This window comes from Semicossyphus pulcher, unplaced genomic scaffold (assembly GCF_022749685.1).
Source record: "Semicossyphus pulcher isolate SPU_LCO1_2020_fin unplaced genomic scaffold, fSemPul1.0.p SCAF_19, whole genome shotgun sequence".
Lineage (NCBI taxonomy): Eukaryota > Metazoa > Chordata > Actinopteri > Labriformes > Labridae > Semicossyphus > Semicossyphus pulcher.
In genome coordinates this window covers 9,332,047-9,620,404 of record NW_027211692.1, presented here as the reverse complement: position 1 = coordinate 9,620,404, position 288,358 = coordinate 9,332,047, and the positions used below count along the sequence as shown (strand labels likewise).

The 288,358-nt window shown below is 43.1% G+C and overlaps 2 protein-coding genes across 2 annotated transcripts; one reads left to right on the top strand and one right to left on the bottom strand.

The window, feature by feature from the left end:
• Positions 1–62,895: 62,895 nt before the first annotated feature.
• dph1 (diphthamide biosynthesis 1) lies at positions 62,896–126,049 on the bottom strand. Its single transcript, XM_069668591.1, has 12 exons — positions 125,976–126,049; positions 124,113–124,262; positions 113,224–113,287; positions 90,031–90,152; positions 84,842–84,996; positions 81,738–81,859; positions 79,057–79,125; positions 77,679–77,835; positions 74,357–74,457; positions 67,341–67,419; positions 64,060–64,194; positions 62,896–63,709 (listed from the first exon to the last, which is right to left on the bottom strand). Exons 1-12 carry the CDS (start codon positions 126,025–126,027, stop codon positions 63,629–63,631), a joined length of 1,287 nt encoding a protein of 428 aa, XP_069524692.1. The 5' UTR covers positions 126,028–126,049; the 3' UTR covers positions 62,896–63,628.
• A 947-nt stretch (positions 126,050–126,996) lies between these two features.
• rtn4rl1b (reticulon 4 receptor-like 1b) lies at positions 126,997–287,745 on the top strand. The gene is made up of 3 exons (XM_069668892.1): positions 126,997–127,862; positions 283,847–284,298; positions 284,830–287,745. The coding sequence occupies exons 1-3, from the start codon at positions 127,850–127,852 to the stop codon at positions 285,718–285,720; spliced, it is 1,356 nt and encodes a 451-aa protein (XP_069524993.1). The 5' UTR covers positions 126,997–127,849; the 3' UTR covers positions 285,721–287,745.
• Positions 287,746–288,358: the final 613 nt, after the last annotated feature.

Here is a 288,358-nt window from a genome sequence, read left to right as displayed (position 1 = left end):
TTCCTATCGTCATTTGTCAGTTCTTAAGTCTTGTTCTTTTGTCTTGTAAACAGCTTGGTCAGCTGCTGCTGTTTTTTTAAAAGTGCTTTATTTATAAATTGGATTGATTGGTCAAATTTGTTTGGTGATCAGGGGCTCACAAGGCATTATTTAGTTTTGAAAGGAGGTGCGCTTGAGACGACATTTTTCCTACACCATCAATAAAACGCTAAATTACTGGACTGTTAGCAGAATAGTAATGTTGCATGCCTCTTAAAGTGTTACAGACATGTGTAAATTTCCCCCAAATGGGCAATGAAAGTGTTTTGGCAGATTGCAGAAGCTAGACACCCCATTAAGACACCTTATGTTATTGTTTTCTTTGCCTTGGCACTTACCTGTAAGAGCTCACTTATTAACTGCGTCTTATGAGAAACACTTGCCGTGAAACCCCTCATCAGCTGAGAGATTAGTAGCCACTGGACCATTAAGCTTACTTCACAGCCATTATCCTCATAATGGGCCAGAGATAGTGCAGAGCATTCAGCAGGGCCATTAAGCTTTTGCATAATGTTTATGAGGGAGCATGGATCTCTGTTATGTCTTGCTTAATGTGCAGAGCAGATTGTCTTCTGGCATGCTGTGTATCCAATCAGCTGGCACCGCTGCTCCTTCCAAGCAAGAACCCTTCTCAGAAACGAGCCAGGCCTGCAACTCTGTTATCATATGTATTCAACAGTGCCGGTCTCTGGACTCCCTCAACTCATGCCCCCTATCCAGACACCTGGGAGGAGGAGGATGGGGAAGGGGAGGGGGAGGAATGAAGGGGAAGACTGGTGAGGCAGACAGATTGAGCAGCAGTGTGATTGAGAGTGGCAGAAACTGAGGAAGTGATTGAGACAGAGAACCGGCCGTCTGAGCAAGACCCCAGACACAAAGGGTTGGGATGACACGCACACACACATTAACATATGCTCACTTATAGTCCAAGGGAAGGGGGGACCTATAGATAAAACTTGTGCATGGGGCATGTGCTGGAGGAGACACCCACACTTGTCCGTCCATTCGTTCTCGCTCGGAGTGACGGAAGGAGCAGGGCTGGCTGTCGTCAGCCTGGCCCAGAGCAGGAAGTGTGCTGGGGATAAGGCGGCCATGTGGCAGGATGTTATGGATTTCTAATTAGAGCAATTCATCTGTCAGCAAGGGCGCGCTTTCACTGGAGCTTTCTCTGGCCCTGCTCTCGCTGGACCTCCATACTTCACACTCCCAACTTCGCCCACACTTTACAGACACATTCTTCACTCAGGGCGAACATGAACACGCACACACGTCCCCTGAGACTTCACAGTCATTGCTTGTCCAACATACTTCACCTCGGATCGACTACACCAGAACAAATCATTCAATCGCCACCGCTCACAGCAACTAAACAGCCCAACGGGGGCTGAGGGGATCCCCAGAGAGAGCTCATTCTTCAGCAGTGTAAAACCATGACTAAGATAAGGACTGGCCAGTGCAGAAGGTGGAGAGGGTGGGAACAAAACCAGTTGTCTGCACACATAAACACTCCATGATGCAGTATTCTCAGCTTGCCTCAAGGCAAGTGTTGCAGAGTGTTCCCTGGACAAAAGCAATAACGCCAAGCTGGATGCTCCAGCGCAGAGCGGAGCGAGCTCCCCGGGGAACAGACCCTGCTATTGTGTTACACCAGATATCCTGCTGCTGCTCTTTGGGACAGGAGCTGAAAATCATACAAATAAACAAACAAAGGGGAGGTGTGTTATAAGTCTGACGTGTGTATGTCTCTGTCTGAGTGTGTGAAACTGAGAGTGATCTTGTTAACAGGTCAACGGACACATCTTGTTACATTAAAGGGAAGCTTGTAAATTTGACTTTTTGCGAAATCATTGATTTTACGGACTAAAAGTAACAGATCATTAAAGCAGTATTTTTAGGCACCCTGTTGGCCTGTTTGCCAGCCAACAACAACTGGACCAAATTTTTAACATTTGGTACATACCTTCATAATCCTCAGGGGATTAATCCCAATGAAGTTTGTGATCCCTTGACCCCCAGCAAGTCAAGTTTATGACTCAAACCAGTGAAATATATTTACATCTGCTTGACGAATTGGCACAAAATTTGGTACAGAATTTGTTGATCCCCTGACAGTTCTTTAGAGTCTCAGACTATTTGACCTTTTTGGTTACATTGGAAATACTTTTATAAATTTTGCATGGATAGTCATTAGAAGTTTTATAACTTTGGAGATACTTTTAATACTTGCATTATTGATGACGTTTCCACAAGTCTAAGGTCAATACTTTATTTTCAATGCTAACCAGTTAATCAAGATGGTACGCATGCTAAACCCCAGCATCTGTATGAGGATGAATCATATGTTAGGTTTAAATGTACCTCGCTTTGAGGATTTCTGTTTAGTACCATCATTTCAAGTAATAATCTCTAAAATTTTCATTTGTCTGTGAAGTCACAATATATCGCCAAATGAGGTAACACAATGGTGATTGAGCCTATGGCCCACTGATGAAAGCCTTTGCATTTGCAGTATAAAGTATTATTACGTACTGGGTGGTGACTTGCGCAAAAATCACAAGTGGCGCCCAGTTAGTGACGCGTTTTCCATCACCCAGCAGTGGTTGGTCTGCCAGAGAGGGTAGGCGGAGCTAAGCGGCTGCTTTTCCGGTCTCTGCAAGTGTTGCGAGTAAACAGTAATCTACTATGGCTGAACAAACAGAGAAAAGATGGATGACTACAGATACAACTTCAAAAATAAGTGAAAATCCCAAAAAAATGAAACAAACTCGAAGCTCAGATGAAGGCAAACCGTCTAAAAAGGAAAGCGACCGTCAGCGAGGAAAATCAAGAGTCACAACTGGAGCCAACCGTGGACGTCACACATGCAACACTGTCTGGATATCTGGGAAGTATGCTCCCGTTATTACCGTTTATCACCATAGGTGCCGCCAAAGAGAACGAAACTGAGAACTTCGAGATTACCACTATTATTGTTCTACATGAAGCATGTTGAAAGTGTCACCCCAAGAGTGAATTAATGATAAAAAGAGATGGTAAAGCAGCAAGTAGGAAAGAGTATTACATAGTGGCATTTAGAATAATTATTATTAGAAATACTTAAAAAGAAGTGACGTCCTCTACCTACTGTAACTGCTTATTCTCTCTTCTGCAGCAATTCAAAGTCGAGGGTGAAATGCAAGAGAAACTTTATCATGAGAAAAAGCAGCGATGGAAGAAAGCGCATGACGAGAAAGATGGAAGCGGGGAGAAAGAGAGTGTCAGAGAGAAAAAGAGAAAGCTGGACAGTGAGTAGGAATGACAAGAGGACGTGCAGTGAAGGAGCAATAAAGCAGAAAGAGGGTGTGAGAGAGAGCAGAGTGAGCCGGGTGGGGATGAAGCGGGTGGAGGAGAACTGGGGGGGGGGGGGGGGGGGGGGGGGGGCTGTGCGAGGCCGGGAACACAGAGCAGCGGCCGGGGGGATGTTTAGATAGGTGCAGGCTGCCACTAGGAAGTCCACGCTCCAGTATAAACAGGCCGCCACACAACCCAGCACTCCCAACTGTGGGAGAAATCTGCCCTGAGACGCACAGAGCGGCGCTGGCCAACAGAGCGAAGGAGGGAGGGAATGAGGGAGTGGGAGGTGGGAGGCAGGGGAGGATGGGTACACGGCCACTTTCAGATCCCTGCAGAATATATACACAGCTGAGTCTGGCCTCTGGACCCATTTCCTCTCCGCTTCCCTCGCCAAGGTCCACGGCGGACTCCTGAGGCCATTTTTGCTGCTCTTATCGCCGCGTAATCTCTACCTCATATACCCCCCAACACACACACACACACACACACACACACATACATGACAGCACACATTCACGGCTGCACACAGATACATATGTTTGTATTAATATACTTAATAGATCCTTTTTACCAGTACATTGTATAACACTAAATTGGATATGGAATGGAGCATATCCCAGCTGTCATTAGGTGAGAGGCGGGGCTACACCCTGGTCAATCACAGGGCTGAGACAGACAGATAACCTGTCACACACACATTCACACCTACTGGCACTTTTAGTGTCACCAATGTACCTCACAAGCATGTCTTTGGACTGTGGGAGGAAGCCGGAGTACCCTGAGAGAACCAACGCGTGCATGAGGAGAACATGCAAATTCCACACAGAGAGTTCCCCAACGACTGAACTGGGATTCAAACCTTCCAGCTGTGAGGCGACAGCGCTAACCACTGCACCACCGTGCAGCCCCCGCCCAAACTCGTAAAATAAAATTCTTTCATATCTCTCTACAATGTTTTCTAGATGCATCAAGGGACAAGTGATCATGTGATGCTTGCCTTGTCTGTCCTCATCTGCTTTGCTGATTCTGACTTGTTTAACTTTTATTTTAATATCAAGTGATTTTATGTTGTCATGTTTATGTGATTCCCCCCCCCCCCGACATTCGCACCAGACACCCAGTCCGTAATACTGCAAATGCAAAGGCCATAGGCTCAATCACCATTGTGTTACCTCATTCGGTGATAGATAGTGACTTAGCAGACATTTATTTAAATAAAAATCACGATTATTACTTTATTGCCTGTATTCTCTTACATTGAATGATGCTGCTAAACCCCTCTTAGCCTTTAGCCTGTTCAGCTTTGCTCTTTCCATCACTGATTTTACATTTGAAATGTGTTTTGTTGTATTAAAGGCTAATGTAACATCTGGCCAGGGGACAATGGCTGAAAATGGGCCTCTTGGCTGACACTTGTAGATGAACAGTGATGTTGATCAATGTGCACCGTCCCTGAACAAATACAGTAATAAAAATCTGTGACCTTTTAAATAAGGTCGAGCTTTAACTTCACAACAAGAGGAGCAGTGAAAAAGTCTCCTTCTTTTCTATCCTGATGAGGACATTCGGTTCTCCATCGTATACAAAAACAACCCGAGTGAGCACCAGTGAATGACCACATACCCATTTAAAAAACTACAAGTCTCTCTCACACACACGTCTTGTGGTTTTTGTGCTATGCAGCGAGCTTTCAGGGGAAATTCCTTTAAACATGAAACCAAAGTGAAAACACGGACGATAAGTGAAGAGAAACATTCGACATTCCAGGAGAACCGACACATCGGCGAACCCCTCCGTCATATTGGAACCGCTTGACTTCCATATGACATCACATCCTGTTAGGGATCATGTTCCTCTGCGGATCACCTGCAGGAGAAAAGCAGACACAGTCACGCTCATGCACACACACACACGGCACCCTTCAGGGGACTCCATCTGCACCTGGTCCAGACACCTCTGAGCTTAGCGAGGAGAAAGGCCAGTCTCTCCATGTTTAGTCTGTTCTCCAGTCCTTTCAAAGTGTGACAAGACCCATGAGGGGCCGAGGAGTAACTGAGGGGACTTACAGTGTCAAGATAGATTCACAGCTCTTCTCCTGCAGACATGTATTCAGTGGAATATTTACTCGGGCTCTGTCACTGTGATAAACTGTAGGTGGAATTAGGCTTGGAAAAAGGACAAGTTTGTAGTTTCGTGTTTTTGATTTTATTCCTAGAATAAATCAGCTGCTGCTACAGAAGAATCTCATGCTGCATTGACTGGCTTAACAGAGTCAATCCCACTGTCCTGAGTCCTGAGACTCAGGACAGTGGGATTTAATGTTATAAAACTTTATTTCAAATCGCAGTGCAGATCTCACTTAAGAAACGCAGAATTGTAGTAAAAAAGTACATACAGGACATTTCTCAATTTGGCTGCAGAAATGTAAAAACCATGCTGAATTAAATTTGATATAGTGGAAAGATCATAAAGCTCGGGATTAGTCATGTGGAGTAAAATTACTTTGCCAACCTTGAAGCTAATTCAAGGGGAAATAAACGGGATCATTAAAATCACTTGCAGGTTAATTCTTGTGAAAAAGCATTCAATCCATTTTAAGACAAGAAAGGATGACTGCTATACCTTTCTGTGCACGTTCACACGCACAGTTAGAGTTACATGTTTTCAGCATGGCATATTTAAGATGATTATCTGCAGTTAAGTTACATTAAGTTTAAGACCTTTCATAGCATGCAACCCAAAGTGCTTCACGAAGGAACAGACAGTAAAATAGAACAGAAATTGACAATACAATTTTAAAAGACTAAAACAAGTAAGTTGAAAGTGATTAAAATAATTATTAAAAGATGTGAATTAAAAAAATAAATAAATCACTACAGTAACCAATAAAATGTTAGAAATCAATACATTAAAAACTGTTTAAAGTTTAAGACAAAATAAATACCAGAGATAAAACAATGATAAGGAGCAATAAAATCGCTCCAAATTAAAAGCCAGATTATTTTCTTTTTATAATTTTTATTATTATTATTATTATTATTTCTTTTAAAAATAAGGACAGAGCTTGACGTTTTGATATCGACAGGCAGTCAGTTCCACATGGCATATGGTTCCTTAAAAGAGAAGCATTCGAGGACCTCAGTGATGTGACTGGAACATAAAAAGAAAGAAGATATCCGATGTAGGAGTAATAAACTTTATAAACGAGTAAGAGAACTTTCAAATCAATTCCAAAATCAACTTTAACTCTGTTTTTGTTAAAACTGTTTAAGAGGTTTCAGTTTCACTTTTTGAAAAGTTTCACAAAGAGGTCTCTTGTGTTATTTATCTTTTCAGATATACAGAGAACAGGGACGGATTCACAGGGGTGGATCCTGGGCCCCCCTTGAAATCTGACTGGCCACCCTAAGTGCCAACCCAAAATCCTAGACTGGTTTATACTGGTATAATATTTGATGTTGAATGTAGGCTTGTACATATTAGTTTAATTTTTAATATTTCATGTTTAAGTGTACATAGAGAGCAAAGTTAAACCGGAGTCAGATTCCTTGTATGTGTACATACCTGACCAATAAAGCTGATTCTGAGTCTAAACTCTGATTGGCTATTTGTCTTTTCAGAGGCGTGAGTCATGTTAAAATCAACTATTTGGGCTGTGTTGCAACAGGCTGCTTGAAGCTCTCTTTGCATTTCAATGTGGCACATTCCCTTTTGTTGGCCAACTGTGTGTGAATGTGATGACTGATTGACAGTTGGGCACTTTAAATAGAGGCCTCTGCCATCAGTGTATGACTGTGTGTGTGACATGTAGTGTAAAAGCAGCTTTGAGTGGTTGCAAGACTAGAAAGAGCTATATAAGTACGGTCCACTTACACTTTACCATGCCACCCCTGCACATGCAGTCAGTGCCCCAGTAGGGCCACCCCAGTCAGAAAAGTCTGGATCTGCCCCTGGTGGGACGGTCAGTCATGCTGCTGCTGCTGAAGACTACAGTTCTAATCTTTTTCCAGGCAAGTATCTTCTGTGCTGACGTGTCTTTGAGCAAGACATCAAATCCTCTTAGCTTCATGCGTGCTGCTCTGTGGATGACTCCACACTCTTTCTCTAACAATAATTGGAAAGATACAGTTTAAAGAAAGTATAATTGGATCTGTACCGTGGTATTGTGTTGCACACTGCCGAATTCTAAAAAATCCTCCCAAATGGCACCTGAAGTGCTGCTGGCTGCCCAGAGATCTTCACTGCCCAATTTTTAAGCCCCATCATCAGATCGAATCACTCTTCAGCCTCCGCTGCTCTGTATCGTGTGTCATGGCTCGGTGCCGCAGGCTAATTCTGTTGCAAATATCAGAGGAAGACTAGAAGAGTGTGAGGGGGAGAGCACGAGCGGCCAAACAAGAGTGGACCAACACCCAGACTAACACATCGATTCAAAGATACACACACACAGACACACACACTGACTGCCAGTAAACACTAACAAGTCCAGCAGCTCTTCCTGGAACAGCACCATGAAGCAGCTGTGAGTCCCAGCAGAGCCCGACTCTCCCACTCACTGGGCCTCTCGCAGGCAAACACACACCCATGCCCTCACACACTGATAGACATACCACACACAGAACCTCACGCACACTTTGAATGTTGTTTGTTCCAATTAAGGTTAAATTATACTGCTTTTATTTTGTAAATTGTGTTTGTTTGGGTTTAAAAGATTGTTTAATCACACAGAAAGTCTCTCTGTAAACCAGCATGTCAGACCTGATTCAGAGGAGATTGAAGATGAACAATGTTCAACACTGAGATGAAACTAAGACGGGAAGTTGTTTGATTTTAAAGCCAGGATTTTTTTTTATATTTCTCAAATTGCAAAGTTTGTGAAACCGTCACCAACAGTCCAGAAAGCTTGTTAGCCAGCAGCCAATGCCCACAGAGTCATTCGAAGGTCACAGCTAGCCCAAAAATCACACCTAACCATCCAAGGAGTTAATCATCCACCCCCTGGGCCTGCCCCTATCTCTGATCTTAACAAGTTTTCATTCGTCCCTTTGCCTTATATATAACTTGACATTATGTTGGTTTCTATGACTGAAATCTTTCCCCAACATTAGTCACCTCAACCCTGTTGCATCATTTGCTGCTAACCTCTGGAGCAGCAGCTATTCATCACACAAAATCAGGTTTTATTTCTCAGCATGGCTTACGCCACCCTCAACATGTTCCCTCATTTCACCCCTGATTGATACAACTTTAACTTAGACAGCCTCAGTGTCTGCACATGTGCCTACTGCAGCCTTGAGGGTTTTTTATGAATGCAATCATGGTCGACTTGTTCTGAGAGTCACACAGACTTACTTTAATACAGCTGAATGTAAACTTAACCTGTTATTTATTATACACACTATACACATTTAAATATTTCTTATTTAACAACTCAGTATTTCAACCTGGCTCTAAAGTAACACAAGAATAGTGTCAAATGATCCATCTGATTCATGCTGCTCTCTTAAAGTTGTAATCTCAAAGATTTTAGTTTCGTTCTCTCTGGCGGCACCTGTGGCTATAAACGGTAATTGCGGGAGCACACGTCCCAGATATCCAGACAGTGCTGCATGTGTGAGGTCCACGGTTGGCTCCGGTTGTAACTCTTGACTGTTTGCCTTCATCTGAGCGTCGACTTTGTTTCTTTTTCTTTGGATTTTCTCTTATTTTTGAAGTTGTATCTGTAGTCATCGACCTTTTCTTTGTTTGTTCAGCCATAGTAGATTACTGTTTACTCGCAACAATTGAGACCGGAAAAGCAGCCGCTTAGCTCCGCCTACCCTCTCTGGCAGACCAACCACTGCTGGGTGATGGAAAACGCTTCACAAACTGGGTGCTGCTTGTGATTTTTTTCCAGTCACACCAGACACCCAGTCTGTAATACTGCAAATGCAAAGGTTTTCACCAGTGGGCGATAGGCCTTCTTTCTGTTGGACAGGTAGGTGCCTCAAACAGGGTAGGACAAGCTAACCAGCGGTTAGCATGCTAGCGCAAAGGTAACCGTGATGCTGTCAGTGTTAGCTCGGCAGGGTGGGCGTGTTCTTGCACGGGAGTGTGAGAGTGAGCATCTGGTGATGAAGAGCCCAGGAGGAGGGGCCCAGTTTGAATGTGTTGTTGACAAAATGCAGGGAAAAATCCTACTTATTATACCTTTAAGTTATGAAATGTTACATGATGCAGGTTCTGGTGAATTAAACTTTATATTCACTTCTTAAAATAGCGCAACAAATGTACGCACAAATATGGTGACACACAGACAAACACACACACACACCATGTTAGTCTTTAAGGTCGCTGCACCTGCATCAGTCCAAGAAACGAACTTCAGGCGATAAGGCTCACACTGTATCTAGAAGTTGAGTTTAACAAGTGTGCCCACTGAACAGAGTGAAAACCCCTAACACTCCCTGTTTCTGGCACCTACTCGACAGGACAGATAACACACTATTTACCAGATATTTCCAAATCTGTCCAATTCCAATGTTGACTCACGGCCATTTCTGTCTTCCAAAGAAAACACGTCATAGATCTGCCCAGAGAGCTCTTAGCTTTCTACCTTCAGTTTTCACGCATCAAAAACGCTACTAAACCAATGTTTTTAAACCAGAGTTTTTACTTTGAACGTCTGAAAAATTAAGCAATTATTCAGCTGCCTTAAATTCCAGTATCCCTGCGGTTACAGACTCCTGCTTATAATTTAAAAAAGTCCAGAATTGCATCATCCTTTGGGCAAGTTAGGGGATTTACTTGGACAAAAATTGCGTCGCTGACTTACGGACAAGCAATTTCATGCTTCAAGCTCGTCAGATATGCATTTTATGCTGTGCACAATCTTTAATGTCATGTACTGGTTAATATACAGTGAAAGTGAAAGACATGACCTGTTTAAAAGCAGGGATCTCTCTCTTACCACATGGACTGTAACTTGATGACACTATTGAATGGAAAAGTCTAAATGTTTCATTACAGTGCACAAACAGACATAAAGAGGATGTAAGATGCACTGGTGCACTTTCAGTGACACACTTTCCCAGGCTCTGCTCCGGCGTGCGTCTTGCGTCACTACTTCTGGTCTCATGTGGTTTTTCTGCGGTTGCAACTGCTCCAGTTCACAGAGCGAGCACCGAGCTTCTCAAACAGCTCTCATGATCACAGATCCATCCTCACATACTTACTCTCTGTAACGTATTAAAAAAGCAGCCCTGCTACAGACTACCAATCGGAACAAGCATGACTGAGGGAGAGGATGCCAGGCCCAGCATTCCGATCTGGGAAATCTCCTCCAGATTTCCCTGAATGAAGCCACTCGGAAGGCCTTGGGTTCGGACTCGGGCCCGGTCTGGATGTCCTTAGCAGATGCTTCAGCAGGAATGCTGGAGTCTCACTGTGGTACCGTCTTGTGCTCCAACTCTCCTCCACACTGATGTGAGCTGCAGCCATTTCATTACATTCCCGCTCTGCCCTGTGGGACGCAGAGCTAAAGAGCACAGTGAGTGATGAAACCTGCTCCCTCCCCCGAGCCCCCAGAGCCCCTCTGCCCTCTGGCCACACTGTGTGTGGATCCGGATCTCCAGGGGGAGACAGTCAGCAGGCTGTGATGAAACAATCCTTTAACTCTGTGGTTCAGGGCAGAAGAGAAATGGCAAAGTGTAAGTCTGCAGGATCTTAAGTTTCCCTGCTGTTGAGTTTTTAAATCAGGAGACGTGGAGAACTGTCTGATGATTCAATCTGGAATTGAGAGAGTGCATGAATGTGGAGGTAGAGTGACAATGTTAAAACAATTCATCAATCATCATTAATCAGGCACTTGAGTGTAGTTTGTCAGTTGTTTAAAGTAATAATCTTGAATATTAAGTCACTATCTGTCGCCGAATGAGGTAACACAATGGTGATTGAGCCTATGACCCACTGATGAAAGCCTTCGCATTTGGTTGAAGCTTCTCAAATGTGAGGATTTGCTTCTTTACTTGTTTTAAATTTGATATATTTTGTTGAACTGTCTGTTGGACAAAAAAAAGAATTTAAAGGAGACGTTTTCCAACCCCAAAAAGCTTCAACAATAAAGCCAGCAATAATTGATTTTTGGACAACTTGGAGGGAGTGGTCATCACAAAAGTGACACTTTTATCATCTTTAAAATTTGATTTGGCTAAACTGGCAAACAGTTGCTTATTTACATATCCAGCAGACCCTGATTTAAAGCTTCTAGCAACCTGGCTAATATAAGTCTCAACCAACTCTTCGACTTGAAGCCTTTTGGTGCAGGGCCAGTAGCTTATCTGATGTCAGCGCTTCTTTTGCTGAAAACAGTTGGAGACACCGCTGATGAACAGAACAGGAAGACACTGCACAATTGGGTGCTAATGTTCTCTCACTGCCAGCAAAACCGTCCACATCACACACGCTCCCATGAGACAGGCTACACAATAATGCTACCATGTTTGAGCACACACATGCACAGGGTCAAGCACCACCTGCTCTGACAGCAGAACACCCATCCTGGATTAACTGTAAACTCTTGCGTTTTTATACCTGTGTGTGCTCAGATACACACTTCAGACGAGTAAACACAATATGGTGCACCTCTGTCTTATGTTAACAGCTCCTCTAACCCGGGCGCCCTTTCAGTCGTCCAGGACGAGCCAGAACTCCGCTGGATGAGCCCACGCACCCACCCGTGTGTCTGTCCCGAGCAGTAAAGAGAGCAGTGAGACTGTGCAGTGAGCGACTGGTTTATAATCAGTCAAACACCGGCGTGTCAGCCCTGCGATGTGCGACGCTGTGCTCTGCACACTACACAGAGCTGGCTAACCTGCAAAAACCCACTCAGCTCTGACACTCTGCCTGGCTTTTTCGCTATATCGAGTCAATTCGTTTTCAGGACCCATGGCAAATCAACGTGACCCATTAAAGAGGCTGTCGAGGCAGAGACACAGGTCCTGCATGAGATGACAGTGTGGAATTTAAACAAAGGAAAGTGTAATATTGGGTTTTCTCGTAACCCTGGGCCGTAGAGGATTTTGCACATTTCAGAGGGGGACTAATGCAGCTGTGGCATGGTGCTTATCACAGATTGGATTATTATTGGACCCTGAGACAAAACTCGATACTTGTAATTAAAAATTTGGCCATATACCTGCAGGCGTTGATATTAGCATGACCAGGTTCTACTGTCAGGCTGTAAACGGTCAAACGGGCCTTTCTCGACAACTTAGGGCCGAGTCTAAATTTCCAGGCATCCATCAGTACCTGCCAGTCGGGTAAGAGGAGGGGAAAGCAGAGAGTGAATGTGTTAAGATGTGTCAAAGATAAACATAGTTCATAGAATAGATTAAAGAAAAGAAAGAGAGTGATGCTGGCCGCTGATAGCAGAGAGGTAATGTATGATGGAAAATCCCTTTTTAGTCTCTCTCTTTAGGTTGATGTAGTGATGAGCTGGAGGGCAGATTCAGGTGCGCTGTCAGGTCAGAGGTAGCTGCTGCGCTTTTTTGTGTGTGTTTGAATGAGTCAGACGGGTTATCGGCCTGCATTATTTAAAAGGAAAAACTGTAGCTTGTAGTGCTGCTCTGATATGCTGATAAAAACGATACACGTGTACAGCTCCACATCTTGGAATAGAGTTAAGAGCCTCTCAAGAGGAGAGAGCGTGCACTGTCCACACACACACACACACACAATGCATGTTGCAACGTCGGCGAGTTCTGCCTTGTGTGTCAGACTGATTGAGAGAATTGCGTTTTGTGTGCGTGTGTGTGTCATGCATTCATGTGTGTGTGAATATGTGTGATTAAGGGAGAGCGGGGGTTGCAGGTGGCTTGCTCCTGTGTTCTGCCAAGAAAGCAGAATACCCCGGGGTGTGGTGGAATAAATGAGAGAGGGATAGAGGTGAAGGAGTGGAGGAGGAGGAGTGCAGCAGGGGCGGAGAGGAGAGTGGAGGGGATTTGATTTAGATGGTGGTTATCATAATCGATTAAAAGTTGTTTTCTCTTCAGCCTCAGCGCCCTGGGTCTCTCGCCGGGGCTCGGGTGGGGCTTCCAGAGAAGGGCCCAGCCAGATGACTTCATTGCCATATGGTATCTAACCTCTCAGTCACACTCATTTACAACAATACAGCGCTTACCCATTCTCCCAACACTCCCTTTGTTATGCAGCACTCTGTAATTCTGATAAAGCCGTGCCCGTACACAGCGATCAGTCACCCGGGGTGGAACCTACAGTCAGAGGCCTCTAACCACAGCCAGCCTCCCTCATGTAGAACCATCCGCCTCCTGTGAGTGAACTCAGGACCCACACAAGTTTCTCATCGATCAGTTTCCTGCTGCTTTTGCAATCTGTTGTGTCTGGAGCCACAGATTTTGAGGCCTGCTTTATCTCACAAGCAAGAGTTTTGAATAGTTTAAAACTTTTCTGACTTAGAGCCACGGCCGGATTAACCTCTTCCAGGGACACTGTTGGTCCCCTCCGAGGTTTCTTTAGGTAGAAACTAACCAGGGCCTTAACTCTGGAATAATGCTACCTGGCCCTTCATTTTCCTGTCTCTTCATTTTTAATACGCAAACACAATTTTGCTTTGTCAAGGGTTAGATTAGAAGATCAATACCACTCTAATGACTGCATAAATATGGCTGATTAAAAAAGACAACTCCACTGAGAAGCTCAACTGACAGGCAGTATGGTTTCAGAACAAATGGATCAAACATACACTCCTGTTTTAACATGGACTGTTGACAGTAGGGGTGGGCCAATATATCCATATCGCAATACATCGTCGTCCCGACTGGTGTGATACAATTATCATATCCCTGGTACCAAATATTGATATTTTAATTTTTACAAAATTCAGCGCTCTACACAGATCTCCCTGCCAATTTTATTATTTATTTATTTTATTCTTATTCTTGTTAATCTACTTAACATTATTTTCATGTTTGAAATAAAGATACCAACCGATCAATCAAAACTGTCCATTGAATATAAAGCTGCTGCCAGGAGATTGTTAGCCTAGCTTAGCATGAAACACAGCAGGAATCAGCTAACCGAGCTTGGTCCAAAGGTAAAACTAAAAATGCCTAAAAGCACCTCTAAAACAAACGTATGTCTTGTTTGTTTAATCCATACAAAATGTTTTAGTTTTACGGGGAATAATCTTTTTAGGGTAAATTAAGCTAATAATTCCCAGGCTATATTGTACAGTAGCTTCATATTGAATATCCACCCTTCCATACCGCCTATCCTGTTCAGGGTCGTGGGGGGGCTGGAGTCTATCCCAGCTGTCATTGGGCGAGAGGCGGGGTACATGCACACATCCCACATTCACGCCTACGGGCAATTTTAGAGTCACCAATGAACCTTACGAGCATGTCTTTAGACTGTGGGAGGAGGCCGGAGTACCCGGAGAGAACCCACGCATGCACAGGGAGGACATGCAGAAAGGCCTCCTGCATCCGGAACTCAAACCAGGAACCTTCTAGCTGTGAGGCGGCAGCTACTTTCCCAAAATGTTTTTCTTTAATGGGTGCTAAATGCTAAAATACACACTGTGAACTTGGTACTTTCTGGCCTTTAATAAGTTGCCCTTTTTGCCTGGTTGGTAGTCCAGCTAGAAGTTGATGTTGATGTTGTGAATTGGTGTCTTTGTTTATTCCGTCAGAGCTTCTGCCATCCAGCTGGCTACTGGCTTCGATTCAACAGCCAGTCCAACAGAGTTATCTTCATGATACAAGAGTGTTTACACCAAAACAAATGAAACCACATAATTGCACAGCGCAAAGTATACCTGAATATGACCAGGGCCACAAAGCTCATCCAAATTCCAGCAAAGGCCTCAAACTGCCGTCAGAACCCCAAACCAAAAGTTAAGGCATCGCATTCTTCTGTAATTACTGTGTGTTTGAAAGCAAACGTTGCCTCTATAGAAGTCAATAGAATTGGGGGTTACAGTGAGCCGTGTGTATTGACGCGAGTGTGGAGTGAGGGAAGAGAAAAGCTATAGCGAGCCAGTGAACTCTTGCTGGTGACGGCATAAAATATGGGATGCATTACGGAAGTGACAGAGTTAAGGACGACACAAACAAACACATAAATCCGCCACAGACAGACACACAGACGGTTGTGGAGACAGACAGGCACCCTCTGCCACTGCTATCTCTCTACATCTGCCTCTCCCTCTCTCTCTGCCTCTATCACACCATCTTTGCAACGTTAACCCTCACTTCCTTGGCATTGCTCGGTCTGCCCTTTCCACCCAAAATCATCTGTCTTCAGTTTCCGTCCTCAGTGCCCAGAGTGGCCCGGGTCCCACTCCCTCCAGTCCATCTTCCTCCTCCTTTTGTTTTCCAGCCCGAGGCCCAGAGAGAAAGTATTTGCCCTGTCTCTCCCTCTCTCTGGCTGCGTCTTGGCCGCTCTATAAAGGTTAGTGAGAGCATGGTGTGGGTGTTGGTGTCTCAGGGTGAGTTATGGGTACTACAGCCAGGGGACCCCAGAAAGAAGCGAGTGAGTGTACTGTTGGGAGAGGGATGAAAGAAGAAAGAGAAAGAGGGGAGGGATGAGGGGAGGGAGGGCAATTTAAGGGTTCAGAATGCCAAGTGCTGATGTGTTTGTTTTCCATCACTGCTGTTCCGGGCAATGACAGAGAGAGAAAACAAACGGCAACACTGATATATTACACACAGACTTTCAACTCTATTCACAAAGCAATAAGTCTGCGATGAAAGTGTCCGACTTATCGCCAAACGCCGGTTATCTCTTCATATCAAATCACACCAGGAATCTTGGAAACATATTGCTGACTTCAAAACGATGATCATTCCGTTTTTCTCACAGGAAGAAATAAAGAAAGTAAACATCGTGTGTTTAATCCTGAAACTGTGGGTGTGTCATCACAGCTGCTGAAACACGACCAGAAAGGTGGTGGTGTCGGTAACATTAGCCATCGCTGCTCGTATTCACGGCATGGCCTCCGTTCAAAACCTGTATCACAGCGACAGTGTCTGTCACCTTTTACACTGTGCAGCGGTGCTTTATGCTAAGTGTGAATACCTGTCTTTATAAGGCAGTGTGGTGCTCCCGCTGCGTGCAGAGGCAACTCCAGGCACGCCGGGTCGTCTGGTGCTGTAAGGTAACGTATGGGACGGAGCAAAGGGCGGAGGAAGAGGTAGAGAGGAAGGAGGACGACGGCTTGGCTCCATCAGCGTGTGGACGGACAGACATGAGCTGTGCAGCTGGACGGAGGGAAAGAGGAGAGCGATGAAGGAAGGGACAGGAAGGTATAGTTTATGAGATTCTGAACTTCCAAACATTGTTTTAATTGTAGTGAAGATCCCAAAGATTTCATAAAAACCAAATACTACAAGTGAATTTTAGATCTTAGTAGGGATACACGATATTAAGGGCACGTTATCGGTATCTGCGGGCTTGAAAATGACATGTCAGCATCAGCAGATATGTCAATTTTCTGCCGATATTTCCCGCTGATAAAACAACGCTTTAATTCTGCCTAAATGCTCGATGATTCCCTAAAAAAGCTTGACGTAATGCTACCACATGAACTCGACGCGAGTGTGCGCGCACACTGCCTGGGCAAAGTTATCAACAATACAGACTAAAAAGTCACAGAAATACGAGCCAATGAATTTAAGTTAAACAACCTTCACAACTCTTAACTAGCAGTTAGCAGTTAGCTCACATTTTACCGGACTTAACAACATCAAACACGCTGAAAATACACTCGTGGCCAAAGCTGACGCTAACAGAGAGTAACATAAACATGAGTGCAAAAACAAACTTACATATTCATGGACGCACAGACGATAAAAAGAGTCGTCGGCGATCACTGATGTCTCCGTAGTCGGTGCAGTAAACAAGTCCGGGCTTGTTTCCCTCGCTGCCGTGTTTCGGGGGGATGCTGCATTCAGGTGCGCTCAGAAACGTGAGTGATTAGACACGTGACCTTTTGTATAACGCTTCTTCCATCAAGCGTGAAGAAGGGAGCAAGATGTCTGCTTTTTGGCGGTTTTTGGCCACTACAATATGAGTAGGCATGATATCAATTCCACTACAGGGGAGACCTGATGTTCTCTGCAATTAGGTGGAAAATAACATTTGTCTAATATATCGGTAGATCTTAGGATTGAATAAACATATTTTTACTTGAGCTTAAACAAGCTGAGAATCTGAGTACTGTCAGACAGAGTGGAATAAGATGATTTTTTAAAGCCTAAATTTGCTTTATGGAAAGTGAAAATGGGGACAAGTTGATTGTTAAAGATAAAGGAGAAGTAGATGCAAAATTAAAAGTCAATGTGACAAGGAGACAGAGGAAGAGGAAGACCCCCAGCGGCCTACACAGACCCAACCTGCGTGCTGTCTGACCCACAGTGTTTCTTATGAATGGAAGGAAATTGTCCCTTGAAAAAAAAAGGCTATTTAAAAAGCATGAGTAATAATAATAGAATCAAGCCAGCTTCTAAAGCAGGTCAACAGTGTACGGGACACAATACAGGGACAAGAAGGGGGGGGAGAAAAGGACAAGATAGAAAAGTAGAAAGACAACAAGAGGAGTTTATTTTATTAGCCTTTAATAAATATCTGACAGATTTCCTGAGGAAATATCGCAGATCACATGTAAAATAGTTTAAGACTGATGTCAACTGCAGCAACATATGAAATCTATTAGCGAGGAGCCACAGCAGACGCAGGGTGAGAGGGAGCGAGAGAGCACCAGAGAGAGAGAGAGAGAGAGGGAGAGAGAGGGAGAGAGAGCGCTGCTGAAAGTCATGCAGGAGAAAAAATCTCACAGCCCTTCCAAATTCTTCGAGAGGTAAAAAAGTCAGCCAAGACGCAAAATCAGAAAAAGGAGGAGAGAAAAAAAGAAGAACAGAAGCACATGCCCGCGCATGCACACACACACACACACACACACACACACACACACACACACACACACACACACACACACTTAAGCACTGATCTCCACATCCTGCTGGGTTCAGGGCCAGCAGTGAAACGAGTGCCCAGACACTGCTGCCAGCCCCAGGGAGGGATGGGGAACGGAGACACACACACACACACTCTCACACACACAGAAAAACAGAGGAAAGGAGGAAAAAAACGGAGAAAGAAAAAGGTTGGCAGCAGGAGGAGAAGCCTGCCAAGAGTGCTACCATCTGTAAAATAGCATGACTTCAGGGCAAACTCTTCAAACCTGCCTCTTCACTCTCTGTAACCTCTTCACCTTCTATTGTTTACCTGAAAATTAAACCTCGCTGTCATCAAGTTTCCCCTCTTTGGAGCTGATGCGTGCCTGTGTTTGTAATTGTGAATGAACCTAGCATTTTTTCAATTAAAGTGCAGAATCCATGACATGAAAATGCTCTGGGTTGTTTTTTCTCTCCCCTTCTTTGCACACGTCTGTGAGAATTTACATGCAAAGCACATGTAATTATATCTGCGAGGAAGCTCATTAGTGTGAGACGGAGATAGTGAAAGCCACACAGGCGATCTCATGATGGTTAGCACACTTAAAACCTTCCACCCACATACACACACACACAGACACACACACACAGAGTGGTGGTTCCGTATTTTGGAAAGAGGAACTCGTACTGGCTCTCTGGTGCCAGTATGTCTGTCGCAGTGTGGCAGCCATGGTGTTCCGCCACCCTCACCCTCGCTCTTCACCAAGACCCAAACCACAAGCCAATACCCACAAGCCAGAGAGGCCTGGATGAATATACCCACCACACACACACACACACACACACACACACGCGCACACACACACGCGCGCGCACACACACACACACACACACACACACACACACACACACACACACACACACTCACCTCACACACACAGTCAACCAACCACACATACCAAGTAAAGAGGTAGAGTTCTGGAAAATGAGAATGAGTGAGGTTTCTGTCTTTCTCTGTCTTCTCTTCCCCCCCTTTTAATCATCCGGGCCTGAAAGGGCATACAGAGTTCAGCTGGGACACAGAGGCTTGTAGGCGGGGAGGTGCCGCTACAGAGATGAGCAACAGCCCCACTGTATACTGTGCTGCCTAGCCTGGGAAACAGAGGTGATGCCTGGTCCGAGACACGTCTGTCACAAGTGTGAGGGTGAGGGTGTGTGCGCTCAGAAGTTTGACAGGAGGTATTTACATATTTACATTTACAAGTAAAAGTGATAGAGTCTGTGTCATTCATCTCGGTGTCCCTGAATGTTTACTTGATGGGGAGAGGGAGCACATCAAGCGCATGTTGCTTGTTAACGCTTCATCTGTGTCGATGCAACCACAGGGGGTCGCCAAAGTTAGAAATGTTCACATCCTATGCATGGTAGCTTTAAGTAACTGTGTTTATAGAGGTAGCACACACAGTCATTTTTCCAGGTAAAAGTGTGTTCACATATTAGCAGCAGAAAGCACTGAACAAAGTAAATTGCTCATTACAAGAAGATCTCACTGTAACAGTCTTTGAGACTGTAAGATTGTTGTTATGGGAATATTTAAAAGCACCTTAATGGTTCATTTGGTCTAAATGGTGCTACATCCAAACTGTGCTATGTGTTGTGTACAAGGCACGTGCACAGATAGGACCCAAGGGGGGGCTTGAGCCCCTGCCCTTGTGCCCCCAGAGTTGAAAACGGTCCTAAATTAAAATAATAATAATAATAATAATATGTTGTTTATTTTATCAAATATAAAGATGGAAATGTAAAGTAGCACCCATGAAATATATGTCTTATTATGTCTATTTAGAAAGTACTCCACATTCCCCACCCTACCCACTCCCAAATGATTTCGTCTCAATCAGTCCATTAACTTTTCAGTGTGTCTTGACTTGTCATGAAAAGCTCAAATCACTCCAAGGTCCCATGTTATCAACATAATGTGTGATTATGGATGGCGGCGGTGTAACAACATCAGGGTGGGAATTAGAATGTTTGTGGGCCCCTGTCCCCAAAAATGTCTGTGCACGGCCCTGTTGAGTACCTAGTTCTGTAAAAATGTATCTTATTTCATTAGCCAAACATATGATTCATATGTAAAATCTTTGCAAAGTCCTGCTTCACGAATGATCAGAAATTGAAAACACAGTGGATTGTAAGAGAGGGGCATCAGACTGTATTTCAAAGTAACATATTTGATAGCCCATTAGCTAGCGTAGACAACAGCTAATGTTAGCATTCAGTTGTAATTAGAGCTGTCAGTTAAATTAAGTTAGAGGAGCATTTTACAGAAATGTGGCTAAATTGTGGCAAATATAAAAACAGTTTGGTGTCATTTCAGTCACAATTCGTCATGTTTTAGTACGAAGGCCTGGATAAAACTATTTATGTAGCAAAACCTAGCTCAGCTTCTTTTCTTTACCAAAACCAGTTGATATACAAAGTTTGGAAATACTTACCTGCCAACATTAGGTGTGAAAAACAGGGAGATTTTGGCCTATACGCAACAACCCTGTCAACCCTACAACACAGAGAAATAAACGTACCAATGCTGCAGGATCCTATGTGCCTCAGCGTTTTGCTTGTGCTTGGCAGACAGTTAGCATGCTTGCTATCACCATATTTCCCAACGTGTTCTGCGCTAAAGTCCGTTCTACACACCTTACAAAATGCATGGTGTGTATCACAGCAGCATCACATAGCTAAGCGGTAGAGAGGTAGCGAGTCACCGCAGTGAGTGACGCATACGCAAGCTAGGTAGAGTGGTTTGTGCATGCTTGCCGCTTCCTCCAGTTGGGTTGCCAGGTCTTATGACACATATGCCACATAGAGGTTGAGGAACATCCGTTTGATTGGTATCAATGTGAAATAGTGAGATAATCAGGAGAAATTACAAATCAGGAAATCAGGAGTAAAGCGGGAGAATGGGTTAAAATGAGGGGGACTCAACGCCCAAATCAGGAGTGTTGGCAGGTCTGGAAATATCTGAGAAGAACTATTATTTTCTTTCTCTTTAGCTGCAAAGCTACAATTAATGATAGCTGTCGTTCAAGTATTGTGGACAAAAAAGTTCAACATTTGTTTCTGAGATGTGGCGGCTTAGATTTGAAGTACAAAATCCCTAAGAAATTGTACTTAAGAACAGTACCTCAGCAAACGTAGTAATTTTCCGGCTCTGCCTCTCGCTTGAATGTGTTTATAAAAAGCGGAGCAGAATGAGCCCCACCTGCAGCACAAGCATCATTTCACTTTAGAGCGGAACACAGTGTACACGACCCAAGATGTCCGTTTAAATCTCACACCCACAACTTCACATTTCACCATGCAGTGTGTATGCTGGTGTGAGTGTGTACGTGTAAGTGTTGAAGGTTAGGGTTCCTGTATGTGTTCCCCTAAGTTGTGTAATGACCCAGCGGAGTAGAAAGTGATGAGAAGCCGGTGTTAGAGCCCACAGCAGGCCCTTATATGGAGCGCTGGAGCTGTTTTCTCTCCTCTGCGCTGTCTTGCCTTTCTCCAGAAGTGCTACAAGGTCGGAAGAGAAGAGGACATCCTTCCAAGTCAACATATTTACATATTTGCAGCGATGTGGGGATATTCAGCTGAGTGTTGGCAGGCGAGGCAGTGGTCAGCAAGGACAGCTGAAAGTGGACATCTGGGCCCGGGCCTTGGCTCAGCTCACTCCCTTACCCTTATCGCTGCATCTCTTACGGACGAAACGTTATACATTTGACAGCTTCGTACAGCTCATTGGACATCTTTAGATTTTATCTTTCATGAAAACTTAGAATGAACTCACACGTGTAGGGACAGACGTAATATATGATTAGCATTAATAACATACGGTGAAGCTATAGAGGGCATATTTCATGTGCAATCCCGACTTTTACAACAACCAAGATCGCCTCTCGTGATCAACACACCAGGTCATGTCGTGCCTCTTCATATCTTATACATCATTTAGCAGCGTCCCCGGGAAAGTGCCCTGGGGAACCCCTCATCTTCTTCTTTCCATCTCCACCAACACACACACCTTTCTCTTTTGCCTCTCTTTTTTTGCCCCTGCCCTCCTCTCTCACCCCCATAGCTCTTGCTAAGGAACAGAGCACCATGTTTCTCTTGGCAGAACTCTGCACGCTGTCCCTGCGTGCCTGAAAAACCAGTGTTCTCTCCCCCTCGTCCCTGCAGCCAACGCGCACATTTCTCACATTTTCTGCCTGCTCTCTGCGAACAGTTCACTTCAGCCCTCCTCACATCATCCAGGCTCCCAGGCAATGCAGGACAGGGTGGGACAGATACGTTACATTACATTCACATCCTCCCTGTCTGTCTTCCTCAGTCTCTAAAGTCTCTCTATAATTCACTCTCACTCTATCCAAATCCCTCTCTCTGGTGGTTACTCGCCCTCTTTTTGCTCGGTCTCGGTAAGCCAGCTGAGTGCAGGTGTGCGAGTGTGTGCGTTACTGTAGTTTGATGAGGGAAAGCTGCTAATATGAAAGTGTCTCACAGAGAGGAAACCAGGTGTCTGGCAGGCACCGTCTACCAGACAAGTGTCAGTTTGGGGGCACACAGATGTCTCTGTGAAACTGACTCTCAAATTAGTCCAGCTGCACAGGTGCAAGATACAATGCATGTCAAAAGCAGGAAGTGGCATACTCGCTGCAATAATGACGGCAACCTTACATGATCTGAATGAAAAACACATTAAACACATGTGAACTGATTCAAACAGCTGGGACTGAATCCATTTGCCTTCAACAACAGAGGATGGACGTTTAACCTCTATCCCACACACCGGGCTGTTTGGCAGCAGATCACCACTTGTATTTATTATTTAATTTATTTCTTCTAGACTTTAATTTAAGCTTTATTTCCTCTGTGAGTCTGGGGTCCGGCCATTGCTACATAAATGAACGTTCTCAGAAAACAGAGAGGAGGAGAGGGGGAGAAAAGAAGGAGGAGGAGAGGGGAGGAAAAAAAGTGCAGCCTGTCTCTTGGGTGCCCTTTTTGCCATCCCATTTCCTATGCATCTGGTCTGTGTTTGTGCGGAGAGGGAGAGGGGGAGCGAAAGGGGGACGGCCGTCTGGGGCCGATTAATAACCAGTGATTTATAGGAACTTTTATAGAATAATACAATAAAAATGTGTGCGTACGTGTGTGCGAGTGCATGTGTGTGCCTGCGTTTGTATGTGTGCTCGCCTTGGTGAGAGTGCACTGCACAATGCTTTTCTAATTCTGGGGAATCAAAAACAAATTATCGGGAAAAAACACAGACTGTGCTCAGGATAAATTGGGCACAGATGGAGGCAGGAAATAAAAAGGAGAGAGAGGAGAGGACACTCAGAGAGGACGGCGCGAGAGGAAAGGACAAGGGGACTATTGGGGAAGACTGGGGGTACCAGAGAGAGCGACAGAGCGAGGGCAGGAGAGGGTGAGGATGTGATGGAGAGAGGTAGAGGAGAGGGAAGAGCTGGAGAGGCGACAAGAGGAGAGAGGGTGAGCGAGAGGACAGGGATGATGTGGAGGAAGAGAGAGGAGAGTGGGAGGAGAAGGATCAGGGGAGTTCCCATGCCCTGTGCAAAGGAAATGGGCTTAAGAGAGGGAGTTAGCATGTGTGTGTACTGTGTGCGCACCGTGTGTGTGTATGTGTGCAGGCGGGCAATGAGATGAGCAGACCCCTCTCTGGCACACAGCTGGATTTCCTTGCCAAAGTGCAATCTGCCCCCCCAAAAATCCCTGTTCATCCATATCCATTTGTACTCTCTGTGACACACACGCACACACACGCACACACAGACTGCTGCTGAAGCAATGGGTCTTTTACATTTAACTCATTAGACCTAGTACAAAGTTTTTACTTGTGGCTTGTACATGGGCAGTTTTATTTAGGCTCATTCCTTTCATGCAACAGTTGTCTAAATGAATACTTTTGTGTATACCATGAGGACATTTACTTAGCTGTTGCCTTGTGGCTTTATTTAAGTCCAATATACATTCACCATATTCACATGGTGGCCATTTTCCTCTGACATCATGCACATGGTGGGACGCTCAAATACTGTTACAGTGTTGTACTGCAGTGTTCTTGCAAATCGCAAAAACGATGGCCACTTCCCAATTGATCTGAGACTTAAAGAACACTGGACTGTGAAACTGCAGATTGATTGCCGGCCGTATTTCACATTAAAACGACATATTACATAACCCATTAGCTACAAAAGACAACAGCTAACGTTAGCAATCAAGAGTTTAAGCTAACATTACCATTTGAAAGTGTTAGGCTACATGTTATGGGTATATTAACACACATCTTAGACACATGTATTTAAGGCTGGAAGTAGAACACAATGGATCTTCTTAAACAGTAGGCTAACGTTAGCTTGGATGTGGTTGAATGCTAACATTAGCGGTTGCTAATGGACTATGAAAAATGTTATTTTACCTTGTAATATGGTCTACTATCGCTTTGAATTTATATGATCCATTGTGTTTTCAGTTTCTGATCAATCATAGAGCAGTAATAGTAACTATTATTCAGAATTCTTTCTTCTCATGAAACTTGAAACCTCAGACTGATATGAGCACTTGAGATTAGGACTCGGAACGTCACTTCAGAGGAAAATAGCTGCCGTATAAAAATGGTGTGTAGCTCAGTGTTGCCAGACTACAAAATACAGCAATATTGTACTGCAGATTTAAGATTTTCGTATTTTACCAAAAACTATCGTACATATGAAAAAAAAAAACAGAACTAGGTATGTGGCTGACCGCATCAGGCCAATGTTTGAAAGCAGGTGCGCGCTGCGGACAAAGGCGAGGACAGTGGGCGAGCAGCAGATGAGCAGCCCAGCCTACTCCCCGAACAAAGTATCCAGAGCCGTATAGACAGAAAGTCGCATTCAGTGGAGGTCCAATGATCCGCCATTGCGATGTCGCAACTCTCTCTCTCTACGGCTCTGAAAGTACTGTCACTCACTCACTCACTCACTCACTCAGTTACTCACATAAATACCCATGTGTAGGGCTGACCCTGGCGGTCAACCAAAAAACATAAAAGGGTCAAAAAACCACACTGAAGAACAAAACTATGCCGTGCGCACCATATCAATGTAACAACACGGAGGTCCCTTCCTTTGAACAAGACGGCAATTGTAAGCTTCAAACAACAGAGTCAGTTGCGGCCCATTACACAATCATTCCTTCTGTTGTTACCCTTTAAAACAAAAGCAGCATATCTACTAGATCCTCACACATTAGGGGGAGCTGCTTGCAAGCCGCTCGTGCAGAGATGCAATGAGTGACAGATGCATTGCTGATCTGTTTTTGTGGGTTTCTTTGAAAAGGCAAATTTATTGGACATTTGGTCTTTTTTGGCATCATTGATCATAGATCATAAGCTTAAGAGAGAATGTGCCTTATATATTGTTTATTCAAATTGACAAGGATATCAACATCAAAATCCAGTTCTGGCTAAGCTATCCTCAACCCATTGACTGTTAAGTTAATTAAGTTAACATTAAGTTAATTACAGTGTAGAGCAGCACCATTGTGTGCACTTCAGAGAAATTACAGCATGATGTCATCAGAAATGCAATGTTTGCATTGACGTATGTGTTGTGTGTCACAATCAGGTGTGTTTTACTGGTCTGTTGCATTGAGCGGCAGCTGTTTTGTCACAGGATCATCCAGAGTTGGGTAACTCTCTGTGAGCTCTGACTCTGCTCTGGAGTGGACAGTGGGAGCCAGTGGGAGCCGCCAACAACCACTTCCCTGTATGAATGACTTCCTGTGCTGTGGGCCTGGACTGTGGCATCTGTCAGCCCCACCACCCCTCCCCTACTCTCTCTGTACAGGCCACAAGTACTCCCTCTACTCATGCCTCCCTCCCCTCTCCATCCCTTTGCCCTCTTGCCCACTCCCCCCCTCTTGCTGGGGCCTGAATCACACAATGTTTCACTCCGTTTGCTGGTAAATCCTCCCTCTCTCTGTGCCTCCCACCTTCCTCTTCTTCCTCTCCCTTCCTTTCGACCATCCCTTGGCACTACCACCCACACACCAGTTCCTGTTGATCCCTCTGACCCCTTGTCTTCCCTTGGGCCTACTTCTTGTTGCCCCTGGGTAAGGGCTAGAGCCAGGAAAGAGAGAGGGGTTGGTGGTTGTTGGCAGGGCAGCAGAAAGCTGATAGGACCTTCGCTGGAAACTCCATCAGTGGCTGAATCACTCTCAGCTGCGAGATGTAAAAAACTGGCCATGAACTTCTGACTATTTGTCTTTCTGTCCAATTGTGATATCTTCATCCACGTCACAAAAAAATGCACGGTTGTAAATCATTTATTCAGCCTTTACATTGACGATAACGCTGCATCGGATTGTTTAGATGATCCATTTAAAGTGTATGGAAAAGTCTTGTTCAAAAGACTATCATGTGTAACGTATTTAAGCGTTGTTTTGTGCTAAAAATGCATTGTGCATCTCTAAAAAGTGCATACCAATAAGCATTAACCATGCTGATTTAATAAGCCTCCCTAAAGGGACATTTAAGTGCTTGTTTTTAATCATTTCAGTACGGTGGCCCTGAAAGGTCAATGCGCAACAACTTATGAAAACACATGCAAATACAGGAAACACACGCAAATTTTAAAAAATGAATCAAATTGACACATGTGCAGCATTTTCTTTATTTGCTTGTGTTTTATGTGTTTGCACGTGTTTCCTAAAGTTGCTGCGTGTTGACCTTTCAGGGCCACCGTATTTTAGAGATCAAACAGTAAAAAATTTCCAAAGACAAATTTGCATTACGGACCTTAACTCAAAAGTCTGATGTATGATGTCAATGACAGCTCACATCTTAAGTAGGTGTGATGTTTCTGTTTCATTTTACACACTTGTTGCACTCTGAGGTTCATGGTTCAACTTATTCATTCATAAATCAAAACAACATAAAAACTTTTGTGAGAAATGATGCCTTTTTTGTCTTGTTGAACCAAATAGATTTGAAAAGAAAGAAAAGTATTCAGTCAAAAAAAGGACAAAAAAACTTTGTATCGTGTTATTAGATCAGATGAACTTTGGTTGACACTTGGCTATCAAAAAACCCATCATCCTCTCTCACTTCAAGTGGTTTCCAAGAGACACCATCAACAAACATTAATGCAAAGGGGTTCAGTTATCTGTCTTAAACTTCATAGGTTGCCTTGGTATTGCAGTTTCGTAATGACGATATTTTCTCTTTCGATGTACGTGATTGTGAGAAAACAGTTGTGCTCCACTCTCTGCTTTTCCCACTGTCTTTGCTCTCACACTGATGCAGGCCAATGGACATCTCATGTTTCTCCCTGCAAACCACAAGACACATGTTATCTCTCTGCAGACGTGAAATACAAATCAAGCTGCATGTTAGGCATAAAAGTAAACCTGCTTCTGTAATAACATCCACTCGTGGTAAGTGTGTCTGTGAGCATGAGAAAACGGACACATGTGCCTTCCCATGGGGCAAAGGAATCTACGTGCTCGAACCAGGTTGACTACGTGCCGACCTGCCCCCGTGTGTGTGTGAAACTTTGTGCACATGAGTCTTGGCCCCACTTTGACTACAAAAAGTATGCGTATGTGTAACCACACGGAAGTGAACATGCCCGCCACAGAGGGAGAAAATGAGACAGAATTGGAGAACAAAAAGAGAGGCAGGCGTCAGAGGTGAAGCAGAGTGCCGTCTGTACTAATGTGGGTACGAGAAGACACACACGTATGGGGACATGTTTAGAAATATACATACACACACACACAGCAGGCTGACAAAAAAGCCACACACCCACAGGTTTCACTTCTGCCTGGTGTGGCAGCACTCATGAAACACCAGTGCACCGAGATTAGGGGTCATGTGCAGGTCAGGGCACATACACACAAAAAGAAAAAGGTATAAGATTCACAATTTACAATTAAAGATTCATTCAAGGTAGTCAATTAACATTACAGTAGACGCATGTAGGCACACATCCCCAACCTGCTTTTCTGCATTCTTTATTACAGAATCTAAAGTGTCTGCAAAGTCTTACTAATAAAATGCAGTTAATGCCAGTGAAAGAGGTTGAGAAGGCCTGCAGGGCACAGAGGGCAGCACACATGAAGCGAGCCACAGAGGTGCGTGTTGCTTTGCCAGCGCGTGCACGCTGCTCATTATTCAGCAGGAGAGTGCAAATCTGTCAGAATCAGCGTTTGAGAAGCAAAGCTGGTGAGAGTGCTAAGACTTGCCCACATGGCTGCAGGGGGAAACAAGCGCATGAGAAAATGTGTCGGTGGTGACGATTCCGAGTTATACTGAGAAGGGGAACTTAACCCTGGGAAATGAGCAGTAGATGCCTCATTTGCATGTCACACTATCAGGCTATTTCTTAATAAACCTGCGTTGCATATCTGTAACCCTATGACCTCTGACGATGGAAATGAAAAGCTATCTTCCCTTTTGCAATATCTACCACTCTGATGCATATAATTAACTGGTGTGTGTGCTTCTGTTTGTGCTCAGCGCATGTGACAGACTGAGTGTGTGTGTGTCAGAGCGTCGGCAGGAGTAAAAGCAGCGCTGGATGGGGAGAGAGGTTGCGGGTGTCGGAGGGGGTGGGCGAGTCTTTCTCATGGCCTCTGAGCCCCCTCTGGACCCTGTTCTCGTCGTGTGATTGGTTAACTCCCAGACACTGTCACTGAGACCAAATCCACATCTCAAAGAAGGAGAGGAAGAGAGACAGTTAAGCAGTCAGATGGGCTGAGTGAAATGCAAGAAGACAGGAAGTGAGCGGTGAAGACAAACGGGGTTTAAATGAACGCGACACTGAGAGTCAAAGAGCTGTCAATCAGTGTCAACGTTAATGCTGCGAGGCAGCCTGAACTGTCACCTGAGAGAGTCTTCCTCTCTGTCAAAGGAAGAGTCTGCCCTCTGCTGACGACAGGTTTTAACTACATTTATACCACCTACACGCTTTAATCCAGCCTGATGTCGAGTGCGAGACAAGCGGCCTGCTCTCATGAGTGAAGTAACTGTAAGCAGAAGTTACAAACACAGGAAGGACTTTGTATCGGTGATACCAATCTCTCTCAGCACGCCTTACAGACAGCTAACCTACACTATTAATAATATCAAGATTTTGAACACAGTCAAATACACTGAAATAAGTGGTGTAAGATTGTTTCTTTTTAAGCCGGGAAGAAAAGACACGTCATTCATTTCTAAGTAAAACTATTTAGGTATCAAAAAGTCCTTATTGAGCTGTGTTATATTTGCTAGGCTGACCACAAAAGTATTTTAGCAGTGTGGTTTGGCAGGTTTTGTTTGTCAGGAGATCATTCTTGTGAAAGTTCGGCTGATAAAATACCAGCCCTCAATCTCACACAAAACCCCCTCAACAAATAAATGATGCGTACTCTTCTTTGGAAACCTTTCTCGGGCTGATGTGGTTTCTGAAAGTCTCACAGAGGTCTAAAAGGAAACTAACGCTGAAAGCAGTATTCCTGTTTTTGTGCAACAGCAGAAGGTTCCCCTTTGATTCCTGTCTTTATATACTGTATGTGCCACCAACAGAAAAATCTCACATTAGAATAACAACAAGCAGGGCAGCCCTCAGGACTCCTTTATGTGCTGCTGAGCCCAAGCTGCATCAGGAGTCTGTTTAAAGGCAGCCTTGGGCACAGAGACCCGGCCATTAGTCACAGGCTAATAGCTGTCTTTTATATGCACAGTCATATAGACAGACATTAACAAAGCTCTGACCTGCAGCAGGCACGATTAAAACAATAGTTTATACAGTAGTCCCCAGTGAGCCGCCTGTAAATCACCTTCAGTATCAACACACCATGAGAGTGTTTCTATAGATTATACACACTCACTTGTGGCGGTGTACACAGACGCCCTTAAGCAGGTCTGGCCCTTAGTGTTAGCACAAGTGGCGAGGTTGTTTATCCCGCAGTTATCCCTCTGTTAGGCTAAGCACTGCCCTTAGAAGTATGAGAGGCACACGCGGCACGTGTGGGCGCGCACACAAAATGATGTGTTTGAAATGCAGTGAGTGGGTGTGTTATTCACTTCTAGAGGCCATTATGGTTAACATGGCTTAAAGGATAAGACTTGAGTTAGGTTTTTCTTTGTCGACAATTTCGTGAAAAGAACAAAACCATCAGTGCCTCAGTCGATAAATCTAAACTCTTTGATTTTCTGTACTATCTCTGCAGCAGTCACACTGAACATACACGGTGAAGTGTGTCTCTGTGGAAGGCAAAAGCTGTCTGCTCTACAACCTTTTTTAAGTTGTTGAAGTATCGAAAAATAAATTGTACTTTTAGCCAGTTTTTGTTCAGATGATGATGCCCAAATGACTTAACTCTGTGGAGAAATGTCTTAAAGGGCCAGTTCGCTGATTTTCAACCTCAGTCCAGCATGCTATTATGGGGAGCTAATGTCATTATGGTAGAAAAAAATGCTATTTCGCTCTGTGCCTTTGAAGGACACTATCCACTTCTCCAATGGGCCCTGGAAAACCTCCACCAGCTTGCTTAACTACACTTCCTCAATCTAGGACGCCTGCCTCCGATATCATGTCTCATTTAAAATCGTCAGGTTTGAAATGTAGACTGCAGACCTGCATTTTTTAGATGATCCACAGGTATATTCTTGTTGTATTTCAGATTCTGTACCGCTCTGAGCTGTTGCCTGCAGCGAAACGGTAGTATTTCACTCCAGCGTCTCTCGCTGGGCCGTTCCTTTCAGAGGGAGGGGCGCAATGCATGCTGGGTGTTGTAGGAATGTAGAACGGGCGACAACTTTCTCCACAGCTATGGCGCCAATTTCAAATATTATTGCTTCTATCGATTACAGAGAACAGCAGCTTTGACTGACAGAGGCTTTATTCCAGGAGAGAATCGCTCCTAACATTAATGTCCAACTCACCATGCTCATTGAGAACTGAAATTTTCATCTTTAATGTAATTTGTAGAATTTTTGGGTTATGACCGCATACTACAAAAACTTATGACATTCCTTTTTACACTAAGCTTCATATTGTGTTTGTGCTAATTAGCACAACAGTTGTGTGCTAACGTGATGATCTAAAGGGCTTTTTACACTGCTTGTTCAAGGTGGGATTATAACGCATCTGTTACATTCCGTCTTCTATGTAAAACGCACAGAGGCGTAATGGTGGGGCGAAGTCGTTCCGCCTCTGAGCCGGCATTGGAGTTAGGAACAGAGGCGAAACGGCGTCTGTGTAAACTGCAGAGCTGGCAGGGTAGAAAAGCACCGTGTGAGTGTGTGTATTTGAAGCACGCGCTGTTTGTCTACACCTCGTGCACATTTTGCTTCTGCAACGCCAAACTCTTTTTTTGTGAAAGAAATTATTTTCTTTTTTATTGTTGGTTTTGGTCCATTCATGAATTTAGTTGACACTGGTAAAAAATAGAATATTGCAAGCCTTATCCTATAAGGGCTGTCCTCAGAATCATGTGACATTGACCGACATCATCAGGTTTTTAATGGACAATATGTATTTTCTTATTTCAAACAATAACCTCAACTTTTCAGCACCACTGAAACTTCTACCAAAGCTAATCTTATTTATCTGCAGTCTTTATTACAAGTAGGTGAAAAACTCAAACAAGGTTTCACGAGAATATAAGTTGAAAAGAAAAACAAACACACAAAACCCTCTCTCACACACACAAACATGTACAATGTGCAATGTTTCAAGGGTTCTAGCGTCCGCCCCGCACATTTTAAGAAGCGTGCTGGCCTTGCCTTTGTAAGAGCGCCGATCCTGTGTGTGTTTTCCGGTGCTGACGAGAGGCGGTAACCCTGGCAACAGATGCCTAGGTGCTGCTATCTCTACTCCCTGCCCACTGATACCCATCGCTCGTTCTACCTCTCTCTATCTCTCTCTCTCTCTCTCCTGTAGTGAGTCATGACTTCCTGTGCAAGAGCTCACACTGATCCCCCATAGAGCACCAAGGATATGTTTTGTGTGGTGCATGAGTGTGAACATGTGCTTAGACTACAGATTCAAACACATGTGACGTTTAGCCTTATGCTTGTTGTTTTATCGCTAATACTGTATAAGTTGAAAATGAAGCATAAGCATTTTTCATTGAATCTAAAACATCTGAGATCATTTCGTTCAGACAAACTGCCACTTACAGTTTTTGTAACTGGAAAAAACCCACCTTTTTTCCCCTTCATGAAAGTCCACCTCAGACATTTTCTGCGACATCACTTCCTCTGATGTGGTTTTCACTCTGTCTGTGACATTTCCCACTTGGTGACATGTGGTACGTGTCTAAAAGTTTACGTCTTTGTGTTTTGGCTCCCACGCAGGCCAACTTATGGTCATCACTGCGACGAAAATAGACCACGTAAAAAGTTTATTTTACGACTCAATATGTTGCGATACCGATGGTAAAACTTTCTGGTTTAAACATCACAGCTTAACCTGACCCTCACACATACAGCTCACACTTATATACACTTACTGTAACAATTACATGTGTACAAACACGTGTGAATGCATATTCTCACAGTTAGAACTGTTTTAATCTTCTCTCTGTTCACCTTTCCTCTAAGGTCTCGCTGTCCAATTGTCTGGGTGATCAATGCGTACAGGTGGAAGATTGTTATAATGTTACGAGCCAGCACTGTGATCCATGAGCTTCCAGCATCCGATATGCAGAGAAGATAAGAGCCGGCCAACAACAGCTGGCTTGGCACACTCGTACACCTTCATGTGTCTGATCTGGCCCCAGACCCTGACAGCAGATCATAATCACGTCCATTCAGGATTCAATCACGGTTCCTGGAACAGAGAGGAGAGTGAATGTAGCATATGTGTTTCATTGATGCTGAATGACTTCTCGGAGCAAAGTGTTCTTTTTTATTAAAAGGCTGCACAGAAAGCGATGAAAGTCTGTCTCGTAGGTATACGTCTGTGTCTGTATGCATGTGCGCATTTGCGTGTGTGGTCTACTACCACGAACTTGGAGCACAGTTCAGAATAAGAGCCAACCACAGTGAGGCCGAAGCAGGTCACCAAGTGCTACCAAAGATAAGCGAACATATAGAAACAGAGCCATGGCAAAAAGCAGCTTCCCTTTGCTCAGAGTCACTCTGAGATGACAAAGCTTAGTTTCTTCATGGCTAGAAATCCATTGTACCTACTTTTAAAAAAATATTATCTATTAAAAATGAAAAAAAAAAAAAAATGTATTCCTTGCAAAAACGGTTAAAAAAAGTGTTCAACTCTGTCTTCCAGGTGTTGCCCGTGGCAGAGACAGTACTGAAAGTAAGAGATACATTTTCTTAATGAGCTGCATGAGCTTGTTGGCACAGTTCTTGACCCACAGTGAGGTGAAGCTTCTTTTATACACATGTAATTGAAACTAAAGCACAATCAATTAATAATATTAATACTGAACAAAACAAATGCATTCAAAAAGTGTAAAACAACAATCACAATCCAAAAAAAAGTCACTACAAAAAGCAACTGTTGATTTATAAAATCTTTCAGCAGTGAGCAAAAAGTGATGTAATAAAGCAGATTCATGTTGCAGCCATTCACAAGTCCTGCTAGCTAGCAGCTGCCTGCCAACTGTATAGCTAACATTAGCCCGAGGCACAGAGCACATAACAGAAGTAGCTTATTTTTAGCTACTTCAGACAGTCCTCTTCTCCGTCCTCCCTCTAGTCTTCATTATCCTCTATTTCTGGCATCATAATGTGCCCATGTTAGCAATTAACATCCTCATTGTTAGAATAAGCAGCCTGTGATTGTCTGTCATCATCCACTCTCCCTCGTTTCTAATAAATAACAAATGCTACCCGGCCCATAATCAGCTGCTCAGCACAAACATTCATATTTCACATAACAGACATGACTATTGCAGTAACTTCAAGACTAGAAACTGTTAGAGTAATGTTTGTAAAGTTGTCCTACACATTCAATCAGACTTTCAACTATACAAACCCAACAAACTGCAGAACAAGGGTCAAGGGTCAGCATAATCTCTCTTTACAGATTCTACATAGACATGTAGAATCTGTAGGCAGGTACGTGGATTTCCGGGATGCAAGTGTTCTGTTTGTAGTGCACTTGTAGTCCGAGTAATATTGACCAATCACATATTAGCAGGCTGCTGGGTATGCAGGAAAAACAGTCTGTGTGGAGAGCAAAAGCAGGCGGAACGTAATGCACCGTAATGACATCACGGCTCCCATCAGCGGCTATCTGACGATGATTTAGCTTCTTATTAATCTCTATAAACAGACATATGCATGCTAATCTGTTCTAGATCAAAAATTCAACTTCAGATAAATTCCCTGACGTGGTATCACGAAAGCGTTCAGATTTACCGAGTTCCTTGAACGCATCAGTAGTGATCGATCCCACCTCCGTTCAACAAACAAACATTTTAAAAGTCGTTTTCTTCTCCTCTTGAGGACAGACCTGACAAAGATTCATTTTGAATGTTGTTGTTGTTGAAATTTCGGCAAAGGTAAGACGCGTTCATTAAAATAAATCACGAGAAAAACAGTTTATTTTTCTGTAAACGGTGCAGCACGCGGAAAAGGAAATCGTTCATCGCTAACTGCTGGCTACATGCCCCAGCATGTTCACAGGTGTCCCCAGAGGCTATATCGTTCTCAGACTTTAGTGGATGGGATCCAAGATTGAGGGTCATCATTACTGGTGTCACTGAAACGTTACACCCCTTATAACTATGATTACATTTAGTTATTTTATATATCTTAATATGAGCCAGAGCCATGTCTCCATAGAGTTTATTCCACGTATTTTCAACACAAAATTAGTGGCCTGTTAAGCAGGGGTGGGGCTTGAAACCCTGCTTATTGTAGTAAAAAAAAGCCTCTTAAAATATATTTCCACCTGAGATCAACAATTCTATTAAAAATAGATTAACGTTCACATGGACACGAGCGTGACTGTCTTGCACTGGGAGTAGGAGAAAAGAGGAGGCCTTACTGTAGGTGGGGTGTAATTTTTATTTTGGTCCACTGAAGATGTGTTAAACAGCTACCTAATACCAGCATTAACAGCGTGATACACAGTGGAATTCATCTCATCGTTCTACCACGGGGAATTTTATGTCATCGCATACCACAGCACACAAACATTATCTTTTAGCCCCGAGATAGGGAACTGAGAAAATGTGCATTAAAAACCCCTGTATCAAACACGACTTAAAAATGTAACACATCCACTTTTATTTATCAAGATTATATGGAAATGTATCTTCTCTGAAATAAAAATTAATGCAAATCATTCTTTTAATACTCAACGAAGCGCTAATATGATCCTCATTTATGCAAGCAAAAAAGGAAGAGACATATTTCAGACACGTTTGCACACATTCACATGTCCTGACTACATCCTGTGAAACAAACACATCACAGAGAGACAGAAGGTACGAGGAGACGCTGCTGCTGATTTAAGTTGATCTTATTTGGCTCATGACGGCAGGTTCATTTATCTTGTGAGAGAGGATTGTGACATTTATGGCAGGAAGGAGGCCTTCCAAGGGTTTGAGGGCATGGCAGAAGCACAGAGATGGAGACTGTAGCTGAGGCCAGGACAGCGCTGGAGCTGACTGGGTTTGGGACCTCTGGGAATTGGTGAGGCCCTGTGGAGCCAGTGGTGGCTTAGGTTTCTGCCCTGACACATTCACAAAGGCTACGTAAACATGCACACACAGACTTTAGCACTTGGCGTTGGCAAAGAAACAAACACGCGTGCACATACACACACGCACTTACTGTGAGTATACTGTGGATGGGTACAGTAAAGTCTCGATTTAGCTTCTTCACTTTATAGAAAATAAGACCTGTCAGCAATGAGTTACACTTGTGGTTCAGTGTTCCATGGACTGTAATGATGCATAAAACATCCAAAAACCACTGATTTACTTTTGCTTTTAATTATTGCTTGGCCCATGTACAGTGTGTAAGTGTGTGTGCGTGTTGTGCATATGAAAGTGTGGGACTGGGACTCACAGAGTGCACTCACAGGGCAGAGGTACTTCCACTGTCACTTGTGCGTCGCAACACAACAGCAAACCACAAAGTCACTTCTGCTACCTCTACTGGAACAAAAGGTCAAACATGACCTTGAATCTGCTTTCAGTTAAGTGCAGTTCCCTTTGACTGCAGCTTCGTCGACAAATGTGAAATGTTCCTTCTTGATTGATTTATTAATAATAATAATGACAGATTCTATGTAATGCTTTAAAAAGGCTGTAGCATGTACATTGACAAAAAAGGCAACAACTTCACCACACCTTGTGATTCTTGATTAATTAATCACTTTAGTATATTTGTGTTAAAGCTTTGGTTTGATGTCGCAATCCAACTGTGTCATCATTTTTCAAAATTGTGTGTTTTTACACATTCAGCAGGACACTCACAGTGACCCTGTCAGTGCTTACATGTCATGTTGCAACCACTGTAGACAAGTCTTACGACATTCAGCAACTGAAAAGACAAAATATAGTAAAAAGAACAAAACAGACTGACATTTGGGCATATATCAACGTAAAACATATTTTAACTTATAAAGTATAGAATGTCACAAAGTCATGTCAGCTAACTTTGGCATTCATTAAATTCATAGCTATCATTGCCTTTAGCTAGCTTAGACTTAACTGTTAGCTAGCCCATATGTGACAGTTATCTAGCTCGTACAAAACAGGTAGCTAGCTAACATAACGGTAAGCTAGGAATTAAAACCTTCGTATCTTCTGACTATTAAACAGTAATGTTAGCTAGGACACGGTTGAATGCTAACGTTACCAAATGGCAGCTAATGAGTTATCAAATATGTTGTTTTAGCTTAAAATATTTCCCTCCAGTTTTTCACCATCCATTTTTTTCAGTTGCCGACCAATACAGAAGCTACGAAATGATAATGATACGTAACATTTCCCACATTTATATGACATGCAAACCTGGAACGCAGCATTTGAGCTTCCCAAGCTGAGCCTAACGTCAGAAGACAATGGCTGCCATGTGAGTACAGTGAATTACTTCGGTTTAAACCATTAAGAAATACTATATAAATTGCCCTCAGCAAAAGTAGCTTGCATAATAACTCCATTCTTCTCTGTTCAGGTGAAGTGAAACTGGTCACAGGGACAGAAAACCACAGTGGCCAAGTTAAAGGTCCTGACCCTCAGGTCAGCTGAGCAGCAGCAGCATGTGTGGGACCGAAAAAAAAAGTGGCTTCCCCCATCGGTCGCTGCTTCCCTGTCTGCAGGGGAAGCAGGACAGTGCCAGGGTGCAATGTTTTATGAGCTGGTCTCAACCAAAGTCGCCACATTCCCACAAGCATTGCACTAAAGGACGTGACTTTGGCCACGCAGTTGCTGCAGCCAGACCACAGGGAGCGTGCGCTTTGCTTCATAACACACACACACACACACACACACACACACACACACACACACAGATATGCGTATGTGTGTGTGAATACACGTGCATATTTTAGACTCGGGCAGAAAGGTTGACTCACCAGTCTAACTGTAAGAAATGAAAGAAATTGCACTACTTGTGTTTAATTAATGAGGGCCGATGAATCATCAGGGCCTTGAAGCGCTAGATTCGACCGGTTTACTATATGCGATTAGATACACACATCTCAAGAATCGCTAGCTGTTTCTCATGGCTCTGCTTACGTTTTAACTCGTGACTCAAAAAATAATGACACTTCCTCGAGCTCTTCAATCACAGAAGGTCGAGAATGAACCCTAATCCTAATCATAATGTTCGATCACACACTGGACCATATACATTTACATAGAAATCCATTTATGCTGTCTAAATTTCCTATTGTCTGCACATTAGCACACACATCCTTTTCTGATGGCCCTCTTTAAACGTTTTTAAAGAGTTTCTCTCTTTTTTCATTCGAGGTAAAACTTATGAGTCAACCACTGCATGCACCGTTGTTTGCTTCACAGACTGAACCAAAGACTGACTCACCATTGATGTTAAAAAAAAAGGTTCTGATCACGACGTTGAACATGTCAACCAAATGTTTATTAAATAATCAGGGAATAATTTATTTTGTGATTGGATAGAGAAAGGACCAAAGAGAAATAAAACGGTCACTTATTGATCATCAGATGAATAATAACAGAGCTGTGTTTGAAAGAACCTCTTGAATAGGTTTCACATCTGTAATAGTAAACAGTGGAGTTTCCTATGTGTATCTACAGGTCGACAAAAAGTGTCAAGTGTGGGTTATCTCTGACAACTGTCCTAAAATGAATCCTATCTTTACCCTGACCCCAATCCGAACCTGAGTGACTCAAGATAATCCTAAAGTCGATCTGATCCTTAACCACAACTAATAATCAGCAATAAATTAATTTTACCAGTATCTCACCAACACCGTAAGCTATGACACATCAGCTCAATAAAAGGAAAGTTAAAATGACCCTGACAAGTTTATGAGTGTTGCAGATCAATGTGAGCGACACAAACAGAACAGTTCCCCATTTCGATTTTATCGTGCATGCTCACGAGGACACACATGCATGTGTTTGAGCACGCAGTTCACAAGGTCCTGCAAACAGTTTCAAGGTGTTCCGCTGATGGACAGCTGATGGCGGTAATGTGCAGATAAAGGTAGCAGCACTTCAGCAGAATCAGTGAAAAGAAGCAAGGGAACATGGATGTGAAGAATGCACAATACAACATATTTAAAAGTTCAGCTGAGGAAATAGCATCAACAGGTTCTTTAAAGATATAATTTTGAAGATTTTCATGTAAATAAATGTCTATTGAGTCACTATCTATCGCTGAATGAGGTAACACGATGGTGACTTTCACTGAAAAAATCACAAGCGGCGCCCAGTTAGTGACGCGTTTTCCATCACCCAGCAGTGGTTGGTCTGCCAGAGAGGGTAGGCGGAGCTAAGCGGCTGCTTCTCCGGTCTCTGAAAGTGTTGCGTGTACAGTAATCTACTATGGCTGAACAAACAAAGAAAAGATCGATGACTACAGATACAACTTCAAAAATAAGTGAAAATCCAAAGAAAAAGAAACAAACTCGACGCTCTAGCGACCGTCAGTGAGGAAAATCAAGAGTTACAACCGGAGCCAACCGTGGACGTCTGGTCAACTGGGACGTACGCGCCCGCAATTGACTTTTATCGCCAAAGAGAACGAAACTGAGAACTTCAAGATTATAACTTTAAGGATACACATAATAAAATCTGGTGAAAAACAACACTACTATGTCTGTGTTGACAACTAGTATTCTCCACAGGGAACGTTTAAACAAGAACCTAAACAAAGTAGGATGCTCATTACTCTTACTTTTCCCTCCGACCTTCTTCGGGTTCATGCTTTATGTCTCTACTCTCTGGTTGAGAAGGACACTTGGTATGAATGTTAAAAATGTTGGCTCCATTGTCGTCTTAGAATACTCTGTACTCTAACTTCAGCCAAATAATGTTCTCTACTCGCATTAATTAGACTACAAATCTACAAATTGCGGACAGTAGAATTCCAGTGGCCTTTAATTCCCAACTGTCCAGCTCCGTATAAAACAAAGGTGTCCGTATATCTGCTCCAACATGGCACTGAACACGGCAATAAATACTTGACAGCGCCGTGAAAATTACGACCTTAATCACCATAATCTACCCCCGCCTCTTTCTGACTCAGATTGCAAAGTATAAATCCGATTTGAAAAGGAAGGCATTCAGCGGGTTTCAAGTGTGTGTTGGCATATCCTGTGTGAGGTTGACCATAGATAGATTACACACCCAGAGTGTGTGGTGACCTGCGCTGCAGCCAACCAGCCGTGGTTATGATTGTGACACTAAATCTTCTCATATCACAGTCATATCTACTCTTCCCATGGCAGTTAGGAGCCACAATCTCAGCCCACACAGCCGCTACAGGAATGTACAACGAGACAGACTCGGTCTGCAACAAGTTAGCAAGTTTAAACCGTTGAAACAGATCAAGAATTACAGTACGGTACCTCAGAATAACAGCTAGATCAACAGCTGACACAGTGACACGCTGTTGCAACAAACACCTTCGGTGTGTGGTATGAAATATGGATCAACATGAAAGCATTCCATTGCAGGTACCGAGAGCTCAGAGGTTTTGCAAGATGCATCGATACATCACATTGCACTTGTTCGTAGTGGAACATACAGTATTGCTGAATAATAGATGTGAGGCAGCAGAGGTTGCTTGGAACAGATGAAAGCATGAAGTCAATAGCTTCCATTTATTAAATCTTGATCTCCAAGAAGAGCGAGAAGAGAGACAGAGAGATCTCAAATTCATGCAGAAGAAGAAAGACGAGTGAGGAGAGCGAGGGGAAGCAGAATAAGTGATCTGAGTAGGTTAATGTGAACCCTCTGGACGTGCTGCAGTATTTTTGTTTGACAGCGTGCTATTAAAACATACATAATGCACAGGAGCTGTCAGTAACGTTTCGTCAGAGCAACACTGACATCTATTGGTGGCCTGATCTCTGAACATGCAGGAAGAAGGAGGTGACATCAATGCCTCTTCATAAACAACAAGTCACATTAGAGTGTAACATAAAGTAATTTATTTCATTAATGATCGCAGCAGAGCCAGAAGATACAACTAGGTCAGTGTACTTGTTATTTGGCTGAAGAAAAAGCTTGACTTATGACAAAATGTCATGTATCATAACACTGTAACACAGATTAAGCTTATGCTTTTTACCACTTGTACTCTTGGATGTCGTTGAATTTATTTGTTTTGTAAAACTTATCAACCTAAATACTTCCGACCCGTTTCATAGCGATAAACAGAAAAACACTTCACTTTGAATCATGTTAGTTCGACTTATATACTTTAAAACAGAGCGTCATTCTATTCAATTTGCTTGTGGACTCAACTTGACAGCATTTATTAAGTAATTGATTCTAAAAGCTTTCAGAACATTAACAGTAGAAAGACCTGAGTGAGTTGAGTGATTCATGACAGTTTGACACAATTGTATTGGGCCAAAGCTAACGTGGGCACAACATAGACATGCACTTTTTAATGATATAACACATTTTAATAATTTATTAGAAATGCATCATAATTATTTCACGGACCCCCAGGCTATGGTTCACGGACCCCCAGGGGTCCTAGGACAACACTTTGAGAACCACTGATATAGAATGTGCGAAATAACCCGTGAAATGTCTTTCATCCTCCAACAAACAAAATGTCAGAGAAAAAAGTTAAAGAAACTCTGAAAAATGGCTTCAGTTTTTCAACACAGTTTCAAAGTCCCCAAAGTTCGTTTGTGGTGAACGTTGAATATTGAATACATGTGCCCAAACGGACTACACTTCAGGTGAATGAAACAGTAAGCATTTGGAACAATTGACACCTGGTAATGACACTTAATAGCACCCAATTCTCCTCTGTTAGAATGATTGCTGGTTTGTGCGCCGCTATTAAAGGTCTGAATCATCTCACAGAAAGGTTCGTTTTGTGAAGAGAAAATGGTCCGTGTTGCTCAAATCATGAAACATTTCTTCTCTTGAATATGTTTATTTATATATACAGGCTGTTTCAATGGAAGCTTATAGTCGTGTGCCAGTGAAAGATATGCTAATATATGTGTCTAACAAAGGGTTTCACACAGTGCCATGTTAGCCCTTGGTTACAAAGTATATTTAACAACATTAGCTATTTTTAAAGGGTTGATAGGGGCGGATACATTTATAAAAATGCTAATATTTTTGGGCCTGGTCCACGGGGCACTTATGTAAAACACGGAGGTGGCATAAAGCAGCAGATCTCCAGCTACGTCTCACAATGCCGGCACCTTTCTGTGTTTCTCTGTCAAGGTTAGCCAGGGGAGATAATACAAAGATGTGTGAGCGTGTGCGCGTGGGGGAGGGGGGGTTGGGTGGGGGTGAGTCATCTGGATGAGTCATGTGCGGTGTGTGTGGACAGCTCAGGGAAAGATGGATAGAGAGCGAGGAAGAAGACAGGGATGTGGAGGCCAGAGTAGAATAGCAAAGGTGCGTCATGTGACCAAATGGACGTGTGGTTAAAGAGTACATATGTGTTAAGTTGCCGCCTGACACGATTCCATCAGCATAAGTAAGCACACTGTATGTGTAAAACCACTGCTACTGTACGCTCCGTCTGATGCATTTTTAATGTATTCCTGTGAGGCAGAATGACGAACACAGCTCAATATCATTCAAATGAGCTCCAGCGTGCAGTGCGTGTTTATTACCAGCAGGGGGCCTCTACATTATGCAGATTCGAGGCAACATCTCGAAAGGGAGCTACGCAGAAGAGGAACAGAAAGAGTCTGGGGACTGTGGGAAAGTTTCTCAGAATAAAAGCAGCCAAATAAGAGGAATGAGATGTTTTCGAGACAAGCTGTTAAAGAGAATATGGGTCACTGGAATTGATTTAAGGGAGAATTTCATTGAGAGCCATCATTCAGGATTTCTTCGCTTCACTCTGAGCCCATCCTCTCACTTTCCCATTTCCTCACCTTCTTCTTCTCCCCCCTTCTGTTCTCCGTCCCTCGGAGGATAGGGTTCACATCAAAGACCGCTGTATCTCCCTTGTGACACGCTTCTTTTTTTTCCCCCCACACCACATCCACATATAGTGCGGTGCTGTTTGCCACTCATTCACAATACCGAATCCCAGACAGCCTCAAATAACGCCATGAATGAAAAATAAGAGTTTGTAATGAATGGCAGGTACGAAAGTGAGGAGAGCAGCTGTACGGAAGTATCTGCCAAAGCTTGCTTCTGTGTTAGAAACTCTTTGGCTGGAGGATTCGTGATGAGCTGAGTCAGACCGACGACTTTGTCCAAATTTATCTGATTCGGCCTCAGTGAGTCAGTGGAAAGATCTAGGTGTATACCTGTTAAAAAAACAGCTCTCTGCTTTAAAACGACCAGTGACGAGCGCACTGTATCCGTGCGCAATCAGGCAGGACAGTCTCAACTTTACCTGCTGTGTCTGATTTGAAGGGAACTGAATGAACGTCAGGTCTGAGGATGAACTACAAAGACATTTTTTTCCCTCTCTTCTACAGAGCTCGCACCTGTACGCCGGTGAATTGACAGTCACGTCTGCTGGTGGAATCAAACCGCCTTCGGGTGATGCTGTTTAATTAATTCTCACCCACTAATGCCGGGAGGGGGTGAGGGAGGGCTGAGGAGGAGGAAGAGGAGGAGGAAGAGGAGGAGGAAGAGGAGGAGGAGGAGGGGTGTTGTGATGAAACATTCATGAGCAAGAATAAAGTAAGGGGGTTTTATGTCAATGTAAGTGAAAGGGATTCTGTAACCAAATGAGACCCCGGGTAAATATGCATGAGAGGCGGATGCATATGCATCGGCATGCATATACTATAATTCAGAGGAGTGAGTATGTAAAGCAGCAGGTAGGGCAGAGAAAGCCCTCGTGATCTGCTTTATTGGCGCACCAGGAAAGGGCTAATTCTCTATTTTGACGATGCACTGTAGCAGCGGCGTTGACATGGCTCCAGGCCCTCAGTTCTAACAAGCTGCAGATTGGAAACCAGGCTGAATCATTGTCAATGTTGCGCCTCAGTGCATGTAAAACTATGCAGCTGTGGTGGAACGAGGGAGACGGAGGGGAGGGAAGAAGGAGAGGGAGAGAGAGCGAGTGGGAAGGAAAGAAGGTGGAAGGAAGAAAAAGAGAGGGTTGAAATGATCAGGAAGAGGAAGAGTGGTAAAGCAGAATACTGATTAGTGCGGCCTGTGTGTGTGAGAGAGAGAGAGAGGAGGGGGCAGGATAGCACTCTGCAGGTGAACGCCGAGGGTCTCTCTCCGTCTCTCTCCACCTGCAGAATGAGGCTGGAGTAAGCGGCACACAGAGATGAGCAGATATAGGCCAGATTGGAAGAAAAAGATACAGAAGAAGTCTAAAAGATGGCAAGACAGTTGGTAGTAAAGAGGAGGTTCTTGTGCACTTGCGTAAGAAAAAAAGACACAGGGGATTCAGACAGTGTGTACAGACACATTCCCTGGACATCAAATTTGCATCCCCCCCTCGTTCTTTTTCATTAGCTCTCCGCCTCTTTGTCTTATCCTCTCTCTGACACGTGCTGTACTGGAGAGCAGAGAGTCTCCCTCAGAGAAGCTGGAGACTCCACTACAATGTAAGAAAAGAAGGAATCTGAAGCGAGGAGTTGTGAAATTCAGCCTCAGGGTGAAAGAAATGGGGGGGCAGAGAGGGGGCTGAAATGAGCATGCGAACATGAGGTGCACTGAGAATTTCACTCCCAGTGACGTGTTACTTTTTCATACCTAATTCATGATACCTCAGAGGGAACATCGATGGCTGCTTCTGATACTTGTGTGTGTAAGAGTTCGGACCAGCGTCACCTTTTATTCTGTATGACTTATTAATGTTTGGCTCATTAGTTTGTATAACTCATCACGTCTTCTTGAGATGACTCCATGGACCTCTTGCTGAGTCGTGCTTCAGGATTTAATGAGCGTGCGGAGGGAGACGTGTAGGTGAAGCGATGCCGTATAGAAACCGAAAACTAAATCATTAATGTCATTAAATCATAAGTGGGATCCTGAATTTCAGTAAGTGAGTAAGTGGGGTTTTTGGTAAACTGCTTATCGTGATGTTACGGGATTCTGCAGGTCTGTGAAATATTAATTCAAAGTCTGTTAGAGTGAAAATTCTGATCTGTAAATGGATGATTTTCCATAAGTATCAGTGCTAGCAGGAAGCTCATGGAAGTTGGTTTGACATGACCGTAATAAATAGTTTCTTTGTCAATGTGATTATAAAATCTGTTTCAAATCTGTTTGTAAGGTCCACTCTTTAGCATTAGTTGGCTGCTAACTCAAGCCCCTTTTACACTGCCAGTTCAAGGCGGGATTATTATGCTTCTGTTATGTTCCGGCTTCTAAGTAAAACGCACAGGAGGCAGGATGGTGGAGCGAAGTCGCTCCGCCTCTGAGCCGGCATCGGAGTTAGTAAACAGAGGCGTAACAAAGGCGAGACAGCGTCTGTGTAAACAGCGGAGCCGGCAGTGTGTGTATGCTGTTTGTTTACACCTCGCGCCCCGTTTTGCCTTCCGTACAATAATTCTATGTAAAAACACACTCTTAAGCGCCGGCGTTGCTTGTTCCAATGTAGAATGGCATAAGCTGCATGACGGCTGAGCTTCGTTACAACGCTGAGACAGAACCGCAGTGTAAAAGGGCTTCAGTTTCTATGCAACATCAAAGTTTCCTCATATATAAAGATTTTAAATACAAAATGTGGTATACACATTTTTTATTTTATGGATAAAAGACGGACCTAATTGCCCGTAGGTGTAAGTGTGAGCGTGAAAGGTTGTGTGTCTCTGTGTGTCAGCCCTGTGATTGACTGGCGATCAGTCCAGAGTACCCCGTCTCTCTCACACAATGACAGCTGGGATAGGCTCAGGCCCCCCCGTGACCCTGAACAGGATAAGCGCTATAGATGATGGATGGATAGGATAAAAGACAGACGTTGTTTCAGATTGGTACAGTGTTGGCAGTTAAAGTAACTTTGAGGATGGTGCATTCATTCTATGGATCCAGTGAAGAGCTCACGAAGGCCATGTCCACATGTACGTAGCTTTTTCTCTGTGTTTTGGCCTTTCGTCCACACACGCTGTTGAAGGTCACTGAAAATGGATCTTTTGTAAAACTCCGGCGAGGATGAAGACTTTTCGAAACTCCGTTTCCATGAGGTGTGTAGACGGGATAAACTGCGTTTTTGGCTTGTGACGTCGACGCCGTTATCTCCTTTGTGAGGCGTCACATTCCTTACAAAATGACGGACGTGACAAAAACAGTGATGCGTCTAACCTTGCTAACAGGTAACTTGGTTATATCGCCGCCTGTTGGTGTGGCGTTGTCATGACAGCGTTTCTGTTGTGTTTTTGCGTTTGCATTTGGACAGAGATCTTTTTTATAACTGTGCATGTGTGGACTTTTTTTTTTTAAACGAAGGAGGGAAAAACAAATTTGACTAGTTGTTGGGGGGGATGTGGCACAGAGGTAGAGCGGGTTCCCCAATAACAAGAAGGTGAGCGGTTAGATCCCCGGCTCCTCTTGTCCACATGTCGAAGTATCCTTGGACAAAATACTGAACCCCAAATAACTCCCTAAGGCATCCGTTTGTGAATGTATTATTATTATTATTATTATTATTATTATTAGAATTTGTACGAATTTGAACCATTCATCACGTTAGCAACACACAGTATTAGCAGCCCCATAGAATATAGTGTGATATAATACAATATAAAACAGCAACAACAGGAAGAATAGAACATTTGAGATGTTTGTGGAGCTCATGATTGTACATTTTAAAGTGTCATTAAAGTAAACACTAACCTGAACATAAAATAATCTATACAACTCAGGTGAGACGAGCGACCTGGACACACTGCTATCATCTTCATCTGTGAGCACCTAATAATATACTTATACACTTCCTGTCTGTCACATCCTCCAGTCTGCCCGCAGTCATCACTTGTCACATGTGCCAGATGGGATGCTCCTCTTTTAATATAGTGTCTGTATATAGTGTTTGCCCATCCTGTGTACGTCTTCTCCTTCATCACACAGACATTTACCTCCTCCTTGTCGCTCTCCTGCTTACACTAAACAAGTGAATCATCGCCGTCGCTCCCTCCCTCGTCTGTTAACTGCAGTTTTTTTTTTCTCGCTTGTACACTCGCGCGCAGCAGCCAATCAAAGAATCCCACCTATGAGAAGCAGAGAAGGATGTGAGAGGCAGACAAAAAAAAAAAGACATTGCAATGAAAGAAACATGTTGAGGACACATTATCTGGGATCTTTATGTAATCACATACATCTTTTTTTATTCACAAGTCATTTTTAGTGGGATGAATGATTACCTATAGCCGTCATTAACTCCTGTGCACCTCCTACACACATCTACAGTGAAACTAGTTGTGGTTTTATTGCGTCTACTTGGGCGTGTGGAGGTGGAGGTGGAGGAAAGGACAGGGAATATGAGGATACTTAGTGTACAGTTGTGCTTGTGTGTTAACCCACTGCTGCTGGTTATTTGAACCTTCTAGATATAGAAGATGTTGAAAAGAAAAAAGCATCTGAACATTTTATTTATTTATCAATATTATATTGTTGTTAATCAATCTAACACAGTCCAATATATGTTGTCACTTTAACTTTAGACCCTATAAGTTCAACCGAAGATGGATTAAGATAAAAGATTGAAATCTGTTTTTCTCAACTTGTTTGGCTCATGAGCCCTTATGAAACTCTCTCCGTCTAAGATAGCTTAATTTGAAGGTTGTTTTAAGGCGGACGGACCATTCAGTGTTTGGTTTGTCCCTTTTAGGCTACTGTAGGAAAAAGTTTATGTCTGACTCCTTGGAACAGAATTTGCTCAATCTGTACAAATAAAATGCTGATTCATATGTAACTAAAAGTCAACAATTCTTATTTTAAAGTTAAAATCTCAGAGATCTCAGTTTTTTTCTCTTTGGCGGCACCTATGGTGATAAACGGTAATTGCGGGAGCACACTTCCCAGATATCCAGACAGTGTTGCATGTGTGACGTCCACGGTTGGCTCCGGTTGTAACTCTTGATTTTCCTCGCTGACGGTTGCTATCCTTTTCAGAGTGTTTGCCTTCATCTGAGCGTCGAGTTTGTTTCTTTTTCTTTGGATTTTCACTTATTTTTGAAGTTGTATCTGTAGTCATCGATCTTTTCTTTGTTTGTTCAGCCATAGTAGATTACTGTTTACTCGCAACACTTGAAGAGACCGGAAAAGCTGCCGCTTAGCTCCGCCTACCCTCTCTGGCAGACCAACCACTGGGTGTTGTAAAGACTTTCATCAGTGGGCCATAAGCTCAATCACCGCTGTGTAACCTCATTCGGTGATAGATGGTGACTTAAAAGACATTTATTTAAATCAAAATCTTCTAGATTATCACTTTAAAGTGATAATAAACCAACACAAACCTACTTACTAATATCATATTCCATTTCTGTTCCAATACATCCCTCTAAGTCATACACACTGGTCCTTGAAAATTACCACTAAGACACCAAATAAAGATTTAATACGCACACATCTGTGCAGAAAATCAGGCATCAGTTTGATTTGGCGATGTTGGTAAAAGACAGAGCAACGAGTCTTTAAGGGTTCCCTCGAACGTTTTGGTTCAGTGTTTAAATCTGCTGAATTATTACAAGAAATTAACTTCTTCTGGCAGCCCTGAGAGTAATATCATTCCATTGCTGCTTAAATTATTGATCTCAATGCTTGTGATGAGTTTGAGGTTATCATGAGCTTCCACTAAGAAGGACATTCTTTAATATCCAAAACAGAGGCAAATAATTTAGGGTTGAGAGCACAGAGGAGTATCAAAGTGGACAGTAGCTCAATAAACCCAGGTGCAGCTAATAACAAGGCTTGAAGTGCACCTCAATGGAACAGAGCCCTCGTTAGTGTTATTAGTAACACCTGTGCCAAATGTCTGCTGCGTTAAAGGTGTGTTGAGGACAATTTGAACATAAAGAGAACAGTTTCAACTAAAAAGACTTTGCTGACAAACAATTCTACTTCAGTTCTGTTATCGAGCTTTCAACCATAATCCACGGCCTTCACCAGCAGATAAAGTTTATTACTTTGACACTTAAAATATAACACCTGAAATATAAATGCACCAAACAACCTTCACTCAAGACCCACTGACTCACCTGCTCTGGAGTTTTCAACCAGACAATACAACTTTGATCAGCACGCTGAGTCTGCTCTGTTGTCTCGAATTGTAGATTTTAAACACTTTTATTATTCTGAGCACTTTCACACCCTCGGCCCTGTGGGCTCGTCAGTTCAGTCTTGACCTTTGACCCTGAAGTTGACAAGAGAAAAAAAAAATCTTCACTTAGAGTTAACTTATTCACTTTTTCTCCAGCTATTTTTCTCCAGCTTCCAGAGCTCCACTGTATCACGTAAATAACTAAAAGAAGAGCCTCCAAAGATATGTTAAAAAGACCAACGGTCTGCCTAAAGGCAAAATCAATGCATGATTCATCAACTTGTTCTCCGCAGCTTCTCACATACATCAGAATTCTAAGGGGGCAGTGAAATGATTTTACACATCGATGATGGTGATGATCATTTTTTTATTGTCAGACCAAATCTAAAAAAAATCGAGCAGCTTCATTTGCGACGTCTGAGAAAAAACAAAAATTAAGACGAAACAGAAGTTTCATACAACGTTCCAACCACAGAAGAGAGTATTCAGGGACATTTGTGCACTGTTGATGTGGGCTTAACCTCCATGTTTAAGTCACGGACTGACTGGTGCACAAAAGAGTTTGATCTTATCTAAATGTGGCACAGTGTATTTCCTGTTATAATTTGTATTCACTGTTCAGAAAGTGGTTGTAATCAGATACTATAATGTTTGGACCACCTTAAAGCTGCTGTGAGGAACTTTCAGTTTGTGTTAGTTGTGGTGTTTTTTTAACAAAATATCTCCTGCTTTCATTAGCAGTTATATTTATCACTCACTTTAAATATTTGTCCTGGAAAATGTAAACAAAGGCAGCGTGCAGTTAATCGCTTTGTCTGACACCGACCCCCCCACCAGCAGATTCAGGCATTAAAAATAACTATATAGAAATAATCAGTGTTGTCGCTGATGGTCTGGTTTGCTTTTGTAGGTCATGTAGAGTAACCAGAATTAATTTCAGTCTGTTTCATAACCAGTGGAAAACTCCTCACAGGAGCTTTAAAATGTTATAATTGTGGGCTGATTTTTAAACGTGTTGATCTGTAATCATTCGATTTCATTAAAAGGAGATTGACATACAGTGGACATTCATTATTACAGTAAAAAGAACAACTTGTCTGCTCACCCTAAAGGATGTAAAGCAGCCGGAAAGATCGGATTATTCATCATGAGTTATAGCCTACTGTATAAATAGTTTCATAATGTCCTCTGTTGCTCTGGAGGAGCTTTCTAAGGACAGACAGAGTGATGACTTCATCAAAGACTTAGCATAATACAACAGAGAGCTTGTGCTGCAAAATAGGTACATAAGACATAAAAGAGGGTTTAATGAAATAGCCCAGAACGATTCAATTTGCGGCCCTGGCTCATCCCCCCTTTACTGATTTTAATAATTTATAAAAACAAATAAATATGCAAAGAGTATAAAAAACTTTCTATAGGAGTTCTTATTCCTCAATCTTGGCTCAAAAATGGGCTATCACGAAGCTATGAAGTTGCACCATGGGAAATCCAGGGTGTTTGGGGGTATGAGTCATAGTCTAGGCTAAGGCCAGGTCATCTCAGCATCTGCTGCTTTGATTTTGACCATCAATTTTGGAAACTTTTTTTTTTTTTTTTTTCACACACCTCCAAACTTCAGAGATGTGCGATATTAAATTGTGGGACTACCCCTTTAAAGGCACAATGGAGAAGATCAGTGGAGTCCCACAGCTCCAAGGTGGCTCCCTGAGATAATCCAGGAAAGACAAAGATCTGTTTGATCCTTGTAATTATTCTCTGATGAGGAGAGGAGGGCACGAATTACATAACAGAAAAAAAACGGAAGTGAATAACTGATCGTCTACAGCCTCATACAAGTCAAGATAAATAGTTTAATAACCCAACCACAGGAGGGACTTTGTGACTAATTTTGAGCTAACTTTTCCTGCTTCATCCTGTGAGATTTCTTGTTCTACCTCACTTTGACACACTGATTTGTTCACCTCAATAAAACTGTTTCCTGGGGGACAATTAATCCACCGGTTTAAAACGTGTTTGACAAATACAAGCAGGACTGACGGGGTAGCATTGCTGTACCCAATAGAAACACAAAGCTTGCCCCCCCACCCCCTGTCATGCCTCCTTTTTCTTTTTCTCCCCCCTCCTCTCTTCCTTCCTCCCCTCACGGAACCCTGAGCGTCCTCCTGTTGACTAAATTTCCTCGATGACGTAAGAGTCCACGTACATCGTCCATGTAGGTGATGCTTCTGAATGAATGAGTGTCCCCTCCCATCTCCATTACTAGTACTACGGGATGTCTATAAGAGCAGATCGCCGGGACAGCCCGCTGAATTTCATGAGATACCGAGGTGCGAGAGCGAGGAGCGAGATTGAAAAATTCATCTAAAATTACGGCTTCTTTTGGCGAAAATAACGCACCAGCTCTGACGTTAAGATCAGCTAGGAAAAGATTTTTATATATGAACAAATTCGTCGCCATGTAGTTATAATTTGACGAGGAGGAAATTGGCAAAACTATTCTTTTTTTCTAGTTTGATCAAGTGGTAAAGTGAATAAATCTCATCTGGACCCATGAAGACAAAAAGGTAAGTTTTCTTTTCATTGTGCCAATCTTTATTTCTAAAAGAACATATGAATGATTGCATTTGTCTCCACGTGCGCCGAGAAATTACAACAACGAAGAGCTCGTTAAAATCAGTGCAAACTGACTCTTTTCCTGTCACCGGTTATTTTTTCCCCTGCGTGCCACTTCGTGAATGTACGGTAGATTACAGAGGCTGGAAGTTACTGCAGTGTGAGTCACTTTGGCGCACATGGGCAGTGACAACTGTGAAAAAAGGAGAGATGTGTTGTAGGGTGTAGGCTGCGCTCACTGCATGTTAACCAGGCTGTATCCCCACAGATAGTGAGAGCATCACGACATGCGGATTGATTTCTATTTTCACACTATTTGTTTTTGTTTCCCAAAGGTATCATTTATCCTATAACAGGCTGCTTCTGGTACATTCATAACACAGCCAGGACTGGTGTATAGAGTCGGGATGGGTTTTAGACAACATGTACACTAGACAACGAGTACATGTTGTCTAAAACATGTACTCATGTTGCTTCTGTGGATAAAGCGGAATTGAAATATGATAAAACATAGCACAGAATCAACCGGAAGAAATCAATCAATTTAACAGTGTTTATACCCCCGGCGGAGGGACCTACTTTAAATAAATTGACCTATTATTCCTCTCCTTGGCAGGCAGTGCTCCTCTCCCTAGCTCGGCTGTTTTATCGCTTTTTTTTGGTCTTCTGTTGAAATGACATCGTGACGCGTTCTTGAGATGAAGTCAATTTTGCGTCATTCCTGCGCACATGCAGACGACTCCCAATCAAGCATCAGAGGGCTTTAAAGACACAGTGCGAGGCGCCTGTACACGTCTGTAACCTGCATTGCGATGTGTCTCTATACTTAGGGGGAGAGATTAGGGGAAGGTGAGGGGGTGGGAAGGCCCGGGGGTCTGATGAAAACTCCCCAGTGTAACTCCTGGAGGGGGGGTATGACCGGAATTACAATGAGCCTGGTTCAATAACCTTTACCACTGGTTTTTAGCCCCGATGCCCAGTGTGTAAATCCCAACACGGGCTTTAAACGACTTGACAGGGCACTGGAAACAACACAATGAAGAATAATGATGATTAATACTCTTTCCAAGATCTTTTAAAAAGCTGAAATGAGAAACTGAAGCAGCATACCGCTGTCCATGGTGCTGAAAGTGGTCTAAGGCTGACCTACCTAGATTTAGAAAAAGCATAGTGACAAACTATGAATTTCTAAGCTCACGTACTAACAACTGGGGTTAGATGATTTGTGTCTACACTCTTACTCATCATTAATCATCTCTGAATCATCCAAACTGCCCTCATCATAAAAAATACGGATTATTTATAAATATTTTAGAATTCAATCAACCAACAGGGCCTTCTTGGTCCTTTACTCTGACCTCCATGTAAGTTTCTGATCACTTCTGTAGTTTAAAAGCAGCAGTATTTAAACTTTCTAACCTCTACCGAACATGTGTGTGTCTCTAACAAATTCAGATGCGCATCTCTTGCCACATTTACGGCTCACGCAGCAGCAGAATCTCGGCCAGCAGTGTTTGTCGGTCAGTGGATGATATTCAGGACCATGGACAGCGACAAAACCCAGCTTCTCTGTCACAGAACAAACAGGTCTACTTTAATGAAAAAGAATCACATAGATGTCATTTTTTTTACTTCTAATTTTACATATTGGTCAGAGCTTTGGATTAGATCACTGTTATTAATACATCTACTAATGGAAGTAACTGGTAGTGACGTCACTAAAGACAGACAGAGGCAGAAATATGACACAGGCACCAGCCCAATCAGTGCTATCCTCTGGTGATACTTTAATGGTAACTTTTACTGTTTCCCACTCACACTGCTCCTAACGTTGCTTTCTCACCTTTCACGATTCCTTCATGAGAAAAACTCATCACATAAAAATACACAAATCACCACCGACATCCACTTTACCCAGCTTCAAACAGCCGGTATATAAACATCAGATAAGTGCTTGTAGGTACTCAAATTTCCTGACTGCTGACGTCAGTCCCACAGTTACTCAGATGAGCTTGCATAAGCCACCAATCCACCCTGTGCCCCCCGTCCGTCCATATCCTGTGTCTGACTCATAGATAATCGGCATGGAAATCAATAGTACAAACACAACAAGTGGGCTTCGTAACCGGCAGTCTGACCACATAGAGCCTCAGGCCTGTGGCAGGAAGGGCTATGATGTGTTACTGTTAGCACTGTGGCAAAGTGTATCATCTGATTTGGCTAAAGAGCGCCACAGAGGTATAGCAGGCAACTAAAGAGGACTAAAAAGGCGTTTTTTCTTTGCACGTCACACCTTCAGCTGTCTATGTAATGCAATTATAGATGTTATTGTAAGCATCATCTATTTATCTGCATGTTGCTACCAGCTTTTACCCTGTCTTACCCTCTGCAGCCTGATTTAATTCAATGCTTCTGCCCTCTTTTGTCAGTCAGTGCATCATTACCTTGGCTCTAGACTGCTTACTGCTAAAACCTCCTCCAAAGTACAGTAACAGTCTACAGTCATGGCTACTGACGTCTGGCAAACCTCTGCTGGGTGATAAAGTCACCTCTGTCACTGTGACGGCGAGGCTGAGTGGGAAGACGCTGCTCTACTGTATGAAGTTTCCTCTCCGAGCCCAGCACCACTGAAGGCTGCATCACCAACATCATCAAACCAGCGAGGACGTCAGCGCTTACCTCGGCCAATCATATTTCTCCTGCTGTCTCCATGGTGACCGTGGCATTAGATTGTTACTGTAGCAACAGCACCACTGGTAACAGTCTACAGCCATGGTCGCTAGGGGGCAAAAAAACACACGAATGAAGAAGAGTGGCGTGAAAGAAATGTTGGAAGAAGAGAAATTAGACATCAAGAGAGGGAACGATGAAGATATGTAACAGCAGTTGATGTGGAATGTGTTGTATATTTCATTCAATGCAGCAAAAAAACAAAACAAAGCTTGACCTAAATCTTGAAGGTAAGACAAACATTTTGTACATTTTGTGAAAGACTAATACAAACCAAAGAGCCTGGCTGCATACAGCATGTATATGTAAGTGAACCTGAACATAATGAAGCACACAGAAGTAAAGCTCTTACATGTCAGGGACGCTATCCAGAGGACACTTCAGATATCTGCTGTACATTTAAAAAGGAATATCACAGCTTAGCCATATCCTGGAGGAGGGGAGGCTCTTTGACATGTAGATGAAAGTCTCTGGTTTTGAAGGTTTATCAGAAGGAGAGGTGTCAGGCAGAGGCTACCTGTCTGGTCCTAATGGAAACTGATGCCCGCCTGCCAGGAGAAGAGCTCAGGGAACATCATGAACCTGCTGTGAATCCTAAAACTTACTCCGTATCAGCAGTTAGAACAGGAAGTTACTTTCTTTCAAATAGTGTTGTTTTGTTTCCCTTTCGGTGCCATGCCTGTAGACATTATGGTAATGTATCCTTTTCTATCAATAAATGAATGAACCCTGAGCACTCAAGTCTTTGTCTCTTTGTCTGAAAGAATGATCTGAACTGGTTTTGAAGTTCAAGTTTCAGAAACACAGCAGTGACCTCGGATTCTGCAGCATTTATTCTCCCTGACGGATGCAGCGCTTTAATAGATACATTTAATTCATCGTCAGACATGTCAGATTCTTAAACTAAGGATGTAGCTGCCATCGTCACGATGCATCCGTAAGCACTGTAAGACTCTCCGTGCTGAACTCCTTTACAGCACATAAACTGATGCCGTTCAGAGGCAGATATTTAGATCATGAAATTGGCGCCACAGGTGGTTTTAATCAACCTGGTTATAAGTTACATAATAAACTTGGCAAAGTTTTGATATATGTTTGCCTTTTAGATTCCTTTGGGCAGAAGAAGAGGTGACTTCTGAGAAAAATGATAGAAATGTTGAAGGTAAATAAGTTAAACTCAAAAAGCTGCACATGACATGATATACTTTAGGACTGGATCAATTCTCAATCAGCTAGATACTTAGAAAAGTTGAGCAATGGTAAGTGTTCCACTCATAACATGGTAGCCTCGAGAATATACATATTTTTAACCCTTTGATTTCATGTAATTGGAAATATTCTGTGAAGAAAAGGAGGCTGTTATCCGTCCCTGAAAAACAACAGAAACACGGTTCAGCGGGTTCTCTCTCTCTTTCTTGTCCTACAGAAGACCTAGCTGACATAAAGGGCACAATTGTTGTATTTACATTTAGAACTGACTAAGGTTTATTCTTCACAAAGTTGCTGCATCACAGTTTCAACCTGTTGCCCTCAGAGGCAACTTACATCATAACTTTCTCTCGTTGGTATTTATCTGCATTGATCCGTGTCCTAAAGCAGTCAAGTGGAGTTTCTCTCACACATTATCATATTGACCGTCAAACTCAAAAACTGTTCTATTATGTTATTATGAGAAAAACATTTGATATTTTTGTTATCAATTAACTTCATGATGAGAACTTGTTGGGAACTGTTAGGGATAAAGCAGGGATGCACGATATTGTATTTTTTGCCGATTTCGATACCGATATATAAGGCACATGTTTTATTCCACCTAATTGCAGACAACATCAAGTCTCCCCTGTAGTGGAATTATTATCATGCTCATTGTGGTAGCCCACTGGCAGATGCAGAAATAACATAATACAGTGCTTTTTAAAATGTACACATTCACTGGGCAACATAAGAAAAGTACTGAAACTTAGGTTGTGTACAAAATGCCACATTTATTTGTTTGTAACATTTTCTTTCCTTTTTTAGGGAATCATTGAGCATTAGGGCATAATGAATGTGTTGTTTTATTGAAAAATATCGGCAGATACCGATAACGTGCCGATAATATCGTGCATCCCTGCGTCAAAGTATTTAAAGCTTTGAGTAGTAAGTGAGTTAGAAAGCAAGAAACAAGTCAGAATAATAATACAAAAATAAAAGTAATACAACAGAGGGGTTTAGAAGTTATTTCGGAGCTCATCCCTGTTAAATAATAAGTACCAGTAACAACTAGTCCCTTCTCATATGTGCACCTGCAGGCCGAACACTGTCCTCTTTGATTTCAGTGATTCACTCTTAATGAGGTAGTAATGTCACAAAACGACTAATTAATCATTATTAGAGTAGTAGTAGTTTCGACTGAGTAAGCACACCTAAAGTCAAAGCACACTTAAATAAATATTCACATCCATATGTCACAATATTGGCGTACACAGTCACACTAAGTGGAAAGCTAATGCAGTGACATGAGGTATGTGTGAAGTTGAATGAGTTCATCACACTCGAATGAGTCATATTTCCTCCCTGCTCACAACAACTTTGTTTCTAACAGCTGCATTTTTTTTGTTACTGTTTTTAAAAGGGTCAGTATGCATATTAACAGTCGTCCAGGATGTAATCTGGGACATCAGCATGATAGAGGCTGCTTCAGGATCTGATTTGGATTAAAAAGGGAATAGATTTAGAGATTTATTTTCTAAAGTGTTAACTCACAAATATATTTTCAGTGAAATTAATTTAATATTCAATTGTTCCTGGATTTGAACGGCCCTGAAATTACAATTAGAAGACAAAAAAAACCTTCAAACAAAGCAACAACTGAAAATCAGCACGCCCTTCACTTTCACAGGTTTTCCACTCCGCTCCTTCCCACTGGGCCGATTATGAATAGACCACATTAATTAATAGGAAACAGCGGATTTCGGCATTAGAGGAAAACACTGACAATCCTCAGCAGGACCGAGTGGGATGAGGAGGAAGGTGACTTTGTGACAGCAGCCCTGTGCTGGGGTGGCTGTTGGCCGGATGATCAGGGACAGGCTGACCTCCCACGCAGAATTAGTCATCTCTTTACACCACTTATTTTTTTCTTTTCTACTAAAGACTCTTATTCAACCTTCTCGCAACCTTCCTTCACATTCTTGCTTGGCCGCCCAGGCTTCTTTCTCTCCCACACACGCGGAGTCAGCCGCCTCTAGACATAATCATTTATTGTTCAAATTTCCACAGGGATGCAGATCAAGGGGTGGTTAAACAAATAGCTGCTAATTTCCACCGTTATAGGATTCTGCTAATCCAAGTGAATCAATGAAACACTTAGAATTAGGCTACTTTAAACATGAGTACAACAAGCTGTTTACCACTCCTTCCTCTCTCCTTAAGGGATCTGTTGCCTTTCCATGCACGTATTAATGTCTCTTTTGCTTTTCTCCTTCCTGTGCAGACAAAACAAGAGATCAGTGCTACCTGTAAACCAAGATTAGTCAAGAAAACGTTACATCTTAGGCTAGACATGCTGTAAAACAATGCTAACAGCTATAACAGGATTTCTGTGAGCATCCTTCTGCAGAAAATGTTCTCTAAATCATGCACAAACACCTTGTAAACTCCCAACATGCAGCTCTTTTCTCCAGGCCCTTTGTCAGAAACGAGAATTGCGGATGCACTGTCACATAAGACATCTATTATCGTCGTCATGGAACACACAAAGAACTACTTCAGACAGCATTCCTCCGCAGTAGAGCAGGATTTTTTTCCCCAAACACTTTCTCACCCACCTACAGTGTCTTGACAGATGTAAATAAAGGCGAGTTAAGCAGAATCAGTCTGTTTGTTCTTGTCATTTCTGTTTAGGTCTAATGTAATCCAGGGGAACGGCTCAGAGGAAAAAATAGGAGGAAACAGACATCTATGACTCGGTTTTGTCTTTCGTTCCTGCCACAGCCACACAGTCACACGTGGCGTTGTTTAAAGACTCATTCTGCCTAAAAGGGAAAAAAAAATGTTCAAAAACAAACTTGAAATCTCCTCCTCTTCTGTTTATTTTTGTTGTAGTGCCATGAGTCATCAAAGATATTTCAATCTTCTGTCTCTTTCCCTCCCATGCCTTTTGAACAGAAAAGTGCAGGTATAATAAGGAACACAAGAAAAGCAAATCAACGCTGCAGACTCTGATTAAATGCATTTACTTGAGTGACAGGTGAATGTAAAGTGGTCTGACATGCAGGCAGGGAAGGGGTGAGCGACAGTCAAAGAGAGAAAGGGACTGCGAGAGGCTGCTGTGACTCAGCCTTTCCCTGGTCAGAGAAGTAAACAAGTGAATGCATCACAGGTGCTGCTGACATGTTTTACCTGGTAGCAGACAACGCTGCTGAAAAACATTAACGCTAAACAGCTCAGAGTTCCGGAAATTGTGTTATTTCGATCAATTCCTCTGGATGTTGGATGCTGTGTGGTTGTTCAGGGTGCATTAGCTGATGGCCTTTGAGTCATATCACTACTTACTGCTGCAGGCTAAGTGCTGTAGCAACCAGATGACCATGCAGTTAGAGTATATCCATATCACTGTGAGCAGTTAGGGACATAAGCACCTGTTGTGTAAAGCTTACACTTGAAGCCTCTGCAGACACGAAGAAAAAAAATTGTCACATATTCTCTGTGGTGCACGGTGCCCTCTGGGTGCTGGTGACAGAGGAAGCATGGTCAGTACAGGGGAGAAGGGGAAAGACAGGGAGGATGAACAAGCATGAATTCAAATTCCTGCCACATCTGGAGAGAATTGATCTCACCATTTACACTAGTACATTGGGTACTTTCTTTCTGCACTCACTCTCGTGCTGCCTTGCCCTGAGCGATGAAAAGTGTGATCTGAATGCATTACAAGCCTGTAAGTAAGCTAGGCAAACAGTGCCACCTAGTGGTCACTCTGCTGTTGGCACAGGTGGTAATAAATCTGAGAGAAAAAGCCAGACAGACTGAGGCTTACATTACTCACACAGCCGTCTGTCTGACACCGTCTGAGTTTAAACAGATCTGTGAGTCAGAGCTCATTAACTTCACGCTCTTACTCCCCTTTTTATTTGCTTCAATGAGAAAGGTCAAGTTACCACATGAGACTTCCATCCAGCAACTTACAAAGTCACTATTGCATCTCCACCATTTTGTTTTCCTGCTGTTTTTAACAGCTGGACAGCTTAATCAGTAGCTATGCACCGTATTCAAACGGTGGTCATTTCTATACGATTTTGAGGTCAGACTTAATTATATTGGGAAGATTCATGTTGGCTTGTTGATATAATTTACCAAAGAGTAAGGTCTAGACCTGCTTTATTTTTAAAGTGTCCTCAGATACCTTTAGTTATGATTTCGCTCTATATAAATAAAAATGTTTGATTGATTGATAAACGCAGTGCATTTTCCCCAATTCATTTTTATTTCACTGCTTCTTGATTGATCAGCAACTAAGGTAATGGGGCCATACTCCAAAGTCAAACAGCATATTTGATACGTTTTTTAGGTAGCTAAGGCACATCAGTTTACGTTAGCATTACACCAATTCCTAGCTAACATATCCATGAGCCATCTAACATTACCATTAGCTTCCTTTTAGATTAGTTAAGAATTTAGAACTTTCCTATTGTAAAAGTACTGTTACCAAAAGGTTGTTAGCTTGTGGCTGAATGCTAACATTAGCTGTTGTCTAACAGTGAATATGAATAGTATGCCAACGTTAGCTGTTGTCAAACGGTGAATATGAATAGTATGCTAACATTCGCTGTTGTCTAACGGTGAATATGAATAGTATGCTAATGTTAGCTGTTGTCAAACGGTGAATATGAATAGTATGCTAACATTCGCTGTTGTCTAACAGTGAATATGAATAGTATGCTAATGTTAGCTGTTGTCAAACGGTGAATATGAATAGTATGCTAACGTTAGCTGTTGTGCAACGGTAAATATGAATAGTATACTAACGTTACCTGTTGTTACACGGTGAATATGAATAGTATGCTGACGTTAGCTGTTGTCAAACGGTGAATATGAATAGTATGCTGACGTTAGCTATTGTCAAACGGTGAATATGAATAGTATGCTAACGTTAGCTGTTGTCTAACGGTGAATATGAATATTTTGTGCTCTGAAAGGAGGAATTATGATCCTATATTACTTTATTATTCAACAATGACCAACACTGCAGCATGTTGAGAAGAAGTTGAGGCTGGGTTACGTTACATAAAATCAGCGTACTGATTAGCAATGGAACACATCACACAAAGAAATAAAAATATATATATATATCCAGCCAGGTCTCACTTGTCATACTGAAACATTCTTTACTTCACAGATTTGTTAAAAATGTTTAAGAAGCAACCAAAGACATTAAATGTATCAAGATGTAATTTTTTTCCTGGTCAGTTGGTCATTAATGTGTTTGATGTTTTTATGCAATGTATTTGGTGTTTAGCTGTAATTTAATCATAAGGGAGTAACAATGATATTGGTACAAATGGTGGAGTGTATTGAAAAGCAACTGTATAATCTGCTATATGTTGAACATTTTGTTCATTTTAACATGGACCTATGGGAGATTACCTGTTTCCAATGTAACAACCATAAGGGATCCAAATAAACACTGAGCAAGAGGAACGAAAGTGAGAATTTTCAATTAATTTCACATGTTAGACACGCTGAACATGTCATTAGTTTTGAATATTATAACATTTTACAGTGGTAGGCTTTTAACACAGTATCTAGGACTCTACTTTTGTTCTCTAATATTGTGAGCAACAGAATTAGGGCCATATTTTACTTATATTACAACATATAAATACCTATTAAGTATATACAAATAAGTTCCATGTCAAATGGTATAAACTCTAACTGTATAGGTGAGGTGACTGAACTAAGAGCATCAAACTTTTTCTCTAATATGATCTTTATCTTATATTATAAGATCTTATATTATATCTTTATATTATAATTATAAATACTTTAAGTAGTATGACAAGGGATTTTTACGTTTTCCTTTTACATGTATGTGCGTATCTGTTGCGTCAACCTGCTGAACACAGATCTGCTTATAAATAGAAAATAACTGCTTGTACAAATACACAGATCTCCTCACTGTTCTCTTTATTTAATGTTTTCCTAGAATTGATGTATGACCATAATTTGATTCCTTCCTGGTCCCCTAACTTTACATAGTTCCCTGTATATATGAGATGTGGACTTGTTCATCTCTTAGTAATGATTCAAATCTTCAGTGATGTTAAAGGATAGCTTTTGTGAGATAATCTTATTTTCCTTTGTATATTACTTGTTGATTAAATTAAATAAAGTTTTATGGATGTATTTTACTTTGGGACGTGCACATGTTTAACCACACCTGCCATCAAAGAGCTATTGCTCAGCCTATTGGCGTACATATCTGTAATTCCTGGCGTGGTACTCATTTTTCAAAAACCTGCCGAAGACCCAAGCATCGAAACACTGTGATTATTAAAGCTTTTTGTGGCATGTAGTAAGTGTTCTTTTAGTATAAACTCTAAGCATATCACGTAAGGTGAGTACTTCCAGCTCAGATTCTTTGTGAAAAACATTCTCTTTCACTGATGTTCAAACCAGTAAGTAATAAATATTTAAAGCAAAACTAATCGTTAGGCAGTGAGATTAGAAACGGCATACTTTGGATGGAGAGAAAAGAGAATTAATGAATCTTCTTCCCTCTTTCCCTTCTGACAGTGCACCAAAAAATAAATCAAACATCAGCTGTGAGGGAGCTCTGCTGCCCAATTATTTATTCCTGACCGCCGCGCATCACACACTTTACTGTAGCGAGAGCCGAGCTCTTCAAAATAACAGCCTCAAGTGGGACACGTGAGATGCATCCGGAGAAAGACGGACATCTGGCGGGACGTGCAGCATCACACCGGCCTCTGTTGCCAAGGAGATACGATGGTGGAAACTAGAGGATGGATTTGCCTGGTAGTTGAAGAGAAGCAAGAAAACTCTCGGAAGACGATACCCACCTGAGAGAGCGAGAGGCAACCTGGGGGAGGTTCACAAGTTCTCGGGATCATCCGAAGCCTTGCTGCGCTGCTGTCAATCACTTTCTGCTGTGGCAGGCGAACAGCGATAGTGTTCATTCATTTATTTATTTATTTATTGACAGACTCCGCCATCAATAAATAATGAGGATGGAGAGCAGTCGTGACTAGCGCTGCACACATCTCGGAACACACGCCCCTCTCAGCCTTAAAAACACTCCAGCAGGAGCTTATCAAAAACACGCACAGAAGACGAGCTCCATTTGTGATTTATTGTTTGACTACAAAAGTGAAACACACAGAGACAAGGATGTGTTATATAGCGTCACATTTCTATCATTAAATGTAAGTGAAATCTTCTTGTGAAAAGTCACATTATGTACATCAAAGTGCTTCTGACTATATGACTCAGACTTTTTCAAACGCAGCATGAAGGTAAACTCATTTGAAGTGTTGGCGAACACACAGAGCTGTATCCAAGGACAAGTTTGACTAAGGCCTCCCACATCCACAGACACTTTTAATTTCTTACAATGTGTTCAAGGTCATCGCTGGCTTTCTCTCTTAACATAAGCCGTGTCTCCATTACAGAAAGGCCCACACGTTCCCCCTGCGCAGGAAGAACTCCTCTTACAGCCCAGCAGAGAGCAGCTCCTTCATGGGAATTTTTTTGACAAATGAGCTCATAAACGCACGAGCTATTCTCTCAGCTGCATGCATTTTGGAGCTCAGAGCCCGTGCAGGGAGAACGTGAATAAGAGCAATGAATTTGGTTTGATCTGCTGTGCTGTAAGACGAGGGATTATTTATGGCTGGTAATCCGTTTGAGGAGCGGCAGAGGGCTTCCTCTGGCTTTAGCTCTGCTGTGCTGATAGACTGTCTGGACACATACCCGCTCTCCTCCTCCTCCTCCTCCAGTCTGACCTCCCTCCGGCCATGAGGCACTGGCAGGCACGTAACAGGTCACACACACACACAGCAATGGTCCTGGCGTGTTATTCCCCTTTGCAGCCACAGGGGGCGCACTGGTCCTGCCCACACTGCTTGGTAGGAAGGGCTGGCTGCGAGCCTGGTTTCTGCAGGCAGGCGGTTGGATAGCATTAACACTTGGAATAGTGACAGTACCTACCTCAGACAGCTTAGTGGTAATGTGGGGCATTATGGGTACTGCAGGGTGCATTCTAACATTAACAGCACATCTAACTGCCTTTTTTAGTGATTTAAACAAATAAGATCTGACGCACATCAAGGTCAAGGTCACAACCACGCCTTTAAGAGACGTGTCTCAATACATGTCCTTTTATCATTGAGCCACTGGGTGTCAGTGTGGTGACATCCTGATAAAAGTCATCAAACTCCTGCTGAGCACACATCAATGCCTTCCCCTCCGTCACTCACTCCTTTTTATCTCCCGCCCCTGGCTCACCTGGTTCTGTCTGCGAGTGGGCCTCACAGGCTGGTTGTCAGGGTGGTTGGGCGCCCACGGGCCCAGGCTCTGATTGGAGTAGAAGTCCATGGGGTAGACTTCCTTCCAGCTGACCTCCTGTAAAGCCACAGCTGCCTGGGAGACAGTCAGATCACGAATAATTAATCTCGGTAAGCGCAAAACGAGCCCAATTATACGTGGTGCAATACGATGCAGGATTCTGCTGTTTATATCCCGAACAGTATTTTGCATGTTTTGGGGTAAACAAGCAGCAGGAATCCACAGCGTGATGACACGACACAACAGACAAGACAGGTGTCATAATATTAATGTTGGATAAGAGGCAGTGTTGTCATGTTATCCCCATGCAGCTGCACGGCACGACACAACAGCTGTTACAGGAGAGCAACAGAGCTCACATGACAGTGCTGTGACATAAGTGCAGGCTGCTCCATATGGAGGAGAAGTGTCTGTGAATATTGATTCTGAATGACAGAAAGAGCAGCTGAGTGACTGAACAGATGAATAAACAAGCGCGCTGAATGAATGAACAAATCATTTCATTTGTATCCAACTGCTCTGCTATCTTTCAAACTATTTATACAGCAAGAGTTTCGCACGATGTGGGATATTTAATGGAGATAAAAAGAGGAGACAAGTCGTATTTATATATAAAACTACAAAAACATACGTTATCGTTCCATTAGGGATTTAGATGAAAGGAAACATGAAAAACGCGGCTTGAATGTGACGAAATCTCTCCTCCAGTGGGACATCATTTAACACGGCGTGTGTGTAGCTGCTGTAGTTTATTGTGTTAGTATGGTGTGTACCCACACTGAGAAGGTAGTGTTCTCTTACACACTAGCTGCATCTTTAAATAGAAACAGGAAAACAACACTCCCCTTAAACATGTTTTTTTTAACCTTCATACGAAAAAGAAACAACAGAGGATAAAAACAGCAGCACACACACAGAGACATATCCCTATTTTTCTCCATGTTTTTTAGGACTAACACAGGCACTGCACACTGAAGGTGAAATGCTGCATATATCACATTTCTGTGTTTGTGTTTTCAGGTATAAAAAATAATAACAGCACTTCTTTCCTTCATATGATGCCTGTTAAAATATGGGTTAAAGGGGACATATTTTAGCTATGCAATCAATTTCCTATTATTCAAATGTGTTTTTTAATCACGTTTTTAAAGTTTGTTTGTTTTAAAAATTGTAAACATATTCTAATATCATTATTTTTCAGAGCCTCTTCTTCCTCCTGAAACCAACAAGCCGTTTTGACATTCAAAGGTTAGAGCTTAGCCACGATTGGCTGACAGTATTTGGAGTGACCGCGTAGCCCCTGTGCAGTCGCACCGGTTCTACATAGAAACCTGCAGCTGTTCTGCACGGCCCATTTCAGAGGCAACCTTTATAAACATGTCATTCTGGAAAAAAAACGTAATTATGCAGTTAATACTTTTTCACCATGAACAATTGTTTCGCGCTGCCCCCTTCTGCTTTCCTTCCTCTCAGGTGGCTTGATGGCTGTTGGCCCTGCCCCTCCTATATAAGGAAGGCTGGAGCAGGAGCTCACTCTCTCTCTGATCCTGCACGCCTGCACGCCATGTTAGTTTAGACCTGAAGTTACTTTGGTTTTTCTTTTCTTTTGACACTGGAGGTAGTCTAGTTTTCGCTGCTTCATTTCTAGTTTAGTTTATGTATAACTTTTACTACGTTAGGGAGGGAAGCGCTCGGTCCTACGGCCCATTGCTTGGTTGGCTCAGACTTCCTCACTCCTTTTGTACTTTGGTAACTATCACAGCATTATTTTTTGTAAATAAAATTCTTTATCTTTTTGAAACTTGTACTCGGGTATGGGATCCTTCTCCATATGTTACTTGTCACATGGTGAGCCAAACATTTCCTTTGTTTTGGCCGTAACAACAATGAACACCCAAAAATGTGTAACCCATGCAAAATATGAGAGTATCCATTCAAAAGATATGACCCCTTTAACTAAACTGCTAACAAAGTGTTTTCCTCACAAAACAAACTGTACTCTGGAATAAACCTTTGATACTTTTCCCAAACATCCCTCTGCCTGATTCCTCGTCATTCCCTCCTCTCCTCTGCCCTTATCCCAACCTCCTCTCCTTTCTTCAGCTTTTACCCACTGCTCTCCTCCTCTCCTCTCTCTCTCTCTCTGTGGAAGCTAGCTTCCCTTGCTAATCCCTGCTCTGACAGGAGAGCCAAGTGTGTCTTATTGACTATAAATATAACATGAGAAGCACTGAAATAAATGCTGCTTCCCCCCCTTCACCCCAGTCCCCATCCTCCACCCCTCTCGTTGCTCACTCCACCCTCCCGTCTCGTTCCTCTTTATCATCATTGTAAACGCCATAGTGAAGAAGCACGACGCGCAGAGACGTTCATAGGTATGAGATGAGGGTGAATTAAGACTAATCACAACCGCACACGAGCGTGCATACTGTATAGACACAAGTGCAGCTGCAAATTATTTATATGCATTGTTCCAAATAGCCGGCGGGGAAAGCGGAGCGAGCTCTAAGAAAAGGGGCTTAATAAAACAGCTTTCCTAGTTACAACGGGCCAAATTTCAAACTTATAGACCTCTGCCAGAAACAATACAAAATAACCATCAGTTCTTCTGCTAAGGTGAGCGCTCTTATTATTCTCAGTGGCCTCATTCTGAACTGAAGCTGTGCATAAAGACGTGTAGTGGGAGAAAAGCAGCAACCATTTCAAATCAAGAGTCGATATTCATGACGGCAATTCCCCTCGCAGCCATTTCACGAGCATTCAAATCAGTGGAATATCCTCGTAGCAAATCATTGGATGAATTAATAGTGGACATCAAATGCTAACCAGCTGAGTTACAATAACACAAGACTGTGGCTACAGCAGCTGCAGCAGCACAAACACTTGAAATGGATCTTTATGGGTTGGTGTCCGATCTGTCTCCCTCTTTCTCTCTCACTTTAGAAAAACAAGACAGCTGCGAGGGGAGGAGGGGGCTGTTTGCGCTTGCAGCCAGTAGGGGGGGCTGGTCTTCTGCTGATGCTGTCTTGTGTGTTTGTGTGTAAGGGATGGAGGGAGAGAACGAAGGAGGGACAAGCAGGCCTTGATGATTCTTATACAAATGCACACACACAGTGCTTCATACAATCGAAGGTCTGTGTGTGTGCTTGTGTGTGATGCACGAGTCTCCTGTGATGAGTGAGGGTGGGATCTTGCTATGAGACTATAAGATGCGTGTTTACCTCGTAGGGGGACAGCAGGGGTTTGGAGAAGGCTGTGCCCCAGTCGATAGAAAGGCGTGGACAAGCGATCTGGATCCACCTGTAGGAGACAGAAGGTACAAATGCTCAAATGTGCATCCTCAAGTGAGTTAGTGCAAACAGGCGGGGAAAACGGAGCCAGTCAGTGAGAGGGCGAGGTCCTATTAGACAGGCGGGGCACATCTGCAGCTGCAAGCTGCATTTGGATACGTGATGCAACGGCTTGTGCACGGGGGGGGGCTGCCTCCACCTGATCTCCAGCATCTGTTGGAGAGATCTGTCCTGATTTGCAACAGCTCTGAAGACAGCTACACGGTGTGAATGCATAGGCAGCATGTGAAAGAGGGAGGGTTGAGAGGAAAGGGAGGGAGGGAGGGAGGGGGGTTGGACTGGTTGCAGGAGGAATAAACAGAAAAAGCAGGTTAAGAAGTGAACAGAGGTGAAAAGAGAAGAAACGCAGTAAGAGAAAAAGAGGGAGAGGTTAGGTGAGTGTGAATAAAAAAAAAAAAACGCACCAACCCGGTCTCCACGGAGGTAGCCTACATAGCTGGCAGACAGGGTGGTGGAGAAGGGGGTGGAAGGGGGTGAGGATGGGGAGGCTGTGTACGCAAGATATGGGGAGGAGGGGGTGAGAAAAAAAGAGAGGGAAGGACACAGATATACAGCGATAGAGAGAGAGTGAAGACGAAAACAGTGAGAGGGAGGAGGGGGCTGAGGAGGCACGAGTAAGAGGAGAAGAGGGGAGGAAGATTGGCAGAGAGAAAAAAGTGTTTACTCTGGAAAAAGCATGAAAGAGGGATGAGGAGGGAGTGGATGTAAACAGCTGGAGGGGAAAAATGAACAATGGGAAAATGGAGACGCAGAGGAGCGGCCGGGGCTACGGGGGTTAGCTTTCACAGATCAATGCTATCTGCGGCTGCATCTGAGCACCGGGCGGGCGGACCCTCCCTTGTCCCTAATCCTGAAGATGGAGGCTCCATCAGAAATATTGACAAATATGAATTGAGCTGCAGTGCATACAGAAAAGCCCCGGAGATAATGTTAGAAGAAGGTAAAAGTCAATAAGAATACATCTGTTTGAGATTTGTGCGGAGGCAAGTGGATGGAAAAGACATGAAAGGAGAAAGTTTTGGAGTAAACGCTTGAATAGTTTCATGTGTATTCACTGCGTCAAACCCCCCGTCTGTCTATTCCTCATTTTCTAACCTTCACACACTTTCTCTAACTGCAGAATTGATTGCGCCGTTGACTCTCGGCTCCTCTCTGCTCTCTGTCACAGAAACATTCAACCCCCTCTGGGCAAACGCATGGCATTTTCTCATTTTCATCTACGCCTTTTTTTTTTTTTTTTAGAGTGAGTTCTTATTCATGCTCCTAATTTAAGAGCCAGCTGAGTCAGACATATTTGCACCAAGCACCAAACTCAGACCTTTGTTTGCTGAGTAGAGATGGAGATGTGGAAGCTGAAAAAATGACCTTTAAGTCCATCAGCTGCTATTCATAACCGGAGCCCTAGCCAAACAGAGCCATGTATCAAAACCGCCTTAGTCCAAACACACAGTAAGAAGGAACTAATTACAGAGGGGGAGTCTGACAGTTTGCATTTGCGTGAGCAGAAGTGTGTATCCACTTCTGCAGCATGTATCTGACTCTATTTTGTAGAATGAGCGAAAAAGAGCAGAGTGGTTAAAAGAGGGAGGGCGATTAATAAGCAAACCAAGACTCCTCCATTAAATCCTTCAGGCTGCTACTGAAAGGAGAGCGAGACAGAAAGCATGAAAGGAAAGTCAGAGAGGATCCCTCCTAAGGAGCAGATAGCTGATTGGCACATAGAGCCAGAAGGGACTTTTCTAATATTAGCACTGAGACTGGCTGAACGGTGCAGTTCAGTAAAACGCATGGTGCGCCGTGCCAGGTATTGCCCACAGAATGCGGCTCAAATTGTATTTCCAGCACATATCTGGCCTTCAATCTAGCCGGCACAGCGGAGGACGGAAATCATGCGGCGCAGTGATACAAAGAGAGCGAGCCGGAGGAGAGGAAAAAAGGTGCAGAGACGGAGGAGAAATGTGGGCTTTTGTCTCTGGGCCTTGTTTCACAACTTATTCCCAAGCAGAGATTAGCTGAAATAAAGTATGCATGAATACGTGTTTGATAGAAGCCTCGTCTCTTCAGTCGCTCTAAGTACAAAGTAAAAGCCTTCAACACAAAGGTGCATGCAGGGATTAGAGGAGCAGGATGCAGGGCTGCTGGGGAGTTTGCAGCGATACATAAAGGTAAGGCTTCATGACATTCAGTGCAGCGAGGCTCGCTGCATTACCTGCTGTGGCCCATTACACCCTGACGCTGTTAGTAAGACCTCCGCCTGCATGGCTTCCCTTCAATTACGCACACAATCTTGACCCGCCCAAAGCAGGAACAATTAACCTTTCAGCACAGCGGGAGAAGAAAAGTGCTCAGCTCTGACGGCAAACCCAATTCAATTAAAACAAACATTTTCATTTCAATTGAGTCCAAAATTTGAAATTCAAAAAGGAAGATAAAAGCCTGCAGTGCACTGGGTGGCATTTGCGCTCCAGTTGAGATAAGCGTGTGCGCTGTTCAGATATCTGTACAATAGTTTAAAACCTGCTTGGGGACAGCCTAATTACACACTTAAGAGCATATGCTAATGGTGTCTCTCTCTTTGTATGAGTGGGTATGTGTGTGTCTAATGACAGAGAAAGCCCGGGGGTGGGCTCTGTACAGTGTGCTGTGTCGGCTGGCGCTGAGCACTAATGCTGCCTCCACCACTCCATCATAAATCTCTCAATCTCCTGCTTTCTATTTCCTCCTATTCCTCCTTCAACACAGTCAGATTTAACACGGCTTCAAACGCCTGGTGCTTTGTAAGGTCTATTTTAGCATCATGTAGGATGACCGCGTTCTGACAAACTATTCTGAGCAGAGAGAGAGAGGGGCAAAACATAAAACTAAAAGAGAAAAATTAAAGCAGCTGTGAGAGACTTTTTATTTGGTGTAGATTCTGGTGGCCCCGTCAACAACCGTGGTACGCCTGGGGTCGAAACCATCTCGATCTGGCTAGTGTTTGCATTTGATTAGGAAGAGAGTGAAAGAGAGAAGCGGCTTGTTTTTATAAAATATTTTTGAAAACAGGTGTTTCCAGGAGGTAATGTTTAATTTGTGGCTATGTGAGACAAATAACTGCAATATGGTACAGATAAGAAACTTAGTTTAGCCTACAGCTAACAGATTGTGTTGCTCCTTCATTGTCATCTTCATTAAATTATAATCAATAAAGGTTTTTTTTTGGCTTTTGCCTTTGTTAGATAGGAAGAGAGACAGGAAAAGAGTGGGGGATGACATGCACCACATGATCGGCAGAACGGGAGTCGCACCTGCGATCAGTGCGACAAGGACTGTAGACTCTCTAGAGCCCTTTTTACACTGCGGTTCCGCCTCAGCGCCGAAACGACGCTCCGCCACCATGCCGCTTTTGCCATTTTACACTGGACCAAGCAACGCTAGCATAAAGCTGCCCAAGTGTGTGTTTGTACTTAGCGTTCCGGCATTGCGGAAGCAAAACGTGTGCGTGCTTCACATTGTGACATACACACAAACGGCGCTGTTCTGCCCTGCTGGCTCAGCTGTTTACATTGACGCCGATTCGTTTAAGTTACTACCTCCGATGCCCGCTCAGAGGCAGAACGACTTCTCCCTGTCCATCACACCTCTGTGCGTTTTACATAGAAGACAAAACATAACAGGGGTGTAATAATCCCACCTTGCCTTTAGTATATGGGGTGCCTGCTCTATCAACTGAACTAAGCCAGCACCGCATCAATTACGCTTTTACCTGCAGTAATGTTATGTCTCGATAAATAGGAGTCACTAGCAAGATAAAGCTTGGTAGCAGGACCAACATGAATGTTATTTCTGTCAATTCTGTATTTTTGCATATTTATTTTATGTGATACATAAAGAAAGGAAAGGTTACAATCGGCATTCAGACCCGGGTCAAATGACTCTGCAGTAGACCCAGTTAATTATCACCTCGGCACTGATTCCCATTGATGGGAACAAAAAACCCATGTCGACACCCTAATCTCCGCCCCCTTTCCGGCGCGATGCTATGCTCCGTCAGTTACGACTCCTTGGCTCAGCTACAAATTCTTCCCGTCTGCGTCTGAGCAGCGCTCGAACATCGTTCCAAATGTATGGCCGCTGAGTTTGATAAACAGACTGAATGAGTAACAGATACAAAAAGACCTAACCACCGTAACATCTTCACTGTTTACTAACCCTGTCTCTGGCGCGTTTGTGACATCAGATGGTGACGCAGCAGAAAAGAGACCGAAAGGAGCATACTTCACTGGCAGTGGGAACAGCAACAATTGGCATCTATAAGTGGGTATTCCCGGGTCTGAAAAACCTGCGTCAACGTGCTAATGTTGGTGGGAAAGGGGTATAAGATACTGAAATAAGAACTGTTTCAGGAGCTGTACAGATCCTTAGATAGTACTGTGAGTTTTCACATGATACCCAGGCCTAGTCTTCATGTATTTATACAAATGCAAGAGATTTCTGACACTGTTGACTACAGTTCATGACCATTTTGGCGGCAGTAGTATGTCTTGTAATTAAACTGTGTTGTACTGTTGGCAGGTGTTTATCTTTTATCTGACTGATTAATTAGAGAGAGTTAAACTAAATATATTCCAAACATCTGCTGGGGCATCTAATTAGCTAGATGTACCTAATAAATGTGCGACTGTGAATAAAACATAATATATAGCTACACAAAGGGCCCTACTTTTGTATTCAAACACTTGTTTTCAGCTTGTTGCAGAGCTCTTTGTCTGTAATGAGGGTTTGTTTTGGTCGGCTGAATCGTGCCTGACTTACATAATTTCAGAGTTGCTCTCATACGTCAGTCTGAAGAGGAGAGCCAAAAAAACTTAGAGAGAGAGAGAGAGAAAAAAAAAGGCTTTTACCGTGATCGCTCGCTTTCCAAACACAGCCCCCTCAACTACCTCTGCATCTCTCCATCTCCCTCTCTCCAACTCGCTCTCAATCTCTCTCAGACCTTCTGTCCTTCTCTCACCCACTCCTCCCTCACACATCACACCTCTCATTACTCCACAGCGAGAGGCCAATCTGAGGGAGTGTGAGGAGCCCGTGTGTGCGCGCTCTGTGTGAGTGTGAGCTGTTGCACATGAGTGTCTCACTAACCCCTTGTCCATCTGCACCTCTGCTCTTCTGCTTGGAAGTCTGATAAACTGGAGGGACTGCACCTTGAGGGCTGAGCGTTTAATCTTTCATTGAAGAAGCTTGAGGAGCTCATTTTCAATTTAAGGAGGTAACGAGAGCTGATGGATAACAGCACCTTGCACTGTGATGATCAGGAATGTACTAAAAACAAGATGCATGAGTGCATCAATATGTCATACTTCACAGATGATTTCATAGAGTGTGAGGGAATTTGTTGTTATTATTCGTGACAGTTTCCTTGAGCTCAGGTAAGGCAACATATTTCTACACTCATGGTAAGATGATGATTAAAAAAAGAAAGCAAGGTTAAACTCTTTTTAAGTATTATTTCTGCTCTGACCTTCTTGCAAAAGTGAAAAGTAAGCACTTGAATGGATCATTCAAGTGTAAAATTGTCCGTCCCGTGTGTGAAATCTGTGGAAAGTGTATCAAGCATTCAGTACACTGCACAATTTGATTCTGCTACAAAGGCAAAACTGCGCTCCAATCCAAGGCATGAATGCCAATTTGTTCATGAAGCTACAAATTTGTTCACTCCTTGTCGTAAAGCGAACATGCAAGTTATGCTGACTCCCGAGTTATGTGTGCAAGGATGCCTGCAGAATACATTTCAAATGTTGTTGCATTGCAACTTTTAGGTTGCTTCTCGCTGTTGATCATGATGTGAAGATTAATTAGCCATTCTTGACGACGAGGAGAAACAGTGGTGATTATAAATTAGCAAAATGAAGAACATAATGAGCAAAAGGAAGAAGAGTTTCTGTGAAGTGTGGGGGAGAACAATCATTTGGACTTTTAATTTGAAGGAATCCCTGGCATGTGGACGAGGGAAAACTACAGAACACACTGTACAATAAGCTTTTCACTGTGTAAGGGAGAATCTTGCCACACAATGCTTCATGCACTGTGAAAGGCTTTACAGCATCAGAGGTGTCGTCAGGGGGAACAAACCAAAATGAGTTGGACCACCCTTAAAGTGGTAATCTTGGCAGCACCTGTGGCGTTAAATGGTAATTGCGGGAGCACACTTCCCAGATAATCAAACATTGTTGCATGTGTGACGTCCACGGTTAGCTCCTTTTGGTTTCCCTCGCTGACGGTCGCTTTCCTTTTTAGACTGTTTGCTTCATCTGAGCGTCGAGTTTGTTTCTTTTTCTTTGGATTTTCACTTATTTTTGAAGTTGTATCTGTAGTCATCCATCTTTTCTTTGTTTGTTCAGCCATAGTAGATTACTGTTTACTCGCAACACTTGAGACCGGAAAAGCAGCCGCTTAGCTCCGCCTACCCTCTCTGGCAGACCAACCACTGCTGGCTGATGGAAAACGCGTCACTAACTGGGCGCCACTTGTGATTTCTTCCCCGACAGTCGCACCAGACACCCAGTCTGTAATACTGCAAATGCAAAGGCTTTCATCAGTGGGCCACAGGCTCAATCACCATTGTGTTACCTCATTCGGCGATGGATATTGACTCAACAGACATTTATTCAAATGCAAATCTTCAAGATTATTACTTTAAAGTAACTAAACCCAGAAGCTCAAAATAAGTTCTTGTTTTCCACAATCATGTCTTTAAGCTACAAAACACAATTGAATAATTTGAACTGACACTATTGTTTATACTTCATCTGCCATGGCCAAGCATTTCTGATTCAATGACTTGCATGTGTCCTTGATCTGAGAGTGCATCAGTGTATGTATAAGTCTAAGTACATCTTAATACTCACGCATCTACATCTTGCATCAGATCCAGCTTGCTGGGGAAAATCTCAGACAGAAGAACTCGAGTGAAACACTTGCCGAGGGACTGCAGCCTTGACTCCAGGTGCTGGTGAGAGAAGGAAAAAGAAAATAAAAGAACCGAAGCAGAGGCTTTCAATCCACATATCAAACACGGTCTTCTATAGGGTTATCAAACTGCAATATATGAAATGTTATTTTATAAAGCACCGGCAATGACTTCCACCCACACAGGTACAATCCTATAAGACTTCCAATCTAGAGGTGTTGGCTTTACTGTTAACAATGAAAGCAGGAAGTCTTTGCAATCCAGTTTTCAGTCTCTGAACCCTTTATGTCCATATATATATAGGCTTACCCACAGCAAGTCTAAAGGATGGTTACAACAATTTCAACAAGGCAGCAGAGAGGTTTTTCTCCTGAACCAAGGCCTCCAGCTCCTGCTGGCATTCTTCTCTGGCCAGGTGGGATGTGTAGTCCCTTTGGGTGGTCCTCTGGGTCTCCTTCCAGTTGGCTTTGGGGAGCATCTGGATTGGCTGCCCTAACCACCTAAACTGGATCTTTCCCAGTATAGTGGTTCTCCTCCAGCGTCCTTATGAATGTTGACTCTCCTCAATGTGTCACTATGGTCCAGTACGTTTACTTTGGGTGCTCGCAACCACAAATGCATTCTGCTAAACCTTAAGGAGGGGCAGTTATACTGATCCATTCGGCCTGTCAATCTCTTATATCTAGGGATACACGATATTATCGGCCGGTTATCGGTATCGGCCGATATTGGCTTAAAAATGAACGGATATCGGCCAACACACCGATATCCGCCGATATAATTAACCAATAAAATAATGGGCTGCTGCATACTTGATTAAATGCCCAACCTTGGCGCAATGTCCCCGGCGCGAAGAAGACCAGATGATGTCACGTGTGTCTACCTGCAGCATGAGAGAGTTAGAAGCCAAAATGTCCGTGGTGTGGAAGTTTTTCAAAGTGTCCCAAATAGATAGCAAAACTGCTATTTGCAATGACTGCTCAGCTTCGGTGATGCGAGGAGGAGCCAAGGCAAAGTCTTTCAACACTACAAACTTGATTAACCATCTCAAGACCCGTCACCCCGACCGTTGTAACAAATGTGATAAGAGTATCACCATTATACTGTATGCTATTTCCAATACAGAATAGAGTTGATGATCTCTGCAATTAGGTGTGCGGGAAAAAAATATTGGTATCTGTATCGGTAATCAGTTAAATGAGTTGTAAAATATCGGCATATCGGATATCGGCAAAAAATCCAATATCGTGCATCCCTACTTATATCCTACACCTACATATAAACGAGGACATGTGATTCTTTAACTTGGGCAGCAAGTAAACCAATACAATAAGTGACGGACATTACAGTCTGATAAAGCGAACAGACCTACAGATACAACCAAACGTCTCTCAATTCCTTGGATGCAGCCAGAAATTCTAAGCAATAACGAGCCCAACTCTCATTGAGAACGCTATTCACTCGATTCTTTAGGTTCCAAACACAACATCTCAAAAGGGCACAATCATAAACCTTCAAATACATAAAATATATGTGAACGCAGGCACATCCTCCTCACATGTGCAAGGTCTTGTCCATTGTTCGACAAACAGAAAGGAATATGTTTTGGTCCTTCTGGAAGTGAGGTTCAACAATCGCCTGAGCAGTGAGAGCCTTGCCCCCTGTGGCACACAGTCATCAAGATGTTAGCTTACTTTCTATGGGGAAACCTTGAACCTCGTGGTGCTCAGCAAGGGAATTATGAGTTTCCGAAGACGCGTCCGGCATTTCTCAATATAGGCAACTCTAGCAAAGGAGTCCAGGCAGGAGGTCCAGAGTTTGCGCTGTGTGTAAAGGTGAGTCCAACTGTAGTTTTTATAGAAAGGATTCCGCCCACTAAGGATCTGAGCTTTCCCATCCTGTTCCCAAAGCACCTTGGCCGGCAGTGGGACCACATAGGGCTGGCCCAACTTTACTTCTTCAGATTGAGCTTGATTTGGTCTCTCGAGTACAAGCCCAGACACCATGCCTCGTATAACACATCAATAAATGAAATTGTTTCGCCAGTTCAAGGAACTCCTTTGCTGACTCTGCCTTTGAAGTTTCAGGCATTGGCACCCGGACAGAAGTGTTATTCAGGGACGCAGAAGGATGCCAAACCAGGTGAAGACATCCTGTATATGTTCCTTTGGTGAGATAACGGTATGAGTGTTCCTGATATCCACTGTCCTTGGGAGTATCATGAGACATTTCAGCGACAGTGCTGTTATCAGAGGTAGCTCTGTCCCCTTACCTGAGAGGTTATCTGACAGAATACTGCTTAATCTCAAGCGATCGCTACTGGAGAGCTGGTGGGTCTTTTTATTCTAATCCCCCCTTTTTTAAATCATCCGTCCTGCCAACATAAAATGAAACTTTTCTCTGGTTGACATTTTTACATCAATGCTAACATAATCTTTCAAGTTTTGATATTTATAAACAGGAGAAGGTCTCTATTTAAGCTTAGGGACGTATACTGACTATTAAACGTTTGACATGCTCAAGTGCATGTCCTGTATCTACCATACTGCAATGTATACTAACTATGAACATGGTGAAGTTGGACAGTAGGGTAAAAACAAAAAGTGGGCATACATAACAGAGGTGAAAGATTAAGAGCAGTATGGAACAAGGTGTGGAGGGGGAAGCAGCAAGAGGAGCAACTGTGGGTTAAGAAGGATCAAAGAGGGCCTCTCGGTCGATCGATGAGCACCCCCAGACAGACTCTTGTGCATGCTAATGCTTAATAGGTCGTATCGCACTTACAAGTCTGCACCTGATGGAGCAGCATTAGTGTTAAAGTATTATTATATTTCAGCTTTTGAATTGTGCTTGTCAATTTGCTGAATAACAACACAAGCAATGTTGAGTGATCAAAAACGTCAGGTTCAATTTATGATTCAAATTCTCGATTTACTGATATTGAGCTGCAAAAACTCTAACACATTTTGTCATGATTAATTATCTCATATTGACATTGCTAAAATGATAAAATAACTTTATTTTCCTGGCAGTGAAACTTCCACACAGCCAACCTTGAGGCCAACAGTAGGATCAAGAATAGGTCTTTCTCTAGTTGCATCATCCTTAATGTGAAATAACAAGCTCCCAGTGCTTGTTCCATCAGTCCTTTGTGTCACCAAACGACTTGTCAGAGGAGCTCACATTGATGAATATTACAAGCCATTGCACAAGTGGCCTCAGGACATGTAGACTGCTGAAATGAGGATTCACACTCCTACCTCCAGGACTTTTGGGCTGCCCTGCCGACCCAGCGTGCCCAAGATCAAGCCCCATCTCTGGGCTGATCGAGCCTTGTCGATAGCCTGGAGCCTCAAGGCGCGCATGGCCTTGTGGTCGTAGTACTCCCTGCTGAACACCTTGCTGTAGGGGTCATATCTACCAGCACAGACAGAGAAAGTCAAAGGTGCACAGATGTGAATGGAATGCATGCAGACAAAGCATATTTGACACATTACCATCTATTGTGTGGGTATCTATCTTGAGGACAGAAAAGCAAGAAAAGACGAAAAAAATCCAATCATGAAAATCCATCAAGTATGACAGAAGTTAGTGTATTTCTGAGCATCTAATCTCCTTTTCTCCGGCACAAGGAGTTCACTTGAGATTAGAATCTTGTTTATGAGAGACCTGTGATCAGCGCGGCAGTGCGTACGTCTATAACAACACAATTTCACTTTGCATACTAACAAGACGTCATCAAAACAGAACCTCAGCTTCACTTAATGTTAGCATGACACTGCAATAAGGTGGGTGAACATTCTTTAAGAGCTGTATAAATGTCTTTTATATCTAATTAACATTCTGAATATCTTTATTTGTGGTCACATGTTTTTAAAGTGATAATCTCGAAGATTTTCATTTAAATAAATGTCTGTTAAGTCTCTGTCTATCGCCGAATGAGGTAACACAATGGTGATTGAGCCTATGGCCTGATGATGAAAGCCTTTGCATTTGCAGTATTACAGACTGGCTGTCTGTGGTGACTTAAATCACAAGCGGCGCCCAGTTAGTGACACGTTTCCATCACCCAGCAGTGGTTGGTCTGCCAGAGAGGGTAGGCGGAGCTAAGCGGCTGCTTTTCCGGTCTCTGCAAGTGTTGCGAGTAAACAGTAATCTACTATGGCTGAACAAACAAAGAAAAGATGGATGACTACAGATACAACTTCAACAATAAGTGAAAATCCAAAGAAAAAGAAAGAAATTCGACGCTCAGATGCAGGCAAACAGTCTGAAAAGGAAAGCGACCGTCAGCGAGGAAAATCAAGAGTTACAACCGGAGCCAACCGTGGACGTCACACATGCAGCACTGTCTGGATATCTGGGAAGTGTGCTCCCGCAATTACCGTTTATCGCCATAGGTGACAAAAGAGAACGAAACCGAGATCTTCGAGATTACAACTTTAAGTATAAATTAATAAACTTTTCTACTCAAATCACCAACTGCTGCAGTCAGATTACTTAATTCTATTTACATTTCAGCTGCTTTTAATATGTGTGAACAACAGTGCTGTAATGCTAATAACAGACATTTTTATAGATGAAAACAGTTATAAATATTATGAATTAAAAAAAAGGTGCCATTTAGTTTCACAGTACCTGTAGGCAGGGATGTCTGGGTTTGCGATCATGATCGACTCCAGATGAAATCTTCCATCTCCCAGATAACTACAGAAAAACACAAATCAGTTCAACATTAGCAGTAAAGAAAATAACTTTTATTTGTGGAAAGCAAAAAAACCCTCAAAACCCCAGACAATCAAACTTTATTGAGCAGCCATAGTAAATGTATCCTATAGTTTTCCTCGCAGCTTTCCTCTGGCTCTATCTATAAATCCATTCCTCTCTGCAGCCTTTTTACAGACGACCAAAGTGTTACCAGGCAGAAGCCTTGAGGCTGCAGTGCAGGGTCTGCCCAACTCTGCTGTCCGGGAATATGACCCCAACGATTGGGGCAGGCTGTTTACAGAGAATGCAAGCCCTTCCAATTAACCCATGCTCTGGCGCTGGTGCATCACCAGAGGGCCAAGCGGAGGGAGAGTTCACAAACCATCAGAGCAGAGGCGCTTGTAGGTGCCTGAAAGCGCTCTCACTGGGTCAGGCTGAGAAAGAGTCCTGCTGTTAATTTGAGTGGGCTCAGGTCAGTGCTCCTACTCATTACTGTACAGTCTCAGTAGGCCTACTGGGACAGGACATGCAATTAAGCCCACTAATTGGTCAGCTTTATGAGCAGCTTGGAACATGCTGTGGGTGGTTGCCATATTGGATACCTGGAGACATGTCTTTATTTATGAGCATGTGTGCGTGGAAGAATCCTTGTGTGTAACATTGAAGGACAGCACAAAATGAACCCGAGCAGAGCCTCTGCTGCACATCTTCTCTTTGCTTAGCAACATCCAAGGCCTTCATATAATTATGTACGCAACAATAAGTCTGCTGCACTTTAGCCACGCTTGTCCTCAGCTCTCTGTAGCTTTAAGAGCCCAGTGTGCCCTGCCTACAATTACAGTGCTTCCATCTGTGTTGTTCTTTGTAAAAGTGCTCTCCCAATAATGGCAAAGCTTTTGCATCTTTGTGTGATGAAACACCGTATCTATACATTCATATTGTCTTATTGGTCTAATGCGAGGCCAGACCTGAGTGGATGCTGCAGAGAGAAACGTCAGACTGATCTGTTCTTATAGCTCTTTTCAAAGCACTTTCAAGCTTTTAAAACACACTTTTCTTCATTAGAGGAATGAGACACACCAGGCTCTTTCTAAAGCTTCAAGACAGACCTCAAAGAGTAATACACCACAAGCCATTCTCCATAGCGCTCAAAGAGCTGAAAGCTTAAGTAAAACGCAATTACAACTAACATTTTTTAGGGCTCTGACTCATTCCCAATTTATGTAAGATAGCAAATGTTACACATGAATTCATTGTTCTGGGAAGGTGAGGAACAAAAAGTGTGTACTGTTAAAAGGAGCTTGTTCTGTGCTGTTTTTTCAAGGATAATAGATGATCAGGTATCTCAAACCTTTATAGTATTTAACTGAGGTAAAAGAAAGCTTGTTAATCGAGGGAAACAATTGCTCAGTAATTTCGCTGCAGCCTTCAGAGCATAATAAAACATTCCTTCCTGAGAGGTTTATGATGACAATAGAAGAGTGGGCTTTTTTTCTATAGATAGAAAAAGAGAGAGCGAGAGAGCGAACAAGGCAGCCTAATCGATTCTCTCTCCTATCTAACCCCTACACACATCAAAGACAAAGCACATCGGATTAGTAGGTGAAGCACACCCTAACCCCTCCACTTCTCTCACATGTACACACACTTAAACACACACTTCTCTTCTCTCCCATACGGCCTGGCTTACCCGTATAGCAAAGCGCGTCCTTGTGTAGCTGTTTTAATCTGGTGCTCTGGGAGGTTTTAATCACATGGAGTTACACTAGATGTGTGCGGATCAGACATACGGGGTGATGCACCTCGACATCATCATAACCGGGGAATTACTTCAACTCACTGTGCACCACAACGCATCGGATGCTGCCTGCTGTAGAGCCGCGCCAGATGTACTGTATGGACAAAAAGTGGCTGCGGAGGTGTTGTTTATTTGCCTGATGCTGTTACTTTGCCAGAGCGCTCTCTTCCCTGCTGCACAGGGAGGATAAGCATCACTTTGATAGTCTCACTTGCACGGCATTTATATTGATGCGAACATAAACGCTGAATAAAAAGTCTTTTCGGATACATGCAGCTTCATACTGGATTTATCATCTTTTTTTCTTCCATTTGTAGAAAATGAAGTGGAAATAAAAACTATAAAAAAGCAATCATACAAGCTGCAACGAATTTAAAGACAAACGGTGACACAGTTTATCAATCGTCACCTTGAACGCACCGCAGCGGATGTCACGCTTTCTGAAAACATTTCTTTCAAACATGGAAATTTTGCAACTTTTGTCGTGGTTGGTTTGAGAGAGTCTGTCTGGCTTTACACGAAAAACTGTGCTCGTTGTGAAGGTATTTTTAGTCCTTCTGTTGCGTATCAGCATCTGGCTGTTTCCTGCTGCACATAATAGAAGCCTGGCACACACACATCGCCACATGTCACAGCTAGCTATGTCTGGTGAGATTGGCGTGACGCCACACTGATTATTCCTCATGTTATAGGGGGCACAGCGATGGCAGGGGTAATTTTAGTAGCTGCGAGTTGAGGGGTGTGGATGAGTCAAAGCTGCTTGAACCTGGGTTGAAACTGTGAGCTGGCAGACAGGAGGAAGTAGCTTTCTTACATTATGGCGTTGACATGACGATCCAAGCGAGGAGAGGTGCAGCCCAGGATTTCTCCAGGTGACAGGGGTCGACACTGCGGGACCAGCATATCGTACTCTGGCTTGAGAGCTGCACTCACAGCCTGCAGCAAGGAGGAAGGGAGAAGTATAGAGATTCACATGTTTGACAAGATTACCTGTAAAACTTTGCCTTGTTTTGGAGAAGTCCAAAGTTTCAAACGACTCTCAAAACAAGCTATAAGGTAGATGATGTGAATTACGACAAAGAAAGTGATGATAGTCCATCCATCCATTATCTATTCTGCTTATCCTGTTCAGGGTCGGGGGGGGGGGGGGGGGGGACTGGAGCCTATCCCAGCTGTCATTGGGCGAAGGGCAGGGTACACCCTGGACTGGTCGCCAGTCAATCACAGGCCTGACACATAGAGACAGACAACCTTTCCCACTCACACCCACACCTATGGGCAATTTAGAGTCACCAATTAACCTTACAAGCATGTCTTTGGACCGTGGGAGGAAGCCGGAGACCCCGGAGGGAACCAACACATGCACAAGAAGAACATGCAAACTCCGCACAGAAAGGCCCACCTAGCCCACACCAGGGTTTGAACCTTCTAGCTGTGAGGCAACAGCGCTAACCACTGCACCACCGTGCAGCCCATGTGATGATAATAATGAATTCATTTTCAGTTGACACATTATCACAACCACTAATTATCGCAGCTGTAGTTGACAGCAAAACAGAAACCACTGTACTGAGAAAAGCAAAAAAAGGTGTGGCCACACTTTTCTTCTCATGGTGTTGTTAGCAGGTCACGGTGTTACGAGAGGTACAATCTCGGATCCCATTGGCTACAATCTGAAGACGATATAGCCTCTGTGGACAGCAGCGAGTGATAAACGACTTCCAGTCAAGACTTCCTTTTCCGCATGCTGCATTGTTACAGAAAAAGAATCCGTTTTTCTTGAGATTTACTTTAATTAACAGGTCTTACCTTTGCCTTTTACCTCTGCATCATGATGCAGATTAGCAAAAAGTCCTCAAGAGGAGAAGAAAACTACTTTTAAAATGCTCATTTGTTGAGCGGCGGTCGGATCAATCATTTCTGATGCATTCGAGGAAGTCGGGAAATCTAAATGTTGAATGGATTGGTGACACCGCGTCAGGGAATTTATCTCAAGTTGGATTTTTGATCTAGAACAGATTGTGAGCGGTTAGCATGCGGGTGTCTGTTTTACAGAGATTAATAAGAAGGTGAATCATTGTCAGAAGACGCTGATGGGAGCCGGGATGTCATTACGGGCGCATTACGTTCCGGCTGCTTCTGATTCTGAGAAGCAGGTTTTACATTTCTGTGTAGAATCTGTAAATAGAGATTAGAAGAGGTATGGAGAAGAAATAAGGGAAAGAATGGATAATTACAGGAAGTAGTGGAAAAAGTCTTCAAACAGGTCACTGATAAAAAAAATTTAAAAGTTTGGAAGCCATCAAATGCAAAAAAAATCATGCTGTTTATTTTCACACCTTATTACTTCTATTTGATGTTGAAATATAATTATAGGACTATTATAATGAACACCTCCAGATCATTTTAAGCTTCAGCATGTCTTTGTAATTATTTCAAATTGTTTCTGTCTTTTAATATGCCATTATTATTAAATGAATACGTGAGCAATACTCTACTTGCTTTGCGTTATTGCTTTGTATGTGAGGTTTATGTTATTATTATGATGTAAGCTGTCACTTCCTGCCTGTTAATAAACATCTTAATGTGCCAAGCTTGAAATGTTTCCAGTGCGGCGGCTGATCCAAGTCATTTCTGTGTTTGTGTTGCCACTAAGTGCCTGTATTTATGAGAAAAAAAGTGATGGCATTTTATTCACTAAATATATATATATATTTAGCATATCTATTTCTATCACTTGTCTACATTTGGAGGTTTCCCTTCTTTCTTGCTGACTGGATGCAAACGTGACAGATAGAATATGTATGTGGAGGGAAAAAGAGGCAGTAGTTAACAGGAGGCAGTGATGCAAAGGACAAGAAGGTCAGATAGCATTAATCTGAAGATCTGTGATCATGAATGGGTCGAGCATGACGCTGTAACTATGACAAATGCGGCTCCTCATGGGTTAAATGTGTGGATTAATGATTCTGAGAGGCACTGTGTACCATTATGTTCTGTAGTAATACAAAATAATAGCAATAACAAAGGAAATCAATATTCCTACTAAAGAGAGAAAAATAAACTCAAGCAAAATAAACTCTTCCAAAACACCTACATTCATTTAAGCACACGAGAAGATGAGAGAGCAATAATTACAGCAGAAGAATAAAAGAAGAGTTTGTGTGCTCGGAGGTGGAAGGATAAATTGAACGGTTTAAGGCTAATTTAAGGAGGTCCACAGGGAATACAGCTGAACTCCCAGCTTCTCCCGCCTATACTGTGTGACCTCAACAAGCCTACACACCATAAGACATGATTGAAATGCAGGCGCGCATGCGCACACCACACAAGTACAAACGCGGAGACGTATACACACATACACACAAACACCCCAACGTTGAATCCGACCCCCCAGCAGAGCGAGGTTTAAAAATAACAGTGGTTACATTAGCGAGAGTGCTGCTGGTTCAACGCAGCAAATGAGAGCAGCCGAACGCATTATAGAACACTGAGGGAAAGCTTAATACTATAGCTGCTGCCACTGCTTATGTAAAGAGCAGAGATAAGCACGACGCTGCACCGAGAGGCCTTCCGAGTTCATTCCACCTTTCAAATCCAAAATAACCGCGGCCGGGTTCCTCAAACCCACACTTGAACTGAGCTTAAGTGAGGAGTGCGGGCTTGTTCAAAAAAGCCAGGAAAAGTACATCGTACAGAAATATATATATATTTATAAATATATGTGTCTGTTCCTATACTGTACATATAAAAAGACTTGACTGAGGCAGAAAATACACAAAAGTGACAGGAACTATTCAGAGTGAGAAACAGAATCGCTCCACGTCAGCTCTTCCTGGCACAAAAATTGGACTCAGCTTCACACACTCACACACACACACACACACAAAATCAGAGACAGAGCTGGTGCTTAATCACCTGCAGCGCTGCCACGAACTGAATAGTGCTGACGAGCGCCAGAGATTGTCCGGGAGGGAAGTTGAACTTGACCGTGTCCAGGAAGTGCCCATTGTCCATCTGGATGTCCACAAACACGTAGAGCATCTTAATACCTGCAGTGGAGTCTATGGGGACTGCAGAGAGAGAAAAGAAAGACAGATAAATAATTCACTCTGTTATGTCAGGTTAGCCTGTGGCATATACACTATTGATGCCGCCTGGAACATTAACACGCAGCACGTGTTCGGTGATATGCGGGAACACACTACATGCACAGCATAGCTCGCAGTAACTGTGCGATATAACTGAAAGTCATTCAGCGTGAATCTCCGACACACGGAGGAGCTGATGCAAAGACCTCAATTATTTAGTGGAAGGAGAGGGACACATGTGATTGCTATTAACGCCATTAATTTCACAGGCCATTTACGACGCACCCGGGCCACGCGAGAGACGTGCCGAGTGTGATGCTGAAAAAGTAGGCGAGGGGCCAAGAAAACGTTGCGGGAGAGAGCGCGGATGAGAGAGAAGAATTATCTTTGCATTGATCACTATAATTAGTCTTCCTCGTGTGTTGCGTTCAATTTGCAGATCAAGAGGAAAGGGACTTTCTCTTTTTGTTGTTGTGATCAAGCAAATGGGCCATTATGGTGCAAATGTTTTATGAGCATTCGCAGCTTACTTGATGACCTAGATTAAAGAAGCAGGAACGGCGACAGATGAAAAGAGGGTCAGTGAATAGAGATGGGTGGACTGGGAGAGAAGGATGCTGTGGACACAATGGATGGAAGGCAGATAGGATGGACACCAGGAGTAAGGAATGATACATTCCTATTTAAGCAGGCTGGGTAACACTGAAATCCAATATGGTGGAGTGGGAAGGTGATTTAATCATGTACTATATAAATTCCGAAAAGATAAGGCATGGAAGAGAGGATGAGTGGAAAAAGTAATGGGATACTCTAAGCGCGTGTGTGTGTGTGTTTGGGGGATGTGGGGAGGCTTGTCAATTAACTGGCAACACAAGTGATGAATGAGCTCACATCTCAGCAGAGAGGGAAGGCCAGGAGATGGATAGGGATTTAAAAAGGAGGGCCTCGCTGCAGGAGAAACCAAGGAGTTAAATATATCATGAGGCTAAAAAGGGTTGGACGAGCGGAGTAAAAAACCCGTCCTGAGACTAACAGCTGTCTGTTGCTTGTTTATAGGCACTCCCTAAACCTAAAGGGCAAAGAAGAGTGACATCGATCTGTGTTGCGCATTAGCATGGTAGCCTGAGAGCACTCAGACGCTGCAATCAGAGACACAGTCAATGTGATGGACGGGACTCACTTCCACCTTCAGTGGCTCTAAACATCCGTGTGTTATGGCAGTGAGGTCACACGGCTTATTATCGCCCATGTACACAAATAGAGAGGCAGATTCATAACAAGTGGGACTGAGGCAAGTTTTGACATCATGGTTTACCTGGCTTATTAACAAATCGATATGTGCTAACAGGTTCCTTTCAAGGTTGTGTGAGCGAATGATACGGCAATCATTTGGGTCGTTTACCTGAACTAATATATGTCAACTTTGACCTCCCTTCATGGTAGATATGGAAGCTTTCTGTGGATGAAAATAAGACTTTTGTCCCAATTATGATTTGTAATGTTTGTTATTTTAGATTTTATTTGTATGAAACGAAATGGATTAGACACACACTTTGAAATTAATGATGCTTGTCAATGTGTCCAGCATACAAAAAAACATGATTGGTATTTGTATCATTGTAATAAAATAGCAGAAAGTAATTACCAATGGTTGGTGAATTGTGACTGCACTCTAAGAGAATCTTAAAGAGGTTTGACTGAGTTCTATCGATGTCCCGACCAAATGTATTCTGTGCATATGATTCTTGAGTCGTCAAAATCTGGAGCGATTCAGTGTATCAAGAAAAGAACAAAAGTTCATCCATCTATCCATCCATGTTCTTCTGCTGGGGTCTGGTTGCCGTGGCAGCAGGCTAACAAGTTAGCCCAGACAACGTCCCCAGCAACGTTCTCCAGCTACTCCTGAGGCCTTCCTAGGCTAGGTGGGATAAATAATCCATCCAGTGAGGTCTGGATTTACCCCTGTGTCTCAAGAATTAACGTAAAGTTAAAGGAGCAATTCGCCATGGAAAAAGCCACTGTCAGTCAAAGCTGGTGTTCTCTGTAATCGATAGAAGTGATAATATTTGAAATTGGTGCCGCAACTGTGGAGAAAGTTGTACAAACACCTTGTAGTTTCGCCCATTCTACATTCCTACAACACCCAGAGTGCATTGCGCCCCTCCCTCTGAAAGAAACAGCCCAGCGCGAGACGCTGGAGTGAAATACTACCGTTTTCGCTGCAGGCGATGGCTCAGAGCGGTAGAGAATCTGAAATACGACAAGAATATACCGGTGGGTCGTCTAAAACATCTTCAGGTCTGCAGTCTACATTTCAAACCTGACGATTTTGAACGAGACATGACATCGGAGGCGGGTGTCCTAGATTGAGAAAGTGAAGTGTAGCGAGCTCCCTGGCCTCCACCACATAATGCGTTTTACGTAGTCTTGCAGAGGTTTTCCAGGGCCCATTGGGGAAGCGGATAGCGTCCTCTAAAGGCACAGAGCCAAATTGCATCTTTTTCTACCATAATGGCATTAGCTCCCCATAACTGACTGAGGTTGAAAAATCGGCCGAACTGGCCCTTTAATTCTCAAAACTGTTTTGAATGTGTTCAGTATAAAAGTATAAATGTAGCTTTTTATAGGGTACAATTGTGGTTCATTAGATGTTAGAATTTTGAATCGTACATGTGGTGAGAACTGTTAAGAAGCCTGTTATTTAAACCCAATTGTCATGCTGGTCTGCTAAGTACCACAGGCTCAAACTAGAGTCCATGCCTTTTGTACATTTTGCTCAAACTCTTCTAAGGTGACTTATGCCTCCAAAATAGTGAGTCCTGCTTAAGATGTGACACTTGCAGGTTTGGCAGCCGGCCTGGCGTACCTGCAAGTTTAAAATAGACCTGATGAAACGTGCGGAAATTAAAAACGAGTTTGGTTCTAGTTTTTAATTAATTCTAGCTTTTTTTCCTACTCAATGCCAACCTTTTTCCTGGAAAAACCTTGGTGTTTTTTTTGTGCAGTTCCAAAATCAGATCCAAAAATGTTCTGTAAACCTATCCAAGGTTAAATTATATTCACATCCCCCATACCAACAAATACTATTACACCTATAATAACTTGGCTTTCTGGTGTTGGCCATCCTGCACTAGATGGAGTTCCTCTATGATGATAAGAGAAGAGATAGCACTGATATTCAAAAGCGAATACCTCAGAGGAAATGAAAGGAGAATAAAAGGAGAGCAGCACACACAGTCTCTCTGTGAGTCAGTCAGAAAACAGGGTCTTTAATCTCCCACGGGTATCTGACACCTGTGAAAACAGTGCACGATGTCCTCATGACGAAGGTCAGGAGCACATACATGCTGACACCCTTACACACAGACTCTTTGGGAACCTGGAGTTCCATTCAATTTGTTTAAAAATCTCTCAAATTAAACTTCACATCAGATGAAGAATTGATTTTTGGTGTCTTTATCGGGTTCTTCAGAGTGTAAAAAGAAGTATGTACACCTCTTTTGTAAGCATACACACTCATAACTCCTCCACAAATATCAGATAATAAATGTTCCCGCACACACAAAGAGAAAGCAATAAAAAGCACACGCAGAGAGCTTTCCAGTGTATTAAGATTCTGTTGGTCATTGCTGGTATTTGGGAGAAGGGAGCTTGTTCTGGCAGGGATATATCAAAACTATTGATTTAGCATTTCCTCCCATGTTCTGTAAGAGACAGACAGCGGGGGAGAGGCTGAAGGTCCTCCACAACTGCATGAGCTTTTCAAAAGGACGACTCTAATGCATGTTCCCCATTGATCCGCTGGCTAAATGTGATGTCCGGGCTCCAAAGGTCTGATATGCGCTTCCACACTAGAGCTGGACGGGATGCACTAACTAGCGACGTTTTCCGTTGATCAATGGCTACGCCCGTTTGTCTGTCTCTTCGTGCTCTGACTTCCTCTATCCTGCAGCACTCTCTCTTTAGGTACTTGCTCATTTCACATTCCTCTATGGGGTACAATATGCATGCAGAGTGAGAGAGAGATGGACAAGCCGAGCGGCAACATCCAGGGCGGAGAAATGAAGCTAAAGCAGAAGAGCCGAAAAAACTGCAGTTCCTTGAGTGGCCACTTGAGGCTGGCTCCAAAAGTGAGTCAATCCTCATTAAGCCCGATATTAAATGCCCAACTTTAAAGCAAGAAATTAACTTGTATGCAGCCTGGTAAAATATATACTTTCATATGTCGGCAAACTAAATTCGATTATGGCTCAAAATTATGGATAATTAGGGGCAAAGCAGCTTTGAGTGACGGGCTGATGCTAGCTGCCTGCTTGTCCCAACTCAGCTAATTGAGTCACTGAACTTAAAGTGGGGGTATTATGCTGTTTCACACACACACATCTTTAGGTAAAAGTATGTTGGAGTAATCCCCAGGCTTCTCAGCTCAGTCTGCAGGCTGCTGTGAACGCCAGGTTTCACACAGGTTTTTCTACACGCTGCACTTTGTGACGTCACAAAGTGCAGCCTCAGCAGGCTTCCGAGAGCTGGCCAATCAGGAGAAAGCAGGCTTGTAGGGGCAGGGTTTCTTAAAAGGACAGAGCTGACAGAGTTATTTCTTTTAACTGTAAATTATGCTAAGCTACTACACAGGGTGAAATATGAGGCTTGAAATTAGCATAATACACCCCCTTTAACCTTTTGGCCATGTTTGTGTTGATGGGTTTTTTTTGTGAATTTTTAATGCAAATGTTAGAAAAACAATATGTCCTGCTGTTTAGTTTACTGCAGTAACAGGCCTTCCAAGAAGTCCAAGAAATTCTGGAATTGTTAATGGATATGTATGCACTAGTAAGAAGGTAACGGTTTCTGCGCTACACAATTAGGGTCTCTTCTGGTTCCAGAAAACCAACATGGGAGAAGAAATGCCAAACTTGATGCTTCCAAAAGACAGTCGACAAACTAATTTCAGGTGGCTTCGTCCATTATTTGAGTCTATGGGGCAAACAGGCACACAGGCGAGTAAAAAAGACTCACTGAGACAACTGTGGCCATAGTGCACCATGAAGTCAGCTCCCAGGGCTCGGGCGGTGAAGTCGTCCACGCAGCACGCCCCGTACGTCACGTCTCCCATCACGATGGTATCTGCCTCCGTGAACCTGCAATGTACACACACACACACAGATGCTAATCAGTGCTGTCACAGTCCATATGCACATCCTCTTGGTACCACAGAGATCAATACGCGTAGCATGCCAGGCACGGTGTGATTATGAGAGAACTGAATGAGATCAATGCCCATCCACTTGCTACAGATAGAGTACACTATATAGCATCTGACAGCGTTGTCAGTCAATGACTGACTCACAGTGTATCAGGCTGACACACTGCTGTTCTTAAGCTCCTCATGACCAACGGCCAAAGTGTTCAAGCTGTCTGGCTGTTCGAGCCCTACCAGACGAGGGTTAATGGGTCATCGGTCAGCCTGGCCACAGACCGGAGGATGCTGCATCTCCGGTCTGGATTTACAGCATATCTGCCTGGTAACAGCAGAAAGCGCCTCAGCAACAGTTAGTGTCTGCAGCATAAGAATAAACTATTCAGAATAGATGCTCTATGCCACAAGTAGGTTACGAGAGTGAAGCACAGAGCATGTAGGCCAAACGCTCCACTTTGTGTCTTTAATGGAAAATAAATTCTTGGTCTTCTTGAAAGGAAAACCTCCAAATTACAAAGGCATCGGTGGACCCAGATCTGTTAGAATAAATAGCCAACGTTGAAGAGAAAAACATGCTCCGTCTTTTATCGGCCTTTATGGGGGGATAAAATGCTAAATAAACCCATAAAGGCTAAGTGAAATGAATAAAGTCTCAGAGTAACAGGGAGGAAGTGCAAATGAGCAGAAGCTCGAGGCATTGCAGGGGAGGAAAGATGGGGAGACGAGGGGGTGGTTGCAAATGGTGGTTGTTGCCAGGTATTTGTGGCTGTATTCTGACAGATTTAGGCTAGACAGAAGGGGGAGAATAGAGATGAGACGGAGGGCTTGGGGAGAAGAGGGAAGTGATAAACAGACATGGCTGCACACAGAACAGCATCAGCAGCAACCAATACATTCTCGGTAATGTGTCTCCTGCTGCCCAATCTTTCAACCCACATCCACTCTCTGTTTATTTCTCGCTCCGCTCCTCACAAGGGGCTTCACACAAAGTTTCTGTTTAGCCTTTCCTCCCTCATTTTCTCTGATGGAATCTCTGGTTTGCACTCTCTCTGGGCTCCTCATCATCGTCCCCTAGTTTTCTCTGTTGTCTCTCCCTATTTCCCCGTCCCCTTCTCCTCTAATGGCCGCTCTCGAGTGAAGGGCGGCGCGGGCCAGCTGAGCCCAGGAAAACACACACAGAGCAACATATCTGGTAAATAAACATCTGCCTTTGGAGATTTTAATCAATTACCCCTTTCTCTTGACAAGGTGTTGAATTTGCAGGCGAGTGTACGTGTGCGTGCAGCTGACAGCAGAAAGGTAATTATGGCTTACTGAAAATGATATAATCACACGGCTAGTTTGAAGTCTGTGGAGTCGAGCGCTAGTTTGTTCATTCGCCGCAGCCCATTGTTCTCTCATTGCAGTCCGTTGACTTTGTTTGGAGTTGCATAAAGGTGCACCAACCTTTCAGCTAAAAATACACAGCCCCCCCCTACTTGCAAAATGAGACTGAAATCCACTGCAGACCATGCAGAACAATCTGCAATTCAAAACAGAGCACTACAGAAGATTATTGTATCTAATCAGCCACCTATCTGCCAGAAATACCATTATCACGTTATCTCTGTTGGCAGTGCAGTGCATATCTAGTTATTTCCAGAGTGGCTACACTGAAATTTCATGGTAATAAATGCTAAGAATGCGATTAAGAGGCCCCATAAGAGATGCAACACCGCTGGGATATCGGCAGAGTAATTACTGGGCAACATATAGTCCTGCGTCCCTCTGGGAGAGAGCAGAAGAGGAAAGGAGGAAGATGGAATGAAAAGTGTCTCAGTGTTAATCAAATCCTATTTCTAACACTCGCTATCTCACACAGGACATGCTATATGACTGCTGGATACATATAAAGCACAAATGTCCTCCTCATTTCCATTTCTTCCTCTCTCTATCTCCTCAAACCCTCTCCCGTCCCACGTACACTCGCCCTCCTATCAGTGGTTTTCCTGTTTCCTTCTGTATATCAGCGCTGGGTTTGGCCTCGTCTCGGGGTACTCACTCAGTTCAGCCATTCCAACTGAAATGTCATTAAGATCTAATTAAGATGTCAGGGAAGTTTGTGAGCTCCATAACGGCCCTTGTTAATTAGCTCTTTAGCATACAGCTCAATATGTGTGAGAAATTGCCAACAGATTCCAATCGTTGTTATAAAAACCTGTGTGTGTGTGTGCTGCAAACAGGAGCGTAGGATAATTCAGCAGTATACATACGCTATATATAGTGCTCACACCCTGCTTTGGATGTAGCGCCAGCTGATTGTATCGCTGTTTATCAACAGGTTAAGAAGCTGATATCTTTATATATATAGCATCAAGCTCCCCTCCATTACTGTCCTCGTAAAAGCAGAACTCTTTCCCTGCCCCTGTCCTCTGGAGATGAGATACTGTTCTGACTTTGACAGGAATTTCTTCTGATGCCGACATAAAAGAGGAACTTGTTGGCACCAGCGCTTTATAGTTTGGAGATGATGCGGCAGACAAAGAGAATAAAAAACTTCTCCAGCCTCGGAACCAACCCATTAGCACTAAAAAATACATCCTTTTGCAGATGACACTTAACTGTTGATTTACAGCACACTGCTGACTTAAACCAACAGGCTTTCACTTTCTCTTTGAAAAACTTTATATGTGAGGTTTCTGTGTTTGGAGGTGTGGGAGGTTGTGGGTAATTTTCACTCTGAATCTCAGCTTTACTTTTTGGTCTATTAGCCTGAGAAACATAGTTTAAAAAGACCCTTACAAGGACATTTTTATATTAAAAAATGCATGAAAACACAGTATGCTCATCTTAAAATTCCAATTCTCTACTTTGTGTGGTTTTGCTGAACTACAAGGACAGATGTTGCATTCCAATATATTGAAATATATTGACTTTTTCAGGCAAAATTGTCCAGTTGTGAGTTTGTAGGAGTTGAATTGTGCCGATGGTGGTGGTAGCACTTGCTACTAGCGGACTGACTAAATCTGAAGTAACGGTTATTCAATTCATATATTTCAAACATTCATACCTGGAGGGTTCTCCATTACAATATCAGTCTTCAACTTCAACTGTTGTGTTTCAGAAATCTCTGAAGACACACAGACACCGCTCTGTCAAAGTCTGAAGCTTTACTCAGACTCTCTGAATCCTTAGTGGTAACCAACTGTGGCTTTAATTGTCAGCTATTATGATAAACCAGCCTTGTGCTAATTAACTACAGCAAAGATTCTAAAAGTTTAGACTCACTGGCTTCAAATGAAACTGAGTAATTAAAACCAATATGCCAAACTCCCCTCAAAACTCTTTGAGGGGAGCCTTTTTTTATGTCTGGATTATCCTCTAAACAATTGTTATAAGATGTCATTTTGTCATTGATTTTGTCAGTATTAAAAAGTTATAAAATTAAAAAATGTCTCCAATCTATCTCCACTGTATCAGCTAAGTCCTTGCCCTAGAGCAAGGCAGAATGTGGGAAAATGTAAATGCTTCAATGTAGAGAAAGACTTCGCACATCAGTTTCATAAAACAGATGTGTAGGAAATAGGGCTGGGCAATATGACAATATTGTTCAAACAATATGAAAATGTCTGTTGTATGTGTTTTTCTATATCGTCTCTATCGTGATGTCACAAAACCAGAAGCTGACAACGCTTTACGTTCTAATCCTTGCACGTGGGAGTGAACCTGGAGCGAACCATAGAGGGAGGCGCCGTTTATTAACATGGACATTAACCTGCAGAAAAGGTGAAAATGGAATCTCAGTACTGTTCATTTGTCATGTGTTTAATTCACACAGGATTATCCAAAAATAGGCTTTATCTTGTGGTTATTTCAAATAAACTAATTATTTGTTAAATTTCCAGAAAACATGATATATGGTGATACATATCGTTATCCAGGTATAGGATTAAGGCCATATCGCCCAGCCCTAGTAGGAGAGGAAAAAGTCTGCTTTATACATTGCAAGTATTGCAACGTTTCAGTACTGGACCGTCATCAGGCAAACCGATGAAGATCGAGTTCCGAAATGTTGCAAGCAAATTAATGTATTTTCTGCAAGTTGGACAGTGTGGGGGAGTTTACTTGCAAAAATGTAAATGCTTGACTTCAAGCAATAGAAAACCGGAATGTAGCTATGGTAAAGAAATAGTACCCTTAGCTGATGTTCAGCCAAGCCCCTTAAAGAAGAATAGAATTCTCTAACAAGCTGCATTAATGAAACTTGTAGGCTTTCATGCCAGATTTGCTTGGAAAGTGTGGTGATTGTCAACAAGCCAAAAACCGGCAACAACTGAACTTTTCATCTGCTACATCTGGTGGATTAATCCAATTTGCTAATTTGCTCATTTACATGCTCTCTAATTTCCCCACTAATTCAATTGAATTTGTTTAGCTGTAACTTTGCCCGGAAAGCGCTAAATGGTTGAGCAAATGACTGAAGCTTTTCTTAGCTCCCCAGGTTTGAAAGTTTTGCATCCTTTAAGGTCTACAATGGACGTTACATGTATTTGATGAAACCTCAGTATTTGCCTTCTGCCTTTATATGATAGAAAGTTATGACAGGGAATATCAGCAACAAACCACGTGTTACTTTGGCAGCAAGAAGAGTTAGTAAGCACAGTCCTCTCACAAAAGAGAGCTCTGGTTTAATCTTCAGCCAAGGCTCTTTCTATATTAAGTTTGCATGTCCTCCCAGTGGGTGTGTGGGTTTCCTCCAGTGACCTGAGTTTTCTCTCTTACTCCAAATACTTCAAATTGTTTCGTGACTGTAAATTGTAAAGGATGGTGAATGTGTTGACGCTGATTGCAAATCTATCCAGAGTTATTCACAGCCTCTCCCTCAGTACATGGGACTATCTTAGACTGCTCTCAAGGCACACTTTATTTGCTAATTGTTCTTCTGTGTTCTGTTTAAAGTACAGAAAATCACACTTTGTATAAATCAACTATAACACCCCTTTCCCACTAAAATAAGCGCATTGACGCACTTTTTCCACATTGCCAGTGGAGTATACTCCCTTCGGACTCTTTTCTGCTGCTTCACCATCAGACGTCACAAACATGCCGGAAACGGTGGTCACGCTGTCGCCTTATTTCTTCCTCCCCTTGGATCAGAAGAAGCTCTTTCACCTCGCTGTTTTGCCAGTGTTGCTGGATCTTGCACAAAACAAAGAACAAATTTGCCCGTTGTATGTTGTTCTTCTGTATTAACACAACAGCGGCCTGAACTTCAATGCGCGTCATAGCATCGCGCCGGAAAGGGGTAGGAGATTTGAGCGTCGACCCGGGTTTTGTGTTCCCATCGTTGCTGATCAGAACCGAGATCACTTGTCCCGTGTCTGAATCCAGATTGTAGCCTTTGCCATTAAGCTAGCTTTTTTGACGATTGGGAAAGCGGCTTAAGACAAAATCCTGCAGGATACGGCCTACAGCATCAGGATCTTTGAACATTATAGCCCGTGGGACGTCAATTTACACTGAACAAAAATATAAACTAAACACTTTTGTTTTTGCTCCCATTTTTCATGAGCTGAACTCAAAGATCTAAGACTTTTTTCTATGTACACAAAAGGCCTATTTCTCTCAAATACTGGTCACAAATGTGTCCAAATCTGTGTTAGTGAGCACTTCTCCTTTGCCAATATAATCCATCCACCTCACAGGTGTGGCATATCAAGATGCTAATTAGACAGCATGATTATTGCACAGGTGTGCTTTAGGCTGGCCACAATAAAAGGCCACTCTAAAATGTGCAGTTTTACTGTATTGGGGGGGTCCGGGGGGGTCAGAAAACCAGTCAGTATCTGGTGTGACCACCATTTGCCTCACGCAGTGCAACACATCTCCTTTGCATAGAGTTGATCAGGTTGTTGATTGTGGCCTGTGGGATGTTGGTCCACTCCTCTTCAATGGCTGTGCCAAGCTGCTGGATATTGGCAGGAACTGGAACACGCTGTCGTATATGCCGATCCAGAGCATCCCAAACATGCTCAATGGGTGACATGTCCGGTGAGCATGCTGGCCATGCAAGAACTGGGATGTTTTCAGCTTCCAGGAATTGTGTACAGATCCTTGCAACATGGGGCCGTGCATTATCATGCTGCAACACGAGGTGATGGTCGTGGATGAATGGCACAACAATGGGCGTCAGGATCTCGTCACGGTATCTCTGTGCATTCAAAATGCCATCAATAAAATGCACCCGTGTTGGTTGTCCATAACATACGGTGGTCTGCGGTTGTGAGGCCGGTTGGATGTACTGCCAAATTCTCTGAAACGCCTTTGGAGACGGCTTTTGGTAGAGAAATGAACATTCAATTCACGGCAACAGCTCTGGTTGACATTCCTGCAGTCAGCATGCCAATTGCACGCTCCCTCCAAACTTGTGACATCTGTGGCATTGTGCTGTGTGATAAAACTGCACATTTTACAGTGGCCTTTTATTGTGGCCGGCCTAAGGCACAATAATCATGCTGTCTAATCAGCATCTTGATATGCCACACCTGTGAGGTGGATGGATTATCTCGGCAAAGAAGAAGTGCTCACTAACACAGATTTGGACAAATTTGTGAACAATATTTGAGAGTAATAGGCCTTTTGAGTACATAGAAAAAGTCTTAGATCTTTGAGTTCAGCTCATGAACAATGGGAGCAAAAACTTATATTAATTATTGTTAATGTTATTTACATCTGGCATTTCATTTTTTAAAATTGCAGCCGAATGCAAAAATAGTTATTAAAGCTGCTGTGAGGAACTTTTGGTTTGTGTTGATTCTGGCGCCCCCTGTGGACAAAGCCGTACCTCTTATCTCTATGTGGTATTTAACACAAAATCTCATCCTGCTTTCTTTAACAGTCATATGTATCACTCACTTTAAATTTTTGTCACTGAACGTGTAAACAAAGGCAGCGTGCGGCTAATCGCCTCGTCTGACACCTACCCCCCCCGCCAGCAGTTTCAGGCATTAAAAATAACTTTATAGAAATAATAAATCTTGTCACTGATGGTCTGGTTTGCTTTTGTAGCTCATATAGAGTAATCAAAATTAATTTCAGTCTGTTTCATAACCACCAAAAAACTCCTCACAGGAGCTTTAAGTTAAACAGAGCTTAATTTTTGTCTTTATACTGTTTAAATCCTGTTTATACATATCAAAACCTCAGACAGCTCCCCTTGACGTGTTCGGAAGCGCTCAGGGAGCATCTCGGCTCACGTTTGCTTCCCCTCTTTTGCCACAGCGTGCTACGAAGACGTGATCTCCCCAAATTAAGAGAACCTGATGTGCCAAAACTGTGTGGGCTCCCTTAGATTATCCCTTTAGCTGCTCCTGAGCCTATTTATAATATAATGAGGAGTGTCAGAAGTTTCCAAAAGATCTAGAGCTTCTCTCATGCAGTTGGCTCTTCTTCAAACAATCGTCGCTGCCGTTGCTCGAAGCTCAAAATGAAACAGATGTCTCAATAGAAAATGACTTTTAACTGTGTTTCTGGTAAATAGGGCAGAGATTGTCTAAAGTTTTTTATGAGAGTTGAGTAAACATATTGGAAGCTTGACTAAACCCCTTGTATGTGGTTTAAAGTCTGTGCTTACCCTGGACTGTAGGTACAGCTGTTTAACTCAGTAAGAGTCCTTCGAGAGCTCACCTTCAAAACAAAAATATAGTTAATGTCATAGAATATTATATCAAGGCAGCTTTTGTGTTACTTACTGTGTATCAAATGTTAACGTTAACCTTTGCTTTACCTTGACTTTTATAATGATACTGTGAATACTCGGGGAAATAGAGGAACACCAGAATTTGAGGCGCAGATTTAACAGAAAGAGCAAAACACTGAATAAATATGTTGATTTATTTAGGGGGGAAAACAGAGCAGCTGTAAGCCATAACACAAACACAAGCAGACTTACTTGACTGCCTTTGTGCATGTTTGTGCGCGCACATTAGAATGATGTGAATGAATGAATCATTGTGCAGCAGGAGAATATAAATGGGTAGGGGGATTAACGAGGGCAAAGCAGCAGTTTTTCCGCTCGTGAGGATCTCGTGAGTGCGAGCGCGGCTGTGCATTCAAAATAAATGTTTCAAATGAATAAAGCCTGCTGTGATTTTTCCTTAAACGACCCTGGTGAGGTGAATATACGGACAGGGAGGATTAGACTAAAGCAGAGGCACTTTTTTATTCCTGAAAGAAAAGTGTGTATTGTTACCGTCTCTGTGGGCAGCTTAAGACGAAGGTTGCAGCACACTCCACAGCAGGTTTTCTGTCCATACGACTGTGCTGCCAGTGAGATTTTTACATCTGAAGTCTAATAATAGCCGAGGTAGCAGACTGGTCTCACAGGAAACAAAATGACAAGCAGGTCAGCGAGGTGGGTACAGGTGCAGCAGCTCTGCTCTTGCACAGTTGCCACTGATACACTGCGGGCAGACAGCTCAAATGAGCATATGTGGCGCGTTTGCATACCAAGTCACACCATTCACTGCCACTCACACACACACACACACATACACACACACACACAAGGACACAGGCTCACCTTTCCCCGTACACAAAACACGTGTGAATTATTCCCTCTGTCAGCTAAAAGCTCATCTTTTATTCCATTACATTTCAAACATCCGCTCCCCTGCTGACACATTGTGCGCCTGTGAGTGGGCTTTGGCACGGGGCACGGCACATTGGCCCAGGAAAAGAGGCTTCTCCCAAAGGTGGCTGTGCAGCTCAGCAGACATGAACCCGCCGTTATTTCCTCGATGAACGGGTTCAGTTGAGGTAAATGAGGAGAGAAATAAAGATAAAATCAAGAAGAAAAGAAAGCAAAATTAAATTGCGGAGTGTGATAATGATGAGCGGGGAGAAAAACAAGAGAACACGTGAGTTAAAAAAAGAGGCCGGGCACGAGAGCTGATCTTCTCATGAGACCGTGAAAGAAATGTGGAGACAGGTTGGAGCAGAGATTGAAAGAAGGAGAAAGGGGTGATGAGGGCATCAAGCAAATCTGATATCTATAATCTGCTTCCTGCACATATAACGCAGAAAATAACCCGACAAATGCTCCCTCCTATTTGGCACGGGGTGCGCGGGGCAGCAGGATTAAATGATCTCCTCTCCTTGTCTCGTCGTGTATATCTTCCACTCTCCCTGGTTATTTCTTTACTGTCATACTGACACAGAGTTCCAGGGCCGCCTGTCTCCCACAGAAGAAACCCGGGGACAAAACCCCCCTGTAAAATATGACGGTCTAACTGCAGTCATTGAACATCTGCCAGGAATGTGTAAACAGAGCGACGTGAGGCTGCGAGCGCGGGTTGATGCTCAGACAGATGTTTTCGGTAATACCATTAGATAATCCTTTAACTCCCCGAAAAACAAGATCATTACTGCTATTTCTGTGAGTGTATCTCATCTATTTGTCATGGCATTTATTCAAAAGCCTGAGCCATGGGTCATTATGGAAAAGCCTACAGCTTTATCAAGATAGAGCCCTGAACTGCGCAGCATAGCAGAGCACGCTTTAAAAGAGCTGCAATCCAATTTACCAAACAAGACAAAATGATGATATGGCAGCACTTAACACAAGTGACTGCTGCTCGTGCTGATATTGCTCTAGGAGGTGAAAACTCAGGGCTAGGGCCTGCAACCAGGAACAGATGTAATCTCTAAGATAAATAATAATAACACAGAAAACTAAATCTAGTTTGACACAGTGGTTATCAGATCTGTGAGCGTATAAAGACAGGAATCAGGATAAGAGAGCAAAGAGGACGATAATGGGGGTATTAAATGCTGCTGCGCCTCTGCAAGCACAGAACACTAAAGCTTCCTTGTTGATGTGTTTGCTGGCGGAAACAATTAATGCATCTGTTTTAGCCTTAGGTAAACTAATCACACCATAGGGGGTCATGGAAAGCCCACGTGTGAATACTGGTTTTAGGGACTACTTTAAAGAGCCAACAGCATTAAATATTCATGTCTAAATAAGCAGGAATCAAAATAAAAAGGCTCAGTTATTATTTATTAGTTCTGCTATAATCAGTTTTTCAATATCAACAAGAAAACGGTATTACCATGTGTACTGGAAAAGGGGTCATTACTTGTGAAAACCCCAAAATGATTTTCCCTGACTCAGCCGCTGCTCTCCCCTTACAGAGCTTTTAAACAATGTTCAGCTTGTTATTTTGGTTTTCTGGCCACAAACTTTTACTGTTTTGGTCACTCTTTCCAATCTGTTATGGTTTATGACCAGAGCTGCCAAAAGGTCTGAAAATCGGACCGTGGTACATGCCTAGCACCGAACATCACAGTTGTTACGCCTGGTGAGCACCGTGGAGCATTTAGCAGCTAATGAGGCAGTTAAACAGAAACGTCTTTTCCTCACATCAGACTTATGTTCTTCAAGAGGCCACAAAAACAACTCCAATGATCTGCTGGATGCGCAAATTGGCAACTGTTTGCTAACAAGTTGGCCATATCAACTTGTAAAGGTGGTAATATGTCAGAGTTGTTCTACAATTTGTTTTTACTGCTGCCTAGTGGCTAAAAAAATCAGTTACTGTAGGTTTAAATATCCAGTGAAACAGCTAGCTTAAAGTGGTAATCTCGAGGATCTCAGTTTCGTTCTCTTTGGTGGCGATAAACAGTAATTGCGGCAGCACACCTCCCAGATATCCAGACAGTGTTGCATGTGTGACGTCCACGGTTGGCTCCGGTTGTAACTCTTGATTTTCCTCGCTGACGGTCGCGTTCCTTTTCAGACTGTTTGACTTCATCTGAGCGTCGAGTTTGTTTCTTTTTCTTTGGATTTTCACTTCTTGTTGAAGTTGTATCTGTAGTCATCAATCTTTTCTTTGTTTGTTCAGCCACAGTAGATTACTGTTTACTCGCAACACTTGCAGAGACCGGAAAAGCAGCCGCTTAGCTCCGCCTACCCTCTCTGGCAGACCAACCACTGCTGGGTGATGGAAAACGCGTCACTAACTGGGCGCCACTTGTGATTTTTTCAGCGAATGTCACCACAGACACCCAGTCTGTAATAACACTATATACTGCAAAAACAAAGGCTTTCATCAGTGGGCCATAGGCTCAATCACTATTGTGTTACCTCATTTAGCGATAGATAGTGACTTAACAGACATTTATTTACATGAAAACCTTCAAGATTATTACTTTAAGGCTCTTTGATTCAGTATATTAACATGTTTCCATTAAAGGAGGAAGCTAAGGAGGGACTTGTCAGGGATACTGATCAGCATTTAAAGTAGCCAATAGCGCTGAATGGGGGCGTAAGGGGCGTAAACATGTATACGTGCCTTGAGTGCAGGATGACTCATCACATTTTTTTCAGGAAATGTTTAACTATCATCATACCAACAAAACTTTTGTTAGGTCAGGTACTGGTATATTGGTGACGATCAGAGCAATATTGATATATTACATAAAAAATACATTTAAACATGTATCTTGATTTCACAGGAACTTCATGGGAATATTCAGAAACTATTGTGCTTCACCAGGACAGAATGTTTGTGTCGTTCATTTCCATACGAGTCTGAAGTGCATCCTTTAAAACCCTTTGATGCAACCAGATGAAAACACTCGCATACAAATTCCAGCCTCGAAAACAATATCAATGAAATACAGTACATCACTTCCTTTATCGCCACAATCCTCATGATTTAAGTCAACTCTTTTCTTGTATTGATTGATGGGGTCAGATCTATCTAATCCCACTTTCATTCATCCCTAAGGCTTCCCCCCATCGTCTGTCAGGCGGCTCCCTCAAGTCATTTCACAGTCTCTTCCCTCTCCTCTTCATTTTCACAAGCTGTTTGACTCCTTTCCTCTCTTCTTCTGCTACTTGTCATAATTTCTCGGCGCTGCTGTCTATCATTACATCTCTCACTTAATTTTTGGGACCGCCTCCTCGTTATGGTTTTTTTCCCAAAGCTTGATGATTCAGAGAGGGTCCCGGTGATTGAGTTGTCCTTCATTTATCCTCTAACAAAAAAGGACGCTCTCATATTAGCAGCTGTTGTCTCTCTCGGTGTAGTTACAGTAATCTGGTATCACTTTGAAGAAAATAGGTCAAAATATGACGAAAGAGAAGATCATGTTTTCATAAAATCAAAGCAGCTGTTTCATGACTTGTCCTTTACGAGCTGTATATCGGGCTGCTTTCACAACACTCAATTATGTTTCATAAGAGAGCGTAAAATGCTAAACAGCAGTTCTCTATGTTCATATAAAACAGAGAGACATTCAAGTGTACAAGTTCAATAACCCTTTAATACATTTTTTATGCTGTTTTCATTCTTTCCAATTTCCCCTTCGTCCATCCCCAATTTGTGTCCTTCAGCTGTGCGAGCAATGTCAGCCGCCTTACTTTGAAAAGGGACATTTTAAAAGCATATGTAATATTCCTCCAATAGATTCTTTCCAGGCTGCGCATAATATTACACTGCTCTCCAAGAGTGCAATTACACGGACATGTGCCTGGGCCTGTGCCATCCAAAATGAGAGCGATAATGGCCGGTCTGAGAGGTTGTGCTGGAGACAGAACAGAGGGGAAATAAGGAATGTAACCTTCAGCATTAAGCATTGATTATCTGTTCTACACACTGGTGAGAGGAGGGAAAATATGTTGGTATCATTACTTTATAAATTCAGTGTATTCAGTCTAACAATGGTGGCCTCTGCACAGTTGGAATGGACCACGCTGCCCTCATTACTATCTCCATATTTCATTCGGAAGTCGAAGGCCAGACATCACGAACACATCCTCCATCCGGCTTGCACAGACTCGTCATCTTTTTCCTCTTACTGTATCTCTAGATGGAATCAAATGTATTTTCATGACAGCTCAGGCAATTTCCAAGGTGCTATCTTGCAGAGATATCACATGACACAGTGTCAGCACCTACCAGGGGTTTGCAGTCTGCCTGGACATGATGCCTCCCCCCCCCCCCTAGATGAGATGTGATTAGCAAAGATAGATCCGGCAGGTCCTCCAGGCCTTTGTCCGTGAGGTTGGACGTAGGTTTGGCTGATCCACTTTACACTCTCCCATAGCAACGTGTGACATCACAATCAGATTCACCTGAGAGAGCGTATGTGTCACATCATCGCTAGGAGGTGAACAGCGTCAGCTCTGACTGAGTTTCCCTCTCTTAGCTTGCTCTCAACTCTGACGTACTGTAGGTTTCGTTTTGAAAAGAATGGAGTTAAGCTTTTGCTCCTTGCTTTGTACCACATAACAAAAAATATACAGAGAAAAATGTTCTCTAAATAATGGGAAGGAACAGAGGCAGGAAGTTTAATCTTTCCCTTCTCTGATTTAGCCTTCCAGCATGTCTCCATGTCTTCCTCTCTAGCTGTAGGTGAAGATGAAGGGGAGCAGAAGAAGCCGACCTATGCTGACAAGTTTCTTCAGGGTTTGCAGGTTGTCGCCGATGATGAGATACCCCTGAAGTTCAACATGCGCTGCCGGTGGGCAGTAAGGGTGTGCCTGGTGGGAGACCTCATTAGACAGCACATGTCTATACAATTGAGCTGGGAGCTCATATGTAGAGGACTCTACGGGTTTTTGACCTCATCTCTATCCGAGTTAGGTATATAGAGTAAAAATGGCGGTGGTGGTGTCTCTGAGGCACAGCTATGAAATTTGCTCTCCGGCCACCAGAGCGGTCATTTGAAGTGGTTAGAGGACCTACAGGCTATTTCAGCTTCCATTTGCATGAATTGCAAATGAGTAAAACTCTGTTGGATATTCAGCCACATCTATTCCAGCTACAATTTATATAGCTGCAAAAAATAATGCAGTGGAGGGAGGCCAAGGCTTTCAATAAAGCACACACCCGGGAATGTATTGCTTAAATTGACTTACTTACCATCAAGGCAGCATGGACATCCACAACAAAATAGTGGGAAGTGCCCTTACAAGAGGGTTAATCTGATTTGTTTGTTTGTGGTTCAGGGGTTCTGAAAATCTGCGTTTTTTTGTCCATTACATTGACAATAATTCAAGATGGCTGCCAAACAAACTCCACGAGCCATTCGTTTAGCGTGGCTTCATGAATAATTCTCCACATGGAACCAGAATTTCCCTGCTAGACTTCATAGGAACACCTCATACATGAGAATCTCACATAGCCGAAAGCAGAGAGAAGTTAAAGGCATACACAGCCATGATGCACATATGCACATACCGCACATACATTATATGCTGGCACACGGACACTTTCACTCAGTCACTAACACCCAGATCTGTTGCTACAGCTCAGCTGTGCTGTGGGCGCCGGTGGGACTGTGACGATGTGAGGCCAAGGAGGCGGCGGAGGCTCCTTCCAGGCTCCTTCCTAATGGTGGAGTTGACATTTACCCTGGGAGGCTGTGGGCTGTGGCTGCTGCTCCCACTGAAATGATTCAACCTGCCATGAGGAATGTAGAGGAATCTATTCTGATGGATGAAAACCGCCACGCTGAAGCACCTGGAGATGTCTAGGGGCCTGGTGTGCATACTGTACCTTCATTTACCAACACACTGCATCTGACATGACTGTTATGGGAGGCATCTAGGACCTATGTTGACAGTTACCTCGGATAATGCATGATGCAGAGAGACAGAGAACAGGTATGATAGTATGTCAGTGGGATCAGTGGGAGGTGAGTGTCTTCCATCACATTGTTGTTGAATCAAACATACAAGCACACAACTCATCCAGAGAGTCCAGCAATGAGCATCTCAGAACCAACTGCATCCACGCCAGCTCTGTCTTCTGCTCAGAACTGACTGACCTCTGCTCTTACTCTGGCAGCCTCGTTTCTGCTGGACACATTTTTCAGACATTTGGACTTAAACAATTTTTTTTACAACTATCCCACAGAGGGATAAACAACTCTATCAGAAAGTCTGGCAGTCGTAATAAGCTGCAAAAACTTTGATCTAGCTTGTTAAAAACACAAATTGCCCATTCTGTTTTTAGGAAGCAGGAATCCAACACGTACAGTAGTTGCCTTAAAAAAAAAATGTTCTTTAGGCTGTACTTAGTGTCCCCTGATATACTCACAATGACAGATCTTATCATGAAGATGTTAAATGGTATAATTAAACCATCAATCGCTACCTTTGTGAGTTTGACCAGAATGCCATTAGCTTTGCAGGTATTGGGTCACATAGAGCAGTGGTTCTCAACTGGTCCAGCCTCAGGACCCACCACCTCCTTCTAAATGAGAAATCGGGGCCCAAATTTCACACATTTTTCAACCAATCAAATGTATTTAATGAAAAATGGAACAGTCTGGACCTGAGATGGAACAAAACATCGCAGCAAGCCAACATCACAAAACACAACAGTATAATGGTCGACCATTATGACCAGCAGGTAGCAGCGCATAAGAGGAATTATTCCCTCAACAATTTCTTCAATTAGCAGCCTTTTTCTTTTTCTTGCAACACAAGTGCAACTCCTGTAGGCTAATCAAGTTTCAAGAACAACTTTTTCTTTTCAAGGACACAACCGCGACCCACCTTTAGGTCCCTACCCACCACTAAAGAACCACGGACATAGAGTAAAGTGATTACAATTCATCTTGAATGTGTACGCCAACTTGCATGACAGTCAACCAAACACTGTTTGAGATATTTCATTCAGAAACACAAAATTCAAACCTCACGGTAGTCCTACATTAAAAAGTCTGTAGGTTTTCAAAAATCAATCGGCTTCATCGTCTGGAAACCACAAATTCCTGTACAAAGTTTTGTTCCAATCCATCAAATAAATGTTGAATTATTTCATAGGATAGATGAAAACTGAAGAAGTCAGGGAACGCCAAAGTTGTAAGGAAACAAACTCGGGCAGCATGCATCAATGTTCATTAAAAACCACCCAATAGCTGTCCAGATATTTCCCTTAAAGCCAAACATGTTACTCCGCTGAGGAGGATCACAAGAATCAGTAGTAGTCATCCTTTGGGAAGCATTTGAGTCTGAAATACATATCAGTGCAATCAGTCTTTAGAGATCAATCAGAACTAAGTGCTAAACAACTAACTAGCAGACATTACCATCACTAGAGCCATACTGCTAAAGTATGTGTGAAAAATGACTGTATAGCTTCTCAGGATTATGACAAGCCATCACACAAGGGGCTGAAAGCAGGAGTGTTGGGCAAACATCACTCTTCTATTTGAGAAATGAAAGTGAAAGTTCGCTTTTGTCACATTGTACTCTTATGATTACAGTGATTTTCCTCCTGAGCTCAGTATCCGGATGTTAGACACCGTTTATTTTTGGTGCGAATTGCAAATCACTGACTCATCACTGATAACTCAATGCCAGGGCTTGTTGGCCATCCCTGTCAATGCGTAGACGCAGTCACTGATCTATCTTTATATATAAAACCATTTTTGGAAGAACTTCCTTCCTGTCCTTGTTTCTATATTAATTAGGGATGTGGGCCTCATTATGCTGCAGCGTGAAGACACAGGATCTTTTTTTGCTGACTGTTCTTCTGCAGAAAAACTTGAAACTACAGGAAATGGTGAATGGGTTTTTAGAGCAACTGCCAGATTTAGAAAAATTAATATTCTGGTGACTGCCAAGGCTTTCAGAAGGATTGTACTCACACACTTGACTGAACTGTACCTCTCTCTGTTCTGCTATCTTCCTCTCTTCTTAATGTTAATGACTTCTTCATGCATTTTCATTGTTTTTTTAAATCTGAAGTTTTAGGCATTGTCCTATATAACATACAGGACAATGTTATATGATGTATAGAAGCTAAATACCTACAGTAGTACTCAAATCCTCACCACATCATTTTTCACATAAGCTGTGAAAACCCACCAAGCAGCCCTGATTTACATTAGTTAGAGTCTGAAAAGGCAGGTGAGATCATGTGGTCTTAAAGGGCCAGTTCACCGATTTTCAACCTCAGTCCTATCATGCTATTAAAGAAAATTAAAGCAATTTCGCTCTGTGCCTTTGGAGGACGCCATATGCTTCTCCAATGGGCCCTGGAAAACCTCCGCCAGACTACATCAAACGCATCATCTGGCGGAGCTTGCTAAACTACACTTCCTCAATCTAGGACGCCCGCCTCCGATGTCATGTCTCGTTCAAAATCGTCAGGTTTGAAATGTAGACTGCAGACCTGAACATGTTTTAGACGATCCACCGGTATATTCCCGTCGTATTTCGGCCTGCAGTGAAACGGTAGTATTTCACTCCAGCGTCTCTCGCTGGGCCGTTCCTTTCAGAGGGAGGGGCACAATGCATGCTGGGTGTTGTAGGAATGTAGAATGGGCAAAACCACCAGCTGTTTGTACAACTTTCTCCACAGCTATGGTGCAAATATTATTGCTTCTATCGATTACAGAGAACACCAGCTTTGACTGACTGCGGCTTTTTCCAGGGGAGAATTTCTCCTTTAAACTGCCGATTCAACAGTATGGAAACTCCATTATGTGAGACAATGCTGACCAATGAAATGCCCCGAACCTTCTGACATGTGGCCTCAGCAGTTAATCAATATAGTTACATAATACAATGTCAATTCAGTTATTCTATTTCAATCAGTATCCATAGTTCTCTACACGAGTACAGGATACACATATTAAAAACAAACAAACAGCACAGTGAGGACACTGAGTTGTCTCTTGTGATCTATAATAAATAGCCTGGGGACTCGTTCTGAGCCAAGAAAAGGGATGTTTCATTTTTCACTATTGTTTTTTGCTTCAATAACAGGAGCCCTTTGGCCTTGCGTGCTCAGCAAATTTGTAGTTTACCCAACAAGCGTCAGAGTACAAGACCTCGGATTAGGTTGCTGGCTAACATCTCCATTTGGAGGCCCAGGGTTTCCGTGCCAGGAGGACACAGAGAGCGACAGAACATTTAATGCTAGCGCTGTCCTCAGGATTAGGACGCTGTGACAGCCCCTCACACACACACTGCTCCCTGCTTCTCTCTTTATATTCCTCCTCTGTCACAAAGGCGGCAGCAGTAAATATTGAAGCAAGTTCATAAAAGTATCTTTCAAAGCTTGGACCAGACAGCTGGCATACCATCAAAGGCAATAAAACATATGGTACAGTGACAGCACATGCATCATTGCCTGCCTGCACAAGTTACCAATTCTTTCTTTTATTGTGAAAGCTTTTTCCTCTTTTGTTTTTACCGTGAAAGCGGAGTTCATAAGTCTTTGAATTCCTCTGACAATGTCAACACTGGGAGAGAAAATGGAACTGGCTCAGAGACAGTCAGATAAAGGACGATGGCGCTGTAATAAATGGACGGCTGCTTTACATATTTGTGTCACCAGAGAGGTTTAAGATTTACTATCAAGTGGGCTCCTGTCTGAAAGTCCTCCAGCTACTATAGCCTTCAAATAATGAAATAAAAACCAATTTATTTACTCATATTTGGTTTATTAGAAGTGAGAAAATCCAGGAGTGATGTGGAAAACAACTGGCTGAAATATAATGAATAGAAAAACAGCCTTGGAATAGGCCCTATCTAAACCGAGTGCATCATCTTAACCAACATGTAACCAGATCTACATTGGATGCATGTAAGGTTCAGATTAACACAAGGGTACAGGTTTGGTTCCAGAAGTCTGAGGTTTTTCAGCCATTTCTGTCTTCACTAAAAAAAAAACATCTGTCCTTTACTACAAAACAAAGGAGGCTGCAATAAATTATTCAGTCCTGGTTATTGTCTGAAGCTTCCTCTCAGGTTGCTTTCAGCCACAATAATGTCCAACAGGGAGGATAAGACTGTCTGTGTTTTGACTGCCGGGCAAAAAATAGTTTGCAAATCACTTCCTTCTTCTGGGCTTAATTGCTGTGAGTGTATGGTAGTACTGAGGGCGATTCAGATGAGAAGTACTAACCACTCACTGCATCTCATATGGGTTTTCTCAATAGTTCCCAGGTCAAGATTAAAGACCAAATGAGTCTTTGTAATCAGGCCCTACTGTTGTAGTCATTAAATTCTATATTAAAATGTGTGGATGCTACTTTAAGGAAGCTGTTTGTTGGTAAATATGTATGTTTTCCTCAGTGTATAAATAGATGGCCAGACAAACAAGGAAAGAGGGGGAGGTAATAAAAAAGAGAAAAGTAGTTCCTCTCCCTGTAAGCACTCTGTGCTGTAAAAGTGTGCATATGTAAAGCCTGTGTGTTTTGGCCTGAATGCATTAACTGCAGCGTAGCCATAATTCAGAGCAGATTGTCCTCATTTAGACTTAGCAGTGCCTCCCGCTGAAGCTCCTTACTCTGAGGCCAGCTTAGCCCTTTCATCCCCATTTTGATATGGACCTCAGCCCTGTCTCGCCAATACAAGGGCCTGTGGCAGCGATGGTGATGGCAGAGTCGCCCAAAGCCTGGGACCTCTTTTAACCCCCTACAGGGGTGATATAAGGTCAGCCGCCCTGCTGTGCAAAAATCCAAACGGTTACTGCCATTCATGTATCAAAACATCACCTTCAAATGCTAAGCTAAGGGCCGCTGGTTTAGCTCAGCGGGTATAGCAGGTGCCCCATACACAGTGGTGCAGCGGCCGTAGGTTCAACTCCCGCCCTCAGCCCTTTGCTGCATGTCATCCCCCACTCTTTTCAGCCAATATGCCCTGTCTCTCTTCAGCTGTCCGATCAATAAAGGCAAATAATAGCCCCCCAAAAAATCCTACAGGCTAAATCCACATTTGCTATATTTTAGCACATTTAAGTTTTACATGAATCTCTAGTTATTTAATTTCCCTAATTTTGCTACAGAACGTTTGACAGGCTTCTCAGCGTAACACGGCTATTTATGCTTCCACTTGCCATGCTAGCAGATCTAAATGTGTGAATTATGTTGATGCATATTTTGGTTCAGTGTTCTGTCACTTTCAATATATTTGCATAGTTGTCCACTAGGGACGGAAGCGTCCTGCGTTCTTCCCATTTTACCTTACCGATGTAAGAGGAAGGTCATGTGCATGGCATTGAGCAGATAATTTAGAGATTGTTTCTTTCTGTTCACAAATCTGTTATCAAACCGATGCATAAAGTGTACCTGGAGTAGCTTAGACATGGACAAAGACGTATGCGCATTTGTAGACTTGAATATTCACTATATTTGTTCTATGAACATTAGAACGTAAAGTGTGTTGCTAGCTAAGGTAGCCACTTGTTAAGCTGCGTGTATGTGTGATAACATGAGTGTTTCTATAGCTCTACTTTCATCCTGAATGCATGTTCGAGAACATTCCAGCGATTGCCTTATTTGTCCATCACCAGAATAAACAACTGAACTGGGAATCCTCGTCTGTGACACAACGCGAGACCACACTCATTACATCAGCAGGACATACTTGTTTCTTCCCAACAGGCAATTTCATCCTGAGGGCACATTAAACATCCAGACTGAGACAACTTCCATCTGCAGGTTAAGGCTTTTAAGGGATCCGCTAAATTCTGAGCCCTTTATATGTTGAGATGGTGATCAAGACTAACTGTTCTTCCAGGGCGCTATCTATTGGGTCGCAGTACAGAAACAGACTTCAGCTAAGAGCTTGAGTTCCTTTGGTTCCTTCTTACAAGCATTGTAATTTCATCCCTACAAAAGGAACGAGAGGTGAAACGTCTTCAAGAACTTCAACCATGTCCAGTCGCCTTTTGGATTAAGCTTTGAGTCTATGAAGATTCTCATCCAGGTCAAGATAATAATACGTATGAAGTCAATGGCAACCTGATTTCTATGGTTTCCACAAAGACCCTCTTCAGCGTTTACTGTAAGTATACACAGATTCATTGCGACCCTGTCCTCATGTGCCACCCAGTGCCACTCACTGTCTTTGGTGGTCAGATGATGGATAACACAAAGTCTAAGTTAGAGAATAATTATTGTTCCATTCAACCTGCCAAACTGTGAGCAAACCATTTTGGATGTTTGAATCAAACTTTCTGTGTTTTAGAGAAAATAAACATGAACTGTGAAATAGTTACCAGAGTTCCCTGGAGCTGATTATTGCATTGGAGTCCATCCCGGCATATTTTCATGGATTGGAAGCAGCTTGTCGCTCGTACTCTACTTTGTTTGCTCTCCTCAGCTTGTTAGTGTTGCAGCTCTGCTCTCCTTGTGACCAGACAAGCTCTACAGTTTGAGCGTTTCACTGCAGGAGAGCGAAAGCTAAAGTGCAAACCTGAAAAATGTGTTCTTTGCCCTGGTGATTGACTCTGTTCTAACATAGAGGTTTGCTAAACTCTGATGTTAACACCTCGCCGGACCACTCTTTTCCTGCCTTGTCTGACTCTAATGCAGCCATGATTTTGACTTTAGTCAGTAAATTGTTACCATTACCAAGTAAAAAGGCCAAAACTACCACAATCAGACCCAAGTTGTGATAAACTAGTTTGTCTGCTGGGGATGAAAGAGAGGTTTCATAATCCTAAATGACCAACATGTTTGATCCTCGCTGAGTTCCTCAAGAACTTTGTAATTTCCTGGCAAGACAATAGTACTTCAACTCAGCTGATGTCATCCAAATTTTAAAAACAACCTGTCAGTCTGTGCACCAGATGGAAGATATTCAGTACTTCTCAGAGGCTGTGATGTTCATCCAGGATTCAAAGAACCCATCTGTTCATTCTGGAAGGACCAGAACTGCATTTTTTCACGTGGTAAAACAGCAAAGACGGAGGCAGGATAGCTTAAGAGAAATTATACAGCAGGACCTACTGATGGGAACGGTGAGGACCGTCGGCTCTGCGGCAGTGCGGGGGACAAATGATGTAGATGGTGGAGAGAGGGTGAAAAGCACAGAGAGATAGAGGACGAGGTATGAAGTGAGCGCGAAAAGCAATTAGTGTCCGCTAATTGCTCTCATTAGAAGAGATGGGGCCGATTTAACAGACTCCATGATGGACACTGACACCGTATCAATGTGGACCGCATGGGTGTGCGGTTTAAAAGCCATGCAGCAAACGGCTGTACCTCTCAGTGTGATAGCAGCTGGACTGATAAGACCTGACCTTATCATCAAAACCCTCACTCTATCATCTCTTTTTGTGATAAAAAAAAAAGCAGGGTAAAGAGAGGGATAGAGGTTTGATACAGCAGGAGAGAAGATGGACAAAATGATAAAATAGATAAAAGAGTTAAAGGAAGTGAGAAAGTCGACACGTCGCAGCAGGAAAAAAAGTTTTATCGTGTATTTGGAGCATAAACGTCTCGGTGTGTAAGCTTTAAGAGCACAATAATACGTCAAACTGATTTCCTCTGTGAAATTAAATATCCGCACAGCCCGAAAAAGTTTATGGAACCTGCAGTCAGTCTATTCTTCACCTCGCCCCATCTCGGGATCCGGTTAGTATTGACTAAACACCTATGAAAAGTGGTGTTTAATGATGGCAGCCAATTTTACCAAGAAGAAAACACTTAGCAGACAAAGCTCCTGAGAAACAAGAGGCCAGCTAAAGGAGAAATAAGACCACAGATACAACAACAAGGGGATTTTTCTGGTGCTGTATAGTCGGCCTCACAAGAGAGGTTTCAGGGTGTTTGTATTTACCCAGCCCTGAAGTACACAGTGTGTTTAGCAGCAGAGGAGGCCAAATGCTGCGGCACTTCTCACTGCAGGATGGTAAAAAAAAAGAACTTGTGTCTGTGTGATGGAGTGCTGGTGTGCAATAGGGCATATGCAGACTGAAACAAGATGTAATTAACAAGAAAAATATCTCCTCCCTCCTCCAACTGTGAGCAAGGGAAGCTGTGATATCTGCTCCGTCCTGAAAGCGCGTAATCGTGTCTCATTTTCTGCCGAATCCCCGATCGAGTCGAAGGCGGGGAATTACGATAAAGCCCTCGCCCTCCTAATGAGTACCAAGCAGCCGCTGTTAGTTCAAGTTCATACATGGCTGGTTTGACTTCTAACACCTTATTCGTCGTCGTGGAGTCTGCGAATAACTTTGAAAGTTTAAGGAGGAGTCGTTCTCCTGCTGCCTTACCTCTCAATAATGTCGGCGATGACACAGGCAAACATCTGCAGGCCCTCTGGCAGCTGCAGAGCCACTGGAGAGAGAGGGGAAAGAGGCAAACAAAGAGGAAAAAATTAACATTCTTGCGTTAGAGTGATGGCAACTTTAATAAATCCTGGACAGCAGAGCTATTCATAGCCTGTGCTACTGGTTCACAGAGCTCCACTGACAGCAAATAGTGACATTTCAGGGCAATTTCCCCTCTGCCACGGCGCTTCTGTTGGTTTATTTTACCAAGTGACGGGCTGTTGGAAATATAGTCCAAACCAATCACCACAGGTCTGGCTCTACAGCTCAGGGCTTGTACAGAGCCATTACACTCTCTCTTTTTTCCTGTCTGTCTTCATGCCCGCCACCGGCTCTGTGAGTCACACTTTCACTCTCTTTTTTTTTTTACTGAGACACACAAATACACCCCCACCCTTCCCTCCTCCTCCTTCTTCTTCTTCTTCTTCTTCTTCTTCACACGACTTTATGTCTCAGAGACGGTTTAATATGGCGACTGATGAGGCTGCCATAAAATAGAAATCAAGCATCCCATTAATAAGCATTAGTTCTGCTGATTGGGTTGTGTTTTTACAACAAGAGACATGCTGATCTAATGACGTGTGACACCAGCTGGGATGAAGCAATGAAAAAGCCTCTTTTAGGGATTTTATTGAGTCTTATGTGCCTTATTTTAAACTCGCTCTGCTTCGAGAAACTTACTTTTTTCAACATGAGAGAGGGCCTGGAAGTTTGCCCGTCATCTTAACTGCGACCTGCCTGTTATCAGGAGTGAGGCTGTTTTCTTTATGCAGATTCAATTAAAGACAAATCTAGCAAATTATGACTGGAGAAAAATGTGAGTTTGCAGGTAGAGATGTTTCCTACCCATACCAAGTCCAATACCTAAGTTTAAGTATTGGCTGATATCCAAGTACTCCTACACTAGACTCTACTCTAGCTAGAACTGCACTGTTGTTATTTGTCATCGTCACATGATAATTTAAAGTAATAATCTCGAAGAAGCCGAAAAAGAATCACAAGCGGCGCCCAGTTAGTGACGCGTCTTCCTTCACCCAGCAGTGGTTGGTCTGCCAGAGAGGGTAGGCGGAGCTAAGCGGCTGCTTTTCCGGTCTCTACAGTAATCTACTATGGCTGATGAACAAAGAAAAGATCGATGACTACAGATACAACTTCAAAAATAAGTGAAAATACAAAGAAAAAGAAACAAATTTGACGCTCAGATGAAGGCAAACAGTCTGAAAAGAGTTACAACCGGAGCAAACCGTGGACGTCACACATGCAGCACTGTCTGGATATCTGGGAAGTGTGCTCCAGCAATTACCGTTTATCGTCATAGGTGGCGCCAAAGAGAACGAAACTGAGATCTTCAAGATTATAACTAACTTTTTTGGTGGACTAATAAATGATGGCATCATATTGGTGCATTGACTGACGCACTTATGGGATACCACATTTTACGCCATATTGTGGGCCCATACTAATACAACTCTAGCTGCAGGACTGCTGCTTATAAATGTTGAACCTTAAAGCTGCTGTGAGGACCTTTAGTTTCGTATTGATCATGGCGACCCCTGTGGACAAAGCTACCTCTTATCTCTTTGCTGATTCTGTCCTGTACACGCGTAAGTTGTATTCTGTACGGAAACAATCCTCCTGCTTTCTTTTAGCTGTCAAACTAGCGATCATCGCAGAAAATGTAAACAAAGGGAGTTTTGACAGCACGCTGTTAAAGCCCTGTCCCACGCTGATCCTGTGGCAGGGGTGACAAGCATTAAACATGAGTATTAAGGAATGTTTTTGCTGATGGTTTTGTTTGCTCATATAAAGGCAGCAATATTAATTTCAGTCTGTTTCATAACAAGCGAAAAACTTGTCACATGAGCTTTAAGATTATTAACCAGTAATTAGAAAACACTCCCTCTGTGATACGTTCTGTTTAGATGTTAGCTTTGGATATATGTAGACAGTAGTCCTCACTGTGGTGGAGTATCTGCTGAAGCTGCTGGATCAGAAACCTCTCCTGCAGTAATGTGTTACCCTTTTATTTCTACATGAACTAATCTGATGTTTTAATTTCCTTAGAGAATAATTTAACGACTGCTCTGATTTTAATTTCAATAAATAAAGATAATTGTATGAGTTTGACATATACAATATTTTCTCACAAACATCAACAGCAATCAGAGTGTTTCTGCTTCCCTGACAAACTGAACTGCCGAGCTTCCCTTTCAAGATAATATCATCATGTTTTCTCTGATTTCAAAGTAAATGTAATCCCAACGTTCCTGTGGGGCTTTCTTAAGAGAGAAGTCATGTGGTTATTGCATTAAAAATCTAAAGAATCCCTGATGAAGTATACGTTAATGCTGCCATCTAGCCATCAAATAAACATGACGACACCTTGGAATCAGAGACTGCTGAGATATTGATGATGTCGAGTACTCCCGCAAGGAATAAGCCAACAGGAATCAGAGCATGAAGTGGACGAGATTGGAAAAGGCAAGAGTGACGGGGAGGAGATTTGTCAGGAGAGCAAATACGGGGAAGTGAAATGGAAAATCCTCTTAAGAATGATAAGAGAAATTATGAAAACAGTGAAATTAAACAGATTGAAAAGGAAAACAGTTTCTCTAATTTACATGTTTCATTACTTTGTTCTGCAATTATAAGAAGCAACAGAGTAAAAGACATCATTTATTATTCATTAATAATCTGCACAGAATGACTTTTTCTTTTTGAACTAATTATTTTTTTCAATTGATTATTTTGGTTTAGAAATTTGTAGAAAAAAGGTGAAAAATTGCCATCTCAATTTCCCCCAAAATCTCCCTGTGACATTTACAAATGATACTAAAGTCAAAGAGACTCAATTATCTGTGATAACACAAAGAAAAGCAGGAATACGTCACATTTAAGAAGCTGCTGTCGGATCATGTTTGGCTGTATTGGACGTGAGGTAAACTTTTAATCAATCATTAAAAAAAACTAACTAATTAACTAACAGCAGATTCCAAAGAACAAATGTGCTGTCTCAAGAAAAAATAATGTTTGATATGTGAGTGATGGACCAGATCAGATGAAAATTGAAATCTGAAAAACATTATCTGCACTGGCAACAACGGAAAAATAAGTGATGGGAATTTCTTGTTTTTAATGTTGGTGTAAAAGGCTAAAAAAAAAGAGAGTAAATTCAGTACTGATGTGTAAATACCATAGACTGTATAAAAAGATGGACGACATGACAGCTCCCTAAAAGTGAAGCCAAAACATCTCCTGCGCCCCCTGCTGACTGGCTGCAGTATAGGTCATAAAGCCTGCCTCCTCCATGTTAACAGATGGGACATGAGTCAAACTATAAAATCAAAATACACGCCAAATAAATGTTTCTCAAACATGGTTTCTGTCATTATAGTTGGTTCTTATCATGCTGATTTACGTCCAAGTGTTTATGATTCTGATAAGTTGATTTTTAATTAGTTGTTTGATGTTGTAAAAAGGATGATTGACAGCTCTGTTGACAAATACGGCTCCTGCAGCCGATCTGTTCCAGATTAGCAGAGTGGAGGAGGAACAGCGAGAGGAGGCGTAACTAAAACAATCACTACAGTCATTGAAGTTTCCATATCTGTGAATGTCTGCTTCAGACCAACACAAGAAGCTGTTCTGCTGTTAAACACGCTGGCGTGCGGGACACTAGCCGTTTTTTTGGGTGATTTAAGTGTGTTTTAGTTAGCAGAAGTGGCTACGGTGGAGCCGCCGATCTCTACTGCACAACTCTGGCTCTAAATGTCGTCAACATCGCAAGATGGCAGCGCCTATCACGCCGGCTATTTTGGCATCAATTTTGTAGGATGAGAGCAGATGGAGACGCGTCATCCATATATATACAGTCATTGGTAAATACTTTGGCAAAATTATGTTGAATAAACACAGAATCCAATGTTTATTCAGGATCTTATTAATAAACTTCACTGCATTTTGGCCTCATTCTAACAGATTGGACAATAGAGTTTGCAGGTTTGCTGTTTGGGATGACATTAGACTACTCTGTCTGTGGTTCTGTTAGGCCTCCTGTCGACAGTTCTCTCTTTGCTGTTTACCCTTTGTGAAATAACTTTTTCATGCTTCCTGTAGACACAAGATGATCACAAACTTGTATTCACAAGGTGTCGACTAGTTCGGTGAATCCCTGCCACCAAGTCTGACACACGGAGCCACTACCTGGACACGAAGCTTTGTTTTAATCAACCGTGACATTTTCTCCCAGTCAAACCCCGTCACACCTTTCTTCAATAAATCCATCAACGTCTCAGTGGACACTCATGAGTCCAAGACGCTGCATTCAGCACACAAAGGTTTTCACATGACCAAGCTTGAAACAATTTTCAGGACTTCAGTGGCGGACGGCCTTAAACAATAAAAGCTGGGACGGACAAAAGGCCAGGGAGGGCGAGGGAGGGTGGTCATGAGATGGAGTGATAGATGGAGGGGAGGAGCGAGAGCATTTCTTACTGATGAAAGGTTAAGGGATCACAGAGCGCCCGGGCAGACAGTGAGAGACAGGTCATTACCTGGAAAAGGGCAAGTTTATTAACAGAGAAAGGCTTCGGAGCACACCTCCGCCACAGCTGACAGAAGCAAAGAGCTTTCAGCATCTCGGCCGGCGGCGAAAGGTGAATCAGACGCCGGAGGAGGGACTGAATGCATGTTGCACGAGGATGATAGCTGCTTCTACCTTGAATGGACAAAGTTTATTCAGCGGCTTTAGATGTGTTTAAACTTTGTACAGCGAACAAGTTACAAAACAAGTCTGGAAGGTTTTCTATTCCTCGAGAATATTTTTTTCTTTAACCTAATGTTGGAACTTTAAGTGCAGCACAGGTAACAAGAAATCTACATGTGGGATTATGTTAACAATCAAAGACAGGAAGTAAACTAAGAAAGTGCTGGAAAGACCAATTTATCAGGAAACGGCAGACTGAGTGGACAAAGCCGAGGGATTACTCTGAATTTTCAAAGGGAAGTTATGGCTGGGAGACTAGAATAAGGCTATATACAGGGATTATCCTGTGCCAGATTACATTTGGGGTGTGTGTTTGCATTGCAAACATTTGTGGAACCATGTGATGAGCTGTCAAATGTCAATCACCTGCAGTGCAAACAAAGAAAACAGAAGTGGTGTGCAGATGGTAATGCATGTCTGTCTGCTGTGCTCAGATATTCTATTGTACGGAAGCCCAAAATGACCAATATTAGAAAAAGGAAACATAATTAAAGGAATGAGTGTACTGTCACAGACTCTGTTGCCAGTTCATTAGCTACACCGAGCTATAAGTAATGTTGTGTAATATACACTTTATTAAGTCCCATTTTATGAAGGTTATAATGTTGTTTTAATGTTGGTGTTGACCTCATGGTCATTTTTTTAGGGTGCAGTTTGGGGTATCATTATGTACCATAATAAGTCGAGCCTTATTCATGTATAAAATATATTAACCTTTACATTCTGAATAGTTCAAGTAGTCCTTGTCATGAAAACATTTAAATAATAAAACATTATATGGTTTTCATTTAGGGGGAATAGTTCAAGATTCTTTATAATAAAGTGAAAAAAAATTGATAGAGGGCAAAAACCGTTCAATAAAGCAGTCACATCAATAATATAAAAAAACAAACCAGGCAACAAAAAGAACAAGCAAGCAAGAAAAGAAACATGCTTTCAAAATAAAAGCGCATAAAAACAATATTACATGTAAGGGTGGGAATCGCACGGTAACTCACGATACGATACGCGGCCCGCGATAATATCACGATACAACGATTCTGCGATAAATGATATATGGCAAGACAACCACATAATGATGCATCACAATATCTAAATAACTTCTTCAGCCAATTAATTTCCAAAACCCTCAATCATGACATAAGCACCACCGTGAGGAGTCATGACGTAGTGAGGCCGTGAGTCAAAATCACAGTGAAATCTGTTTTCAGTGTCATATATTTGTCAATTTAAATATCCATATTTGGCACCAGCGTATCGATAATTGTCAGGACGACGATATATTGCTGTATCGATATTTTGTCCCACCCGTAATTATTTATAAAAGACACAAATAAAACAACAGAAGGGTGACAGTAACTTAAATATTATATTGAATAAATACGTTCTTCGATTTTTGTTTAAAAATGCTCACAGTTTGCATCTCATAGCTTTGGAAAGGGAGTTCCATAGATGTGTTGCAGAGTAACACAGTACTGAGCAGCTGATTCTCATTTCTGTGACATTATGAATTTATAAAACCAGCTGTGGAGGATCTGAGAGGACATCAGGGGTTATAAAACGACCATACTGTTTAGAGCCTTGTAAACAAGTGAAAGAAAGTGAACTTTAACTTTCTATTTAATTGAGAGAATTTCAGAGAAATGAGTCAATGACTCTGGGCACAATGACCACCATTCATACAAGAGCATGACCGTCCATGATGTGAGCGAACTTTCCACTGGCAGCCAGCACTCTCATGACTGTCATGCTCTCTATAAAGGAACGCGCTGTTCAGACAGAGCAGAAAACACCATTTCAGTCAGCTTACTGGAATAAAACAGTAGTTCGTCACAAAGAGACTATTTAGAAAGAGACGATTAATTAATATGGGAAAACAAGATATCAGCCATGGACTAAACTCGGACTGTTCTGTTTAGTGTGATGGACCATCTGTGGCTTAGTTGGATGTTTAATTAATATTGGCTTTAAGGCAATCCTCAATTCAAAATTCATTTCATATTTTTTCTGATTACGTCTTCGCAGCTTCTCTCTTATCTTCTTTCTCCTTATAAATGTAACATGGAGAAAAAACTGCAGAGACTGAAAGGAGGAGCTGAACGGTCCACGTGTTGCTCACTGTGTTGAAGCTCAAGGAAACATCTGAAGAGAAACTGTCAACTGTGCTAATCTTTTGTCTGTGTGCGGTTCACTTGTGAGAAGCAAAACAGAACAACTCCCTGAGCAGTTCACAATCCTCGCAGGGAAACACTTTCATGAATTCAAGGTCTCCCAAGACGCTCAAGGCCGCACTTTTGTGCTCTTTCTGCTTTATCTCCACGTCTTGTCTAATTTTTCCCTTTTTCCAAATGGGATTTCGAAGTTGTGCCCAAGGCTGAAAAACTGCTCTTAGTCAAAGTGTGGAATAACAAGGAAAGAATTCATTGACATCCCAAAAAGTTCCACTTCACATATTTCCAAAAACAAAGCTATACTGTAGGTTTGGCCATAATTTGGTGGTTATAAACATCAACACCCAATAATCTTTACCTGGAATCATCTAAGTGCTTTCACTTAGAGCTGATAGATGAATCGTGGTTCTGCTCGTATCCTGGACACATTTTATAAACAAATTTCATGATAGAAATTAGTACATTTTGTGCTTTCATGTCAGTAAAAGAAGATAAACCAAACCTGACTTTATTTTTTTCACCATTAATTTATGGCTATTTAAAGCTATCGAAGATTTTCATTTAAATAAATGTCTGTTAAGTCGCTATCTATCTTCGAATGAGGTAACACTGGGTGTCTGGTGCGACTCTCGCGGAAAAAAGTGGCGTCCAGTTAGTTCACCCATCACCCAGCAGTGGTTGGTCTGCCAGAGAGGGTAGGCGGAGCTAAGCGGCTGCTTTTCCAGTCTCTGCAAGTGTTGCGAGTAAACAGTAATCTACTATGGCTGAACAAACAAAGAAAAGATCGATGACTACAGATACAACTTCAAAAATAAGTGAAAATCCAAAGAAAAAGAAACAAATTCAGATGAAGGCAAACAGTCTAAAAAGGAAAGCGACCGTCAGCCAGGAAAATCAAGAGTTACAACCGGAGCCAACCGTGGACGTCACACATGCAACACTGTCTGGATATCTGGGAAGTGTGCTCCCGCAATTACCGTTTATCGCCACAGGTGCTGCCAAAGAGGACGAAACTGAGATCTTCGATATCATCACTTTAACTTTAAACTGAACACTAGGGGAATATGTCATCTCTTTGAAACGCATGATAGTTTCTATAATGATCACAAACCAGGGTTGGAAACTACAAATGTTTTTACCAAACAATTTCCCAATGTATTTATCCATCATTTCAACAAAATAGGGAGAAATATAATGCCCCCGTGCTATTCACAAATGTCATCATAAAGAGCCTCCATCTGGCACGTTTGTTGTCTACTCTTCTTCCTCTTATTTATCACTCAAACAATGGCTGCTCTATAAACAGACTAGACTAAGGTCGGCCAATTATTACCGTCTAATTAAATCTGTGTTCACTTGTGTTTATCTAAAGTGAATGTGTGACGGTAATCGAGGGAGCACACAGCAGTTGGAGAGAGTCTGAACAACTAAACTGCTCTTGCAAATAAATGTTATCGAGACGACACAACCAGATTTAAACGAGAGAATTAGGAACAAACACAAAGCTTTAGACTATTTATAAAATCTGAAATAAAGCAAATGCAAAAATAAAATCCTGCTTTATGTTCCTCAGTCGTCGGTTTTAAAGAGGCACAGCGCATGTGACTCGAGAGCAGTTCAAAGGCTGACAAAGAGACAGATGGACACAAAGAGGAACAGACAGAGACAGGGGTGATAAGGTGAGTTATGCTCTGCGAGTTCAGAGAGAGAGACGATGAGCTCTGATAAAAAAAAAGGACGTCACACAACAAAAAAAAGCAAAGCCAGCAAGCTGTGAAAAGCACACGCGCCCCACAGGGACATCTCAGAAATGATTCAATCCTCTTGGCTTACCATCTGCATTTTTCTACCCAAGGCAGGAACGACTTTACGATTACACATTTTGACATTTACATAAGTGAGGGATGATTTTTTCTCAGGCTGGAGGCTGCCTTTGTAACACTACCCAACGACCTGTTTCACAGGGGACGGCAAACATGAGGAAAAGTCAAAATATACATATGAAACAATGCATGTGGGCAGAAAGCTATTCTCTGACGTGTGCACATTTTGTTATTGAAATAAAATGTTGGCTGATGTAATCATTCCTCTGAACACAAAGAGATTAATTCCCAAAGTGATTTAAGTAAGTAATGGGGAACAAAATGCACGGTCCGCTCTGCACCTGTATTCAGACATCCTTCTGAGTTTCTGTAATTGTAGTTTTTTGTTTTTTATTAGTTTGAAAGCAACAAAAAACTATTTGCCTGATGCCACAGACGACAACATAGATGAACGTCAGAGAGGCCTCTCACTGTGCGAGTCCTGAGGCTACAAACGCACAGCAGTCCATGCTACTCAGGTCACTTTCTTTCCCCCAGATCTGACTGCTTTTGATGTGTTAAGTGACCCATACCCTGGGTCAGTTTAAATGACCTCTAAGCGTAATAAAGATATCACAACAAACATTTTGCTGTGGCACTGAAGAGTTTTGGAGCTGATAAAAAGAGTTTTGGTTTTGGAGCTGATAAAAAAGATTATTACACTGCTGTTAATGAGGCCTGAAGATATCTGCTTTCAATAGGGGTTAAAAAATAAATGTGTCACCCTGGAAACAAACATTTGTGTTGCATGGATGGTGAGGAGAAGTCTGAGCTGGCGCACTGTCAGCTGCAGCGTGAGTGCAGCCTTCCAACTCTGTCAATAACGCATAAGCACAAACTCCTGGGGGGTTTGTCCCCCTCCTAAAAGATCAAAGACGCTTACACATCCCCCTCACAAATTCACTGTTAACTGACTCCAAAACTCAGCGGACATGGAAGTGCTTGTGAAAAGCATCCAGCTTCACTTCGGTGTCCCTGCTAACCAATGAGAGTGAACACACCGCAGAGCAATGAATACATCCATCTCTAACATGTTGCTGTTGTGTAAAGCCTGTTAGGTTTAAATGGCAGAGTAAGTGCCGGATGACCTACATGGCCTTTTTGAAAGCGGGTCTTTTTTTTGATTTGTGACATCACTGGATAAACCTGCGTGAATGTACAATAAAGTTGTCAAAGTAGGTCAAAGCACAGATGCATTCATGGATGTATCTTGAATGAATGCTTGCTCACGCTGTCTGTCTGTATAAGATACTTAAAGCTGTGCATCCTGTGTGTTCATACATTCACTCTGTGCTCCTAATCTTTTCTAAACCTGCAGAGCAACTTTGAATGAGGTCTGAATAACACAAAGTACTTCAGCGCTGAACTGGATATAAAACAGCTCTTATTTAGTCAGGGTGACGTAGGGCATGGTGACACACAGAAATGGTTCTCAGTGTCGAACGTAACAAATGTTATTTAAGCCCCATGTTAACCTAGTTCAAGCAAGGTTACATGAATATCCCCTTATGTAAACACAGGCTTTGTAAAAGACCATCCTTCACTTCCAAGTAACCTAACCCAGCCTCTGCTCCAGTTCAGCTAATGTAACTTCATTCAAAAGTCGGGCTCTGCAGTGAATATTAGTTGCGCAGCGTAGCGAGTGATATGACAATCTGCAATAAGCACATCCTAAAAGACTGCAGGTAACGGCTTTTATAAAAAAAAAAACATTATGTACATATGCCAAGCATTCAAACTCAGCATGTGAATATTTGACCAATCAAACGGGCACTATGTAAAACATGCCGAGCAGCAGAAAGACATCCAAACTCTAATGTTATGTCTAATATGCACACCCCAATATCTGTTTATTTATCGGAAGTGATTTTGTCATTGCCTGAACAACGTTAGAGCACATTTCATGACATTCCTTCACAAAAGCCTTCTTTGGTAAACACAGTAAACACAGCATCCACCTTTGCTAAAATACTAACTACAGACTAATAACAGTGTGCATTTAAATCAAGTGTATTCAGAGAGAACAGAGCTCACCTCTCTTAGAATTTGCTTGTCTCACTCGCCAAACAGTCTTGTGGATCTCGAAGTTGTAATTCGCCGGCAGGGCTTTGATCGCCTCCTGTAACTCAGGGTCTTGCAGGATTTCATCTGGAATTTGATTGGCTACCCGCCGGGGTCCTCGGACTAAAGAGAGAATTGAAGGATTGAGCTGTTAGCGAAAAGTCTCCGTACATTCTTCTCAGACTAGCTGGTGACACATCACACATCATGACCGACACGCGAAAGGTCACAGTCGCATAATAAGTTAACGGTGAAGTCATTTAGCAGCAGCAGTCTGTGCAGGTTACTCACTAATGCTTTAAAACTTCAGACATGAGTGTGGAGACACATTAAGGCTTAATGTAGTCTGAATGTGTCTCCCACCTTATACACGATACACGAGCCAAGGAATAGGAAAGCAACCCAAATCGCAACAGACAAACATATTGTGTGACAGCAGTAGCACCTTTATTAATTTGTCCTTGTTGAAACATACTTAACCTGCCATATTTGTACTTTTTCCTTGTAAAACAATCGAATTATTATGTGGTTAACGGTCATTTTTGATTGGCTTACACATGCTCTGTGGCGGAGACATGCACTTCGTTATCTAAACTTTAAAATTAACTTTGCTGTCCCTGTGTTTAGTTCAATAAATAATAATAATATGGACCCCCAAATTAACACACTGCAGAGGCATAATAACCCATGTAGCCATTAAACAGCTGTATATAGAATTATTATCCAGCAGACACTAATGACAGTGTTTTGTTTTTGATTTATGAAAGCTTTCATCTAGTGACGTGAGCTATTTCTAACAGCTCAGTCCAAGTAAATAACCTAGTTGAATGATAAATTTAAGAAACACAAGTAAAAAATATCTGAATCCTAGAATAAATAAAACCAAGCCTTCCAAAAAAGCAGTCAATCAAAATAGCTGCTGCTGCTCCATCTGTTGTTGTTTAACAAATAAACTAAGTCTTGGGAGATATAAAACTTAAACAGTTTTTTGTATATTTTGTGATCCTTTCAGACGTCTGAAGTGGAAATCGAGAGATTAAAGTACAGATGGATTGGACAGTTTGCCAACATGGTGAAACCGTGGGAAATAATGTTGGAAAACATGTCTGTTATAACTGAAGCTCGTCTTGTGGAAAGTCATGCAAGAAGGAAACCAACAATAGTTGACAAGAAAATGTAATTTTCCTTTGTGAATAATCCACAAGCTAGAAAAAAACATACCAAATTATCTCAGAAACGCACACTGAAATTCAACATAATCAAATAAAATATAATCACATCTCCTAATTTGTTATTTTCAATCGTAAGTTGATTTTCAGTAATCAGAGAAAATGTCACGTTTTCCTGTTATATATATATAATATATTAGATCTAATTATACCGCAATAAACACCGGAAAGACATCGATCTCCTGATGGTCTATATCAAAAAACATGATGGCAGAGATCGTGATCATTGCGGGTAACTAATCAGTCAGCATCAATCGATGAACACCTCGCATCGATCTCATGTTTGAAGGCAGGTGAGTCATCCCAACGCTAACGCTGATCGGATGCTAACGTCAACTAGCAAGGAAGCGATTTTTTGGTCGTGTAAGTTAGTTATACCCACTACTACTCAACTTTCACTGCGACATAACGCTAGATGCACGAGACGACGCAACTCTTGGTAATGTTTGCATCATAACCAGACTGCTGTGTTGCTGTGCTGGAAAAAACAACGTAGTGTTGGTACCGCTACGTCTACGTAAAAGCCAAGTGTCTATATAAATCACAGGTTAAACATATCACAGCCTACTACTGCATCACATATATCATATTCCACTTAAATATCTACCTGTTGGCTTTTTGGCAGGGACTATCTGGACCTCACTCGAGGGCGCTGCCATGTTTTTACTCCCAAACAACTCACATGTGAGGAACGGAAAGGCGAAAGCAATCGAGTGAGGGAACGAGATCAGTAGAGAGAAGTCGAGCATCGATGTAACGGATGTCACTGAACGGGACAGAGGTACAGGACCACACTGATAGAAGAGCTCACTGTATGCTACAATAATTTCAAGAGCAGTCCATTGTACACAGTTGCAATAACATCAAAGTAATTGTAATTCAGTAAATGCTGTCATATGGTTTGCACACCGAGCCCGGCTGATTAGCCTTAAAATACGTAAGTAAACAAACTGTAAAAACATAGTTAGTATATAGTTAGTATATGTACAACAAAAAAATACTGACAATAGGATACATCGAATTACATTAAATACAGGGCTTAACATTTATTTTTAGGATACAATTAAATATGAATCTAAAAATAAAATAAGTCATAGGTGAATGAAAAATGATCAAATTCAATGAAATGCAGTATCTTTTTTTTTTGTTGCTGTGCATTGCAACTTTGCAACAGTTGCAAAACTAGTGCAGTGTGTGTGTGTGTGTGTGTGTGTGTGTGTGTGTGTGTGTGAGAGAGAGAGAGAGAGAGAGAGAGAGAGAGAGAGAGAGACAGAGAGAGAGAGCGAGAATGAGAGAGATACACTCATGTTATCTGATGCACTAGTCCATTATTTATAATATTGATTTGGGTGGAGGCTATTTGATCAGAAAATCATTGTTTTTTTTTCTGTAAGTCCCTCACTGCAGATAAGCAGCATCACAAACCCCCTCTCATGTTTTGTGTCCTGGCGAATGTACTGCTGTTACATGTCAGCTTTGTCTCGTGGTGTCATGTCATGTTTCTTATGAAGACCTGTGGTGTCAGGGAGCAGTGTGTGTGCGCGTGTGTGTGCGTGAGTGCGTGTGTGCGTGTGTGTGTGTGTGTGTGTGTGTCAGGCTGGCGCAGATAGGGACACAGGCAGAGAGAGGGATGAAGCAGGATGCTGCCCGTTGGAGGGGCTGAGGCACTACAACATACTTTCTCCCTCCTTGAGCGCATCAGCGAGCTCTGATCCATAGGTGGGAAGCTGAGAGATCTTCACAGACAAGATCACAGAAATGTAACAATTACGAGGGGAGAGAGAAGAGCAGAAAAAGAGGGGATTTTAAGGAAACCGAGGGCTTCAAAGTCTACATTATTAAGGAGGATTTGAGGAGCCTGCGTTTATAATCCGACATCAGAGGCGGAATGTGAAGCCAAATAACTTATGTTAATTAGAGATGTTAACGAGTATGATGCGATTTGGACGGCTCTGAATCACCGAGAGAGGAATTTCACATTGGCCACTTGAATGTGTGGTTTTTTGGGGAGTGCTCGCGCTCACCGTCGGTTTGCCCCCACAACTGGTTTGCTGCCTCTACAGTCATTTGCGCCTAAAAAGGAGTTGGCTGTTAGAGGTTGTGTCGGACTAACTCTGCGTTCGTGCTCACCCCACACACACACACACATACTGGAGTTACCGTTATTCCGGACACAGGGGAGGATCTTACGCGCTTGTTTCGCAATGATTGCCTCCTAATTTCCCAAGTCTGACTGAGTGTTGCAAGACTTTGAGGAGATTTTCGCTTCTTGTCAATGTTTATCACATCCACGGCGGTCTGCAGTCCAACTCGATAAGGTGGATCTCAAGAAAACCCCGAGGAGTGACAGCTGACATTCACACGACGAGCCGCGGAAGCTCCGGATCAACTTCAAAACTAAAGCGCACAAGTTTTCAGTCTGGAATATACGAATAGATGATTCTCCGAGGACCGAAGACGAAATACACATAGGCCTACAAAATGTTCAGAAGGGGTGAGTAAAAGGCAACTTTTGTCGCTAAATAAATCACGCAATGTTGCCATTTTGCCTGTTTTTATCGGTGTAATGCAGCTTATAAGGCGGATTCTGCGTCCTCGTGATGCGCATGAATCTAGTCCAGGTACTTTCTACGGTTATGAAATAGATGCTTAATTATGACACATTTCATAATGCACCACGTTGCCCCGCAGATGTGTTTTACAGGCTATGCGCCATTTCCAGCGCATCTTTAATTTGCACCACACGCACTGACTGAAATATTCATCCGTGCGAGGAAACGTGGGGACGACTATATGTGATATTAATACAGCTGATGCCGCACTGCAGTTTATGAGTTGTACCCGGGTCACAAGGCTATCTCTCCCAGCATTGCACTCTGCTGGAGCATTATTATTTGCTGTGTGTCAGTACATCTAGATGTGATGGATCAAACCACAGTTCACGAGGTTATCCTCCGCTGGCTACACACTATATGAGCAGTCAGGACCTTCAGCACCTCATATAAAAGGGAAGGGCTCCTCAAACTTTTAATATCAAGATCCCCCTGACAGATCGGACCACAGACTCTTATGTGATGATCTTTTGTCCCAAGGAGCTGCTTCCTTCTTTCTCTCTTTTAATTGGCCATACAGCTTCATAACTGTCTGCACTGGTTGTGTGACAACAGAGGAGAGAATAAAGCCTCTAATGAGAATAGATTACAGTAATACATGCTCCAATTGTGCAGTTATCCAGGGACTGAAACAATAGTGAAATTAAACTGTTCCTCGTTTTGCTGTGGCCCCTGGAGCCCCGCCAGGGACCCCTGGAGGTCCCTAGACCCCACTTTATAAACCACTGCATTAGACCAAGCAGTGCACTCTACTCCATCATTGGTTAGAAGCAGCCTGCTGTTTAAACTGTTTATACAAAGCTAAAGTAGCTTAACCTTTAAAAAACCTAACAGACCCACATATGCTTGGTGGGGGTCACCATACAACACTCACAGCTTGTGTTATATTGGTGTTTATTCTGTGTGTCTTGTGAAAAACCATCTGTTTAGGGTGTGTGTGTGTGTGTGTGTGTTTCTGCTGGGTGCCTCGGGGCCGGAGAAAAACAACATGTTTTTCTTGCCGCCATCAGATCGATTATTGCTGTTCCAAGAGTCGAGATGAAACACACCATGGTGATGAGAGCTTATAGCCGAAACAGCTCGGAGGGAAGGCCCATTGTCTGAACCTGCATCCTGACAGCTTCTTCTAGCTGATCTTCTTATCATTTATGAGAAACGTGACGTGTGGATGTGTTTTTGGGAGAGCTGAAATGAGTCACCGTGATTCCAGAAGCAGCTGTTGATTGTGCAATGTACGAGCAAACACGCCTGCATCTGTTTTGTGTCAACCTAATGGCCATGCTGGTAAATGCTATTATATCATCATCATCAAGAAATCCTCAAGGAGATGATTTCCCGCAGCACACATTCATTTTCCAGTTATCCTGAGGTTTAAATGGAAAACTGAAAACCAGATGTGATTGGCATTTAGGGGGATTTTGTTCTACAAACATGCTCGGACCAAGATTTCTTCGTATGTGAATCAGCTGTCCTGCCACTTGCAGTGTGCCCCGACAGAAAATCACTTAATTCAAGACAAACGACTTCAAAGTACAGATTTCGCCAGTCTGCCAAAAGTGCTCGGTATATGCCAGCATGTCTGAGTCTACAATAGTGAGGCGGGGATGCGTCAGCGTTGGCAGGAACAGTGCAGAAGTTCTCTGGTGAATTTGAATTTTTTTGCACCTAAAATAACACATTGCAGGGAGCCTGGCTGATGCATCAGGCACGGCACTTACTGTGACAGATCCACCATTCACAAACACATAGGAGGAGGGAGTCTTAGCTAACATAGGTTGGGTGCACAGTGTGCCTAATTAGCATGTTAATAGAGTGGACACGCAGATTTTATGATGGCCTTTTGGTTCGAGTTTGTACAGGCTGCTGATTGCTGCAACAAGGTAGGATCATGTCCACATCATCCACAAACATGTCTAGACATGTTCAGCATTAGTTGTGGTGTGTATTCAACTGCAGCTGAGACAACAAACTCCTCATATCTTTGTTTGAACAGTCACAGCAGTGTCTGTGATTTTCTGCTTGTGTGCGTATGTCTTTTCTTTGGCTACATGCGAGTGTGTGTATGTGTTCATGTGCACATTCATGTAGCCATGCATGCACGCACGTCACTCCATCTCTGTCCCGGCTTTTCAATCCATCTCTCTGTCTCGCTTTTACGAACTCTGTTTTTTTTATCTTCCAGCCACTCAGCCATAGAGTAGACACAAGGGATGATCTGTCAGAACAGAGCTGAGATGGAAAAGACGAGATGTCCACTTTGAAGCGTCCTGTAATGGCGGCTACATGATATTCAGGATTATTGTAGGACTGTTTCTGTCTTCTGTATGACACCTTATGGATTGTACATTGATTGGCACACAACAAGTAATCAATGCAGGTGTGCAATGAGGAAAAATACACACACAACCGTGTTCTTTTATCCTTATGAGGACGCTTTGCCTATTAAATGTGCTGTATAAATTCGAATGGTTTCACGTGTGTTAGCCCATTTACTACAAGTGTTTTTCTGACCTGGATGTCATAGATTTTCCCTCTCCCATGGGCTGCGGCTGTTTCTATTAATCTCAGACCAGCATGAAAATCAATTTTCTAACACTTAAAACATGCTTGAGAACATCACACAACATAGATTTATTTTTACTTTTCAATCCCCCTTTGTTATTGTTACATGGTGATGCCATTGCAGGCCAAAACTATTTTTAAAATCATTCACAATGGAGCTCTAAAGTACATGTTGAAGTGCAGGAGACATTTGTGATTTCTAAATTTTCAATGCAACCTTTAAATGCACCACAAAACTCTCCCTCAGTGTATCTACATCCAGCACAGAGAGATAATGTAACCTGTAACAACTACGTGGGCAGCTAAATGTACATTGTGATGGATTAGTCTCAAGTAAGCCTCTACAAGTAGATCCTCATACTGTGTTGGCATGAACTGAAACTGATGGCTGCGTGGGAGTCAGGAAATCACTCACAGTCTGTGTCATGCTCTGAAACACTGGTGCGCTTTGGCTATAATGCAACACATACATCATTTGTACTTAATGGGCTAAAACATGCAAAACCACTGATAAGCAGCTTTAAGCAACATGCCTCACCTTAACCCTTATACCTGAACTTTAATCCATCATCAGCCTTAAATCCAAGTTGTTAAAGGTATAATAAGTAGGATGTTTCCTTGCATTTTGTCAACAACACATTCAAACCGGGCCCCTCCTCCTGGGCTCTTCGTCAAAAGAAGCTCACTCTCACTCTCGTGCGAGAACACGGCCACCCCACCGATCTTACGCTGACAGCATCACGGTTACCTTTGCGCTATCATGCTAGCCGGCGGTTACCGTTGCGCCAGCATCCTAGCCGCCGGTTACCGCTGCACCAGCATGCTAACCGCCGGTTACCTTTGCGCTAGCATGCTAACCGCTGGTTAGCTTGTCCTAACCGGTTTGAGGCACCTAGAGAAAGAAGGCCAACTCTGCATCGCTCTTTCGCCATGTTCGCCATGTTCGCTGGTCTGAATGGGGCCCAGCACAACAGCGCCCCTCCTGAAAACTTCCTGTGCAAAGCAAAACAACTGAATAGATGCAGAGGGAAGGGTCTCACAAGGGTCTGCACACACACACTCACCAACACACATGTATAGAGGCCCAGAAGTGATGATTTATTATATTATATGTGTAAAAGTCTATATTTTATTTTTCTGGGAAAATCCTACATTTTATACCTTTAACTGCAAACGAAGGCAGAGGCGGGAGCATACACACACACAAATGCTTGCACATGCACACACAAAAAGCTTTTTGTAAGTGTCAGACTTTCAAGATAAGACTAATTGGGAAATGCATTTGCATTGACTTAATTTAACGTGATGAACATTTGTAATGGAATTTAGCTCAGAGAGAACAAAAGAGGTTGTTAGAACACAACAAATCATGCAGGCTTTATGTTTGTGCATGCACATGAGCAATTGCATGAATACTAATGACTCAAAACATATCATCTATAACAAAAAAACTCCACACGCTGTTCCTTAATCTTCCATCTCCAGTGATTGACAGTATGCAGAGATAATTAGTCGTAGCAATTACGACATCCTGTAGTATTTAGTAATCATATTTTCTAAATCAACTCCAATTACGAGCACTGACTTTAAAGTAGCACATGTTGTTTTCAGTGCTAGCAGGCAGGGTCGGAGGATTTGCCATTAATGAGTTCAGCACAGGGGAAACACCTGTGGCCTCTGCTCCTCAGTCTCCCAGCTCTGCTCACTTGAGCGGGCTGTTTCTCATAGACGCGGTGCTGGTGGTGGCGTCAAAGCAGCTCTTCAGCTCCGTGCTGCTCTCCACAATATCTAATAACCACAGACATCAAGGGGCTCCTCGCTCCTCTCTGAGAGATGTTTTTAAACCAAAGAATGATGTGACTCACACACATCAAGTGCTGTGTTGATGGTTGTACAGCAAAATATTGAAGTCATAAATACAAATGGTCTCTTTTTGCTACCAAAGGACAAACAGAGCCTTTTTTTTTATCCTGGAGGTAGTGCCCTGAAGCGAACACCACGCAAGTGATTTGAAATGACACCACTAATTTGCAAAGAGCAATAAATGCCCATCTGCCAATGTAATATGTTGCAAACTTTCAGTCATCATGGAGCCCAGAGAGGCTTCTATTTAAAGAGAATAGATTCCCCACTCTGGTTATCATCCTTCTAATCCTCTCACAGTGTCAGCCGTCTGCTATCACTCCTTGTCAACTCTGCATTGTTGTACTTTTTCAGCCGGGTGTGTGTTTCCGTGCGGGTGAGAGGCTGTTGACGGAGAGGTTTGGAGGAGAGGAGGTTTGAAGAGGATAATGTGGAGAGGAGTAAAAGAAATTTAAACCTCAAACTGATCCCCTAAATCTTTCTAAGCCGCTGAAAAATAGAAAGCAAATCTGAGAAGGGGACAACATTTCTACTTCTGTCTGACACTTGTTTAAGAGTATAACTCCCTTCTACACCTGTTTTTGTTTAAAACGGTAAAATCAGCTAATTTCGACCTCAAGCAGATTCAGGAAAATGCAGGATGTAATGGAAAAAAGGCACCAAAATCTTTAACAAATTGACCCATTGGTAGTCTGTGGCTCCGGTCCCGGAATACACAGCATCAGGAGTAATTGACAGAGGAACATTACCAATTATTGGAGAGCTGAGTCGCATTTATTAAACTGCCCCACATGCATCTCTGGCTCTGTCAGTGCATTCCAAACATCTTATTTAGCCAAAGGAAGCCGTTCAAAATCCAAAAGCCATTTATTTAGCGGCCAATACTCAGGAGAGTTTCCATGAAAGCCTTTTGCAGCCGAGGACTCTCTTATTAATGCAGTCTGGAGAGACATCTGAATGATTAACTTGCACAGGACATTCCCGCTTGGAAAAGGAGTCAGGGGTGAAAACTGCAGAACATGCATGGAGAAAAAAAACCTGTGCATCTCGTTTGCCCTTAAAAAAGAATCACCTGATTCTTGTGCAAACGCCATCTCCTATGTCTTTGTTGTGGAAATGAGATGCAAGGATGGTCATTAGCGGATGATAATGAGGTGAAAGAGACAAACAACCTAAGCCCTGTTGGTTTTTCTAATATTAATAATTAATTTGTGATTAAGTGGCTAATTGGAGTTTAAAGGTCAATGTCAATGAGAATGCCATAGATCTGAGGAGACAGGAGAGGGGTGGGGGAGGGGCAGAGGGAGACGGTCCACGAGACTGTTGACAGTAATCCCAGGTGCTCTCCTGTTACTCTGACAGCTCTCCCCCTTTCCTGAGCCGTGCTCCCCAGGGCGACAGTGCCTTTGTGTGCTGAGGACAGCAATTCAGCTACGCCAGCACCTGGGCATCTGCCCTTTTGGCATTGAGAGTGAGCAAGTCTTCAAGATGGAGTGGCATATCATCGCAGAGGTGAAGAAAAGGAGGAAAAGGAACACATGTACACTTGAGCTTCTAGAAAGGGACAGATTTATAATGTGATCTTTAACATCGGCCTTATTCTCGTCATGCACAGGGTTGGGAGCTCAAGCTCTGTTATAATGTCACACAACTGCGTTCCATTTTGTACGTCACATAAATGTGGGTATCTGACAAATCATGATCACCTCACAGCTTCTAGACTGATCAGCAACTGAAAAGACAGTGAACAGGCTAAATGAGGAGGCCACACTTCAAGTTAAAACCAGATATTTGATAACTCATCCGCTAACGCCAGACTAAAGGCTAACGTTAGCATTCAGAAACGTCTTACCTAATATTACCATAAGTTAGCATTTGGCTGAAGGCTAATATTGCTGTTTGGTAGTTTTTCAACCTTCATTTCAATATAATCTTAGCGAGAACTGTACTTTTTAGCTAATGCAATGTTTGCCAGGAGGTGGTTTGAATGCTAGCAACAATGGCAGCTAATGAGTTAGCTAATATGTTGTTTTGCATTGAACTATGGCTCGATGTCCCTCTGTATTTTCACTAGCCATTATCTCTTCTGCCACAAATTAATTACAAGTGGGTCAATGATAATCAAATACACTAAACACACAGCAACACAACATGCTAACAGCATTTCAGCTTTCCACTCTGAGCGTGGCGTCGGAGGAAAAGGGCTTCTGTGTGAATATAGTGAACAGAGACCAAGGACGGGAAACCAATACACATCATTCAGTTGACATTGTATCACAGAAAGTGTGTCTTCACCATATTCATTTGATAGCAAATACCACAGAAATTGTGTTGGGCTGCACTACCAATGACAAAGAAGCCAGAACAAAGTGTTGGTTAGCTTCCTAATGAAAAAAGGACAAAAGTGGATACATTCAATGAGAAGCTAAAGCTTCAGCAGGAAGAATGTGAAAACTGTCAGGATGCCACAAACTGTAGAGGTTGAAGCTAAGCTATTCAAGGCTTCAAGGTTTTTTGTTAACCTGTGTTAGGTTATATAATGATTTTAACTGTTGAGTCGATCAAAAAGTATTCTACAAGTCTGGCCACTCATTGGGATAATTTGTCCAAGAAAAACCAACGTAAACAGAGGCCACATTGAGACAGACAGAAGTACTTTTTCCTCTCTGCTAGACATAGTGTGATAAATAAGCTAGCAACATTCTGTTAGCATTTAGGCTCTTGGCTGCATATTTCTCTCTCTGTCTGCTAAACGTTCTCTCCTGTGTGACAGTATTTCTGAGCTGATGTGACTCCTGTCATTGATTCGTCTTATTTATTGTGCCTCAGATTAATCTCACATTCCATCCATGTCACAGTCAGAACTCATTTATTTCAAGATGTTTGACATGAAAAAAAAAAACCCAGTCAGCTCAGTCCCGGGAGTCTGCAGGGTTTAAAAAATGCCTCCAAATAAAAGTTTCTGCTCTGGCGGCTGAGTGAAATCAAACCCTCAGTGGGGAATGTCATGAGGAAAGAGAAAAGATTATCATTCTTTTATTTTCCAGAGTCTCCTGGTCTTTGGTCTGTCACTCCACTCGCCCTCCTGCTCCTTCGCTCCGTGAGAGCTGGCCATCCTCGTCCCTGGCTTTAATGAGACGGCTCCTGTCACAGTCACATCTGAGCTTGTAATATCTTCCGCGTGTGTGTGTTCCGGCAAATTTATCTGTGCTCGTACGTTTGTAACGGATCAGGCTGACTTCTAGGAACAGTCAGGGCTCAGGTAATTGCTGCAGCCTGTTAGGATTAATCCGGCCCCGCTATGTTAATACACAGTGCGGACTGCGACGCTGCAACTGCAGAACCACTTAAAACTCAATGCCACTCTCACTGCAGGGTGATTAGGATAATTGTGTTCGCAATCACGTTTGGTGTGGGTGCAGATCAGGAAAAAAACCTCCTCTGAAAGTTAGTTTGGACTCCTTATATTCATCTAATGTTTAGATGGATTGCTGTATATTCAACTATTCCTTAAAGGCAGCATGATTTAATTGTATTAAATATTTCAAGAGTGAATAGGGGAGACGCAGACTGGCACCAGATGTTGTCTCATATAATGGCTCGAGGAGGACAAGAGGATTTACTAAAGAACCCAAAAGATAGTTGAAGAGAAGAACGGAGGAGTATTATTTAAAAGGCAGGATGGAGAGACAGATGGAGTTGTAGCAATTACAGAATATAGGCCAAGGTCTTTTTAACAATCACACATCTTTTATATGCAAATCCCTCACAATTGTCTCAGAATGGTCTTAAATTCAGTCATTTACAGCGGCAGAACTGTGTTTTTTGACCTTATTAAGGCTGGAACAATGGGGATGAAATTGGAACTAAATTAACAGTTTCAATTTACTCTACGTTTTTCCACATGTGCCTGAGTCTGAGTCGACAGTGTCCTGCTGTGTTTCGCAGCCTATCATCATCACATTGAAATCTATTTCTGGACCTCTCTCACACGCTCTTCTTATGTATTTCGCTGCTCTGAATGGGAGCGAAGTCCTTGACATTTGTCTGTTTTCCCGCTCTAACAAGCATTGCTCTTCAGCGCCGGCCGTCACTCATAGAATCCATTCGAACCAGGAAGACCTTGCATCATAAACACGGGCCATCAAACCCACAATAGAGGTGCAAGGTGCAGTTTTGTGTGCCAAAGATAAGCATGTTAATTATTCCAGTACCTTCTAAAGAGTATTAAGCCCTTTCAGGACTTCAATGACACGCTGAAGTGGATTGTGACACATGTTGCAAGCGGTGAGGCTGTTTAACAGATGTTGGTTTTGTGCTGCATCATATTCCCGGCCTCCTTAACTGATGTCGCGGAGGCTTTTTCTGTTTTTTTGGCATGAGGTGTGGCCGGGGTGACCCTGCTTTAGGAGAGGAGACATCAGAGAGAAGTCGTGAAACAGGTTGTTTTACATTCACATCACCTCGATCCTGCCGGGGTTTCTCTTACGAAGCACTTTCTTTGCACGGTGCTCGGGTTAAAAATCCAGGTGCTTCAGGTCCCAGACGAAACTCCTCAGAAAGACTGCAATCTTGTTTTTGGCACAATCTGGAAACAGATGTCACAACAGTGTGGTCTAAAGGCCAGGGTGTGAGAAAAACACAGTCAGATATGGTTGTTCGTCCCCTGGCAGTGCAGGAGTTGCTCTTTGTCTGGATTTTAATGGTGAGCAAAAGGGGAAAGCTCGGAGCTTCTTATTTATTCCGAGGAGAGGTTTCCACCCATCTGCCGAGGTTGGCAAGAGACCTTGAAGCGAAAGCTGCATCCTGCCTCGCCTGCAGTTTAAAAGAAAAAGAGAAAAAAGCAAGCCAAAAAAGTGTCAGGCTAATAGACAGTCACTACCATGTATGCTGCTCAATCACACACTGCTCAAATCCCACAGGAGGAACACAGAGGTGCCACAGTCTGACAGTGAACACTCTGCGACTCTGCACCCACAACCCGGCACAAGATCACTGTCTTAGCTGCGTGTGCACCCCTGACAGCTTCAACTCCTACAGAAACTACAAGTCCCTTTATTCCCCAGATGGCCTACAGTTTGCCCTCAGCTATCACGCTAATGCGTCCCCAACCCCAACGCAGAGACCCGCCCGACGTTAAAGTGTTGTTTGGAAATGGAACGTAATCTTGGAGGGTAAATATAGCAGTTGTCATCTGCTGCCAGCTTCCCCAGCGAAACAATAAACAGAGCATGCTGCTGTAATACTGACTTGTTATATTGCTGAGCTGGGGTTACATAAGATTTATGGACTGTCATGGCGGTAACAATTCCATGTAGGGGGGGATTGATAGTGTTTGGTGCTAAAACTCCTCTGGCTGGGACATTAACTCAGCAGATTTGTCCCTGTCTCCACCAGCACAGCCTTGTCAATTATTCAAAAGAGCAAAACAACAGCCCAGAAACAGACAGCACTTGGTGTGTGGAGCTCATTTACACATCTCTATTCCCCGAAGTGTGCTCATGCGTTTAGGCCATAATAAGAGCTGGTCTTTTCATCCCCTATGTGCCTGCGTGCTAATTCACACCATTGCCAACGTGAGTCCCCCCTCATCCCTCAAAGACGAGGGCATCGAGGGAAAACAAAGGCGCTGAGGAGAAGGTAACAAAAACAGCATTATTAAAGACTTGTTCTGTTGTGTCTCTTCAGAAGGAGGCAGAAGACTTCATTATAACGGAGAGATACAGGGCAGAAGAGAGAGAGAGAGAGAGAGCCAGCATTAGGCTGTGTCAGGGCTCTAATGGAAGAAGCAGGTTTTTTGTGTCACGGCTGCTCTCTCCACTGATGGATTGGGAGGTTAACAGTCGCTGTGAGTTAGCAGAGTGCACAACATCCTCTGGAGCCACTTTGCCGACTGAGCTGCTCCTGTAGCGGCGTTATCAGTCAGTCAACCAGTCTGACTATTTAACCCAGCTTCCTCTACACTGTGATAAAATAAATAGCATGTTATGACATGTTTCATGTGGCTATATTTGGCAGGCTGCATTGTTTACTCTGCTTACATCCTTTTACATATTCGCTTCGCACTCTCTGGGGAGTGCGAGACGTTCTCTTTTAAGAGACCGCAAAGTATGCCAAAGACGTAGAAGGTAGATTTCTGCATGCAAGCCCGTGCTATCAAACTGAGTCTCCTTTTCTAAACACAGTGACAGATTAAGTTGCGGAGAGGGAGAGCCTGTGCCGCACTGGTCAAAGGGAAGTTAATAGATTCAATGACATTGTCAACAGTGGAAAAAAAAAAAAGCAAGAGCAAAGAGTTGTTGAAACGGACAAAGGGTAAAGGAGGAGAGTGAAACAGGAGGAGGGAGGAACATGGAGATAAAGCCGGCTGTGGCGATGTCTGTACGTGTGCCTGAGGTGTCGTCGTTGACATGGAAGCCCCTTGACCCCTGAGACATTTCCATGGATCAGTGAAGATGAGGCTTTTTCAAGGACCAAGAAGGCCTTTATTAGAGGCATGTACACGTATAAGCTCTATTGAACCATATTCAGTCTGACACTCACTTAAACATGCTTGGTAATTGTGGTATTGAAGGTGTTGAAGTCATGTGACACTAGAGGACGCATTGAGGCAGAGGAGTGATGGAAATACAGCTGCAGGGAAGGCCGATACTTACCGTAACATCCAGAATATAAGTCACAGGAATATAAGACACAGTCTGCTTTGGGGGTATCCCTGAGGGGAAAAAGGTTTTCTATTGCTATTTATTAATAAAAAGTTATTTCAACACTATTTACATTTATTTTCATTTAAAACACATTCAAAACACAAATTACAGCCTACCATCATGTCAAGTTTGCAATCCTGCTAGCTTCCAGTGCTGTAGCTAGCGGTAGCCATCAGCCTACGGTGGCGCTGATCGTTGTGAGGATGGCGGCTGCAATCGCGATCATGACAGTGCGTGTACGTGACGAAGCGTTAGCAACAATTAAGATAGTTCAACACACAATAGCACTGTGGCGTGTTGTAAATAGGAGACGTTGTAGTGGCTTGGACCCGGAAACAGTTTAATGCGGAGGTGTGACATCACCACTTAGCAACTTTAGCTAGATTAAAGCGCCATCATCTGGGTAACACAATAATATACCTCTCTCTGCACTTTATACTGGTATATTGGTCGCACCAGTGTATGAGGACACAGCCCACTTTTTAGATGAAAAAAATGTATTAAAAGTGCGTCTTTTTTTATGTCTATGCATTCTCTTTTGGTAGCTATTTTCTCTGTTAGAAATTACATCCTCCAACTTTGACCTGAGTGAATGTTGGAGGGTAAAATAATGTAGAATTAGCCACCTCTGGAGACCCTGTTTAATCCTTTCCTGTCTTACAAGCACAGCACAGGCAGCTACAGTCTGCTAACTCCTGTACGGTCGTAACATCTTACACCAGTTCATGTGTTTCAAAGGCTGCAAAGCATCTTTATATAATACATGTACAATTTACCTTTGCAAACAGTACGAGATGATTCAAAGACGGTGATTCATACAGAGGAAAAAAGGCAGGAGGAATAAAGAAAAACAAAGGTGGTGAGTTAATATGCAGGGGCTGAGAGAAACCCTACCCGCCCCCCCTCCCTTCCCTTCCCTCAGTAAAAGTAGAGCATTACACCAAGCTGTGTTTATTTCCAGATTTCACACCTTGCTCATGATATAAACATCATCCTTGTCCCAAAATCTCCACGCAGTACAAGCGACATGATGTGGCAGTGAGACGGAGGCGCGCCCACAGCCCAATCTGTCAGGCCCCCTCACAGCAGGCCCTGCCACTCTCACACACACACACACACACACACACACACACACACACACACACACACACACACACACACACACACACACACACACACACACACACACACACACACACACACTGCACTAGTTTGCAACTGTCTGTTAGAATGCATACATTTAGTCAGTTTCTCATCTCCGCATGGAGTGCCTCGGCTTATGAAACCATGCGATGATGGCACTATTATCCTGCTGATCGGAATAGCTCTTGGCGCTGTGTGGGAGCAGCTGGGCTGATCCGGCTGCAGGTGAACACACACACACACACACACGCACACGCAGTCTCCCTCTCTCTGTAGGAGATTCACACCATTGTTGTTACATCGCTGTACGTATGAGCCCTCTTCAGCTCTCTGCCTCCCACCTAGCAGGTGCAGCACTAAAAGAGCTATAGAACTAAAAGGCCTCGGCGTTCTCTCTGCATACACTACTCATCTACTCACCGTGGCCCACATAGTCCTCCTGAGGAGGGTGAGATTATGATCACATATGTGAGAAACAAAACAGTTTGTACTATAAAGTTCTGGTTTGTTTCTGTTCACGCTGAACTGTTGTGTTAGATTACAAGTTCAGCTTCCAGGAAAACTTCATGTGCTGACTCATGTTGCTGTTTGTACTGACGGTGTGTAGGTTGTTGAAGTTCAACCCACTGCACGTGACCAATTTGTCTGCACTTGCGTCCGCCCAGCCTCACAGGTCACTTATTGGGGTGGATTGAGGAGTCTTTTCGATCAAACCACAACCCCACAAGGTGGTTTTCCCTTTGAGTTGTCAAGTAGAAGATGTCCTAAATATATAGGAATGACCTCTTGCAACTGCACATGTAGAAAGCAGTTTTCTTTCATTAAAAACAAGAAACAAAAGAGTTTAAAAAAGAGCATTTTTCACCCTCTGTCTGATGTAAATCAGTGAAAAGATCTTGAATGCTTACAGAATTAAGATGTTAGACCAGGTCTTGCTGATTAGAAATAAAATGTAGAAATACAACCAATCAAGCTCTAATTGGTCAGATTTGGCTGTCAGGATGTGATTTTCATTATGTGTCTGGAGAAGCAACAAGTGCAACATCTGTGCGTGTCCGTGCTGATTCACAGGTCTGCTCCGGCGGCCTGCAGTCAAACTCAGTCCTGCTGGGTTTAATCCAATTCTCTCCCTCTCCTTGGCCTATGATTAATAAGACATGTCTCAGAACTGTGTGTGTGTGTGTGTGTTTGCGTTAAGACGTATGCTGTGCAAAGAAAGCAGCGCTCCCTGAAGAGTATGTCTGAACATAAAGGCTGCGACCTCCCAGCACCCGTCCTGTGACCCTGCAGCTCGGCCCCTGCAGCCCAGCAAACGCTCGCGGAGCTGCAGCATATCTCCAGTCACAACAATAAACAAGGCATTGTGGGAAGGAGATAGACGTGTGGACAGTGAGTCAAGGTGTTTTTTGTCTGGCCTGGCAGGGTTTTTATTCTGAATGCAGATTTATAAGAGACAGACTAAACAAGGCAACAAAGGTCGCAGAAAAAGTATTATCCTGCGCAGCACCTGGTAAACACATAAACACATTCTGCAGACAGATAGAGGACACTTCTACTATAGAGTCAAGATATTATGGTCCCATTTAAGGCAAGGCAATGCATTTTAGATTTGAAGTAGATGCTATAGACCAGATTGATAATCAGACATTAGGAAAACAGGATGACGGGCATGCTAAGTGGAGCTATTTGAAACACAACAGCGTCAACACAAACATATCTCACCGCAGCATTGCCTCTCTCTCTCGCCCCTCTGGCGGGGACAATCGTGTGTGTGTGTGTGCGACCTCAAAATGAATAATTAATGTAAATTGGATTTGTTAGCAAGAGTGGCAAAATCACAAGGGCTTGTACTAATTGGCGAATGCTTTTTTTTTTTCCCAACCAGAACCGTGTTGCCAGTGGTAAGAAATTAAAAAAGTGCAACATAATGAGTCGTGGTTCGGGCCGGGGATCAGGAGAAGCAGAACAAGCAAGCTGACTGACTCATTCATTCAACATGGAATTAATTAGAATCTAACTCCGCGCTAAACTCAAGTATTGTCTGAGACGGCGTGCAGAAAAATCGAAGCGACGATAATTGTTCAAACTCTCAATTCAGCGTGGTGCTTGAAACGTGTCCTCAGGTTGAGCCGGAGCCACCCACGACGTATATTTCGATTGCGTGTTTACGACGTGAAATTGGTTGTAAATTTGTAACTCGGCGTGCTAATTTGGGAATTTGCTCATTCTGAAGCATAGCTGCACACCAAATGAAGACATCACGGTGAGGGAGGCTGCTGCCGGAGAACGTGTGAGTGAGCCAAGGTCATAAATAACAAGACGCACAGCGATTCTCTCTGCTAAAAGGGATCTCTATTCACTCATGTATAGCGTAACCCTATAGCAGAGCCTCAGACGCGCCTCCAGACGGGGAAATTCTGTTCACACAGTGTTGTTGGGAGTCTTTTCTTCCCTGTCATTTCCTTGGCTTCCTCGCTTGCTGCAGAATTTTCTCTCCTCTATTCATCCTGAATTATTAAAAAGTGTTGTGATTCCCAGTATGATTGTGAATCTGGGGCTGCAGCTCTCAACTGCGCAGTCACATTTGCTTGTTTTTCTCACTCCTCGCTGTGTTTCTCGGTTCAACAGCACCAGAGCTCGATGCTGCAGTCCTCACACCCCCAATCTCACCTTGAAGGGGGCGGGAGAGGGGGGGGATTTTAGATGATGAATACTCAAAAAGTCGTGTCTGCCCTCGTCTACAGAGCGAGTATTATTTGTCTGAATCTGTATTCAGGTCAGGGTGCTTTTCACAGGGGAAGGGAGAAGGGAGGGAGGGATATTTTTCTTTCCCATCATGCACCAGCAGCAGGACCTAAATTGGCACGGAGGGTTGGGCAGTTTCTCCAGGGATAAGCATCCTGTCTCTCGCCTGACTCCCTCCAAGGGAAACCTGCCAGGGGCATCCATTCACCACAACACACACGCCCGTTGTCTTCTCAAACATAACCGAAGACCCGAGAGACCGACACACTCGTCCCCCTCGCAGCTGACCCGCCGCCGTGGCCAACGACCCCACCTCTTCTGTTTTTCGCGCTCCTTCAGACTCCCGTGGCTGCCAAGCCTGACGTGCCAATGACTCTCTGGCACTGCAGAAGCCACAGCGGCTGCCCCGAGAAAAGGTTATGAAAACAGCTGCTGGCAGATGAAAAATTCATGCAGTGTTACCATATATTTGAGTATCCCTGCATTACCCCCTCCCTCTCTTTCTCTCTCTCTGTTTCTGGATGATGCACAGATGACACACCAGTCAGCACAGCACAGCACATGGGTCTGGGGCTCTTTTGTCTCTGATCTGTGGGAGAATATTAATGTAGAGTGCTGTCGGAGACGGATCAAACTATTCGGTTAAAAAAAAGAGGGATCTTTATCTGAGTCCACAAGCACTGGGTTGTAGGGATTTTAATGTGGCACTGGCTGGATGTACACTCTAATAGGCCAGTGCAGAAAACATGAGAGGGATCCTCAGAGAGCAACAGAAGGAGTTATGAAGTGATGGAGAGGAGAGAGAGATACGGATGGCTAAAGATGCTCCTTCTATAGCTGAGAGGAGTCCTGGCTGTAGCTGAGCTGCTGTGGTTGTAGCTGTTTATCTTTACAGTGAACATGTGTCTCGTCATAAATCTCTGACGCTGAACTTCTTGCCTTAAAACTTTTTGCTCTTCAGGCCCATGTAAGACTTGTTAGGGTAGTACTTAATGAGCCTGATGACTTGCATCTGGGCAGAACTTTGGTCGGAGTTGAAAAAGCTCCGTATTACTTTTTGGTGCAGGCATCAAAATAATTAAAATTATACTCAGCAAGAACTTATTGTATTTAATCTTATAAAGCTATAAGCCTTTAGGGTGACATTGCAAAGTTCTGTTCCACACCAAAGTTATTATGTTGCACAATTCCAAAAGTCAGCAGAGTGCTGTAATACCTTTCAGACAGATGCTCAAACTGCAATCATGGATGGCTTTGTGCACGAGACTCGTCGCCCAGTTTTTTGGAAATGAGGCATTTCTTTGAAACTGCAGAAAGTTCAGGATGACAACTTGGTTCTTTGAATAATAACTCTTTTCTCATTGTGCTTCATGCACGTGTATCAGCACATGTCAGACTATTCAAATAGGAGCATGTGAATCTCACAATCTTCAGATAATTATTGTAGACAATGACGGTCAGAAGATCTGATTAGGAAAGAAGTTTTTTTTGTATTTTGGCTGAAAATAAGTCCCTGCTGCTGCACTTGTGTTTGTGACACAACAATAGAAATTACTTTCTTTCTTTCATACTCATTTACAGTATTCACCCACACATCTAAATACATTCAGATGAGTGACAAAGCTATGAGATACTATCTCATCTTATCTTGCCAGAATCAATCTGTTAATCCAGCTTTACTCGTTATCATTCAGGCCAAAAGAATCACATTGCCATTCGGACCTTCCAGTTTGTTAAATGACATCTGGTATAAAATGGGAAAAATCCTGCAAACAAGCATTATAAAAAGAGAGAATAATAAAATAAAGAAGCAGGAGCACTTCAGTTTGATGGGTGCACAGTTTGGATTCTTTAGGGCCTGTGTCCACTAACAGCTGCAGCGCCCACAACCTCAATTTCAGAGCGCTTCTCGTTGCTTATTGTTACAGCTAGGTTACAGAAGTTGTCAGGTGGCACTTCAACTTCCCTCGGTAGTGATAGTTAAGTCTGTTTTAAATCGCTCTGTGTGCTTAATATTTGGTTTAATTCAAGGACATTTAAAAAAGACGAAAGATAAAAACAATGGAAATGAATCGTGTCCTGTCGTTAGCAGCAGATCTACACCTGGACGAAAAAACGAAACGATACACTTCTCCTCCGCCATTGTTGTTGATAAAGTTGATATCTGAAGTCCCACCCCTTCTTGATTTTGATGGGTGAGGGAGAAGTGACATTGACGAGCGCGACGGTGTTCCAAAGTATTTTCAACTGGGAGCGCAGAAAACGCTGAACTGCACTGGTTTTGTACAGAAAATAGGCGCCGCCAGCGCAAAAACTGCCGTAAGTGGACACAGGCCCTCACAATGAGCTGAAGCGCCTGCTGACACACGCCTCGCTCCAAAGTGTTTAAAAGTAGTATTTTATTTGTGTAAAGTAAACGGTGCCATTTTATCCACCAGTAGCAATCTGAAATTACATTTGCTCTAAGTATGAACTTGTTCCAGTGTTCGCTAATGTGAGGTATTTTACAAAAAACACAAAGGGGCTGAATTTAGCATTAAAGGCCACAGGGATTATGAATAGTGGTTTAATGAGGCAGTAGGTGGATGTCGAGGGACCGTGCTGCCCAGAGCGACTCCGAGCCGAGTCCAGTCCTTTATTCTGATCAATGTATGGTAATGAGGGAGCAACGGAGGAGGTCCAGGAGAAGGATTGGAAAATGAACACGGGGTAACAGGTTGTTAAGGCAGCCACAGTAAGAAATTGGCGACATAATGATCAAATTTTTAAATGAACACTGAAAGACTCTTAGCAGTGCCAAATGTGTCCACCTGCGCCATCACTCAGGGTGCAGGAGTAGAGGCGAGGCAACGGGAAATGATAAGGGCGGTGTTTTGAGCCGTTTCCTGTCATTAAACACTTCCATCTCGCTCTGGGAATAGCCTGCAGACGCACTACTCTGCATTGATAATCAACAGGCATCCCAGACACAGCCACGCACTTACTGTAGTCTTTCAAAGCAACATTAGATAGCATCTATCCATGCTGGCTGCCAACAGCATGTTAATGTAAGTACAAGCTGTCTGCGTGCACCTAATCACACCCCGACAGGAGCAGAGAAAACTGAGCTACATCATCAGAGGAGCAGCTAAATCAGCACTCTGCAGTGAAATCTGGAGGCCTCTCCTCCCCAGGGCATGCCTCAAGGGCTGGATGTGTCCACAGTGAGGCAGTCTGTGATCAGCCTCGGTTCACAGAAGACTCCCATACAGAGCCTATGATTCAAAGGTTGGAGTAGATGTGTTTGGGAGTAGGACGGTGTAGGATAGAAAGTTAACAACAGGAACGCAGAGGCTGACCCTCAGTTTTCAGTGCTGTAAAGTTCCTCCATAATGCTTCTCTGCCAGATGATTTAAATACAGTTTGATCTCTCTTTTTATCTCTCTTTGGTTACCGTTCAAGCTCCTCTCCACCTCATAGATCACCACTCTGGGCTCAGCTAAGCTCCCTCTCCTCCACTCATCCCTCCTCCCGTCCTCCTTCCTTCCTTGTTTGTCTCCCACGCCATCACCTACTGCGCTCTGCAGCGTGGAGAAAACACTTGTTTTGACAGCTATGATAACTGACTAAATGTCATATGTCTGGAAGAAAGGGATCTGCAGTGTGGCATTGGAATTCATTGCACACGCTGCCTTTTGCTTTCTCGTTCTGTTTGTGAGTGTGTGTGTGTCGTGGCTAGCTGAATTGTGTGCGTGTCTTTGCCACTGATGTTTGCCTTTTGTCTATTTCTCAGACAGGCTGAATATGAGCAATCATGTGCGTGTTTGCGGTTGTGTGTGTGTGCGCGGAGCTCAACTACAAATGGAAACTTGTTGAGAAAGATAAATGAGGTCTCAGCGCTTTGACTTGCGCCGGTGCTGTTACCCGTTTTGACTGTTTACTCACATGCTAATGCGAGCCTGCCTGCAAAATAATGAAACACCGCAATCAAAGAGCACTCCATTGTGAGTGTCATAAAGCCAGGCTTAATATGAGGATAATAGCCGTTTAAAATTCACACTCTTTGATGTCTCATGAGAGACAAGTTTAATAGGAAAGGCCAACCATAGAATACATTATTACACTTGTGCAGAATTACCGGTATACAAACATATCCTTGCAGTTATTAAAACCACCATCGGGTCCATCACTCATTTGGTATTCAAGACACAGACGGGCGACGTATCTGCTGACACTAATGCAGGAGAGATATGTGGCATGTATGTGTGAAATTGCCTCAGCCTTTCAAATATTGAATTAATGTGCCCCGTAATCCATCATGTACCTAAATATGGTGTGATGGAAAGCAGTCGAATGGCCCTGGGTTGTTGCCGGTGATGTTTTTGTTTGCGCAGGCTCATCAGGCCGGAGGACATGTGAGCGAGGGAGGGCGGGCGAGAGAGCCGAACTATTAACTGGCTTCTAAAAGACTTCCCTAATGTAGAGTTAATGGCGTCCTGGTGGTCAGAGATGCAGGGATAATTCATTCGGTGGAGCACTAATTGCAGCACCAAGTTTTGTTTTGATTCACTGACAATGCGCTGATATTATTTGGTTATATTTTATGGCTATTAATCCAAGACCACATAATGATCTCGCATCCAGGGATGTTGTTGGAGATGAAAAACAAGCGGCCCTTGAAGAATCTTCTCCCCCATGCCATATTTTCTGAGAGTATTGCATTCACTTACATTTATTATCTGCAGGCTTACTTAACCTGAATAACTGCACACTGAGCCCTAAAGGCATCATTATGCTTCAAACTGATATATTGTCCAATTCTTATACTGTCGGACGAAGCTGCTGCTTTACTTTCAGGCCAAATGCTTTGTAACGTGGCCATGGTCATCAGACTGTCTGACATGGGAAGCTAGAAACATTTGTCTGACGTGGTCCTTCGAATTTCATTTGTGTGGGGATGGGGGAGTTGGATGTTGTTAAGAGCAGCTCCAGTCATGATTTAAGACATATAAAATGCTCTGCTTGAAATAATAAATTGTATCTGATTTTTTCTGCAAAAATCCTCCCAAGGCATCTCCTCCTTCTCCCTGATAAAAAAAAAAAATCCCCAATCTGCATAGGCCCCGCCCACTATGCAAATTTCCAACTACCCCTTCTGTTGCAAAAACAAAACACGTCTCTGCCATCGTTTAGTGGCAACTTGTTGAAACTTTGCTAGCTTGAAATGTAATTAGTAGTAGTAACGCTAACGTTAGTAGTCAGTGGTGAGTTTGCAAAAAAGACGATGACAGTTACAGCTGGCTCGCACATCGCCAAAGTAGTTGCCATAGGTTACACATAGTGATATGCATAGCGTCACCCTGTCCATTAACAGGATTGGCTCCTTAGGTTTGTGACGTCTCAAACCTGCCAATCTGAAAACGTGTTGTTCAGCCTGTCCTTGGTACACTGCAGTTTAAAAGCAGACAGGCCCAGCCATGGAGATGACTGCTTATGTTGTCCCTGATATGTCTTGTAGCACATGAAAAACACCACATGGAGATGTTTACAAGGTTAAACACTTGAGTTTCACTGGAGGGGGGCTTTAAACTGTCCAAGTCCAGCTGTACTCATTCTGAATAGCCAATCGCAGGGGGGCAAATGGCCTTCTGACATTACTTCCTCTCACTGATGCATCTTAAATTTCTCTTTCTTATGCATCTTTTCAGTGTCAGCACCATACATTATATGAAGTGAGTACACCTGGAATGAACTCTCTTTAAATTTTCGCTCATTACCGACGTGCTCCTGTGATAAGCAAAGTCTGATTTACAAATCTTGCAGGCGATCCTTTTGTTTGCAGCCTTGAAGGTATAATGCTGCAGATTTTAGGAGCTGTAGGACACGATGGTGTTGCAACGGCCGCCATTTAGATATGTTTTGTTTACCTGTCGCTTCACGGTCGCTGTTTTGCATGAACAACTGTCAGCAGAGACAGTAAGGATGTGAGATGGCTCACCCCTCAGCAGCTCCAGGAAGCGATGTTATGTCTCGCCCGATGACGTAACCAACTATTTATCGACAATTACATTTGTTGGCTACTTTTGTCATCGATTTTTGTTGACAATTGTTGCACCCCTAATAATAACCTTCATAGAACAGACTTTATTGTACACTCCTGGTTCTCTGCTACACTTGGACTATTATGCTTTCATGTTTGTAGTATGTTAGTCTGTTTTTGTCTCTTTTTTCTTTGTGGATTTTACTTCCAAAAATGTTCCCTGTAAGATGCTTTGTACTACTTGTTTATTCCTGCTATTTCATGATGCATGATGTAGTAATCACATGTACATGCACAAAGTGTAAGCAGTCTTAATGTCATGAATGAAAAGAAAGAGCACCAGAGGTGGTATGTTCACGCTCTGCCTTCTTTAACACCTCTGCACACCTGGCAACTCACTGCATAATAATCAGAAGCTGTTGGGCTGTCTGTCTCTGAAAAGTAACAAACTGTCAAACAAATGACAGATGCTGCGGTCTAAAGGTTCTTTGTGAGTATTTATGAGGTCTTTACCAAAGAATAATTGTCACTCAAGTCTTAAAATTGTAATCTCAAAGATCTGTTTCATTCTCTTTAGCGGCAACTGTGGCGATGAACAGTGTTGGCTCCGGTTGTAACTCTTGATTTTCCTCGCTGACAGTCGCTATCCTTGTCAGACTGTTTGTCTTCATCTGAGCGTCGAGTTTGTTTCTTTTTCTTTGGATTTTCACTTATTGTTGAAGTTGTATCTGTAGTCATCCATCTTTTCTTTGTTTGTTCAGCCATAGTAGATTACTGTTTACTCGCAACACTTGCAGAGACCGGAAAAGCAGCCGCTTAGCTCCGCCTTCCCTCTCTGGCAGACCAACCACTGCTGGGTGATGGAAAACGCGTCACTAACTGGGCGCTCAGTAAGTCTCAGTAATTTACGTTCAGACACTCGTGAACAAACAGAATGAACACGAGTCCCATCTTTGCAATTGTTACTACTGTCGTCCCCACAGTGACACATAAACAAAAACACCATCAGTTCCAATTGAAATGTTTACATGGTCTCCTCCCTGAATACACTCACCTACCTCTCTTGGTTTCAGGTGTTCACACACAAGTTTAACAAGGTGTTGTGAAGAATTCCAGCGAGGTGACATCACATTATCTGTGTGAAGAAACATTTCTATTTTTGAATCAGGCAAGGTCTTCTATTTTTGAGATGTGCCTCTTCACTAAACAGATAACAAAGAATGGTGTCGCAAAACAAGGTGATGGGGAGAGTTTCTCTGAGCGAATCCAAGCATAACCATCGTCTCCAGTGCGGCGCTTGGTAGAAGTATTGAAAACATTTAACTCTGTCAGATAACCCGGTACTCTGTGTTAACTGCTCCACATCTCGCAGCCACCGGGAGCAGCTCTTTTCCTGACTCACTGGGGTCAAAGTTGACTCAACTTTTCCGTACTGTCTGCTAAAAAAAGAGTTAATTACAGCTCTTTATTTTCTACCTGACCTCAGAGCTTGACCTTACGAGTCATGATGCAACTCCAAATTAAGATGTGACCAGTTTACCCAGCTGTTATTTCAGTGCCAAAACAGGGGCTGCAAAATGGACTAAGCAGAAAATATGTATTTCCAAACACTGTGCGTGACCATGCAGGATGTGAGAGAATCTAATACCAAGTGGCCTCTTGTCGCTGCCTCCCCAGATGGACTGGTCATTTGTCTCGGTCTGTTGTGGGATATGTGAGATCAAGTGCCCCTTCACAGCCAAAAATCTGACACTGGAGGACTGCTCAAGAACCGAAGGAAGCCGTTTGATGAATGAAGGACTGGAACTCTCCCGTTGCTATGACAACAACCATCAAGTTCAGTGTCAGTTGCATGTCTTCACAGTGTAGTCCATTCAAGATGTTTTCTTTATTTAATCGGGTTTTGATTCACAAGTACATTCTGAATAGCACTTTACGGAGTGTGTAACAAATGATAGTCATTATAATAGAACGCATTTTAAATACAAGAATCTTTACCAATGATTGGCCCAAAAGGCAGATTCAAGGCAAATCTCGTTAAAGACTGGATTCAAGGATTTTCAAGCTATTTGGTGTCCACTGCATATTTCCTCTATGAAGGCCAATATTTCAAGAGTAAAAGGCCAAGCGTGTCAATTATATCAAACGTCCCCTGATTGCTAGTCCAACAGTATATTTGTCAATAACCCTTCCCTGCATGATTTAGTCATGAAGGAAGCAACCCCTCGAGGACTTCCACCAGATCAACAACTGAACAGCGCTGCGGAGCTTGTAACTCCACGAGGTCACAGCCTGTGCAAGCAAACTACATTGTCTGTTGATAAATACTTTAACACACACTCGCAGTTACAAGCTCGTTCTTGAGCACATGGGCAATGCCTCCCTAATCTGCTACTTTCTCATTGCATAGCAAGGAAGTTTCAAGTTTAATATAAATCATCCTTCTGATGTTAGCTTTTAATTAGGCTTTGTCTTGGGTTTGACAAGAAAGGGTTTAAGGGCAGTGAGCCACTCCAGAAGTTGTGTATGTATTTTGTATATGACATAACTTGGAAAACAGAAATGCTTTCCCGGTGGTGGACATTGCACGGCTTCACTGGGCTACCTGGGTGACCCTGGCATTGCAATTACTCTGAAGGACATATGAGACCAGATGGCGTATGAGGAGGCAGACTGGATATAAAGCCATAAGAGGAAATGTGTGGCGGTCACGGAGAACCTCGGAAGACACCAAGGAGGAGACAAAGGTAGAATCCAAGGCCATTTCAATCAGGAGAGACTTAATTAGATTGAACAATTATTTATTTACAAGTATAATAATGAAAAGTCTTCGGCAATTAGACCCCATGGTGATGTCTTTGTGCTTGGAGGGGTATAGAGGGCGAGAGCACGATAGGATGATGTCTAGAGTCTAGACACTGGTGTTGGTGATGATGGTGAAGAGAGAATGCAGGATGAGCTGAGCTGACTTGGACACTGATGAGGTGGATTGGAGGTGGCTGGGGTGGAGGAGGGTCGCAATAATCGACGGGAGGGGAACGGATTTAAAGTTTGACAGCAGCAAGATGATTGGTTGACAGACGTCGTGGCTAACTTAAATAGTAACGCCCATGATCAGCTGATCACAGGACATGAAGAACAGAGAGGGGAGAGAGAGAAAACGTGACATGAATGAGTGATGCTGATGATGAATGAATGAGTGAGAACAGTCTTCCTGATTGAACTCTCATTAGCTGCATGTCTACACGTACACAGGTATTTTTCAAAATGTTTCAGAACGAGTTTTTCCCTCCTTCGTTTCCAAAAAAAAAGCATGGTTATAAAACAATCTCTGTCCAAAAGAAAACGCAAAAACGGAACAGAAACGCCTTCATGAGAATGCCACACCAACAGGCGGCGATTTAACCCATTCATGCAAAGAAGCAGAGAAAATCGTGGCCAATCAAAAGTCCGGAAAAATCTATTGCTGGAAGACGACCTGGCGGGCTGCAATGGCGCATCGAGGAAGGAGGAGGATATACAATATCAGTATAATGGATGAGTAACTGTGTGTGTAAACATGTAAACAGTCCAAGGTTAGAAGCATCACTGTTTTTGTCACATCTGTTTTTTTGACGCCACGAGCCGACAACGCCATTTACCCCGTCTACACGTCTCCATGGAAACGGAGTTTCTAAAAGTCTTCATCCTGGCAGCAGTTTTACAAAAGATCTGCTTTCAGTGACCTAAAAGAAGCGTTTGTGTGGACAAAAGGCCAAAACTCAGAGAACAAGCTACTTTTTGAAAAACACCTGCGTATGTGTGGACATGGCCCAAGATTCAAGCTTCTCCAGATGACCCACATTGTTGCTGGATGATGGATAGGAGACATGGTAGCTGTGTTATCTTACACACAGGAAATGTTAAAAAAAAAAAAAAAGAAGGAAGAGAGGCTATCTGTGATAGGACGAGGCATTAAGCATCTCCATGTCTTGTTCTCTTTATATTCTCTCTTTTAAGTATAATGTCAGGGTCATCTTAACGAGGGGATAAAGACAGATGTAGTCTAAGGTTACACAAACCGGTCAGGGCTATGTTTAGCACAACTGAACCCACTGGGAAGCACATATGGATTTTTCTGTAGAGACGTGAAAATGGATGCAAAGGCTATTATGAGGACGTATAGGCTTCGCACTTAACTGCATGAGTGGAGAGAGTGCTTGAACCACCTACTGCTAATCACTGTCCTTTTTATTTCCTATATTACTTAATTAAATTGACTCGTGCTCAAATAACTCCTGTAAGAGTGGCTGTAAAAGTGGCACTTTTGAAGGCGGATCTGAGTAACAATGAGTTAATTACATCCTGTCAGAAGTAGCTTTGCTTTAAGACAAACGTACTAACTTTTACGAGGTGGAATGGGATGAGAAATCCCAGCAGAGACAGGCTGCTGGCAGAGGAGTTATACCGTACAAACAAGGATATAGACAATCAATACTTCCTGAAACAGAGGTCACGCTTCCCCCTCTTCTGGAGAAGACTGAGCCCTGGAGAGCAGCACAATTTTTCAGGTCAAAGCTCAATCTGAATGGAACAGTGAATATGTCTCTCTCATGTCTCCATTGAAATAAAATGGGACTTAATATAAGTCTGACCACATTTTAGGATACGATTAGCCACTCTATACCTCCCTCAAAGCAGTTTTATTTTAGGATTCAGTAAATACTTAAAATGACTTGTTCTCTGCACTGCAGCCCGCATGACAGTACAACTTGTTATTGATACTGAATGAGAAAGTAATGAGGTGAGCTGCAACAGGAAGCTACAAAGTGCTGTTGTTCTCTTGTCTAATCAGGCGTGCCTGTGTACTCACACACATCAAACACTTCCTCCCTGCCTCCCCTCTCACTCCCTGCATCCTCTCCTTCCCCCTTGGCTCACCTGTTCCTTTGCAGCATTTTGCAGCAGCACAGAAACAAAGAGAGAGACGACCGAGAAAGCCCCGAACCTGTTTACCTCTGCGTCCTCAAGGACTTCCCTACAGAGACCATAAAGTTTCTGCTGATGTATAGTTACATCCAAGCCATTCAGAGAAGAGAAATATTGCCACTGCACATGGAAGAAGTGTGGGCGATAAGAGACCCACAACAGCTTGTGTGAAAAGGCCATGCCAGCGGGGGTGATACATTACAGCTCCATATCCTTTTCCCTCCTGGAGCGTGTGTGTACGTGTGTCTGCGATTATGTGTGACTCTGCGCATCTACAGTTCGTGTTGAGCCTGTGTGAGTTATAGGAGGAAAAGACCGGACATGGCTGCACAGAAGTGAAATAAACTAGTGTTAGCAGATTCAGTCTACTGTGTAAGAAAGTGTGGCCTCTTGTGACTCTGGGCTGACTAATAGGTTTTGAAGTATAAACAGGGTGAGGTTGCGAGCTGTTGTGAGTGGTGGGATGTCATTGCACAGATTGTCGAGAGGAAACAAAAGCAATCAGGACTGACATTATTAAGAAACAGCAGCAGAGCTGCCACAACAAAATCATCAGAGAACTGCAGAAAACATGTAACTGCCTGTAGTATTATGATGAACACATGAGCCCTGTAGTAAGTGTTGCAGATGTAACAAAACCATTCAGGTACCAGCAGTTACACCATGGTCTGGGTGAATACTTGATTCTGATTGGCTAAAGGGTGTGAGTTAATTGCTGATAATGAATACTTTTTCAGAAGTCAGTAGACAGTTCACCATTTGAATCAGCCTGTACTTATGACGATAGCAGCAGGGACGCAGTCAACAGGAAGATCTGTTCTATTTACTGGAGTCAAGAAAAACATTTCCATTGCATTAGAACTTTATCGGATGGTAACGCTTTTTTCTTAAGCGTTAGCAACACCATCAGGCGCGACTAGGAATACCGAGTTACGGCTTGTGAGGGTGCTTTCACACCTGACAGCTTTGGTCCGAACTTTCGGACTTTACTTGGAAAGTCCGGTTTGTTTGGACAGGTGAGAACATGCATTCGAACTCTTGTGAGGGCCAAACAACTGGACCATGGTCCGGTTCAATTCAGGTAAGAACATAAACGGACTTAAATCGGAACCTAATATAGGAAGCAAACCAAAACACTGTGCATTGTGCGTGGCTAAAGGGTGCTGACACTTGCAGAGACGGACGCACAGCAAGATGAGCAGAGGACAGACGTAGGAGAGCGACGAGGAAATTTTTTACTTCAGGGAGTTTTCCTACATGGAAATTCTGACCAATCAAAAAGCAGTTTCCTCTAGAATCAAAACTTTTGGTCCGCTGGTAAAAGTTGCCGTGTGAACACAAACCAAAATCGAGGCAAAATGCAGCATTGCAACAATTTGGTCTTCGATTCGGATCAAACAAACAGACTTAAGGTGTGAAAGCACCCTTAGAAAACGGCAAGGCAATCATCCTCTGTTGCATGTAAGATAGTTCTGGCCTCCATGTCGCCCATTAATTCCTGATAACAGACATCTCCTTGGACTCTATCCCTTCCATAAAACACATGCTTTCTACAAGCTGAAGCTCTTTTTATATATCTTTTACTTGTCTTTCTTGTGTTTCTTTTTTTCAGACTAGCAGGATGTAATTTGCATCCATTACCAAAAGCAAGCGTTCCTTTTAGCATGCCTCTTTTTTCCCCTCCCTCTGCTTTATCTCACCTCTTTTCTGACCCTTTCACACGCTCGGCTCGAGTGTCTCAGCAGCCACATATTCCAACATATAATTCACGACCCATTTCAGATTCAGGTGATATGAAACACGGGCTCAGACTGCTAAAAGGGTTTTGTGACAGCACGGCCTTTGCACAGTAATTTCCCCCGCAATCACAGGTAATCATCCAGGTGGAGTACACATAAAAGCTCATTGTCATTGCTCTACTTGACCCAGAGCCCAGCTTGACATTGTTGCATACCCTTCCTTTTCCCCCACACTCTTTAGAGATGCAAAAGCCTGAAAAACTATCTGTTCTGTGCCGACCCACCAGTCTCTGAAACTCAAAAGGAAAAAAATCCTATGATTTTCTCAAATTATTGCTATCTTTTTTTTCCGAAGAATACCAAACATGCTAAGCTTTCCTACCTTCCAGGGACCACAGGGAATGTTTGGTACATTCAAGGATGCTCAATCTGTAGGTATTTGACAGTTCTGCTAAACAACAACTTTATAAATACAGAAAAGTTTACGTTATCCTTTTCAAAACAACATTTACTTTAGGTCTGATTTATCACAATCAAACTCATGCATGCAACACTTTTCCGCAGTCTGCTCTCAAATGTCTAAGTTCTTGTATCCTTGAATGCACCCACAAGTTCCACAAACAAGTCATACTTACAGTTTCTACCACTGAAGTATTAAATCGTTGACTCACTTACAAAGAAAATCAATGAAGCAACAATATCCAGTCCCATTTAGGTACATGAAAGTAATACTCTCAAAGATTTTCAATTAATTGAATGTCTGTTAAGTCACTATCTATCGCCGCATGAGGTAACACAATGGTGATTGTAGCCTATGGCCCACTGATGAAAGCCTTTGCATTTGCAGTATTACAGACTGGGTGTCTGGTGCGACTTTCATGGAAAAAAATCCCAAGCGGCGCCCAGTTAGTGACGCGTTTTCCATCACCCAGCAGTGGTTGGTCTACCAGAGAGGGTAGGCGGAGCTAAGCGGCTGCTTTTCCGGTCTCTGCAAGTGTTGCGAGTAAACAGTAATCTACTATGGCTGAACAAACAAAGAAAAGATGGATGACTACAGATACAACTTCAACAATAAGTGAAAATCCAAAGAAAAAGAAACAAATTGGACGCTCAGATGAAGGCAAACTGTCTAAAAAGGAAAGCGACCGTCAGCGAGGAAAATCAAGAGTTACAACCGGTGCCAATCGTGGACGTCACACATGCAACACTGCCTGGATATCTGGGAAGTGTGCTCCCGCCATTACCGTTTATCGCCACAGGTGTCGCCACAGAGCGCGAAACTTTAAGAATAAGGAATCAGTTAGGAATGTGTTATTTCAGGGCTGTTCTGGTCAAAGTGATGTTGACCTGGATAAAAACAACAATTACCTCTCTATAGAGTTATGACAGTAACGGACAGATGTGGCAGTCGCTAACCAAACAGAACAAAGGGCAACAGATGGAGCTTAATTTTGCAGCAGTCGTGAGAGTCATGAATAACACTTTGACAACTTTTTGTGATGCTGATTAATGGCAGTAGAGTTTAAAGCGGTCTGGCTGAGACATAAAAGCTACCAGCTACACACGTCTGAGTGCAGGCAATCGAGGACACACACACACACACACACGCTGTCTTGGTATCACAATCACAGACTTCGAATCAGTTCATAGGATCATTTTTCCGGTATCTTATTCTTATCATGATAGGTTTGGCATTCAGTAATACCTCAAGCTGTGCAGTGCTGTGATTACAATCTCAGATAGAGACCGTTTATTCCCCACTTCCTGTTTTCCCCAGTGATACACTCTTTTCTCCTTATTTGTCATTGTTCTCTTCCATCCACCTATCCCCCGTGACACTAAGTGGAAGAAAAATGAACCCCTTGCCCTCTGCCTTACCCCCCAGCCACTTATGGGCTTTTTTTCTGGAAATGGAAAAAGAAAACCAATTAATTTCAAGGCGAGGAATACAGGCTCTCACCGTTCGTGATCTGTGTCCAAGTGATTGGAGTCTGCTCCCCAGCCGAGCTGACCTCGAGACACGGTGTTTCCTGCCTGCTGCTCCGTACCCACACTCACTCCCACGCTCTTTACTCGTCAACTGGCTTCTCCATCGTACAAAAAAACAAAAACGTGAGCTCGGGATAAAATGTTTCTGCTTCTGTGAGATAAAGACCTAATGAAGTAAACAGACCCAACACTCGAAAGAAGCGCACCAAAGTGTAATAAAATAATAATATATGCGTTGTGCAAATTAGGTCTGAGAGGAATAAATCTGCTTTCCTCTTGAAGGGTGATAATGTAGGATTTCACTTCATTTATTCTCCTATAATTCGCTTTATGAGCATTATAGGACAGAAAGATCTCGGCTTTAAGCTCGATTTTTAAGCAGAAGCATTGTGAGCTGTTGCTGCCAGTAAATCAAGATGTCCAGAGAGAGCTGCTGGATTTTAAACCCCATTGTGCACATTGTTAAACCCACACAGGTTTGTGAAAATGGGGGTGCTGTGCTACAGACTGCCTTTAGCCGCTGATGGTGTGGGAGGAGGCTCAGCTCTTTATAAAAGTAAAATCTGGGGTGTGCAGACTGTGGATCGCTGCCTGCCCTGCAACAGCCACGTCTGCGCCTTAGAAATGGAGTCATATGGTGCAAGCTTTTCTCACTGTTTCTGATGTTGTTTCTTACTTTGGTTCTCGCTTCTCTCTCTGCTATGCTAATAATAGAGAGTTCAGCCTTGTGAACTCGAGAGCCGGGGATAGAAAGAGCGACAGTATAAGGGTGGAAGTGATGTAGATGGAGCGACCAGAGCACAGAGAGAAACGGAGGAGGGGGTCGGCGAAGTGAGGATGGAGGAGAACAAAAGGGCAAAGAGCTGGAACGATGAGGCGAGGAGGAATGAGCTGAGCAGCGCAGAAGACGCGGAGCTGAAAAATACAATGTTGAAAAGGGGGAAACAGAAGAGACGCAGATAAAGTGAAGTTAAACGGTGTCATAGAGAAAAACAGCAGCAAGTGAGAAGCTCCATTTTCAGAGGTGGTCTGGCAGGCGAGAAGGCAGAAGCATTGAATCCAGGCCAGACAGTGTCATCCTGACAGTCTAACCATTATGTTTTAAACCCCCGTAAAGTTGTGTTTTTACAGCACTGTGAGTGTCGACGAGGGCAAAGCGTGCTACAACTGATCAAACAATTTTCATAGGGAGAGAAATGAGCTGCAAATTCAGAAATGAATCCAATTTGCAAACATATTCAAAAAATCAACAATAGAAACTTGCTGCAATTAAAAAATTGGTTCTCCTGAAGGCCTCGGTAGTTTCTGTTGTGTCGACTGGATATGTTGTTTTCCTTTTCTTCATATGTGTTTTATGAATTTGCGTCGTTTCTAAAGTTGCAGCCTGTTTTTCCCACTGGATTCCTTTTGAGCTTTTGTGCCACGTTTGCCGTCTGTCACTGTACATATAGGAACAAGAAAATAGGGGCTTCGCTAATTACGTAGTGAGTATAATGTTCACATAATACGTCTAATGTTCTATTATAATCACTATGATTTGACAAGCTTACATAATGAATACAGCTCTTTTTAATTGTCTTTGTGATTGAGCACGACACACATGCTTTGGCGGGAACATACCTGTTGTCATCTACCAGGGAGCTGTGAGACGTTAACATTTTTAGGTGTTATTATTACACAGCCATCAGTGCTGGAGGTCCATTTTCCAAATGAACAGATTTAAGCACATCAGCCGTCTTTTTTTTCCCCCTAAACTCTTCCGTTGCTCAATTTCATGGCATTCGAACACTTGCGTCTGCAGGTAATTGAAAATAGCCTGTTGTTTGACGACCTATAAAACCATTCACAGTCATTACCCAGCCAATGAAAGGCATGTTTTCCCAATTAGGCTGCTGATAATAAAGTCACCTGGCTGGAAGCTCGGATTGCTCTGCGGTGCAGAGGGAGGCGGGCGGGCCACATGTGAAGGCAGTGATTGTAGTCTGACCTTAGAGACCATGCTTCCCTCCAGCGGCACAGCTCCGACTCAGCCTTAATTACAACCACACGTGGCCCTCAAACGCAGCCGTATCTGATGCTAGATTAAACCACTTTGACACACTAAATTGAAATGAGACTTTTCAGTGGATATGAGTCTATCTTAGGCTTATTTCTAGGAAATGATAGGCACCAGAAAGTAACAATGGCTGGATGAATGCAAGTGGTGATTGTAGACGTGATAGGATGCTAACTCCAGCTGCAGCAGTAGCTTAACCAATTACCTGTTAAATGCAGGATGGATCATAGCAGGATAACCTGCAGAGCCACAGAGAGAGCCTGTGGGTATACAAGGGAGAGGGGGAAGTGTCCCAATTTATCTGATGGAAAACGCCGGCTATGTGTGGGCGCATCTGTGGCCAGTTAGCAGCGTTGTTGTTCTCATCAGACTGGGTCACCACAGGGACATCTTATTGCTCCTCCCTGAGCCTTTTCTGCCTTGTTGAGCCTTTTCTCTCAAAGTTGTCCCCCATGCAGGCCTTTGTAAGGATGACTTCCTCCATCTTCCACCTTTTATCCCACAACAGTGAGACGTGACTCAGCTGTGTCACAGCCGGATCAGTTGAAGAGATCCTGCGCTGAATATAACAAGACAGAAAACATCAGCATGTGACGGGGTACAAATTGCTTCACTGCCAGGATCTTTGCTCGGCTACAGGTGCAGTGTTAGCTACATGCATTGCACCTTGAGGTTATTGTGGGCTGTAATTCACCCCGGCACTTGATTTCCCTTGATAATAGCAACAGCTCATGTGGGGGGGGGGGGTTAGAATTTGTTATTTGCTCTTAAATAGTGGCAGCAGAACAGATAATATATTCCTGCAGTACAAAGTGAATCTCTCCTCTGCTGTCAAGCCTCAGCTCCTCGTCTTTAAAATGACCTTGAAGGGCTTTGGCCCTCAGATCCACGTGGAAGCCCTTCTGCTGTGAAACAGGGACTTATTTTATATGCAACATTCATTCTTTAGACTGTAAAGGCCACTTCTCACTCTAATGCAAGCCGGCCATGACGCAAAACTTAGGCCACTTCAGCACACAAGGATGTAGATACTGAGTATGTTTGAGTCAGATTTAAATCATCATATAATTCAGCAATATGTGGCGCATCATGGCGACGTCCGGCTAGCATGAAACTCAATGATATCAAGTTAGGAATTGGAGCTTTAGAGTGGGGTCAGACTCCTGGCCACCCTAAACATGTGCTTTCTTTTTGTCTTTAAAGTTCAACTAGCAGGTTTGGAAATTATTTAGTAATTATATGTTCTACGAAATATATGAGTTAATACACTACGGTGGCTTCTGGAGTAATTTCATGTACGTTTTCTTATATTTCGGTAATTCATATGCATCCGACGGACCGCAGGCTTCTAATTATGAGCCTGTTACGTGTCAAAGAGACCAGGTACAGATCAGGATGAGGAGAAATCACGGCTACAGGAGAGACATTGAGCTGTAGTGTGACGAGAACCAGTGGAGAACGGGGCAAGTGTTGTGACCGGCGTTAGCTAGCGATATCTAACGCTGTCTAATCACATACAAAAGTTATGACTTGTATCAGCTGTATTTTGTATTGCCTTCTATAAGGGTAAATCCGTACTACGTTTTACGGTGCCACAGCGGTGTGTGTGAGAGAGAGAGAGACAGAGAGGAAGAGAGTGATGACAGTTTCCTGATTGTTTGATAGGTGCTTGTGTGTCACAAAACCCACCCAGGCATGAAAGCTCGCTCCGTTTCTCTTCCTGTCATGAGAACACCAGCACAAACGCAACAATTAACCATCATAAGAAGTGGTGAAATACAACGTTAGACTACTGAAATAATATCCGCACAATACGATACGACCGCTCAGACTCACTACCACCTACTTCTGCACGTTGAGCTAAAGCAGTCGGACACCGTGAGTCCGGTTTTTAGCAGCTTTACTAAACAACAGCCCATTTTTCCTCTAAATTCTTGATATGAAGTCAAGGGTTAGCCTTTTCCACAGCCATTTTCAGACCAGATTGGGTGTTAATGTAGTAAAAAATGTACCTGCAAGTTGCTCTTTAACTCACTTGTCATTCAGACTGAAATCACAACGCAACATCGTTAACAGGTTCTGAATTTGCTTGGAAAAACTCCCCAGAAATTGTCTTTCAATGTAACTTGTTCCCACACTCGACCCATTCTTTCTGCCTCCTTCTCCTTGACCAAAACTAATCTTCACATCAATGCTATCTTAATACTCCTTTACATGGGAAATCTAAAGTATTACAAACCATGCCCAAGTTAAAATGAATTTCAATATGCTCCCACACCTGTGACATTTCAAGTATTGTTAAATATCAAGAGTGTCCTTTATTACGGAGGAGCAGTAATTTCCTAATCTGTGGAAGGTCTCCTTTTAATAAAACCCTCCGAAGCAGCTTTCAACCCTTCCCTTAATGCTCCCGCTCCCCTTTCTCGTTGAGTTACGGTAGCTCACGAATCACTTTTACAACACAGGAAATAGTGAGCTACTGAAGCCAGAGATATGAGACGTAAAATTGAGAAGATTCAGGATGGAGGAGATGTAAGGTATTCATATGTAAATCAGTGAATTCTTTTAGCCTTGCATGCTAAAATGGCTTGCATTGCTGGTTGCTCAGATGTAGCGCTGTCATCTGCTGATCACCTGTTATAAATGACAATATGTGCTGGAAAGCAGACTCTGTACCTGGCAAATTAATCGCTGACCTCACATCAGCTACATTCTGGTGATTTTGAGCTGTTGGGCAGGTAAATACTGAATAAAAGCAGAACAGATTGTGACAGGAAGTGTTGCCCAGTAAGGCAGAAAACACATTAAAGGAAGGCTTTACAATGCAGAGTGTGCAGCGGAGGGTGTGTTCGGAGCGAGCTTCCAATCTGTCTTCTCTTTGTATCTGAAAAACTAATGAAATACTAAAATAAAATGGCCTGCCCTTTCAGATTATAAAAAAAAGTGATGCAGTGGAGGCTGATTCAGGAGTGCCCAGCACAGAGAGAAAATAGAGCACAGAGAGCAATGGATCATCACTGTTGAAGCTTAGCTTTTCATTGAAAGAAGAAAAACACAACAAAAAAGACAGCAGAGTGAAGGAAATGCGCACAGTTCGACAGTAATTAATCTGTGACTGGGTTACAAGCAGTTAGCACGCTCCTGCATTAGCCTACATCAGGGTTACACTGTGCTAATCTCTTCTTCTCTCTGACATTCACTCTGCTTCTTCTGACTCTTCAATATAGGACATCCTCAGCCCTTTTCTCCTTTACCCGGGTGCCATTGCTTCTTTACTGCCAGAGTAATTGAACGGCAGAGACTGTCTCCTCTGTACCTGCAGAGCAGGTAGAGAGGAGCTGTTGGCAGACCCCAGAGCATTGACCCAAATGCTATAGCTAGCAGCATATTAAGCAGTGCAGCGACTGTGAGCTGTGCATGCTTAAAGGCTTGCTCAGACAACAAGCGAAGTATTTCAATTCACTTCCTGTTGTTCACACAAACTTGACTGCTGTGCTGTCTGTCTTCATTCACCCCAAACTGCAAATGTGCCAACTGTAGCTAGCTAGCAACCTACGCAACCATGTGTTGGGTGCCTCTTTGGTGTGTTTGAGTGACAGCTCAGCCTCTGACTGATCTGAAAGCTTACCGGGATCTCCAGTTCTTTCTTTCTTGCCTCGAGACTGCTCTCCTTGTCTTCATGCCTGTCACAGTCTGGCTCCCTGTTCCTCCTCAAAAGTCACATTCCCACTCCTCAGAGTCTCCTGCCATTCTCCACCTCTCCACCAGATGGCCTCAGACTTTCCCTCCTGTCTCCACCCACGCACCTGTTCCTAATCAGTGTCCTGACTTTCCCCTTGCCCCCTGCACACCTGTTTCCACTTTGCTAATCAGTCTCACTCCGTATAATCAGGCCTATTGCCTTTATTTAGTCTCCAGTCCATCCTCATCACTCTACTTTGTTAAAGTCAGTTTTGTTTGAGCTTTTTTTGTACCTGTGTCGTGGACCTGCCTGCTGATTTACCTGCCTGTTTTGCCCTCCTGCCTTCCTACCCACCACCACATGTCAGTATATCATACTAAACTATTCTATTTCATAACTCTGTTACCTGTCCTTCCTTCCTGCATTACCAACCCTGACAGTCTCTATGGTGCTTTTTGACAGCAGGAACTAGGAACCTTTAGAGGAACTTGTGCGTTTCGTTCGCAGGAAGGGTGTAAATTTAGTTCTGGGGTAATTAATTTACTCCCTGAAATGTCCCTGCTCGGGGGGGTAGTACTTTCCAAAGGTCCAGGAACTTTCAGGGCGGGGCCTGCAGTTTCTAATTGGTCAAGTACTCACAGTGTTTTATTTCACCAGCCATGTTTAAAAGACTGCTGCTGCAAACTCACTGTTATCATCGTTATGAAGTTGAATCTCCTCCATGCTAACAGGCTAACTGTAGTGTCGCACAAATGATGATAGAGGCCCGTTCGTCACTTTCTATGGCGTCATCTTCTTCTTACCGCCACCTATTGGAATGGTGGTGTACTGCAGTTACTTTTATTGCTCCTACAAATGTCATTGGCCTGATTTGCATAATCTTCCCGGGCCTTTAGGCCGCCGTGGAAACGCAGACAACAATGGGCCACAGGATTTAGTTCCTTAAAGAGAAGTTCCTGGAACAAAAAAAAAAGTACCTTATGTGTCATAACACTATAGGATTAACAACTTACATGGTTGTATTTTCACCTTATTTCACACATTCAAGGTTAAATAAGCATATTTATTTACTTGTCGCTTTGCATCGACTTTATATTCAAATGCTCCAACGTTTAAATGACCTTAGGACTGAACAGACCTTAATACAAACCATAAAGTAAATCACCATGAAGGAACCTTTACCTGCTGAAAGCTCTGCCCAGCACTACCTGTTACATAACTTTATGCTGTAGTTCAGCACTGCATTCTGATATCACTCCAGAAGAGTGTGCATGTGTTTGTTTGTTTCGCCAGCGCAGGGACGTTAAGGGAAAGACACAGTACAAATAACTGCACAGAAGAGTTTTATTTAACATTTTACCTCAGTAACCTTTACTTTACATTTGCATTCAGAGAAGAGACATACTGAAGATGTCTTTGCAAGGCCGTATTCAGCACTTGTTGGGATGCCTGTGCGGCATAGGGAGCGGAATGATGAGCTAAAAGATGAACTGTGTGTGTTAAAAGGGGGTTTCTTCTCTTTATACCTGCTCTTAGGAGAGATCTATCCCTTCCCAACCCCCGTGGGACATTCAACAAGGCAAAAGTGCTGCAAGGCTCACTTCTGCCAAATCCATTTTCCTTTAAAGAAGAGTGGTATGGCCTATGCATGTCAATACCACAATGTGTGCGGATCGAGGAGGGAAATGCGAGAGAGCTATAGGCCCGTCATTGGATTATGTAGGGAGGAAAGGTAGAGAGGGATAAGAGGGAAGGGGGGGCATCAGTGAGAGAGAGGCCTTTCATCTCTTTCTGGCGTCTTCAAAGACAATGAGCCTCACCCTCTGCACCCTGTGTTGACATTAACACGCTGCACACGCACGCACGCACACGCACTAAGCCAAACATCTAAAAGCACACCTAGTGCAGACACACACACATCTCCTATCGCATCTAAGCTACTTTACCACATCCCCTCCGTGTAGATGAAAGTCAATGAGGACACTATTGATAAAATAGACAGTATCTGCGCTCTTCCTCCCCTCTCATTGGCGTGTGTTTGTATTACATGTTCGTATCACCGCGTGTGAGCAGTTGGGTGTGTTTACAAGCCGTGAGAGGCAGCAGATTGCAAACGTACATTTCGGAGTCTGACTTCCTGTCTCCATCACTCCGTGCCGACTCCACTGATGGGAGAGTGCATCAGAAGAGGAAATGTTTGGAAGCAAACACAGGATGTGGGCGGGAGGGAACACAAAATCCTGCCCGAGGATGATTTGACAGACAGAAAATCATCTTATCATTGTTACACTTCATTTGTATTTGACATGCAGGAAAACAAGACTGTATTAAGTCTTTAACTTTATTAAGATGCGTTCATGTGCCACACTGATTACTATCACACATTTCAAAGTCAGTTTAAAGCCGCTTTCCCACTGCTAACCTGCATACACCCGCTAACACACGGCTTTTTTGCTCAGTGGGAAAGGTTCCAATCGGCATTCAGACCCGGGTCAAATGAAACTGCAGTAGTCCGGGTAATTATCGCCTCGCTCCAATCGGCATTGATGGGAACACAAAACCTGTGTCGACACGCTAATCTCCGCCCCCTTTCCGGTGCAATGCTATGCTCCGTCGTTAACTTCTGCGACTTCTTGTCATCTCAGCTGCAAAGTCCGCCCGTCTCCGTCCAAGCAGCGCTCGGACATTGTTCCAAATTTGTCAGCGCCTAACCACCGTAACATCTTCACTGTTTACTAACCCTGTTTCCGGCGCGTTTATGACGTCAGATGATGACGCAGCAGAAAAGAGACTGACAGGAGTATACTCCACTGGCAATGGGAAAAGACACAATTGGCATTCATTAGGGGGTCTGAAAAACCTGCATTAACGCACTCATTTTGTTGGGAAAGGGGTTTAAGTCTGCAAAAGCAGCTGAGCTGTGGTTTACTGATGCTTCATGTGGGAGGAAACAGTTAAACAGTGAAGCAAGTTTAAAGCAGCAGTAACTGATTAGAGCAGCTTTAAGCTCCATTCAACACTTTGCAGACAGACCAGTTAGAGCGTGAGGAACCCCGACAGAAGGAAAGGAATATATCATAAATGTTTTCTATGTTCACAGACCTTTCTTTGTTTCCAGTGGCTGCATATGTGTACGTAACATTTTATTTAGAGTTTATCTGCGCTGGAGGCTCCTCGCAGTTAGCAGCTTGCTCTTTGCTTGTTATTGTAAGCAAAACGTCTTCTAGCTATGTATCTCTCCCTCTCTGCTTTTATTCTTTGTCTCTTCCTCTCTCTCTCTCTCTCTCTCTTTCCACTGCTGTGAATCTGCAGATTTAAATGCTGCAGGCCGCAGGGCCGGTATGTGTTTGAGAGCCCATATGGCTGGATGTGTGTTTGATCTTCGGAGGGGGAGTTTCACTGCTTTTGAAGGACAGAGAGGAGGTGTTTTGGCATGATGGGCAGGGAGGAGGAAAGCTGGTGATGATTTGGATCTTTAAAAGAGCAAACGCAGCACTTGTCGACACAAACCACAATTTGTTTGTGAGGTTTTATTTCCTGGAATGGTGAAGAAGATAATTATGCCACGGCCAGATGACTGACGGTAAAGCTTTTTTTCAGCTCTCCTAATCACTAGCAGAGTATTATAACACAGACAAACAAAGGCGGTGTGTCATTTGAACGCATGTTGAACCTGTTTTTCTGAGCTCAGTTTGGCATCGTACCTTAAATTAAAATGTCCTTTGACCTTTCATTATAATCACTTGATTTGCCCACAAGAGTAGAGACCTTTAGTGGGGTGAAGAAACTCCTCGATTCCTCTCTGTTCTTTTAAAGAGGACCATCCCACCTTTCTTAAAAATACACAGAGGTGAGTAAAGATTTAATGACCTGCGATAAAACACAGAGCAGGGTGATAAACAGAGTCAAGAGGCTTTAATGTGGCGGGACAGACATGCATATACAATCACTGTAATCAAGCACAGACATTTTTGATTGCACAATGGTTCAGTATGGTGCCAGTAATAAGTAGTCGCACAGAGCTGTGCATTATTTGCGCGCTCAAAGCCTGTTTTTGCATTTGAGGCAGCCACGAGTGACTTGTCTAAAGAGCTCCCTGCTGCACGGAGGCAGGCCCACGGCTGTTGGGCACATGCCAGCTCGCAGCCCTGTCACCGGGGCTGTGTGACTGGTGTGTGTGAGTCGGGGGTAACAAGGTGACAGCGATGGTACCTGGCTGAGCAATGAGCAGCGGGGCGCACGCAGGCCATCTGCGGCGAAGACCGCTCAGAGGTCAAACGCAGAGAGAGGGACGCAGACCGCGGGGCTGCTCTTATGTCTTCAGCCTGCAGTGCCTGCTCTCATGGAGGACCGATTGTTCATGTGATGCAAGATCTTATCGGCATCTCTTGATCCACGGAGGCTAACTGAATTCAACCTCTCAGAACGGACTCGGAGAGAGTCTCGGCTTACATAAAAGGGCCAGCGGCTTATTATGGCCAGGCACGGCTGAAGAATGAGACAGTGTTTCCTAAATTTCAATGTAACCCGGTCCTCCATTACCGCATGGAAAACAAATAAGTCTCTTAGCTGGTTGGTTAATAGAAAAAACAGTTTTGCAAATGCACTTTAATACAAATTAATTTATAAAACAGTATTTTGTCCACAGTCCATAACACAGACACCAGACTTGATGTTGATAAATGACCGTGATAACTGTGAGAATTTGATTCTCCAATTTCACTGTCACTCTAATCAATGCTGAGTAACTTTTCTCCAGCTCTCCCCCCAGTGTAATAATCTGAGATATCTGTAATTGCTGATGGTAATGAACAGTGATGCTTGGGATCAGAGGGTTCACTGTAAATAGCGCAGGGATTTGACACCAAGCTGCAGCCGTGGGTAATAACAGAAATGCTGCTGATGCTTCAGAGTGAAAGAGAGAGACGGTGATTCACTCCTCTACAGGAGTGCTGGGATGTTAGCGGGATGGGACGAGGCGCTGAAGATGGGGCGCCGCCGTCACAGCAGAGATGTGTGACTGCTGTTGTCACAAGCAAGGTACCAAAACCTTTCATCCGTCCTTGCCCATGCGTGATCTCCCACACGTGCCCTGCCCGGGCTGAGTCTATTTGCCGTGCAAGCCATCCGTACCAGCCATGTCAGACAACAGGGACTCCAAAAGGTACAAAAGCAAATCCAGTTTTATCTGCTTCCAAAAGCCCCACCACCAGTCCCACATTTGTCCCTGTGACCCCGAGCAGAAGGACGAGGAACACCGGTATCTTACAGCTGATGTAGTTGTTCGGTAAATCAGAGCAGAGCAAAACAAACATAATGCAGCATAACAATAGATGCTGTAATAGCTGTAGGTCAGCTCTTGTGCCCACGTACCTTTAGCTTTGCATCAGCCGCTGGCACTACAGAAGCCTTGTCTGGATCTAATGGGATATTCAGGTTGATGCAAATTCCAAACCTCAGTCGGCATGGCTGAGTGTGTGTGACATACATTTCCCATTAACAATATGAATTCTTTAATTACTTTCTGGGCCTTCTCAGAGGGTCTGTGTGCAAACACCAGGCTACCACTCTCAAGTAAACTCCTGTCTGCCTTCTATAGCGTGCAATGTTGTTCACATCCCATGGTAAAGCACAGCATCTTAATGCTACATGATGGTTAATCCAAGTAGCCACAACACTGTCCTGTAAGGCTCACAGAGGTCGTAATTAAATGTGACAATGAGACGTTGCGTAATCCTTAGACAGCTTTTTGATTGGATGCAAGTTATTAAATGTTGGCCTTGTGGAACAGCGCCTCCTGGGGGGCACAACTGAGTTCGCTGCATGGCATTTGTTATAATTTAAACATCCAACTATGAGTACACAAGCTGTGTCCCAATCCAGGGGCTGCTTCCTACAGAGGCCGTATTTGAAGGCCGATTGCGTCACAGCAGCGCGTCAAAGGCTGTCCCAATTCGAAGGCTCCTTCAGATGCATCCGACAAATGCGTCCTCCTTTTCCCGGGCCGCGAAGGATCCGTTGGGTGCATCCTTCACGGCCCGACGTATCCTGAGATTCATTGCACGCAAATTCAAATGAGATGGCAGACTCTTACGCAGCCGAGGAATACACTTTGAAATGTAAAAGTTTTTGGTTTCAGCTCAATTAAATAGCTAGCAAAACACGTTTAAAATAATAGGTGACGTGACGTTACTTATGCTAGCTAGTTAGCCACTAGCTACCTGTTGCTAGGCGACAGCCTCCTTTTGAAGGCTGCAGTCCCTGGATTGGGACACAGCTACTGTTTTTAACCATAAGGCTAACATTTCTTAAGTGGTTATTCTGGTGGCTTTGAAGAGCCCATTGTAACTGCTGTTTGTAGTTTAAAAAAGGATGTTACTGCTACTTATGTGGAGATCTTTTCAGACACTCAGAATAACAGACAGAAAAACAACCTGAGCCCGTCAGTGGCAACAACAATCACTTTAAGCGGACATATTTTTCAGGCTTATTATAGCCCATTTTGCAACTGATGGCTGAAGCATTTGCTGCTGCAATTCTAAAACTTGTTATACCTATCAGTCATTTGAAATTAAAATGTGTCAAATTATGGCCCAGGTTTAAAAATACTGGAATTCTGCTTTAAGGCGCCTTGACACGGGGGTCTGTCTTTGCAAGATTACATGGAAGTAGGCTGCAATTTTCCCTGCTGCTACATCCAAATCCATCCATTATGAACCCTTCCGTACCCTACGTTCCTGCATGTGCAGTGTTTCACCATGCTGTTGTATACACTATATTTTAAGAAGGTAAATTCAGTATTCAGCAACAACAGATCCCTCCCCTCATAAGTGCAGGTAACTCCTGCCCGCAGGTCAGAGCAAAGGGGCTCCAATCTGACTCCATATGGCCAGGTTTGAAAAACTAGTTTGTCCAGGAAGGCGGGTAAACGGAGCGGAACTGAGCCCAAAAAGGACTCATCATAAGTTTGATGGCAACAGATGAGGGAGTTTAGTCCACATGGTCTCCCTTTGCTCATTAAAGCGGCCTGCACCTGTGTTCCTGCTGCACAGCACATCTGCCAGCCGAACCCCGGCTCCTCCTTTAATTTTCCCGCTGCAGCAATCTCATGGGGTGATGCACCGTAATTTATGAATATCGACACATACATATCTCACTTTTAATCCTCTCTATCAGACCTGAGGCGCAGCAGGCCTCATCTACATCTGCTCATGATTAGGTGCTATATCGCCTATAGTCTGCAGCCATGCCTGCTAATGGATAGATATCACACCCAGAGTGAGACTAGATTCTTTAATTGTTTTCTTTTTTATTATACACATCTTATATATAAAGCAACATGGTGCAATATCAACACTACACAGCTACAAGTGTTGCTACAAAAAGGGACATTTACATGCATATTGGGCTTCACAGTTAATACTATAATAACCATAATTATGTTTTGGACTCAACAATGACTGTAATTTTACCAGCTGTGATATTGTCTCTTCATTTCCTTAGCGTCTGATCTAGCGTGTAAACTCACACAGGTAAACCGTCTGACCCATCGCAGCCATTTGTTTGGAGCATGCTGTGATTAACCGCTCGGTGCTTCCCAGACACAGCTGCAGCTGCAGGCGAGAGCATCTTCACTTCACAGGAAACCCGCAAGATGTAAACACATCTTGTGTTTTGGGATGAATCCTTTTTATATGGCGGTGTGCTGTGAAGGAAAGATTACTGCGACGACTTTTATTTATACTTAGAGTGGAGAAGATGCCCCGATGGAAGAAGAAGAATTTATGCAGCTGAAGTTAGTTTCAAGGGAAATTGAAAACGTTAACCGCATTTTGTCAATAAGAGTACAAAAAAATCACTTTAAAAGGTATAAGAAGTAGGACGTTCCCTTGCATTTTGTCAACAACATATTAAAACTGGGCCCCTCCTCCTGGCTCTTCGTCACCAGAAGCTCACTGTCACTCTCTCGTGCGAGAACAGGCCCACGCCGCCAAGCTAACACCGACAGCATCGTGGTTACCTTTGCGCTAGCATGCTACCCGCCGATTAGCTTGTGAGGCACCTACCTGTCCAACGGAAAGAAGGCCAACTCTGCATCGCTCTTTCGCCATGTTCGCCGGTCTGAATGGGGCCCAGCTGCTAATTTGAACCACTCCCACACTCACATATACGCTGTGATTGGCTCAGGGAACCACAACAGTGCCCCTCCTGAAAACGTCCCATGCAAAGCAAAACAACAGAATAGATGCAGAGGGAAGGGTCTCACAAGGGTCTGCACACACACTCACCAACACACACACAGAGGCCCATTAGAGATGATTTATATTATATTATATTTGTAAAAGTCTTTATTTTATTTTTCTAGTAAAATCCTACTTATTATACCTTTAAGGCTGTTATCATGTTAGCCGTATTGTGCGGCCTTATTTCAGCATACCCTCTCTCAGCATGCCATCTCTCTACAAAGACTAATTGGAACATAGGGCATGTTGAATAAAACAGCACTACACTGAGCCATATGTTTTCTATGTTCAGCTGTACAACATTTAGCTTTGCAGACTGAGAATATATCTAACAAAAATTATTCAATCAGCCATTATTGTTTGGAAGCTCTTTGGTGAGGCCCGGTCCGCTCTCTTCCACTCATCTTCCCGTCTCTCTGAACTCGGCCCTTCTACTCCAGGAAGAGAGTCGAGCCGAGCTTCAGAGCTTAAATTAAATGCATGTCCAATATGTTTTTTTCAAAGAATGGCGCAGCAGTACCCCAAGAAGCTTTTCACATTAACTTCTGCTTTGCATGTATCAAAGGGAGGGCTGTCTGCAGAAGCCATGTCCTCATTGAGCACTTTTTGCATTGATCCCGGTCCTTTAAGAGCCCACTTCTCCAACAAAAAAACACCGTAATCAGAGCGGCATTGACTCATCTGCTCTGAGCACTGCCATTTTTTCACTGGACAGCAGTTCAGACAGAGAAATATTTCACTTGTGTGTTTTTATTTCTATTTTCTATTGAGCATTTTTCAGTTTGCACTCACGCCAGCCAGTTGTTTTCCACCTGGTGCGCAGACAGAGCCTTCCTGTCGTCTGTAATTGTGTTAGGCTCTATTGCATTTGTCATACATCCTAATATGTTCGGGCCCACAGGATACAGCTTTGTAGAGCCAAACATGATTTTCAGACAACTGCTTTTTTGTGAAACAGAAGGCAAACAGCAATCCACGGTTCAATTGCCACAATCATGTCAAGAGGAGCTAATTTTCCTCTTCGCTCTTTCTCCATGGGGCTTTTGTAGTTAATGTCAGAACTGCACGCAGAAAGCCAGACAGACATGTTTATTCTTTTTCATTTGAGGAAGCGAGCCTTATCAAGGGCACCAAACAGTACACAGGCCGCATTCCTTCTCTCTTTCTTTCCCTGCACGTGGGCTGAGGAAGTGAGGCACTAATGAGATGAGAAAAATGCTACATGAAGATGCCGGCTGTAGTTCGGCCTATTAAAAATGTGCATTTTCTTAACATCATTAGGAGGAAAACTGCGAGTGTGTACGTGTGTAGCGGTAGTCATGGTGATGGTGGCGGTATCTGTAAGGTGTGTGTGTGTGTGTGAGAGAGAGAGAGATAACGCTGAAGATAGGGGAGTGGATTATGTAGAAGCTGCTGTTGTAACGTCATTGGCCTCTTTTTAACAATGAAGATCAATGTCAAACATGCGGCGACGTGAAGCTTGAAAATGTCTTCACATTTGGGGAGATGTGAGCAGATATAAAAGGGGTGACTGAGGCTTTATCTGCCACAAGGTGGAAACATGATTCTAGCATGAATATGGGAATGAAATTACTCTAAATGTGACAGAGTGGATGATAGCTGTTAAGTGTCCTGCAATATGGGTGTCAAGTCAATATTTATGGGCCCAGGCGTTACTCTCTGCGCTTCCTCAAGCTGACATTTTCTAATAGCTCTGAAAAGTGTGTTTAGGCGACTGAGGGATGGGGGAGAAAACGAGGGAGATAGGGAGAGAGGAGCACTAGAACAATCTGAGAGGACGTGGTGTACATAGCTGCCTCTCAGACTCCATTAAGGCTGATGGCGCCCCCATAAAGCTTCTCTGTGCTTTTCCTGCTCCTCTCTATTCCTTATTCAATACACAAAGTGACGTTTGAACCTGACACATTCAGGCCACAGCTGGTTTAGGCTTTCATACACTCATATTTCTGTCATACACGTATTTTTTTCAACACTGACTCACTGGAATAAAGACTGAAGCATTGCAATTCTTATTCAGCACTATGAAAGGACAAGGCCTCAAATCCTCTGTGGAGCTGTCCATGGTACTGACAAAGACTATGCAGCTCCTGCATGACTCTACAGCTTTTCTTGCCCTCTATAGCCGTCAGTATGCTGCGTGTCCATACAGCCCGTGACAAGAGAATGGTCAGGGGCCCAAAGCCTCCGAAGATAAGGCGTAGCGTCATTTCTGGACGCTTTCCTCTAGCTCAGGGATTCCCAAAGTGGGGTGCGCGTGAGGCAAAATGTAATGGTGTAAATCCAAGTGGGATTTTTCACCTGAAAATCCTCAAATGGATCTACTTTATGTCCATGTGATCTGTTTCTGAGCCTATGTGTTAATCTAATGTTTCTTTACTTGGTGGATCGTATGTAACTCTACTGCAGTTTGATTCAAACTAGGCTTTCTGTAAGCACTATGTTATGATTGGTGATTGTTATTTAAGCCTAAGTTTCTTTAATGCGGCTGAAAATATGACAGCATCTCCCCCCTCTTCTCTCATGATTACTCTGGTTATGCAAGGTACGCAAATTAGTCACATCATACATGAAACGTAACTTGTGTAAGTTATGTAACTAGGTTAGTCCCTTTAAACCCAAACCATGATGTCTGTCAGACACATAATCCTGTAGTTGTAGTGTTGAAAGTAATCCTGGTATCTAAACATAACAAACCTGCGATTCATTATTGTGCCTTATCGTCTCCAATCGCCACAGATTGTCGACATGATTATTTTGAAAATCTAACTGGATGTTGCCAGTTAATTTTAGCAAATTTGATTGCTTTATTTTGAAAGTCTATCTGGAAATCGTCTATTTATTATGGCTAACCAAGGAAGTGCTCAAGTGCTGACGCTACAGTGGTACCTAGCTTATGGCCACAGTCCAAACAGGTGTAATTGACGGTTTGGTAGTTTGGAAGCGATGGTTCATACATAATGTGCCCGGTTCGTGACGGCTGCTTATGCAGTCCTTGGAGGTAATAATAAGAAAGATGGCGGGGCCTTGGCCTCTCACTTTCTCCTCTCTGTCTCTCGCAGTTCCTGTCACTGTTAGCAAAGACTGTCACAGCCTGACAGCACAGTTTGCATAACTCACACGGCAACACGCTCCATAATGACGTTAAGTCAATTGGCCAACGAGGCAACTTTTTGCCTAAGCAAGCACACATTTGGAAATGGCTGTTAGACAGGACAGGCAAGGCAAATGTGAGCCTACTCCCAGACATGCATATGAATGAACACGAGAGAGAGAAATCAATGTGAGTTATTCAGCTGCTCCGGAGAACAGACAAGAGGAAGAAAAAGTCAAGTTTATTAGATCGTACTCCAACATCACACGCCATCTCTCAGTGGGCCGGCATCAGCGCTGGTTTTCGACACAGACCTTAAAGACAGCAGGCTTGTGTGTCTGAACTGTGTTGTATCAATGCAATTAATTATTTTAGAATGATTTTGTCAATCAAATATCACAAAGTAACAGAAATAACTGATTAGAGGCTCAACTGTCCGAAACACAAAGAAATATACGTTTATAGGGTTTTAGTCATTTTAAAAATGAAACAATAATTAGCATATTTTTTAAGTATTAGTAAGAACACACAAAAAAAACGGAACCAGATAAAAGTCTTTAGTCCTTAAGGCTCAATTAATGCAGCTATGTGAAAGTGGACAATGAGTAAAGGCTTAAAGGGAAAGCAGGCTCCTTTCCACAGGGCAGCAGGGAGCAGATAAGGGGAAAAAAAGAGACACAAGCAAAAAACAAAAGGATAAAAATACCCACTGCCCTTGAGGAGAATGAAAGAGATGAAAAAAATGACAGATGGACAAGAAATGTCTTTTAAAGATATTAGGACGGGACACAGGCATGCAGTAAGTAAATGTCAGAGCGGAGAGGAGTGGAGGAGATGAGCGGCGGTCCAATGGGACGTGTAGCACATGGCCAGCAGGCTTTTACTGGATACAGTCTTCCATCACTGTTGCACTGGGCTTCATTTGCTGTTTCGCATCCCCGCAGGTCTGCTCTTTGAATAGCTGCTATCCACACCGGGGGCGAGCGGGACGAGCCAGTGTCAAGGCAAAGCGGGACATAAAGACGCTTTTGTTTTTTTTGAAGCTTGAACGGCGCTAAAAAATGTTGTTTACCAAGGACGCAAAGAAAAGAGCAGGGGTTGGTTTTAGTTAAAGCCCCTCGGAACCTAAATCCACTTTAGCCTTCTTACTAATTAGGTTAGGGTTTATGTGCATCATTTTAAACACTTTTGCTTTTTTCACATTGTTTACGCGCAGCCTTGGCGTCCAACCCAGGCTGAGTATTGACAGCCGGAGGGGTTGAGTGTCGGCTGAGGTTATCCATTTTCTTCTGCTGCAGTTTAATTCATTGACGATTTACTGCGACAATTTAAACACACTGTTTGGGGCTATACACAACGCTGATTGCTACAAGCACCACAAGCATGCGGAGCCAGGGAGATGTCAATCAAAGCGTGATCGGCCTCACAGTCTTGTGAAAAGGTCTTAACAGCAAAATTAACCTTGAAGTAGGTTTAGATTTATTTTCACTCAGATCTTTGAGGATGCGTAATTAGACCAATAAACCAATCAGAGCTGCCGATTAAATCAATCGATTTTATACCCTGTGGAAATTTGGCTTGTCTGACTCCCAGCACCTGTAATAGATGTCACCATGAACACAATCACAGTCTCGCAGCAGAATGAGTGAGCTTCCATGACTGATGCCCATTACGGAGCAGAGTGCAGCCCTGCACTCTCTGGGGTAGCAGAAGAGTGGACGGAGAAGGACAAGAACATGTATCAAGTCCCAGGAGGTTGATTCCCAGTATATGTGCACGGACCGTAGAAGGGGCGGGCGCTGCTGACAGTTGTAGCGCTGCGTGGATGACGCATTAGGGGGCAAGAGATGCAGTGGTAGGTTGGTGCAGGGGTGATGATGAAGTGACCCTGGTGCAAAGCGCCGCTCCCTCTCTCCCCTGCCCCTTTGCCACCCGCTGCAGCCAGGATTGATGAGCGCGGGCCGGCGAGGAGACACTGGGCTAGATTACAAACACACCGCTTTGTCTTGTGTGCAGCAGTTCTTCAAAGTGTAGCGCTGCTCCCTTTTAATTGGTTGCAATCCCTCCGAAGCTATTCTCTCTGCACGGGCCAGCACGTGTTCGGTATTGTTCCGATGGGGGGGGGGGGGAGAACCGGAAGAAAAGGAAGGGAGGGAGGGGGGAGAGAAGGAACCTTGGGCAGGAAAATAAAGGAAGAGGCAGAGGAAGGAGGATCTGAAAAACTAACAGCTGCAAGACTCGCTGGAGTGTCTTAATTTTCTTTATCATATCCTCACTGCTGTGTGTGTGTGTGTTTTCCAAAAGCAGAATATGAAACATTCAGACTTTGCGTGGCCTAGATTCAATGTGGTTTTTTTTTTAACTCAGGCCACAAACATGAAAGGTTGAGAAACGCTGTTTAAACGCAGCTTGTTTGGGGAATGATGGGGCTGTTTTTGTCGTTGTTAAAGGAAGAGGAAGGATTGACTGTGTTTGCAGCTATTTGAAAGGCTGCAAAGATTGAACCTTTTCTCATCAAAGACGGTGAATAGGAGGAAAGATTAGAGGAGAGGCGCTGGCATAGATTTTAATAATTCCTTCCTTTGAGATGCAGGTGCACCTCATACACAGGTGCTCACTTTTATTAGATCCAAGCGCCGTATCCTGGCAAGCCGTCTGTGGGAGTGCACCGGTGCCCCGCCCATGCCCCAGGGGCTTCTGGGAGAGAGATTCTGATTAAGGCTTTCGGATAGTCGGAGCGGGGGATTGCAAATCGCCAGCGCTGCTTTGCAGAGTTTGGGAACCTGGCAGCTCTTGAGCCTTGAGGGTCCAAAACCAAACTCAGGAGCCGTTTAAGAGAAACCTTGATGACTCAGCAGGTTGCGTCCTCAAAGCCTCGTGGCCCGGCGATCACATGCTCGCAGGAGAGGGAAATCAGAGCATGTTTGAGCACATTCTTACCCCGCACAGGGATTTTAATTTGGAGTCCATGAACTTGTGTTTGCTGAAAAGCCTTTGAGCCTGGGACTTTGTTTGTATTTGTGTGTTTTGAGTGTGTGAGTGTGAGGTTGTGCATGCAAGTGTGTGTTCCCTCCTGTGAGCTCTGCGCATTTATTATTTTTAATGTGATTCCTGAATCACAGTGAAAGGCTACTAATGAAGCTCATTGGGTGTCTGAGCTGCAGCAGTCTACTCCTGCTGTTTACTTGCTATACCCCCACCCTATCCTCCCCCCCTCTACCCCTCTCTCGCCCAGGCTATGTGGGGATAATCACAGAGATGCACCAATGATCAGGGGGACAGCCAGGAGAAGAGGGATTGGAGTGACGATAAAAGGAATTAGACTGGCGTGAAGAAAGAGCGGCAAGTTTGACAAACAAAAGCCGCTAAATGGGGCCGGGATGAGAGGAGGAAGAGGGGCAAACGGAGACGAGATGCGAGACGTGCAGTGAAACAGATGTCACACAGAGTCAGTGTTAGCGAAAGGGATGCATGATGGGGAGTGCGAGATAGTGAGGAGCAAAAGGAGGGAGGGAGTAAAGAAGGGAGGTAATATGCTGACCCACTTTGCAGACTCCACGCTGAGATGCTAACCAGTGCTGCAATAAATAACACGCGGCAGGCCGGCCGAGCCTAACAGCTGCTTGGTGGCACTCCGACGCCTGGCTCGTCCCCCTGCCACCGCCTGACCCGCAGCCTCCACCCATAACCTCTTACTCCACCCATCACTCCCACCCCTGGGTGTTTTTGTGTATTTGTTGGTGTACAATCCAAACAGGCCTTGAGGCAGTGGAGTGGATGTGGGTTAAGCAGATAGCAGGGGGTTGGTCTGTGACATATGCAGGCTCGGTCACGCAAGTTTATGTAGATGACATAAGGAAAGGAAAGAAAGTCACAAACACACAGGAGTCATTGTGTTCCTGTTAAAGTGATTCTGTCCATTGTGTGTTTTTTAGCGGGAAATAAATGCAGCTTGACATAACAAAGATTAATGTAATGTATCAATGCAGTGTTCTGTTCTGTGTTGTTTTGCTTGTCAAAAGAATCTGTGTTAGTTCCTGCAGCTCAGCGTTTTTGCAGCGGCCTGAAGTCTGTGTGCTAACGTAATTCTTGTTTCAACATTGTTGCTTATGGGAATCATTGATTTGCACCGTTTTTATGCACCTGAGTCAACACAACACCCGTGAACAGAGAGGCACATTCATCAGCGGCTGTGACAGGAGAACACTTGTGGACTGAGGCAGGCAATTTGCTTGAATTTCAAGGTGCACAATCCTGCAAAGTGTAAGGGACATTTAAACAAAGTATGAGGACCACCAGATATTAGACGCAAATGCGATACTTGAACATCTGATTCCACGAGCATGGATTTTAATATGCTGCTGTAACAGCCTCCACTCCTCTCTGAAGGCCTCTCAAAAGATTTTGGAACATGTCTGATGCAATTTGCTCCCATTCTGCCACAGGAGCATTAGTGAAGTTGGCCCACTGATGTCTGGCGATAAGGCCTGGGTAGCAGTCAGCTTTCAATTCAATTCAAAGCTGCTGGATATGGCTGAGGCATCGACTGTATAAAAGAAGTGAATGTAGCCACTGTGAAGCCACCCACTGCTTTATGGACTACAGTTCTGAAGCCTTGAGTTCGGCACTTCTGGCATCACCATCTTTTTGGATCTGGATGTTACCATATTTGGACGACAGGGTGGATACGATTGCTATGTCTCTGTCGTTGACGAATGGCTGTTGTACCGACTTGTCAATCACAGATAGCCCTGCCATAAAGCATACCCTGCTTAAAGGGCCAGTTCACCGATTATCAACCTCAGTCCTATCATGCTATAATGGGGAGCTGATGCCATTATGGTAGAAAATAAATGCAAGAGGTATCCGCTTCTCCAACGGGCCCTGGAAAACCTCCACAAGATGACTTAAAACACGTCATCTGACAGAGGCCAGGGAGATGGCTAAACTACACTTCCTCAATCTAGTCGCCCGCCTCCGATGTCATGTCACGTTCAAAATCGCCAGGTTTGAAATGCAGACTGCAGACCTGAAGATTTTTTAGACGATTTAGCTATCACCTGCAGTGAAAACAGTAGTATTTCACTCCAGCGTCTCTCGCTGGGCCGTTCCTTTCAGAGGGAGCAGCGCAATGCACGCTGGGTGTTGTAGGAATGTAGAATGGGCGAAACCACGAGCTGTTTGTACAACTTTCTCCACAGCTATTGCACCAGTTTCAAATATGATTGCTTCTATCGATTACAGAGAACACCAGCCTTGACCGACAGTGGCTTTTTCCAGGGGTGAGCTGCTCCTTTAATCATCAATTTTATTCTAAGTGGGACCAACATTTTCAAAATGAACATCATACTGTATTAGAGAGGAATTGAAACTAGTGATTGAAAGCATAAGCTCATTGGGAAGATATTAACTGCCCCCTGCTGGCCATTAGAAAGAATGCAGGTTTAAGGCACCTCTGCATTGGCTTCACTTTTGAAACCAATGAAATAGTTTGGGTTGAATTCAGGGTCAGTTATCCCACATAAAATTAGTTACACAATTACTGTATAGTTAGTATTTGCGCACAGGCAATGTCTTGTTAAAACAGTACAAGTGCTTCACCAAAAATGTAACAAAGTTGAAAGCACAGAATGGGAAAAATTTTAAGATTTCTCTGTAATTGAATATAGCCCCATCATCAGTACAGTATGTGGACAGGGCTTACTGTATAGTGCATGTCCTCAGCTGTCTGGTAGTTGCATTCAAAGTTCACATAAAAACACACATTAAGATGCGTGTCCTCCAGCAGCAGCCGGCCCTGACTTTGTCTATCCATCTTACAGGCAGACTCTGTGTTTGCAGCTGCTTCTGCACTGAATTTGTCATCAAACAAAAGGCGAACATAGTGTACTTTAGAGACCTGTTCAAAGCACAAGCTGGAGAGACACGTGTGTGTGTGTGTGTGTGTTTGTGTGAGTGTGTGAGTGTTTGGGTGCTGCATGGGCGTGTGAAGCCACTTGTCCTTGGAAGGGGGTTTAGCCCTGGTACTGGCAATCAATCAATAAGCAGTGTTGTGTGAAGGGGTCAGGGAGACATGGCCCTCTCTCTCTCTCTCTCTCTCTCTCTCCCTCACTCCATCACCAAAAGAAGGCTGCCCTTTTGTAGAGCACACAGAGGTAATTCTAGCAGCACAAGAACAACTCACACTGTTCTTTGTACATGGCCTTCATAGCACTGAAAGCAGGGACTTTATTTGACATATGAAGACATATGACGGATTTACTATCGACAAAAATAAATTTACAGCAGTCACATTTGATTTACAGGCACATACACTAAACCTTAATTTTAAATGAAGCATTTTATTTTGAAATATATCATTGTAGCATGTGCACGTCACATAAACAAGCTGTGGTGAATGTCAATTGCACACAAATTGATGTGACATAAGACTTTTATGAATGTGCCATATAGACCTACTCACCCCAAATGATTTCATAATCAATTTCAAAATAAAAGTCTCATGAACGTAAGGTGTGTACGGTGAGTGATGTGTGGTTGAGTGAATAAATGTGAAGAACAATTTTCATTGCCGCATTCAAATTTGCTTACGTCAAATTAGTTTTACAGGCCCATAAACTAAAACCTCATTTTTTTCGGTATTTTATTTTGAAAAATGTAATTGTGGCTTCTGTTAGTCACTTAAACAAGCTGAGGTGAAATTCAATTCCACATAAGTTGAGGCAACATAAAACTCTCATGAATGCGCCATATAGACCTACTAACCTGAAATTATTTTATAAACAATTTTCAAAATAAAAGTCTCATGAAAGTAAGGTACGCGTGGTTGAGTTGAAAAAATATGAAGGATTATTTTTCATTTCCGCATTCAGATTGGCTTACATCAAATTTGTTTTACAGGCCAATAAATTTATCGTTATTTTTGTTTTTTGTTGGTATTTTATTTTGAAAAATGTCATTGTGGCTTGTGTAAGTCAAAAATACAAACCATGGTTTATGTCAATAAGTTGAGGCGGCATAAGCCTCTCATAATTGTGCCATATAGACCCACTGACCCAAACTCATTTAATAATCAGTTTTCAAAATAAAAGTCTGATGACAGTGTGGTCAGTTAGGTTAAGTTGAATAAATATAAAAGGATTATTGTTCATTGCCACATTCAAATATGCTTTTTGTCAAATTTGTTTTACAGGTCGATAAACTATACCTTAATTTTTTGGGATATTTTATTTTGAAAAATGTCATTGTGGCTTGTGTATGTCACATAAGCAAGCTGTGATGAATGTCAATTCCACATAAGTTGAGGCGACATAAGCCTCTCATGATTGTGTCATATAGACCTACTAACCCGAACTAATTTAATGATCGATTTCAAAATAAAAGTCTGATGAGAGTGTGGTAAGTCTCATTGAGTAGAATGAATGTAAAGGATTATTTTTCATTGGCACATTCAAATTTGCCAAAGTCAGATTTGTTTTACAGGCACATACACGAGATTTAAAAAAAAAAAAAAAGGATTTTATTCTGAAACTCCCCATTGTGGCATGTACGTCATGAAAACAAGCTGCTGTAATTGTCAGTTGCACACCTATTGTTGTAGCATAGGCTTTTCATGATTGTGCCGTATAGACCCCACTAAAGGAACATGTCCACACAATGTGTACACTCAATCACAGGGATTCCTGCAGAGACGCGCTGCCATCCATTTACTCTATACAGTAATTACTAATCATTGTGATTACAGTGACACAATGCACTGAAGTACAGCAGGCAATTTGAGACATTGTTATGCTGAGCGTTAGTGCTGATCAACGCAATCTTTAAATTGTCTATTGTTAGGTTAGAGAAAAGAAGTTAACAGGGGGAAGATGGTTTTCGGAGAAAGAAGAGAAGAATGGAGCGACGCTTCTTTGAAAGGTGTAAGATAACAAAGTTAGGTGGGAGTGGGCCTTTGGTGAATCACATTATAAGAAGAGTTGTTGTCATTGATCCACACACAGAAAGCAGATCCACTTCATGATGTTTGAATGGGCTGATTAGGCCACATTAAATTAAAGTGTTAAATTAATACTGTGTGTTAATGTGATTAAAACTTTGATTCAAGACTGCTCACATAAAAGACTTAACTGCTGAGCTGAAGGAAGAGTATTTCCCTGCTTAGACGTGGAATTAACTGCTGTGATAATATCTTATCAAAATACACATCTTTAGATTTCAAACTCTCGAGTGTGAGTGAGAGACAAACATTTTCAGCTTTCTTTAGCTCGGCTGCACTCTGCGGTGATCCTCTGAATTTAAATGGAAAAAAAATAAATGCAGTCAAGATGACACCATTTATTATTTGGGTTTCCTGGTAGGGAGGATAAAAAAAGAGAGCGGCATGTCGAAGTCTTCTCAGCAGTGTGGCCTCATCTGTGTGATGGATGGCCAGGGAAATGTGAGGCATCAGATTTGATCTGTTCCTTCACATTGAATTTAGGAAGTTATATATAGACATGATTCTTTCCCAGTTTCCCTCTACTGTTACGATTCATTCAGAGAGATACAGGTGCTTCTGCGGCTGTGTATGCATCCTGACATGCTGTTCTGATGGGCCGGCTAGGGGCTGGAGATAAAGTGGATACAGATGACATGGTTGACTGTGCTGGGGGTGATTCACTGAGGGAAAGTGATGTCAGAAGGCCGTGGATCAGGAGGGTGATAAATGATGCCATGCCACCTGTGTTACGCACCATAGTTTTTGGGGAGCCGTCTGTTGATTTATGTCCTGCAAATGGCATTTTGTTTCTTTCATCACACTCGTAAAGGTGTTTAATGAGGATGCTATCCTGCTGACAGTGCATGAGGTCCTCTGGGCTGTGGAGAGTGCAGCTCTGGGAAAGTGACTTGGACAGCTTATTGTGTGTTTCAAACAGCGGGAAAGTGATGCAGCTCCCCCCTCGGATCAATCAGTGAAAGGATGCTTCATCCTGTGAGGTGTAAAATGTGAAATGTTGACCTTTTATTGTACCCATCAGGCCAATCAGTGTATTCCTGTCTTTAAATGCCAGAGCGCGGTGCCAAAATGCATCATCCCGACACCTTTTATCAACAGGGAGCCTCTGGTGGAGGTGTTATGCTCCGTTTTGTTTGCAGGGAAACTGGCTTCCTTCTCAAGTTTCAATATCAGAATCACTTTAGATCAGGATTCTTTCATTTAACTCACATGTTTTGCACATGTGAGCATTGGTACATACAATTTCCACTGTATGCATGCATGTAGAATTGCTTATAAGAAACACACAGGTATTTTACTTGAAATAGTTTTCCAAAATATACTACCTGGTATAATTTAAGTATGCACAAAATACATGTCTGTGTAAACAGCGGAGCCGGCAGGGCGGAACAGCACAGTGTGTTTGCATTGGAAGCACACGCTGTTTGTTTACACGTCGCGCACGTTGTGCTTCCTTAACGCCGGAACACTATGTAAAAACACACACTGGGGCGGCTTTACGCTGGCGATGCGTGGTCCAATGTAAAATGGCAATGGCTGCATGACGGCGGAGGTTTGTTACGACGCTGAGGCGGAAGTGCAGTATAAAAAGGACTCATGTTTCAGCCCTGTGATTGACTGCCGATCAGTCCAGAGTGTACCCCGCCTCTGGCCCAATGACAGCAGGGATTGTCTCCAGCCTCCGCGATCCTGAGCAGGATAAGGGGTATAGATAATGGATGGATTCATGGATGGATGATTAATTATAAGTAAAATGCATGTGTACTACACTAAGGCACAATTGTGTGTGTTAAAACTTTATTTTGTTACATTCACTCCCTATTCATTGAGTGGCTTTGTGCATGGTGCAACATCTTTGAATGGGTGCCACTTTGCAGCCGCCAACCATTAGATGGCAACGCTGAGGGAAAGGATTATTCACACTGTTGGAGTAAAACCAACAGCTGGTTGAGAGACTGCAGACACCGACTGCTGCGCTGCACTGCAGGACGGCTGCAGAGACGAGCTCTGGTGTTTCCACATTCTCAGTGTTGTACGATGGTGCCGAATGATAAACAGCTGAGCAACACCTGCAAATGAGTCAAGCTCACATAATCATCTAATTTTAGCATCGCTGATCGTGGTCATGCACCTAATAGTTTTGCAATTAATGAGCCTTGCCCCACCTGGACGGAAGGGAATTTTTGGTTGTTCCTGCTGTGAGATGGTTTTATGTGGCAGCTGGTGGAAGTCATTCTGGGAAATCACTGACTGAGGCAGAAGTCGATGAGGCACGTTGAAACAAAGTGGGCACAGCTAAAAATATGAAGAGTGGCGCATTTTATCACAAATTGAACATCGCAAATTGATGGGGTCTAACAGCGTAAGAGCATCGAGGATGGATTTTTCCCTTTTCTTTATAATAGTGCGATTGTGAAAGAAAAAGAGACAAAAGAAAAAGAGACTTAACATGTCCTTAATGTCAATCTTAGTGCCACCCATAACACAAAAACACCCTCCTCTCACTCTGTCTCTAGCAGCCTCCTCTGATTAAAACACAGCTGCACTTCACCATGAATAAATCATCTGCGCTCTTTTTCTCCCAACCATTGACCATGGCCAGCTTAAATAATTGAGCTAGATACTCGAATAAACCTTTAATACCCTGAAAACAACATGAGGAGAAGGTATATAGCTCTGCACCACTATTGGCTAAATACTGAGAGTCGAGCACCGAGCTGCTGCGCCGCAGAGAACGGAACAGAGAGGAGCACTGGTGCTCTTTAGTCGCTGAGGCCACACGCCCAGCGCCTCAGGGGCTGCTGGATCAAGTTTGGTTTTTCCTCCTCACACTGGAGGCTATTCACCCTCTCAGTGACTTTAGAGGTTGCATCTGCTGCATCAGTGTGGGTGGAGGTGTTTGGGAAGGAAAATCACAGCTTTGGCTCGGAAAAGGAAGGCTTTTATCAGGATCCCTGTGTTAATATAACCGATTCTACAATATAATGTATTTAAAGCAGCACAATCTGAGGATCCTGTCTGCTTCCCTGCATATATTTTTGTCTACAGACTCCAATTGTTGTCAAAAAATCCATTTAAATCTGCTCACAGCTTCCTGAACTAATGCAATCCGTCACCCTGAAAACACATTCAAGGTGCATTTTTCTTTGCATGTCTCTATAACTTCACAATCGCAGCCGTCGTATCCAAACTGGTTCCATTCTGCAGGAGTTTGGCTTCAGTGCACATGTTTTTTCTGTACGATACGTTGCATCAGTCTAAGCTGCAGTGTGTCTGCGAGCTGTTTCTAATGAATTTTTGACTACAATGGCTGCCTGTGACTGGCAGGGGCTGCAGTCCAAGAGAAAGCAGAATACTTCTGACCATGAAAATACACAACAGTGGTGAGTTTAGTTTCATTTGAGCAAATACAGGGCAGAATAACACGGTTAATATGCCGAGGCAGCTTCTTAAACAATTAAATAAGTGTCCCACGTGTATCCAATCCCAAAGAGACTCATACTACCTCTTTTTGAGTCCAGAAAGTGCTTGTATCTACATTTTGTTTTACAGCATCTCAGTGCATCCGACCAAAGCATATACTGTAATTAAAATGCCCACAAAGCTGGACTGCAGTCGTACAGTAAATAGTTTAAAGGTCCCTGTCTTTTCACGACTTTACACAGGCTCTGCTCGACTCTGTGGTCAGTGGGTCGTAAAGATCCTGAAAGTGTAAAGCTCTCTTCTGGGACCCCGAGAGAAGAAGCCGGTGGTATCCGCAGTGCCCCTTTCCTTTGTAATGGACTTGAGAGAGTGCAGCGTCAGGCATCATATGAGGGAACAAAGGGTGGCAGAGTTTAAGACTCCTCGTAGACCACTTAACGGCCTTTCACCCCTCGAGACCTCCCAGAGATTTTTATGGCGGGTTTTCTGCTTGCACAATGTGCAAAGGTTAATGTAGTGGACGGGTGGGCTGACAGTGGACTGAGAATGCATGATGGGACATGATACATAGTTATGGAATGGGGATAAGGGACAGAAAGTAGTGCCAGAGAGGAGAGAGAAAGAAGAAACAGAGGAAAGACTGTGAAAGGTCGTTTCTATAGTCATTAATGCTTTCCATTGTTTCGGCTGCATGATTGTGTGAATGTGAGTCTTAATGAGAAGCATTAAGCAGATAACCAAAACTGATTAATGTCTTAGGTGACCCAGAGCGGACTAGAATTTGTCAGATGTGGGGAGAATAATTTGAGGAAAACGTGCGGTTTGGAGGGAAAAACAATTAAATTCTACAATAAACCTGCACATGCCGTCAATTTAAGCTTCCATGATTGAGGTACGAGGCGGCCACGCAGGTAAAGAGATGAAATTGTCACCTAAAGAAGGTTAATGCTGATAAAAGACCAAAGGGGGAAGTGGTGAATAGAGTCCATTCTTCCCTTCTCTCTAATAACGATCCTCTGAGAGAAGCAGTGAACCCACTATTGCCTCAAAGTGGCACAGTGACTAATAGCCCTGGTCTGGAGTTGCACCACACAGGTCCCAGGTGTAAATATGTGTACCTCTATGACTGTTGGGCAGGCCACTGAAGAGAGAGGGTAAGTATGCTCAGTCAACTTTCTCTGGCTAAATAAATGTTTAAAAAGTGCAGCAGGTACAGTGAGAGCAGGAGAGAAATGGAGCGTATCAGCGCCCACAGCTCTAAATAATGTGTTAAATCACCTTGTGTGGACGTGCTGTTGAGAGTTTCACCTTAGAGTTACACACAGCTGAAACATGCAGCCCCTGAAGGTCTAACCCAAAACTTACAAGATAATAAATAGTTCAGAAAACGCTAATGATCATTTTTCAAAGGAATCTGCTAAATCAAGAAACTTAAATAAACTAGAAAATTATGTGTAATGTATGAGTGATTCAGTGTTAAAAATGTTTCTTTTGTAAAATTAAGTGTCATCTAAATATACAGTTGTCCATAAAGGAGGATAATATACGAACATATTTACAATTTTGATCAAAGAAAAACCCTGAGGTGACACTGGAAACACTAAAAACAAGCTAACTTCAGCTTCACTTCCTGGCTTGTTTGTTTTGATTGATTTAAATCGAAAGAGTACCAATTCAGCATTGCACATTTTTATCGTGTTTTTTCCCCCACATCCTCTATCAAAACCTGGTGCCTACATTACCCATGACGCAACACATCCACCTGTAGTTCAGTCACAGATTTTGTTGTGTAATGCTAGTAGCGGCTAATGTAGCCTCCCGCCGCTAGCAACAAGCAGTGATGAGGAGCTGCCACAGGTACAATAATCTCACTTCCTCCTAACTTCACACCAACAGGTTTTACTTCCTTTTCAAACTTGTAGTCTTAAGGCGCAACAAGTGCTGACTCAAATGACATCACACGAGTCCAGTTATGAGACTGCACGCAGCACAAAAGGCTTTATAGAAATGTATCCACAAATGCAGTAGTAGGCTACTCCCAGACGTCTGTAAATAGACTTTTGTGTGAAAAAAGTAATTTTTTGAAGGTACACTCTTTTAAAAGTGTAGCATTTGGCACCTTCCAAATGTCTATTAAGCAATATCACACTTGAGGTTGTGATGCTGTACTGGCTGCAGGCCTTGTGCCTACGACTGAATCACAGCCGTGATGATATTCAGTACATCACGACCTCAAGTGTGATATTGCTTTTATAGAACAGGTGTACAGGCGGCAAATAGTAGTAAAAAGTAACAACAGATTACCACCAACTCAACTAGTTCCACAACTTAACTGAAACTGGCCTTTTGTTGCCAAGCAACCCAAACATTCTCTTTCACTCTGTGTCAACAGGTTACCACAGATCAGCTGTTTTTTTACGATGTGTGTTTATCTGTGTGTTTTAATTTATCATCAACCAGTGAAATAAGAGTCTGCTGTGTGATTCAGAGGCACCAGCTTGATCAATGTGGACATACACAGTCTGCTGTAACGTTAATTAACAGTATTCAGAACACCTGGCTGAGGCGGAGTGATACGCAGAGTGAAAAGTCCCAGTGATGTTGTTCTCTGAGCACTCATGGAAGCCTCTTGTCCAATCAGAGTACTTGGTTGTTTGGTAGATAACAATGCACACAGCTTGACTGACCTTTATTAACTAAACACTGAGGAACAAAGGAACTTTTATGCACCAAGTATTTGACGGCTCTATTTTAAATCAGGAAACACTCGAGGTTTGTTATCAGTCTCTGCTGAGATGTGATCTGAACGTCTCACTGTGCAGTTTTTAAACCTTCTGATAGAACAATCACTCATTTATAGCTCCCATAATCACAGCTGATACCTGCCACGGTTTACACTTGACACCTGAGAAATGAGATGTTGAAGTCGCTGCAACTTGAGACGTGTGACATGAGAATAAGCCAGAGTGGACCTCCGGTATATCTAAATGTAAATATTTCTATATCGTCCCCATGTGTTCATACATTTATGCATGTATTCAAGGTCACTTGCAGGCCCGGCTGAAGCTGGCTGAGCCGAGGAATTCTGACAGCGGTATTTTGTAGCTTTAACTAATTCCAGCTCCACTGTCATGCTTAAATACCTTTTCCATGTACCTTCCCTTCATTCTGGAAACACTTCAGAGGGAAGAACACAGAGCTGTAGATCGAATACATTCAAATTCACTCTTTTTTTCCTGTTTCAGTCTGCTAATCTGAAGTGTTAACCGCGTTTAATGCAGTTTTTTTCCTGTACAAGTGTAAAAATAATGAGTATTTGCTGAGCTGCATTTTAATGTGGCCTCTCGCCTTTCTTACCACTGGCATTTTGACTTCCCGTCCTTCCTTCTTTAAAAGAACCTATTATTGAGTCATCAATGGACAGTGAAGAAAATCAGCTATAGAGAAAAATCAATTTTAACCTTCTTAAGCTCTCATAATGTGTAGCTTCTTCAAATTGTGCCTGGCTTTTTGTCCACTTTATCGGCTGCTAGTCGACATATTTACACCCAGACGCCCTGTAGGCCCATCAATTTTTCTTCACTTCGCTCATAAAAAATGTGCTTGTTATATGCATATAATTTATCCATTTCTGTGGACAGAAACTTTCAAGGTCATGCTGTAAACCTCACATCAGTTTAATTCCCTCATAAAATGTCTTTTTTTCCCCTCCTGGAATCTCTACAAATCTCAAGCTGTCCGTGTTTACGTGGAGTGATAAGGGCTCGTTCCATCATGGTCGCCATATGAGCTCATTCAGGAGAGGCGGCGTGCTGTGAGGATGCTGCCAAAGCTCATCCAGAGGCTAAGCAGCATCCTGTACATTCTGGCCTCTCTCTCCTTTGTAATTGTCTTTATGGATTCAGAATAATGGGAACCTCTGAATGCTGCTCGACTCATCGCAAGCACTTTGTAACACTTTCCTTGCTGCTCGCGATAAAGCCCGAACATTCATGAGCTCCATCAGGATCGTCGCAGTATAAAGTATGCAGCAGTGGAAAATGTCTCCCTTAGCTGTAAGCAAAATCCTCTTGCTCTCATCAAGGGCTCTCCCATTCCAATTACCCAGCATTCAAAGCTACTCAGTGCAGCTTATACTCCAGCTATCAAGCCCTTTCTGTCTTGCTGCCTCATTTTTTCCCCCCCGCCTTGCCCTCCCTCAACACTCGTCCCTGCTTTATGACTCAGAGGTAGTTGGAAGGGTGACCGTCCATCTTTATCACCTCTCCATCAAACAGGACTCCCCCCGCAGGCCCGGGTTCTTTGTAGCTCGCTGCCAAGCACAGTGCCTGTTTTAGCTGTCCTGATAACCGAGTGGCCTTGCTGGTCCTGGACGTTGCAGCCTCCCGCCCCCCGGGCAGCAGCTGGCTCTGATGCACTGCTCTGGATCTGGCTGAACGCGGATGTTGGGAAGGATTGACTCTCTGATCTTTCCTACTCCGGTTTGAAGTCGCACATAAACACGTACATATTTATGCTTGAACTCCTAGCCTTGGCTAAACATTTCAGAACAGAACCCTTTCTGCGCTCTGAGGCGAATAATGGATGTAAGTAAAAGAGAGCTAGTTAGAATTCTTGTGAAAGTTGTATCTGTCTCTTGCTCTCTGACCTCCGTTTGTCCCGGCATTTTCTTTGCCCACATGCAGAGAAAGCAGCCACAACGCAGCGCCAGGGAGATGCTGAATTAATGATGCAAGAAAGTCTGGCCGGAGCTCCGAGCCTACCACGGCGGACCCTGCATGGACAGATTGTCAAATGTAGACCAAGCCACCGTATCCATGCGGCTCATATTTTCTACCTCAGCAGCGAGGCCTTATGGCTTATCTGGCACTGCAGGCTTTTCAATTCATTGAATTAATTCCTCCATTTGCCTTTTGTTTTGCAGCGTGCTCACATATTCATTTATTCACAATGGAATGCGTATCGTGGTAAGCGGATGCCTCGTCATTGTCATTCAGCTGGAGACGGAGCACGTACTTAACAAGCAAAAGCTCGTTAGATTAATTTTGTTTTCATTTTTTCAAGCACGCCGTTCTCTCCCCATCCAATTGTGAAATATGAACACAAAATGACTCTGTGATGCGCCATATCATGGCTTTTGAGCTGACACCATGTCACCAATAATAATGGCATTACACTAAAGATTAGGGAGTTGAGCCATTTGTTGGCAGTACAAAGCCCTCATGTTGATGTTTTGCAGTCTCGCTGTAGTGAAAGTGGTTGTGTGTGTGTTTGCAGCTCATTTTTCCATTCTTGTATCCATTAATCCCGCCATCTTGTACCCAGTCACTTTTTTGTAAGGGTTGTTTTTGTAAGGGACCGGCCCAGATGTTCTTTTCCCAAAAACCTTCTTCCCTCCTTAGCGATCAGGACATTTTTAGCTGATGTCCTCATTTTATCATCCGCAGAGAAACCTCGTCATTTATTTTATTCCTTTGGTCATCCTAAATCTCATGACCGCAGATGACAAATGGCATCCAACAGCGGGAAATTAAGAGCATCCATCTGTGGCCCACACTTTCTCTCACCTCCATATCCCAACATAACACCTGCAATAAGTGCAGCTGACACCCTCCATTAATCCCATGATCCTTCTTACTGTCACACATGAGTAAGACTTTGAAGACATGTTATCCCCTCTCACGTGGACGGAGGAACCAGGAAACCTCGCACGTTTAAGTGCGTACACTCATCCTCGCCCATCACACTCAGCTGGAAGATGGCCCAGATACAAGTCCGAAGAAACACGGTTTATTTCACACCCAGTACGATGACAAAAGATGTAGTTTAATGACATTGTGATGTAGCGTTGGAATGGGAGTTGTTTTCCGATGGGAATCGTCTGCGTCTCTCTGGTAATGCTTCTACTAGAGCTCCTAATCGTAGGTAATGCCACAGCAATATTTACCCACTTGCCTTGCTCATTTGGTTCACCCGTACGACCCCATTACCACGACAAAATGTGCACTAAGCCATCCATCACAAATGCTGTCCATCAAGAGTGAGCGTGCAAACAACCGTAAAGAGTTCACTAACTTCCTTCCTTAATCTCTAAGTATCATCTGGTGTCACCCTTGTTTTCCTCGAGGTTATAGCAACTGGTGGCCAAATTTATTGCCGTTACCCTCAATAAAAGGACAGATTTTCCTTTGTAGGTCTTTGTTGGAAGCATTTGGAATCATTTAAGTTCATAACTCAACAAAAATATGAGTTTAGCTGTTTTGGGACATTTTGATGCAGAAATAGTAAATGTTATACCTTTAATCAAAAGGAGGGTATCATCTGCATACAGACATCCCAGCTCAAACATAATTTCAATGGACAGGACATTAAGTAGGGCCCACCTTGAGATCTTGATCTTCACAAATATGAGTCATTCCATTCATAAGTCTTCAGCAACCAAAGAACGACATAGGCAGCTCCCAAAACATATTATGAACATGGTGTTTTAGCCTTATACACACATAGTAAGTAACATTTTCATGGCTCCCATATGATCTAACAGAGGCTTACAGTAAAAGCTCATCCACAGAGTATGGATTATAGTAGAGGCAGCTCCAGTAAAACACCCTGGATGTCCTATTTGCTGATCCCAGAAGGATCCAATGGTATTTCCAGGTATGGAATATACATATAATCCCCTTCAGGCTGGTCTGGCTCTGTCGTGACTCTCACAATGGAAAAAACATGCCCTTCACCATGTGAGGATTTCTAATCAGATGCCTGAGCCACCTCAAGTGGTCCTTCTTTAATGGCAAGGTGCAGCAGTTCTACCCTGAGCCCTTCGCCTCCTCCCTGAGGATCAATTTCATCCCCTCAGTCACTAACCAGCGCTTGTGGCAGTAGGTGAGGGGTGGAATAAAGATCACTGGGTAGATAGAGAGCTCTGCCTTCAGGTCTTTTTTTACTGCAAACTTTGTCTGGTACAATGTCCACACGACAGTTGTTGCAGCACCAATCCTCACTCATGAAAAGGCACCAGTATATCAATTTGAGCGTCCCCTCTGACTGAAGGCCAAAGGCCCGGCTCCAAGAATCCAAATGTTGTTTGCAGAGGATGTCTTCCCACCTTCAAAGCACAAGCTTCACAATCTATTTTCTCTCCCTTTTAATTTGTGTGCGGCTCATCTCGAATGCAGGCCCACCTAACCTAACATAGTTATGCGCCCTGTTATAGTGGAGCTTCCAAAATTTCCCCACAGAGCAAAGAGAGAGGTGAATTGGATACTGATGTATCCTGTAATTGAAATTAACAGTCTCATACACATGGACCCTCAGAATCGCAGTCTAATTGCCTCCCTCATTAAAAAACATGTGTTGCGTCTTTGCGATCTGCACCAGGTTTCATATTAAACTGGATCGCAGCTGCTGCCACGTATAGTTCAGTATATCATTCTTTTTTTGTCAGGTCATTTGGCGACTACATGGTGGAAGTGAGATAGCACTGGCGGGTGGCGTGCTATATGCTTCAAATGAATAAGCTTCATTATGGAGGTCTCGCTCCTCTGAACTTCAATTCCACTCAGTGTCCAATCCCCCTCTGTTGTAGTGCCCCGATCGTTAGGAAATTTAATTACGGCTTCTGAAAAAACTGGAATCAGATGGATTATCCACTGTGGTCATGAAGCTTTGTTTCAGAGTGGGGGGCCTCCAATATCCAGAACACTGTTAAGGCTTGGTAGCCTCCATTTAGAGACAGGATTTGGACAAAAATGCACCATTAAACAATTCAATTTGATTTGGTGCTGGAATACGGCCTTCAGAGTCCTTCTGCAGCTATTGTACTTAGTTAGAGTACCACAAGAAAGCATGGCAACCAAGCTCTCATATGAAAGATACTTATTTCTTAAAGGTGAGCCTTGTGACTGATGAAAGAGCCAAAATATAAGCCCATAAATGTCTAAGAAAATCCACCGGTTTATATTGTATTAATAGGAATCTTAACAAATGTAAGCCATAGACCTTATCAAAAGATGGACGACATGACAGCTCCCGAAAAGTGAAGCCAAAACCTCTCCATCGCCCCCTGCTGACTGGCTGCAGTATAGGTCATAAAGCCTGCCTCCTCCATGTTAACAGATGGGACATGAGTCAAACTATAAAATCAAAATACACGCCAAACACATTTTTTTCAAACATGGTTTCTGTCATTATAGTTAGTTCTTATCATGCTGATTTAAATCCAAGTGTTCGTGATTCTGACAGGTTTAGTTTTAATTAGTTATTTGATGCTGTAAAAAGGATGATTGACAGCTCTGTTGTCAAATCCGGCTCCTGCAGCCGATCTGTTCTGGTTTAGCAGAGTAGAGGACGAAGGGCGAGAGAAAATGTAGCTAAAACAATCACTACAATCATTGTTTCCACACCTGTGAACATCTGCTTCAGACCAACACAAGAAGCTGTTCTTCTGTTAAACACGCCGGTGTGCAGGATCCTTTCTGTTGTTTTCGATAATTTAAGTGTGTGTGTTTCAGTTAGCGGAAGTGGCTACGATCTCTACTGCGCAACTCTGGCTCCGTCACCATCGCAAGATGACAGGGCCCGTCACAGGGGCTATTTTGTCATCAATTCTGTCCAATGAGAGCAGATGGAGACGTGTCGTCCATCTTTACACAGTCAGTGATCTAAACCAATGCTGACTTGATGTGAACGTTTTTGAGTCTTAAGGCAAAGAGATAAAATCCTGTTATCACTGTGCAAGTGTGATACAAACAAGAGTCAAAAGCGAGCTTCACAAGAGCCAATGCTTAAGTGCTCACTGTATCCTTGTTCCAGGTCAAAGAGTTAAATCTTCCCAGTCTTTAACTGTTATACAAGCAGCGTACACACAGATGTAGACACATGCGCCCACATGCTCAGGAAGTGAAAGATAAATGCTGTTAATAATGCATGTTCAACTGAAGTGTTGGAACAGGTGTCAAAAAGAAGTGGGTCATCAGTGTTTGCAGGTTCAAATGTGTTGATTTATTATCTCACTTTCATGTTTGCTATTCTCAATCACACGGTGACAGCTCCCTTTGAAATGCTGCTCAATATTTGATGAAGCCACCTTAGATCTCGGCGAGAACCCATTGTACCAAATGTGGATGAGATTTTCTTTCTTCATCATAAATATAAGAGTTGAGCTGCTCTGTTTTCATGGTTAGTCATGATGCACATGTTTTGGTGTATGTCGAGTTTGAAAAGCCTGATTTGAAAACAGCATTGATAACGTCAGGTCGACTTAAATATGTCAATTCCTCTCAGAACTCTAAAAGAACGTTGCCCTATGTTGACTCATGTGCGAGCTTGGCGATCCAAATAGAGGCACAAATCAGGGAAAGCCATTTTAAGAGCTTGCAGGAAGACATTTCAAATCCCACAGAATGACAAATCTGGCCTATGACGACGAGGCTGAGCTCGAGGCATATAATCCATTTGTTCCCCAAATATTCTGGAGGGATGTTTTTTTTTTTTCCCTACCTGCTCTGTAGTTGTGCTGAAAGTTGACACAGCTGACAGCCACATTTATAGTGTGGCTGTTTGAAGAACAGAGCGCGTTGTCACTCATTAAAAAGTTACAAGAAGCCGGAGTGTCAGAGATTTAAAGGTTTATTTATCACGTACATAAACTCTGTGGAAAGCACCGCTTCTGTATCATGACTTCTCTGATGTAATTGTCATTTAGTGCGGCACACACAGTTTCAGTTGTATGCAGAAAGTGTTTATGACAGAGCACAGATCGATACTTTTAAATTTAAGATCCACTTAATTTAATCAATACTGTTCCCAGATTTAAGATGACTCAGAAAATCACTGAAGTGATTATAATTGATACAACGCAGGATAATGCAGTGCTAATGCTGCTTACATCAGATGCTGTGTTATTGGTTTAATTTGATCCGGGGTTATTTAATTACTGCTCCGGCTTAGTAAGTCTCCATGTCCTGCAGCTGCTCTAAAGCACAGGTCTGTCTCAATAGAGGATCTGTGATGTTTTCCTGTTTGATCTTAAAAGCAGGTGTGTTTGTGTGTGTGTGTGTTTGTGTGTCCTACCTTCACTGAAACTCTGACAAATTACATCCATATGCGACTGATTTCCAAGTGAAAGATATAAACTGGAGGTACAGGAAGTAGTATGATGTTTACATAGTGGAAGTGTATAAGATAGATGAGCGTACAGCTGTATGACTCAGGCACCGGATGGCCCCAGATGTGTCTCATATTTCACTTTCAGATTTCTTGTCGCCATTAAAGCAATTTTTTCTCCTCTTAATAGTTGCCTGACTTTTACGAAAATCCTGCATTTTTTTTAACATACTACTAAAAAATGTAAAAATGACTGTACATAGACTGTATAAAATGATGGACGACATGACAGCTCCCGAAAAGTGAAGCCAAAACATTTAGAGCGCTGACTGGCTGCAGTATAGGTCATAAAGCCCGCCTCCTCCATGTTAACAGATGGGACATGAGTCAAACTATAAAATCAAAATACACGCCAAATAAATGTTTCTCAAACATGGTTTCTGTCATTATAGTTAGTTCTTATCATGCTGATTTACATCCAAGTGTCATTTTTCTGAAAAGTTTATTTTTAATTAGTTATTTGATGCTGTCAAAAGGATGATTGACAGCTCTGTTGACAAATACGGCTCCTGCAGCCGATCTGTTCCAGATTAGCAGAGTGGAGGAGGAACGGCGAGAGGAGACGTACATAAAAAAATCACTACAGTCATTGAACTTTACATACCTGTGAACGTCTGCTTCAGACCAACACAAAGAAGCTGCTCCAATAATTGTATGCTGTGATCGAAATGCCATACTTTACTTGTAGTACGTACTGATTAGGCCAGAATGTTGTCCGTAGTATGCAAACAAAAGCAAAATGTGCAGTATGCCCAAAATAGTACCAGCATAAGTATGTGTTTTGGTTGTTGGCTAAAGCAGCTCTACCCGCCGATCTCTGCTCCACAACTCTGGCTCCAAATGATGTCACCATCGCAAGATAGCAGCGGCCGTCACGGGGCTGTTTTGGCTTCAATTTTGTACAATGAGAGCAGATGGAGACGCGTCATCCATCTATGTATGCAGTCATTGGTTGTCCCCATTAAGCATTTTTAGGAAAGGTTGGAAGTGAACGTTATGCAGGTATGTTGATTATGAAGCTGTTGATGTTATACTTTCCCCAAAATCTGCATGTTTATCTCATGCAAAAGAGTAGTTGGAGAAGCTGTGAGAGAGGAGCGTTAATAGCAAGGAGTATCAGGCTGTCTGATAGTTCGACAGGGTAGGGAGCCACTGCCTGCTACAGTCTGCCGCATCTCACCCAAATTAGATTTTGTCTGCAATCAGACTCACACCGAGTTTGGTTAGTTGTCTTTTTCCTCCTTCTTTTCCCCAATCTCCACCTCCCCATCCATCTGTTTATGCCTACATTTTATCATCACATCTTGCAGCCAAGATCATATTTACCTTCCCAGCTCAGGTTCGTATCACGGTATACCCTCCTCTCCGCTTTCCATTCCTCCTCTCTACATCTGTTCCTCCCTGCATCCTGCCATCAGGATTCTGCTCACACTGGCCTGTCTAATTAGAGTGAGGCAGAGGGAAAGAAAGAACACAAAGGCTTCTCCTTCTTCGCTTCCCTCCACATGTCCTCTCCCTCCTTCCAACGCCTCTTATTTTCTCTCCCCTCCCTCTCGCTCCTCAGTCGGCTGGATCACAGGGAGATAGCGCTAATTGATTTATTAAAAGCCACTCGCTGTCTGCTGGTACTTTGAGGACTTTCTCTGTGACAGAACAAAACAACCCAAAGTTTTATGTTTCGAATGACAGGAAGTGCGAAAGGTGAGGCGACTCCTCCATCTTTGTTCCTACCTGCACCTGCAGTGTGTGCGTGCCTGGTGGCTGAGATTGTGAGTTGATTGTAAGCTGAATAATTTATGTGTTTGGAGTTGCCGGACTAGCTACTACGTTTCCCTTTACAGCGCTGTGGTTTGCCTATGTGTTTATTTATTTAAAGTTATACTACATATCAGGAGCCTCCATATATGAGTTGTGAACACTGAATCAATCTGAATAAATAATGCAGCACCTATCGACATCCCAGCAAATTATCAGTGTAGGGTTCAGAGTATAGGGAAGCAAACATGTTTATGTAACGTGGCGCGCCGCCTGGAGGTTTTTTTTCTCATCCCCATTCCCTCATATCTGCATTACTTTGTTTCATCCCCCCCCCCCTGTCTTTGTGTCTGTCTCCGTGCGTCCCACCTCTGCTGTGGAGGATGATCAATATTTCAGTGAAGTGTCATTTCAGTTGCAGGCCTGTTTATTCCCCCTGCATGCATCAGGGAGTGGAGATTGTGCAGCCCCCGTGGACTGTATATGAGAAGTGGACGTGGCCTCTGGTTTCAAAGCAGGAGCCAATGCTTAAGTGCTTTAAACCTGCATTTTTTCTATCAGCCAGCAGGGGGCGACTCCATTGGTTGCAAAAATAAGTCCCAAGTGCATGAAACCACAGGGATAATTGTCCTACTTCTGAGTCGACTTATTACCTCAGTAAACAATTTACTAATGACTTTAGGGCCTCAATTGCTTGTTTAAAGTCTTGTTCAATTTTGCATGATGTGTATTTCTTAATAGTGGTCCCATTTAGTGTAAAATCATCATTAAAGCAGGGTTTGCTTTATGGCATGTCTACCTGTGATTGTCAAGTGGCTACCATGGTGGCCTGACAAATAATGCTAGTCTGGTGTCCAAATATGGTCACTTCCTGTTTCAAAAAAACCAAGATGGCAATGGCCAAAATGCAGAAATCGAGGCTGCAAGGGGTTCACAAACTAATGGTTGGCTACATCCACTTCTTTTATACAGTCTGCAGAAGCTTGTGCGTACATGGACAGCACAGCAGCGGACATACATGTATGTGTGAACACTCACACGCTCTTTCATGCAACCCATCCCACTTTACCACCTCAGCTAACACAGCTGGCCTAACAAACCTGCTCTCCCCAACTCTTCCAAATTACCCAGCTGCCCCATGCTCGGGTCCAGCTGCCCCATCGAGCCGTGCTCATTTATAATGAAGCCTATGTGACAGCCGCGCTACGGCATCAGCACACTCCACTGTCCACACGCGAACGCACAACTTCCACTCTACAGGAAGGCACGCGTTCCTCCATGTGTGTGTGTGTGTGTGTGTGTGTCTCCGTCCTGCTGGTGACTCCCCAGCAGTGTCCCAGCTGGGCCGGTTCTCCCTCGCATCCTGCCGCCTGCTGCCACACACACGTCCTGATCAGTCAGTGTTAATATGAAAATTCAATCGCACATTGATCAGACCCCCTCCCATGTCCCGCTATCTGCAAAAAGGGATGAACTGAAGAGAAGAATAGAAGCTGTACAGACAGGTTTTGGATATCTTGTGTCCATTCCCCAGACATCCCAGCAAGCTGCCAAACACACCTCGGCTGCTGCAGAAGGTAGCATTGTGTGTTATTGTTAAAGAAAACACATTTACTGATGTTTTCTACGCTTGCATTGTTCTGGTTGTACAGGGGCTTCCGCCTAATGATCTGCGTCAGATTAGGCAGATAAATCATTAAACACAGTTGTTTGTTGCCATGCTCAAGTTGACCTCCTTAGCCATGCAATGGAGCGTAAACCGTCTTTAGTTGAAGTGTTGACTTCCTACATTATGTTCTCAATTTATACCTCTCTCTTTACCGTCATTATTTATTGCCTCCTGCTCCGTCTCTGCCCCTCACGTACCTTCCACTGCTCCAATCCACCCCCTCCCTGTTTTATTAATTGATATTATCTCACTTCATTAGAGCTATTTTGCACTAGTAGAGGAGTCACATTAGTTTATTCAGTGTGTTTCATCATCGTTAATTTCAACCTTTACTGTCACCCACAAAAACTCACCCTATGATCTGTTTTTCCAAACCTTTTTTTGATCCACATTCTGACTCTAACCTCAGTCTGAATTTGAAAGATGGCTTTAATCATTGCGGGGTTCGTTGTTGACGATGAGATGGGCAGACACCTCCTGCCACAACAATTACAACCAGTTCTTTGGACGTTTCTCTGTTGCTTCTGCAGGACAAAGTGTGCAGGAGCAGAAGCTCATTTATTTCTTAGCAAATGACCGTACAGCAGCCTTAGGATGCTTTTCTGTTGCTTGATTAGGATTTTCCTTGTAAGTCCTTTCTCTTTGTCAGAGCGTGGGCCGGCTCTCTTCACCCAAGATAAATGAACCACTTTAGCGAGACCCCGCTTTCAAATTTCACTCTGCTGTGTCTGGTTAGACTGTTAACCATTCCCAGACGCACCGTGGGTACACACGATGGTGTTTTTAGGCCATTTGAATTGGAAGCCAAACGCTTCTGAGTGCCAGAGCTGTTGAAATGCTGGAGTGACTCGAGGCCTCAATTGAGGCACAAAAGCAAACCTGGAGAAGCAAACAGTCATCAATAAATACATCTCGAACAACAGATGGGTCTCTTGGAGAGGAGCAGAAATAGCACGGTGAGCGAGGCTGCTTGTGTCACTCAGCTCCTGTACTGAAAGGGATCATTTTGCCTCTGCGATACATGTCAGTTTTTCATAAATATCAGGGCAGCAAACACGTCAGCGCTGTTGGAGCAGCAGCGCATCATTTAGTGCAGTGGTTAAAAGGCTCTGAGATGGCCGGTATAGCTCAAGTTGTGGTCTCACTGACTGCACTGCCGCTGACAGGGAATAGCACTCTCGTGTGATGGCAAGTGCTCTTACGATGCTGCGGAGCATTGCAGACAGATGATAGTAGTTTGGAGCTCATCACGTCCCTGTGAGACCAATTCAGGAAGAAATTTCAAGTTGATTCAAGAACGGCAAAGTTTTCGGTCAATATTAAAGGCAATCACAGCTTTCGGTGGAGAAACTGATGTACTGACTTATTGTTTATAACCTTTTTTAGACCTTCACAGCTGATCAGAAATAGACTTATTAACAATTCATGCTTCTGTTTGGGGTCACAGAGATCCCAGCTGTAAAACATGGTTAAATAGAGTGCATTATCATAGCTGTATCTGCTGTTGGTGTTGACAGAGCATCTTTTAAACAGCCCTGACCCTCGCTTAACCCTGATTAATGAGTCTATTTGGATTTATAACATTATACTCCAAACAAAGTTAGACCTCAGAGAGGTCAAACAAGGAGTAAGAGGTCGCTGGGGTCTGACTTACACAAAACATACTGTGTCCAAAATCACCCACCACTACAGATAGCTCACTATAAGGAGTAGTGAATGAGTGTGTGATTCGGACACAGACTTGGTACTTGGTGTGTTTTTCCCGCCTGTGTGATTGTGGGCCCCGCCCTGATTGTTCTCACCTGTGCCTGATTAGTTCCACCTGTGCCTGATTAGCCTCACCTTCCTCAGGTTTTTAGCCTTTGTCTTCCATGTCTCTGTGTCTGTTTGTCTTCGTACCTTTCGCCAAGCGCTCTAGCTCTCCCAGTGTTTCCCCCTGGTGTTTTTTTTCTTTCTAACATCTGTTTGGTGTTTTATTTTGTACTTTTGATTTTCTGTCAGCACTTTGGAGTAGTTTGCTTTTACTGGACTCTTTTTCTAAGCCATGTTTTTCGATGTTTAGCCCACTTTATATAGACTCATTGTAAAGGCTTCCTTTAAAGGAACCCCTGGGACTCTCTGCTTAACAAAACGATGACCTTTTAAAGGTTTAATCAATAACCCAAAGCTGTATATTACCTTGTGGCCTTGGTTTGCATCATTTCATTGCAGAATTACAATCATATAAGTTAATGAACATACTTTTTATTGACATGTAATAAGCATGCTTTTTTTGTGCCATAGGGAAGGTTCACATTTTAGTCCAATAGGAAAAAAAAATGTTGATTTTAGACCTTTTAATAGACATAAACAACAGTGGTTTCTATGACAACTGCAGAGGAAATAAAGCCAATGTCTACAAAACACTACACATAGTAATTTAGAATAATTTTTGTACAAACCATTTAATATTTAGCTTGAGGTTTTCAGCTTGTTACCTCACAGGTAAAATACTCGAGCCTGCATTGTTGCCATGTTAAGTGGAAAGTAGATAACACTGTGATAAACATCTCCCCTCTTAAACTGCAGTTCCTATTCTAATCACAAGAATTATTGACTCCCGCAGAAAAAAACAAAACACAAGAAGTGAATTAGCTGGCTGACGGCGCAAAGTCAAGTAGATCTGCTAGGCAATAATTATTGGATTAACAATTGATTCCAATGTGTCCTCCGGTGCAATCACTACAAAGGTTAATTGAAGCCACTCTCAAATGCAAAGGCGTAATAGCGCTCTATGATGCTATCCCCATTTAACTTTGCAAAAATCAACATACTTATGCAGAGAACATTGTTATGAGGGCGCACTATGCATTATAATGGTTCCAGGCTGAAACATTTCAGGTAAAAGCTTTGGTGTTATTGTTGTACTCCACATAAGAGCAGAGCTGTGCTTTGTACAGGCCAGAGACTGCCTTTGTATGAAAAGCAAACTTCTTTCCCCTTTGTTTTGATGTTGAACGCCACCTGAAAAGCAAGCCTCGGATTGTTTATGCGCTCCGGCTGCCCACAATATTCTGACTGTGCCCCGGGGATACTCAACTCCATCAAACAGAAGAAACAAACAGAATCAGCTGCAAAGCGAGAGTCTGCTCCCGCTGTGTAGTAGAGTATGTCCTCGGCTGGTGGAGCTGAAGACCGTTATGTGCGTGCGTGTGCACTCCTGTGTCTGTGTGAAGTGAAAAGTGATGAATGAGAACTGATGCTCATTAGTTTGTCCTGACAGTAACATTGGAGGGTTACACCTATAACAGAGTCCTGACAGAAAATAAGATTCCTGCCTTGTGGGGTGACCGGCTTTGAAAGAGGGAAAAAGACAGCGTGCAGTCGAGGTGTTTTCTCTGACAGCTGACAGACGGTCTGAGATCGCCTCGCTGTTTGTGTGTGTTGGGTTGGATGAGTAAAAAAGGATCAAAGTGCTATGTGGTCTCACTGGCTGAGAGAAACACTCTTTACCCAGCATGCTCGGTGTTCTCGGAGTCTTCTCCGCACTCCACATTCCCTGTTGTTACTGAAGCGTCTGACACACATGCATGCATTGACTGTGGCCAAAATATGGACGCTGACTGTGCCGTGCCGGCCTGTTTTGTTGCCGCGCAGACAGACAAACAGGCCGAGCTCCTCTGGTGTGCCCGTGCAGCAGACCGGAGCGGGGCAGCCAAGCCCGGCCGGCCGCTGCAGCTTGTCTCTGCTTGTTTGCACCAGCTCAGAATCTGGCTGTGACCCAACTCCGGAGCCACCTTGCCTCCACAGGCACACGTCCTGAAAGATTGATGAGCAGCCCGAGTGTGGAGCGGTCTCACAGGTGCAGGGAGCCGCTAATGGAACCTCCAGACACATCCTGACTGGACCCGTCTCATCCTGACTCAACAGATATCGTTTAATCTTCTAATTTTTCCTCCTAGTCCACTCAGTCTGCTCTGCTGTGGGACGGGACCACAAACTGTGTCAGCATGTGTTTCATAACAATTATTCTAACTTCGATCCGCAGCTTCCCCTGTGTCCTTTTAGGGATTTGAACAGAGCTGAACTTTGATGAACCCTGATTCAAACACAACAGGGGCTGTGTGAGATGTCAGTCAGCTTGGATAAATACATTCAGTGAGACTTCTCAGTGAGCACTCGGCTCAATTGTTGACACAGAGGATAGAAAAGGCCAAATGGGGCATCTGTTAGTCATTTTTGTTGGCCTTCAATTTACAGCACGTTTGGTGCACCGCTCTTACTTTGAAAGGTAGCTGAATCAGCATTGTTGAAGTTCTTAAGAATGTTCTTAAATGCAATTTATTCTCTGATGAACAGTCTTACTTTATGCGAACTTCTCTATTTTCTTACTTACGAACTTCTTAGATGAGATGAGCTGTGTATGTAAATTAGGCCTGTCATTATTGACTATAAAGGACCGAAATGTCAATTTATTAAAATGTTAACTGGGACATTTGGTAGGTTAACTTCAGTAGATATGAGATGTACACCATTTTAAGACACATGTAGGGTCATCTTCAAGTTGTGTAGAGACTTAAGAAGAGATTTAAGAACTTTGCTTTCAAGAATCTCAAGTATTCTTAACTTTCTTCTTATGAAGAAACCTAAGATCAAAGTTAGAGAAAAAAACAAGAACTTTATTCAGGAATATCAATTTAACTTTTTTCTTAATACTAAAGTTACGAAGAAAATTGCACTAAAGAAGATTTTTTTTCCTAAGAATGCTTCATGAATCCAGCCCCTGTGGCTTTGATGTACTGTTGTGGTAAGGCAATGTAGTAAGAAAAGCAGGAAAGTACACTTGAGGCGTTCAGGGGCCAGTAATGGGTCAGAACAATGACTTTCATCCAGGAGCCCGAGGTGTATCATGTGAAATGTTGAGTCCTTGTTGACTTTTTTTATAAGCTGACTTATTTATGTTATGTAGCGTACATTAGTTAGTAACATACTGTACATTGATTAGAATGTTTTACCATAACTATGTAACATACGCACGTCGGTCATGTGACTGTGTACGTATGTTCATGGACGAATTATTGTGACCATGGGCACCGTGGGCACAAACTAATCACAGGACCTATACAGAAGCAAACAGGCCTGGTACACGTGCAATTCTTGAACCCTCGTCAAGCACAAGAATTTGGTCGCACAGTAGCATGGGGAAACCCGCAACCACACAGCAGCAGAATTTATGTTTGTTATTATTGTTATATTGTTGCACCCCACTCCTCAGCCTATTACTCTTACAGACAGACACCTCCCTCCATAAAACATTGCAAAAAGAATAAAACATACTTATACCCAGTGTTAGTGAACACAGCTTAGCAGTCAGACGCACACTTTAATCAATTTAGCTCTAACTGAAATAAAAAAATGTTACTTAAACCAGCTTTCGTCTGGCCTGTGAAGAAAAGTCATTAATTAAGTCATCGAAGTCCAACTCCCAGACGAGATTCAATGGCCTCGAGTGGCAGCATGTTCAGGCGTCTCTGTGTCATCTTTCTCCTTAGTTTATTTTTAATCCAAACGGATGCTGCTCCCTCATAGTTGCTGACAGGAAGTGGCAGATACATTCTTAATGCAATAGCAAAGGGCCCCCATTGGCTCCGGGTCCTGGGCATGTGCCCACTTTGCCCATGCGGTAATCCATCTATGCGCATGTTAGGACTTATATAAACCCAAACCATGATGTTTTTCCTGAATCCAAACCCTGTTCTTGGTGCCTTAACAAACTGTGACCTTTTCGCTACGCTAACGAGGGGGTTAATGATTGTTGCATCTACGAAAGACATATTTTGAAGTGTAGGGTGACCAAGCTGCCATATTTGAAAACTCGGGATAGATAATGTGAAACTATCCACATCCTGACAAGGGCACATGCTTTCTGTAAGCATTTCAATTTCTCTACAACTAAAAATCTATCAAAGCAAGGCCACCCTGAAATAATGGCAAAGCATGCCGCATTACACTCTGTTCCCGGCTCGCCCAGGGATGGATGATGTGGGTCAATTTTTAGCAGACTTGATTGAGTAGGGAGCCGACCGTCCATGCAGAGCAGAGTGCAGCGTGTACGCAAAAGCTCACTTTAATGAATTTCAATCTGCCACCTTGTCCCTCCAACCTCCCACCCACCTTAAAAAATGTACCCCAAACGGCTAAAGGAAGTGTTATGATGAAAAATCACGAGGCTGCCAGTTCCGGCCGTGATTTTGATGAATTTCCTCATCAAAGACTCGTCACGCCATATGGCAGATCTCTGTTTTGCATCTGACCTTCTCTTGTTAAATACCTTGTTTCATAGCAGCAAGGTAAGCAGATAACGGCCTTCAGTAGCTCTGCTGGGGCAGGACAGCTCTCAATAAACCGCTGCTCTTATCGTCAGCAAAGCGCAGAGAAAAGCAGCAAAACAAGAATTTCATCTCAGACCTGATTCCTGTGAAGTGGTCAGTGCTGAGTGCTTTAAAATTTAAGATTTAATCTTCTTCAATTAGCATAAATTGGACCCTGTAGGCGCCCAGCTAGTAGCTAGTAGGAGAACATTTTCCCAGTAGAAAAAAGAGGAAAAACCTGGGAAATTACCCCCCGTGGTTTGAAAGAAAACTCATTTGGAGACATTTCACTGGCAGTTTGGTCCTCTTCCAGCTGCTAGATGGGTTCAGATTGCCGAGCTTCTAACTCCAGTTGCTTCATTTTCTCTGACAATATCGCCTCCCTTTATCTCCGAGATGAAGGGTAATGACTGTGGCAGATTGTTAAATTGATGCAGGGAAGAGCACATGGGCACACTTGCAGAGGGATTCAAGGGAAAAACAACTATGGCACGCATGCAAAGAGGTGCCCTGGAAATTATTTGATACATGATCAGACGCTCTCACTTCTGAAGGGGGGTGAGGGGGGATTATGGGACCCTCCATACAGAGTATCGGGGGCTGCTGCTGCTGCTGCTGCTGCGGGACTGGACATGCTGGCTGTGCATGGGTGGCTTTGGAGAAGTGGTGTTTACTAGAGTGGGTTTTGAGAAGAGGGATTAGTCGTCTTCCACTTAAGCAGTGGGCAGTGTGCTCTGCCTCTGCTGGAGCAGCCAGCACTCCACTCAGCCAGATAAGGCAGCAGAAATGGCTCCTGAAGCAGCTGACAACATATGCTAACACACGCACACACACACTGAGATGTACTCCATGTGTAAACACACGCATACAGGCAAGCACAAATACTTTTTGTAAATACTTACATGATTTTTAGCAAAAAGAATTGTTGTTGTCTATCACTATTCAGTTTTAAACACCCGATAACAGCTCCTTGTGTGTCCAATAAAAGAACCAGTGAGAGCGCTTTCTATTTTATGTCCCTAAATTGTGGAACTCAGCACTGCTGCATGTGAGATTACCAAGCTGTCTGAAGGAAATGAAAGTACTATTTTTTAAATGAGGCTTTTAATTTGGAATGATTTTGCTTCATTGCTGGTGTTTTTTTTGATAATATCTTATTGTTATGCTGATTGTTTATTGATTTATTGCATTTTTTAAAGCCCCCCTCCAGTGAAAATCAACTGTTTAACCATGCGAACATCTCCATGTGGTGTTTTTTATGTGCTACAAGACATATCAGGGACAACATCAGCAGTCATCTCCACGGCTGGGCCTGTCTGCTTTTAAACTGCAGTGTACCAAGGACAGGCTGAACAACACTTTTTCAGATTGACAGTTTTGAGACGTCACAAACCTAAGGAGCCAATCCCGTTAATGGACGGTTAGGGTTAGGGTTCTTTTTATAGTTTTCACTGCCTGCTCTGCTATACTTGGTCACGTGCAGCGGGACCATATCACCACAACATAGTGTCGACTGTGAGCAACATTATAACCCTCCAATATAAAGGTGGGTCTGATCACTCACGTTTCTGAGCGCACCTGAACGCAGCATGACTCAGCGCAACAAGGCCGTGAGAGAGACATGCCCGGACTTGTTTACTGCACCTACTGCGGAGACATCAGTGATTGCGGACAGACTAAGATCCGACTCCATTCAAAGAGCTGTAATTCCCAAGACTAATGGACGGGGTGACGCTATGCATATCATTATGTGTAACCAATGGCAACCACTTCAGGAGTGCCCGAGCCAGCTGTAACGGTCATCGTCATTTTTGCAAACTCACGACTGACTTTACGTTAATACTACTTATTACTATATTTGAAGCTAGCTAAGTTTCAACAAGTTGTCACTGACCAACGGCAGAGACGTGTTTTGTTTGGCGGTTGGAAATGTGCATAGTGGGCGGGGCCTATGCAGAAGGAATTTTTAATGAGTGAGAAGGAGGAGATGCCTTGGGAGGATTTTTACAAGGTAATTAAATGTATTTTGCAGAAAAAACACAATATATTATTTCAAGCACAGCATATGCTTATGTCTTAAAATGACTGGAGCTGGTCTGTAATGTTTTTTATTCGGATATATTAGTGTATTGTAGTCATTTTCTTTTCCATCTGTGTTTTTATTTTAGCCTTATGAAGCACTTCAGGCTGCACGTTTGTGAAGGTGCCACATGAATAAAGTTGAGTTTGCAGCATATTTCAGCGTGCAGCTCAGATGCGCGAGGAATAATGACAACACAAACATAGAAACCCATAAGCATGGTTTAAACGGCTCGCTTGTGGGTGGGATTAGAGACAACAAGGGGAGTCGTAAATGGAGTAAGAATAACCGGATAAGGAGGGATGAAGAAAAGAGTAGTGGAGGTGCCAGACGTGAAGAGGAGGCAGAAGCGGGTTCCCACAGAGTAATGGGAGAGCAGAGGAGGTTGTGCGAGGTATGATGCAAGGGATTGGATCTCAAACGGTAATCGCTTAGCTACCCAAAGGGGACAACTCCCTCTCTCCTGTTCGCTCGCTCTCCTCCTCCTCTGCTCACTCCCCTGTCAGGAAGAGGAGGAACAGGCGATGGATTGAAATGTAAAAGAGGAAGAGGATCAGAGACAGGTGGAAAATGAGAGGAGCAGAGGGCAGAGGGGGGGAGATGAGGCAGAAACGGTGCAGGTCCCTGCGCTGGAACAGGGTCGGGGGTACAGTAGAGTGTTTGAGCGTGTGTGTGCTTGTGTGCTCGCCCTGGTTGTGAATGTATGCATTCTTGTTTGCGTGCAGGTCTCCAGAGGCGATGTGTAGATTATTGTTAGAGAGAGGACCCATTCTATTGAATCACTCCACGGGCCCCCTGCAGGAATCAACACTCTGAGCTTCTCCCGGGAACGAGGAGGGGAAAGCAGAATGAGAGAAAAGGAGAATGATATCCATCAGTAATATAAACAGCTGGAGGTGCTCTGACTCTGCCTGACAGTCGGCTCAAGGGAGCTCCAGCATGTAGCTAACGTGTGAATCTTATGCCCTTATAGCTCAGCACGCAGACAGAGATTATAGATTTAAATGGAATTAAACCGGCAGCTCAAGGGTTAAGATAAGTAGGCAGCTAGATTACAAAACTGAGATTAAGAGGGAGAGTTCAAACCACAACTACCGACGCCCTAGATAGATGTAGTTATTTAAAAGACTGGAAAGGAACCCATGTTTATAACCTTTAAACAAATTAAAGAAGTGTTCATTATCAACACACAGCAAAGATTTGCTTATGGAAAGAAGGATATCTCTGGTTAACTCTAACCAAGATGAAGCCGTGACAATGAGCGCTCATTACATCCTGCCATCGTTCATTGTAAATGTTGCACAAGAACCCACTCCGTCTAGTGTGTTGCATACATTTTTCAACACCAATAATATGAATTATTCATCGACCTAATTACGGCCCCGACTCGTCAACGCACATGCGAAGTGTACATGTTGATACTCAAAGGAAGAAGCGGCGATGAATAGTGGCTTGCCCACTGTGAACACACATCAATCAGGAACGCCTTGTTCAATAAAGAGCAATAATTGGGCCCACAGAAAGTTAGTCATTTGCATGCAGAGCTTATTATACAGAGAAACAGATTATAGATGGTCCCCGGCTGGAAATGATACATTTCACATGTTTTGGCCTATTTACAACCGACTCTACATCACTGCTCACTATTTTCTATGTAAAATCTGTTGTTCCATCCAGCGTTAATTTTGGCAGCTATTAGTCTTAATCTTGAGTGGAAAATGTTTATTAGTTTGAGTCACATTTTAGTCATTTTTACCCTAGTTTGTCTGGTTTTAGTCGACAAAAACTCGAAACATTTCAGTCCAGTTTTAATCGATAAAAAGTCACATTTTAGTCGTTACTTTTAGTCAAAACTTTTTTTAGCCTGATACTGCTAAAGGGCTGATGACGTCATCGCTTTACATCTCTATGGGTGCATGCACGGACACCATTCGACCCAGCCCCCACAAGCAAAGCCAGATAGATGATCTAATAACAGGTTGCACCTGGGATGCTTATAAGCAGAGTAAAATGTGCTATTTTCACTTGCTAATGTCGAAGAAATAATCCAGAAAAGATGGCTCAAATGATCACGTTTGTCTAACAAAAGAACGACACTAAGCACTGCCCCTGCCGTCTTCTTCGCGCACAGAGCTCAAGTCTCTCCATCCCTCATCATTGTCAGCATTTGAGTTAAATAAATAATCAGCAATGAGAGCGAAATAATCCCGCTTTTTGCCGGACTATAAAAGTTGTGTAATAGCTAAAGTCCACTGTCCCGGCGGTGTGCTGTATGCGCTCTCTCTCTCTCGCTCTCTCTGTGAGGTTCAGAGGCAATAAGCAATAATAGTACTTTGGGGTTGCTGCCACGCTTATTTAACATTTATAGCTTTTATTCAATAAAAAGACCGTTTCCTGACTTTGTTTTGCACGGGTCATATAGACCCTCAGCTGAGGTTATACGTGTGGAAACTTCTGGAACAAAACGTTACGCGTGTAAAGCCACAGAACCAAGCCGTGCAGTTACAGCAGCACATACTGCACATTCTTTTCTGGCCTTATTTGCAGCAGCAGCGTTGGTTTTTACCGTTTAAACTTTTGATATTTTCATTATCGATTCTCGTTTGAACAGTCTGACTAAAGCAGGCAGCCGGTGATCGCTCCTGTTTGTGCAGAAGAAGCGTCTGTGAGCACAGTTTAGTCCCGTCTCGTTAACGAAATCAAAACATGCGCGTCGTCAGAGTTTTTATTATGAACGATCTATATTTAACTCGTCAACGTCTCGTCGTCATCATGGAAAAAAGGTCGCCGACGAACGTTTTTCATCATGATTTCCGTTAACGAAATTAGCACCTGTCCCATCCAACCACCCCAGCTTCCTCCTTCTGCCTACTTTGTGTCCCCCAACATGAGTCATAATCACTAGCTGCTAAAAGGCTGCATCACTTGAACAGAAAAAAACATCACAGAGGTTTTTGTGCGTTTTAATGAAAGAGCTAATGCTGTCACAGAATGGCATTGGTTACTTAACATTTGCGTGTTCCTGGCCTTGAAAGCAGGAAGACAAACTCCACTTCTCTGACACCTAAAATGTCACACAGCTGATGAACAGCCATCCTTTTCGGCGTAAGAGATGACAAAATTCACAACATCCTTTTGGCAGTGTCAGTGCTGGCATGCTGTTTGTCTCCTGGATTAGATCATCAAAAAGCAGCGCTCATCAATTACTCCTGTCAGATGAGTAAATGTAAGTAAATGCACCGGTGGCTCGTGTGTTGAAAATAGTCCCCCAGTGCAAATGCAAGGCCACATCACCAAAATAAAAGTTAGATAAAGAAGTGGAGCTGCTCACTGTGACGGATCTCAAGCTGTGGATGTGATAGATCTTGAGTCTGCAGGCTGATTTTAATAGCGCACTAAAATAAACTGAATTGCTGCCTGCAGGGTGAAATATCAGTAAAGAAAGTGATGGTATTCTTTGGAAATTGTTCACAGTAATGTAAAGCCTCTTCTGTGCATCACTTTAAAGTTTTAGTGGAAGCAGTTAGCCATAATGGGCCATGCTCTCTTCGTCTCTTTATCACCGGAGCTACCATCTTACACACATCTGGCTTCTCCTCCAGGCTCATCATTAGCACCAAACGTGGGGATTGGCTCATTTGATCAGATTTCCCCTCGCTGCTCCACACATATTCTCAGCCGTCTCTTTTGCAGCGTTACCAGCTCTGCCACCCTGCGCTCTGGCTGCCTGTTCTCTGAACACAGAGTTCTATTTTCAGAAGGAACGCCTGTGAGAAGTCATCAGCAATAATGGCAGGAACGTTTAATAATGGAGAGAGGAGGAAGGCTAAATGCTTTGTAGAGGCTGCAGGGAGTCAACATGAACCTAATCACAGGTCTGATGTAGTAAATACACAAGGAGATGTGTGTGTTATGCTCACAGGGAGGAGTTTCTCCTGGAGTTGTGAGTATCGGAAATGCGTCCGATACTGCTTAAAAAGTGGCATCACGTACCAGCAAGTACAGGAGTCGGTGCACCGATCCATTACTATAATTTATAAGCCTCGAAAAAATCCACTCGTTTCACCCAAAACATTCTTCTTCACCTTTGTTATGCTACCATAGCAAACAACATCAGTGCAGAACAGAGAGTGTTGATAGTCAGAGCTACACTGAACAAAGTGTCAAATTGAGAATCATTGTTTTGACGCTTGGCAGATCAAGCCAGTTCAACGACTGCAAGCCTAGCTGCCGCTAACGTTAGCCTAGCTTGTTGTAGGTGCTCTGCTTGTTTTTAGGTTAGCATTACTGTATCGTTAGCCTTTCTGGTGTTTTTAAGAGGCCGAAGGAAACACAGAGTTCTCTCCCTTTCCAAAACAAACAGACCCGCTAATTGAAACTAGTAAAAACACCGACCAGTTGAAGGATATTCTCATATTTAGCATGGTTTTCACATTTTTGGGTGTTTATTGTTCACAGTGGAAAAGTGAAAACTGCATAATTCCGTATTTTTCCAGAATGACATTTTTAAAAAGGTCGTCCCTGAAATGGGCCGTTCAGAACAGCTGCAGGTTTCTACGTAGAACCTTGCTTTGGCTGAAACCGACCAATCGTCATTTACCATCATTCCCCTCAGGCTGCTTTCTTGCACCAGCTTGTAGTCAAGTCATTGTCAAGATTTCAGCTCACCATCCTGATAACTCCTGGCGATTCTGGCTCGTTCATATAAGGCCGAATAACCGATCCTAGAGCAGCCATGTTTTCTAAAACTTTGCAGTGCGGCCGCTCCCCCAGGTGGGATCACACACGTCACTTCAAATACTGTCAGCCAATCATGGCTAAGCTCTAACCTTTGAATGGCAAAACGGCTTGTTCGTTTCAGGAAGGAGAGGCTCCGAAAAATAATGAATTTAAAATATGTATACAATTTTTAAAACGAAACAAACTTTATAAACGTGATTCAAAAACTCATTAGAATAATAGAAAATTGATTGCATCGCTAAAATTTGTGCCCTTTAAAAAAGTTTAAAATGTACTCGGTATCGGCTTATTTGCAAATTCAGGAATCAGAATCGATGATGGAAAGACAAAAATGTGATCGGAACTTGTCTTGCTTCTTCGCACTAAAGATGGCGGAGTGTCCTGTGATTTCAAATAAACAGTCTCAACCGAGGTGTATTTCCTGCTGAGAGAGACACACAGTGTGTTTGTGTGTATGTGCATGTCGGGCATGTATCATGTGTTTGCTTGCTCACAGTTATTGATCAATAGCCTTGGACTTCCTGACCCCTTTTAGCGCTGTCTGTCAGGCGGCTTACTCTCACAACGCCCCCTCACTGCTGATTGAATTTCAGTGTTGAGGTCGCGTGGTGCTGCCGTTCTACTTGACTTACCCGGACAGCATATCTGGGAAGTATTTCGTATATTTCTAATTTCCTGCTTGTGTCACTAATTCTGCACCGCTGGGTAAGAAAAACCCGCAGCAGAGCCCTGCAGGACGGCAGCCTTCATGCTGAATAAAGTAGAACAGAGAAGACTGTTGATGCAAACGTAGATTGCACATGTGACCTTGCAGTTTCCTGGCTGTTCCAACAGGAGATCTGATGTGTTCTCCTGTGTCCACCTTTGCCCTTTATGTAACGCTATGTCTAAAAAGGAAGCTCCAAGGTTACACCATGTTGCCTCTGCTCCACGTTGTTGTTGCCTTTTGTGTTGTGTTTGGCGTTCATCTGATTTATGGGGCCTGTCAGCGAATAAAACGGTCACTATTTCATCAAGTGGCTCTCAGTCTTGTTTATTTTATTGGACCTAATGGGCCTGCTTGGAGGCCTTATTTCCCCCCGCGCGTGAGTGAAAGCCTACATGTTAAATAGTTTTATTGCTAAGTTGCCGTGAGGCTTCATTTCCAGGACAGCTCATTTATATCTATCAATAAAACTGTTTCATTTATCATCTCTGAGATGTATGGAATCGGAGAAAACGGTGAAGCTGCTAAACGGCTAGCGTCTGGCGTACAGTGTGTCAATGCTAGCGTTCAGCTAAAGTCTGCTAATCAATGCAGAGTAAACTGATTATCTCCCTTTGGTCTCAGACTGCATTCATACTGTACATGCAGCAGTGTTTAATCTGTACAGCTATGACAGAGAAACATTTTTTTTAACAGATTAATTTTTACGGCTATATTTAGAGAGAGGACAGTGGATAGCGTCAGAAGCGGGGGAAGAAAGAGTGGGATAACACGCTGCAAAGGGCGGAGGGTGGGAGTTGAACTCGTGTCCGCCACAATAAAGAAACATTTTAGCCACTTGTGTCACCTGACAGATTTCACTGAACGCATCATATGATGAAACTTTGCAAGTAAATGGTGAAACGACTTACAGGACTGAGGCAACTTTTGCGCTAAATTGACTGTAGTTTGTAGCTGCACATATTCTGAGTCATCGCCTCCTTTGGGAATCAAAAAAAGACTCCACAATGTGAAAGTAAACACACATAAAACCCAGATCCTTGGTCCTTATTTTAAACCCCTAACAGAAAAATGTAGATCACAGTGAGAACTGTATTCTGTTGTATTGATGTGACCCAATTCTTTCAGCTCCCACTCCGCGCAGTCTCTGTGGCCTGTTGGCAATATTTTTCACAACTGTAAACTGACACAATTACACTAATCGAATCACAGAGTCATTAGAAGTAAGGAGAAAGTCGTTTTAGACGGTAATCCGAACAGGAAATTAGCGTTTATTGTAACATTGACTGTGTGTTTGTGCGGCACATGTGCTTCTGTGTGTGTGTGTGACCCAGTATTGACAGCGAGACTGAAGACCTGCCCCCTTGGAGCCTGTTTGTGGTTAGCTCAGCTCTCTGTGTGATTCAGGTTTGATTCACACCTCCCACTCTATCGAACCCACTAATGAACTTGACTCCCACATGAACTTAATAAGAAAGCTCTTTATCCCTTTCAAAGAGGCTTTGACTTGCACAATAGCTGCATGTGGCATTCGTTTTTAAATGCCACTGTGAGGACCAAAGAGCTCAGTCGTTATGGACTTTTGGGATTCGGATTCAAACGGGGCTGCATTATAAATCATGTAAGCAGATGAGGTCTAAAGTGGTTGTTTTAATGCAGCATATTGCTTTGTCTTAGAGCGCACTTTGGTGCTCCTTAGGCGTGTATGAAAACACTTTTGACTGTGCCTGTCTGGTTCCAGGCGTTTTCAGCTGCAGTTCCTGGGGGATCCCTGCAATAGCCGGAGCCTTTCAGGTTTAATTCTGTTTGGATGAGCAGTGTATTAGTGCGTCTCAGCGGCTCTGTCAGCCTGACCGGTGGAGGGGACTGCAAAGGAGCCGATTGGAGCGTTTGATAAAGGGTGATTAACCAAGACACTTTAATTTTAATATGTCACATTTGCATGCGCACACACGCACACAGCTGCTGTTTACACCTTAGCCTCCAGCTTCGTGTCACACTGGCCGGTTTTAATAGGAAAACACAAGACAACAGATAAGAGATAGTCACCTGAAATTCCACCAAGGACGAGCCTGTAAATAGTTTTATATGCAGAGGGAATGCTGGCTATACTGCGAGAGTGTGTGTAATGTATTTTTACTCTGACAGGCTCCACTACCAGAGGACGTTGCACACATACTGTACATGGTTTTGAGGTGCCCTTGCTGCACTAACGTTGGGCACTATCAGTGCCAGGGACAAACCAGAGACTGTTCCAGTCAGTCTGCCCACCCGAGGAGCCGATGTGCCAGCGTGTGCAGTCTGGCTGAAAAACAGCAGACAGATTTTAAGATGCAAAGCCTTTGGTGTTTTATTCCCCTCTATCCGTAGGATGTTTGTTTTCATGGTTGGCTGCAGCAGAGGTCACGATCACACTCAGAAAGAAGGAGCAAATGGATGACTGGAGAGAGTAGGAGTGATGTCGTCAAGACGGAATTTGATTATTGGATTTACCTTGATGAAGACGACTAGAAATGGATTATAAGGAGCGTGCAAGAGCACGAAGAGAAGAATTCAAACGCAAACAGATCTTGAAACGCAATTAATTCTATCAGCCGGACTTCCCCAGAGGAGTGGTGATAAAGCTGAACACTTACTGTGTCAACAGACAGCGTCAGCAGAAAGAGGGAAGAGATACATTAGTTTAGGACCCAGCTTTAGATGAGTACACAAACACTCAGCGGTGACGCTTTCTGCATTTCATCACAGCTTTATAGGAAACGCGATAACAGCTGGAAGTGTAGGAGAACAATCAGAAGGTTAGTTGAATTTACAGGAGACGAGAACAGCCTGCAGACTGCGACGCAGCCGATAGCACTGAAGGACATGTGTTCTGTTTGCCCTGATTAAAGTGGCGACAACAGCACAAAGAGTGGGCCCTGTATACAGTTACATGCACTGTGTGTGTTACATGAGGGCATGTCTTTGTAGCTTCCCTTTGCTCGAGCTATTTAAATCCCTGTCCGTTTCGCCACAAAACCCCTTTTTTCACATTTATTCTGCAATGTAATTACATTTTTCTGTTTGCTCTTCCTGCCCTTTAATCTCCTCTCAGACTAAAGCAGAGGAATGTTTTCTCGAGCACAAAGGCCAAGTCTGTTTTAAACGCAAATGTGCTGAACTAATGAGTAAACGTCCCTGAGTGGAAGTATCTGCATGGATATCTTGTTCTGTATTGATCTTTATTTAGCAACAAATAGCCCTGTGGCTGTGAGGAGGGATTGGCAAGAAGTGTGGAAAACTGCACATTCGTCTCTGTTGGCTGATTTAAAGCGGCAAATAATTTAATTCTGAGGAGGTAAAGCAACACATCAGCTGCATGCAGTATGGCAACAAGTGTGTGTGCGTGAGTCTTGGCTTCTACAGCGATGAATCAAAGATAGAAAATGACCCTTCATCACCTCCTCTGAAGCCAGGCAGGCTCACAACCAGGCTTGAATATTTTTATGAGTACAATGAGCACAGTTTTGGCTCCGATTCTTGCTCCTAGAATAGATTAAGTGGTGCTGAATTTGACGGTATGAAAAGCAAAGTTGAACATTTCCATGATGAGTAACTGTGAGTAATCATCTTTGAAACTTGTTCAAGGATCACCTAGAAGTAACCTGTTTCCAGGCTGCAACATAACTACTGTAAAACTCGGACTAAATCACACTGGACGATAAGACGACTGTTTTTGGGGTGGTCTCAGAGGGGAAAATGTTTTCTATAGCTAGTTATTAATAAAAACGTGTAGAAGTTCAATTTTTTATCGTTTAAAACACATTCAAAACGCACAAATAACAGCCTACCATCTGTTTTCGCCATGTCGAGTTTGCAATCCTGCTAGCGACTGGTGTGCCAGCACGCGTCGCGGTCCATCTCTGGCGCGTCCCAGAAGCGTCTTTCCGCTAAAGATACGTGCCGAGTCTATTTATGACTCAGGCCGCTTCAAGCACGCGTCAAGCTGAACAGAGCAGATCGTTCCAAACAGGAAGTCAGACACAAAAACAGCATAGAGCATCTGGTCCTTTCAAAATAAAACACCATGCACAGACTCCCATCAACACACGGAAATCTTGGAAAAAGAACACCTTTAATGAAGTCATGTACTCATAGATTGATATCCAAATGAGCAGATAATCAACCTCGGAGGTGCAAACTGAGCTGTTGTTTGTGTGTTGCTGTTTTAACACCGATGTTATGGCGTGATTTCGCAATTCTCGCGTGACAATGTAGTTCTCCTGCGATATTGCGGATCCAGCTGCTTGGGCCAGGGCTCCGCTGCGCTGTGGACCAGATACGCTTCCTGTGGGCGAGGGCGCACGCCGTCTGACGGACCAGAACCGCGGTGCAGACGGAACACGCCGGACACATATTCTGCGGGATCGAGGCGTTAGCTAGCTTATAGCGCCGTTGTCTGGGTAAAGTAACGTAACACAATGAAATACCTGTCTCTGCATTGTATACTGGTCGCACCGGTATATGAGGACGCAGCCTACTTCTTAGATTTTTAAAAGTGCAAGTTTTTTGGTACTATAGCAAAAGGAAATGTCTGATGAGTGGATGTAAGCTTGGTTTGAACACAGCAAGCACATTACAGTGACCCGCAGCCAGCCTGCTGACCAGTGAGAAGAATAGAAGCATGATTAGAAAACTCTCCAGTACCCGACCCTCCTCTTTGGCGTGGTGGGAAGGATGAAAAAAATAGACCCTGTCAAATCCTCTGAAACAGGCTGAGCGTGCACCTAAAGGGACGAGGGGGAATGATGAATGTTTTAGAAGCTTGAGCTCCAGGAACTGGGATTTTACAGGCCATCAGCACTGGGCTCAATTGGACTAGACAGTCGCCAGGGAGACACCAATCTCAGGAGGAGGAAATCTAGGCTGCACACAGAACAAGAGATGCAAGGCTCTGCTTGCACCACGGTTGCCTCGTCGCTCTCAGGAGGGTTTTCAAAGCTGAGAGTCGAGGCAATTATTAATTATGTCTTTTTTTTTCTCTCTCTCTCTTGGAAGGGGAAGTGAGGAGAAATATGTTCATATAATGTGTGATAGCGGAGAGGACTGAAGGTAACTTTGTCTGAGTTTGGCAGTTTTGTTCTCAGTTTCAAGGCACAATCTAATTATGTAATAAGCGGCGCGTTGAACTACCTGAAACTTAAGTGTAACTTACAAAACAGCCAGCAGAAGAGTACTTCAGGTGTTCACATAAAGTCTGAGTCATTTCCTGTTTCAGTGACTATAAGCTGCTATTATTAGATGGTACGTGTTTTATTTCATTAGGTCCCTGATTTATAAGAGCCGGGCCTTGATACAGCAAACACACGTCTTTACATAAAATATACAGGACAACACATCAGTGCTGCTGTCCCACTTTGAAGGTAATCTGTTGCATTGATGTCTCACCTGCTCTGCTAAAAAAATCAAGCCCACTCTTGAAATAATAGATCATCAGCTGCTTCTGCACCCTATGCGAGCGTGTGGGGAATGAAACGGTGATTCACGACCGTGTGATACAAAGTGCTTCTGCTCTGAAAAGGCAGTCGTGACAGGAGAAGAGAAGAAGGAGAAGTGACCTTGAGTGAGTCCTTGGTCTTGGATGTATTTTCTTTCCCTCGGTGAAACTGCTGCACTGCACATCCTGCTGAAATATTTCAATAGGGACAAGATAATGGTCAGGAAATCCATCCATGCCCCCTTTTTTTAATAATTATGCAAGGCGTGCTTCAGCTAGAACATCCTTGTACCCATAGGCCATTTTTTTCCTGAGTCAGGACCCAAAAACACATCGACTTGTCCGTTCTGTTTGCACTCTTGTCCTGTCATATTTTGCCTCTCAATCTATCAGTCTACCCCCTCCTCCTTTACTCCTCACTCCTTCCTGCTCAATAAACATGTCCTAGCTCTTAAAAAAATCGTCCTCTTGCACAAAAACTGCCACTCGTCCTCCATCTACCGCCGTTCCTTTACTCGGCTGATGAAATATTTAAACAACATTTCTGTTCCTATTTAATTGCATGTCCGACTCCGGCTCGTCTGCAGGCCGAGGAAGCGCGGCTTCAGCCTGTCTGGGGTCAGTGATTCTTCATAAAACCCCGGCAAAGCCTGGAACAGGAAGGACAGAAGCATGAGGCCGTTGAGTGGGTCCATGTCAGCTGCAACAACACCATAAGTAATTCATAGGTTGTGTTCAAGCCTACTGGGATAAAGATGCCCTTCAGATGCCCTTTTCCTTCGACATTCCATACTGCCCGCGTTCCTCAGACGCAATAACAACATCGCAGCGGGGCGTTTTGCATGCGGTGCATTGATTGGAAAGCCTGTAGGGATGACATTCATCTATTAGTCTATATGTAGACTCGGTCAGGCGCTGCGTAATGTCAGAATCTGTGTACGTACGCGTGTTTGTTTGTGTATCTGCGGCTCCAAGGAAAACCAGGCTGCCCGGCTGTGCTGCATGTGTTACCCGGGGTGATTCATCGATCAGCGATATGGCCATGTCTGCCTCAGCTGTGGCTGTCTAGACGTGGCAGGGTGGTGAGGAATACAGAGATGGACAGGCAGGATCGGAGGAATAAGAAATCAAACCGAAGGAGGGTGTGATGAATGTGCAAAAGGGCGACAAAGAAAGAGTGCGATGCTTAAGTCAAGGAGGCGAGTCTAGACGGTCTAAATGTACGGAGAGCTCGACATGCATCGCTTAGTCAGACTGACAGACTGACACATGCCTACATAATTATTCAGAGTCGCCTCAATTCCTCACCTCCTACCTTGTAGACCTTTTTCTTCACAGAACCTCCTGCTGCACCGACAGAATCCTGAGTGCTGGCAGGTCGTGAAGCATGAAATCTCTACATAAGATCACAGAGCGCCCACGTGTCCTCATCCCAGGTCATCAAACACCAACGCTTTGTCACAACCCTTTCGCGTCTCGTTCGGTCACACAATGTAGTGTCTGTTAGGTGTCATACAGACACACATGCTGGCTTCTGTTTTCTTCCTGACCCATCATGACACCTATCGTCTGTTGTGTGATAGAATATCGCCTCGGGGAGCGGCCGCCAATTTTTTTGGGTCGTCTGATGTAACCAGGAGTTCGTTATATAAGCAAGTAGGGACTTCAGAGCAAGGGCTTCCTTTTCTGTGTAATGATCATTGTAAACAGTCCAAATAGCAACATTGAATGGAGAATATATGGCTAGATTGTTAGCTGCACTCGTATGCAGATGTCTGTTTATAGAGATTGAGAACAAGCTCAATTGTTAGCATTATGGCTGATGCAGCCTGTTTTCTTGTAATCAGCTGATTCCTGCTGAAGCGCTAGTGGACGATACAACAAACTACAGCCTACAAACAGAAACCAGAACGCTTACAGCTGTGTACTCCTATACAGAATCTGTTTAGTTTACTTCCTGTCAAACTGGTTGGTTAAGTCAAGAGATCTGTTTAGCTCGGTTTCGGCAAGAAAAAGGAAAAATGTTTGAACAATAACAACATTTTCACACGGTTTCACACCTGTCTTACAGTCTCCTGGGCAGCAATCTCGGAGTCTGAAACGATATAGCCTCTGGGGACGATGGGGAACGTGTCGAAGTGTCCGGTTTAGCCAGCGGTTAGCGATAAAGACTTCCAGCCAAGACTTCCTTTTTCCATGCGCTGCAATGTTTACAGTCCAGTTAGCAACTTGTGTTCAGATTAAAAGTGAAGCGAATTTTGACCCAGCATCCATTTAATCCCCCGGCAGAGCGTCAGTTTATATGTTGGTGGTGAGTCTCAGTTTCACCAGTTACACAGAGGCTGCACTCTTGGCTAACTACTGCGGTACGAACCCGAAAAAGAAACTTGTGATTTACTTTAATTAACGGGTCTTACCGTTGCTGAAATTTCAACATCATGATGCAGATTAGTAAGAAGCAAAAATGAAGCTTTGTCAGGTCTGTCCTCAAGAGGAGAAGAAAACTACTTTTAAAATACTCGTTTGTTGAACGGAGGTCGGATCGATCACTTCTGATGCATTCGAGGAAGTCGGGAAATCTAAATGGCTTTCATGACACAATGCTTTCATGAATTGTTTACCTAGAACGGATTGTTGTCTGCGCTCACATGCAGCTAAATCGCTGTCAGGTGGCCGCTGATGGGAGCTGGGATGTCATTAGGTCCCGCCTGCTTTTGCTCTCTACATGGACTGTTTGTCCTGCATACGCCGCAGCCTGCTGACACGTGATTGGTCAGTATTACTCGGACTACAAGCGTAGTACAAATGGAAACCAGAACACTTCCCGTACTAAAAATCTACTAAGCCTACAGATAGAGGTCCTCTGTTTTTTTGGCCCATCCGTCAGACTTTAAATAACATTTAGTTGAAGTCTGTCACATCTCATTCAGAGGCTGAATGGTGTCTTGGGCATTTCCATGTAACACCGAGGCCTGTGACAAAGCATTGAACATGGGTATGAGAACAGGCTGGATCTGCTGGATACAAGAAAGTATTAAGAGACAGAAGAGCAAAGGTGTCAGAATCAGAGGAGGTATTGCTGTCATTATTTTCCCATCAGGAACATCTCTACTGTGTGTGTTAGAGGTCCGACCTTTGACCTGTATCACACTGCTCACACTCTGAAGCCAGTCCTTCTGGCATGAAGAGCGCTACACACACCGGAGAGCGGGGAAGATAGTGGACTCATCTCTGCAGATGTCAAATCATCACCTGCACACATCATTCTGAGCCATAGGTCACCCACTATCCGTCCCCATTACCCCCCCTGTATTAGATTTCCATTTGATTTGATGGGAGCCTTTTTTTTTTTGAGAAGAGAGAGAGAAGCTCTCCAGACACCAATTTAAAGAGGCAAAGCAAAGTAATCAATTCAAAAACCGGAGACTGCAAACTGAATTACTGGGACGGGGGTGCCTGGTGGAGGTAGGGATCAGCAATGAGAGCCGGTTTCACACCTATCCATATCAAAGGCTTTCAGGGCAGGAGAAGGAGCTGTGAGCTGCTGAATAGTAGTGAAGGATCAGTGATGATTAAAGCTAACCTGGGCATAGCAGGACGGCCATACAAGAGAGCTGTGTGGAACTCGCGCTAACGTTCCTGATTGATTTTCCAAGCTTCAGGCTTTGGAAGGTCCACCGGCTTCTCGGGTTCTTTAAAGGCGAAGTGAAATGAGATTCTGATGACTATCGTTCTTGTCTTGATCGATAGAAAAGACGAGGGCTGCACATATTTTACTCTTTTCATGTTTGTATGCAGAGATGAATTCAGCGTGCACTTGTTTTCATAACTGGGATTTTTTCATTAGCTGGGTTTGTGCAGCTGTTGCTATGGAGGGGTTATTCTTTAATTAAAACCTTGTGAGTTTGGGACTTTGGCTTTTCGTCCTCGTTTTTGGAAGTCCTGCTGACGCTTCTGTATGTGTAAATAATCATTGCAAATTCAACCTTTTTTTTGGCACAGCGTTATTAAAATGCCGTGTGCTGAAAGTATTTCATTGACTACCTGTGTGAGGTTGCACAAATGATGAAGATGGAAAAATACTGACATTACTACAGAGCAGAGTTTAAAAATAAGGACATATTTTGAAAAGCAATGTATTTACAAATATATTCCTCGTATTTGTCAAAATGTATTCATAAAAGAAATGTACAGAATGTTATCCAACATGAGGGTATATGTGAATTTTTCAATTAAAGTAATAATCTTGAAGATTTTCATGTAAATAAATGTCTGTTAAGTCACTACCTATCCCCGAATGAGGTAACACAATGGTGACTGAGCCTATGGCCCGCTGATGAAAGCCTTTGCATTTGCAGTATTAAAAACTGGGTGTCTGGTGCGACAAAAAAATCTTAAGCGGCGCCCAGTTAGTGACGAGTTTTCCATCAGCCAGCAGTGGTTGGTCTGCCAGAGAGGGTAGGTGGAGCTAAGCGGCTGCTTTTCCGGTCTCTGCAAGTGTTGCGAGTAAACAGTAATCTACTATGGCTGAACAAACAAAGAAAAGATCGATGACTACAGATACAACTTCAGAAATAAGTGAAAATCCAAAGAAAAAGAAACAAATTGGACGCTCAGATGAAGCAAACAGTCTGAAAAGGAAAGCGACCGTCAGCGAGGAAAATCGAGAGTTACAACCGGAGCCAACCGTGGACGTCACACATGCAACACTGTTTGGATATCTGGGAAGTGTGCTCCCGCAATTACCGTGTATCGCCATAGGTGGTGCCAAAGAGAACGTAACTGAGATTTTGGAGATTACCACTTTAATAAGAAGCCAAACAGGTCTAACTTTTGTTCCCTGTAGTTTAAGTCCATTCTCATTACATTAAGAGAAGGCATCAAATATCAAGGTGATTAAACTATTTTTTGTCGATATCGACGCTTGTTCAGAGGTCTCCGGGCCTTTAAGACACCAAACATCACATCTCGGTTCATCTGCAAATTAGAAACCAACTTGGGAACTTGTTGGACATTTCACGACTGGAGCTGTATCTGACTTTGACTTGCAGGCTCAGAGTGTGAGTGTATTAATCATCATTATAACATGTGCACTGTTGACAGTTTTGGTGCTTCATGTCTCTGACAGATATGATCATCTGTCCAGAATGATTTCCCAGCGGTACACATACAGTATGTGTGCATAATAATGGAGCGTGGAGCCTGCTGGAGAAAGCTCAAAGCTCTTAATAGCCTTCCTCCCTCCTTCGCTCTCTCTCGCTCTCCTTCCAGTGGTGGCAGGCCTCCCGTCGCGTTATGTAAATCATCTCTGATTTGACACCAGCAGCCATAAATCTTCATTAGCAGGTAGAAGACGAGAAAGGAGTTATTTTCTGATTCTTATGAGCTGTTTTGTTATGTACAGCGACGGGGCTGAAGTCATGTTGCACGCACTAATCTGCACCTTGCAACCGGCTAAAGAGTATTATTGATGGTTTTTAGCTTAATTTGAATAAAAGCACAACCCCGTCTCCCTCCATTCATCCTCTCTGAGACGCTCAGAGCTCATTAGCTACAAGGCTAAGAGAGGAAAACACAGTCCAAATCATTTCTCATTCCTCCCTCACTTCACATTATGTAGCTCGCTGGGCTTCAGAGCGTCTGTTTTCTAAGCACTGGATGTTATTTGCTTTGCTTTTATTCACATAACAAGCATTGTCAAAGGTCCACTTATTGATTTTATCGCAGCTTATTCAAACACTCAGGTTAAAATGCTGCAAAAATAGATCACATCCATGTTTTATTTATTCGCACGCAGCTGAAATGCACTCTCTGACTGAATGTGACATCCATCACTGCATATTTTAAAAGTCATAGCATATTCTGTAAAAAAAAATGAGCTCGCCGTGCATTAAAAGTGTCTGCTGGAGGCTTAAAAATAGGCACACTGAATCATCCCATTGACACTGTTGTCCCACCGAGCTAGATAGAGCCCCGAATCTGATGGAGACATTTTAAAATGTCAGCCTTTCCCCCCTCTCCATCTTCCAGAGTCCTTATCCAGAGGAAGTCCATTACCCGCTGATACAACACGCGGACGTGTAGCCTATCACAGCCTTTTTTTTTTTTTAAGAACCGGCGATTTATTATGTCAGCACTTTCCCTTCATACTGTATCAGTGGGTTGTATTCTTCTAAGTTTCACTCTGTCGCTCTTGAAACATGTAAAAGTGGAGACTCTGCAGAAACAGCGGCGTGCCGAATGATGTTTATCGCCAGCTAGCGTTTCAGCGCATAATCCATAGGGCCGTTCTCGAGAGTATTGAGAGTGTGTGTGACAGAAAGAGAGAGACGTTTCCCTCCTCGGAGTATCAGATTCATCTCATCTCTCTTCATTACCGTTACACACCCATCCACAGCGAACTGAACCTCTGGCTGTGCTACTTTACACAGTATTACTCCGCAGTCCCCCCATCTGCCCTGCCAACTTCCCCCTGCCACTCAGGCCCAATCTACCCATATTACTCCCCCTCCGGCTTCATCTAAGTGTGACTGATAGGGCCAACACAGGGAAACAAACAGCCGGCCTGGCTTCCAATAGGATTAGGGGCTGTGAAGCATCAGCACGGTCTCTCTCTCGCTTTTCCTCCCTCAACAATAGAGCAGCTCAGCCGTCCTGCGTGCGTGCAGGAGCGACTTTGGAGAAGCTGCCGTGGATGAAGCGGACTTGAATAAATATGGACTAGATTGAAAATCTCAGAGCCAAAACAGATTTTATTAGCCGGTCAACAATGGTAGCGCGTCAGCGGCACACATCAGAAGGCTGGTGCTGTAATAAATGCACTAAAACTGCTGCACAGAGGAGCAGACTGCATGCTCGGAGCCTGTCTCGCTCCTCTATTATTCACGCCCACCGGTGACGCCATGTTATACAGGAAGAGCACGCTGTTACAAAAATGAGATTGGGGTTAGATTTCACGAGGCTCCTGAGTGCTCTTACTGTACAGACCACTGCTGCTCAGTTACGCGTCATTAGGAAGGCCTGCTCCTGCCGTGCACCACAACGGTCCATTAGCTAGCTGGCTGCCTGCTGCAGGCTGCCGGGTGAGGCTAAGCTAAGGTGCAGAGCTTCCTGGCTTTTGCAAGGTTACTGTATGCAGCAGAAATACAGAACAGAGCAGTGGATGAGGGTTGTTTTAAAAAAAGGCAGCGGAGGAAGATACAAAGAGTTTTCTTCTGTCTCTGTGTCACAACTCGGGGTGCAGACAGGAGGAAAGGACCCCGGTGCTGACAGGGGCAGGCAGAGGAATGCAATACGGTGATTTATTGTCCAATTGAACAGTTACTTGCAGGTTTTTAAGGATGGAAGGCCGACAAAATGGCAATGGGGAAACAGGCAGGTAGAGACAAAAAACTCACAACAGCTCACAGCAGCAAGCTCCGACAACAAATTGACAATTAAAGTGCAAGTGGTGGAGAATGGAAAGAGACCTTTGGAAGCTGGTATGTGACTGTAGATTAGGAACAGGGACATAAACTCTTTATTTTACTTTAATGTTTTTGCAATACTATTTTAATCCTGATACTTAAAGTCCGAAATGGAAAAAAGTAATGTTTTCCTCAAAGCCACTTTAGCTGCACTTCAGGCCCCAACTCAGAAGAACACTGAAGTACATCTCTGCACGTCTCTCAGAGTGCCAGTCAAGAAGTTATAAAGTCTGGAGTTTACCTTCTTCTTACTTTGTCAGTGATTTAAAAAATAACAAAAACAAATTTCAAGACGTGCAAAACAGCTGAGTCAGCATGGAGCTGAGGTCGGCAGATCAAGAGCATGTAAATCACAGAGGCTACAACTGAGAGGCCTCTTAATTGGTTACCATCTCCCAAACAAGCTGATTTTAGATGTAATCTCTGTTTACAGATTCTACATAGAAATGTAGAATCTCTAGGCAGGGACGTGGATAGTACATTTGTAGTCTGAGTGATAGTCTGTGTTGAGAGCAAACGCAGGCAGAACGTAAGGACATCCCGGCTCGCATCAGCGGCTTACTGACAATGATTTACCATCCTATCTCCATAAACAGACATCTGCATGCTAACAGCTAACAATCCGTTCTAGATCTAAAATTCAACGTGAGACAAATTGCCTTGACGCTGTGTCACAAAAGCTTTTGAGCGGTTAGATTTCCCGAGTTCCTCAAACGCATCAGAAATGATCAATCCAACCTCCGTTCAACAAAGTCATTTTTACTTTTTACTGATCTGCATCATGATGTTGTTATTTCTGCAAAGGTAAGAACCGTTCATTAAAGTAAATCACAAGTCTCTTTTTTGTGTTCCACAGTAGCTAGTCAGAGTGAAGCCTCTGTGTGACTTACTATTTACAGTGAAACTGAGACTCGCCAGAAACCGATGAACTTGCGCTCCTCCCGCGGATTTATTTAACCAGGAAGCAACGCTGTTTATTCTGCTGGCTTATCTATCTGGAGGGGCGAAATTCGCTTCACTTTTGATCTGCATGCAAGTTGCTAACTGGACTGTAAACAATGCAGCACGCGGAAAAGGAATACTTTACTGGAAGTCGTTTATTGCTAATCGCTGGCTAAACCGAGCAGCCCAACGTGTTCCCCGTCAGAGGCTATATCTTCTGTGATTGAGGTCAGTGTAACATGGTTATTATTTAGGTTAAGGACACTCAGGTGCATCATGTACAACCAACAATTTTTAAGTATGTTTTGCCCCCATATCATTGATAACCTACTTATAAATACTGACTTAAATCAATAATTTTTACCTGGTGATCTGCTTTAATCTTTTGTTAAAACTTAATTTATGTGATGCTCCCAAACACAACATGTTGGTTACTTTAACCTTCTTTTCCTGGCCGTTACTGTATGATGTCATTCTTACATTCCTATATTAACCACCCACAGTAAGAAAAAGAGCCTTAAGAAGCACTTCTATTGAGCCGATGGTTTCAGATTTGCTGACAAAGTTTAGGAAACATTTACTTTTGAGGTTGTGATTGGGCCTCATCCAAAGCATTAAGAATCAGTTCCATCCCCTGCGTGCACGCCACATTTATTCAGCCCGGTGCTTCTCACAATAACCGAGCCAACAGTCGCTGGCTCGTCTGCAGGGGCAGCACAGACTACAGGGATCTCCAGGACGTGCTGAGTGTGATTATCTCAGACATCCTCCCTGTGAAACATAACGCAGAATGTAATAAGTGAGAAACAGAACGCTTCCTCATATTTGAGATTGTGTGTGTTTTTGCTGGGTTATTTGCCGAGAGCACAAAGGTATTGTTTGCTGTAGGTGTTCCAGTAGGAGTTGCAGGAGCGGAGGAGTGTTGGAATCCTTCCAGTGCACTTTGGTACTACTTTATAAATCCTGTTGAAGCAAGTTTGTGTGCAAACTACAACCGATATCAGTTATGCAAACAGCAGAAAACTTCCCCGCGTGAGCAAATCTGTGAGAGTAGAAGTCATTATGAGGGAGAGATGCTTACTTTACAGATGCTGCTCATGCACACAAGAATCACATTCTATCAAATGCATCCAAATGAGGCCTCTCCACGGGAGCAACTTTTACTTTCTCCATCTCTCCCGCACCGCTGAGTTCATGCATGATTGAAAGTTCCCTTCACGAAGCGGCGGTTTTCATTTTCATTACAGCAAGAAAAACACAGAGGGAAACGTTGTCTGCAGAGACAATTAAAAGGAAATTATCAATCATTGCACTCAAGTACCTCTTTTTTTTTTATTTGTATGGTTTTAATTCATATCTGATACATTTATCTACTTCATAACATTTGTGAACGTTATTTTGTTGTAGCAATAATAACACAGTGAACAGATGAAGATCTGCATTCTGCTCTTTGTTTTCATATCCATATTTGATGTTGTTTCTCTCATGCAGCCTCCTGAGCTGGGTTCGTACTCTCTGCAACACCCTGCACACTGATCATATTACCTCACACAAAACACTTCAGATATACACTGTATTACTTTTTAATGAATCGTTTTTCCATGCCAGTGACTTGCAGAGGCACCTTTTTTAGGCAGAAAGGGTTGTGAGCTGATGATGATGATCTATGCATTAATGGGAGGAGCAGGAAATGAGCCTTATTATAAAGCTTAATATAAACCTGATCCACAGCAGCTGTGCTGTTAATGCACCGGTCAGACTGTTTAATGGCTTTTTACTGACACTATAATGATCATCAATTATTTATTTATTGATGCATATGAGAACAATTTAGTTTTAGATTCAGGGTTGCGCAAAACATTTACATGTAACGCAGACTGCAAACGACATGCTGAACATTAATGGAGGTGAACTTTTTTGGCTTTGTGAAAATAGAGAAACATATTTTATGCAGAAAATGTTCTTGTTTCACATTTTAAGACTAACTAACCGCAGCTCTCACTGAAATACGAACATGTGAGTCCTCTTCAAAACTAGACCGGAATTAATGAGACAGACACGGCGATGAAATATAAAAACACTCTAGAATATGTGATCATCTACGGGCCATTAGAGGCAATTATGACCGGCCTTTAACATGCATTATATCTCCTTATTAGCAAATTATATCACTGCATTATTTATGGGTGGATGACTGGATGGACGTGAGGGTGGGTGTTTGTGTGAATGGAACAGCTGCATGTCTGTAAAATCGGTTTTTATTATTTAGTTTCAGAGTGAAACTGAAAGATGGGAAATTAAATCTGACCTTCATCCTACAGCTCAAAGTAGGGATGCACGATATTGGATTTTTTGCCGATATGCCGCAATTTTCCAACCCTTTTTGCAGATTGCTGATTTCGATACCGATATATTAGACACGTTATTTTCCACCTAACTGCAGAGAACATCAAGTCTCCCCTGTAGTGGAATTGATATCATGGTTGCTCTTATTGTCGTGGCCATAACTGCCATAAAGCAGACATCTTGCACCCTTCTTCACGCTTGACAGAGGAGGCGTTGTACAAAAGGTGTCAGATCACTCACGTTTCTGAGCGCACCTGAATGCAGCATCCCCCCGAAACACGTCCGTGAGCGAGGCATGCCCGGACTTGTTTACTGCTCCGATTAGTACGGAGACATCAGTGATCGCCGACGGACTCTTTTTATCGTGCGTCCATGAATATGTAAGTTAGTTTTGCACTGATGTTTATGTTGCTCTCTGTTAGCATCGGCTTTGGCTGCGAGTGTTTTTTTCGATGTTTTTGATGTTGTTAAGTCCGGTAAAATGTCGAGAGAGTGAGCTAACTGTTAGCTAGTTAAGAGCTGTTAAGTTGTTTAACTTCTGTTCATTGGCTCGAGTTTCTGTGACTTTTTAGTCTTTAGTTGTACATTGTTGATAACTTTGCCCAGGCAGTGAGCGCACACTCGTGCCGAGTTAAAGTCGTAGCATTATGTCAAGCTTTTTTAGGGAATCATCGAGCATTTAGGCAAAATTTAAGTGTTGTTTTATTGGTGGAAAATATCGACAGAAAAATGACATATCTGCCAATGCTGATAATGTGCCGATAATATAAAGCATCCCTCGCTCAAACATTCTTCTTCTTCCTCACATTAAAAACATGCTGTATTTCTTCTGACCTATGCTGTTAAGAGCTCCTCTCCACCCAACCTACATCACACGATTACAGTCTTAAGAGCTCGGCTACATCTGGCCTCTTGACCCTCATGCTATACAAGCAGAAATTGTCGGTGCTGGCTCAGTGTCTCCAATCAAAAGCAGCAGTTTGAGGATTACTTTCCGTTCTTGTACTGTAACAACAATGAGGCGAGGTATTAAGTGGGTTCATGAGATCCCTGAATCTCATATGTCTCCTGATTAAAGTAGAGTTATGCTGCAGAGCGAGGACTTTGTCGAACAAGAAGGAGAGGATGTAGGGACTGGATAATACGCAACACTTGTCAGACACTAAATCATTATTTGTCCCTGTCTTTGCATCTTAATTTCTTGTACAGTGTACTTCGACAAGGAAAGTGATTAAATTTGACATTGCAAATGTGCCAAAGGTTATGAGAAAATTCTTTCTGATTCGACGGAACTGTGAGAAAAAAAAATCCAATAAAGCTTAGCCGTGCCCCAGAAAGAGAAGATGTTAAACCGAGGCTGCTTTTTCATTTAGACTCTTCCTCTTTCTCTCCCTCACTCTTCCTGCTCCCTTATTACCCTGCAGCTCCGCGAGGTAGGGAAATGATTTGGGTTGAGCCAGCAGAGTAGTCAGGACAGACTGAGTAGCAGAGGTTGTGTCAGTGTTCGAGGCTGAGCAGGAAGAGGCAGAGCTAAAATGGAGGGAGATATTATTGTATTCATTATTCATTTCAAGTGTCCCTCCAGCTTCAATTCAGCTGCGGCATCGCTGCGTATAGTTTGTTTGTTTCACCCCGGCAGCATGCTCATAAAGACGCTCGGTGTGTATGTGAATGTGTGCGTCTGAATGTGCGGCCTCATGCGTGCACACGGCTGTGGATGCTCGCAAATGTCCCATCCCTCGCGGGTGATGCAAGGGCTGTTTCCAGATGGCTGCCAGTGAATCTCAGTCTTAATCGCGGTCCGCACCTGTCCTCTCAGGGGTAACGACAGCATCCCACTTCTCCCGCTCCCATTTGATGTCTCCTTCCGCTTTATCCTCCACACCTCCGTCCTCTGTCACTCCCCATGTTTTTTCTCCCCCCCAAGTGGTGCAGTCGAGCTTCTTCCGGCTCTCACCCTGACCCCTGACATCCCCATGGACGACTGTCTTCTCCTGCTGTGACCACGACTATTCATCACCTTATTAGCTCTGACACTAAACTGCATTTGTTTACCCAGTCCCCGTCTATACCGTCCTAATTATGTCAATGAGAACGTCACACGCGGGCTGTTTTTCCTCAGGTGTTGCTGTTGGAGATACTACACCTGCAGAGAGGCGTTAGCGCAGACAGGAGGTGTTAAATGAGCAGAGGGTCTCAATGCAATCCCACAGATGGCAAACATCACTAAGAGGCGAATCAGAAGTTTAATTACAGACACAAATAAATAATAGGGAGTGAAGTCATGTAAAAAGACACAAAGACAGAAATTGGCACAAAGACCTTTCAGCCTTCAATGACTCCTGTGTTTTATATAAAGCTGCTTTCTGTTTCTAAAATGAGACATTCCTAAATTTCCATGTGACGTACTTTATTAAAAGAAGCCTGGGTAACATTAGCTACATGTTTCATTGACACCACAGTGAGTGCATTTATATCAATGACTGTATAGATGGACGACATGTCTCCATGTGCTCTCATTGTATGGAATTGATGACAAAATAGCCCTCCTGACAGGCGCTGCCATCTTGCGATGGTGACGTCATTTGGAGCAGGCCCTCATACAGCCTCTGCCCGAAACGACTCAATCAGCTCTGTCTCTTTAAGAAACCCCTGCCCCTACAAGCCCGCTTTCTTGTGATTCACCAGCTCTCTGAAGCCTGCTGAGGCTGCACTCTGTGACGTCACAAAGAGCAGCGTGCGGAAAAACCTGTGTGAAACCTGGCGTTCACAGCAGCCTGCAGACTGAGACTGAGAAGCCAGGGGATTCCTCCAACATACTTTTACCTACAGATTTGAAACTTCACACACGTTTAGTCTGGACATCCAACACTGTAACATTATATATGAATGTGAAACAGCATAATACCCCCTCTTTAAACTCAGCATGAGAGTAAATTAGCAGGTAGGCTCATGTGCATTGAATTGAAGTGTGTAAAGCAAATGCTCCTGATGACACCTTCCACTCTGCACATTAGCAGATGCCGCCCATGCATTTCAGATTCACTGAAAAAAACTGATTTGTAAAGTCGTAAGAGTTATACAAGAACATGGCATGAATAAATGGTAAATTGTAGAGTACAATAATTGTAACATCGATTACTGTTCTGATTTGAAGAAAATAATTACAAGAGTGAAAAGCTTTTAATTTCTAAAAATCCATTTGCAGTATATAAATCCGTCATTATGTTTTTATTCAATTACGCCTTTAATTCCCCACAATGCCTGTAAGCAGCACCTTTTAATTTAGATATCTTTTAAATCTCACCTACGCTTTAATGTTTGTTGACAAATAGTAATAAATCAATGTGTCGTCTAATTAAAAGTTTCCCCTTTTAGTGTAAATCCTTGTCGGTATTTGGACTCGCCCACAGGACTTCATTACAACTGCAATCTCCCCGCATGACTGCATAGGATGCTGTTACCATTTGATTTATGCTCCACATGTAAATCCTGGTTCCACAAACACGACGCTGCCATCTGACAAGACTCTGTGTCCAAAAAATGTCTTAAATTGCACCGGCGTAAAAACAATTTAAACGGCTGTTTCCTGTGACCGCGTGCGTTTGTCCACGCTCCTTTCAGCCCCATTTATATTTAATAATCAGGCTTCCATTAGAATCAAAGGCAGTCCTTTCTTCCCGTGTGTAACCATATCATCTTCCTGCGGACGTGAGCAGAGTGCCAATCACCCTCGGAGCTATACATGAGGGATCAGAATGTAGGTTTAACCAATTTTGACATGTCTTTGAGCCACGGTGTGCATCATAGTGCTTGGTACCGTGACAATAATGACTGATTCGCCTCTAAATGGGATCTAAATGAGCTGCCGCGCTTGGCTGGTCCGCTGAGAAGAAAAAAGCATATTGGCGGCTAATAGGTAGCGTCGCTGCGGGCGTCTCTGGAGGCTGGCTGTAAAACTTTTTGGCTACTGTGGCCCTCTGGGGCGTAACATGCATTACTGAGCACAAGTGTGACCTTTATGTTTCCTGTAAAAGGGATCTAACCAGGGCTGTAAATCAAGAGAATTACCTCCCCGTCAATACTCCCTCGAGGGCTCTTGCCTGTGTCGTTGCACCTTGTGGGCCTTGAGGGTACTGCAGGAAGGCTGCAGGAGTTTTTGTACCTACTAGCAGATTGTTTGTGGATGGATTATATTACTTATTTGCACCTCATCTTGTCTTATTAAAGATTTGGTTTAAAATTAGGAAGAAGTTTAGGAAGAAAAGAAAAGGCTGTTCAGCTCCTTGTAATGAGAAATATTTACATCCACTGGCTGGTGACTGTATCTGGTCAAAATACTGTGACTGGCCTTCCCCTTAAACAAGCAGTGCTTTAGTAGTGTTAATAAGCCAAGAGTGAAATGCCATGTGTAAAGCAGCCATTAGTAAGGCTGTCAGCTCCAGTCCAGCAGGCCTGCACAAGCCATAGTTTAAATGTCAGCTGTTGGCTGTACACACAGCCCGAAGACTGACTGAATAAAACCTCCGCCAGCGCTACGAGGGCTTGGTATAATATGGCCTCTGACACAGCAATCAATAGGCCCTGTCTGTGGAGGGACTGCTGTGTTCCTCCCAGGACTGGAGTGGGACGGGCAGAGCCGTAACCCGAACCCGGTGCCAGGCAGGCAGGCAGGGTGGATTACAACAGGCAGGTTGGGAAGCAGGCACAACACAAGCGGAAGCCAAAGTGAGTCAGAGCTTACTGCAAAAGCATGCCCTGTCCCACATTTCCCCCCTCTCTCTCTCAGACCACACACCCATAATGCTGACACATGTATGCAGGGATTTCCAGACATAATCTGCCCTGCCTTCTGCAGAGCTTGAGCACCGCTCGCAGCTTTTCCGGTCCTCCTCTCCTTCTCTGCACCCGCACAGATGCAAACAAACACAAAGCATGCACGCTCATGCTCGTACCGTCATGCTAACTCTGTCATCACTCGGTTCATCCCTTGTTGGTGTTGTTTTGTCCTTGTCCACCTTTTCATGGCTGACTCTCCAGCTGGGCCCCGTCCATGCATACTCTCCCTCCCATCCATCTCAGCCTGTGTCTGGGAGCCAGGAAGGATGAGCTGACTGTCAGCAGAGGACTTGGTACAGGGATTCATAACCTCTTCAATGGCCTCTCAATTTCCCCTCACTGTCTTGTTCCAGACAGGCTCTCTAAAGATTCTGTCAGAGCTCCATGGCCGGAGCTCAGTCAGACTCAAAGGGGCCGTCTATGAGGAGGACTGGGCCTCTTGGCTCAGACACACAGAAAGGGAAAAGACAGACAGACGCAGAGACAGTTCATCTTGACGGATCGCTCCCGAGGGACAGAGAGAAAGCATAGGGACCATCTGAAAGCAGAGATATATATATATAAACATGCGTTGAAGATGGAAGGTGAGGGTGACAGAAGGAAGGACGCCGAAGAGGTGCAGCAAGGAGCGAGAAGGCAGCCATGACAGAAGATGAGAGGCAGGACAGAGATGAATAGAGACAAGGCTGGTAAACAGACAGGGGCGGATGAACAGATGATGATAGATGATAGACAGCGAGATACAAGAGAGAGAGAGCGCGGGCCTGTCCGAGCCTGTCTGAGAGGGTTAATGTAAGCTGCACCAGCACTTTAATAATACACCAGCCATGGAGTTAAGATGGATAAACATATAAAAGATTCATCAAGCTGTCGTAGAAGATTGCACTGGTGTGTGCGTGAGTATATGTGGGAGAGCAAAGTGACCTGCAGTGTGTGTCCTTTGGTGTTAAACATTACAGACACGGCAATGTACGTATCAAAGCGTAAAAAACAAGTTCCACGCCGAGATCTCAGATTGAGTTATAGGCCCAATAAAGTCTGCTTTTCAGGCTGCTGATAAATAGCAAATGTAACATAACATGGAGTAAAGCAAGAGCTGTCAATGGTGAGGCATGGGGCCTCAGCACGGCCTGTCAAAAACAACTCACAGCAACAAAGGAAAAACTCAATCAGGGCTTTGTTTCTTTATGGCAAACAGGAACAGCAGCTTCTGTCACTAACCCTGACAGAGTGCAGAGTCATAAACACAGGTGCACAACACACACATGCACTTACACACACACACAGGCGCCTTAACATATCTTAAGTGAAACTGTTTCTCAGTCTGGCTCCTTTGAAAGCTTCAGTGCTCTTACAGTTCAATTAGTGGAGCCAAATCCATCTCTTGTCCAACTCCCAGTAGGCCTGTCAATCTCACAGCCAGGGCCTGTCACTGCCCTGCTTTTAGCCTGACAGGCCGGTGCACACAGATACACATACACACATCACACATATACGTGTGCACCGAGGCTCACAAGTAAATCCTATCCCTCCCACACACACAACATACATGAGAAGGCTGACTTTGCACGTTTATAAAGCCACAATTGGACTCTGTGATTTAATAACAAAGACCCAGAAGCAAATCAGTTTATTTAAGAGAGTGACGAATAGAGGGATGAAAGGAAACAAGGGTTGGGATGACATGCTGTCGAGCACGAGTGGATGAAACGATCGGGAATTGTGGTATCGAGGAAGCCATGCAGTGACGCTCAGAGTGGGGGCACCCCTCCCCTCCTGTCATCATCCCTCCCCTCCTGTGGATCCTGTAATGACGGAGAGAACAACTAGAGAGAGGTGTTTTTATGGGTGAGGGGTTGTGAAAGTGAGGAGAGAAAAGACGTATATAGCTAGGCACAGATGTTCCTAAACCATGGACTGTATAAAAAAGATGGACGACATGACAGCTCCCTAAAAGTGAAGCCGAAACATTTTGAGCGCCCCCTGATGACTGGCTGCAGTATAGGTCATAAAGCCCGCCTCCTCCATGTTAACAGATGGGACATGAGTCAAACTATAAAATCAAAATACACGCCAAGTAAATGTTTCTCAAACATGGTTTCTGTCATTATAATTGATAGTTATCATGCTGATTTACATCCAAGTGTTCATTTTTCTGACAGGTTTAGTTTTAATTAGTTACTTGATGCTGTAAAAAGGATGACTGACAGCTCTGTTGACCAATACGGCTCCACCCGCCAATCTCTGCTGCGCAACTCTGGTTCCAAATTACGTCACCATCGCAAGATGGCAGCGCTCGTCACAGGCATCAATTCCGTACAATGAGAGCAGATGGAGACGCGTCATCCCTCTATATATACAGTCAATGTCTTGAACATAAATTATTTTAACTCCTTGAAAAACATAATCTTTTAGCCTAATGTTGGAAGTTGAGTTATAAATATGCTGGAATCAATATTATCCTAAATACTAGAACCAATAGGAGCCCAAAATATGGCATTCTCCCACCACCAGGCTTCTTGTTTCCTTGAATGGCTCTCCAGTGTTAATGCTAACCAGCGCTAACAAACTGTTTATTATTTAGCAGGCAGATATAAGACAATAAACCTCGACACACGCTCATAGTGCCATGTGATCCTCTGTGTGACCTCATATTAACTCCAGCCTTGGCCGCCTGCACTGCCTGCTCTGTTTTTCTTATATCACCCTGCTCCTCCTCCTCCAGCACCAGCCAAGACACCAAAGTGAAACATCTGCGTGTGAAGACGCAGAGTTCAGGGGACACATCTGAGGCAAACTGAACTGGATGCTGGCTGTAAATGTTATTGCCCCATTAATCAAAGCGACAGCCCTCGTGCCGCTCACACATGTGGGAATTGTCTCCGGTGACATAAGTAGGTGGAACGGACTCGGGCTGAGCCGCTCCTATCAGCCGATGACAAAACTGTAACTGACCCCTTGTCTCCCATCTATTTTAGGAAGCGCCGGTGGAGCCTGCAGGCTGTAATTTAGCCAGAGTAATGCATCTGCAATTTCATGCTGGCTTTGCTGTATTTTCAGGACAATGGATGCAGCATGTAAAAAATTAAATAGACTCCTGTGCCATCCTGGATTTGTACGGGTTTGTGGTTTTAGTTGAGGCCGTTCAGGAGGGTTGTGTTTAACAATGCTGCACAAGCCCTCTGCTGTTTTTCCACTGAAAGAAAGTTGCCAGAAAATCAATCAAGGGCAGCATGACTACAAATAAATATTTACATTGAGTGGCTATCTCCGCAAATAAACACCACTTAATGCCCCGGAAGCAGACGGCAGACATTATTTATTCCTAAATTACCTTTTCAATCATGACAGCAAAATTGATACGTACAAGCTCGCCAGTGTCGTTGCTTTGGCCGTTGTGACGCATATTTTAGCCGCTTTCGCTGGTGTTAGAAGAGAGTTGGAGGAGAGGAAGCTTCCAGACTGTGCCCCTGATATTTTAAGATAAGCAATTAATGAACAAGTTGGCTATGAGTTAAAGCCAGCGAGCCAGTGAACGTGGTCAGTTCTTAATATTAGTGCAGCTCTGCAGTCAGTTTTCTAAAGGGCTGCATCCTCCAGGGATTCGCCAAACACATGCATCACACAGAAGGGAGGCCGAGTGAAGAATCTGAAAATACTCATTAAAGATAGATCAGGAAAAAAAAAGCCCATATATCAGCAGGCGCCGGGCTCTCACACTGCAGCACCACGGAGCAACATCTTGTGCATTTTTCTGCAGCACAAACATGTTAGCATCCATCCAACAAACATTTCCCGCTCTGTAATTTCCTCTCCGACTCTATTTTCGCTCTTCCTGCTTATCCATTCTGCAGCAGCTCCTCCATCTGCTCCCAACAATCACACGCTCCTTGTGCCTCCCGTTGAGATGTTTAAAGGGCTTTTTCTGTGCGCCTCTCTGGGGTAACCTGGCGTCCCACGGGAGCAGCTTGTTATTTTGTGCTTTTATTGCGCCATCATGCAACCAACTACGAGATCAAATATCAATCTGGCAAAACGACAAACCAGCTGCTCCCACGGTAAAACAAGAAGCCGCGCGCTGCACAGATCGCTAATACAGGATGTTGATTACAAGAGTGGGCCCTGAGACATGCACACGCACGCATCAGACTTCAATAAACAAGAGGAGAACTCGGAGGAAAACTTCTCATCAATCACAGTCCAAATTTGCTGGAAAATCCACCATCAATACGGAGCATGATCACTATTATCCACACACGCTTGCTCACGATAAAAAATGGTGTTACATGCATGCAAATCAAAGGAAATTGATGCCTCTGTAATAGCATTGTTGTAGTGTTAATTGTGCATGTTAAATCTGCACAAAGAACAAGCACAGAGAGTCTAATTTCTCACCACTCAGACAATAAAGAAAGTCATTTATTATTTTACACAGTTCAGTGATTCTGTAAAGAGCAACAACTACTGTATAAACACAAGTGTTTGCGCCATCAAACAACGCTGTGAAACACTTACGCGCCGCAGGAAAGAGGCCATAAAATTTTATAGTTCCCCCATCCAGGAGACGGAGGCTGCGAGAATTTGTGTTGATGAAGTGTTTTAATCCGAAGAAGGATTTTGTGTTCGGTATCAATTTAAAATCCACAGTCCCACCAGAAGCCATTTCTCATGTGTAAAGTTGACATTTTGGCCAAAGTGTGTGGAGGTGCTGGTGCATTTTGGGAGTTCAAGAGGGATACAGCTCGTCCTCAGGGGAGGCTGAATGTGCTCAGGAAATGTCATGGAAAATTGGCCTCCAGATTTTGATGTTTTTTCCTGAGCACAAGTGGAAATTGTGGTGATAACCAAAAGGTCACAGTGAGCCACTGCAATCTCTCACCATACTCCAGCGCTGTCTTTCTGGAAGGCTGACTGGCTCTACAGGGCTGTCTGGATCAATGTTATTACTCTGTGTGCCATAAAGAGCAATCAGCCAGTGCCAGTCATAAGCAAAGACATAGCTTAGCCCATAAGCTGTCCATCGCACCAAGTGATGTTTCAGTGTCCGGCTCACAGACGAACATATCCGGCCATAAGTGCGTCTCATGCTGTGGGCAAAGGGAGTAGCACTGTGGGCAGAGCTGGGCCTGATCAGATCCAAAAAGTATTTTGGGAAGTAAAACAAAACATTGCAAGAGAATCTAAAATTGTTCAGCCTATAAAAAAAACACTATAAGCCTTTGGGGACTCTTGTATTATGAAATGTACTGTCTGTTATTTTCTATTCCAGAGTTTAACACACTCATGTATCACCTAACAGTGATGCTACACTGTAGTCATTGTGTGTTTCATGGTAGTATTATTGTCTTGTCCGGTTCAAAACCAATGAGAAATAACATGAGGAAACAAGGAGTTACTCCAAAAGAACTATTACTTTATTTATGGTATGGTGAGTGGACGACCAAGCCATGCCCACCGGCATCCGAAACACAGAAGCGGTGTCCCAATCCAGGGGCTGCATCCTTCAGAGGAAGTATTTGAAGGCCGACTGCGTCACAGCGGTGCGTCAAAGGCTGTCCCATTTCGAAGGCTCCTTCAGATCTATCCTCCTTTTCCTGGGCACGAAGGATCTATCGGGTGCATCCTTCACGGCCCAAAGTATCCTGAGAGTTATTGCGCGTCAATTTAAACAAGATGGCGGACTCTTAAGAGTCACTCGTAAGAGTTTTTGGTTTTCACTCAATTGCTCAATAACTCAAAAACTAGTGAAAAATGAAAAAAAAAAAATGAAAAGGGCGTTGGAACGTTTTAAATGAATAGGTTAAGTTACGCAATGTTATGATAGCTAGTTAGCCCTCTAGCTACCTGTTGCTAGGCAACATGAGACAAGTTTGGTGACGAAGGTTAAGGGCGCAAACAGGAAATCCTCCGTAGACTAGACCGTCTCATTTCAGCTCGGCCTTAGCGGTCATCCTCCATAGACCGCATCCTTTGAAGGATGCAGCCCCCAAATTGAGACGCAGCTAGTGACAGCACAAGCAGCCAGCCAAGCAACTAAAAGGTGGGGTCGTCCCTCAAAGCTCATTTTCTTAGCAAGCACACAAACTGCAACACTTCTGCTTGTTTCTGACGTTCCTTTTTGTTGTCTTTTTAATGAGGATTTTGTCAGTACTTACTTTGGATTTAGCATTACTTTAATGTCACTCTGATTTTTATTTGGAGTATTTGTTTATTTTGCTGAGACTGTCAGTCAAATAAGATTAGATGAGCTTCTGAGTGCTAAACCCTTTAATTACTGAAGCTGTTGATTATCTGAACATTTGCTTTGACTTCTGTGTGCAATCTGGGATATATTTGTTTGGACAGGACTACATAAGAACTGGAGTTGTCAGGGGCCTCAGGTTTTAGCAGTGAAAAGGAGCAAAGTTTATCAGTAATGAAGTTCCATCCATATAAATGAGAGGCTGATCCGCTTGGACTCCGGGCGGCCGTTGTGAATGTTCTGTACAGTGTAAGCAGTGAGAGTGGTGTACAAACTGCTCGCTACTTTTTCAAGGTGACATGAGCGCCTGCATTACTGCCTCTCACTCCTCCTGACCTCGGCTCGAGTATAATTGGACGAGCCAGACCCGTCCATCTCGTCTTTATTGGTGCCAGCCAGCTTGGCTTTTTCACACACACACGCACACACACACTCTCCTTCCCATTATCTGCTCCGTGTATTATGCTCTATGTATCCAAACACAGCGAACCATTTTAGCAAACAACGGCGCACCGCATTTCAGCACGGCATTTACAAATATTAGCATTAATGTAAAATGTATTAGGAATAGATAAATGGAGATGAAGGTGGGTGAGTGTTATTCTCACTCCCTGAACTCCCGCCAGTTAAACTATCTCCACAGAGTGTCAGGTTGAGTGGAGAGGACGAGTAGCGAGAATTTTTATGAGGCGGAGTAATTAGGAAATTGGATCCTGGCTTGTATGGACTAGCATGCAGGCTGAATAAAATAAACTGTGAGAGAGTGTGCGCTGCTGTGTAACTGAGTTAGACGGGCTGACTGAGCCTGAATGTTCCTGAATGTCTCTGTAGAAAGTGACTTTAAGTTATGTAAGCCTTTCTCCCTTAAGATGTGTCACTGTGGGACACGGCCTCTCATGGGGGTTCCTCTCAGTCCGATCCTGTCCTGAAGGCCTCTCGGAGCAGTGCAGGTCTCTGTCTCGCAACCTATTATCACCTGCAAAGTCCCAGATACTTATTCCACTGAAAACTAATCTGACAAAATATCTTTCTTTGCCTTTGGAGCATTAGGATTACATGTTTAATCTATAATTATCTTCTTCTTAACTCAGTCACAATCTCATTACGGGACAAAAATGCTCCGCTTGCAGGGAGCCGGTCTCCAGAAGAGCCGGTGTCTTATTAGGTCCCACACACACAGAGAAAGGCTAATTAATTATCTCTGATTTAAATCCACAAAAAATCAATTTGGAGAAGAGCATCTTGCCGTTTAATAAATCTTTGAGACAGAAAGAACAAGACACAATTTCAATAGGCCGAAAAATCTACAGCTGGCTGCAGCACAAAGCTTACTGCTGCTTTTACAGGCCATGCACGGATTGTTCCAGGAAGTGAATTCAACTTTCAGTCGTCAGGTGATGGTCACAATAATCTTTAACTTTAATGTAGCATGTAGCACCGAAGAACAATTTAAGTGTAGTCCAGAACAATCTGCAACATTTCCAACATGATCCCCGTTTTCTTGGTGTCTTAACACACCAAAAGTGCAACGATTCTGATCCAACCAATCAACAGTTTGGTGGGATGAACCCGGCCAGGACATGCAGCAATATGACATCAAAAGCAATGAAGAAGAAGTCTGCAAGAAAGCAAACATGTTAATAATACATGTTTGTCAAATCCAAAAACTGACTCTAGAAATGTTTCCTGGAACAACTTTGAATTTAAAGTCTATACCGCTTCCTGTTTAGGGTCACGGGAGCCTATCCCAGGCGGCGTACACCCTGGACTGATTGCCAGTCAATCACAGAGCTGACACGCCCACATTCACACCTGCGGGCAAATTTAGAGTCACCAATTAACCTAACGAGCATGTCTTTGGACTGTAGCTGGAGTACCCAGAGAGAACCCATGCATGCATGGGGAGAACATGCAAACTGGACACAGAAAGGCCCACCATGTCCGAACTGGGATTCGAACGAGGAACCGTCTAGCTGTGAGCACAGCGCTAACCACTGGACACTGATTACACATCTATTAGCATATTAGCACCTTCACAGACAGCGCGAACCACTGCACGGTGCAGTCCCTGTAAAACATCATGCCTCTTAAAATGATAACATGATTTGACTAGTTTCAACCTGCAGCAACCTTTGAAAGGGTGTCACCAGTAAACCCAACTTTCTTTTTAAGGGTTCAAAAACGGAAGAACAGACTATAATACAGCAGGCAAACCACCGCTTGTTACCGCTCATGAATACTTTGGATTTGGTTGAACTTCTCAAACATGCAGAATCAAAACTCTTCCAATTTCCTTTGTGACATTTTCGAGCCACTCTTCTCGGGCCTCGGCTGTGATGGTGCAAATTTCCTGAAGGAGAATCAGAAGTGATTCATCCGCCGTCCCTGAATCATCCATCACTTGATAGTTTTGTCAATAGTTTTACCATCGGCACAGTTTCCTGCGGGGCTGAAAAGGGGGCAGAGGTGGTGCATCATGGGAATGTGTTGCCACGGAAAGTTTAGGTTGCAGAGTAAGTGTTGATTCTTCATAGTGATGGATGCTTCATAGTCAAACCTGTTAGTCTTGTACCCTGAACTTTTGGAATATATAGAAGAAAATAATTCTCGAAGGCACCTTTAAGCAACTCATATGAAATGCCTAGTTTGATTGAGTGCATCCGCAATGTGTCTCTAAAACCTCCAGCTCCTGCGCACAGTAAAATTCATTTCCTTCATTATGTCAGACCCATATGCTCTGCAGAAATTGAAAGTGAATGCGATGTTGATGCCTGCTGTCAGACAATATGAATACTCTGAGAAACATTTGGGATCCGATCCTCTGTAATTTGCACGTATCTGAAATAGAGCGTGCCAGCAGATCACAAAGCCCTCCTCAAATCCATGAAATGTGACACCATTATTACACAGCAAACCTGAAGCATGAGAGGGAATCAAAAAATCATACTTCTTCTTTCCCTGGATGTGCGCAATACACCTTTGTTCATTGCAACTGTTTTTTTCTTCCCCCACTCTGAATCTTGTCCGAGTGTTTGCAGTTGTGAGTAGGGGGGGATTGAGGGATGAGAACAGTGTTATCAAGAAGCAATCTCGGTTTCGATGGAGTGGGGGATCCAGGCCGCAGAAAAATATCTGTGTGGCAAATAGTTGTCTGGGAAAGTAGACAAACACTGAACCGTCTGCTTGTATATAATGTGCAGAGGCAAACGTCTTGTTATTTCCTGTGCAATTATACGCTTACACAAACACTTCACCTCTGCCTGTGATGGAATTAAAGTCTGGTTTCATGGCCAATAACAGCGTCTTCACGATATCAAATCAAAGCCAGACAGTGAATGTGTCATCACAGGTTTCAGTATCTCCTCACACCGTTTGTTTTCGCCTCTTCGTGTCGGGTATGGGGTGACTTTGAGTCCCAGATAGACGCTCTACAGGTGCAGTGGGCAATTTTGGAATAATATCCCCTCTAAACTGCAATTCAATGTCAGCGAGAACAGCACTTAATATTCCCAAACACTTCATTACATTTCTGTCAATCTTCATTCTTTTCCCTCTCTGAGCCCTGATATCAAGGTCAGCTGTGTTCGGCTCGCTCTGTGTGATGGTGCTGGCAGTGCACAGGTCTACAGTTCATCAGGCACAGAGTCATGTGACCCACAAATGGAGCTGTAGGACACGTGGAGGCAGCTTACACCGAGTGTTCATCCCCTTGTGGTGTAAATATTCATGTCACTAAAATAACTCACTCATTCATTTATCGGCTTTTTAGGCCACACTGCATTTCCCAGAAGCCATTTCCAAACCTTAAAGGGCCAGTTCGCTGATTTTCAACCTCAGTCCTATCATGCTATTATGGGGAGCTAATGCCATGATGGTAGGAAAAAAGCAACTTGGCTCTGTGCCTTTGGCACTGGTTCTTCAATGGGCCCTGAAAAACCTCCGCCAGACGATGTAAAACACATCATCTGGCAGAGGCCAGGGAGCTTGCTAAACTACACTTCCTCAATCTAGGACGCCCGCCTCTGATGTCATGTCTCGTTCAAAATCGTCAGGTTTGAAATGTAGACTGCATACAGATTTTTAGACTATCCACCGGTATATTCTCGTCGTATTTCACACTCTGTACCGCCTGTGGTGAAATGGTAGTATTTCACTCCAGCTTCTCTCGCTGGGCCGTTCCTTTCAGAGGGAGGGGCGCAATGCACGCTAGGTATTGTAGGAATGTAGAATTGGCGAAACCACGAGCTGTTTGTACAACTTTCTCCACAGCTATGGCGCCAATTTCAAATATTATTGCTTCTATCGATTACAGAGAACACCAGCTTTGACTGACAGTGGCTTTTTCCAGGGACAAATTCTCTTTTAAAACACATTTTGTGTCTATATTCTGAAACACGACCATCAATTCAAACTACATAGTAGCAAAACACAGAGCCCTATGTTAAGATATTTAATGAACAGCCAAAAGCAGGAAGCAGTGGTGTTATCCAACAAAGTGAACTTACCTTAATGCATTCAGTCTTTATTTGATGCTACTTTATGCACCGTCTCCATTGAATTTAAGAAGAAAATACCAACTGTGCCTCATAGTTGAGCTGATTTTGAAGACACACCTGGGTATGAACATTCTAAATGAGCAGTTAGTATAAATTCTGTGATACATTGCACCGGATCATTGCATCTTAACAAAAGTGTTTTAAGATGTTAAATTTAGCTAGAAAGTTCCTGGTTTGAATCCCTGCTTGGGCGAAGTGGGCCTTTCTTTGTGGAGTTTGCATGTTCTCCCCGTGCATGCGTGGGTTCCCTCCGGGTACTCCAGCATCCTCCCACAGTCCAAAGACATGCTCGTTATAGGTTCACTGGTGACTCTAAATGTGAGCGTGAAAGGTTGTCTGTCTCTGTGTGTCAGCCCTGTGATGGACTGGTGATCAGTCCAGGGTATTCCCTGCCTCTCGCCCAATGACAGCTGGGATAGGCTCCAGTCCCCCTGAACATGATAAGTGGTATAGATAATGGATGGATGGAGGAAGTCAGCATTCTGCAGACAGTGTTCTGTACACACCTGTGGACAAAGATGTCCACAGGTGAAACCAGGCAAAATGGCAAGACCACCAGGGTCCCAAATACCTCCAGGTTCACTACATGCTAATTAGTTTTTGGCAACTGAATGTCTTGTTTTCTTTGGAGAATATTCATCACTAGTAGTGAATATAAACAAAAGGCTGGTTTGCATTATAATATTGCATGACATTACTTGTAGTACAAGTGCCCCCTGTCAAAACCGAGTTAACGTTATTAATTATACAGCACTTTATAATGTACTGTGTTGTGTAATTATACGCCACGTCTTAAGTTTTGCTCCAGGGGTCTCTAGTAGTTTAATCCAGCCATATTCAGTAATATACACAAGAGTAACGCCAGTACATGTCAAACATATTAAACTAATTAGCTGCACAAGTGCACAATGCTTCCAGACTGCTGAGATAAAGTCCCTCCTTGTTTACCTTGGTGTCAGACTCAGAGCTCCTTCCTGTCGGCTAACACTTTGTAACAGACATGTTTTGAAAAAAAAAAAAAAAATCATCACTCTCCGTCTTCAAATTAAACCCATCTGGCTTCGTCTGTGCGCGGGGAATGTGGAAGCTGATGAGGTGGAAATAGTCGACAGATAAGTTGTATGCGGCATTCACGGCCTTCCTCTATTCGGGTTGAGGTGTAGGTACATCATGCTGCAGTGCTATAGTCCTCTGCTGTCGCTGCTTTCCCAGCCTCTTTACAGACTCTTTCAGGCCTGTCTGTGTGCGACGCCAGCAGGCAGGAGTCAATACTGTGAAATGTGATGTGAAAGCTATTGTAAAGCCATGCAAGTTATATTAATCATCAGAATGACGCATTACGGAAAGAAAAATTGCACTTTGGAGACTTTAAATCTGACTTCCTCAGAAAGTCTTATAAAAGCAGAAGTAAAAATGTAACCACTGAACTTCTGTAACTGCTTAAATCAAACAGTGAGACCGGGTGCACAACGCCAGGTTAATAGCAGTCTTGTGTGGGTCTGCTGTGGCTGCTGCTTTTTATATTGCTGCTGACCTCGGGTCTCCTCTGAGTAGTAATGCAGTCACAAATGAGTACAATCCTTATTCTCTCTTCGGAGAACTGTAAGGGTTTTGTATGATTGAATTTGAGATTTTATTTGATAAATGTTCATCATATGTGCATGCTTAAGCTTCTGCAGGCTTAAAGTTAATGTCAGTATCACCGTCAGAGGGTTTTGTGTCTGTGGCAGATGTGGATTAGAAGAGTTAAAAAGAGAATGAGTGGATGAGCCGCAGACAGCTGATTGTAGCTTTTGGTACCAAATTTAACTGTAATTAGTTCATCCATCGTAAGCCCGCTTCTGTTTCAAACCAGATATGGATGATTATTTACGTATTAGTTTGAAATTCATACAAATTGTGGAGCTTAAATGTGTACTTGTGCAAGTCCCATTCTAATGGTGGTGCTTTGGATTAACCCTTTAATGCTGTGCAGCAAAACAGACCCACAGAATATCATTTTAGATTCTAGTTAAAGTAACAATCTGGAATATTTCCATTTCACGCTCTTGAGCGCCACCCACTGGTAATAATCAGTAGTTACGAAAGCAGACTTCCCAATTTACATCTACGGCCGGCTCCCTTTGTCGTGGTTCTAACTCTTGATTTTCCTCGCTGACGGTCGCTTTCCTTTTCAGACTGTTTGCTTCATCTGAGCGTCCAATTTGTTTCTTTTTCTTTGGATTTTCACTTATTTTTGAAGTTGTATCTGTAGTCATTGATCTTTTCTTTGTTTGTTCAGCCATAGTAGATTACTGTTTACTCGCAACACTTGCAGAGACCGGAGAAGCAGCCGCTTAGCTCCGCCTACCCTCTCTGGCAGACCAACCACTGCTGGATGATGGAAAACGCGTCACTAACTGGGCGTCGCTTGTGATTTTTTTCCTTGAAAGTCGCCACAGACACCCAGTCTATAAAAATACCATATACTGCAAATGCAAAAGCTTTCATCGTGTTATCTCATTTGTTGATAGTGACTTAAAAGACATTTATTTACATGAAAATATGCAAATTATACAAAATATGTCAGGCTGAGTTTTTAGGAAAACTCATCAAAAGACAGTTTATCTCCGTTTGATGGACTTGTGCAGCAATACATTGTCTTGTAGTCCTGGTTTAAATATTGCACTTCATTTAAAAGCCATAGAAAAAGCTTATAAACTTTAGAAACAAAATTGTTACAGAAGGAATAAGATCCTTTTTTCAGCCTTGAAGTAAAAATAAGAGGAAAACAACATGAAGGGTTAAAATAATCACAGCTTGCTCTGAGGCATTTTGTTCTTTGTTTTTACACTGTGCTGATATTGATTTTGTAGATATTAAAAGCAATCAAGATATTGAAGCAAAATCCCAGTATATTTCTAATATTCTCTCTGTGGGGCCACACACACACACACACACACACACACACATACACATTCAACTGTGTGCATCTGTGTGCGTGTGTGTGTGAGTGTACGCTGTGCTCCAGGAGGCCGGCTTCCAGCTGTCAGGGAGTGCAGCCTGCAGTCAGTCAGGGGGAACAGGTCTGTGTAAGCTGCCAGTCAGGCCCCGCGCTGCTACTGCTGTCCCTACAGTAATGATGATGGGGGAGCACATCCACCAGCATGCAGCAGCCTGCACCAGCCTGCACCACTACAGGAGCTCATTAAGGGGAAATAATTGGGAGTTTGTTAAAAACAACAGTCCTCAGGCCGCAGAGACAGGTGTTTGTCCACAATTGGGAAGACACAGACCTACTTAGAAAGAGAGAGAAAGAGAGAGAGAGAGAGTGAAAGAGAGAAAGAGATAGAGAGAGAAATATCAAAAGAGGGAGAGAGAGAGAGCAATTGAGAGATGGAGATAATAGATAGAGAGAGAGATAGACACAGAAAGAGAGAGATAGCAATAACAGAGATGGAGAGATAGAGATAGAGATAGAGATAAAGAAAGAGATAGATAGATAGAGAGATAGAGAGACGGAAAGAATACATACATAGACAGATGGAGAGACATAAAAAGGGAGAGAGATAGAGACAGATAGCAATAACAGAGATTGAGAGATAGACATATAGATAGAGTGATAAAGAAAGAGAGAGAGATAAAGAGAGATGGAGAGATATGAAGAGAGAGATTTATAGAAAGATAGAGATAGAGATCGGGACAGAGAGATATAGCTAGAGATATAAATAGAGAGATGGAGCGATGGATGAATAGAGCAGTAGCTTGATGGATAGAGAGAGAGATACAGATAGAGAGATAGAGATGGATGAATAGAACAGTACACTGATGGATAGAGAGATAGAGAGAGATCCAGAGAGAGAGATGGATGAGTGGATAGACAGATGGCCCCTCCTCTTCTATCAGCAGCAGAGCTGAAACAGGAAATGGAGCCTCTCATACGAACAATACTGAGAGCCTCTTCTGAATCCTGCTTTTACCCGACACAGACAATCACCATAATTATTACGGCTCTCACAAATAAGTGAGAGTTGGGAATCGTTTAATGTTGCAATCTAAAATTAAACACAACACATGTAAACACTGGCATGGAAGGAGAAACATGTAATTACTGGTAATTACAGAGCGGGATTTTTCTACAGCGGCAGAGTCAATCAACCTCCAGAGCTGATGGAGGAAACTGCACATCGCAAGAGCTCCGAAATATGTTTTTCTCCACTTGTGCAATGCCAAGAAAGTTCGGGCTGTATATGCAGCAGAGTTTTGATTTCAAACTCCCTAGGTCATTATAAAATATTCATCCGCAAGACGACAAATCTGTCCATAAAGGAAAAGGAAAACGGCGCTTTTTTGATTCCACAAAACGACACAAAATTTCAGTCCCATGAAGATGCTGCTAAACTGGCAAGAAGGAGCCTAATCCGCCTTAATGTCTGCGAGTGGAGCCGCATGTCATGTGGCGATTACGCTGCCTGCTCCCCGTGTTTCACATGTTCCTCCCTGAGCAGGAGAGGGGGGGTTAGATCCTCAGGAAGCCTGACTCAACTGTTTGGAAGCGGAGATCAAACCATTACCTTGACTCATCAGAGGAGGATTAGGCCGACGTCGAATGACATAAGTCAAATCTGTGACATGTGACAGGTGATTTAACTGAGCCTGGATGTCGGATATAAATCCTGTTTTCGAGGGTGAAACCTGAAACATGAGTCCTTGAGTGTTCATTGTATCCATGTGAAGAATTTCTGTCTGCTTTCAAGTAAGTAAGATCTGAAGACAAAGACACAAAAACACAAAAACACAAACCTGCTGATCTCTGACAAGAGTATAAGAGAAAACTAGTTCACAACTCCTGTATGCACCTGTTCCTTTGAGTGAAAGTGTATGATTCTGTCATGTTCTACCACACACTATCAGGCTAACATCTGGTTTATTTAATACATACTGACCTTATTGACCTTTAACAAGAATATGTTCCATCTCATCGTGTTATTTTTGCCCGCCTCAGTCGTAATATTTTAGGTTGAATTTCTTCCTATATCCGGCTTCCTCGGTGCAGGAGAGATCTGAGTTGATAAATATGTTGATGCTCTCCTCTGAGTCACTATCACTTATATACCTTGAGCTGAATGCGCTTACAGCTGAATGTGCAGCAGTGACTGGTAAACATGAGTTCTTCTGGGGTGTTTTTTGCCCTGGATTCAACCTTTTAGGCAACATAGAGTCTGTCTGCCTCTTGCAGGTTGTGGCTATATATGCAAAAACAAAAAGGAAGACTTGCAGACACAACTCAGGGCTGAATAATTCAGTGACAAAACCAAACCAAACACTTAGTATTCAGTTATATATTACATTTAAAATCACTTGAGTAGACACTTTAAATATAAATATAACTATAGCACACATAACTATCTGTATCTATGATTTCAGCTCTCTATTATATGTATTTACTCTATAGAGGAAGAAGATATACTTTAAGGTGCTTTTGGACCAAATGTACCAGGAGCTTCTCCTCAAGGAACTAAATGTCTCCTGTGGCCCGTTGTTGTCTGCGTTTCCACAGCGACTTAAAGTCCCAGGAAGATTATGCAAATCAGACCAATGACGTACGGAGAAGCAATAAAAGTAACTGCACCACACTGCCAGTCCAGTAGGTGGCGGTAAGAAGAAGATGAATGCCATACAACAAAGACATTAAACGCGACGAACGGGCCGGAATCATCAATTGTGCGACACTACAGTTAGCCTGTTAGCATCCATCCCGAAGCACAGTGATAAACGATCTCGAAGCACGACGATAACAGTGAGCCTGCAGCTGCAGTCTTTTAAACATGGTGGGTGAAATAAAACGCTGCGAGTACTCGACCAATCAGGAACAATCCGCACCGCAGGCCTCGCCTGGACCACAGGAAAGTACTACCTCCCAAGCAGGGGACTTTTCAGGGGGTAAATCAATGACTAAATTTAGACCCTGGTTCCTGCTATTGAAAGTCCTCAAATGGTTCCTAGTTCCTGGGGAAAGTTCCTGCTGTCGAAAAGCACAGAAAATTCAATGTTTTCACTCTGTTATTATTACAAACACACAAAGGCCCTAAAAACACACATCCAACAGGACCCCATGGACATGCATTAGCAAGCTGATACACATGATGTTCTATATACAAAGATGCTAAATGGGTCATCAAGTCAGCATATTTGAGGTGACTTAGTACATAAAACCTAAGGAAATATCAGGAAGTATGTAGGCATTTGTAGTTCTGCAAGATATTAATGTGTTCAAAGTTCTTTGATCTTTTAACACACCATGCACACATCCATACAGTAAAGTCAACACAGTGTAGAAGATGTGAATGATGTGTTAGTCAGAGGTAAATGTTTGTTTTAGAGCCGGGCGGTGCTCTTGGCCTTTGGAGAGAGAGCATTGCTCACTGAGGTTGTGATGTGTACATGTTGTATCCCGGCTCGCTTATGAATGCAGACTGCTTGTGTTTATATTTGGCAGCATCAGTTATGGCTGTATATTGGTAGTGAGGGGTTTGCAGACATCAGGGACGCGGAGTAAAAATGCGAATGTGTTTGTAAGATCGTGTTTTGTGTGTGCAGTTATTTGTGTTTCCAATTTTGCGAGGCAAACCGTAACCAAACGGAGGCTATTATTTTGTGGCATTGTAAACATGACATAACGCTCAGACAGAGCTCGTGTTACCTGCTATTTTTGTTCTGCCGCTCACATAAATAACAGTATTAAAATGTTTGTGTGCATGTTTGTGTGATATTAGCAATTTTGAAGATGAGCTGGAAAATGTCATTGCCCAGAATGCTTAGCTGTAATGGAGCATGACAGAGCCACTGGCTGTCTCCCAGCTCAGACGGCCTAATTCATAAAAGGAAATACAAACATAATGCTTTGCAGAATAAAAGTGAAAAAAACATCAAGGGACATTGCATTAACGGCCTTTCATCAGGCATATGGAGGCCATTCCTTGTGTTGATTGCTTCTGATAAGATTAAACATCCAACTTCTGGCAGATGATCAGAGCTGTGCAGCTGTAATTACTGCAGCAGCGAAGCTTTTAAGTGTTTTGAGGGATCTGAGAGGCACCGGGGTTGAAACAGAATACGGGCTGCTTTGTGTCCACTCAATTCTGACCACATCATCCTCTAAAAAAGAATGAGCCGGGCTCAAAGAGAGCTGCTGTCCAGAGATAATGATAGCCTGTCACATTTTAGGGCAGCAATTATGCAGATTTCTTTTTAAATAGCTTCCAGAGCAGGATGTCACTCAATGACAGACCCGCGCTCAAACACGGCCAGACAGTTCCTCCCTCAGCTCCCTCTGATTGGTGGTTAGGACAGAGAAATGGCAAAGTATCACCAAGTGACTCTTTGTAATGGGCCGTGGCAACGGATTTATAGAGAGAAACTGGTCAAAAATCATATAAAATACCTGTATCAAGTCATGCATATCACTGCAGCAGATGGTGCATTTAAATACATGTTATTATGAGTTCATTACCTCAATGTCACACAGGGTGTTCTTCTCCTCTGGCTGCCTCTCTTTTTTTAATTACAGCCAAGTTCGCTGGTTTGTCTTGGCAGAACAGAGAAGGCAGGCTTATTCGGCTTTTTACATCCACATGTCTAAAAAAAAAAAAATGTCCAAAATGTCTAAAAAAAGAAACAAAATCTGTGATGTTCAACTGTTGCGCTTCTTTTTTGTGATTCCTCTCAGCCGGCCCCGTCTGTTCCCACTTCAATTACCGTTTTCCAGAATCTTTCAACAATCCTCAGAGAGAGGAACAGTGACGCATTCGTCTCAGTTATTTGATCGTCAACAGCAATATGAGAGATTTTTTCCCCAGTTAAGAAAAAGTGAGCATCACACCTGTAACTCTTAAAAGCCCACATGTTTTGTTCTTGCATTGCATCTCGGTGTTTTTAAGCAGCTGCTGTGAACAAACGTCTCTGCGTACAACATGTTTCTCCCTGTATGATTGTTAAACATCAAAGCAAATGGTGAGTCAGCAGAGGATAATTTGCCGCTTGACTCTGAGAGGCTGACACCAAAATCTTTACCAACAACATAAATATTCTGTCCACAAAGTCTGGAATCATTGATGTTCTGCTGTCAGTGAGGGTTTAGTCGGCTCAAAACAGCTTGTGTTTTCTGCTTTTGGTCACTTATCTTATTCAATAAACAAAACAATCTGTGGACAACATTGGTTTGCAAATGTCACTCTGCTGTTTGGATTTTCTGGATTCTGGGAGGCCTTACTGTCATAGTTTAATCATTTAAATGATCATTATGCAAGTTTGTGTGTTCTTGTTCAGTAACTGATCGATCATTCCAGAGTTTAATTTATACTTGTACTTCACCACATCTTTTCCTCCACTACATTTATTTGACTGCTGCAGATTTAGATTTTAAGAACAGAATATATGGATGAGTTTACAGAATATGCGCTAATCCAGCCAAAAGCATGTACGACCGTTATATTACAATGCAATACAGTACGATACGATATGATACGATACAAAACGATACGGTACAGCAGGGTTTGATACGGTACGATACGATGCGATACAATACGATACGATACAGTATGATACACTACACGATGATATGGTACGATACGATACGATACAGTACAATACGATACGATACGATACAGTATGATACACTACATGACGATATGGGGTGATATGATATGATAAGATATATGAAATGGTACGATACGACACAATACGGTACGATACAATACGGTACGCTACAATACAATATGGTACGATATGATACGATACAATACGGTACGATACGATGCCATATGGGGTGATATGATTGTTGTGATATGGACTGTTTGGTTGCAACATGTATGTCTACACTTTTGGTACTAGCATATTTTGCTGATAGTACTTAAGGACCTTTAACCAACAAAGACAATGTCAATAATGATAAGGATTTAAAACAGTTTATTGTGTAATATCTATGGCAGAAATCAAAATGATGAATGAGGATTAGGGTAGGAGTTAGGGTGAGAAGAGATGAAGGTGAGGCACAAGAGATGGAGCGATGAAGAGATGAGATAAAGTTGAGGGATGGTTCCTCTTATACAGGGAGACAAGGGACAAAAGGGGGGTTTTCAGGGGGAGGGATGTGAAACAGAGTCAGAGGGCTAAGGAACAGATAAGGTGTGCTTAAGTATTTATGGCACTGAAATGTCTTTTAGGTGTGGTCTGTTCCCATACCCACTTAGGGACTATATTTAAAATTCTAAAATTGTATTGTTCTTCTTGTTTGTTGTCTAGTATTCTTACTTGTAGTTATAAGGATCTGAATCTGTCAGTAGGAAACAAACACCGGTGGGACCAGTTTGAGGTCTGGAACGACTCGCAATTCCCAACAGTCTGATTATAGATGTTCTATAGCAGCTGTGGCCTGTGATCAAAGCTCAGCATGAAGACACAAAGCGGTCAATATAACAGAGGAAACAGTCAGCAGAACTGAGCAGATGCAATCTTTGGGAGCCGGTAAACATCTCCTACATTTGACACAGCTTTGTCCGTCATGATCTGCGAGAGGACAATTGGACAAAATACCATCAATCACCGTTTCTCTGCGGGATTGCCTTGTTAGTGTTGCCAGCGACTGTACCGCTCACATTCTGCAACAGGTGATGACAGCAGAGTGAATGAAAATGGACAGCGGAGAGGAAATGTGGAGTGCTTCTAAAATGACGCCTGAAAAAGCGGAGGTCCTTCAGGAGAAGACTCATAAATACTTCAAAAATGAGGTGCAGGATGTTTAGAAGTGCTGCAGAGTTCAGGGCAGATCAGTCAACATATAATGATGCAGCTCTGTGGGAAGTCGCTCCAAATAGTGGCATGTTTTCACAGCAAGGCTGACGGAGCTGCCCTCCAATTCAACTGGAAACATTTCTGCAGAATAGTTCACAAGGGATCATTTTTATGTCCTCAGAGGTGGCTTATGCAGCTCTTAGAGGTGGCCATGCTTTCAAAACTGCCTATAGTGTTGTATTGGTGGTGTCAACGACGGACATATTAGAGTGATTAGAGTGTTATATAATGTAAGCGCTGTATGATAATGCAAGTATTTTGAGTTTAAGGATCAGTCCAGTCACAGCTCAAAGAAGCTGCCTGCCATATAGGGTAAAGAAATGGGTCATTTTTGTAACCATAGCATGTGCATTAGGCTGCCATAGGGTTCTCTGACTGTGGAAATGAAAAGAAATTGTGCAAGAAAAGATGTTTAACAGGGGTGAGATGAGATGGAAAAGAAAGAAAATGGGCATTCAAGTAAAGCTTAACGTGAGATGCGGCATGTAGCGGATAAATTTATATCAAACATTCATTAAAGTTTGTAAAATTGCCTCCTTTCAGGGTTTTAACTCTTCCTTTAACATTCTTCTCTTTAAATCCTAAAATGCACTGGATTGTAATGTGTAATATTTAAAGAGGATACATTAACCTACGAGCAGCATGAAGAATCTATTCTGCACAAATACTGTAGATAAACAGGCCGACTGTGAGATGATGCACACAGGAAGTGAGTGATGTAGCCGAGCAGATAGCAGTCAAGAAGACGAAAAGGTGCGACAGATGGCAACATAGTCATCAGCTGGTTTGTTAAGCTGGAAAGCAGACACCCTGTCAAGTCCAGACAGCACAAACAGCAGTGGGCAGCTGCAAAATGAGGCATTTATAAGAGTAAACGAGACAGGCTCTGTTTATCCAGCCTGCTTTTTGCAGTTTTTGTCGGTTAACCCGGGAGGGAATTACTAAGGCAGGGGTTATTTCTTACATGAACCCGTTGACACCCAATGATTTGTGTCGCTGGAGACATTGCAGCAGTTAGTTCAACAGGAACTTACAAGTTTGCATTAACTGCCACAGGTTAAAAAAAAAAAAAAGGCAATGTTTCTTGCAGAAGGAGACGGGATAAATGGACCATTTAAAACCTTCGCCTAGAGTTTATTCTTTTAATCATGACGATGAATGTCCCGTAACCTTAACAAAAAAGTACTCTTACACCAAAAGCCATTGCTTCCTTTGCCATAAATATTTTTAATCCAAATCATATTCTATTCCAAAATCATGCTCAGTCATTCACTGTGTGGGAAAAAACCTTGACCATAGAGTTGTCAGATCATTAAGCACTTCAGTTTGTCATCTGTAATTTGCAACAGTTTAAGAAGGATCAGACAGATGACACCCTGCTGATAGTGGCAATCAGATCAAAACACACTGCTTTGTGTAGTTCTGGAGGGCACTGACAAATGATGTGTTTTGTTGTTGAATTCAGAGGACTTGCTGTACTCACGTCTCTTTTTAGCCCTTGGTTCAATCTTGAATGCTCAGATAGCGTGTTAGCCAGTTTTTTTCAGCAGGATTTGATAGCAGCAAGTCTTTTATGTTAATGCGATACAGCAACAAGACAGCTTCTTGAGTGGAAGTAAAAGGGTTAATTTGTAGGTCAATGCTGTTGTGCTTTTTAATAAGTGGAATACAAATAAACTATTTTGATGCATGAGAGATTTAAATTCAAGTATGTAAATTATAAACACATTACATTATGTGGCTCATAGGTCATAAGAAATGGATAAAGTGTTTGAGCTGTGGTTTGCCTTGTTGTCTTTCTGGAGTGTATTTTATGAAGTCAGGCACTGAAATGTCATTAAAATAGACTTCATACTTAACATAATTCAGCATAAATATCACTATTATTGCAGGGCTGGGAACCTACCTGTGGAATGTGCCTCAGCTGGGGAAAAAAATAACTATGATTGTACAGTATTATTTGTTAACGCTGTATTTTCAGAGCAAAGAGGGAAGAAGCACTGAAATAAAAATGGCTGCCGACTAACAACAAGAGACAAAAACAGTTTATGTATGTGGATAGTTTTGTCAAGATACCACTGGATACCATGGAGTGTCTATGAGAGACTGTTTAAGCTATAAATCTCACTTGCTCTCGTAACAGCATCATAATGTTGAACATACACTTTAACACTCCCTCCCACACACTACTATACCCTCTAACATGTACAGGCCCTCTTATATTTGTACACTGTTAAAGCATCCTACACAATGTGTTACTTTCTCTGACACACATACTGCAGTTATACACTTATGACATCGTCACATTAACCTGCAATGAGCCTCTGGGGCCTCGAAATGAGCTGTGGGACCTTATTGATCACATGTCTGGGAATCATGGGAATTTGCAACACAGGGAATCTCAAGATATCTCCTCAAGATATGGAATATTGGTGAAAACACTCTGAGGAATAGTTTGATATTTAGGCGAATATAATTATATACTTTGTTAAAAATCAATACTACTATGTTGTCTTCAGTAAATATGTAGCCACAGCAAGCTGCTAGTTAACTTAGCTTAGCATAAAGACCAGAAAAGAGGGACAGACACGTAAATATGTAGCCACAGCCAGCTGCTAGTTAGCTTAGCTTAGCATAAAGACCAGAAAAGAGGGCAAAACATGTAAATATGTAGCCACAGCCAGCTGCTTGTTAGTTTAGCTTAGCATAAAGACCGGAAAAGAGGTCAAAACAGCTAGCCTAACTCTGTAAAAGGTATCGGTACAAAATCCAACAACCTGAATCTTAACGTTCATTTATTAATTTCTTTGATGTACCAAAAGCAAAGTGAAGTTAGTTTTGTTTGAGATAAACAAAAAAAACACCAAATAATATTTATTAAGATGTTAATGTGTTTCAGAGTTTGATTCAGACAGAACAGAAGTTGTTTAAAACTATTTTTTACCTAATTAAATAACTGAAAAATAGAATATAAATACTTAGGAAAGTTATGTTTGCTGTCTATCTGACAAAATGTGAAACATTATACATTGTTATCAACAGGAACAGCCGTAGTTTTTAGTCAGGCTAGCTAATCACAAACTGACACAAATATATCAGAAATCAAACAAATTAAGTGTAATGTATGACCGTAACAGCTTCTCACAGTTTTATTGATGCAGAGAATATTAAATTGACAACAATCGTTGATTTCGCAGCACTACACAAACACTAAAACATAATATTTCAAGTTTGTGGTTCGAAATCTATAAGATGGTTCATAATAGATTCCACCTCCCAAGCTAGAAGGAGCGTAGGAGTGTTCCTGCTGCTTTTACAGCATTTAACGTGAATATGTTCAAAAGTCTCGTGTTCATCAGGTGTACTGTAAAAGGCCATTAATTCTCCACTCTCCATCCCTCCACATATTAACTGCACTCCTCTTCTCACAGCTGCTGCTAAGTTATTTCTGTAGGAGGAATATACTTCCAGCTTCTGTTTTGTCATTTCTAAGTGGAGCAATCCACTGACTAAATTCCCAGAGTACCAAAGAGCATGTCAGGAGGAGGGAGGCAGAGAGAGACGGGGGAGATCTCCCGACTTAACAGTAAATAATTCTTCTTGACTGAGAAGAATTTGCTGGCCAATTTTTTTTTCACCTTCACTATATCTCCAACTCCCCTCGTGTCATTAGTCTCTGGGTGAGGGGAGGGAGGTTCATTTTCTCTTTCCATCCAAGTTCGGGGCTCTAGTGCATTATCTCTCTGCAGATTCACACTCTCAAACATGCAGGCTGTTATTGGTGGAGGAGCAGCCTGGGGATAATAACGCCAGGCACTGGGTGGCTATAATGAAAGTAGTACCATTTGTCCCATGCTCACTCACTCACTCAGTGACAGTGTGTGGAATCAAGACCACAAATAAGTATGGCAATTTCATTCAATACGCCCTATTCATTTGATCTATAGTGATGCAGAAATGTGACCCATGCCATTCATTTCAAATTGGCATCAGACTTTTTATTATTTCATCACACACTCCCACACAGCATCACATTCACATTACTAAAGTACTGTGTTCAATGTCATTTTTTATTGAGAGACAAATATATTGGAAGGCGATGAAGGAGAAAAAAAGTGTTCCTGCGCCTCTTATTATAGCATTGGTTTCTCTTGTTTTAGCACATTAATCGTGTAGCGTGTTTTTTTTTTTATTAATACTACTGTGGAGGCAGCTAAATGCATGCAGCACACAAGTCCAACATAAATGTACCTATGGGGACAATGTAGTGTATCGTATCGTACCATACCGAACCTCATTGTACCGTACCGCATCGTATCGTAGCGAACCGCATTGTACCGTATCGCATCGCATTGTATCGTACCTTACCGTACCACATCGCATAGTATTGTATCTTACCTTACTGTATCGCATCGTATTGTATCATACCTTACTGTATCGCATCGCATCGTATTGTATCATACCTTACAGTATCGCATCGGATCGCATCGTATCGTAACTTACAGTATCGCATCGCATCGTTTTCTATCGTACCATACTCTACCGCATCGCATCGTATTGTACTGCATTGTACCGTACCGTACTGTACCGCATCGCATCGTATTGTAACGCATTGTACCGTACCGTGCTGTACCGCATCGCATCACTTCGCATTGTATCGCATCATACCGCATTGTACCGGACCGCATTGCATTGTATTGTACCGTACCGTACTGTACCGCATCGCATCGTATTGTACCATACCGTACTGTACCGCATCGCATCGTATTGTACCGCATTGTACCGTACCGCATCGCATCGTACCGCATTGTACCGTACCGCATCGCATCGTATTGTACCATACCGTACTGTACCGCATCTCATCGTATTGTACCGCATTGTAACGTACCGTACTGTACCGCATCGCATCGTATTGTACCGCATTGTACCGTACCGCATCGCATCACATCGCATTGTATCGCATCGTACCGCATTGTATTGTAATGTATCGTATTGTACCGCATTGTACCTTACCGCATTGTATCGTGCCTCATCGCATCACATTGTATTGTATCGTACCACACTGTACCATACCTTATCGCATCACATCGTATTGTTTCGTACTGTACCGCATTGTACCATACTGCATCGCATCACATCGTATTGTATCTTACTGTACCGCATTGTACCATACAACATCGCATCCCATCGTATCATATTGTAACGTACCGCATTGTACCATACCACATCGTATCGCATCGCATCGCAACATATCGCAACATTCCGCAACGTATCGTAACGTATCACATACTATCCTATGCTATATTACTTCTGAACACTTTATACAGCACACAAATTCCATCTTTTCAAGCTACAGCAGCTCAGTTTCTTTTGAAAGCAATGATGGATGTGAAAATGTGCGTGTGTTCAAAGAAGGGACTCAATTGCTGACAAGTGTCTCATTCACAAGCTTTTGCAAAACAGCTTAAATTTGTCAGGTTTGCAGCTCCAGTCTCACATTCTTTTGCTTCCTACTAGCATTGCATCCGAGTGCACCAACATAGAGGAGATTTCAAACATTTTCTTGCAAAACAAAATGATGGAATTAAAGAAAAATGGCGCTATTTTATGATTATGATGGTCTTAAAAGTTAATAATCTGATATTTTGTTACTGCACTGAAACCATTTGATGACTGGAAGGTTAAAAATCAACCAAAAACACAAGATAATGTATGCACCACATTAAATAGCTGATATAGTTGATAAAGTGCTCTGAAATGTATTGATGACTGGAGTGAGTGAAGCTACAGTATGCTCGCAAAAATTATCCACCTGTGAGTTGAGATGCAGCCTGTCTTTATAACTGCACGCTGCATTACTCAGACGAAGGTGCAGACTGTAACCCCTTAAAGAAGCCCACATCTTAAAAAGCTATACACATGAACACACTCTTAAAGACACACAGTGTGACTCTTGTGTGGGAGCCTCAACGGCACACAAAAAGAAACCTTGAGATGTTGGAAGAAATACTGTAAGGGTTTTGAACTTGAGTATGAAATGAAAATGTGTCACATGCAGATGGCTTGAAGGGAGAGGCGCACTGAGAGCAGGCAGAAGAGCAGGTACGTTACCTTATTTTACCTGATCGCATTCTCTCCTGCAGTTTTATCGTCTGCTGTGCCTTTTAAGAGGGAACAGAACAGGAACAAAGGGATTCAGGCGTTCCAGCCAAGTCAGGCCGATTGTGTCTGAGTGTCGGCTGTGTTCTGGCACCAGATGACCCACTGTGAGTTGGGTCTGGCACAGTCGCTGCGAGGCAGCCAGATCAGCGCCAGTCCGTGGCAGTTAGCGGGGTCCGTGAAAAAAAAGTTAAAGTTTCTTTTCTTTGTGTTATGTAATATTCATTTGCTTTGGACTTGGTGTGAAAAGGCCTCAACAAACATTTTGCATGTTTTCCGGATGACATCATTGATGGCCTGAAAACGATCTTTTAATTAAGCTTAGGGAATAGTGCCTATATGCACCAACACACCTTCTGCAAAAGTTTGAGATTATTTCAGGAGACAGATTCACGTCTGTGCTGTCTCGTCTGTACCTTTCTAATGGGTTTGAGGTGATAAGGTCAAAGGTTATGTACATGTAACATTTAGGATTTTAACAACATTGGAATCAGAATCTGTAGAGCTGTGAGGTTCTTTTATTATGTTACCAGGTCTCTGACAATGAAGTCTGATGAAACCTCAACCCCTAAAAGTCTTGGTTTATGGTAGAATGTGGTGTTGAAGTCAGGTGATGTAATGTAAAGAGCACATAAGTGTGCTATTGTAGTATTTTGGTGATGGTGGGTCAAGCTGGGTTAGACTCCAGTGTAAAACCAATAGTCAAGGATAATAACAGTAATGTTGCAGCAGCAGTCTTTTAAGCATGGCAGGTGAAATTAAAACACTGCGAGTACCGGACCAATCAGAAACGATCAGCATCGCAGGCCGTGCCCTGAAAGTTCCTGGCCATTTGGAAAGTACTACCCCCCGAGCAGGGATGTTTCAGGGGGTAAATGAATTACCCCAGAATTAAATTTAGACCCTAGTTCCTGCTGTCGAAACGCACAGAGCTCCTGAAAAGGTTCCTAGTTCCTGGGGAAAGTTCCTGCTGTCGAAAAGCACCTAATGTTGAGTTCTTTTAAGAAGATCACATCATCTTGATGTGTGTCTTGTTAGTTACGTAAAAATACTTATGTTAGGTCATACAGGATGGAGGATTAGTTGCCTTACATACATTAGTTATGTTCGTGTACGTACACTGGATCTGAAACCATGATCTCTTTCCTAAACCTAACCATGTAGTTCTAGGCTTAATCCAAAAGGCAACTGGACTTACTGAAGTTCTTAAAGACGTTACACCTCTCATGCGAAAAGGCTTCTTCATTTCTAAACTGACTGGTGGATGGAGCTAGAAATACAAGCCTCTGTAGGTCATTAGTATGATGTGTAATCAAGGGTGAGTCGTTAACCTGAGCTGTTGACCAAAGCGTCTTCAAGAACTTCAACCTGGTCCAGTTGCCTTTTGGATTAAGCCTAGTATTACCATGACCTGGATGACTGAGAACGAGAATGTAGTGTTGGAGCCCAAATTTAACCAAACTATGGTCGTCCTTAAGTCATTAAATGTGAACAGTTTGTCAGCAAACCTTATTTTGAAAATCTAACCAGATGTTGCTTTTTCATTTGGCTAACTGGACTGTTTTATTTTGAAAGTTTAACCAGACTTTCTATCATCATTACTGATAATTTGAACGCAGAGGCCTGAATGTGCCAAACGAACACAAGAGTGGTACCTAGATCTGCATATTTTGAAGCTTGGGGCCACCCCAAGTCCAATAAGAACATGTAGTCCAGGCGAACCATTCTGTTTTAGGCTTTTCATGCACACTGCAGACTGTAATTTTTTGTGATGAAATATAATTTTATTTCGAGTAAACTTGTGAAATAACAGACAAACACGAGCTTGTCAGTGGACAGAATATCCTGGAATTTGTCACAGGCTTGTTAGCAGCAGATAACCACCCAGTGTTTCATAAACAGTGGAGTCTGACGAAGTGGTAACCGGGTTTCTGCGGCAGAAAAAGCAGAGAGGAAGATCAAATTATGTGTCTGGGAGAGAAAGATTCATTACATTCATTGCAGCTGTCAGGACAATTGTGTGATAGATTTCAAGTAATGGGGAATTAGGATTAATACAGTGGATATAAAGTATTAAATGTTGAAATTGATAGCCGTTAATATGATGTACATTAAGTTTCATGATAATTCAAATGTAAGGATTATTACACAGTAAAGTGGAGTACATCATTTTAGAAGAAGAAAAAGGTTTTTCATAAGCAGGAGAACATTTGCATTAACTGCTCATTTGCTCTTTATGTCTTTCCTCCCTTTAAACAAGCACCAGTGCGAGATGTATTACTTTAACTACTGTAGCGTGGGTGTTTGAAATCAGCATCTGCACATTACAGAGCGTATTGTTTAAAGGCTTCATTGTACGGGAAACCCAGCCACACAGAGATTTGCATTATGTGTGATATTCCTATTAGATTATTATACCATGAAATGTTCACATTCCTTTACCTCCAATTATCCCTAACGCTGCGCTAATCATGTGTCTGTAGACGAGATAACCGCATACTGTGTATTAATAAGTCCCGTTATCACTTAAGGCAAAGATACTGTACAGACCCCCGCACACACTTCCTCTCCCCCCACCCCGCCTACGCTCCCACCCACACATCCCATTCTCAATGCAGCCTAATGTGGTTTCTTTCACTCTGGAAATTCTCTGTAAAGTATTGTGGGCATTTCCACCAGGGACGGAAGTGAGGAAGAAGAACATCCAGAATCATCTCCAAAAACATCAAGCACGGGCTGGTTTGCTAGCTTTAACTCTGTATCATGCCATGTTATGGCCCTCAGAGGTTTTAATGACTGAACTCCGTCTCTTTTATGTCTGCTTCATCTTTTTCTGTACAACACACTCACTGTAAGAGAAAAACACTTCCACAGATAGTAGATGGATGTACAATCGTTTGTTTCTTTTGATGAAAATTTTACCATTTTCCACAAAACAACAATGTTGATGCTTGGGTCAGAGTAAGTGTAGAGTACACACAAATAGGTGCTGGATAAAAACTTTCGCGAATGCAGAAGCCAAACAAAGCATCCACATAAAGCATCAACATCGGGAGCTGTAGTGTTGGTGCAGTGTGCAGCATCTTTTGTGCGACTTTGACAAAGGAAATAACGGTTCACATTCTTCTGTATCAACAGCAGGTTGTAGCCATGACTTTCCTCTTCCTTCCAGGATAAGGCTGGAGTTATTGTATATTTTTCTTTTTGTTGGCACATCATGAATAAACCAAACCAACAATGTTTTTCCTTCAGAAACACACAGAAAGTCTCTATGTGATTGAACTGTTGGGAACTATTTTCAGACGCGGATTTGGACACATTTGGTGTCGTATATAGGCCTACTGCGGCAGGACGGTGTGTCTTGGATTGTTTCAAATAAACTACAGTGCCAACGTTCATGGCAGTGAAGAAACATGTCCCAGGGATGATGTGGCCAATTTATGTTTTAGTTTAAAGCTGCTGTGAGGAACTTTCTGTTTGTGTTGATTGTGGCGCCCCCTGTGGACAAAGCCGTACCTCTTATCTCTTTGCTGATTTTGTCCTGTAAGTGGTGTTTTTCAACCAAAAATCTCATCCTGCTTTCTCTAACAGTCATATGTCTCACTCACTTTAAATTTTGGCCCTGGAAAATGTCAACAGGCTATTTGATTTACACATGATTCAAACCCTGGTCTCTTGGATTAAACTCCCATGTTTGTTGGACCCATCCATCGCCCTTGACTGTCAACCAGAGCGTACTGTTGTGCTCTTCATACTGCGTCGCCTGACTTCAAAGCCACATAAAAAAAAAAAGGAGTCCAGAAAGACACTTGAGGGAGGCCGACAGCATATTTTGACGCTTTGGGCCACTGACCGAGCTGCTGTATTGGACGACTTATGAGTAATAATCAGCTTAAAATAAGATTCATTCATATCAAGTCATTTTGTAAAACCCGTTTAATCCTGCATTTGAACAACGTCGAGACATTTAATTGCTTGTATTCTGATTTCCTCTGTTATTTGCTCTGTGCAGAGTAGATTAAATCCCCTTAAAGTGCTGTACACACATCAAGTTTGTCATTCTGTCAGCAGTGTGGGTCCAACAGAAAGAATCACTTCTGCAAACTTGGTGTGTTTGACTTTGGGCTTTCACCATTATAGCTTCTCATGGTTGACTGGGGCCCAGTTTAACCTTTGCGGCGGCCCCAGCAACAATGCTGCCTGAGGGTGGAGCAGAGTGGGTGGGTGAGAGAGGGCGACATAGTGAGGAGGTAACGTTTGTGGTGCTGAGGGCAGAGAGGTGTGAAGATAATGGCCCCAACGGGGAGATATGCAAGGCAGGGGTGCTTTATGAGGCCTGGTCAGTGTGCTGTGAAGGAGTCCTGCACCGCACACAGAAACTGAGAGAGTAATCTCCAACTTATTCACTTTCTACTTTCTGATGGATTTGGCTCTGTCTCGTTCTCTCTCTTCTTTTCTCTCCCTCTCTCTTTTTTTCTGTTTTCTCAAATTCAAATCAGCTTTTTTTGGCACGACCGTCGAGTGATTCAATACAGTGTTGTTGTTCAAACAATGTGCTTATATGCAATGCTTATATTATTATATTAAGCTTATATATTTTTCCTCCTGTTAAGTTTAGTTTGGTTTTCTTCATCTTAAGAGGTTTTTGCTTCTTATAATCAGTTTATGCTGCAACTAATATCGACGTTACACTTTGTGTCTACATGCAGAAATTCCCCCTCAAAAATATTGTTATATTTCTGTATTATATAAATTATTATTGTGGCAGAAAAAAGAATCAATGACAAAAACAAAGAGTAAAAGCAAACGCTGCCTGTGATGGAAACAATGGAAGAAAAGAAGTGAGATGTAAATCAGGAGGCAGATTTGAAGATCAGCTCACTTTCATGTCTTCGGCTGGTTTTCCTTCAGGCTCTGACATGTTCTGACATATCTTTCAGCTTCTATAGCAGAGCCAGGTTTTTTTTCCCAAAAGGAAATATTGAATTTGAGTTTTATTTTGGTTAAGAACTCTGAAGTCTTGAGCAGACTGCAGTGTTGTAAGAAGTGTTGCTCTTTTCTATCTCTTCTTGTTGGCAGGACTGACGCAGTCTGTTTTCTATGGGTTGCCAGGTTTGTCCAACAGTCCCAACAGCCAGACTTTGGTCACTAAGTGTTTGTCTTTCTCAGTTTCTGCTCGCTCTCAGTGCCATGATAATCTGCCTCTTGGTGTTTGTTCAGTGACAAACAGCACAGAGTTCTTGTTGTAGATGTCCAGGGGTTGATGCTTCCTCGTCCTTGGACACAGTTTGGTTGCAGATTGTGTGAGAGTTGTGCTTCTCTTCTGGCTCATTTTCCGAGTTGGCTTATTGGACTTTTCTCTTCTTGGCAACACAGATCTTTTCTGGGATCTTGGGCTTAAAGGCTGACGTGGTGTTGGAGTCAAATTGACCAGTTATGAGTTTTTACAGAGTCCTTCTGGTGTTCATTGAGTCGATCTGATCCAAGAAGTTGGAACCATTTCTGTTTTCCTTTTGGAGCTCCAGAAGAGAGTTACACCTGGCATAGGACTTCATATACAATTCAAAGTGATCAGTCGTGTTACTGTTGTTCCTACTTCCTGGCTAATTATGTCTGTATGAGAGGCTGTGTCTGATCAGAACCCTCATTTTAACAAACAGGTGTGAATGTGGAATGATAGATGATGGTTGTTTATCTATATTCCCAAGGCAGGCAGGTTCACCATTACAATGCTTGATTTTGTTTGTGTGTGCGCAGTTCTGCAGTGGAACAGAGCGATACAGAATCCATCCATTCATTATCTATACCACTTATCCTGTTCAGGGTCGCGGGGGCAGCCTATCGCAGCTGTCATTGGGAGAAAGGCAGGGTACACCAGTCAATCACAGGGCTGACGCATAGACACCTATGGGCAATTTGAACGAACATGTCTTTGGACTGTGGGAGGAAGCCGGAGACCCAGGAGAGAACCCACACATGCACGGGGAGAACATGCAAATCCGCACAGAAAGGCCAACCAAACGCGGTACAGAATGATAAGCAAAATATAGAAATACAGCTAATATATGTATAGTGAATTCAAACCTAATTTGTACATTTATACCTCACTTAAATAAGCTATCAAGCAGATAGGCACTCAGTAATAAGGCATTTAACTAAACATCATCCAGACAGTCACTGGAACTTAGCACAAAGTTAATAACAATAAACAAATAAAGACCAAAAAGTCACAGACAGTTACACACCTTTCACAGCTCTCGTCATTTTACCGGACAACACCAAACATGCAACATAAACATTAGTGCAAACTCAACTCACATATTCAAGGACGCACACACGACAAAAAGACTGCCATCACTGGTGTCTCCGCAGTAGATGCAGTGAACAAGTCCGGGCATGTCTCCCTCACAGCCATGCTTCCAGGGGGATGCTGCATTCAGGTGCGCTCAGAAACATGAGCGCTCAGACCTTTTTTACAATGTCCAAGTGTCAATCGGGCAAGTTGAACGCCATTTATGAGCCCAAAAGGTTAAAAAGGGTTAAAGAGTATCTTAAAATCAGGCTTTCAAAATAAAAGTTTCAGCCACAGCTAGTATCAAATTGTTTGGGTGTGTGTGCACGGTTGAACCTTTAACCACGCCCTACCCAACAGTGACGTCACAGCCTCCGGAAGTCCACCTGTGCATCACTACAGCAAGGTGAGGAGTGAAACCACCGGGGGTCAGCAAATCTTCAGGGGGTGTTAAGTTACTCTTGAAGGTGTGCTAAAGTGTTTTGTGATCGACATTGAAAGAGGAAACGGGAAGTATTGTTTTGCTCGCCTTTCTTCTGTTATTTCTTCTTTCTCCATCTCCCCTACGCCTTTACCCTCCTTCTCCATCTCTACACCCTCTGCCCTCCCATAATTTCCCACCTCTCCCTCTATCTGCGAAATACCACACTCACAATTTCTTGTGTAAACAAACCCCTCACTGGCTCTCGCTCTGTCCTTGACTTTACTTCTCGTTATCCGTCTTCAAGGAGAGGTGGGGGAGAGGGAAGTCGCTGGAGGGAATCATGTTTCATCATCCAGCTATATGAACTAAGATGGAGCCTGACATCTCCTTTTGCAGCTGCCTGTCTGCATATTATTGTTGTTTATGACTCACATGGTGCAATATTCACAAGGAGGCTGCATCTTTGGTCATACGTCTGAAAAAGTTCAAGGGACCAAGTCATTACATGCAGGAGAATTAGTCTCAGGCCATCACTGTGGAGGGGGGAAAAAAATAAACCACTTATCTGTGCAGCGTCTGCAGCGAGGCACTTGGCTTTATAAGGAGAGAGGGGATTGGGAGCACTCACTACTGAGTGGTAGTTGCATGCAGACAAGCAGCGGAGAGGGAGGGGAAAGCACTCACAAAGCTGAGTAGTTTGTGTGGTTCGCCTCCGGAGGGTTCAGGTTTACAATGGAGAGGAGGGAAGCAAAAAAACTTCAAATGGCAGGAGCTGTAGGAAGCAGCAGCACTCATGACACGATAAAAACCACCCGAATGTCTCGTGAAAAAAGATCAAGTCATTCGTCATGATTCTCAGGTTCCCCCTTTATGGATAAAACACGGACAACTGTGCAAAGTGAGAAAAGGAAATTCATTATTGGGTTGTATGTTTTTAAGGTTTTGGTGATGAAACACTTTGAAGTGAATCTTCGGTTTGGTGTTGTGCTTTTCCGGTGACTCACTAAATCCCATAAGCTGCTGTAGTATCTCTAACGGCCAGACCGAGCTTTCTTTAATCACACCTAGACAGTGACTGTGTCTTATCCTGCAAAGCCCTCTGCTTTGTAGTTTAGGGAAACAACAACAGAATCAATTAAACAGCTAGTTGGAGACACGACACGAGAGAGGACAGGAGTAAAGAGCGTCGCAGACGAGTCCTAAAGAGATACAGTCATTTTAATGAGCGAGACAGACATTCACTGGATCTATTTTTGGAAATATTACACGCGATATTCCTGAACCATCACTGCTTAGACTCTAAATTGGAGTGATTTCATAATGGAGGCTGGTAAATATCTCAGGAGTGCAGACGGAATAAAACAGGGGCAGGTATGTGTGCGTTTGCCAGACGGAGGCACAACAGGGACTCAGGGGCAACCCTAATATACTGCAGAGAATTGAGCGTTGAATGAAATGATGATAAGTTATCACCCCCAGCTGGAGCTGGTCTTTATGAAACCGAAGACGGTCTGAATGAAGACAGAGCAGCGGTGCTAAAAAAGTGGAAAGACCGAGATGGAATCCAATCGGGAGCAAAACAGATCTAAATTCGATTTGATGAGAAGGTACAGTCGATTTTATCCCCCCTCGATCGTCTTATTGAGACATAAAGTTACAGTAAATGCTGAGTGTGTTTGTCTTAAGAGTGTTGGGCGCCTTCAAGGTGATGAGCCCGGTAGAGGCCCCAGTACATTAATGAATTGACATTACACCAGGATCAATGGTGAAGCTCTCAGGGTCTGAAAAACTACACTTAATGAAAAGGGATTACTCTTTTAAGATCAAGGTCTTCTACTTCTCTTCCTTCCCCTCCGCTCCTTTTCTTCTGCTCTTTTGTATTCTGTTGTCGCTTTCTCCCCCCACCCCTTTCTGAAGAAAACACACACATACACACGTTTTAACTCCGTCCACAATTTGAGGTGGCTTACAAATCAACTCGCTTAAACGCAAAGTCAATCTGGATATCAGGCAGCAGGCCATTTGTTGCTCTATAATTAGGAGACAGAAGCCTCTATAAACGATCTAATTATGCATCTATGTTTATGTTCACTTTGTTGATGAGTGGAAATTTGAGTCTTTTGAATCGCTCGAATGATTGAAAAGAAATCTGTCTTTCGAATCTCAGATAGAGCTCTCTCCCTCAGGTTGTTAATGTGGCTCACAGCAGCTGCAAATCAATTCAAAATGGCATCCAAGACTGGAGGCAAACAAAACAGCCCAACAAACATCTGTTATCAACCCAATCCTGCAGCATAATTTACCCTTTTGCATACTGTATGTTTAGTGCTGTATATTCTCAAGCCTCAAACCAAAGACTGTATATAAAAAGTAAAGCCAATATTTAACTGCTTTAAGCCTGCGTTCTCCCTAACTGCCTGCAGGGGATGACTGCTCTCGTTGCAAAGTCTATTTGTGAAAAAATGACCCTACTTTGCAGTTCACTTATTACCTCAGTGAACATTGTCATAATGAGTTCATGCTCTCAGTCACTAGTTTCAAGTCTTGTTCAACACGGCATGATGGTCATTTTGGAAATAATGGTCCCATTTAGAGTAAAAGCAATGATGAAACTGGAAAGGCTTGTAGAGTGTAGACACCGGTGATTGACAGGTCGCTAACATGGCGACCTATCAACGTAGCAATTCATTTCAACCATTAAGTCATTAAATATGGTCATTGCTGGCTCCAAAAAAACAGGATGGCAGAGGCCTTAATGCCAAAAAAAGTGGTCCATAAACCATCGAGCGACCTCACAGTGGACATGAACTTTTTTTGTACAGTTTATAGCCAAATCAGAGACCCAAAGCAGCATATTCAGCAATTTACTAATGATTGCCAATGTTACAACCTGGATGATTAAAATCTTTTCCACTGCTCTTTTTTACAACCAAGACCAACCAACTTGTACTTAAGGGCCGTTATTCTACAAATTCCACCGCCGGCCCTTAAACCACTACCCTAGTTCCACTCCAGTCCAGATGGTGGCATCTCTTAAGCTTGTTTGCTAATCCCCAATGGACACTACAGGAAGAAGAAGAACTGTATTCCCTTTTTTGTTCACATTACAGTCAGAATTATCCAGTCACAAGAACCATGTTCGAGAAAAATTAGCCAAATTCTGCGTTACATTAAAGTCGAGCTGAAACGGCATTTCGAGAGTATCTAGCTCTCGTATCGTGACGTATTTACGAGTGAAACAGGACGTGCACGCGGGACATATCATTAGAGGGATTTGATTTGATCGTTGATACGTGGGCGTAGACAGACGTTCTCCACAGCGCAATAGCTAGCTAACTGACCGAACGTTCTTGGTGCTTTGCGGCTAAATGTTGCAGATTGATTGGTTGAAATTGGTTGGTTCTAGCCTACTTTAGCACACAGGATATTTTTTTTTTACAGGAAGAAAAAAAATGATCAGATTTTGATATAAGAATACGAAGAAATGGATTTTCTGTATTTTTTTTGGCCTATATTGTCAAATAGATGCACAATATTACCGGGGATGTGATCTAAAAGGATTAAAGTGACATTTTTCATTTCACCTCGACTTTAAGGTTTAAGCTACACAATGCTAAAGCCATTAGCTTATTGTTTACCCCTGCCTTCTAAAAGAAAATGATGACTGAGCTGTTTAAAAGAGCTGTAAATCTCAAAACTACTGGTGATTTGATTGTTATTGAGAATGAATGAAAGTTGACTATGGTGCACGAGTTGTTGGAGATATTTTTGTCAATAGAGTCACATTTTAATCCAGTGTAGCAGCTATAAATCTGGTACTCAAGTTTTTCTTCCAACTGCCTGTATCGACATGCCACAGTTGACACATATCATATTGTTTACGTCACGGGATCCACTGTTGGAGTGTGGACATGTACAGTCACACATACACTCATGCCTGTGTCTTGCGTTATATCCCCGTTTAATGTTGTCTCTCAGCTCCGCACAGTGAGTCCTCTTAGTCTCGTGGTCATCCTACTGTCTCTTTAACTAATGAGCCACAATGCATTGCCGTTCCCTCGCACACTTTTCTGCTTGATTTCACATTTCTTCTTGCCTCTTTGAAGCCATTAGTTGAGACTGTTGAAACTCCCTGTATACGTACGTGTGTGTGTGTGTGTGTGTGTGTGTGTGTGTGTGTGTGTGTGTGTGTGTGTGTGTGTGTGTGTGCCCTTTACGTACACGGAGCACCAAACTCTCACCTGCTATGAATAATTGATCTGCTGAATCTAGGGCGCATGAGGTTTGTATGCACGGCGGCAGCTGCTGCAGCAGGAGGGTACCTTACAGTTTGTTTTAAGAGCAACATGTAAGGGGGTAGCAGGAGGTGGAGAGTGCTGAAGTGGAAAACACCACCTTTCAGTACAGGTAAAGGTCTATATACTGCCGTGATGGCTCCAAAGCAGAGCCATGCAGCTTCTAAATCATTCACCACGAAAGCTTTTAGTGGCATGTTCTGTAGCGAGTAATGTGTGTGTCTCCAAGGTTGGAGAATGTCATTTTCTACACATGTCAACATGATGCAACTTTAATCAGCGGTTTCAAGTAGCTAAACTGGGATTGAGACTTTGAATGACAACATTGTTTGATACAAAAAGGGTGACATGGTGGAAAGGAGGTTGTTGACATGTCTCAGAGCCAAGAAAACACTCTCATTCTCCATATTTGTTGTTGGTTACCGAACAGCAGCACAATAATATGATATGGTACGATATGATACAACACGGTACAGCACGATACAACACGGTACGATAAGGTACAGTACAATACAACACCGTACGATACGATACGGTACGATACGATACGATACAACACGGTACGGTATGGTACAATACGATACGATACAACACGGTACAGTACGGTACGATACGATACGATACGATACAACACGGTACGATACGGTACCATACGGTACCATACGGTACAATACAATACGGTAAGATATGGTATGATATGGTACTCTACAACACAATACGGTATGGTACAATACAACACGATATGATACGATACAACACGGTACGATACGGTATGATACAACACAACACAACACGGTACAATACGATACGGTACAATATAACACGATACGATACGATATGATACAACACGACACAACACGATACGATACGGTACAATACAACATGATACGATATGATACAGTACGATACGGTATGATACGATACGATACGGTATGATACAACATGATACGATACTATACGGTAGGATACGTCACAATACAGTACAATACGGTACGATACGATATGATACAGTACGATACAACACACTAGGATATTGTCGGGAAAGGGGGGTGGGACGCAGGTGCAGACCCAGGGGTGTCTCAAAGTTATCCCAGAGGGATAACCACAAAATTGCAGTAGCGATAGAGTGGAAAGGGGAGGAAAAAGACAACAAAACTGTATAGAGCCGCTACAGGCTTTCTTAATGAAATAAAGCACTAAAATAATGAACTAAATCACGCTGCCAAGCAGCTGACTCAAAACCAAAATTGTCCAGGAGACCCAGAAAACTCGAAGCTAAAGGCAAAGGCTGCCCGGGAGGCCTTTCATAACCCAAAAGGCTGGAGTCACACAAACTCTCCAGCACCCCAAATTATTCCCTGGGAAACAGGCAATTGACCACAAATACACACAAAGTTCTGAGTTGGTGTTTGCAGATACACCGACAACTAGAGAAGCCACATGGAGAACCTCTCACTACCTCTGAAGGTGAGATAATGAGTCAGGGCAGTGCACTGGGGACTCAGGGTATATGAAGACTCCCAACACCTGGGCTTAATCAAAGCCAATCAGTGCCACACACACCTGATTGCAGTGAGTTGATTCTTGCACCACTCTCACAGGGCCGAAAGGTTGAGTGCCCTCACAGATATGATACGAGACTTTATTGCTTTATTGTCCCTGTAGGAACATCTGTTTTGGACTTGAATTCTGCATACATTAAACTGTCTCCACAGTAACAAAAACAAACAACAATCAAACCATAATCAAAGGCATATATCAATGACAACCACAGACAACATTTATTGCACATTACCCGATAAAAATTCAGGAGCTGAAACAAATGGAATATCTTTCTGGTGAATGGTGTGAAATTATTCATGTTAGTTGATATTGTAAAGTCATGCAGGCCAACCTCACATGGATTATAGTGTTTAGGCAGACAGGTGTCTGAAATGAAGGGATAGGAATACAGAGCATGAGACAAATTGTGGGGTCTATCAGCTTATTATTACACTGATTGGAACGTTTTATTTGATATCTTATTATATTTTTGGTGTCGCTGTGTGAATCCCAAAAGAAGAATTAAATCTTTTTCTACTTTAGGCCGGAGCCGTTCTTTGTCCACTCTGCTCTGCTTTCCTAAACACTGTATTAATTTAATAATCCACGGGGAAATTTCGAAATTTTGTTTGGCCCTTTTGCACAGAAACATCAAAGCATGGGGTGAGTTAAAGAGCAGCCGCCCTGGAGCTTTTAATGATTCAATGCCTTGCTCTGATTCCTCATAAGGCGGATGCTCGCTGACACAGGGCTTGTTACCAGGTCCTCTGCTTCTTGGAGTAACTGCAGCACCAGTCCTGTTTACCCCTTTGATATTCCCCTATTTCTCTCTTTATTAAGCTAAGTGGAGTCAGTGAAGTTTAGCTTATTTCTTTATAAGACATTTATTTGTCATCTGCTGCATTTGCTGTCTGCTCGCCGTGACAGCATCACAACAACTCAGCTGTCACCCTGACAGAGACGCACAATGATTGGCTGTGCTGCACTCTGTCATTGACATACATGAGCATGATTGAACAAGACGCAGAAACTGGACGAGCCGGGCCGAGTGACAACCCTTCCAGCCTGCTGCTGAAAGCTGTAAACTCAGACACATAACTGTGTCTCAAGCGTGCGAGACAGAATGTGATAAGTGTGCTTTGTGGGAGTCTTATGCTCCGTGTGTGAGAGCATTAAATGGCCTCGGTCTGCTATTAGAAGGCAACTTAATTAACACTGTATTATTTTTATAAGTAGGTACTGTAGGTATTTTTATAAATGTGAAGTCATCAACGTTGCATGTGTTACGTCCACGGTTGGCTCCGGTTGTAACTCTTGATTTTCCTCGCTGACGGTCGCTTTCCTTTTTAGACTGTTTGCCTTCATCTGAGCGTCCAATTTGTTTCTTTTTCTCTGGACTTTCACTTATTTTTGAAGTTGTATCTGTCGTCATCGATCTTTTCTCTGTTTGTTCAGCCATAGTAGATTACCGTTTACTCGCAACACTTGCAGAGACCGGAAAAGCAGCCGCTTAGCTCTGCCTACCGTCTCTGGCAGACCAACCACTGCTGGGTGATGGAAAACGCGTCAAACTGGGTGCCGCTTGTGATTTTTTTCCATGAAAATCTTCAAGATTATCACTTTAAAACCATAGATTACCGAGATTATTACTTTAAGTCTACATTTTCTGCTCATTCGCCTTGATAACCTGCTGCTGCAACGCCAAAATTTCCCAGTATGGGATCAATAAAGTACGACCGACCGACTCCAGAACTTCAGTGACCCTTAAAATAAACGTACAACTATAGCGTGTACTTTCTGGAGGTCGTCATGCCATTCATCATATGTGCACAAAAATGATTTTTGTTGGTACACTTGAGTTGGTTAGAAATTTTGAATTTCAATTAATTGATTAATATTGAAAAGTCTTATAAAGTATGGCACAAATAACATTTTCCCAATAACATTTTTCTCTATTAAGACATTAATTAGAAAATTCTAAGACCTTTGTTCTGTCCTAAATTTGTCATAGCTGTACCATTTGTACTATATACTATATACTATATACTACTATATCTTGGCCTGTGAAGAACCCAGATTCTTAATTAATTTGCTCTTGAACAAACCTAATTGGTGATAGTCCATCATGAAGAAGAGTTTAGGTTGTTAGTGACTTTAGCCTCAAAGTCGCTTCATGTCTACAAGCGTCAATCAAAGCAAAATGGCCAAAAATTTGATTCTTTTAAGTAGGGTGAGGGGGGTCAAAATCTGACACACAAAAATAAACATATCTGGAGTTGTCCCCGTGTTGGGATGCAAAAACACTTAGCTTGCATTTTTATGCCACGGGCATGTAATAGGGTTACTCATACCAACCTGTATATCATGAAACAGATTGTAAACATTACTCCACATTTGAAGGACCCCTACGTTACATGAAATACCTTCACCCATGAAAGATAATTATTAGCCACTCCACTGACGGGAATTGCATTATAAACGCTCTATATCACTTGCCAAAATACACATGGATGCACTGGGATGATTTATTTGGGTTTGCAGAACCATTAGTTTAGTCTGGCCGGTGCTGTGCAACACCGCCACAGGGAGTGCAATATATTTGAATCATTTGGCTTTGTGCTGTCATGAGAAATGAATGTAGTCTGTGGCTGATAGTCTTGCCCCCAACAGCGGTGATTTGGCGAGTGTGCCGGTGTATATTTGTGCATGGATGAATGTGCGTTTGCCTGCATACCGTGTGACATTTATGAACGTTCAGCAGAGTGCTGTGAAGGTGTGAAAGAGCAGCGGGTACAGATGTGCCTGCGAATGTAAGCAAGCGGAATTAGCACCTTCTAGACATCCATTAAGTCTGTTAATTAAAGTGTAGGTATCAAACATCTGCGGTTAGCTCAGCCATCAGACATCCAGCTCTCTGCCTGCACGCTTCCCAGCATCCTCAAGCTCCATCTTAAAAATAAATGAGCTTTATTCACCTGCACTCTCCACAAATCCCTCCTTTATTCTGTACATGCTCCATATGGTGCTGCCTGTTTTTCAGAGGTATTTTTAGCTCCTCTGATTCCTCATCCTGAGAAACACTGCTGTCACTCACGTCGGCTCTGCCTTTTTTATCCCGAACCTCTCTCTGGTTTCCTCGCTCGCTTTCATACCCGTTTGTGTTTTTAGAAGCACTGTAAGAAAGAGATACTCATCTCTCTGCAGCAGCAGGTGAGAGAAACTTCTGTGAGAGTTCTCTACACAAACAGTTTATCACCACATCTGTTTCACTTTTTTTCTTTCACTTTGTCCGGAATGTGAATCTGATGAGATTTATCGACAGGGCCACCTCATTGACCCGCCCCCGCCGCTCACAATATCAAACAGCCATCAAATAGCACTTAGCCGACATAAATATCAATAATGTGGGGAACACGCTGGTCCATTTAACCCCGACATGACTTGGCGCTCTGCTTGCCAACCTGCTATGTGAGCGAGGCTCCAGCTCTCACCTGCTCTCTTCACTTTAACAGCCCTTCTGCCGCAACAGGAAGGCGATCGCAAACACGGAGCAGCTCAGTCGATTGAAGAGAAGCCAACGAAAGAATGAAAGTCATAATTAATGGGCAGGAACAGGAAGTTTTAACAATTCACAGTTTCACAGCACAAGCTGTGCCGACGCACGTATCAGAAGAATCGAACAGGGAACCGCACAAGCCCGGCTGGTCCGAGCAGAATGATGATGTCAGCCTCTGAATGTTGTTACAATATCCCGAACATCCAGAGCGATAAAGTTTGTATTATGAAGTGTGAGTGATGAGGTGAATCAAGGTAAAAGCTCATCGATCTCGCTAAAAATCGATACCAGTCACAAAGGAGAAGATGGAAAATAAGAGACAGAGAAACGTTTTTGGAAGCGCTAATGAGGATTTTCAAAATAAAGGCACGACATAAATATCAGGAGGATACCCTTAATATTTTGTTCACTGTACGGATTACACAACAAGCTCATTGTGACCTGATTTGTTTGTTTTGTGCTGGAATTAGATAAGAGATGAGACGAGTTATGATGCTGCGCCAAAACACACACACACACACACACACACACACACACACACACACACACACACACACACACACACACACACACACACACACACACACACACACACACACACACACACACACACACACACACACACACACACAAAGCAATTTCTCAGTTTGCTGATGCGTCTGCACCAGAGGAATTTAACTGCAACGTGATATACGTCTGAAATATTTCGATTCTTCTGCATTTTCCGAGAGATCTCGGCGTTGTCATTGTTCTCTCTCCCATTTTCCTTTCATTCTCCAGAAGAATAGTCAGGCAACCTTATGAGGCAATATTGCCTGCAGTGGAGCCGGGGAATGGCAAATGAGACAAAATCTATAACGTTCTGCAGCAGGCTGTGAAGAAAAAAAAACACAACAAAAAACAAATATTCCCTGGCAGAAGTGGTGCCGCTCACGGCGGCTGGCAGGAGTGTTCATGTGTGAGTTTGTTGTTCAGTCGGAGAATAATGGCAGTAATCAGTGCTTTTAACAAGTCAACAGAGACGTTCTTTAAAAATGGTAATGAAAACAGCTTGAGTGGAAGTATGCGCTTGGTGCCGTTACTGCTGTTTCTTCATCCTTCAAGAATAAACTTGAATTTACACTTTTGTTCCAACACTGTTAATTACAGTAAATATGCCACCATTGACCCGCGCTGGAAATGTCAGCAGCTGATGTTCTATTCAAAGCATTGTGCGGTGAAAACAAGGCTTATATAACAAAAAAAAAACGGAAATGATTTCATGTGAGAGTTATCCCGTGTAGGCGTTACTCCTAGTCGAAGCATATTGAACTGTTCATATTGTCTGATTTATTCCCTGTCCAGTAAAAGATGTCTGATGATGATCTTTCAATATATTAGGGGTGTTCAAGTTAGGGACCGTCTCAAAAGTGCATGCCAGGGAGCTTTTTGTCAACAGCTTACTTTTTATAATTAACACTTCACACCTCAAGGTTTCCTCCCATTACATACAAATCATTCAAAACTTATACTCACTTGTAAAAATCACAAGCGACGCTCAGTTAGTGACGCGTTCTCATCAGCCAGCAGTGGTTGGTCTGCCAGAGAGGGTAGGCGGAGCTAAGCGGGTGCTTTTCCGCTCTCTGCAAGTGTGTAAACAGTAATCTACTATGGCTGAACAAACAAAGAAAAGATCGATGACTACAGATACAACTTCAACAATAAGTGAAAATCCAAAGAAAAAGAGACAAATTGGACGCTCAGATGAAGGCAAACAGTCTGAAAAGGAAAGCGACCGTCAGCGAGGAAAATCAAGAGTTACAACCGGAGCCAACCGTGGACGTCACACATGCAACACTGTCTGGATATCTGGGAAGTGTGCTCCCGCAATAACCGTTTATCGCCATAGGTGCTGCCAAAGAGAACAAAACTTCTTTGAGATTACAACTTTAAAAACTATATGAATTTAGGTTAATGGTAGATGTAATATTCCAGTTTGTATTTAAGGGTAAAAATGCCAGAAAGAAACTATTTACCACATAAAATGAAGCAAGCTAGACCATTTTTAGAAACTTCCAATGTTAGAAATACAGAAATGTTGTTGCATAAATATATGTAGATACAGATACTTGAGCTGCACCACTAAAATTAACCTTATTAAACACAGTGACAGCACGTTTAGCTCCGCAGGATAATATCGACACATTTTAAGCCATACTCCTCAGAAGAATGAGTCCGTCAATCAATAATCCAATACATTGCTTTGACATTATTAACCACAGTTTGCATCAACACGACTGTAAACAGCGTTTGAGCGTGGAATGAGTCGAGGTTATTTAGAGGCAGCGGGAGTGAAAACACCAGGGTGCTTATCGAGGTCTTTGGAGAGACACAGGAAATTGAGTTTGTCCATTCTAATGATGGGCAGACTCACGCAGCCTTACAGACGAACCATTTCCCTCCTATTAGCAGAGATGTGTTATTCATGAGGGCAAATCTAGTGTGAACTATGCTTCACTGATATTCTACACAGTCACTCAGCAGTCTGTCAGGGGACCCGAGCCATTGTGTTTTATTCATTTATTTATCTATTTCCGTTTGCACACCCCCGAAGAAAAAAAGGGAGTTGGCGCTGATGGGGTCGCGGGGTCAAACGTGATTCTCCGGCTATCAATAGCATCTGTCATCGCTAATCAGTGGGGAGGAAGATGGGGGGCGACGAGGAGCTGCGTGGGGGGAGACTCGGAAGGTGAAAGCCCTTTGACGAGTGTGTTAATACACAGCCCAGAAATAGCTGCGCTGCTTCCTTTCCAAAAACACATTATCTCCCTTTCAGAGCTGCTCTTTTATTCTGCCAAATTCCAATAGGCACTATTGGCATGTATATGCTCCTTTGTGTCCAAAGCTTTTTATATAATACAATTTGAGCTGAATGGCTCATTGTGTGAGAGCACAATGCAGTTATGACACATTAATTTCTTACTTTTCCATTTAAGGACAGCAGTCCCACACAATGCTTGTTTTTCCCTCTGTGCTGAAAACCGGTCGCCCTTTTCAAAGCTCTGTAAACAAGCATCGTTCAGCCTTTCATGCTTGTCACACCGACATGATCCGTCTCATTTATTCCCCGTCTTGATTTATGTATTAATGCTTGGAAACACACGCCCCGGCCTGTTAATTACACATAGTATTTCTTGGACACAGAGTTGGCTTCGTGCTCGTGTGTTCCTACATGTACATCTGCATCTAAAGTGGTGTTTGGAGATGTGATCGTGGGAGCCGAGATCAGTGAGCTGGCAGGTGTTGAAGTCTCCAGTGGAAGTGCGTGTTCTGCCAGCTTCAAAAGAGAGCGCACATGCCCTCAGTGTGGCTGGAAACAAGACATGCGGTGTCTGCGCCTCCCTCGTCACTCGATCTGCATGCAGAAGAGAGTGCACGAGATACTTTGAGCATCTAAAGAGCGTTCACATCATAAATTCACATCTTCTAAAGCCTCATCAGGGATGGAGTTAAAAGATTTTGTTCACAGGGAAGGAAAAAAAGGACGATATTACACCCCGTATCTTCCATGTTTTTGTCTTCATTCTTTTCTCTGCAAATTTGGCAAACGCAGTAAAAAAACAGGCATTTTGTAAGAGCGGATTAAACGGGGTAAAGAATCTATTACTTTGTCCTGACAAGCTGAGGAGAATGAGAGGAGAGGAGGCGCATCCTTACGTGTCCAACGTGATTAGCAGATCACTGATTCAAATTGTCTCACTATCTAAGCAGCATCTACATTCTCATTCCCTCCACTCCCTGTGTATCACACTTATCACTGCCTGTCTCTCGCCTGCTCGCATCATTTTCCTGTTAGAGATCTGCTGCGTAATTCTATTGACATGCATGAAGTGAAGCTTTAATGGAAATACTTTAAGGCCTGGAAAAATATAATCACTGGAGTGAGCGGAGGATCAGTTTGATGAATAATGGAATCTCGTGGATGAATTCCTGCAAAGGCAGGTGATTGAAATAAGTATCATTTCATCTCTGAGCCACTGTAGGAGAAAAAGGTGGATTAAATTTGTTGTATTCTGGGTGTTTTTATAAATTGCTTCTTTTGTGAGGGTCAGTCGTCTAATAAGATTTACAAAAAAAATCAAATACCAAATGAATTGTAAGTTGCATCGCAAGTACCTGCTGGCTGCTGCTTAATGCAAACAGCAGCTGGAAAATTTACCACCTCTTGTCTTCCTTATTTGTCTGATAAATAAATGAAATTTTTATTTCCCAAGAGTAATGGAAAACATTTTTATCCATTTAGTCAATCAGTGGGTGACATGCTTGAGACATCCTTAGGGAAATGACGAGTAGAGAGAAAGATTGAGGTAAAAAAAACCCACAGCTTTCTTGTTTGGTCTCGACAGTGTGAAGAATCTGGATATAGCCTGCAATAAACAGAAGGGCCCATATCTCCATGCAAGTCATGACATTATGGAGTCTAAATAAAGCCAATGGTTGTTGTTGCGGCAATGACATGTCATGGTCTCCAGCGCAACCAATTTACTAGCATACCAGCACACATGAACACACACTCACATCCAACCTTTTGACAGTGTTCAACCGTGAAGAATCGCCTCATTTATTGGGCACATTTCTGATTTAGCAGGATGCATGTATTTCCATTGTTGCCCAGTGGCAGGGCTTAACAAATAGGATTAGATCCGTGCCCGAGAGAGCGCACTCCTGTTCAGGTGACACACGGCTCCATGCTCCGGCTCCGCAACTAGACACAGAGAATTACTGCGAAAGGTCAGTGGAGTCAGACGCTGAATGTCACAGCTTAGCCACAGTTTGGCAAGAAAATATATTAGATAAATACGCTTGTCTCTTGGTGGAGAGTAATTCTGCAGCTCCTGAATTTCCAGCATAAAGGACCCAGGATTACGGGGCGAGGTAAAAGGCAACAGAGGCATATCGATTAGAGGCAGTGAATCAGGCTTTCGCCATGCTGTGAATAATAAATCGAGTAGAAGACAGCCAGGGGTTTGTCAGATGGAGCATTCACGATGGGCTGTGAGTTGTGCTCATTTCAGATGAGACTGCGGATAAGTCACATTTCCCGTCTCGAGGATCTGGGGAATCATGTCACCGATCAGAAAGAGCCTCAGAGCAGCTTACTACAAGTTTAAATAAGCATTGCACAGCCCATTTAACAACGCAGAAAGACTGATCACAGCCTCCGCTCTCTGCAAAGTAGTGACAGTGGACTCGGGGAAGAGATTGGGCTCTTAATAGCACATGTCCCGAAGGTGGAAGAACATCGAAATGGGTCATTTCCTAAATGGCTGCATATGTGTTGAATCTGGCAAGTTGTTGCACCAGGGATCCAATCACGGCTTCACAGAGGAGTCTTGTGACTCAGTAGAGCAGGTGTTATCGTTAGCATTCTTCAACGTACTCCTCATAGTGGGCCTAAATACACTCAGTGGATTTGAGCAGTAAGCTGTGTCAGAGGAGGTCCATATGTGTAGCTCACCAGCGGAAAAATTCAGAGGGACAATATTGTTGCTTTGTGAAGTTGAATTAATTTGCAAAATTGTGACTAAATCTGTTTTGGATTCCGCCCTGAGTTCTTGTCTGGGTTGTGGTCTTAATCTTGGCTGTATGACCCCAGTACATAATATAATGTGTAGCGTGACTGAAAACTCATCAACATCATTAGAAGCTTAATTTCAAGGACTCTGGTGACACAGCCTGGTATGCCACCAGGAGCAATTTGGGGTTCAGTGTCTTGCCCAAAGACACTTCGACATGTGACTGTAGCAGTCGGGGTCGAACCACCAACCCTCTGAGCTGAGTGAGAGACAAACCCTGAGCCACAGCCGCCCAATTTGCCAAAGTTTTTTTCTCTTTAGGGCTATTTAGCAAATGTTAGCATGCTAACATGTCAAACTACCATTATGAACATGGTAAACATTATTGCTGCTAAACATTAGCATGATAGCATAGTCAGTGTAAGCATCTGAGCAAGCTGATGCTCCAAAAGAAACCAAGTCTATAAATGCAGTTAAAATGAACCCTGAACTAAATACATTTTCCTTTTTTTCCCCGTCTGTGTGTGTGTGTGTGTTGTTGATTTATGTCTGTAATCTCCTCTCTTTCTCAACCTTCCTCTCGCTCTTGCTCAACCTGTGTATGTGTGTGTGTATGTGTGTGCTCACTGCAGGCTGCGGGCTGGAGTTCCTGCTGGTTCTCTGTGGGCTCGAGTTTTCCTGGTCCTGCCCGCGTCACTGCATCTGCTACAACGCACCCAGCACCGTCTCCTGCCAAGCCCACAACTTCCTGTCCGTACCTGAAGGCATTCCTCCTGACACCGAGCGCATCTTCATACAGAACAATAAGATCCATCGCTTACTCCGGGGTCACTTCAGCTCCAACACGGTCACTCTCTGGATCTACTCCAATAACATCACTTACATCGAGCCCTCCACCTTCCACGGCTTCACGCTGCTCGATGAGCTGGACCTCGCAGACAACCGCCACCTGCGGTCCTTGGCTGAGGACACCTTTCACGGGCTGAGTCGGCTTAATGCCCTACACCTGAACCGTTGTGGGCTCAGTTCACTTCCTACTAACATCTTCCAAGGCCTCAGAAACCTGCAGTACCTGTACCTGCACGTAAAGTAGACAGTGTTTTTCTGGTGTCTTTGACTACCAAGGCTCTATTAATGTTTTTTAAGAACAAATATTTCATGCAAATTAATTCCTGCACAACCCACATAGCCTAATCCCAAATTGCATTGCAGAATTAAGGTCCTGGGCAATCAGTGCCTCTGCTGCCTTGAGTGACAAGCTGGCAATAGCATTTTGCATCAGCACAGCCTTACCTTTATCTGAAATGTTTCATCTGTGGTGTCTAAGCCAAAATTCTTCCACACATCACTGCTCAGATGGTTCAGTATCATTATTAACCATTCAGCACTGCTTGCTAGTTTGCAGAAGGCAGCGGGGCATGCAATAAGTCAGATGGACAGCACATCTCAGGAACGCCTCCCGCTGGAGTACAAGGCACACCCTGTTGTGTTTATTAACTGAGAAATTTGAATGAAACAGATGATAGCAGATTGAAACATACTCTGATTTACAAAATCTATTCCCAGCATGTACAAACAAGCAAGTTTTGATTGTGTGCTCTTTGTACCTCCTCAGGAAAATCACCTGAAGTTCCTGCAGGATGACATATTCATGGACCTCCACAACCTGAGCCATCTGTTCCTGCATGGGAACCGTCTGTGGAGCGTTAACCAGAACACCTTCAGAGGCCTTGGAGCCTTGGACCGACTGCTTCTGCACCAAAACCAGATCGAATGGGTTGATCGCCTGGCTTTCCATGAGCTGAAACGACTCACTACCCTCTACCTGTTCAACAACTCCCTGATACAGCTGTCCGGACAATGCCTGGACACGCTCCCTGCCTTGGAATACCTGCGCCTCAACGATAACCCCTGGTCATGTGACTGCAAGGCCCTTTCGCTGTGGGAATGGTTGAAACGTTTCCGAGGTTCGACATCTTCAGTGGGTTGCCAGACACCAGTTGATATGTTTGGGAAAGACCTCAAAGAGCTACGCAAAGAGGACTTCCCCCACTGTTCACCAACTGTCCCTAACACTGAGTCCAGAGCCCAGACTAATAATTTATCTGGCACAGTGAATCCATCCATGAATCGTGGTGTAGTGGTTGGCTCAGGAGGGCAGACCCACCTTGTCCAGCCCTCAGGGCCTGGTCGTTCTCGGAACTGCACAAAGCCTCGTACCAGGGGGAGCAAGGGGAAGGGTGACAATGAGGTTCACCACTCAAAGGAGGTCATGGCAGACAAGGAGGATTCCTCCCCAGATTTCACTGAGGGGGGGAAACATGACCACACGTCCCCAGATGGAACCGTCACACGGAGGAAGCACAAGTGCACTCCGCGGACCACTGTTCGCCCCCCTAGTGGGGTACAGCAAGCCAATAGGGCAAGCTTATCCCAGTCCTCACTACACGTCTCTGCCCTCTTTGTGGCCTTGTTAACGACAAATATTGACTACATTCTCCGCTGACCTTCAGAGGATTTGGCTAATGCTAATCACAAAAGACACAGCCCTCAGACCCTCTCTTGCTCCTGCACTACAAGGCCTGTGTGTCTTTTATGTATGTGTGCGTGAGTGTGATTATATGTGTAAATGTTGTGTAGGGAGCTTTACTGTTCAGACTGAAACAAGCATCAAAGCATCAAACATCGACAACAGAAAGACTCGCAGCACAAAAGTCAGAGGGACTTGCAGTCAGAGAATGACAGAAAGGTTATCGGCGACCAAGCTTGCACTGCCACTTATGCCAGTATGATTTCATGGTCATTTGTCTTGGCATACATAACCTGTTTTTTCACTCAACTGGAGCTCCAATAACCAAAATTTGGTGAAAATAAAAAAAAGACTCGGAGTTGACAAGGACACAAGATAAAACTTGTTAGCTCTACGAAAGATAAGCTAGCTGCTCCGTCCAGCTTGACAGGGAAACAAGGTCAAACTTGTTTGCTAGTTAGCTCTAAGAAAGATAAGCTAGGTGCTCCGTCCAGCTTTAATTTGTGGTTCACAGTTTGTAAATCTGTACAATGAAAGTAAAAACAGAGAGTCAGTGATGCGGTGAGGCCTTCAGTGTCAATCCTACCTTGTTTTTATCCTTTTTGCCAAATATATTTTCTGTTGCATCCTTTGCTAACTACACGTCTGAACAAGTGGGTTGAAGAATGTATCTCATAAGGGGGAAAAGTTTTAGCATGGCAATAAAATGTCAGTAAGTTTCAGACATAGGAATGTGCCATTGTCCAAACAAATACAAATCTATAGCCACAGATGTTTTAAGTTTATAAACACAGATATCGTTAGCTTGTACGCTGTATGCCATAACAAACTTTAACAACTACTCTGTACCTAATGTCGGCATTTTAGGTATGAAACCAACCTTTCTGCCCATTTAACAGTATTTGTCATTGGTACTGCATTTGTGCTCACAATCTGCTGTCATTTTCATTTACACCACTTCTCTCCTTCTGTGCAACTGAATATTAAGCTGCTAATTGTTTCAAGATGACGAGAACTGCCATGCCCTAATTTCATTTGCTTGGAAAACAATGTGCGTTTCTGGGAGATCAAGCTGTGAATATTGAAGAGTCTGTCTATATCTTGTGTCAGATGTTGTTCATATGATTTTTCGTAAGACACAATATGGACCTAGAGACGGATCCCCCCGCTGCAGGGCCAACAGGAGCCTTAGAGGTCGAGGGTCAAACGGGGCTTTCTCAGTTTCCCAGTGAGCTTGAGCTGAACTGATCCCTCCTCCGCGAGGGCTTACCTTCCTCATTGGGAATTTGAGGAACACATTTTTTGTCTTAATCTCTTAACGTCAAAAGGAATACAAGGACAAGACTCAAGAAAAAAAAATGTGTGTGTACCTTAAATGACTCGCGATCAATAAAAGAAGAAAAAAAAACACTTTGAATGGAGTATTGAAAAACAGGGATAATGAGGAGAAAGTTGCGCCTCTTGATTTGATTGATTTGATTGTCGGGATCCAAGACCAAGACAATCGTTTCTGACGTAACAAGGGGATGCAGTACAATGCAGATCAACACAAGGACAATTACAAGACATCTTACTGTACTTCTGGAGCTTTTGTGCCTCCCTTAAAATCGACCGATGAGATGGTGTTTGTATCAATGATGTGAACTGTACCAGTAACAATGGAGACAAGAGGACTTCTTGCAGTGCTGATATTAATCATTAACTGTATTACTATGAGAAAAACAATATCAGTGACATTGATGATGATAACAGGGTTATCTGCTCCTCCTGTCAGGAGGAGTCTTTCAATTTTTGATTTTCTGGTGATTTGTTTATTTACGTATTTTTCATGTTATATTTTTAGAACCGTTTTTATTTGTTAATGCACAATTATTCACCTCCATATTTCTTGTTCTACTGTATGCCTATTCATCTTCCTTATTTGCCATAATCCAATTGTTCAGTACGTTATCATCAGAAAACAACAGTACAAAAATGTTTATAAAGATATTAAAATCTATATCTTCTTATGTCTACCGTTGCAGTCTGGGTCTGTTTATTGCTGCATTTAACGGGGCTTGTTTGGAGACTGCAAAGGGCATGCTCGATCTGATTTTCTTTCCTTTCTTTCCTCTTGAATTCATCTAAAGCAGAAATTGATTCCGTCTGCACATTTTTTCCACCTTGTTTTCCCCTCTATCGTTGCTCTAGATTGATCAGAGCCTGCTGGCTAAACTAAAGCTGCTCCCTACAAACGGACATACTGCACACGTCTATGATTTATGTACAGTTTACAATGTAAACAGTGGTAGCTACAAATGGAATTAAAAAAGCAACAACATACAGCAGTAAAACATGAAGCACATGACCAACAGGGAGAAAAAGAAAACTCAAAAATGACATGCAGTCTGCGGTGTGATATATTGCACTTCAATAAATCATTGAACAGCACTAAGGATATTAATGAAAGTGTCACATGGAATCTGTAGATATTCCAGGCTATTATTATTATTAATGGGCCTTTAGAACATAAATTCCATTTCCTCTTCTTTAAATCCTCCTCTCTGCGCTAGAAATTGATCCACAAGTAAGCGTTCCATTAAACCTTTTTTTTACCCCCAAATTCTGTGAAATG

What these genes read in the sequence shown, in the direction of transcription:
- dph1 (XM_069668591.1), bottom strand. Translation starts at nt 126,027, where the DNA reads ATGGCAGCGCCCTCGAGTGAGGTCCAGATAGTCCCTGCCAAAAAGCCA. An exon ending in CGTCATGTCAACGCCATAAT is followed by an intron (nt 79,126 to 81,737) that starts GTAAGAAAGCTA and finishes GTTTTTCTGTAG; the next exon opens with TTATCTGGGAGATGGAAGAT. An exon ending in CCCTGCTGTCCCCCTACGAG is followed by an intron (nt 64,195 to 67,340) that starts GTAAACACGCAT and finishes ACTGTCTCCCAG; the next exon opens with GCAGCTGTGGCTTTACAGGA.
- rtn4rl1b (XM_069668892.1), top strand. An exon ending in TGCAGTACCTGTACCTGCAC is followed by an intron (nt 284,299 to 284,829) that starts GTAAAGTAGACA and finishes GTACCTCCTCAG; the next exon opens with GAAAATCACCTGAAGTTCCT.